Below are 288358 nucleotides of genomic sequence, written 5' to 3'. Positions count from 1 at the left end.
CCTCAGTGCAAGAAAGAGTCTTTCCAACACTGATAAGCACAGAGGCTAACTTTGACATTAAAAGGTGTAAAAACAAGTACAAGATATTTACAATAAGCAGACCTCAGTGCAAGAAAGAGTCTTTCCAACAAGGAAAAATCACAGAGGCCAACTTTGACATGAAAAGGTGTTCAAACAAGTACAAGATATTTATAATAAGCAGACCTCAGTGCAAGAAAAAGAGTCTTTCCAACACTGATAAGCACAGAGGCCAACTTTGACATTAAGAGGTGTTCAAACAAGTACAAGATATTTACAATAAGCAGACCTCAGTGCAAGAAAGAGTCTTTCCAACACTGAAAAAGCACAGAGGCGAACTTTGACATTAAAAGGTGCAAAAACAAGTACAAGATATTTACAATAAGCAGACCTCAGTGCAAGAAAGAGTCTTTCCAACACTGAAAAATGAAAGAGGCCAACTTTGACATTAAAAGGTGTAAAAACAAGTACAAGATATTTACAATAAGCAGACCTCAGTACAAGAAAGAGTCTTTCCAACACCGAAAAATGAAAGAGGCCAACTTTGACATGAAAAGGTGTAAAAACAAGTACAAGATATTCACAATAAGCAGACCTCAGTGCAAGAAAGAGTCTTTCCAACACTGATAAGCACAGAGGCCAACTTTGACATTAAAAGGTGTAAAAACAAGTACAAGATATTTACAATAAGCAGACCTCAGTGCAAGAAAGAGTCTTTCCAACACTGATAAGCACAGAGGCCAACTTTGACATTAAAAGGTGTTCAAACAAGTACAAGATATTAACAATAAGCAGACCTCAGTGCAAGAAAGAGTCTTTCGAACACTGAATAAGCACAGAGGCCAACTTTGACATTAAAAGGTGTTCAAACAAGTACAAGATATTAACAATAAGCAGACCTCAGTGCAAGAAAGAGTCTTTCCAACACTGATAAGCACAGAGGCCAACTTTGACATTAAAAGGTGTTCAAACAAGTACAAGATATTTACAATAAGCAAGCCTCAGTGCAAGAAAGAGTCTTTCCAACACTGATAAGCACAGAGGCCAACTTTGACATTAAAAGGTGTAAAAACAAGTACAAGATATTTACAATAAGCAGACCTCAGTACAAGAAAGAGTCTTTCCAACACCGAAAAATGAAAGAGGCCAACTTTGACATGAAAAGGTGTAAAAACAAGTACAAGATATTTACAATAAGCAGACCTCAGTGCAAGAAAGAGTCTTTCCAACACGGAAAAATCACAGAGGCCAACTTTGACATGAAAAGGTGTTCAAACAAGTACAAGATATTCACAATAAGCAGACCTCAGTGCAAGAAAGATTCTTTCCAACACTGATAAGCACAGAGGCCAACTTTGACATTAAAAGGTGTAAAAACAAGTACAAGATATTTACAATAAGCAGACCTCAGTACAAGAAAGAGTCTTTCCAACACCGAAAAATGAAAGAGGCCAACTTTGACATGAAAAGGTGTAAAAACAAGTACAAGATATTTACAATAAGCAGACCTCAGTGCAAGAAAGAGTCTTTCCAACACTGATAAACACAGAGGCCAACTTTGACATTAAAAGGTGTAAAAACAAGTACAAGATATTTACAATAAGCAGACCTCAGTACAAGAAAGAGTCTTTCCAACACCGAAAAATGAAAGAGGCCAACTTTGACATGAAAAGGTGTAAAAACAAGTACAAGATATTTACAATAAGCAGACCTCAGTGCAAGAAAGAGTCTTTCCAACACGGAAAAATCACAGAGGCCAACTTTGACATGAAAAGGTGTTCAAACAAGTACAAGATATTCACAATAAGCAGACCTCAGTGCAAGAAAGATTCTTTCCAACACTGATAAGCACAGAGGCCAACTTTGACATGAAAAGGTATTAGAACAAGTACAAGATATTTACAATAAGCAGACCTCAGTTCAAGAAAGAGTCTTTCCAACACTGAAAATTGAAAGAGGCCAACTTTGACATTAAAAGTTGTAAAAACAAGTACAAGATATTTACAATAAGCAGACCTCAGTGCAAGAAAGAGTCTTTCCAACACTGATAAACACAGAGGCCAACTTTGACATGAAAAGGTGTTCAAACAAGTACAAGATATTCACAATAAGCAGACCTCAGTGCAAGAAAGAGTCTTTCCAACACTGAAAATTGAAAGAGGCCAGCTTTGACATTAAAAGTTGTAAAAACAAGTACAAGATATTAACAATAAGCAGACCTCAGTGCAAGAAAGAGTCTTTCCAACACTGATAAGCACAGAGGCTAACTTTGACATTAAAAGGTGTTCAAACAAGTACAAGATGTTCACAATAAGCAGACCTCAGTGCAAGAAAGAGTCTTTCCAACACTGATAAGCACAGAGGCCAACTTTGACATTAAAAGGTGTAAAAACAAGTACAAGATATTTACAATAAGCAGACCTCAGTGCAAGAAAGAGTCTTTCCAACACTGAAAATTGAAAGAGGCCAACTTTGACATGAAAAGGTGTAAAAACAAGTACAAGATATTTACAATAAGCAGACCTCAGTGCAAGAAAGAGTCTTTCCAACACTGATAAGCACAGAGGCCAACTTTGACATGAAAAGGTGTTCAAACAAGTACAAGATGTTCACAATAAGCAGGCCTCAGTGCAAGAAAAAGAGTTTCCAACACGGAAAAATCACAGAGGCCAACTTTGACATGAAAAGGTGTTCAAACAAGTACAAGATGTTCACAATAAGCAGGCCTCAGTGCAAGAAAAAGAGTTTCCAACACGGAAAAATCACAGAGGCCAACTTTGACATGAAAAGGTGTTCAAACAAGTACAAGATATTTACAATAAGCAGACCTCAGTGCAAGAAAGAGTCTTTCCAACACTGATAAGCACAGAGGCCAACTTTGACATTAAAAGGTGTTCAAACAAATACAAGATATTAACAATAAGCAGACCTCAGTGCAAGAAAGAGTCTTTCCAACACTGATAAGCACAAAGGCCAACTTTGACATGAAAAGGTATTCAAACAAGTACAAGATATTCACAATAAGCAGACCTCAGTGCAAGAAAGAATCTTTCCAACACGGAAAAATCACAGAGGCCAACTTTGACATGAAAAGGTGTTCAAACAAGTACAAGATATTTACAATAAGCAGACCTCAGTGCAAGAAAGAATCTTTCCAACACGGAAAAATCACAGAGGCCAACTTTGACATGAAAAGGTGTAAAAACAAGTACAAGATATTTACAATAAGCAGACCTCAGTGCAAGAAAGAGTCTTACCAACACTGCTAAGCACAGAGGCCAACTTTGACATTAAAAGGTGTAAAAACAAGTACAAGATATTTACAATAAGCAGACCTCATTGCAAGAAAGAGTCTTTCCAACACTGCTAAGCACAGAGGCCAACTTTGACATTAAAAGGTGTAAAAACAAGTACAAGATATTTACAATAAGCAGACCTCAGTGCAAGAAAGAGTCTTTCCAACACTGAAAAAAGCACAGAGGCCAACTTTGACATTAAAAGGTGTAAAAACAAGTACAAGATATTTACAATAAGCAGACCTCAGTGCAAGAAAGAGTCTTTCCAACACTGATGAGCACAGAGGCCAACTTTGACATGAAAAGGTGTTCAAACAAGTACAAGATATTTACAATAAGCAGACCTCAGTGCAAGAAAGAGTCTTTCCAACACTGATAAGCACAGAGGCCAACTTTGACATTAAAAGGTGTAAAAACAAGTACAAGATATTTACAATAAGCAGACCTCAGTGCAAGAAAGAGTCTTTCCAACACTGAAAAAGCACAGAGGCCAACTTTGACATTAAAAGGTGCAAAAACAAGTACAAGATATTTACAATAAGCAAACCTCAGTGCAAGAAAGAGTCTTTCCAACACTGATAAGCACAAAGGCCAACTTTGACATTAAAAGGTGTTCAAACAAATACAAGATATTAACAATAAGCAGACCTCAGTGCAAGAAAGAGTCTTTCCAACACTGCTAAGCACAGAGGCCAACTTTGACATTAAAAGGTTTTCAAACAAATACAAGATATTAACAATAAGCAGACCTCAGTGCAAGAAAGAGTCTTTCCAACACTGAAAATTGAAAGAGGCCAACTTTGACATTAAAAGGTTTTCAAACAAATACAAGATATTAACAATAAGCAGACCTCAGTGCAAGAAAGAGTCTTTCCAACACTGATAAGCACAAAGGCCAACTTTGACATTAAAAGGTGTTCAAACAAGTACAAGATATTTACAATAAGCAGACCTCAGTGCAAGAAAGAGTCTTTCCAACACTGCTAAGCACAGAGGCCAACTTTGACATTAAAAGGTTTTCAAACAAATACAAGATATTAACAATAAGCAGACCTCAGTGCAAGAAAGAGTCTTTCCAACACTGAAAAAGCACAGAGGCCAACTTTGACATTAAAAGGTGCAAAAACAAGTACAAGATATTTACAATAAGCAGGCCTCAGTGCAAGAAAAAGAGTCTTTCCAACACTGAAAATTGAAAGAGGCCAACTTTGACATTAAAAGGTGTAAAAACAAGACAAGTACAAGAAATTTACAATAAGCAGACCTCAGTGCAAGAAAGAGTCTTTCCAACAGTGAAAAAGCACAGAGGCCAACTTTGACATTAAAAGGTGCAAAAACAAGTACAAGATATTTACAATAAGCAGACCTCAGTGCAAGAAAGAGTCTTTCCAACACTGAAAAAGCACAGAGGCCAACTTTGACATTAAAAGGTGTTCAAACAAATACAAGATATTAACAATAAGCAGGCCTCAGTGCAAGAAAGAGTCTGTCCAACACTGATAAGCACAGAGGCCAACTTTGACATTAAAAGGTGTTCAAACAAGTACAAGATATTAACAATAAGCAGACCTCAGTGCAAGAAAGAGTCTGTCCAACACTGATAAGCACAGAGGCCAACTTTGACATTAAAAGGTGTAAAAACAAGTACAAGATATTTACAATAAGCAGACCTCAGTGCAAGAAAGAGTCTTTCCAACACTGAAAAATGAAAGAGGCCAACTTTGACATGAAAAGGTGTAAGAACTAGTACAAGATATTTACAATAAGCAGACCTCAGTGCAAGAAAGAGTCTTTCCAACACTGATAAGCACAGAGGCCAACTTTGACATGAAAAGGTGTAAAAACAAGTACAAGATATTTACAATAAGCAGACCTCAGTGCAAGAAATAGTCTTTCCAACACTGATAAGCACAGAGGCCAACTTTGACATGAAAAGGTGTAAAAACAAGTACAAGATATTTACAATAAGCAGACCTCAGTGCAAGAAAGAGTCTTTCCAACACTGATAAGCACAGAGGCGAACTTTGACATGAAAAGGTGTTCAAACAAGTACAAGATATTCACAATAAGCAGACCTCAGTGCAAGAAAGAGTCTTTCCAACACTGAAAAATGAAAGAGGCCAACTTTGACATTAAAAGGTGTAAAAACAAGTACAAGATATTTACAATAAGCAGGCCTCAGTGCAAGAAAGAGTCTTTCCAACACTGAAAAAGCACAGAGGCCAACTTTGACATGAAAAGGTGTTCAAACAAGTACAAGATGTTCACAATAAGCAGGCCTCAGTGCAAGAAAAAGAGTTTCCAACACGGAAAAATCACAGAGGCCAACTTTGACATTAAAAGGTCTTCAAACAAGTACAAGATATTTACAATAAGCAGACCTCAGTGCAAGAAAGAGTCTGTCCAACACTGATAAGCACAGAGGCCAACTTTGACATTAAAAGGTGTTCAAACAAGTACAAGATATTAACAATAAGCAGACCTCAGTGCAAGAAAGAGTCTTTCCAACACTGATAAGCACAGAGGCCAACTTTGACATTAAAAGGTGTAAAAACAAGTACAAGATATTTACAATAAGCAGACCTCAGTGCAAGAAAGAGTCTTTCCAACACTGATAAGCACAGAGGCCAACTTTGACATTAAAAGGTGTAAAAACAAGTACAAAATATTTACAATAAGCAGACCTCAGTGCAAGAAAGAGTCTTTCCAACACTGATAAGCACAGAGGCCAACTTTGACATGAAAAGGTGTAAAAACAAGTACAAAATATTTACAATAAGCAAGCCTCAGTGCAAGAAAGAGGCTTTCCACCACTAAATAAGCACAGAGGCCAACTTTGACATTAAAAGGTGTTCAAACAAGTACAAGATATTTACAATAAGCAAACCTCAGTGCAAGAAAGAGTCTTTCCAACACTGATAAGCACAGAGGCCAACTTTGACATTAAAAGGTGTAAAAACAAGTACAAGATATTTACAATAAGCAGACCTCAGTGCAAGAAAGAGTCTTTCCAACACGGAAAAATCACAGAGGCCAACTTTGACATGAAAAGGTGTTCAAACAAGTACAAGATATTCACAATAAGCAGACCTCAGTGCAAGAAAAAGAGTTTCCAACACGGAAAAATCACAGAGGCCAACTTTGACATGAAAAGGTGCAAAAACAAGTACAAGATATTTACAATAAGCAGACCTCAGCGCAAGAAAGAGTCTTTCCAACACTGATAAACACAGAGGCCAACTTTGACATGAAAAGGTGTAAAAACAAGTACAAGATATTTACAATAAGCAGACCTCAGTGCAAGAAAGAGTCTTTCCAACACTGATAAGCACAGAGGCCAACTTTGACATGAAAAGGTGTTCAAACAAGTACAAGATGTTCACAATAAGCAGGCCTCAGTGCAAGAAAAAGAGTTTCCAACACGGAAAAATCACAGAGGCCAACTTTGACATGAAAAGGTGTTCAAACAAGTACAAGATGTTCACAATAAGCAGGCCTCAGTGCAAGAAAAAGAGTTTCCAACACGGAAAAATCACAGAGGCCAACTTTGACATGAAAAGGTGTTCAAACAAGTACAAGATATTTACAATAAGCAGACCTCAGTGCAAGAAAGAGTCTTTCCAACACTGATAAGCACAGAGGCCAACTTTGACATTAAAAGGTGTTCAAACAAATACAAGATATTAACAATAAGCAGACCTCAGTGCAAGAAAGAGTCTTTCCAACACTGATAAGCACAAAGGCCAACTTTGACATGAAAAGGTATTCAAACAAGTACAAGATATTCACAATAAGCAGACCTCAGTGCAAGAAAGAATCTTTCCAACACGGAAAAATCACAGAGGCCAACTTTGACATGAAAAGGTGTTCAAACAAGTACAAGATATTTACAATAAGCAGACCTCAGTGCAAGAAAGAATCTTTCCAACACGGAAAAATCACAGAGGCCAACTTTGACATGAAAAGGTGTAAAAACAAGTACAAGATATTTACAATAAGCAGACCTCAGTGCAAGAAAGAGTCTTACCAACACTGCTAAGCACAGAGGCCAACTTTGACATTAAAAGGTGTAAAAACAAGTACAAGATATTTACAATAAGCAGACCTCATTGCAAGAAAGAGTCTTTCCAACACTGCTAAGCACAGAGGCCAACTTTGACATTAAAAGGTGTAAAAACAAGTACAAGATATTTACAATAAGCAGACCTCAGTGCAAGAAAGAGTCTTTCCAACACTGAAAAAAGCACAGAGGCCAACTTTGACATTAAAAGGTGTAAAAACAAGTACAAGATATTTACAATAAGCAGACCTCAGTGCAAGAAAGAGTCTTTCCAACACTGATGAGCACAGAGGCCAACTTTGACATGAAAAGGTGTTCAAACAAGTACAAGATATTTACAATAAGCAGACCTCAGTGCAAGAAAGAGTCTTTCCAACACTGATAAGCACAGAGGCCAACTTTGACATTAAAAGGTGTAAAAACAAGTACAAGATATTTACAATAAGCAGACCTCAGTGCAAGAAAGAGTCTTTCCAACACTGAAAAAGCACAGAGGCCAACTTTGACATTAAAAGGTGCAAAAACAAGTACAAGATATTTACAATAAGCAAACCTCAGTGCAAGAAAGAGTCTTTCCAACACTGATAAGCACAAAGGCCAACTTTGACATTAAAAGGTGTTCAAACAAATACAAGATATTAACAATAAGCAGACCTCAGTGCAAGAAAGAGTCTTTCCAACACTGAAAATTGAAAGAGGCCAACTTTGACATTAAAAGGTTTTCAAACAAATACAAGATATTAACAATAAGCAGACCTCAGTGCAAGAAAGAGTCTTTCCAACACTGATAAGCACAAAGGCCAACTTTGACATTAAAAGGTGTTCAAACAAGTACAAGATATTTACAATAAGCAGACCTCAGTGCAAGAAAGAGTCTTTCCAACACTGCTAAGCACAGAGGCCAACTTTGACATTAAAAGGTTTTCAAACAAATACAAGATATTAACAATAAGCAGACCTCAGTGCAAGAAAGAGTCTTTCCAACACTGAAAAAGCACAGAGGCCAACTTTGACATTAAAAGGTGCAAAAACAAGTACAAGATATTTACAATAAGCAGGCCTCAGTGCAAGAAAAAGAGTCTTTCCAACACTGAAAATTGAAAGAGGCCAACTTTGACATTAAAAGGTGTAAAAACAAGACAAGTACAAGAAATTTACAATAAGCAGACCTCAGTGCAAGAAAGAGTCTTTCCAACAGTGAAAAAGCACAGAGGCCAACTTTGACATTAAAAGGTGTTCAAACAAATACAAGATATTAACAATAAGCAGGCCTCAGTGCAAGAAAGAGTCTGTCCAACACTGATAAGCACAGAGGCCAACTTTGACATTAAAAGGTGTTCAAACAAGTACAAGATATTAACAATAAGCAGACCTCAGTGCAAGAAAGAGTCTTTCCAACACTGATGAGGACAGAGGCTAACTTTGACATTAAAAGGTGTAAAAACAAGTACAAGATATTTACAATAAGCAGACCTCAGTGCAAGAAAGAGTCTTTCCAACACTGAAAAATGAAAGAGGCCAACTTTGACATGAAAAGGTGTTCAAACAAGTACAAGATGTTCACAATAAGCAGGCCTCAGTGCAAGAAAAAGAGTTTCCAACACGGAAAAATCACAGAGGCCAACTTTGACATTAAAAGGTCTTCAAACAAGTACAAGATATTTACAATAAGCAGACCTCAGTGCAAGAAAGAGTCTGTCCAACACTGATAAGCACAGAGGCCAACTTTGACATTAAAAGGTGTTCAAACAAGTACAAGATATTAACAATAAGCAGACCTCAGTGCAAGAAAGAGTCTTTCCAACACTGAAAAAGCACAGAGGCCAACTTTGACATTAAAAGGTGTAAAAACAAGTACAAGATATTTACAATAAGCAGACCTCAGTGCAAGAAAGAGTCTTTCCAACACTGATAAGCACAGAGGCCAACTTTGACATTAAAAGGTGTAAAAACAAGTACAAAATATTTACAATAAGCAAGCCTCAGTGCAAGAAAGAGGCTTTCCACCACTAAATAAGCACAGAGGCCAACTTTGACATTAAAAGGTGTTCAAACAAGTACAAGATATTTACAATAAGCAAACCTCAGTGCAAGAAAGAGTCTTTCCAACACTGATAAGCACAGAGGCCAACTTTGACATTAAAAGGTGTAAAAACAAGTACAAGATATTTACAATAAGCAGACCTCAGTGCAAGAAAGAGTCTTTCCAACACGGAAAAATCACAGAGGCCAACTTTGACATGAAAAGGTGTTCAAACAAGTACAAGATATTCACAATAAGCAGACCTCAGTGCAAGAAAAAGAGTTTCCAACACGGAAAAATCACAGAGGCCAACTTTGACATGAAAAGGTGCAAAAACAAGTACAAGATATTTACAATAAGCAGACCTCAGCGCAAGAAAGAGTCTTTCCAACACTGATAAACACAGAGGCCAACTTTGACATGAAAAGGTGTAAAAACAAGTACAAGATATTTACAATAAGCAGACCTCAGCCCAAGAAAGAGTCTTTCCAACACTGATAAGCACAGAGGCCAACTTTGACATGAAAAGGTGTTCAAACAAGTACAAGATATTTACAATAAGCAGACCTCAGTGCAAGAAAGAGTCTTTCCAACACTGATAAGCACAGAGGCCAACTTTGACATGAAAAGGTGTAAAAACAAGTACAAGATATTTACAATAAGCAGACCTCAGTGCAAGAAAGAGTCTTTCCAACACTGATGAGCACAGAGGCAGACTTTGACATTAAGAGGTGTTCAAACAAGTACAAGATATTTACAATAAGCAGACCTCAGTGCAAGAAAGAGTCTTTCCAACAAGGAAAAATCACAGAGGCCAACTTTGACATGAAAAGGTGTTCAAACAAGTACAAGATGTTCACAATAAGCAGGCCTCAGTGCAAGAAAAAGAGTTTCCAACACGGAAAAATCACAGAGGCCAACTTTGACATTAAAAGGTCTTCAAACAAGTACAAGATATTTACAATAAGCAGACCTCAGTGCAAGAAAGAGTCTGTCCAACACTGATAAGCACAGAGGCCAACTTTGACATTAAAAGGTGTTCAAACAAGTACAAGATATTAACAATAAGCAGACCTCAGTGCAAGAAAGAGTCTTTCCAACACTGAAAAAGCACAGAGGCCAACTTTGACATTAAAAGGTGTAAAAACAAGTACAAGATATTTACAATAAGCAGACCTCAGTGCAAGAAAGAGTCTTTCCAACACTGATAAGCACAGAGGCCAACTTTGACATTAAAAGGTGTAAAAACAAGTACAAAATATTTACAATAAGCAAGCCTCAGTGCAAGAAAGAGGCTTTCCACCACTAAATAAGCACAGAGGCCAACTTTGACATTAAAAGGTGTTCAAACAAGTACAAGATATTTACAATAAGCAAACCTCAGTGCAAGAAAGAGTCTTTCCAACACTGATAAGCACAGAGGCCAACTTTGACATTAAAAGGTGTAAAAACAAGTACAAGATATTTACAATAAGCAGACCTCAGTGCAAGAAAGAGTCTTTCCAACACGGAAAAATCACAGAGGCCAACTTTGACATGAAAAGGTGTTCAAACAAGTACAAGATATTCACAATAAGCAGACCTCAGTGCAAGAAAAAGAGTTTCCAACACGGAAAAATCACAGAGGCCAACTTTGACATGAAAAGGTGCAAAAACAAGTACAAGATATTTACAATAAGCAGACCTCAGCGCAAGAAAGAGTCTTTCCAACACTGATAAACACAGAGGCCAACTTTGACATGAAAAGGTGTAAAAACAAGTACAAGATATTTACAATAAGCAGACCTCAGCCCAAGAAAGAGTCTTTCCAACACTGATAAGCACAGAGGCCAACTTTGACATGAAAAGGTGTTCAAACAAGTACAAGATATTTACAATAAGCAGACCTCAGTGCAAGAAAGAGTCTTTCCAACACTGATAAGCACAGAGGCCAACTTTGACATGAAAAGGTGTAAAAACAAGTACAAGATATTTACAATAAGCAGACCTCAGTGCAAGAAAGAGTCTTTCCAACACTGATGAGCACAGAGGCAGACTTTGACATTAAGAGGTGTTCAAACAAGTACAAGATATTTACAATAAGCAGACCTCAGTGCAAGAAAGAGTCTTTCCAACAAGGAAAAATCACAGAGGCCAACTTTGACATGAAAAGGTGTTCAAACAAGTACAAGTAGAGCTGGGCGATATAACGATAACGATATGTATCGCGATATAACTTTTACTCGATAGAGAAATTAAACTATCGCGATAGACCTCGCCGCTCTTGTCCTCTTAAAAAAAAAAAAAAGAAAAAAAAAAGTCATCCAATCCAAATTAAGTAGCGCAGAGCCGAACCAATCACAGCCGCAGCGTCACGTCACGTGACTTGTTACGTACAGCACAAGTGCCAAGGCGCACGTGCGTATTTGTTTGTGAAGCAGCTAGCAGCTAACCGCCGTGTCGACTGGGTGATGGAGAAAATGAGTGCACCAAGTAGAGAAAAATCAACCGAGAGAACGGAAGAGAACACAGATGACAGCTCGAATGCCGAAGAGATTGTCGAAAGGAAGGGCCGGAAAAGTTCCGTAGTGTGGAGATATTTCGGCTATTTGAAGTCCGACAAAAAACAGAGTAGCACGCACTGTAAGTTGTGCCGACAGCATGTTCCCACCAAGACTGGAAATACAACTAACCTGTTTCATCACCTGAAGCAGTGCCACCCACAAGAGCACGCTCAATCTCTGACTGAAAGTGCTAATTTGTCATCGAAAACAACCGGGGGAATCCCTGCGAAGCAGCAACAGTCAATTGAGTCGGCTTTCTCCAGCGTCTTACCATATGACAAAAAAGCTAAGAGACATAGCGACATAACGAATGCCATAGCCTACTGTCTTGCTAAAGACATGCTACCAATAAACACGGTCGAAAATGAAGGATTCAAGCAGCTAATTAAGGTACTGGATCCTCGTTACCAACTCCCTGGACGTAAACATTTCTCTCAGATAGCGCTTCCAATGCTATATAGAGAGTGCCGTGAGGCTGTTGAGAAGGAGCTACAAACTGTATCGTTCTTCGCTACTACATCCGACATGTGGTCAAGTCGCACGTCAGAACCTTACCTTAGCCTTACTGCCCACTATATCGACCAAGACTGGAATCTGAAAAGCAAATGTCTTCAAGCTGCCTACCTTCCCGACGACCACACGGGTGAAGTAATTGCATTAGGACTGTCAGAAGCGCTTGCATCCTGGGGACTGAGTGAAGACAAACAAGTCTGCATCACAACCGATAGTGGGACAAATATAGTGAAGGCCACATCCCTGAATAACTGGACCCGGCTGCAGTGCTTCGGACATCGACTTCACTCAGCTATCGGTAAGTTGGGAAGCAGAATAAAATTAAAAATGCCTCTTTTAATTGTGTTTTTGAGCCCATGTAAACATATTAAAAGCTAGAGATCTAAATCACTTCAATGGTTATTGTTAAAAAATAAACATCAGAAAGAATATTCTTCATGTCAGCCTATTTATTTGAGGTAATAGTTGCTGTTGGCATGCATAATAGGCAAATATTCAGTCACTCTTCAGTGTAAATCAAGTTGACAAAATGTGCCAAATAAAATTTAGAATTTTGGGGTTCTATCAGGATCCCAATTGGCTAATACAGAACCTCAGCTCTTTAAGAACAAGTGATGAAAACGTCAAACAATGATGTTGATAACACCAGCCTCTGTCACCTTTTTAAATATAAGAAAAAAAAATTTGGTCATTCTGTCAGCAAAATTTAAAAAAGTAAAAGTACAATCATAGCAAGTAAATGTGTTTTCAGGGCAGTGAAATTTATTTGTGACTGGAAAAAAAAATCAAAAATCTTAAATTAAATTCTGAGGTTAATATGTGCTATTATTTACCTTTTTATCCACAGAAAAAGCCGGCAAAGACAAGAGGATGGAGCGAGCTGTGGCCGTGTGTAAGAGAGTGGTGGCCACCTTCAGTTTCTCTTGGAAGAAGAAAAGGGAATTAGCTGCTGCTCAGGAGGAGCTTCACCTACCCCAGCACAAGTTAGTGACAGAGTCGCCCACCAGGTGGGGCTCACGCCAAAAAATGGTTGGGAGGGTTCTGGAGCAACATAAAGCTATCTCTCAGGTCCTCAGTGCAGATAAGAAGACCAGGCACTTGGTTCCCTCCTGGCAAGATCTAGATGTTCTGGAGTCTGTGCATGTGGCCCTGAACCCACTACTGGAATTCACAGATTCACTTTCTGGAGAGTGTTACGTGAGTGTGTCCTACCTCAAGCCGATGCTTCACCTTTTCAGAACACAGATTCTGAAACCATCTGAGGTTGAAACACAACTTACAAAAGACCTTAAGATGACAGTCATGACATACCTTGATGAAAAGTACAATGACCAGATTACAAATGAACTGCTTGATGTTGCAACCCTGCTAGATCCGCGCTTCAAAGTACAATACATTAATGCAGAACACGTTGATGCCATCAAAATGAGAGCAGTGTATGAGATGTTGGGGCAAATTGAGCACCCATCCACTTCAGCTGGAACGGAGGAAACAGAAGATGGTGGAGCTGCTGCAGTACTACCAACCCAGAAGAAACAGAGAAAGTCACTGGGCAGTTTCTTTAAGAAATCCCACCCCACCAGCACAGGGCTCACTGAGAAAGAGACAGTTGAAAAGGAGCTTGAAAAGTACTTGCTGGCACCTGATGCAGACAGTGAAATGGACCCACTTGAGTGGTGGAAAATCAACAACAGAAGCTTCCCAAGAGTTAGCTGCCTGGCAAAGCGCTACCTGAGCATCCCCGCAACCAGCAGCCCCTCTGAGAGGGTATTTAGTACAGGGGGTAATATTGTGACTTGCCACAGGGCCGCTTTAAAGCCTGAAGCAGTGGATAGACTTGTCTTCCTGTCCCACAACCTGTAGGCTTTTTTCAGACTAAAGTTTATATATATATATATATATATATATGTGTGTGTGTGTGTTGCACCTTGGATGTGTACCTAGGATTTAAAGAATGTTCTGTTAGCATCTTTATTTTAAAACTGTTGGAAAAGCTCAGCTATACAACAAGGAGAGTGAGAATTTCCTTTTAGTTCTCAGTTCATTTGATATTGACATTGACAAAAGTTAGTCAATTTTGTCTGTTCTTCTGTAAAAAAAAAAACCTAAGATTTATTTTTAGAATTAATATTTTGTTTCTAAGTGGAAGTGACAATTTAGTAGTCTGTTTTGTTTGTTCTATTTTCAAACTTAAACGCTTTAGCGGCTGCTTTTTGTTTAGTTTGCAATATTTGCCTTTATTTATTTGAAACTGAAGTCTCATTTTCCTTAAGTACATCTGCCCTGTTTAACTTATTATGGTAAATAAATATTTAAATCAAAACAAGCGGCTGATTATTTCACATTTTACTTGTGAGCAACGGCACATTTAAATCTTACAAATTTAGTTATTTGGCTTATATCGTGATATATATCGTTATCGCCTGAAATGAAAAAAACATATCGTGATATGGAAAAATCTCATATCGCCCAGCTCTAAGTACAAGATATTTACAATAAGCAGACCTCAGTACAAGAAAGAGTCTTTCCAACACTGATAAACACAGAGGCCAACTTTGACATTAAAAGGTGTAAAAACAAGTACAAGATATTTACAATAAGCAGACCTCAGTACAAGAAAGAGTCTTTCCAACACCGAAAAATGAAAGAGGCCAACTTTGACATGAAAAGGTGTAAAAACAAGTACAAGATATTTACAATAAGCAGACCTCAGTGCAAGAAAGAGTCTTTCCAACACTGATAAACACAGAGGCCAACTTTGACATGAAAAGGTGTAAAAACAAGTACAAGATATTTACAATAAGCAGACCTCAGTGCAAGAAAGAGTCTTTCCAACACTGATAAACACAGAGGCCAACTTTGACATTAAAAGGTGTAAAAACAAGTACAAGATATTTACAATAAGCAGACCTCAGTACAAGAAAGAGTCTTTCCAACACCGAAAAATGAAAGAGGCCAACTTTGACATGAAAAGGTGTAAAAACAAGTACAAGATATTTACAATAAGCAGACCTCAGTGCAAGAAAGAGTCTTTCCAACACTGATAAACACAGAGGCCAACTTTGACATGAAAAGGTGTAAAAACAAGTACAAGATATTTACAATAAGCAGACCTCAGTGCAAGAAAGAGTCTTTCCAACACTGATAAGGACAGAGGCCAACTTTGACATGAAAAGGTGTAAAAACAAGTACAAGATATTTACAATAAGCAGACCTCAGCGCAAGAAAGAGTCTTTCCAACACTGATAAACACAGAGGCCAACTTTGACATGAAAAGGTGTAAAAACAAGTACAAGATATTTACAATAAGCAGACCTCAGTGCAAGAAAGAGTCTTTCCAACACTGAAAAATGAAAGAGGCCAACTTTGACATGAAAAGGTGTAAAAACAAGTACAAGATATTTACAATAAGCAGACCTCAGTACAAGAAAGAGTCTTTCCAACACCGAAAAATGAAAGAGGCCAACTTTGACATGAAAAGGTGTAAAAACAAGTACAAGATATTTACAATAAGCAGACCTCAGTGCAAGAAAGAGTCTTTCCAACACCGAAAAATGAAAGAGGCCAACTTTGACATGAAAAGGTGTAAAAACAAGTACAAGATGTTCACAATAAGCAGACCTCAGCGCAAGAAAGAGTCTTTCCAACACTGATAAACACAGAGGCCAACTTTGACATGAAAAGGTGTAAAAACAAGTACAAGATATTTACAATAAGCAGACCTCAGTGCAAGAAAGAGTCTTTCCAACACCGAAAAATGAAAGAGGCCAACTTTGACATGAAAAGGTGTAAAAACAAGTACAAGATATTTACAATAAGCAGACCTCAGCGCAAGAAAGAGTCTTTCCAACACTGATAAGCACAGAGGCCAACTTTGACATGAAAAGGTGTTCAAACAAGTACAAGATATTTACAATAAGCAGACCTCAGTGCAAGAAAGAGTCTTTCCAACACTGATAAGCACAGAGGCCAACTTTGACATGAAAAGGTGTAAAAACAAGTACAAGATATTTACAATAAGCAGACCTCAGTGCAAGAAAGAGTCTTTCCAACACTGATGAGCACAGAGGCCAACTTTGACATGAAAAGGTGTAAAAACAAGTACAAGATATTTACAATAAGCAGACCTCAGTGCAAGAAAGAGTCTTTCCAACACTGAAAAAGCACAGAGGCCAACTTTGACATTAAAAGGTGTAAAAACAAGTACAAGATATTTACAATAAGCAGACCTCAGTGCAAGAAAGAGTCTTTCCAACACTGATAAGCACAGAGGCTAACTTTGACATTAAAAGGTGTAAAAACAAGTACAAGATATTTACAATAAGCAGACCTCAGTGCAAGAAAGAGTCTTTCCAACAAGGAAAAATCACAGAGGCCAACTTTGACATGAAAAGGTGTTCAAACAAGTACAAGATATTTATAATAAGCAGACCTCAGTGCAAGAAAAAGAGTCTTTCCAACACTGATAAGCACAGAGGCCAACTTTGACATTAAGAGGTGTTCAAACAAGTACAAGATATTTACAATAAGCAGACCTCAGTGCAAGAAAGAGTCTTTCCAACACTGAAAAAGCACAGAGGCGAACTTTGACATTAAAAGGTGCAAAAACAAGTACAAGATATTTACAATAAGCAGACCTCAGTGCAAGAAAGAGTCTTTCCAACACTGAAAAATGAAAGAGGCCAACTTTGACATTAAAAGGTGTAAAAACAAGTACAAGATATTTACAATAAGCAGACCTCAGTACAAGAAAGAGTCTTTCCAACACCGAAAAATGAAAGAGGCCAACTTTGACATGAAAAGGTGTAAAAACAAGTACAAGATATTCACAATAAGCAGACCTCAGTGCAAGAAAGAGTCTTTCCAACACTGATAAGCACAGAGGCCAACTTTGACATTAAAAGGTGTAAAAACAAGTACAAGATATTTACAATAAGCAGACCTCAGTGCAAGAAAGAGTCTTTCCAACACTGATAAGCACAGAGGCCAACTTTGACATTAAAAGGTGTTCAAACAAGTACAAGATATTAACAATAAGCAGACCTCAGTGCAAGAAAGAGTCTTTCGAACACTGAATAAGCACAGAGGCCAACTTTGACATTAAAAGGTGTTCAAACAAGTACAAGATATTAACAATAAGCAGACCTCAGTGCAAGAAAGAGTCTTTCCAACACTGATAAGCACAGAGGCCAACTTTGACATTAAAAGGTGTTCAAACAAGTACAAGATATTTACAATAAGCAAGCCTCAGTGCAAGAAAGAGTCTTTCCAACACTGATAAGCACAGAGGCCAACTTTGACATTAAAAGGTGTAAAAACAAGTACAAGATATTTACAATAAGCAGACCTCAGTACAAGAAAGAGTCTTTCCAACACCGAAAAATGAAAGAGGCCAACTTTGACATGAAAAGGTGTAAAAACAAGTACAAGATATTTACAATAAGCAGACCTCAGTGCAAGAAAGAGTCTTTCCAACACGGAAAAATCACAGAGGCCAACTTTGACATGAAAAGGTGTTCAAACAAGTACAAGATATTCACAATAAGCAGACCTCAGTGCAAGAAAGATTCTTTCCAACACTGATAAGCACAGAGGCCAACTTTGACATTAAAAGGTGTAAAAACAAGTACAAGATATTTACAATAAGCAGACCTCAGTACAAGAAAGAGTCTTTCCAACACCGAAAAATGAAAGAGGCCAACTTTGACATGAAAAGGTGTAAAAACAAGTACAAGATATTTACAATAAGCAGACCTCAGTGCAAGAAAGAGTCTTTCCAACACTGATAAACACAGAGGCCAACTTTGACATTAAAAGGTGTAAAAACAAGTACAAGATATTTACAATAAGCAGACCTCAGTACAAGAAAGAGTCTTTCCAACACCGAAAAATGAAAGAGGCCAACTTTGACATGAAAAGGTGTAAAAACAAGTACAAGATATTTACAATAAGCAGACCTCAGTGCAAGAAAGAGTCTTTCCAACACGGAAAAATCACAGAGGCCAACTTTGACATGAAAAGGTGTTCAAACAAGTACAAGATATTCACAATAAGCAGACCTCAGTGCAAGAAAGATTCTTTCCAACACTGATAAGCACAGAGGCCAACTTTGACATGAAAAGGTATTAGAACAAGTACAAGATATTTACAATAAGCAGACCTCAGTTCAAGAAAGAGTCTTTCCAACACTGAAAATTGAAAGAGGCCAACTTTGACATTAAAAGTTGTAAAAACAAGTACAAGATATTTACAATAAGCAGACCTCAGTGCAAGAAAGAGTCTTTCCAACACTGATAAACACAGAGGCCAACTTTGACATGAAAAGGTGTTCAAACAAGTACAAGATATTCACAATAAGCAGACCTCAGTGCAAGAAAGAGTCTTTCCAACACTGAAAATTGAAAGAGGCCAGCTTTGACATTAAAAGTTGTAAAAACAAGTACAAGATATTAACAATAAGCAGACCTCAGTGCAAGAAAGAGTCTTTCCAACACTGATAAGCACAGAGGCTAACTTTGACATTAAAAGGTGTTCAAACAAGTACAAGATGTTCACAATAAGCAGACCTCAGTGCAAGAAAGAGTCTTTCCAACACTGATAAGCACAGAGGCCAACTTTGACATTAAAAGGTGTAAAAACAAGTACAAGATATTTACAATAAGCAGACCTCAGTGCAAGAAAGAGTCTTTCCAACACTGAAAATTGAAAGAGGCCAACTTTGACATGAAAAGGTGTAAAAACAAGTACAAGATATTTACAATAAGCAGACCTCAGTGCAAGAAAGAGTCTTTCCAACACTGATAAGCACAGAGGCCAACTTTGACATGAAAAGGTGTTCAAACAAGTACAAGATGTTCACAATAAGCAGGCCTCAGTGCAAGAAAAAGAGTTTCCAACACGGAAAAATCACAGAGGCCAACTTTGACATGAAAAGGTGTTCAAACAAGTACAAGATGTTCACAATAAGCAGGCCTCAGTGCAAGAAAAAGAGTTTCCAACACGGAAAAATCACAGAGGCCAACTTTGACATGAAAAGGTGTTCAAACAAGTACAAGATATTTACAATAAGCAGACCTCAGTGCAAGAAAGAGTCTTTCCAACACTGATAAGCACAGAGGCCAACTTTGACATTAAAAGGTGTTCAAACAAATACAAGATATTAACAATAAGCAGACCTCAGTGCAAGAAAGAGTCTTTCCAACACTGATAAGCACAAAGGCCAACTTTGACATGAAAAGGTATTCAAACAAGTACAAGATATTCACAATAAGCAGACCTCAGTGCAAGAAAGAATCTTTCCAACACGGAAAAATCACAGAGGCCAACTTTGACATGAAAAGGTGTTCAAACAAGTACAAGATATTTACAATAAGCAGACCTCAGTGCAAGAAAGAATCTTTCCAACACGGAAAAATCACAGAGGCCAACTTTGACATGAAAAGGTGTAAAAACAAGTACAAGATATTTACAATAAGCAGACCTCAGTGCAAGAAAGAGTCTTACCAACACTGCTAAGCACAGAGGCCAACTTTGACATTAAAAGGTGTAAAAACAAGTACAAGATATTTACAATAAGCAGACCTCATTGCAAGAAAGAGTCTTTCCAACACTGCTAAGCACAGAGGCCAACTTTGACATTAAAAGGTGTAAAAACAAGTACAAGATATTTACAATAAGCAGACCTCAGTGCAAGAAAGAGTCTTTCCAACACTGAAAAAAGCACAGAGGCCAACTTTGACATTAAAAGGTGTAAAAACAAGTACAAGATATTTACAATAAGCAGACCTCAGTGCAAGAAAGAGTCTTTCCAACACTGATGAGCACAGAGGCCAACTTTGACATGAAAAGGTGTTCAAACAAGTACAAGATATTTACAATAAGCAGACCTCAGTGCAAGAAAGAGTCTTTCCAACACTGATAAGCACAGAGGCCAACTTTGACATTAAAAGGTGTAAAAACAAGTACAAGATATTTACAATAAGCAGACCTCAGTGCAAGAAAGAGTCTTTCCAACACTGAAAAAGCACAGAGGCCAACTTTGACATTAAAAGGTGCAAAAACAAGTACAAGATATTTACAATAAGCAAACCTCAGTGCAAGAAAGAGTCTTTCCAACACTGATAAGCACAAAGGCCAACTTTGACATTAAAAGGTGTTCAAACAAATACAAGATATTAACAATAAGCAGACCTCAGTGCAAGAAAGAGTCTTTCCAACACTGCTAAGCACAGAGGCCAACTTTGACATTAAAAGGTTTTCAAACAAATACAAGATATTAACAATAAGCAGACCTCAGTGCAAGAAAGAGTCTTTCCAACACTGAAAATTGAAAGAGGCCAACTTTGACATTAAAAGGTTTTCAAACAAATACAAGATATTAACAATAAGCAGACCTCAGTGCAAGAAAGAGTCTTTCCAACACTGATAAGCACAAAGGCCAACTTTGACATTAAAAGGTGTTCAAACAAGTACAAGATATTTACAATAAGCAGACCTCAGTGCAAGAAAGAGTCTTTCCAACACTGCTAAGCACAGAGGCCAACTTTGACATTAAAAGGTTTTCAAACAAATACAAGATATTAACAATAAGCAGACCTCAGTGCAAGAAAGAGTCTTTCCAACACTGAAAAAGCACAGAGGCCAACTTTGACATTAAAAGGTGCAAAAACAAGTACAAGATATTTACAATAAGCAGGCCTCAGTGCAAGAAAAAGAGTCTTTCCAACACTGAAAATTGAAAGAGGCCAACTTTGACATTAAAAGGTGTAAAAACAAGACAAGTACAAGAAATTTACAATAAGCAGACCTCAGTGCAAGAAAGAGTCTTTCCAACACTGATAAGCACAGAGGCCAACTTTGACATTAAAAGGTGTAAAAACAAGTACAAGATATTTACAATAAGCAGACCTCAGTGCAAGAAAGAGTCTTTCCAACACTGAAAATTGAAAGAGGCCAACTTTGACATGAAAAGGTGTAAAAACAAGTACAAGATATTTACAATAAGCAGACCTCAGTGCAAGAAAGAGTCTTTCCAACACTGATAAGCACAGAGGCCAACTTTGACATGAAAAGGTGTTCAAACAAGTACAAGATGTTCACAATAAGCAGGCCTCAGTGCAAGAAAAAGAGTTTCCAACACGGAAAAATCACAGAGGCCAACTTTGACATGAAAAGGTGTTCAAACAAGTACAAGATGTTCACAATAAGCAGGCCTCAGTGCAAGAAAAAGAGTTTCCAACACGGAAAAATCACAGAGGCCAACTTTGACATGAAAAGGTGTTCAAACAAGTACAAGATATTTACAATAAGCAGACCTCAGTGCAAGAAAGAGTCTTTCCAACACTGATAAGCACAGAGGCCAACTTTGACATTAAAAGGTGTTCAAACAAATACAAGATATTAACAATAAGCAGACCTCAGTGCAAGAAAGAGTCTTTCCAACACTGATAAGCACAAAGGCCAACTTTGACATGAAAAGGTATTCAAACAAGTACAAGATATTCACAATAAGCAGACCTCAGTGCAAGAAAGAATCTTTCCAACACGGAAAAATCACAGAGGCCAACTTTGACATGAAAAGGTGTTCAAACAAGTACAAGATATTTACAATAAGCAGACCTCAGTGCAAGAAAGAATCTTTCCAACACGGAAAAATCACAGAGGCCAACTTTGACATGAAAAGGTGTAAAAACAAGTACAAGATATTTACAATAAGCAGACCTCAGTGCAAGAAAGAGTCTTACCAACACTGCTAAGCACAGAGGCCAACTTTGACATTAAAAGGTGTAAAAACAAGTACAAGATATTTACAATAAGCAGACCTCATTGCAAGAAAGAGTCTTTCCAACACTGCTAAGCACAGAGGCCAACTTTGACATTAAAAGGTGTAAAAACAAGTACAAGATATTTACAATAAGCAGACCTCAGTGCAAGAAAGAGTCTTTCCAACACTGAAAAAAGCACAGAGGCCAACTTTGACATTAAAAGGTGTAAAAACAAGTACAAGATATTTACAATAAGCAGACCTCAGTGCAAGAAAGAGTCTTTCCAACACTGATGAGCACAGAGGCCAACTTTGACATGAAAAGGTGTTCAAACAAGTACAAGATATTTACAATAAGCAGACCTCAGTGCAAGAAAGAGTCTTTCCAACACTGATAAGCACAGAGGCCAACTTTGACATTAAAAGGTGTAAAAACAAGTACAAGATATTTACAATAAGCAGACCTCAGTGCAAGAAAGAGTCTTTCCAACACTGAAAAAGCACAGAGGCCAACTTTGACATTAAAAGGTGCAAAAACAAGTACAAGATATTTACAATAAGCAAACCTCAGTGCAAGAAAGAGTCTTTCCAACACTGATAAGCACAAAGGCCAACTTTGACATTAAAAGGTGTTCAAACAAATACAAGATATTAACAATAAGCAGACCTCAGTGCAAGAAAGAGTCTTTCCAACACTGCTAAGCACAGAGGCCAACTTTGACATTAAAAGGTTTTCAAACAAATACAAGATATTAACAATAAGCAGACCTCAGTGCAAGAAAGAGTCTTTCCAACACTGAAAATTGAAAGAGGCCAACTTTGACATTAAAAGGTTTTCAAACAAATACAAGATATTAACAATAAGCAGACCTCAGTGCAAGAAAGAGTCTTTCCAACACTGATAAGCACAAAGGCCAACTTTGACATTAAAAGGTGTTCAAACAAGTACAAGATATTTACAATAAGCAGACCTCAGTGCAAGAAAGAGTCTTTCCAACACTGCTAAGCACAGAGGCCAACTTTGACATTAAAAGGTTTTCAAACAAATACAAGATATTAACAATAAGCAGACCTCAGTGCAAGAAAGAGTCTTTCCAACACTGAAAAAGCACAGAGGCCAACTTTGACATTAAAAGGTGCAAAAACAAGTACAAGATATTTACAATAAGCAGGCCTCAGTGCAAGAAAAAGAGTCTTTCCAACACTGAAAATTGAAAGAGGCCAACTTTGACATTAAAAGGTGTAAAAACAAGACAAGTACAAGAAATTTACAATAAGCAGACCTCAGTGCAAGAAAGAGTCTTTCCAACAGTGAAAAAGCACAGAGGCCAACTTTGACATTAAAAGGTGCAAAAACAAGTACAAGATATTTACAATAAGCAGACCTCAGTGCAAGAAAGAGTCTTTCCAACACTGAAAAAGCACAGAGGCCAACTTTGACATTAAAAGGTGTTCAAACAAATACAAGATATTAACAATAAGCAGGCCTCAGTGCAAGAAAGAGTCTGTCCAACACTGATAAGCACAGAGGCCAACTTTGACATTAAAAGGTGTTCAAACAAGTACAAGATATTAACAATAAGCAGACCTCAGTGCAAGAAAGAGTCTGTCCAACACTGATAAGCACAGAGGCCAACTTTGACATTAAAAGGTGTAAAAACAAGTACAAGATATTTACAATAAGCAGACCTCAGTGCAAGAAAGAGTCTTTCCAACACTGAAAAATGAAAGAGGCCAACTTTGACATGAAAAGGTGTAAGAACTAGTACAAGATATTTACAATAAGCAGACCTCAGTGCAAGAAAGAGTCTTTCCAACACTGATAAGCACAGAGGCCAACTTTGACATGAAAAGGTGTAAAAACAAGTACAAGATATTTACAATAAGCAGACCTCAGTGCAAGAAATAGTCTTTCCAACACTGATAAGCACAGAGGCCAACTTTGACATGAAAAGGTGTAAAAACAAGTACAAGATATTTACAATAAGCAGACCTCAGTGCAAGAAAGAGTCTTTCCAACACTGATAAGCACAGAGGCGAACTTTGACATGAAAAGGTGTTCAAACAAGTACAAGATATTCACAATAAGCAGACCTCAGTGCAAGAAAGAGTCTTTCCAACACTGAAAAATGAAAGAGGCCAACTTTGACATTAAAAGGTGTAAAAACAAGTACAAGATATTTACAATAAGCAGGCCTCAGTGCAAGAAAGAGTCTTTCCAACACTGAAAAAGCACAGAGGCCAACTTTGACATGAAAAGGTGTTCAAACAAGTACAAGATGTTCACAATAAGCAGGCCTCAGTGCAAGAAAAAGAGTTTCCAACACGGAAAAATCACAGAGGCCAACTTTGACATTAAAAGGTCTTCAAACAAGTACAAGATATTTACAATAAGCAGACCTCAGTGCAAGAAAGAGTCTGTCCAACACTGATAAGCACAGAGGCCAACTTTGACATTAAAAGGTGTTCAAACAAGTACAAGATATTAACAATAAGCAGACCTCAGTGCAAGAAAGAGTCTTTCCAACACTGATAAGCACAGAGGCCAACTTTGACATTAAAAGGTGTAAAAACAAGTACAAGATATTTACAATAAGCAGACCTCAGTGCAAGAAAGAGTCTTTCCAACACTGATAAGCACAGAGGCCAACTTTGACATTAAAAGGTGTAAAAACAAGTACAAAATATTTACAATAAGCAGACCTCAGTGCAAGAAAGAGTCTTTCCAACACTGATAAGCACAGAGGCCAACTTTGACATGAAAAGGTGTAAAAACAAGTACAAAATATTTACAATAAGCAAGCCTCAGTGCAAGAAAGAGGCTTTCCACCACTAAATAAGCACAGAGGCCAACTTTGACATTAAAAGGTGTTCAAACAAGTACAAGATATTTACAATAAGCAAACCTCAGTGCAAGAAAGAGTCTTTCCAACACTGATAAGCACAGAGGCCAACTTTGACATTAAAAGGTGTAAAAACAAGTACAAGATATTTACAATAAGCAGACCTCAGTGCAAGAAAGAGTCTTTCCAACACGGAAAAATCACAGAGGCCAACTTTGACATGAAAAGGTGTTCAAACAAGTACAAGATATTCACAATAAGCAGACCTCAGTGCAAGAAAAAGAGTTTCCAACACGGAAAAATCACAGAGGCCAACTTTGACATGAAAAGGTGCAAAAACAAGTACAAGATATTTACAATAAGCAGACCTCAGCGCAAGAAAGAGTCTTTCCAACACTGATAAACACAGAGGCCAACTTTGACATGAAAAGGTGTAAAAACAAGTACAAGATATTTACAATAAGCAGACCTCAGCCCAAGAAAGAGTCTTTCCAACACTGATAAGCACAGAGGCCAACTTTGACATGAAAAGGTGTTCAAACAAGTACAAGATATTTACAATAAGCAGACCTCAGTGCAAGAAAGAGTCTTTCCAACACTGATAAGCACAGAGGCCAACTTTGACATGAAAAGGTGTAAAAACAAGTACAAGATATTTACAATAAGCAGACCTCAGTGCAAGAAAGAGTCTTTCCAACACTGATGAGCACAGAGGCAGACTTTGACATTAAGAGGTGTTCAAACAAGTACAAGATATTTACAATAAGCAGACCTCAGTGCAAGAAAGAGTCTTTCCAACACTGAAAATTGAAAGAGGCCAACTTTGACATGAAAAGGTGTAAAAACAAGTACAAGATATTTACAATAAGCAGACCTCAGTGCAAGAAAGAGTCTTTCCAACACTGATAAGCACAGAGGCCAACTTTGACATGAAAAGGTGTTCAAACAAGTACAAGATGTTCACAATAAGCAGGCCTCAGTGCAAGAAAAAGAGTTTCCAACACGGAAAAATCACAGAGGCCAACTTTGACATGAAAAGGTGTTCAAACAAGTACAAGATGTTCACAATAAGCAGGCCTCAGTGCAAGAAAAAGAGTTTCCAACACGGAAAAATCACAGAGGCCAACTTTGACATGAAAAGGTGTTCAAACAAGTACAAGATATTTACAATAAGCAGACCTCAGTGCAAGAAAGAGTCTTTCCAACACTGATAAGCACAGAGGCCAACTTTGACATTAAAAGGTGTTCAAACAAATACAAGATATTAACAATAAGCAGACCTCAGTGCAAGAAAGAGTCTTTCCAACACTGATAAGCACAAAGGCCAACTTTGACATGAAAAGGTATTCAAACAAGTACAAGATATTCACAATAAGCAGACCTCAGTGCAAGAAAGAATCTTTCCAACACGGAAAAATCACAGAGGCCAACTTTGACATGAAAAGGTGTTCAAACAAGTACAAGATATTTACAATAAGCAGACCTCAGTGCAAGAAAGAATCTTTCCAACACGGAAAAATCACAGAGGCCAACTTTGACATGAAAAGGTGTAAAAACAAGTACAAGATATTTACAATAAGCAGACCTCAGTGCAAGAAAGAGTCTTACCAACACTGCTAAGCACAGAGGCCAACTTTGACATTAAAAGGTGTAAAAACAAGTACAAGATATTTACAATAAGCAGACCTCAGTGCAAGAAAGAGTCTTTCCAACACTGATAAGCACAGAGGCCAACTTTGACATTAAAAGGTGTTCAAACAAGTACAAGATATTTACAATAAGCAGACCTCAGTGCAAGAAAGAGTCTTTCCAACACTGATAAGCACAGAGGCCAACTTTGACATTAAAAGGTGTAAAAACAAGTACAAGATATTTACAATAAGCAGACCTCAGTGCAAGAAAGAGTCTTTCCAACACTGCTAAGCACAGAGGCCAACTTTGACATTAAAAGGTGTAAAAACAAGTACAAGATATTTACAATAAGCAGACCTCAGTGCAAGAAAGAGTCTTTCCAACACTGAAAAAAGCACAGAGGCCAACTTTGACATTAAAAGGTGTAAAAACAAGTACAAGATATTTACAATAAGCAGACCTCAGTGCAAGAAAGAGTCTTTCCAACACTGATGAGCACAGAGGCCAACTTTGACATGAAAAGGTGTTCAAACAAGTACAAGATATTTACAATAAGCAGACCTCAGTGCAAGAAAGAGTCTTTCCAACACTGATAAGCACAGAGGCCAACTTTGACATTAAAAGGTGTAAAAACAAGTACAAGATATTTACAATAAGCAGACCTCAGTGCAAGAAAGAGTCTTTCCAACACTGAAAAAGCACAGAGGCCAACTTTGACATTAAAAGGTGCAAAAACAAGTACAAGATATTTACAATAAGCAAACCTCAGTGCAAGAAAGAGTCTTTCCAACACTGATAAGCACAAAGGCCAACTTTGACATTAAAAGGTGTTCAAACAAATACAAGATATTAACAATAAGCAGACCTCAGTGCAAGAAAGAGTCTTTCCAACACTGCTAAGCACAGAGGCCAACTTTGACATTAAAAGGTTTTCAAACAAATACAAGATATTAACAATAAGCAGACCTCAGTGCAAGAAAGAGTCTTTCCAACACTGAAAATTGAAAGAGGCCAACTTTGACATTAAAAGGTTTTCAAACAAATACAAGATATTAACAATAAGCAGACCTCAGTGCAAGAAAGAGTCTTTCCAACACTGATAAGCACAAAGGCCAACTTTGACATTAAAAGGTGTTCAAACAAGTACAAGATATTTACAATAAGCAGACCTCAGTGCAAGAAAGAGTCTTTCCAACACTGCTAAGCACAGAGGCCAACTTTGACATTAAAAGGTTTTCAAACAAATACAAGATATTAACAATAAGCAGACCTCAGTGCAAGAAAGAGTCTTTCCAACACTGAAAAAGCACAGAGGCCAACTTTGACATTAAAAGGTGCAAAAACAAGTACAAGATATTTACAATAAGCAGGCCTCAGTGCAAGAAAAAGAGTCTTTCCAACACTGAAAATTGAAAGAGGCCAACTTTGACATTAAAAGGTGTAAAAACAAGACAAGTACAAGAAATTTACAATAAGCAGACCTCAGTGCAAGAAAGAGTCTTTCCAACAGTGAAAAAGCACAGAGGCCAACTTTGACATTAAAAGGTGTTCAAACAAATACAAGATATTAACAATAAGCAGGCCTCAGTGCAAGAAAGAGTCTGTCCAACACTGATAAGCACAGAGGCCAACTTTGACATTAAAAGGTGTTCAAACAAGTACAAGATATTAACAATAAGCAGACCTCAGTGCAAGAAAGAGTCTTTCCAACACTGATGAGGACAGAGGCTAACTTTGACATTAAAAGGTGTAAAAACAAGTACAAGATATTTACAATAAGCAGACCTCAGTGCAAGAAAGAGTCTTTCCAACACTGAAAAATGAAAGAGGCCAACTTTGACATGAAAAGGTGTTCAAACAAGTACAAGATGTTCACAATAAGCAGGCCTCAGTGCAAGAAAAAGAGTTTCCAACACGGAAAAATCACAGAGGCCAACTTTGACATTAAAAGGTCTTCAAACAAGTACAAGATATTTACAATAAGCAGACCTCAGTGCAAGAAAGAGTCTGTCCAACACTGATAAGCACAGAGGCCAACTTTGACATTAAAAGGTGTTCAAACAAGTACAAGATATTAACAATAAGCAGACCTCAGTGCAAGAAAGAGTCTTTCCAACACTGAAAAAGCACAGAGGCCAACTTTGACATTAAAAGGTGTAAAAACAAGTACAAGATATTTACAATAAGCAGACCTCAGTGCAAGAAAGAGTCTTTCCAACACTGATAAGCACAGAGGCCAACTTTGACATTAAAAGGTGTAAAAACAAGTACAAAATATTTACAATAAGCAGACCTCAGTGCAAGAAAGAGTCTTTCCAACACTGATAAGCACAGAGGCCAACTTTGACATGAAAAGGTGTAAAAACAAGTACAAAATATTTACAATAAGCAAGCCTCAGTGCAAGAAAGAGGCTTTCCACCACTAAATAAGCACAGAGGCCAACTTTGACATTAAAAGGTGTTCAAACAAGTACAAGATATTTACAATAAGCAAACCTCAGTGCAAGAAAGAGTCTTTCCAACACTGATAAGCACAGAGGCCAACTTTGACATTAAAAGGTGTAAAAACAAGTACAAGATATTTACAATAAGCAGACCTCAGTGCAAGAAAGAGTCTTTCCAACACGGAAAAATCACAGAGGCCAACTTTGACATGAAAAGGTGTTCAAACAAGTACAAGATATTCACAATAAGCAGACCTCAGTGCAAGAAAAAGAGTTTCCAACACGGAAAAATCACAGAGGCCAACTTTGACATGAAAAGGTGCAAAAACAAGTACAAGATATTTACAATAAGCAGACCTCAGCGCAAGAAAGAGTCTTTCCAACACTGATAAACACAGAGGCCAACTTTGACATGAAAAGGTGTAAAAACAAGTACAAGATATTTACAATAAGCAGACCTCAGCCCAAGAAAGAGTCTTTCCAACACTGATAAGCACAGAGGCCAACTTTGACATGAAAAGGTGTTCAAACAAGTACAAGATATTTACAATAAGCAGACCTCAGTGCAAGAAAGAGTCTTTCCAACACTGATAAGCACAGAGGCCAACTTTGACATGAAAAGGTGTAAAAACAAGTACAAGATATTTACAATAAGCAGACCTCAGTGCAAGAAAGAGTCTTTCCAACACTGATGAGCACAGAGGCAGACTTTGACATTAAGAGGTGTTCAAACAAGTACAAGATATTTACAATAAGCAGACCTCAGTGCAAGAAAGAGTCTTTCCAACAAGGAAAAATCACAGAGGCCAACTTTGACATGAAAAGGTGTTCAAACAAGTACAAGTAGAGCTGGGCGATATAACGATAACGATATGTATCGCGATATAACTTTTACTCGATAGAGAAATTAAACTATCGCGATAGACCTCGCCGCTCTTGTCCTCTTAAAAAAAAAAAAAAGAAAAAAAAAAGTCATCCAATCCAAATTAAGTAGCGCAGAGCCGAACCAATCACAGCCGCAGCGTCACGTCACGTGACTTGTTACGTACAGCACAAGTGCCAAGGCGCACGTGCGTATTTGTTTGTGAAGCAGCTAGCAGCTAACCGCCGTGTCGACTGGGTGATGGAGAAAATGAGTGCACCAAGTAGAGAAAAATCAACCGAGAGAACGGAAGAGAACACAGATGACAGCTCGAATGCCGAAGAGATTGTCGAAAGGAAGGGCCGGAAAAGTTCCGTAGTGTGGAGATATTTCGGCTATTTGAAGTCCGACAAAAAACAGAGTAGCACGCACTGTAAGTTGTGCCGACAGCATGTTCCCACCAAGACTGGAAATACAACTAACCTGTTTCATCACCTGAAGCAGTGCCACCCACAAGAGCACGCTCAATCTCTGACTGAAAGTGCTAATTTGTCATCGAAAACAACCGGGGGAATCCCTGCGAAGCAGCAACAGTCAATTGAGTCGGCTTTCTCCAGCGTCTTACCATATGACAAAAAAGCTAAGAGACATAGCGACATAACGAATGCCATAGCCTACTGTCTTGCTAAAGACATGCTACCAATAAACACGGTCGAAAATGAAGGATTCAAGCAGCTAATTAAGGTACTGGATCCTCGTTACCAACTCCCTGGACGTAAACATTTCTCTCAGATAGCGCTTCCAATGCTATATAGAGAGTGCCGTGAGGCTGTTGAGAAGGAGCTACAAACTGTATCGTTCTTCGCTACTACATCCGACATGTGGTCAAGTCGCACGTCAGAACCTTACCTTAGCCTTACTGCCCACTATATCGACCAAGACTGGAATCTGAAAAGCAAATGTCTTCAAGCTGCCTACCTTCCCGACGACCACACGGGTGAAGTAATTGCATTAGGACTGTCAGAAGCGCTTGCATCCTGGGGACTGAGTGAAGACAAACAAGTCTGCATCACAACCGATAGTGGGACAAATATAGTGAAGGCCACATCCCTGAATAACTGGACCCGGCTGCAGTGCTTCGGACATCGACTTCACTCAGCTATCGGTAAGTTGGGAAGCAGAATAAAATTAAAAATGCCTCTTTTAATTGTGTTTTTGAGCCCATGTAAACATATTAAAAGCTAGAGATCTAAATCACTTCAATGGTTATTGTTAAAAAATAAACATCAGAAAGAATATTCTTCATGTCAGCCTATTTATTTGAGGTAATAGTTGCTGTTGGCATGCATAATAGGCAAATATTCAGTCACTCTTCAGTGTAAATCAAGTTGACAAAATGTGCCAAATAAAATTTAGAATTTTGGGGTTCTATCAGGATCCCAATTGGCTAATACAGAACCTCAGCTCTTTAAGAACAAGTGATGAAAACGTCAAACAATGATGTTGATAACACCAGCCTCTGTCACCTTTTTAAATATAAGAAAAAAAAATTTGGTCATTCTGTCAGCAAAATTTAAAAAAGTAAAAGTACAATCATAGCAAGTAAATGTGTTTTCAGGGCAGTGAAATTTATTTGTGACTGGAAAAAAAAATCAAAAATCTTAAATTAAATTCTGAGGTTAATATGTGCTATTATTTACCTTTTTATCCACAGAAAAAGCCGGCAAAGACAAGAGGATGGAGCGAGCTGTGGCCGTGTGTAAGAGAGTGGTGGCCACCTTCAGTTTCTCTTGGAAGAAGAAAAGGGAATTAGCTGCTGCTCAGGAGGAGCTTCACCTACCCCAGCACAAGTTAGTGACAGAGTCGCCCACCAGGTGGGGCTCACGCCAAAAAATGGTTGGGAGGGTTCTGGAGCAACATAAAGCTATCTCTCAGGTCCTCAGTGCAGATAAGAAGACCAGGCACTTGGTTCCCTCCTGGCAAGATCTAGATGTTCTGGAGTCTGTGCATGTGGCCCTGAACCCACTACTGGAATTCACAGATTCACTTTCTGGAGAGTGTTACGTGAGTGTGTCCTACCTCAAGCCGATGCTTCACCTTTTCAGAACACAGATTCTGAAACCATCTGAGGTTGAAACACAACTTACAAAAGACCTTAAGATGACAGTCATGACATACCTTGATGAAAAGTACAATGACCAGATTACAAATGAACTGCTTGATGTTGCAACCCTGCTAGATCCGCGCTTCAAAGTACAATACATTAATGCAGAACACGTTGATGCCATCAAAATGAGAGCAGTGTATGAGATGTTGGGGCAAATTGAGCACCCATCCACTTCAGCTGGAACGGAGGAAACAGAAGATGGTGGAGCTGCTGCAGTACTACCAACCCAGAAGAAACAGAGAAAGTCACTGGGCAGTTTCTTTAAGAAATCCCACCCCACCAGCACAGGGCTCACTGAGAAAGAGACAGTTGAAAAGGAGCTTGAAAAGTACTTGCTGGCACCTGATGCAGACAGTGAAATGGACCCACTTGAGTGGTGGAAAATCAACAACAGAAGCTTCCCAAGAGTTAGCTGCCTGGCAAAGCGCTACCTGTGCATCCCCGCAACCAGCAGCCCCTCTGAGAGGGTATTTAGTACAGGGGGTAATATTGTGACTTGCCACAGGGCCGCTTTAAAGCCTGAAGCAGTGGATAGACTTGTCTTCCTGTCCCACAACCTGTAGGCTTTTTTCAGACTAAAGTTTATATATATATATATATATATATATGTGTGTGTGTGTGTTGCACCTTGGATGTGTACCTAGGATTTAAAGAATGTTCTGTTAGCATCTTTATTTTAAAACTGTTGGAAAAGCTCAGCTATACAACAAGGAGAGTGAGAATTTCCTTTTAGTTCTCAGTTCATTTGATATTGACATTGACAAAAGTTAGTCAATTTTGTCTGTTCTTCTGTAAAAAAAAAAACCTAAGATTTATTTTTAGAATTAATATTTTGTTTCTAAGTGGAAGTGACAATTTAGTAGTCTGTTTTGTTTGTTCTATTTTCAAACTTAAACGCTTTAGCGGCTGCTTTTTGTTTAGTTTGCAATATTTGCCTTTATTTATTTGAAACTGAAGTCTCATTTTCCTTAAGTACATCTGCCCTGTTTAACTTATTATGGTAAATAAATATTTAAATCAAAACAAGCGGCTGATTATTTCACATTTTACTTGTGAGCAACGGCACATTTAAATCTTACAAATTTAGTTATTTGGCTAGTATCGTGATATATATCGTTATCGCCTGAAATGAAAAAAACATATCGTGATATGGAAAAATCTCATATCGCCCAGCTCTAAGTACAAGATATTTACAATAAGCAGACCTCAGTACAAGAAAGAGTCTTTCCAACACTGATAAACACAGAGGCCAACTTTGACATTAAAAGGTGTAAAAACAAGTACAAGATATTTACAATAAGCAGACCTCAGTACAAGAAAGAGTCTTTCCAACACCGAAAAATGAAAGAGGCCAACTTTGACATGAAAAGGTGTAAAAACAAGTACAAGATATTTACAATAAGCAGACCTCAGTGCAAGAAAGAGTCTTTCCAACACTGATAAACACAGAGGCCAACTTTGACATGAAAAGGTGTAAAAACAAGTACAAGATATTTACAATAAGCAGACCTCAGTGCAAGAAAGAGTCTTTCCAACACTGATAAACACAGAGGCCAACTTTGACATTAAAAGGTGTAAAAACAAGTACAAGATATTTACAATAAGCAGACCTCAGTACAAGAAAGAGTCTTTCCAACACCGAAAAATGAAAGAGGCCAACTTTGACATGAAAAGGTGTAAAAACAAGTACAAGATATTTACAATAAGCAGACCTCAGTGCAAGAAAGAGTCTTTCCAACACTGATAAACACAGAGGCCAACTTTGACATGAAAAGGTGTAAAAACAAGTACAAGATATTTACAATAAGCAGACCTCAGTGCAAGAAAGAGTCTTTCCAACACTGATAAGGACAGAGGCCAACTTTGACATGAAAAGGTGTAAAAACAAGTACAAGATATTTACAATAAGCAGACCTCAGCGCAAGAAAGAGTCTTTCCAACACTGATAAACACAGAGGCCAACTTTGACATGAAAAGGTGTAAAAACAAGTACAAGATATTTACAATAAGCAGACCTCAGTGCAAGAAAGAGTCTTTCCAACACTGAAAAATGAAAGAGGCCAACTTTGACATGAAAAGGTGTAAAAACAAGTACAAGATATTTACAATAAGCAGACCTCAGTACAAGAAAGAGTCTTTCCAACACCGAAAAATGAAAGAGGCCAACTTTGACATGAAAAGGTGTAAAAACAAGTACAAGATATTTACAATAAGCAGACCTCAGTGCAAGAAAGAGTCTTTCCAACACCGAAAAATGAAAGAGGCCAACTTTGACATGAAAAGGTGTAAAAACAAGTACAAGATGTTCACAATAAGAAGACCTCAGCGCAAGAAAGAGTCTTTCCAACACTGATAAACACAGAGGCCAACTTTGACATGAAAAGGTGTAAAAACAAGTACAAGATATTTACAATAAGCAGACCTCAGTGCAAGAAAGAGTCTTTCCAACACCGAAAAATGAAAGAGGCCAACTTTGACATGAAAAGGTGTAAAAACAAGTACAAGATATTTACAATAAGCAGACCTCAGCGCAAGAAAGAGTCTTTCCAACACTGATAAGCACAGAGGCCAACTTTGACATTAAAAGGTGTTCAAACAAGTACAAGATATTAACAATAAGCAGACCTCAGTGCAAGAAAGAGTCTTTCGAACACTGAATAAGCACAGAGGCCAACTTTGACATTAAAAGGTGTTCAAACAAGTACAAGATATTAACAATAAGCAGACCTCAGTGCAAGAAAGAGTCTTTCCAACACTGATAAGCACAGAGGCCAACTTTGACATTAAAAGGTGTTCAAACAAGTACAAGATATTTACAATAAGCAAGCCTCAGTGCAAGAAAGAGTCTTTCCAACACTGATAAGCACAGAGGCCAACTTTGACATTAAAAGGTGTAAAAACAAGTACAAGATATTTACAATAAGCAGGCCTCAGTGCAAGAAAAAGAGTTTCCAACACTGAAAATTGAAAGAGGCCAACTTTGACATTAAAAGGTGTAAAAACAAGTACAAGATATTTACAATAAGCAGACCTCAGTGCAAGAAAGAGTCTTTCCAACACGGAAAAATCACAGAGGCCAACTTTGACATGAAAAGGTGTTCAAACAAGTACAAGATATTTACAATAAGCAGACCTCAGTGCAAGAAAGAGCCTTTCCAACACGGAAAAATCACAGAGGTCAACTTTGACATGAAAAGGTGTTCAAACAAGTACAAGATATTTACAATAAGCAGACCTCAGTGCAAGAAAGAGTCTTTCCAACACTGATAAGCACAAAGGCCAACTTTGACATGAAAAGGTGTAAAAACAAGTACAAGATGTTCACAATAAGCAGACCTCAGCGCAAGAAAGAGTCTTTCCAACACTGATAAACACAGAGGCCAACTTTGACATGAAAAGGTGTTCAAACAAGTACAAGATATTTACAATAAGCAGACCTCAGTGCAAGAAAAAGAGTTTCCAACACTGATAAGCAAAGAGGCCAACTTTGACATTAAAAGGTGTAAAAACAAGTACAAGATATTTACAATAAGCAGACCTCATTGCAAGAAAGAGTCTTTCCAACACTGATAAGCACAAAGGCCAACTTTGACATTAAAAGGTGTAAAAACAAGTACAAGATGTTCACAATAAGCAGGCCTCAGTGCAAGAAAAAGAGTTTCCAACACTGATAAGCAAAGAGGCCAACTTTGACATTAAAAGGTGTAAAAACAAGTACAAGATATTTACAATGAGCAGACCTCATTGCAAGAAAGAGTCTTTCCAACACTGATAAGCACAGAGGCCAACTTTGACATTAAAAGGTGTAAAAACAAGTACAAGATATTTACAATAAGCAGACCTCAGTGCAAGAAAGAGTCTTTCCAACACTGATAAGCACAGAGGCCAACTTTGACATTAAAAGGTGTAAAAACAAGTACAAGATATTTACAATAAGCAGACCTCAGTGCAAGAAAGAGTCTTTCCAACACTGATAAGCACAAAGGCCAACTTTGACATGAAAAGGTGTTCAAACAAGTACAAGATATTCACAATAAGCAGACCTCAGTGCAAGAAAGAGGCTTTCCAACACTGAAAAATCAAAGAGGCCAACTTTGACATTAAAAGTTGTAAAAACAAGTACAAGATATTTACAATAAGCAGACCTCAGTGCAAGAAAGAGTCTTTCCAACACTGATAAGGACAGAGGCCAACTTTGACATGAAAAGGTGTAAAAACAAGTACAAGATATTTACAATAAGCAGGCCTCAGTGCAAGAAAGAGTCTTTCCAACACTGATAAGCACAGAGGCCAACTTTGACATTAAAAGGTGTAAAAACAAGTACAAGATATTTACAATAAGCAGAACTCAGTGCAAGAAAGAGTCTTTCCAACACTGATAAGCACAAAGGCCAACTTTGACATTAAAAGGTGTAAAAACAAGTACAAGATATTTACAATAAGCAGACCTCAGTGCAAGAAAGAGTCTTTCCAACACGGAAAAATCACAGAGGCCAACTTTGACATGAAAAGGTGTTCAAACAAGTACAAGATGTTCACAATAAGCAGGCCTCAGTGCAAGAAAAAGAGTTTCCAACACTGATAAGCAAAGAGGCCAACTTTGACATTAAAAGGTGTAAAAACAAGTACAAGATATTTACAATAAGCAGACCTCATTGCAAGAAAGAGTCTTTCCAACACTGATAAGCACAAAGGCCAACTTTGACATTAAAAGGTGTAAAAACAAGTACAAGATGTTCACAATAAGCAGACCTCAGTGCAAGAAAGAGTCTTTCCAACACTGATAAGCACAGAGGCCAACTTTGACATTAAAAGGTGTTCAAACAAGTACAAGATATTTACAATAAGCAGAACTCAGTGCAAGAAAGAGTCTTTCCAACACTGATAAGCACAGAGGCCAACTTTGACATGAAAAGGTGTTCAAACAAGTACAAGATATTTACAATAAGCAGAACTCAGTGCAAGAAAGAGTCTTTCCAACACTGATAAGCACAAAGGCCAACTTTGACATTAAAAGGTGTAAAAACAAGTACAAGATGTTCTCAATAAGCAGGCCTTAGTGCAAGAAAAAGAGTTTCCAACACTGATAAGCAAAGAGGCCAACTTTGACATGAAAAGGTGTAAAAACAAGTACAAGATATTTACAATAAGCAGACCTCAGTGCAAGAAAGAGTCTTTCCAACACGGAAAAATCACAGAGGCCAACTTTGACATGAAAAGGTGTTCAAACAAGTACAAGATGTTCACAATAAGCAGGCCTCAGTGCAAGAAAAAGAGTTTCCAACACTGATAAGCAAAGAGGCCAACTTTGACATGAAAAGGTGTAAAAACAAGTACAAGATATTCACAATAAGCAGACCTCAGTGCAAGAAAGAGTCTTTCCAACACTGATAAGCACAGAGGCCAACTTTGACATGAAAAGGTGTAAGAACAAGTACAAGATATTTACAATAAGCAGACCTCAGTGCAAGAAAGAGTCTTTCCAACACTGATAAGCACAGAGGCCAACTTTGACATTAAAAGGTGTAAAAACAAGTACAAGATATTTACAATAAGCAGACCTCAGTGCAAGAAAGAGTCTTTCCAACACTGATAAGCACAAAGGCCAACTTTGACATGAAAAGGTGTTCAAACAAGTACAAGATATTCACAATAAGCAGACCTCAGTGCAAGAAAGAGGCTTTCCAACACTGAAAAATCAAAGAGGCCAACTTTGACATTAAAAGTTGTAAAAACAAGTACAAGATATTTACAATAAGCAGACCTCAGTGCAAGAAAGAGTCTTTCCAACACTGATAAGGACAGAGGCCAACTTTGACATGAAAAGGTGTAAAAACAAGTACAAGATATTTACAATAAGCAGACCTCAGTGCAAGAAAGAGTCTTTCCAACACGGAAAAATCACAGAGGCCAACTTTGACATGAAAAGGTGTTCAAACAAGTACAAGATATTCACAATAAGCAGGCCTCAGTGAAAGAAAAAGAGTTTCCAACACTGATAAGCACAGAGGCCAACTTTGACATGAAAAGGTGTAAAAACAAGTACAAGATATTTACAATAAGCAGACCTCAGTGCAAGAAAGAGTCTTTCCAACACTGATAAGCACAGAGGCCAACTTTGACATGAAAAGGTGTAAGAACAAGTACAAGATATTTACAATAAGCAGACCTCATTGCAAGAAAGAGTCTTTCCAACACTGATAAGCACAAAGGCCAACTTTGACATTAAAAGGTGTAAAAACAAGTACAAGATATTCACAATAAGCAGACCTCAGTGCAAGAAAGAGTCTTTCCAACACTGATAAGCACAGAGGCCAACTTTGACATGAAAAGGTGTAAGAACAAGTACAAGATATTTACAATAAGCAGACCTCAGTGCAAGAAAGAGGCTTTCCAACACTGATAAGCACAAAGGCCAACTTTGACATTAAAAGGTGTAAAAACAAGTACAAGATATTCACAATAAGCAGACCTCAGTGCAAGAAAGAGGCTTTCCAACACTGATAAGCACAAAGGCCAACTTTGACATGAAAAGGTGTTCAAACAAGTACAAGATATTCACAATAAGCAGACCTCAGTGCAAGAAAGAGGCTTTCCAACACTGAAAAATCAAAGAGGCCAACTTTGACATTAAAAGTTGTAAAAACAAGTACAAGATATTAACAATAAGCAGACCTCAGTGCAAGAAAGAGTCTTTCCAACACGGAAAAATCACAGAGGCCAACTTTGACATGAAAAGGTGTAAAAACAAGTACAAGATATTTACAATAAGCAGACCTCAGTGCAAGAAAGAGTCTTTCCAACACGGAAAAATCACAGAGGCCAACTTTGACATGAAAAGCTGTTCAAACAAGTACAAGATATTCACAATAAGCAGGCCTCAGTGAAAGAAAAAGAGTTTCCAACACTGATAAGCACAGAGGCCAACTTTGACATGAAAAGGTGTAAAAACAAGTACAAGATATTTACAATAAGCAGACCTCATTGCAAGAAAGAGTCTTTCCAACACTGATAAGCACAAAGGCCAACTTTGACATTAAAAGGTGTAAAAACAAGTGCAAGATATTTACAATAAGCAGACCTCAGTGCAAGAAAGAGTCTTTCCAACACTGATAAGCACAGAGGCCAACTTTGACATGAAAAGGTGTTCAAAAAAGTACAAGATATTTACAATAAGCAGACCTCAGGGCAAGAAAGAGTCTTTCCAACACTGATAAGCACAGAGGCCAACTTTGACATTAAAAGGTGTAAAAACAAGTACAAGATATTTACAATAAGCAGACCTCATTGCAAGAAAGAGTCTTTCCAACACTGAAAATTGAAAGAGGCCAACTTTGACATGAAAAGGTGTAAAAACAAGTACAAGATATTTACAATAAGCAGACCTCAGTGCAAGAAAGAGTCTTTCCAACACTGATAAGCACAGAGGCCAACTTTGACATGAAAAGGTGTTCAAACAAGTACAAGATATTCACAATAAGCAGACCTCAGTGCAAGAAAGAGGCTTTCCAACACTGAAAAATCAAAGAGGCCAACTTTGACATTAAAAGGTGTTCAAACAAGTACAAGATATTCACAATAAGCAGACCTCAGTGCAAGAAAGAGTCTTTCCAACACTGAAAATTGAAAGAGGCCAACTTTGACATTAAAAGGTGTAAAAACAAGTACAAGATATTTACAATAAGCAGACCTCAGTGCAAGAAAGAGTCTTTCCAACACTGAAAATTGAAAGAGGCCAACTTTGACATTAAAAGGTGTAAAAACAAGTACAAGATATTTACAATAAGCAGAACTCAGTGCAAGAAAGAGTCTTTCCAACACTGATAAGCACAGAGGCCAACTTTGACATTAAAAGGTGTAAAAACAAGTACAAGATATTTACAATAAGCAGACCTCAGTGCAAGAAAGAGTCTTTCCAACACGGAAAAACCACAGAGGCCAACTTTGACATGAAAAGGTGTTCAAACAAGTACAAGATGTTCACAATAAGCAGGCCTCAGTGCAAGAAAAAGAGTTTCCAACACTGATAAGCAAAGAGGCCAACTTTGACATTAAAAGGTGTAAAAACAAGTACAAGATATTCACAACAAGCAGACCTCAGTGCAAGAAAGAGTCTTTCCAACACGGAAAAATCACAGAGGCCAACTTTAACATGAAAAGGTGTTCAAACAAGTACAAGATGTTCACAATAAGCAGGCCTCAGTGCAAGAAAAAGAGTTTCCAACACTGATAAGCAAAGAGGCCAACTTTGACATGAAAAGGTGTAAAAACAAGTACAAGATATTTACAATAAGCAGACCTCATTGCAAGAAAGAGTCTTTCCAACACTGATAAGCACAGAGGCCAACTTTGACATGAAAAGGTGTAAAAACAAGTACAAGATATTTACAATAAGCAGACCTCAGTGCAAGAAAGAGTCTTTCCAACACTGATAAGCACAGAGGCCAACTTTGACATTAAAAGGTGTAAAAACAAGTACAAGATATTTACAATAAGCAGAACTCAGTGCAAGAAAGAGTCTTTCCAACACTGATAAGCACAGAGGCCAACTTTGACATGAAAAGGTGTAAAAACAAGTACAAGATATTTACAATAAGCAGACCTCAGTGCAAGAAAGAGTCTTTCCAACACTGATGAGCACAGAGGCCAAATTTGACATGAAAAGGTGTTCAAACAAGTACAAGATGTTCACAATAAGCAGGCCTCAGTGCAAGAAAAAGAGTTTCCAACACTGATAAGCAAAGAGGCCAACTTTGACATTAAAAGGTGTAAAAACAAGTACAAGATATTTACAATAAGCAGACCTCATTGCAAGAAAGAGTCTTTCCAACACTGATAAGCACAGAGGCCAACTTTGACATGAAAAGGTGTAAAAACAAGTACAAGATATTCACAATAAGCAGACCTCAGTGCAAGAAAGAGTCTTTCCAACACTGATAAGCACAGAGGCCAACTTTGACATGAAAAGGTGTAAAAACAAGTACAAGATATTCACAATAAGCAGACCTCAGTGCAAGAAAGAGTCTTTCCAACACTGATAAGCACAGAGGCCAACTTTGACATGAAAAGGTGTAAGAACAAGTACAAGATATTTACAATAAGCAGACCTCAGTGCAAGAAAGAGTCTTTCCAACACTGATAAGCACAGAGGCCAACTTTGACATTAAAAGGTGTAAAAACAAGTACAAGATATTTACAATAAGCAGACCTCAGTGCAAGAAAGAGTCTTTCCAACACTGATAAGCACAAAGGCCAACTTTGACATGAAAAGGTGTTCAAACAAGTACAAGATATTCACAATAAGCAGACCTCAGTGCAAGAAAGACGCTTTCCAACACTGAAAAATCAAAGAGGCCAACTTTGACATTAAAAGTTGTAAAAACAAGTACAAGATATTTACAATAAGCAGACCTCAGTGCAAGAAAGAGTCTTTCCAACACTGATAACGACAGAGGCCAACTTTGACATGAAAAGGTGTAAAAACAAGTACAAGATATTTACAATAAGCAGACCTCAGTGCAAGAAAGAGTCTTTCCAACACGGAAAAATCACAGAGGCCAACTTTGACATGAAAAGGTGTTCAAACAAGTACAAGATATTCACAATAAGCAGGCCTCAGTGAAAGAAAAAGAGTTTCCAACACTGATAAGCACAGAGGCCAACTTTGACATGAAAAGGTGTAAAAACAAGTACAAGATATTTACAATAAGCAGACCTCATTGCAAGAAAGAGTCTTTCCAACACTGATAAGCACAAAGGCCAACTTTGACATTAAAAGGTGTAAAAACAAGTACAAGATATTTACAATAAGCAGACCTCAGTGCAAGAAAGAGTCTTTCCAACACTGATAAGCACAGAGGCCAACTTTGACATGAAAAGGTGTAAGAACAAGTACAAGATATTTACAATAAGCAGACCTCAGTGCAAGAAAGAGTCTTTCCAACACTGATAAGCACAGAGGCCAACTTTGACATTAAAAGGTGTAAAAACAAGTACAAGATATTTACAATAAGCAGACCTCAGTGCAAGAAAGAGTCTTTCCAACACTGATAAGCACAAAGGCCAACTTTGACATGAAAAGGTGTTCAAACAAGTACAAGATATTCACAATAAGCAGACCTCAGTGCAAGAAAGAGTCTTTCCAACACTGATAAGCACAGAGGCCAACTTTGACATGAAAAGGTGTTCAAACAAGTACAAGATATTCACAATAAGCAGACCTCAGTGCAAGAAAGAGGCTTTCCAACACTGAAAAATCAAAGAGGCCAACTTTGACATTAAAAGTTGTAAAAACAAGTACAAGATATTAACAATAAGCAGACCTCAGTGCAAGAAAGAGTCTTTCCAACACTGATAAGCACAGAGGCCAACTTTGACATTAAAAGGTGTTCAAACAAGTACAAGATATTTACAATAAGCAGACCTCAGTGCAAGAAAGAGTCTTTCCAACACTGATAAGCACAGAGGCCAACTTTGACATTAAAAGGTGTAAAAACAAGTACAAGATATTTACAATAAGCAGACCTCATTGCAAGAAAGAGTCTTTCCAACACTGAAAATTGAAAGAGGCCAACTTTGACATTAAAAGGTGTTCAAACAAGTACAAGATATTCACAATAAGCAGACCTCAGTGCAAGAAAGAGGCTTTCCAACACTGAAAAATCAAAGAGGCCAACTTTGACATTAAAAGGTGTTCAAACAAGTACAAGATATTCACAATAAGCAGACCTCAGTGCAAGAAAGAGTCTTTCCAACACTGAAAATTGAAAGAGGCCAACTTTGACATTAAAAGGTGTAAAAACAAGTACAAGATATTTACAATAAGCAGACCTCAGTGCAAGAAAGAGTCTTTCCAACACTGAAAATTGAAAGAGGCCAACTTTGACATTAAAAGGTGTAAAAACAAGTACAAGATATTTACAATAAGCAGACCTCAGTGCAAGAAAGAGTCTTTCCAACACTGATAAGCACAGAGGCCAACTTTGACATTAAAAGGTGTAAAAACAAGTACAAGATATTTACAATAAGCAGACCTCAGTGCAAGAAAGAGTCTTTCCAACACTGATAAGGACAGAGGCCAACTTTGACATTAAAAGGTGTAAAAACAAGTACAAGATATTTACAATAAGCAGACCTCAGTGCAAGAAAGAGTCTTTCCAACACTGATAAGCACAAAGGCCAACTTTGACATGAAAAGGTGTTCAAACAAGTACAAGATGTTCACAATAAGCAGACCTCAGTGCAAGAAAGAGTCTTTCCAACACGGAAAAAGCACAGAGGCCAACTTTGACATGAAAAGGTGTTCAAACAAGTACAAGATATTTACAATAAGCAGACCTCAGTGCAAGAAAGAGTCTTTCCAACACTGATAAGCACAGAGGCCAACTTTGACATTAAAAGGTGTAAAAACAAGTACAAGATATTCACAACAAGCAGACCTCAGTGCAAGAAAGAGTCTTTCCAACACGGAAAAATCACAGAGGCCAACTTTAACATGAAAAGGTGTTCAAACAAGTACAAGATGTTCACAATAAGCAGGCCTGAGTGCAAGAAAAAGAGTTTCCAACACTGATAAGCAAAGAGGCCAACTTTGACATTAAAAGGTGTAAAAACAAGTACAAGATATTTACAATAAGCAGACCTCAGTGCAAGAAAGAGTCTTTCCAACACTGATAAGCACAAAGACCAACTTTGACATTAAAAGGTGTAAAAACAAGTACAAGATATTCACAATAAGCAGACCTCAGTGCAAGAAAGAGTCTTTCCAACACTGATAAGCACAGAGGCCAACTTTGACATGAAAAGGTGTAAAAACAAGTACAAGATATTTACAATAAGCAGACCTCAGTGCAAGAAAGAGTCTTTCCAACACTGATAAGCACAGAGGCCAACTTTGACATTAAAAGGTGTAAAAACAAGTACAAGATATTTACAATAAGCAGAACTCAGTGCAAGAAAGAGTCTTTCCAACACTGATAAGCACAAAGGCCAACTTTGACATTAAAAGGTGTAAAAACAAGTACAAGATGTTCTCAATAAGCAGGCCTTAGTGCAAGAAAAAGAGTTTCCAACACTGATAAGCAAAGAGGCCAACTTTGACATGAAAAGGTGTAAAAACAAGTACAAGATATTTACAATAAGCAGACCTCAGTGCAAGAAAGAGTCTTTCCAACACTGATAAGGACAGAGGCCAACTTTGGCATTAAAAGGTGTAAAAACAAGTACAAGATATTTACAATAAGCAGACCTCAGTGCAAGAAAGAGTCTTTCCAACACTGATAAGCACAGAGGCCAACTTTGACATGAAAAGGTGTTCAAACAAGTACAAGATATTTACAATAAGCAGACCTCAGTGCAAGAAAGAGTCTTTCCAACACTGATAAGCACAGAGGCCAACTTTGACATTAAAAGGTGTAAAAACAAGTACAAGATATTTACAATAAGCAGACCTCAGTGCAAGAAAGAGTCTTTCCAACACTGAAAATTGAAAGAGGCCAACTTTGACATTAAAAGGTGTAAAAACAAGTACAAGATATTTACAATAAGCAGAACTCAGTGCAAGAAAGAGTCTTTCCAACACTGATAAGCACAGAGGCCAACTTTGACATGAAAAGGTGTTCAAACAAGTACAAGATATTTACAATAAGCAGACCTCAGTGCAAGAAAGAGTCTTTCCAACACGGAAAAACCACAGAGGCCAACTTTGACATGAAAAGGTGTTCAAACAAGTACAAGATGTTCACAATAAGCAGGCCTCAGTGCAAGAAAAAGAGTTTCCAACACTGATAAGCAAAGAGGCCAACTTTGACATTAAAAGGTGTAAAAACAAGTACAAGATATTCACAACAAGCAGACCTCAGTGCAAGAAAGAGTCTTTCCAACACGGAAAAATCACAGAGGCCAACTTTAACATGAAAAGGTGTTCAAACAAGTACAAGATGTTCACAATAAGCAGGCCTTAGTGCAAGAAAAAGAGTTTCCAACACTGATAAGCAAAGAGGCCAACTTTGACATGAAAAGGTGTAAAAACAAGTACAAGATATTTACAATAAGCAGACCTCAGTGCAAGAAAGAGTCTTTCCAACACTGATAAGGACAGAGGCCAACTTTGGCATTAAAAGGTGTAAAAACAAGTACAAGATATTTACAATAAGCAGACCTCAGTGCAAGAAAGAGTCTTTCCAACACGGAAAAATCACAGAGGCCAACTTTGACATGAAAAGGTGTAAAAACAAGTACAAGATATTCACAATAAGCAGACCTCAGTGCAAGAAAGAGTCTTTCCAACACTGATAAGCACAGAGGCCAACTTTGACATGAAAAGGTGTAAAAACAAGTACAAGATATTCACAATAAGCAGACCTCAGTGCAAGAAAGAGTCTTTCCAACACTGATAAGCACAGAGGCCAACTTTGACATGAAAAGGTGTAAGAACAAGTACAAGATATTTACAATAAGCAGACCTCAGTGCAAGAAAGAGTCTTTCCAACACTGATAAGCACAGAGGCCAACTTTGACATTAAAAGGTGTAAAAACAAGTACAAGATATTTACAATAAGCAGACCTCAGTGCAAGAAAGAGTCTTTCCAACACTGATAAGCACAAAGGCTGACTTTGACATGAAAAGGTGTTCAAACAAGTACAAGATATTCACAATAAGCAGACCTCAGTGCAAGAAAGAGTCTTTCCAACACTGAAAAATCAAAGAGGCCAACTTTGACATTAAAAGTTGTAAAAACAAGTACAAGATATTTACAATAAGCAGACCTCAGTGCAAGAAAGAGTCTTTCCAACACTGATAACGACAGAGGCCAACTTTGACATGAAAAGGTGTAAAAACAAGTACAAGATATTTACAATAAGCAGACCTCAGTGCAAGAAAGAGTCTTTCCAACACGGAAAAATCACAGAGGCCAACTTTGACATGAAAAGGTGTTCAAACAAGTACAAGATATTCACAATAAGCAGGCCTCAGTGAAAGAAAAAGAGTTTCCAACACTGATAAGCACAGAGGCCAACTTTGACATGAAAAGGTGTAAAAACAAGTACAAGATATTTACAATAAGCAGACCTCATTGCAAGAAAGAGTCTTTCCAACACTGATAAGCACAAAGGCCAACTTTGACATTAAAAGGTGTAAAAACAAGTACAAGATATTTACAATAAGCAGACCTCAGTGCAAGAAAGAGTCTTTCCAACACTGATAAGCACAGAGGCCAACTTTGACATGAAAAGGTGTAAGAACAAGTACAAGATATTTACAATAAGCAGACCTCAGTGCAAGAAAGAGTCTTTCCAACACTGATAAGCACAGAGGCCAACTTTGACATTAAAAGGTGTAAAAACAAGTACAAGATATTTACAATAAGCAGACCTCAGTGCAAGAAAGAGTCTTTCCAACACTGATAAGCACAAAGGCCAACTTTGACATGAAAAGGTGTTCAAACAAGTACAAGATATTCACAATAAGCAGACCTCAGTGCAAGAAAGAGTCTTTCCAACACTGATAAGCACAAAGGCCAACTTTGACATGAAAAGGTGTTCAAACAAGTACAAGATATTCACAATAAGCAGACCTCAGTGCAAGAAAGAGGCTTTCCAACACTGAAAAATCAAAGAGGCCAACTTTGACATTAAAAGTTGTAAAAACAAGTACAAGATATTAACAATAAGCAGACCTCAGTGCAAGAAAGAGTCTTTCCAACACTGATAAGCACAAAGGCCAACTTTGACATTAAAAGGTGTTCAAACAAGTACAAGATATTTACAATAAGCAGACCTCAGTGCAAGAAAGAGTCTTTCCAACACTGATAAGCACAGAGGCCAACTTTGACATTAAAAGGTGTTCAAACAAGTACAAGATATTTACAATAAGCAGACCTCAGTGCAAGAAAGAGTCTTTCCAACACTGATAAGCACAGAGGCCAACTTTGACATTAAAAGGTGTAAAAACAAGTACAAGATATTTACAATAAGCAGACCTCATTGCAAGAAAGAGTCTTTCCAACACTGAAAATTGAAAGAGGCCAACTTTGACATGAAAAGGTGTAAAAACAAGTACAAGATATTTACAATAAGCAGACCTCAGTGCAAGAAAGAGTCTTTCCAACACTGATAAGCACAGAGGCCAACTTTGACATGAAAAGGTGTTCAAACAAGTACAAGATATTCACAATAAGCAGACCTCAGTGCAAGAAAGAGGCTTTCCAACACTGAAAAATCAAAGAGGCCAACTTTGACATTAAAAGGTGTTCAAACAAGTACAAGATATTCACAATAAGCAGACCTCAGTGCAAGAAAGAGTCTTTCCAACACTGAAAATTGAAAGAGGCCAACTTTGACATTAAAAGGTGTAAAAACAAGTACAAGATATTTACAATAAGCAGACCTCAGTGCAAGAAAGAGTCTTTCCAACACTGATAAGCACAGAGGCCAACTTTGACATTAAAAGGTGTAAAAACAAGTACAAGATATTTACAATAAGCAGACCTCAGTGCAAGAAAGAGTCTTTCCAACACTGATAAGGACAGAGGCCAACTTTGACATTAAAAGGTGTAAAAACAAGTACAAGATATTTACAATAAGCAGACCTCAGTGCAAGAAAGAGTCTTTCCAACACGGAAAAACCACAGAGGCCAACTTTGACATGAAAAGGTGTTCAAACAAGTACAAGATGTTCACAATAAGCAGGCCTCAGTGCAAGAAAAAGAGTTTCCAACACTGATAAGCAAAGAGGCCAACTTTGACATTAAAAGGTGTAAAAACAAGTACAAGATATTCACAACAAGCAGACCTCAGTGCAAGAAAGAGTCTTTCCAACACGGAAAAATCACAGAGGCCAACTTTAACATGAAAAGGTGTTCAAACAAGTACAAGATGTTCACAATAAGCAGGCCTCAGTGCAAGAAAAAGAGTTTCCAACACTGATAAGCAAAGAGGCCAACTTTGACATTAAAAGGTGTAAAAACAAGTACAAGATATTTACAATAAGCAGACCTCAGTGCAAGAAAGAGTCTTTCCAACACTGATAAGCACAAAGACCAACTTTGACATTAAAAAGGTGTAAAAACAAGTACAAGATATTCACAATAAGCAGACCTCAGTGCAAGAAAGAGTCTTTCCAACACTGATAAGCAAAGAGGCCAACTTTGACATGAAAAGGTGTAAAAACAAGTACAAGATATTTACAATAAGCAGACCTCAGTGCAAGAAAGAGTCTTTCCAACACTGATAAGCACAGAGGCCAACTTTGACATTAAAAGGTGTAAAAACAAGTACAAGATGTTCTCAATAAGCAGGCCTTAGTGCAAGAAAAAGAGTTTCCAACACTGATAAGCAAAGAGGCCAACTTTGACATGAAAAGGTGTAAAAACAAGTACAAGATATTTACAATAAGCAGACCTCAGTGCAAGAAAGAGTCTTTCCAACACTGATAAGGACAGAGGCCAACTTTGGCATTAAAAGGTGTAAAAACAAGTACAAGATATTTACAATAAGCAGACCTCAGTGCAAGAAAGAGTCTTTCCAACACTGATAAGCACAGAGGCCAACTTTGACATGAAAAGGTGTTCAAACAAGTACAAGATATTTACAATAAGCAGACCTCAGTGCAAGAAAGAGTCTTTCCAACACTGATAAGCACAGAGGCCAACTTTGACATTAAAAGGTGTAAAAACAAGTACAAGATATTTACAATAAGCAGACCTCAGTGCAAGAAAGAGTCTTTCCAACACTGAAAATTGAAAGAGGCCAACTTTGACATTAAAAGGTGTAAAAACAAGTACAAGATATTTACAATAAGCAGACCTCAGTGCAAGAAAGAGTCTTTCCAACACGGAAAAACCACAGAGGCCAACTTTGACATGAAAAGGTGTTCAAACAAGTACAAGATGTTCACAATAAGCAGGCCTCAGTGCAAGAAAAAGAGTTTCCAACACTGATAAGCAAAGAGGCCAACTTTGACATTAAAAGGTGTAAAAACAAGTACAAGATATTCACAACAAGCAGACCTCAGTGCAAGAAAGAGTCTTTCCAACACGGAAAAATCACAGAGGCCAACTTTAACATGAAAAGGTGTTCAAACAAGTACAAGATGTTCACAATAAGCAGGCCTTAGTGCAAGAAAAAGAGTTTCCAACACTGATAAGCAAAGAGGCCAACTTTGACATGAAAAGGTGTAAAAACAAGTACAAGATATTTACAATAAGCAGACCTCAGTGCAAGAAAGAGTCTTTCCAACACTGATAAGGACAGAGGCCAACTTTGGCATTAAAAGGTGTAAAAACAAGTACAAGATATTTACAATAAGCAGACCTCAGTGCAAGAAAGAGTCTTTCCAACACGGAAAAATCACAGAGGCCAACTTTGACATGAAAAGGTGTTCAAACAAGTACAAGATGTTCACAATAAGCAGGCCTCAGTGCAAGAAAAAGAGTTTCCAACACTGATAAGCAAAGAGGCCAACTTTGACATTAAAAGGTGTAAAAACAAGTACAAGATATTTACAATAAGCAGACCTCATTGCAAGAAAGAGTCTTTCCAACACTGATAAGCACAGAGGCCAACTTTGACATGAAAAGGTGTAAAAACAAGTACAAGATATTTACAATAAGCAGACCTCAGTGCAAGAAAGAGTCTTTCCAACACTGATGAGCACAGAGGCCAACTTTGACATTAAAAGGTGTAAAAACAAGTACAAGATATTTACAATAAGCAGACCTCAGTGCAAGAAAGAGTCTTTCCAACACTGATAAGCACAGAGGCCAACTTTGACATGAAAAGGTGTAAAAACAAGTACAAGATATTTACAATAAGCAGACCTCAGTGCAAGAAAGAGTCTTTCCAACACTGATGAGCACAGAGGCCAAATTTGACATGAAAAGGTGTTCAAACAAGTACAAGATATTCACAATAAGCAGACCTCAGTGCAAGAAAGAGGCTTTCCAACACTGAAAAATCAAAGAGGCCAACTTTGACATTAAAAGGTGTTCAAACAAGTACAAGATGTTCACAATAAGCAGACCTCAGTGCAAGAAAGAGTCTTTCCAACACTAATAAGCACAGAGGCCAACTTTGACATTAAAAGGTGTAAAAACAAGTACAAGATATTTACAATAAGCAGACCTCAGTGCAAGAAAGAGTCTTTCCAACACGGAAAAATCACAGAGGCCAACTTTGACATGAAAAGGTGTTCAAACAAGTACAAGATGTTCACAATAAGCAGGCCTCAGTGCAAGAAAAAGAGTTTCCAACACTGATAAGCAAAGAGGCCAACTTTGACATTAAAAGGTGTAAAAACAAGTACAAGATATTAACAATAAGCAGACCTCAGTGCAAGAAAGAGTCTTTCCAACACTGATAAGCACAAAGGCCAACTTTGACATTAAAAGGTGTTCAAACAAGTACAAGATATTTACAATAAGCAGACCTCAGTGCAAGAAAGAGTCTTTCCAACACTGATAAGCACAGAGGCCAACTTTGACATTAAAAGGTGTTCAAACAAGTACAAGATATTTACAATAAGCAGACCTCAGTGCAAGAAAGAGTCTTTCCAACACTGATAAGCACAGAGGCCAACTTTGACATTAAAAGGTGTAAAAACAAGTACAAGATATTTACAATAAGCAGACCTCATTGCAAGAAAGAGTCTTTCCAACACTGAAAATTGAAAGAGGCCAACTTTGACATGAAAAGGTGTAAAAACAAGTACAAGATATTTACAATAAGCAGACCTCAGTGCAAGAAAGAGTCTTTCCAACACTGATAAGCACAGAGGCCAACTTTGACATGAAAAGGTGTAAAAACAAGTACAAGATATTCACAATAAGCAGACCTCAGTGCAAGAAAGAGGCTTTCCAACACTGAAAAATCAAAGAGGCCAACTTTGACATTAAAAGGTGTTCAAACAAGTACAAGATATTCACAATAAGCAGACCTCAGTGCAAGAAAGAGTCTTTCCAACACTGAAAATTGAAAGAGGCCAACTTTGACATTAAAAGGTGTAAAAACAAGTACAAGATATTTACAATAAGCAGACCTCAGTGCAAGAAAGAGTCTTTCCAACACTGAAAATTGAAAGAGGCCAACTTTGACATTAAAAGGTGTAAAAACAAGTACAAGATATTTACAATAAGCAGACCTCAGTGCAAGAAAGAGTCTTTCCAACACTGATAAGCACAGAGGCCAACTTTGACATTAAAAGGTGTAAAAACAAGTACAAGATATTTACAATAAGCAGACCTCAGTGCAAGAAAGAGTCTTTCCAACACTGATAAGGACAGAGGCCAACTTTGACATTAAAAGGTGTAAAAACAAGTACAAGATATTTACAATAAGCAGACCTCAGTGCAAGAAAGAGTCTTTCCAACACGGAAAAACCACAGAGGCCAACTTTGACATGAAAAGGTGTTCAAACAAGTACAAGATGTTCACAATAAGCAGGCCTCAGTGCAAGAAAAAGAGTTTCCAACACTGATAAGCAAAGAGGCCAACTTTGACATTAAAAGGTGTAAAAACAAGTACAAGATATTCACAACAAGCAGACCTCAGTGCAAGAAAGAGTCTTTCCAACACGGAAAAATCACAGAGGCCAACTTTAACATGAAAAGGTGTTCAAACAAGTACAAGATGTTCACAATAAGCAGGCCTCAGTGCAAGAAAAAGAGTTTCCAACACTGATAAGCAAAGAGGCCAACTTTGACATTAAAAGGTGTAAAAACAAGTACAAGATATTTACAATAAGCAGACCTCAGTGCAAGAAAGAGTCTTTCCAACACTGATAAGCACAAAGACCAACTTTGACATTAAAAAGGTGTAAAAACAAGTACAAGATATTCACAATAAGCAGACCTCAGTGCAAGAAAGAGTCTTTCCAACACTGATAAGCACAGAGGCCAACTTTGACATGAAAAGGTGTAAAAACAAGTACAAGATATTTACAATAAGCAGACCTCAGTGCAAGAAAGAGTCTTTCCAACACTGATAAGCACAGAGGCCAACTTTGACATTAAAAGGTGTAAAAACAAGTACAAGATATTTACAATAAGCAGAACTCAGTGCAAGAAAGAGTCTTTCCAACACTGATAAGCACAAAGGCCAACTTTGACATTAAAAGGTGTAAAAACAAGTACAAGATGTTCTCAATAAGCAGGCCTTAGTGCAAGAAAAAGAGTTTCCAACACTGATAAGCAAAGAGGCCAACTTTGACATGAAAAGGTGTAAAAACAAGTACAAGATATTTACAATAAGCAGACCTCAGTGCAAGAAAGAGTCTTTCCAACACTGATAAGGACAGAGGCCAACTTTGGCATTAAAAGGTGTAAAAACAAGTACAAGATATTTACAATAAGCAGACCTCAGTGCAAGAAAGAGTCTTTCCAACACTGATAAGCACAGAGGCCAACTTTGACATGAAAAGGTGTTCAAACAAGTACAAGATATTTACAATAAGCAGACCTCAGTGCAAGAAAGAGTCTTTCCAACACTGATAAGCACAGAGGCCAACTTTGACATTAAAAGGTGTAAAAACAAGTACAAGATATTTACAATAAGCAGACCTCAGTGCAAGAAAGAGTCTTTCCAACACTGAAAATTGAAAGAGGCCAACTTTGACATTAAAAGGTGTAAAAACAAGTACAAGATATTTACAATAAGCAGAACTCAGTGCAAGAAAGAGTCTTTCCAACACTGATAAGCACAGAGGCCAACTTTGACATGAAAAGGTGTTCAAACAAGTACAAGATATTTACAATAAGCAGACCTCAGTGCAAGAAAGAGTCTTTCCAACACTGATAAGGACAGAGGCCAACTTTGACATTAAAATGTGTAAAAACAAGTACAAGATATTTACAATAAGCAGACCTCAGTGCAAGAAAGAGTCTTTCCAACACGGAAAAACCACAGAGGCCAACTTTGACATGAAAAGGTGTTCAAACAAGTACAAGATGTTCACAATAAGCAGGCCTCAGTGCAAGAAAAAGAGTTTCCAACACTGATAAGCAAAGAGGCCAACTTTGACATTAAAAGGTGTAAAAACAAGTACAAGATATTCACAACAAGCAGACCTCAGTGCAAGAAAGAGTCTTTCCAACACGGAAAAATCACAGAGGCCAACTTTAACATGAAAAGGTGTTCAAACAAGTACAAGATGTTCACAATAAGCAGGCCTTAGTGCAAGAAAAAGAGTTTCCAACACTGATAAGCAAAGAGGCCAACTTTGACATGAAAAGGTGTAAAAACAAGTACAAGATATTTACAATAAGCAGACCTCAGTGCAAGAAAGAGTCTTTCCAACACGGAAAAATCACAGAGGCCAACTTTGACATGAAAAGGTGTTCAAACAAGTACAAGATGTTCACAATAAGCAGGCCTCAGTGCAAGAAAAAGAGTTTCCAACACTGATAAGCAAAGAGGCCAACTTTGACATTAAAAGGTGTAAAAACAAGTACAAGATATTTACAATAAGCAGACCTCATTGCAAGAAAGAGTCTTTCCAACACTGATAAGCACAGAGGCCAACTTTGACATGAAAAGGTGTAAAAACAAGTACAAGATATTTACAATAAGCAGACCTCAGTGCAAGAAAGAGTCTTTCCAACACTGATGAGCACAGAGGCCAACTTTGACATTAAAAGGTGTAAAAACAAGTACAAGATATTTACAATAAGCAGACCTCAGTGCAAGAAAGAGTCTTTCCAACACTGATAAGCACAGAGGCCAACTTTGACATGAAAAGGTGTAAAAACAAGTACAAGATATTTACAATAAGCAGACCTCAGTGCAAGAAAGAGTCTTTCCAACACTGATGAGCACAGAGGCCAAATTTGACATGAAAAGGTGTTCAAACAAGTACAAGATATTCACAATAAGCAGACCTCAGTGCAAGAAAGAGGCTTTCCAACACTGAAAAATCAAAGAGGCCAACTTTGACATTAAAAGGTGTTCAAACAAGTACAAGATGTTCACAATAAGCAGACCTCAGTGCAAGAAAGAGTCTTTCCAACACTGATAAGCACAGAGGCCAACTTTGACATTAAAAGGTGTAAAAACAAGTACAAGATATTTACAATAAGCAGACCTCAGTGCAAGAAAGAGTCTTTCCAACACGGAAAAATCACAGAGGCCAACTTTGACATGAAAAGGTGTTCAAACAAGTACAAGATGTTCACAATAAGCAGGCCTCAGTGCAAGAAAAAGAGTTTCCAACACTGATAAGCAAAGAGGCCAACTTTGACATTAAAAGGTGTAAAAACAAGTACAAGATATTTACAATAAGCAGACCTCATTGCAAGAAAGAGTCTTTCCAACACTGATAAGCACAGAGGCCAACTTTGACATGAAAAGGTGTAAAAACAAGTACAAGATATTCACAATAAGCAGACCTCAGTGCAAGAAAGAGTCTTTCCAACACTGATAAGCACAGAGGCCAACTTTGACATGAAAAGGTGTAAAAACAAGTGCAAGATATTCACAATAAGCAGACCTCAGTGCAAGAAAGAGTCTTTCCAACACTGATAAGCACAGAGGCCAACTTTGACATGAAAAGGTGTAAGAACAAGTACAAGATATTTACAATAAGCAGACCTCAGTGCAAGAAAGAGTCTTTCCAACACTGATAAGCACAGAGGCCAACTTTGACATTAAAAGGTGTAAAAACAAGTACAAGATATTTACAATAAGCAGACCTCAGTGCAAGAAAGAGTCTTTCCAACACTGATAAGCACAAAGGCTGACTTTGACATGAAAAGGTGTTCAAACAAGTACAAGATATTCACAATAAGCAGACCTCAGTGCAAGAAAGACGCTTTCCAACACTGAAAAATCAAAGAGGCCAACTTTGACATTAAAAGTTGTAAAAACAAGTACAAGATATTTACAATAAGCAGACCTCAGTGCAAGAAAGAGTCTTTCCAACACTGATAACGACAGAGGCCAACTTTGACATGAAAAGGTGTAAAAACAAGTACAAGATATTTACAATAAGCAGACCTCAGTGCAAGAAAGAGTCTTTCCAACACGGAAAAATCACAGAGGCCAACTTTGACATGAAAAGGTGTTCAAACAAGTACAAGATATTCACAATAAGCAGGCCTCAGTGAAAAAAAAAGAGTTTCCAACACTGATAAGCACAGAGGCCAACTTTGACATGAAAAGGTGTAAAAACAAGTACAAGATATTTACAATAAGCAGACCTCATTGCAAGAAAGAGTCTTTCCAACACTGATAAGCACAAAGGCCAACTTTGACATTAAAAGGTGTAAAAACAAGTACAAGATATTTACAATAAGCAGACCTCAGTGCAAGAAAGAGTCTTTCCAACACTGATAAGCACAGAGGCCAACTTTGACATGAAAAGGTGTAAGAACAAGTACAAGATATTTACAATAAGCAGACCTCAGTGCAAGAAAGAGTCTTTCCAACACTGATAAGCACAGAGGCCAACTTTGACATTAAAAGGTGTAAAAACAAGTACAAGATATTTACAATAAGCAGACCTCAGTGCAAGAAAGAGTCTTTCCAACACTGATAAGCACAAAGGCCAACTTTGACATGAAAAGGTGTTCAAACAAGTACAAGATATTCACAATAAGCAGACCTCAGTGCAAGAAAGAGTCTTTCCAACACTGATAAGCACAAAGGCCAACTTTGACATGAAAAGGTGTTCAAACAAGTACAAGATATTCACAATAAGCAGACCTCAGTGCAAGAAAGAGGCTTTCCAACACTGAAAAATCAAAGAGGCCAACTTTGACATTAAAAGTTGTAAAAACAAGTACAAGATATTAACAATAAGCAGACCTCAGTGCAAGAAAGAGTCTTTCCAACACTGATAAGCACAGAGGCCAACTTTGACATGAAAAGGTGTTCAAACAAGTACAAGATATTTACAATAAGCAGACCTCAGTGCAAGAAAGAGTCTTTCCAACACGGAAAAATCACAGAGGCCAACTTTGACATTAAAAGGTGTAAAAACAAGTACAAGATGTTCACAATAAGCAGGCCTTAGTGCAAGAAAAAGAGTTTCCAACACTGATAAGCACAGAGGCCAACTTTGACATGAAAAGGTGTAAAAACAAGTACAAGATATTCACAATAAGCAGACCTCAGTGCAAGAAAGAGTCTTTCCAACACTGATAAGCACAAAGGCCAACTTTGACATGAAAAGGTGTTCAAACAAGTACAAGATATTCACAATAAGCAGACCTCAGTGCAAGAAAGAGGCTTTCCAACACTGAAAAATCAAAGAGGCCAACTTTGACATTAAAAGTTGTAAAAACAAGTACAAGATATTAACAATAAGCAGACCTCAGTGCAAGAAAGAGTCTTTCCAACACTGATAAGCACAGAGGCCAACTTTGACATGAAAAGGTGTTCAAACAAGTACAAGATATTTACAATAAGCAGACCTCAGTGCAAGAAAGAGTCTTTCCAACACGGAAAAATCACAGAGGCCAACTTTGACATGAAAAGGTGTTCAAACAAGTACAAGATGTTCACAATAAGCAGGCCTTAGTGCAAGAAAAAGAGTTTCCAACACTGATAAGCACAGAGGCCAACTTTGACATGAAAAGGTGTAAAAACAAGTACAAGATATTTACAATAAGCAGACCTCAGTGCAAGAAAGACTCTTTCCAACACTGATAAGGACAGAGGCCAACTTTGACATGAAAAGGTGTAAAAACAAGTACAAGATATTTACAATAAGCAGACCTCAGTGCAAGAAAGAGTCTTTCCAACACGGAAAAATCACAGAGGCCAACTTTGACATGAAAAGGTGTTCAAACAAGTACAAGATATTCACAATAAGCAGGCCTCAGTGAAAGAAAAAGAGTTTCCAACACTGATAAGCACAGAGGCCAACTTTGACATGAAAAGGTGTAAAAACAAGTACAAGATATTTACAATAAGCAGACCTCATTGCAAGAAAGAGTCTTTCCAACACTGATAAGCACAAAGGCCAACTTTGACATTAAAAGGTGTAAAAACAAGTACAAGATATTTACAATAAGCAGACCTCAGTGCAAGAAAGAGTCTTTCCAACACTGATAAGCACAGAGGCCAACTTTGACATGAAAAGGTGTAAGAACAAGTACAAGATATTTACAATAAGCAGACCTCAGTGCAAGAAAGAGTCTTTCCAACACTGATAAGCACAGAGGCCAACTTTGACATTAAAAGGTGTAAAAACAAGTACAAGATATTTACAATAAGCAGACCTCAGTGCAAGAAAGAGTCTTTCCAACACTGATAAGCACAAAGGCCAACTTTGACATGAAAAGGTGTTCAAACAAGTACAAGATATTCACAATAAGCAGACCTCAGTGCAAGAAAGACTCTTTCCAACACTGATAAGCACAAAGGCCAACTTTGACATGAAAAGGTGTTCAAACAAGTACAAGATATTCACAATAAGCAGACCTCAGTGCAAGAAAGAGGCTTTCCAACACTGAAAAATCAAAGAGGCCAACTTTGACATTAAAAGTTGTAAAAACAAGTACAAGATATTAACAATAAGCAGACCTCAGTGCAAGAAAGAGTCTTTCCAACACTGATAAGCACAGAGGCCAACTTTGACATTAAAAGGTGTTCAAACAAGTACAAGATATTTACAATAAGCAGACCTCAGTGCAAGAAAGAGTCTTTCCAACACGGAAAAATCACAGAGGCCAACTTTGACATTAAAAGGTGTAAAAACAAGTACAAGATGTTCACAATAAGCAGGCCTTAGTGCAAGAAAAAGAGTTTCCAACACTGATAAGCACAGAGGCCAACTTTGACATGAAAAGGTGTAAAAACAAGTACAAGATATTCACAATAAGCAGACCTCAGTGCAAGAAAGAGTCTTTCCAACACTGATAAGCACAAAGGCCAACTTTGACATGAAAAGGTGTTCAAACAAGTACAAGATATTCACAATAAGCAGACCTCAGTGCAAGAAAGAGGCTTTCCAACACTGAAAAATCAAAGAGGCCAACTTTGACATTAAAAGTTGTAAAAACAAGTACAAGATATTAACAATAAGCAGACCTCAGTGCAAGAAAGAGTCTTTCCAACACTGATAAGCACAGAGGCCAACTTTGACATGAAAAGGTGTTCAAACAAGTACAAGATATTTACAATAAGCAGACCTCAGTGCAAGAAAGAGTCTTTCCAACACGGAAAAATCACAGAGGCCAACTTTGACATGAAAAGGTGTTCAAACAAGTACAAGATGTTCACAATAAGCAGGCCTTAGTGCAAGAAAAAGAGTTTCCAACACTGATAAGCACAGAGGCCAACTTTGACATGAAAAGGTGTAAAAACAAGTACAAGATATTTACAATAAGCAGACCTCAGTGCAAGAAAGACTCTTTCCAACACTGATAAGGACAGAGGCCAACTTTGACATGAAAAGGTGTAAAAACAAGTACAAGATATTTACAATAAGCAGACCTCAGTGCAAGAAAGAGTCTTTCCAACACGGAAAAATCACAGAGGCCAACTTTGACATGAAAAGGTGTTCAAACAAGTACAAGATATTCACAATAAGCAGGCCTCAGTGAAAGAAAAAGAGTTTCCAACACTGATAAGCACAGAGGCCAACTTTGACATGAAAAGGTGTAAAAACAAGTACAAGATATTTACAATAAGCAGACCTCATTGCAAGAAAGAGTCTTTCCAACACTGATAAGCACAAAGGCCAACTTTGACATTAAAAGGTGTAAAAACAAGTACAAGATATTTACAATAAGCAGACCTCAGTGCAAGAAAGAGTCTTTCCAACACTGATAAGCACAGAGGCCAACTTTGACATGAAAAGGTGTTCAAACAAGTACAAGATATTTACAATAAGCAGACCTCAGTGCAAGAAAGAGTCTTTCCAACACTGATAAGCACAGAGGCCAACTTTGACATTAAAAGGTGTAAAAACAAGTACAAGATATTTACAATAAGCAGACCTCAGTGCAAGAAAGAGTCTTTCCAACACTGATAAGCACAAAGGCCAACTTTGACATGAAAAGGTGTTCAAACAAGTACAAGATATTCACAATAAGCAGACCTCAGTGCAAGAAAGAGTCTTTCCAACACTGATAAGCACAAAGGCCAACTTTGACATGAAAAGGTGTTCAAACAAGTACAAGATATTCACAATAAGCAGACCTCAGTGCAAGAAAGAGGCTTTCCAACACTGAAAAATCAAAGAGGCCAACTTTGACATTAAAAGTTGTAAAAACAAGTACAAGATATTAACAATAAGCAGACCTCAGTGCAAGAAAGAGTCTTTCCAACACTGATAAGCACAGAGGCCAACTTTGACATTAAAAGGTGTTCAAACAAGTACAAGATATTTACAATAAGCAGACCTCAGTGCAAGAAAGAGTCTTTCCAACACGGAAAAATCACAGAGGCCAACTTTGACATTAAAAGGTGTAAAAACAAGTACAAGATGTTCACAATAAGCAGGCCTTAGTGCAAGAAAAAGAGTTTCCAACACTGATAAGCACAGAGGCCAACTTTGACATGAAAAGGTGTAAAAACAAGTACAAGATATTCACAATAAGCAGACCTCAGTGCAAGAAAGAGTCTTTCCAACACTGATAAGCACAAAGGCCAACTTTGACATGAAAAGGTGTTCAAACAAGTACAAGATATTCACAATAAGCAGACCTCAGTGCAAGAAAGAGGCTTTCCAACACTGAAAAATCAAAGAGGCCAACTTTGACATTAAAAGTTGTAAAAACAAGTACAAGATATTAACAATAAGCAGACCTCAGTGCAAGAAAGAGTCTTTCCAACACTGATAAGCACAGAGGCCAACTTTGACATGAAAAGGTGTTCAAACAAGTACAAGATATTTACAATAAGCAGACCTCAGTGCAAGAAAGAGTCTTTCCAACACGGAAAAATCACAGAGGCCAACTTTGACATGAAAAGGTGTTCAAACAAGTACAAGATGTTCACAATAAGCAGGCCTTAGTGCAAGAAAAAGAGTTTCCAACACTGATAAGCACAGAGGCCAACTTTGACATGAAAAGGTGTAAAAACAAGTACAAGATATTTACAATAAGCAGACCTCAGTGCAAGAAAGACTCTTTCCAACACTGATAAGGACAGAGGCCAACTTTGACATGAAAAGGTGTAAAAACAAGTACAAGATATTTACAATAAGCAGACCTCAGTGCAAGAAAGAGTCTTTCCAACACGGAAAAATCACAGAGGCCAACTTTGACATGAAAAGGTGTTCAAACAAGTACAAGATATTCACAATAAGCAGGCCTCAGTGAAAGAAAAAGAGTTTCCAACACTGATAAGCACAGAGGCCAACTTTGACATGAAAAGGTGTAAAAACAAGTACAAGATATTTACAATAAGCAGACCTCATTGCAAGAAAGAGTCTTTCCAACACTGATAAGCACAGAGGCCAACTTTGACATTAAAAGGTGTAAAAACAAGTACAAGATATTCACAATAAGCAGACCTCAGTGCAAGAAAGAGTCTTTCCAACACTGATAAGCACAGAGGCCAACTTTGACATGAAAAGGTGTAAGAACAAGTACAAGATATTTACAATAAGCAGACCTCAGTGCAAGAAAGAGTCTTTCCAACACTGATAAGCACAGAGGCCAACTTTGACATTAAAAGGTGTAAAAACAAGTACAAGATATTTACAATAAGCAGACCTCAGTGCAAGAAAGAGTCTTTCCAACACTGATAAGCACAAAGGCCAACTTTGACATGAAAAGGTGTTCAAACAAGTACAAGATATTCACAATAAGCAGACCTCAGTGCAAGAAAGAGTCTTTCCAACACGGAAAAATCACAGAGGCCAACTTTGACATGAAAAGGTGTTCAAACAAGTACAAGATGTTCACAATAAGCAGGCCTTAGTGCAAGAAAAAGAGTTTCCAACACTGATAAGCAAAGAGGCCAACTTTGACATGAAAAGGTGTAAAAACAAGTACAAGATATTTACAATAAGCAGACCTCAGTGCAAGAAAGAGTCTTTCCAACACTGATAAGGACAGAGGCCAACTTTGACATTAAAAGGTGTAAAAACAAGTACAAGATATTTACAATAAGCAGACCTCAGTGCAAGAAAGAGTCTTTCCAACACGGAAAAATCACAGAGGCCAACTTTGACATGAAAAGCTGTTCAAACAAGTACAAGATATTCACAATAAGCAGGCCTCAGTGAAAGAAAAAGAGTTTCCAACACTGATAAGCACAGAGGCCAACTTTGACATGAAAAGGTGTAAAAACAAGTACAAGATATTTACAATAAGCAGACCTCAGTGCAAGAAAGAGTCTTTCCAACACTGATAAGCACAAAGGCCAACTTTGACATTAAAAGGTGTAAAAACAAGTACAAGATATTTACAATAAGCAGACCTCAGTGCAAGAAAGAGTCTTTCCAACACTGATAAGCACAGAGGCCAACTTTGACATGAAAAGGTGTTCAAACAAGTACAAGATATTTACAATAAGCAGACCTCAGTGCAAGAAAGAGTCTTTCCAACACTGATAAGCACAGAGGCCAACTTTGACATTAAAAGGTGTAAAAACAAGTACAAGATATTTACAATAAGCAGACCTCAGTGCAAGAAAGAGTCTTTCCAACACGGAAAAATCACAGAGGCCAACTTTGACATGAAAAGGTGTAAAAACAAGTACAAGATATTTACAATAAGCAGACCTCATTGCAAGAAAGAGTCTTTCCAACACTGATAAGCATAAAGGCCAACTTTGACATTAAAAGGTGTAAAAACAAGTACAAGATATTTACAATAAGCAGACCTCATTGCAAGAAAGAGTCTTTCCAACACTGAAAATTGAAAGAGGCCAACTTTGACATGAAAAGGTGTAAAAACAAGTACAAGATATTTACTATAAGCAGACCTCAGTGCAAGAAAGAGTCTTTCCAACACTGATAAGCACAGAGGCCAACTTTGACATGAAAAGGTGTTCAAACAAGTACAAGATATTCACAATAAGCAGACCTCAGTGCAAGAAAGAGGCTTTCCAACACTGAAAAATCAAAGAGGCCAACTTTGACATTAAAAGGTGTTCAAACAAGTACAAGATATTCACAATAAGCAGACCTCAGTGCAAGAAAGAGTCTTTCCAACACTGAAAATTGAAAGAGGCCAACTTTGACATTAAAAGGTGTAAAAACAAGTACAAGATATTTACAATAAGCAGAACTCAGTGCAAGAAAGAGTCTTTCCAACACTGATAAGCACAAAGGCCAACTTTGACATGAAAAGGTGTAAAAACAAGTACAAGATATTTACAATAAGCAGACCTCAGTGCAAGAAAGAGTCTTTCCAACACTGATAAGGACAGAGGCCAACTTTGACATTAAAAGGTGTAAAAACAAGTACAAGATATTTACAATAAGCAGACCTCAGTGCAAGAAAGAGTCTTTCCAACACGGAAAAACCACAGAGGCCAACTTTGACATGAAAAGGTGTTCAAACAAGTACAAGATGTTCACAATAAGCAGGCCTCAGTGCAAGAAAAAGAGTTTCCAACACTGATAAGCAAAGAGGCCAACTTTGATATTAAAAGGTGTAAAAACAAGTACAAGATATTTACAATAAGCAGACCTCAGTGCAAGAAAGAGTCTTTCCAACACTGATAAGCACAAAGGCCAACTTTGACATTAAAAGGTGTAAAAACAAGTACAAGATATTCACAATAAGCAGACCTCAGTGCAAGAAAGAGTCTTTCCAACACTGATAAGCACAGAGGCCAACTTTGACATGAAAAGGTGTAAAAACAAGTACAAGATATTTACAATAAGCAGACCTCAGTGCAAGAAAGAGTCTTTCCAACACTGATAAGCACAAAGGCCAACTTTGACATTAAAAGGTGTAAAAACAAGTACAAGATATTCACAATAAGCAGACCTCAGTGCAAGAAAGAGTCTTTCCAACACTGATAAGCACAAAGGCCAACTTTGACATGAAAAGGTGTAAAAACAAGTACAAGATATTCACAATAAGCAGACCTCAGTGCAAGAAAGAGGCTTTCCAACACTGAAAAATCAAAGAGGCCAACTTTGACATTAAAAGTTGTAAAAACAAGTACAAGATATTAACAATAAGCAGACCTCAGTGCAAGAAAGAGTCTTTCCAACACGTAAAAATCACAGAGGCCAACTTTGACATGAAAAGGTGTTCAAACAAGTACAAGATATTTACAATAAGCAGACCTCAGTGCAAGAAAGAGTCTTTCCAACACTGGTAAGCACAGAGGCCAACTTTGACATTAAAAGGTGTTCAAACAAATACAAGATATTAACAATAAGCATACCTCAGTGCAAGAAAAAGAGTTTCCAACACTGATAAGCAAAGAGGCCAACTTTGACATGAAAAGGTGTAAAAACAAGTACAAGATATTTACAATAAGCAGACCTCAGTGCAAGAAAGAGTCTTTCCAACACTGATAAGCACAGAGGCCAACTTTGACATTAAAAGGTGTAAAAACAAGTACAAGATATTTACAATAAGCAGACCTCGGTGCAAGAAAGAGTCTTTCCAACACTGATAAGCACAAAGGCCAACTTTGACATTAAAAGGTGTAAAAACAAGTACAAGATATTCACAATAAGCAGACCTCAGTGCAAGAAAGAGTCTTTCCAACACGGAAAAATCACAGAGGCCAACTTTGACATGAAAAGGTGTTCAAACAAGTACAAGATGTTCACAATAAGCAGGCCTCAGTGCAAGAAAAAGAGTTTCCAACACTGATAAGCAAAGAGGCCAACTTTGACATTAAAAGGTGTAAAAACAAGTACAAGATATTTACAATAAGCAGACCTCATTGCAAGAAAGAGTCTTTCCAACACTGATAAGCACAAAGGCCAACTTTGACATTAAAAGGTGTAAAAACAAGTACAAGATATTCACAATAAGCAGACCTCAGTGCAAGAAAGAGTCTTTCCAACACTGATAAGCACAGAGGCCAACTTTGACATGAAAAGGTGTTCAAACAAGTACAAGATGTTCACAATAAGCAGGCCTCAGTGCAAGAAAAAGAGTTTCCAACACTGATAAGCAAAGAGGCCAACTTTGACATTAAAAGGTGTAAAAACAAGTACAAGATATTTACAATAAGCAGACCTCATTGCAAGAAAGAGTCTTTCCAACACTGATAAGCACAAAGGCCAACTTTGACATGAAAAAGTGTTCAAACAAGTACAAGATATTTACAATAAGCAGAACTCAGTGCAAGAAAGAGTCTTTCCAACACTGATAAGCATAAAGGCCAACTTTGACATGAAAAGGTGTTCAAACAAGTACAAGATATTTACAATAAGCAGAACTCAGTGCAAGAAAGAGTCTTTCCAACACTGATAAGCACAGAGGCCAACTTTGACATGAAAAGGTGTAAAAACAAGTACAAGATATTCACAATAAGCAGAACTCAGTGCAAGAAAGAGTCTTTCCAACACTGATAAGCACAGAGGCCAACTTTGACATGAAAAGGTGTTCAAACAAGTACAAGATATTTACAATAAGCAGAACTCAGTGCAAGAAAGAGTCTTTCCAACACTGATAAGCACAGAGGCCAACTTTGACATGAAAAGGTGTTCAAACAAGTACAAGATATTTACAATAAGCAGACCTCAGTGCAAGAAAGAGTCTTTCCAACACTGATAAGCACAGAGGCCAACTTTGACATTAAAAGGTGTTCAAACAAATACAAGATATTAACAATAAGCTGGCCTCAGTGCAAGAAAAAGAGTTTCCAACACTGATAAGCAAAGAGGCCAACTTTGACATTAAAAGGTGTAAAAACAAGTACAAGATATTTACAATAAGCAGAACTCAGTGCAAGAAAGAGTCTTTCCAACACGAAAAAATCACAGAGGCCAACTTTGACATGAAAAGGTGTTCAAACAAGTACAAGATATTTACAATAAGCAGACCTCAGTGCAAGAAAGAGTCTTTCCAACACTGATAAGCACAGAGGCCAACTTTGACATTAAAAGGTGTTCAAACAAATACAAGATATTAACAATAAGCTGGCCTCAGTGCAAGAAAAAGAGTTTCCAACACTGATAAGCAAAGAGGCCAACTTTGACATTAAAAGGTGTAAAAACAAGTACAAGATATTAACAATAAGCAGACCTCAGTGCAAGAAAGAGTCTTTCCAACACTGATAAGCACAAAGGCCAACTTTGACATGAAAAGGTGTAAAAACAAGTACAAGATATTTACAATAAGCAGACCTCAGTGCAAGAAAGAGTCTTTCCAACACTGATAAGGACAGAGGCCAACTTTGACATTAAAAGGTGTAAAAACAAGTACAAGATATTTACAATAAGCTGGCCTCAGTGCAAGAAAGAGTCTTTCCAACACGGAAAAATCACAGAGGCCAACTTTGACATGAAAAGGTGTTCAAACAAGTACAAGATGTTCACAAGAAGCAGGCCTCAGTGCAAGAAAAAGAGTTTCCAACACTGATAAGCAAAGAGGCCAACTTTGATATTAAAAGGTGTAAAAACAAGTACAAGATATTCACAATAAGCAGACCTCAGTGCAAGAAAGAGTCTTTCCAACACTGATAAGCACAAAGGCCAACTTTGACATTAAAAGGTGTAAAAACAAGTACAAGATATTTACAATAAGCAGACCTCAGTGCAAGAAAGAGTCTTTCCAACACTGATAAGCACAGAGGCCAACTTTGACATGAAAAGGTGTAAAAACAAGTACAAGATATTTACAATAAGCAGACCTCAGTGCAAGAAAGAGTCTTTCCAACACTGATAAGCACAAAGGCCAACTTTGACATTAAAAGGTGTAAAAACAAGTACAAGATATTCACAATAAGCAGACCTCAGTGCAAGAAAGAGTCTTTCCAACACTGATAAGCACAAAGGCCAACTTTGACATGAAAAGGTGTAAAAACAAGTACAAGATATTCACAATAAGCAGACCTCAGTGCAAGAAAGAGGCTTTCCAACACTGAAAAATCAAAGAGGCCAACTTTGACATTAAAAGTTGTAAAAACAAGTACAAGATATTAACAATAAGCAGACCTCTGTGCAAGAAAGAGTCTTTCCAACACTGATAAGCACAGAGGCCAACTTTGACATGAAAAGGTGTTCAAACAAGTACAAGATATTTACAATAAGCAGACCTCAGTGCAAGAAAGAGTCTTTCCAACACGGAAAAATCACAGAGGCCAACTTTGACATGAAAAGGTGTTCAAACAAGTACAAGATATTTACAATAAGCAGACCTCAGTGCAAGAAAGAGTCTTTCCAACACTGATAAGCACAGAGGCCAACTTTGACATTAAAAGGTGTTCAAACAAATACAAGATATTAACAATAAGCATACCTCAGTGCAAGAAAAAGAGTTTCCAACACTGATAAGCAAAGAGGCCAACTTTGACATGAAAAGGTGTAAAAACAAGTACAAGATATTTACAATAAGCAGACCTCAGTGCAAGAAAGAGTCTTTCCAACACTGAAAAAGCACAGAGGCCAACTTTGACATTAAAAGGTGTAAAAACAAGTACAAGATATTTACAATAAGCAGACCTCAGTGCAAGAAAGAGTCTTTCCAACACGGAAAAATCACAGAGGCCAACTTTGACATGAAAAGGTGTTCAAACAAGTACAAGATGTTCACAATAAGCAGGCCTCAGTGCAAGAAAAAGAGTTTCCAACACTGATAAGCAAAGAGGCCAACTTTGACATTAAAAGGTGTAAAAACAAGTACAAGATATTTACAATAAGCAGACCTCATTGCAAGAAAGAGTCTTTCCAACACTGATAAGCACAAAGGCCAACTTTGACATTAAAAGGTGTAAAAACAAGTACAAGATATTCACAATAAGCAGACCTCAGTGCAAGAAAAAGAGTTTCCAACACTGATAAGCAAAGAGGCCAACTTTGACATTAAAAGGTGTAAAAACAAGTACAAGATATTTACAATAAGCAGACCTCATTGCAAGAAAGAGTCTTTCCAACACTGATAAGCACAAAGGCCAACTTTGACATTAAAAGGTGTAAAAACAAGTACAAGATATTCACAATAAGCAGACCTCAGTGCAAGAAAGAGTCTTTCCAACACTGATAAGCACAGAGGCCAACTTTGACATGAAAAGGTGTTCAAACAAGTACAAGATATTCACAATAAGCAGACCTCAGTGCAAGAAAGAGGCTTTCCAACACTGAAAAATCAAAGAGGCCAACTTTGACATTAAAAGTTGTAAAAACAAGTACAAGATATTAACAATAAGCAGACCTCAGTGCAAGAAAGAGTCTTTCCAACACTGATAAGCACAGAGGCCAACTTTGACATGAAAAGGTGTTCAAACAAGTACAAGATATTTACAATAAGCAGACCTCAGTGCAAGAAAGAGTCTTTCCAACACGGAAAAATCACAGAGGCCAACTTTGACATGAAAAGGTGTTCAAACAAGTACAAGATGTTCACAATAAGCAGGCCTTAGTGCAAGAAAAAGAGTTTCCAACACTGATAAGCAAAGAGGCCAACTTTGACATGAAAAGGTGTAAAAACAAGTACAAGATATTCACAATAAGCAGACCTCAGTGCAAGAAAGAGTCTTTCCAACACTGATAAGGACAGAGGCCAACTTTGACATTAAAAGGTGTAAAAACAAGTACAAGATATTTACAATAAGCAGACCTCAGTGCAAGAAAGAGTCTTTCCAACACGGAAAAATCACAGAGGCCAACTTTGACATGAAAAGCTGTTCAAACAAGTACAAGATATTCACAATAAGCAGGCCTCAGTGAAAGAAAAAGAGTTTCCAACACTGATAAGCACAGAGGCCAACTTTGACATGAAAAGGTGTAAAAACAAGTACAAGATATTTACAATAAGCAGACCTCATTGCAAGAAAGAGTCTTTCCAACACTGATAAGCACAAAGGCCAACTTTGACATGAAAAGGTGTAAAAACAAGTACAAGATATTTACAATAAGCAGACCTCAGTGCAAGAAAGAGTCTTTCCAACACCGATAAGCACAGAGGCCAACTTTGACATGAAAAGGTGTTCAAACAAGTACAAGATATTTACAATAAGCAGACCTCATTGCAAGAAAGAGTCTTTCCAACACTGATAAGCACAAAGGCCAACTTTGACATTAAAAGGTGTAAAAACAAGTACAAGATATTCACAATAAGCAGACCTCCGTGAAAGAAAGAGTCTTTCCAACACTGAAAATTGAAAGAGGCCAACTTTGACATTAAAAGGTGTAAAAACAAGTACAAGATATTTACAATAAGCAGACCTCAGTGCAAGAAAGAGTCTTTCCAACACGGAAAAATCACAGAGGCCAACTTTGACATGAAAAGGTGTAAAAACAAGTACAAGATATTTACAATAAGCAGACCTCATTGCAAGAAAGAGTCTTTCCAACACTGAAAATTGAAAGAGGCCAACTTTGACATGAAAAGGTGTAAAAACAAGTACAAGATATTTACAATAAGCAGACCTCAGTGCAAGAAAGAGTCTTTCCAACACTGATAAGCACAGAGGCCAACTTTGACATGAAAAGGTGTTCAAACAAGTACAAGATATTCACAATAAGCAGACCTCAGTGCAAGAAAGAGGCTTTCCAACACTGAAAAATCAAAGAGGCCAACTTTGACATGAAAAGGTGTTCAAACAAGTACAAGATATTCACAATAAGCAGACCTCAGTGCAAGAAAGAGTCTTTCCAACACTGAAAATTGAAAGAGGCCAACTTTGACATTAAAAGGTGTAAAAACAAGTACAAGATATTTACAATAAGCAGACCTCAGTACAAGAAAGAGTCTTTCCAACACTGAAAATTGAAAGAGGCCAACTTTGACATTAAAAGGTGTAAAAACAAGTACAAGATATTTACAATAAGCAGAACTCAGTGCAAGAAAGAGTCTTTCCAACACTGATAAGCACAAAGGCCAACTTTGACATGAAAAGGTGTAAAAACAAGTACAAGATATTTACAATAAGCAGGCCTCAGTGCAAGAAAAAGAGTTTCCAACACTGATAAGCAAAGAGGCCAACTTTGATATTAAAAGGTGTAAAAACAAGTACAAGATATTTACAATAAGCAGACCTCATTGCAAGAAAGAGTCTTTCCAACACTGATAAGCACAAAGGCCAACTTTGACATTAAAAGGTGTAAAAACAAGTACAAGATATTTACAATAAGCAGACCTCAGTGCAAGAAAGAGTCTTTCCAACACTGATAAGCACAGAGGCCAACTTTGACATGAAAAGGTGTAAAAACAAGTACAAGATATTTACAATAAGCAGACCTCAGTGCAAGAAAGAGTCTTTCCAACACTGATAAGCACAAAGGCCAACTTTGACATTAAAAGGTGTAAAAACAAGTACAAGATATTCACAATAAGCAGACCTCAGTGCAAGAAAGAGTCTTTCCAACACTGATAAGCACAAAGGCCAACTTTGACATGAAAAGGTGTTCAAACAAGTACAAGATATTCACAATAAGCAGACCTCAGTGCAAGAAAGAGGCTTTCCAACACTGAAAAATCAAAGAGGCCAACTTTGACATTAAAAGTTGTAAAAACAAGTACAAGATAATAACAATAAGCAGACCTCAGTGCAAGAAAGAGTCTTTCCAACACTGATAAGCACAGAGGCCAACTTTGACATGAAAAGGTGTTCAAACAAGTACAAGATATTTACAATAAGCAGACCTCAGTGCAAGAAAGAGTCTTTCCAACACGTAAAAATCACAGAGGCCAACTTTGACATGAAAAGGTGTTCAAACAAGTACAAGATATTTACAATAAGCAGACCTCAGTGCAAGAAAGAGTCTTTCCAACACTGGTGAGCACAGAGGCCAACTTTGACATTAAAAGGTGTTCAAACAAATACAAGATATTAACAATAAGCATACCTCAGTGCAAGAAAAAGAGTTTCCAACACTGATAAGCAAAGAGGCCAACTTTGACATGAAAAGGTGTAAAAACAAGTACAAGATATTTACAATAAGCAGACCTCAGTGCAAGAAAGAGTCTTTCCAACACTGATAAGCACAGAGGCCAACTTTGACATTAAAAGGTGTAAAAACAAGTACAAGATATTTACAATAAGCAGACCTCGGTGCAAGAAAGAGTCTTTCCAACACTGATAAGCACAAAGTCCAACTTTGACATTAAAAGGTGTAAAAACAAGTACAAGATATTTACAATAAGCAGACCTCATTGCAAGAAAGAGTCTTTCCAACACTGATAAGCACAAAGGCCAACTTTGACATTAAAAGGTGTAAAAACAAGTACAAGATATTCACAATAAGCAGACCTCAGTGCAAGAAAAAGAGTTTCCAACACTGATAAGCAAAGAGGCCAACTTTGACATTAAAAGGTGTAAAAACAAGTACAAGATATTTACAATAAGCAGACCTCATTGCAAGAAAGAGTCTTTCCAACACTGATAAGCACAAAGGCCAACTTTGACATTAAAAGGTGTTCAAACAAGTACAAGATATTTACAATAAGCAGAACTCAGTGCAAGAAAGAGTCTTTCCAACACTGATAAGCACAGAGGCCAACTTTGACATGAAAAGGTGTAAAAACAATTACAAGATATTTACAATAAGCAGACCTCAGTGCAAGAAAGAGTCTTTCCAACACTGATAAGGACAGAGGCCAACTTTGGCATTAAAAGGTGTAAAAACAAGTACAAGATATTTACAATAAGCAGACCTCAGTGCAAGAAAGAGTCTTTCCAACACGGAAAAATCACAGAGGCCAACTTTGACATGAAAAGGTGTTCAAACAAGTACAAGATGTTCACAATAAGCAGGCCTCAGTGCAAGAAAAAGAGTTTCCAACACTGATAAGCAAAGAGGCCAACTTTGACATTAAAAGGTGTAAAAACAAGTACAAGATATTTACAATAAGCAGACCTCAGTGCAAGAAAGAGTCTTTCCAACACTGATAAGCACAGAGGCCAACTTTGACATGAAAAGGTGTTCAAACAAGTACAAGATATTTACAATAAGCAGAACTCAGTGCAAGAAAGAGTCTTTCCAACACTGATAAGCATAAAGGCCAACTTTGACATGAAAAGGTGTTCAAACAAGTACAAGATATTTACAATAAGCAGAACTCAGTGCAAGAAAGAGTCTTTCCAACACTGATAAGCACAGAGGCCAACTTTGACATTAAAAGGTGTTCAAACAAATACAAGATATTAACAATAAGCTGGCCTCAGTGCAAGAAAAAGAGTTTCCAACACTGATAAGCAAAGAGGCCAACTTTGACATTAAAAGGTGTAAAAACAAGTACAAGATATTTACAATAAGCAGAACTCAGTGCAAGAAAGAGTCTTTCCAACACTGATAAGCACAAAGGCCAACTTTGACATGAAAAGGTGTAAAAACAAGTACAAGATATTTACAATAAGCAGACCTCAGTGCAAGAAAGAGTCTTTCCAACACTGATAAGGACAGAGGCCAACTTTGACATTAAAAGGTGTAAAAACAAGTACAAGATATTTACAATAAGCTGGCCTCAGTGCAAGAAAGAGTCTTTCCAACACGGAAAAATCACAGAGGCCAACTTTGACATGAAAAGGTGTTCAAACAAGTACAAGATGTTCACAATAAGCAGGCCTCAGTGCAAGAAAAAGAGTTTCCAACACTGATAAGCAAAGAGGCCAACTTTGATATTAAAAGGTGTAAAAACAAGTACAAGATATTCACAATAAGCAGACCTCAGTGCAAGAAAGAGTCTTTCCAACACTGATAAGCACAAAGGCCAACTTTGACATTAAAAGGTGTAAAAACAAGTACAAGATATTTACAATAAGCAGACCTCAGTGCAAGAAAGAGTCTTTCCAACACTGATAAGCACAGAGGCCAACTTTGACATGAAAAGGTGTAAAAACAAGTACAAGATATTTACAATAAGCAGACCTCAGTGCAAGAAAGAGTCTTTCCAACACTGATAAGCACAAAGGCCAACTTTGACATTAAAAGGTGTAAAAACAAGTACAAGATATTCACAATAAGCAGACCTCAGTGCAAGAAAGAGTCTTTCCAACACTGATAAGCACAAAGGCCAACTTTGACATGAAAAGGTGTAAAAACAAGTACAAGATATTTACAATAAGCAGACCTCAGTGCAAGAAAGAGGCTTTCCAACACTGAAAAATCAAAGAGGCCAACTTTGACATTAAAAGTTGTAAAAACAAGTACAAGATATTAACAATAAGCAGACCTCTGTGCAAGAAAGAGTCTTTCCAACACTGATAAGCACAGAGGCCAACTTTGACATGAAAAGGTGTTCAAACAAGTACAAGATATTTACAATAAGCAGACCTCAGTGCAAGAAAGAGTCTTTCCAACACTGATAAGCACAGAGGCCAACTTTGACATTAAAAGGTGTTCAAATAAATACAAGATATTAACAATAAGCATACCTCAGTGCAAGAAAAAGAGTTTCCAACACTGATAAGCAAAGAGGCCAACTTTGACATGAAAAGGTGTAAAAACAAGTACAAGATATTTACAATAAGCAGACCTCAGTGCAAGAAAGAGTCTTTCCAACACTGAAAAAGCACAGAGGCCAACTTTGACATGAAAAGGTGTTCAAACAAGTACAAGATGTTCACAATAAGCAGGCCTCAGTGCAAGAAAAAGAGTTTCCAACACTGATAAGCAAAGAGGCCAACTTTGACATTAAAAGGTGTAAAAACAAGTACAAGATATTTACAATAAGCAGACCTCATTGCAAGAAAGAGTCTTTCCAACACTGATAAGCACAAAGGCCAACTTTGACATTAAAAGGTGTAAAAACAAGTACAAGATATTCACAATAAGCAGACCTCAGTGCAAGAAAAAGAGTTTCCAACACTGATAAGCAAAGAGGCCAACTTTGACATGAAAAGGTGTAAAAACAAGTACAAGATATTTACAATAAGCAGACCTCATTGCAAGAAAGAGTCTTTCCAACACTGATAAGCACAAAGGCCAACTTTGACATTAAAAGGTGTAAAAACAAGTACAAGATATTCACAATAAGCAGACCTCAGTGCAAGAAAGAGTCTTTCCAACACTGATAAGCACAGAGGCCAACTTTGACATGAAAAGGTGTAAAAACAATTACAAGATATTTACAATAAGCAGACCTCAGTGCAAGAAAGAGTCTTTCCAACACGGAAAAATCACAGAGGCCAACTTTGACATGAAAAGGTGTTCAAACAAGTACAAGATGTTCACAATAAGCAGGCCTCAGTGCAAGAAAAAGAGTTTCCAACACTGATAAGCAAAGAGGCCAACTTTGACATTAAAAGGTGTAAAAACAAGTACAAGATATTTACAATAAGCAGACCTCAGTGCAAGAAAGAGTCTTTCCAACACTGATAAGCATAAAGGCCAACTTTGACATGAAAAGGTGTTCAAACAAGTACAAGATATTTACAATAAGCAGAACTCAGTGCAAGAAAGAGTCTTTCCAACACTGATAAGCAAAGAGGCCAACTTTGACATGAAAAGGTGTTCAAACAAGTACAAGATATTTACAATAAGCAGAACTCAGTGCAAGAAAGAGTCTTTCCAACACTGATAAGCACAGAGGGCAACTTTGACATGAAAAGGTGTTCAAACAAGTACAAGATATTTACAATAAGCAGGCCTCAGTGCAAGAAAGAGTCTTTCCAACACTGATAAGCACAGAGGCCAACTTTGACATTAAAAGGTGTAAAAACAAGTACAAGATATTTACAATAAGCAGACCTCAGTGCAAGAAAGAGTCTTTCCAACACTGAAAAAGCACAGAGGCCAACTTTGACATGAAAAGGTGTAAAAACAAGTACAAGATATTTACAATAAGCAGACCTCAGTGCAAAAAAGCGAGGTGGGGAGGGGGTACTCACCTTCCACTTCACTGACACGCATCAGCATCCAGTTCTTCATGAGAAGAGGGGGAGGATGAGAGGGCGATGTACTCACCTTTACTGACACGCTCGGTATCAGTGTCCCACGCTTCATCAGAAGAGATGGCGCTCAGGAGACTGTCATCAAGGATCCTGATGACTTCAGAAAAGTGTCGTTCTTGGGACGTTCAACAATGTAGTCAAGGCAGCCTGTAAGGAAACAAAGTTTAAAATAACAGTAGGAATGTAGTAAGCACCCAGTGCTAAAGCTACAGGCTACACTCATATCAGACTGAATGACACTTTACTTGTTCATGTGAGAAGAAAACAAGATTTCAACTATGTCCACAATCATTAAGTGAAGCATCCAAATCTCTGCCAAGGCAGCTCACTCTGTGCACACTACACTTTTAAGGTAACAGTATTGTATTTTGTATACATTCATTTTGTTTATTTGTTCTTTTTAAACCTTTATGCAAACACTACGTTGGACTAGGTCATGGATAATAGGTACTGATTTGTAAAGAACTGGACATGAATAGCATACTGCAGAAAATCCATAAATAATTTAGCAGCTCATTCTCATATTTTTTTTAATTCTTTCATTAACGATGTAAAATATAACGAAACATTTAATCTCCCCATGTACCAATTCCATGTCCTAAATATTGCTAATACAAAAAAGGCAGTAGAACTCCACACACAATTTTAAAAATAAAACACATTTTTGTAACAGTTTGACTTCATGAATATTTTTTACTATGATTGATGTTTTCAATATTCTTTTTTATATTATTTCATTTTATTTTATTTATCATCGCATATGTAGCTGGGGAAAAGTTATAGTTTATTCAAATGAAGCCTTTGAGAAGAAAATGATGTCAGGACCTACAGGGGACCTGGTGTGTTTACTCCTATATGTCCCTAACATTGTGAGGAGATGCTGTTACCATAGAAACCGATATACACATATACATATGTATATTTGGGGAGGGGGGCATTTTACGAATTTTAAGCTAATTTTAACCATTTCATTGGAAAAAAGTGTCAAATTTGAAGGCTTCAAATCAAAGTAAAACCTTTTTTCACATTCATACACCAGTCGGTAATAAATTCTACACCTCTCCTGGAAAATTTAAAGCATAAAAGCGATTTGCCAGGAAAAGTCTTAGAACACACTTATTTTGATCACATTAAAACGTGATATTCACACTGGAACCTGTAAAATTACTATAGTCATCTAGTGATTCTTGAAATAATTGAAGAAATTTTGAAATGTACCTGGTGGCTGTCGAGGAGTCGGGGTCCACGATCTTCAAGCTTTGCTGTTATGATGAAACACAAGTACAAAAGATCCAAAGATGCAGTAGTTGTTGTCGCTTTGTAGTAAAATCCGCTTTCTGTAGAAATATTCTCCAAAAGTTATCTTTCCACAAGCTGAGCTTGGAGCAGGTCAAGACAAATCCAAGAGCAAGTGTAAAGGAACAGCTGGAACCTTGCGCAGCATTCATATACCAACAGCCTGCATGGTTACGGTTGCTAACATGCGTGTGCACGTGATATAACTATATGAACTGAGCCCATCAGTGTAATTTACAGTAAAGTTATGGTCATTTATAGTTACTGCCTTTGTCACCCTTTATGTGGGATGTCTAATAACCATGTAGGTATATCCAGAAATAAACACAGATATTAGAAAGCAGCAAGTCAGTACCTGCGATGTTTGTTTCAGTGAATAACATTAGCATAGCTCATGCTAATATTACAGCTTCACATTTTTCTTTTCAAAGGTAACAAAAACTTTGCGTTCTCGCTACTTACCATGCTGTAATACAGGTATATGCTAGCAATGACAACATTTAACAGATGTTTTTAAAATGCTAGCCGTGCTAATTAATTAGCCTTAGGATCGCTTGAGGTCTTGTTTCCAGCTCTAGTTGTCATAAGGGAACTTAGGCCTGTGCGAGCCTTTGGCACGAAAATGAGTCTCGTAAAGCTCACTATTAAACTGACAAAAAGCCTTAGAACCTAGAAACTATTATTCTTACAACTGTGCTGTGTTTATGTTATAACATATAGCAAGAACCTATAACTATAATTGACATTTGACCTCACTGAATGATTATAGCAGCTGTGTGTTATGTCATGGCATGTTTTTAAAATGCCACCTGAAATTTAGGAGGGGGGTTCTTGAGAGTTTTGTACTTTCATCTGATAACACATACTGTTTATGTATATTTAACACAACAGGCAAGGGATTGTGGTATAATTAGAATTAACACAGATTGTGTAGTCTTTAAATAGACGAGCATTTTTAAAAGCACACATATTATTTGAACACTTCCGTAACTTATTTTTAGCTTTGCTGCACATAAGTTGAATGCAATTAAATCTCATTACCTTTTATTATCCTTGAACTTATTTCATTACACGTAATATAAACACTGCTTATTTAGAAAATAATAATTAAAACACTCCTTGTAATGCGTTAAAATCAGCCCAACTTTTATTTTCAAATTTAAAGCATTTCAGCCAACATACTGGACACTGTTCTGCTGAACAACACACATATTTCCAATATTGTAGCTGGTGTTACTTAATAATTTATTATTTTATTTGTCACATACTTTAAAACTTTAATAACTTTTCAATAAAACAAAGTCTCAGATTTAATTATTCTGAAACTAAGTTTAAGCTTCCCATAACTTTTTATTGCAAGTTACATTACTAATATAATAAATATAAAATGTTTTTATTGTTCATCCACAAGTGCAGTCTCTGGCTCAAACAACACAGAAGCTTGGTATGTTCATTTGTCAGTCGAGGCATTACTGCTTGAGTGCCTGTCATGAATTTAGCTCATCCAAATGCAATTGTCTGAAGAAAGTCTTTAACATTGTCCCAACTTCCCTTAAGTACAGTGGCAGTAGATGTGGGCTGGAGATGCAATGACCTTGAACCTGCAGGTGACCACACCATCTGTGATGGAGGGCTCATCTCTCCTGGTGTCCTGCAAGGAAACAACAATATTCTTTAGAACACCAAGTTATATTTGATCTACTTATTTCACTTATCTGTGGCCGGGTTGTGGGGGCAGCAGCCTAAGCAGAGAACTCCAGACCTCCTTTTCCACACCCACCTCCTCCAGCTTATCTAGGGGAACTCCATCATGTCTTGGGTCTGATTCAGGGCCTCCTCCTGGTGGGAGCTCGTCCAGTACACCTCACCTGGGAGACGCCCAGGAGGAATCCTTGTCAGATGCCAGAACCACTTTAACCTGCTCCTTTTGATGTGGATGAGAGAAAAATACAGAAAAAACCCAATAATCATATGATTTCTGATGAGCATGCGCTTTGGCAACAGTGGGAAGGAAAAACTCCATTTTAAAAGAAAGAATCCTCCAGTAGCACCAGGCTGAGGAAGGGACAGCCATCTGCCACAACCTGTTGGGATGAGCAGAGGAAGACAGGACAAAAGATAAAACTGAAGGCTCTGCCTCCCATTCTACTTTTAAATACTCTAGGAACAACAAGTAAGCCTGCAGTGTGAGAGCGAAGTGCTCTAATAGGGTGATATGGTACTACAAGGTCATTAAGATAAGATGGGGCCTGATTATTTAAGACCTTGTATGCGAGGTCTTAAATAATCAGGTCTTAAATAACACCCGGGGCTAAGCCCGGGTGTTTCAAATGTCTGGCTCCGCCTCTGAGCTGCAAGAGTGCACTGAGGATTGAGACAAAATATGGTCTACAAACCAGCATTATATTAGTTTGTATCAGATAGTCCTCCAGTGTGTTTATTTTTTGCTTTTATTATATTGTGCAGTTATTTGTTACCCTGAAATGCTTTATGCTTAACAACAGCTCACTATTTTAACTTATTTTTTAACTCTTGTGATCAGTATGACTAGATTGTGTGAGTTTCCATACTAAAAGAGCTGTAGTGATAAAATAATTGGCATGAGAGACACTGATTTTTGGCATGATATACTGCAGAAGTTTTTTGTTTGTTTGTTTTTTTGCATAATTTACCTTTTAATTAAACTGCATTCCCTGTATTGTAACAAAACTAACATTGTTTATATGTCAGAAAATTAGCAAACATGAATAAATGGCGAAAACAATATAATTATAACATATATTTTTATTTTACTTATTTTAGGTCTGTGAAGCCAAACTTGATGCTGGGGATTTATTTTTGTCAGTGGAGTCAAATGGTAAGTTACAATTTGTGCATTTTGTCATATTGGAAACACCACAGATTATATTGTAACTTAATAGCTCTGTAGAACAAATGATATAAAGATTGTAGTGTCAGGGTACTTCTTAAGAAGTAATATTGCACTATTGATGATCGCATGCAGGTGGCATAAAGTAAATATTCAGACGTGCTACCAACACATGATTCTCTAACAGATCAATGGAGCAGACTGTTTAGGTTCTTGTGGTTGTAATAACATCCATAACTGAAGGTTTGTCATTAATTTATTTTCACAGGTCTAGATGATCACATCTGACTTTGTCATTTAAATGAGGTGGACTTTTTTGGGTAAATTGCTGTCCACTACATATACACAGAATGTGCACAGTATTTCAGATATAAAAAGCGAGTATGTAATGGACTCGCTGGCTTTAATGTAAAAAGCCTGTTGTGTAACTTTAATGAGGCAGTTGGACTAAAGCAATGTGTTGCTCATCAAGGTAAACATCTGAGGAATAAGGAAATTGTTACTTGTCCTTTTACTCAGTGTTCTTTTAATCACACATTTACTAAAGTTTTACATCACATAAGTCATTTTCACAATCATTCTACTTTAAAAGATTTCAAGACAGAGCTTATTGTTCTCTGAACTTCCTTGTTCGCTGAACGGCAGGTAAAGTGCATCTTTTTGTTTGTTTGCTTTTGTGTGTTTGTGTTTTCTCTAATGGGCCTGAGATTAAGCCTCAGTTTGCTTAAATTTGGGTCTCAAAGAATCTTTTTTTTATTCTGCCTGTACTCCCCACCCCTCTTCTTCTGTTGCTCAGGTTGAAGCAGAATTTGCCCGTCTTACATCTGTTGACCTGAAAGGGTTCCTTTTTGCTGTGCTTGACCATTATGGAGAGGTTCGTGGAGCTGTACAAAATCAAGAGCGGCATGGGACTAGGCTCATAAAATGCTCATAAAATGCTTCGGTGATGATGTAAGTGTTCAACTGCGAAATCTAATCCTTTGTTTAAGTTTCAGGTTATCCAGTTCAACTGATGAACTCATTGAAAGAAAGCTGATAAGCAAAGTCTGTCATCATATTTTCACATTTAGGACATTTAGTGTGGTAACTTTTACAGAATCTATGTATATTGGTGGTAGGTTGGATATCATATTCTACTTGAATGTCCTGATAAGCCTGATTCAAAATCTCCAATGATAATCATATATTGATGGAATTATGTATCAAAAAGCTGTGAATTTGGAGCTGTCTGCATGCTTCATAAACACTGTTTAAAAAGTGTTTTTGTTTTCTTTTTGACTTCTTTGACCAGAGCCCTACACAAAGGAAGAGGACAGAGGGCCTCATCTTCTAAAGGAAGATCCCTCACACACTCTCAAGACTGTGAAGGTTAGCATTGTTTCTTTTAGTAAATTTAATAATGACAGCACCACAGTGGATTTTAAATTAAACACGTGGCATCTATTGTTTCATAGATGCCACGTGTTTAGAACATGTGTTCTTCCTCACCAAATGTATTATTACAAGATCTTTGACACTGGATTTGGTCTGGGTTTCAGAGAAACTAACTGGCAAGCTAGCATTGATATTATTAGTGTCTTGTGTTTATTCATGTCTTCACCAGGGTCTTTGACATTTCGCTGCTGTACTGTTCACTTCAGCTTTACGTTTGATTTCTCACATTGTATATAGTAATGGCTGAGATATTAGGACATTTAAGGGCCTGCAGTGGCTGCTACAGCTGTGGGGGGCAATACTTTGGTGAAATGTCCTGGACCCTGGAAAAGAGACTGTGTAGACTGGGTAAGCAATTAAAGGTTACTGGCCCAGAGTCATTGGGCAGCTGGGTAAAGGTGGATGTTGATATTCAGTGCCAGTTATGCAACGTGTCCAGCCATGTCTATATGCTCTTTTTTTCATGATGTTAATATAAGGGAAAAAATAAACTTTAATCAATAAACTGATTAAAGAAGCATTGTCTATGGAGCCACAATCTGATCCTGTAGTGTAGCTGCAGTTTGCACATTTCATGTATTCTCAGACAGATTTGGTTTAGAGCACAGCCAATATTTAGCGTAAGTAGATTTAAATTCACACACACTGGTGATGGCAGCTACATTGTAGCCACAGCCACCCTGGGGCGCACTGACAGAGGCGAGGCTGCCGGACACTGGCACCACCGGGCCCTCTGACCACCACCAGTAGGCAATAGGTGAAGTGTCTACCCAAGGACACAACGACTGAGACCGTCGGAGCCGGGGCTCGAACCGGCAACCTTCCGATTATAAGACGAACTGTCAACTCTTGAGCCACGATTCAGTCATCCACCCATGTGTGTGAATGACTGGATGTGTAAAGCGCTTTGGAGTCCTTAGGGTACTAATAAAGCGCTTTACAAATACAGGCCATTTACCATTTTAATTGAAAATTTTGTTTGAATTCTGCAATTGAAGACATGCTCAGTTATTTATGAACATGGTCTTTGTTTAAAGCAAGAAATGGATTTGTAACATGGGGGTGCATATCTCATTCTGAAAAAACTTTAACAACTAATAAGTGTTACCCAAAGCCAATCAGCATCAGCCAAAGTATCGGTATGGCTCTTCTTTGGAAAGACATGAATTCTTAAGCACGAGGGATATTGTGTAATTGTAATTGTGTAATTTTTTGTCTTTGAACCCTTTTATAGCCGACAGGTATTGAAGACACGCTTTCTAAGAGGATGAAAGTTGCCATTGTGATGGTGAAAGAAGAAGACATCATCGATGTGTTGGTTGTCGTTGAGACAGTAATCCTGTCTAATCTGAGGGATGTCTCAAGTGCCATTTCCATGCTGATGGGCCTTCTCTTTGCCCTCAACATAGACTATCCAAAGGAACTTAAGGGCATCTTTGAAGTCATTCAGAACATCCTAATGAACATTGGTGGAAGGCAGTGCTTCTCACTAGTGCATGGTCCAAGAAACAGACTCTTGCAGAACGCCATACAGAACTGTAATTGTATGCTCACAGCATACAATTGCCTTAGTGTTAAGGACAGTTTTTATTTTACTGTTTTGTTTTTTCTTGCAAGTTCTCATTCTCACTTTTGCATGTCACTAAATGACTACACTTTACATTCCAGATTAGACAATTACTCATTTGTTCATGGTTTAAGAAACTTATGTGAACAACAATATAATGGTGGACTCTGCAGATGCTTATCTCATCAAGTCAGTAGTTTTCCCTTTGTTTTGCAATTGAGCAGACTCAAACTAATGTTGCTGAAATATTCATATTATCAAATGTTTCAGAAACATGCACTCATTTTCAGAGATATTGGTTCTGTGGAATTTGTTGCAATTGTAAACGAAGACAAATACAAGAGTTTGATGTCTTAGTTGTTATAAACTGATCTTTACTGTCACTTATCAAAGGTTTTGTACTATTTTAATATTTCAAGTTTTATGCTAACAGGTGTGACTGAGCACAATGAAGTTTAAAAATTTTGCAAATGTAAAGAATAACTTTTCTAAAATAGCAAGTGTCCCGTTGATACATTACAATAATGCAGACTTTATGTTGTTACTTCACAAGAATCACTGCTGCTCCTAGAGTATTGGTCAGAATTTAATCTTCACCCAAACTGGGCTCAAGCCCAAGTTCAAATTTATTGTTTCACAGCGAGCAACTTTTGAGTTTTGATGGATTGTGAGCCTGATGAGTTACGTCACTGATTTCTCTGTTTCTCAGATGACTAAGATGGCACAATAAAGGTTGAATGTTGCGTGCTCATGAGTAATTGTCTTGTCATGTTCTTAAAACAAACTTTCTGCCTGAATTGATCAGATACACTTTAATGGAATCTGTGGGTTTTTCTTTCTTTCTGTAAACAACAGAAAATTTAAAGGAATGTAGATATTTAAACCTGAGATCTAAGATAAACCTAACAGGTAGTTTTGCTGAAATGGATGTTGGAAAGCTAAAAAAAAACTTAAGATGTTCAATACACATTTTTCTTTACATCCAGTCAATCAACTCTGATAATTAAAATGAAACTGATTTACAAGTTCACTCAGATACCTTAAGGAGCTCAGTTAATTAATAAACTTAAATCAGAATCAGAATCAGAATACTTTATTGATCCCTGGGGGAAATAATTTTTTGTTACAGTGCTCCATTATAAACCAACATTAAGACAAGACAGACAATACACTAACTAAGAATAGTACAATATATACATATATATACATACATACATACATAAGTCACTCATAAATAAATAGCTTAAAAAGAAACATGTGTAGTTATAGCAGCAAACAGTGTGTTAAGTGGATGCGTTGTACAGGGAGCCACAGGCAGGAAAGATTTCCTGTGTCGTTCAGTGGTGCTTTTTGGTAATCTCAGTCTCTCACTGAACGAGCTCCTGTGACTGATCAACATGTCATGGAGTGGGTGGGAGGTGTTATCCAACATTGTCTTTATCTTGGACAGCATCCGCCTCTCCGACACCACCTTGAGGGAGTCCAGCTCCATCCCCACAACATTGCTGGCCTTATGGATTAGTTTATTGAGTCTGTTGGCATCTGCGACCCTCAGCCTGCTCCTCCAGCATGCAACAGCATAGAGGATCGCACTGGCCACAACAGACTCATAGAAAATCCTCAGCATTTTCTGGCAGATGTTGAAGGACCTCAGTCGCCTCAAAAAATAGAGACGACTCTGGCCCTTCCTGTAAAGTGCTGTGGTGTTTTTAGCCCAGTCCAGTTTATTGTCAATGTGTACTCCAAGGTATTTATAGTCCTCCACAATGTCAACACTTACCCCATGGATTGAAACAGGGGTCAAGTGTTTCCTGGTCTTCCTGAAGTCCACGATCAGTTCCTTGGTCTTTGCCACGTTGAGCTGCAGATGATTCTGCTCACACCACGTGACAAAGGAGTCGACCACAGCCCGGTACTCTGTCTCATCATCCCTGCTGATGCATCCAACCACCGCAGAGTCATCAGAAAACTTCTGAAGATGGCAGGTCTCTGTGCAGTGGCTGAAGTCTGTGGTGTAGAGGGTGAAGAGGAAGGGGGAGAGGACAGTCCCCTGTGGTGCCCCTGTGTTGCTGATCACCTTGTCAGACACACACTGTGGGAGACGTACATATTGTGGTCTTCCTGTCAGGTAATCAACAATCCAGGACACCAGAGAAGCATCCACCTGCATCGCTGCTAACTTATCACCCAGGAGGGTCGGCCTGATGGTGTTGAAAGCACTGGAAAAGTCAAAAAACATGACCCTCACAGTGCTCGCCGGCTGGTCCAGATGGGTGTACACGATTGAGCAGGTAGATGATGGCGTCCTCTGTTCCGAGACGATAAGCGAACTGAAGGGGATCCAGATGTGGTCTTACTATGGGTCGCAGCTGGTCCAGGATGAGCCTTTCCAGGGTCTTCATGATGTGGGAGGTCAGTGCCACGGGCCTGTAATCCTGGGGGCCACTGGGACGTGGCGTCTTTGGTACAGGGACGAGGCATGATGTCTTCCACATCACCGGGACCCTCTGCAGACTCAGACTCAGCATAAACAGTTTATGAAAGACTCCACACAGCTGGGGGGCACAGGTCTTGAGGACGAGGGGACTCACTCCGTCTGGTCCAGCAGACTTGCCTGAGTGAAGTCTCCTCATTTGCATCTCAACCTGGTATTGAGTGAAGGTGATGGGTGGGGGAGGGGTGTCAGGACTCTCACAGGAGGCAACATGTGAAGAGAGAGGCTGGCACAGTGGTGTGGCTCTGGATTCCAGGCTGACTGCAGGTGAGGTTGTGGGGGTGGGAGCAGACACTGTGGTGTCGAATCTATTGAAAAACAGATTCAACTCGTTGGCTCTATTCTCACCTCCCTCAGCTCCCCTGCTGTTGGTTGGCCTGAATCCAGTGATGGTCTTCATGCCCCTCCACACCTCTCTCATGCTGTTCTGCTGGAGTTTCCACTCCAGCTTCCTCCTGTAATTGTCCTTAGCCTCTCTGATCTTGTCCTTTAGTAACACCTGGATCTTCCTCACCTCCTCTTTGTTGCCCCCTCTGAAAGCCCTCTTCTTGTTGTTGAGGAGGGCTTTGATGTCCTTAGTCACCCACGGCTTGTTATTTGGGTAACAATGAACAGTCTGAGCTGGAACAATGGAGTCGGTGCAGAAAGTTATGTAGTCTGTGATACACTCAGTAAGCCCATTGATGTCCTCGGCGTGAGGCTCACAGAGTGTTTCCCAGTCGGTCACCTCGAAACAGCCCTGTAGTTCTGCTATTGCCTCCTCTGACCACCTTCTAAAAGTCCTGGTGGTCACAGGTTCCCTCCTCACAATTGGCACATAGCGGGGGGTGAGGTGAATCAGGTTATGATCTGACCTACCAAGTGGGGGGAGGGAGGAGGAGCTGTATGCATCCTTGACGTTAGCATACAGTAAGTCTAAAGTTTTCTCTCCCCTGGTGGGACAGTCCACATATTGTTTGAATGTTGGTAGTGTATTGTCCAGTGATACATGGTTGAAGTCACCCGAGATCACAATAAAGGCACTCGGGTGCTGAGTCTGTAGCCGAGCTATGGCAGAGTGGATAGTGTCACATGCAGCTGTGGGGTTAGCAGAGGGGGGAACATAAACAGCCACCAAGATGACGTGAGAGAATTCCCTGGGTAAATAATACGGCCTGAGTCCAACAGCACGCAGTTCAGTGTCCGGGCAACAAATCCTTTCTTTGACTGTTATGTTGGCAGGGTTACACCACCGGTTGTTAACTAAAACAGCAAGCCCACCTCCTTTACGCTTACCGCTAGCGATGCTGTCCGTGTCCGCCCGAACAGTGTGGAAGCCTTCCACGGAAGCATTCTCATCGGGAATGTCCTGGTGCAGCCATGATTCGGTGAAACACATCAGGCTACACTCTCGGTATTCCCTCTGACTCCGTACCAGTGCTGAGAGCTCGTCGATTTTAATTGCCAACGATCGCACATCAATCAACTTAGCTAACAGATTATGTTAGTTAAGCTAAAATAGATTCCTAAGTTAAAAGAACTACTAAAGTATTTGAATTAACTAAAAAACCCAAGTCAACTGAACTAGGACAAGAGTTTAAACAATAGATTATTTTAATTTATCTGAAAGGGTTTTCCCAAGTAAAAATGACAATTAAAGGAGTTGAACTGACTAACAAATCTCAGTCAACTAAACTAAGACGAAAGTTTAGACAACATGTGATTTTTCATCAACATAACATTTGGTTGTGTTACAAGAACAAACTCTATTTCTTGACTTAACTTAAATTTTTAAGGCAGCCCTTTGCCTGATATTTTTAAGTTGAAACAACAAGTTATATTTTACAGTGCAGGATTCAAATCATGAATACATAATGGGCTTGGATTTACAACATTATAAATGAAATGCGCTCTATTTGGGCCGATGGCGCGATATGGCAGCCTCGCTTCTGTCAGTCTGCCCCAGGGCAGCTGTGGCTACAACTGCTGCCTCCACCAGTGTGTGAATGCGAGAGTGACTGAATAGTGGTATTGTAAAGCGCTTTGGGTGCCTTGAAAAGCGCTATATAAATCTAATCCATTAAATCAAATTATAAATTTTAAATTGGCATTGATCCCTTTACCCCGAGTGTATATATATCTATATATATCTATATCTATATCTATATATATATATATATATATATATATATATATATATATATATAGATAGATAGATAGATAGATAGATAGATAGATAGATAGATAGATAGATAGATAGATAGATAGATAGATAGATAGATAGATAGATAGATAGATAGTATACTCATTGTTTGTTCAATAAAGTTCCTAAAAACAAACAAACAAAAAACAAAAGCAAAATGTAACGTTCGAAGCATTAGAGTCGGTCACGGCTTCAAAATAATGGAAAACCACATGTCCACAGTGACATCTGCTGGCCAATTTGATTAACGCCACATATTGATAATGCTGTTCTGTGAAACACTGACGCAGACAAGCCCTGCACAATTCCAAGCAGAACTACTTATAATACCAGACAGTCAATAATGGCAATGAGTACATGTTTTGGAGAAACTCCCACACAAACAAAGAAAGAGCAATACTGAGACTGTTAAAGACAGCAGGTTATGATCGTAATAAACTGCGCTTCAACAAAATTCTCCCTCTGTTAACATTTGTGTTGTTCACAGTAACTCAGTGTATAAATTAAATCATACAGAGAGTAGACTGCTGGGGTTACTGTAATAACCACACAGGCTTCCAGCTGTTTAGGGCCTCGGCCGGCTTCGTTTTTGCTCACAGCCCTCAAAGACCGGATGTGTTTGGTTGATTTTTAAGTTTTCTGGGAGTTATCAGGTTTGTTCTCCACACTGTCAAGTAAAGTTAGAAGCTGGTATAACATTTGCTTTTATTTTAAATTAATTTTAAAAAATATTCTTTTTTTTTTTTTTTTGGCCTGTCCCATTTGGTTCTTTAGCCATCAGAATTGTTGTCTGAAGACCAACAAGGATACCCAATGGATTTACTTTGCCAAATGGATCATCGTGGTAGGTTTGAGTACACAGACCGTCCACTGGACGCCGTTAACTTGCCCACCCTCAAGGCCCTATATATATGTGTGTGTTATGAGAGTGTAAGTAATGTGGATGTCTAAGTTGTGAGATAAAATTGAGGCACAGGTGGCCAGAAGGAGACAGAGAGGGGGGGAATGTCTCCCCTGCACCCTTGTGCAACATATTCATTTAAATGAAATGTGTTTTCCTTCTTTGTAAAAAATTAACATTTATCATGTTTTCATTGGCCAATTCTGACCAATCTTAAGAGTCCATTTCACACATTATCTTTAAACTCTGCTGTGCAACCTCTGAACCATGAAGGAACTTTCCTTAAATTTCTATTGCTGTATCTTGTAACACTGGCATGATGTTTGCAGCCTCCTGTTGTGTATGAGATGTTTGAAGTGAATAAAAAAGGGAAAAGAAAAATCTGTCATTTCGAGTGTGGGTTTTTTTCTAGATTTTATTTTTACAGTATAAATATTTTACTTATGGCAGCACAGTATGTGGGTAACAGGTTATCATGAGGATGAAGTCACTTACTGCTGCAAATAAGATTTTCTGTTGAAAGCAACAGACTCCTCCTGTTCTATTTTGTCCTTGAAAGCAGAGGCAGTTTTATTAAGACATTTTAATTAATTTACAGCACAGAGTGCCTCTCTCTCTCTGCTGATATGAGTTAATGGAGCTCACCCACCAGTCTGTTTTTCTCGCTTCCTCTCATCTATATGACAGTAATCTTTAAATAAGATATTTATATATCAATCTAATATTTATTTAATTACACTTTTGATTCCAGTGTTTAAGTGATTGGATTGTCTATATTGGTCTTCACAATCCACAGCAAAAATAATAATGAAAGGTGGGGTATTGTTTCTTTTACACATGCACCTATAAAAATCAAAGCAGTAGTATCAAAAACATTAACTCAGCACAGATGACTCTGTTTCATGGAAAAATGGCACTGCCTAAAGCAGCAGGTACACCACCTGGAATAATAAGTGTAATAAGAAAAAGTGTGTAGTCAGCACTTTGTGTAGATGTCTCAAAGTTGGGAGCACAGTGCCAAAACTCTGTCCTAAAAGTTTTCTCTCAGTCTTCATAATGAGGGTTTTGAGGCAAGCTCCACTGATTATGATAGTAATATTGCGATCTTCATGAAATGAACTGAGCTGTCTTTGACTTTGACCATGACTTACTCACCTGTAGTGTGTAAAGACACCACTAAAGCTGAACTGAACTGCTGCATTTGACTTGCTATCTTTTCAGTTTTCCTTCCATTGCTTTCACAGTAACTTCCAATGTGTGTTACAAAGTAGCTGCTTACACATAACCATCCAGGAAACTGACTTCTTTAGACTGTGCCACTCTGAGCAGTAACAGATGAGCTTATTGACTTCTTATTTGTTGTTACTTCTGTAACATATTTACTTCTGAAAAAAAAACGTCAACATTGTTCCTCCTGTGTGGCAGCAGAGAAGCAGACGTGAGCTTTACCAGAAGAAATTTTGCTGTAAAGTGCAGCCTGGAGCTGCAGAAGCAGCACATGTGTGAAGCACGAGCAGAATAAAAGAAAGGCTATGTGAACAGCTGAACAGTTTCCAGGGTCTCCCCATAACAGCCAGTGATACAAATATAAATTTGTTGTTTTTTATCAAAAAATTGATAAATAACTCTAACAATGTCTTATATTTTAGACTCCTGAGAGTAGCCACCCTTTGCTTTGTTTTTGCTGCAAACCCTCGGCCTTCTCTTAATGAGCCTCATTATACTGTCACCTGAGAGTCATGGTTCTGGGTCATGTTGACCCAGCATTCTGAGTTTCTTGTGTTTCGGTGTTAATTTGTAGTATGTTTATGTTTTAGGTTCATCAGTAGTCTTAAGTCTCGTCTGTTTTGAATTTCTTATATTCTTATATTGCCTGCTTTCTAGCCTGAATATGTCTTACAAGTATTTTGTCATCCAGAAAGAGTAATATTTCAGACACCGCCACTCTGCGTTCCTCCGTCTCGTTTGAGCTTTGGACGAAATGCATACTGGGATGTTTGCCTGGGTTTAGCTACAGTAGCCAGTGAGCTGATGGTGACCAAAACAGCCAATGAGAATTTTTTCATCCAAGTCTGTGATTTTTTGGTTTTGTGGCACAAATATAACACTGTACAGATAGAGTTGAGCGTGCAGGGGCAGAGATGTTGAGAGCGTGAGCAACACATTGCGAGCAGGTCCGCAGAGATCTGAGCAAGAGCAAATGCAAAAACTGAGCGAGAGGGGCTGCTATTGTGTGTGTATATGGATAATAGCAAACACTGAAATACATTTTTTGTATGCAGCAATGAATTTTGTTCACTCAAATTTAGATTTTCCTTGCTCAGGAATAAATTTCTCCTCAAAATGCAACACTTGTACTCGCAATTTCTTTTTACGTGTGCTCAATTTTTTTTTAATGTGCGCTCAGAATAGTGACACAAAAATAATGCCATAGTCTTTGACCTCTGTGTCCCCCCCTGTGCGTTTGTGTTTATGTGTGCATGTGTGTCCTTGTGTCTTGTTTCCCTTTTCTGTTTTCATGTTTCTCTTCTTTCATTCCATGTTCCCCCGTCTATGGATTCTTTAGGTAACATATTGGTAACATATTTAAAATAAAATACATGTACAAAAAATGAGTAAAATCGTTTTGGGTTTTTTGTAAAAACATTGCTTTTATTTGTTTGTATAATTAATTGGGTTAAGACTTTTATACAAATTTTTAGCCACAAAATTGCGTGTTATCTGGCGAACATGTTTTGTCCTTTATCTAAAGAATCAGTAGCTTCTCACACACACGAGCCGTTTTTATTAATTTATTTGTTTAACTGTGAACTTGTGTCGCAGTTGGTCTTCCATACAGGAAGCTCGTCACACCAGGCTGTAACTTTCACTTTTGATTTGGAGCTGTTTGCCGCACAACAGGGGCACTTTGTTTTTTCTGACTTCGACAGAAAAGAGGCAGTGCAGCCACAGCTGGCTGATTTTTGGATCGTAGCTACTAAGTGAAGTTTTCATATCTGTTTCTTTTCTGTCAATCAGATCATGGCTGAGGTCTTCGGCAGTCGATCGCTAAATGATAAGGTGAGTAATAATCTGTTCGTCTGTTTGCTTGTTTTAGCCCGTCTAAGAAGAAACAAGTGCTCCACAGTTAACGATGTCTTTCTTTCTTGGCAGAAGGAAGGAGGCCTGGATAAAGACGGTGAACTAAAGGAGGCCAGGCGAGAGTTGGAGGAATGGAAGGTAGGCCGGTGTGAAGTCGCGCAGCGTTTTAGTTCAATAGTAAAATAAGTTCACGACCGTCAGAATAAATTTATGAGAAAACGCAGAAAGCTGACAACTGCTCAGCCGGAAATGTCTTCATCCTCCGTTTATAGAAGAAGGTGGTTTGTTTACTGAGTACTGTGAGTGATCTGAGTGATTTAAATAGTAATTACAGTTCTCAGATCTCTTATTTAAGTCGAGATGCAATCCTGCATCGTGAATGCAAGTCCGGAACTAAGTATGTTCTACAAATAAACGTACTAGACTGAAAAGCCTGAGAGAATCTATCTAAATGCCCATATTATAATAGATGTCATTATTTCCATTGATATACATTTATTAGCATTGAGACATCATTGGATACATTTTATTTACGCATTTGAGCTTAAAGTTAAATGGTTACTTATATTTGGTTGCACAGAAGATGCAGTTTGCAGTAAACAGGGAGAAACCATAAAGCAGCTCATTTCAGCAAGTGAAAGTCAGACGGAATGGGCTCAGGCAACATTCCATAGGGTGTAGCTGTAGGTCTATATTTGCTCAACTAAAAACTATTTTGATGGCTCACACTTTAGCAAACGAGGCGCAGGTGAAGTGAGCACAACCAAAAATGAATAAACAGTCTTTTTGTCTTTTGTTTGGGGGAAAGATTGGTCATAGTTTGTGAAGGGCAGAACCATTATCTTGTGAAACCTACACAATTGCAATGATCAGTACAGATCTTGATTAGTGATTGCTCAGGAACCTGTTTATATAGAAATAAATAAAGATACATAAGGTTAATGTCAACTAAAATACAGGCATACAACACCAGGGGGATGCAGCACGAATACTGAGTTTCATCAGTGAGTCAAGTGCACAACATTGTTTAGGATTTCTCTTTTAAATTTATATCAAATTGATATAAATGCTTCAGTTCTTCCATTTTTTCCTCGCCTTGTAATCGGAAGGTTGCCGGTTCGAGCCCTGGCTTGGACAGTCTTGGTCGTTGTGTCCTTGGCCAAGACACTTCACCCATTGCCTACTGGTGGTGGTCAGAGGGCCCGGTGGCGCCAGTGTCCGGCAGCCTCGCCTCTGTCAGTGCGCCCCAGGGTGGCTGTAGTTACAATGTAGCTGCCATCACCAGTGTGTGAATGTGTGCGTGAATGGGTGGATGACTGGATATGTAAAGCGCTTTGGGGTCCTTAGGGACTAGTAAAGCGCTATACAAATACAGGCCATTTACCATTTACCATAAAGACAAAAACTAAGTAAAGCTTTGTTTCTCTTCCAGTTCTGTACTTTTCTTACTTATCAGCAGTGGTATTATATCATTCAGAATGACTTGAGTATATTTGGCCATGTTTAAATATCTGTCAGTGAGAGAATAATTTTATTTGAGCAGCTTGTAGTCTCTTTGTAGACTGCCCACAGCTCCAGTTGTATTCTCTCTGAACACCACCTATTGCTCTTAAAGGCTAGATTCGAAAAAGCGGATGATGTGAAAGCCAGGCTGATACTGGAAAAGCTGACGGAAGATGATGCCAAGACAAATGCACAGCAGGAGATGAACGCTTGTGTCAAAAACCAACAGAAGACCCAGGATGAATTTAATGAAAGCATGAGAACAGTTCAGGTACACTTATTGTCATCTGTGTAACATCTACACTACACTCAGAGAAACTGAGAGTACATAACTCTCACCAAATATTCCACTTTATTCTTTTCCATAGGATGAAATCCAGAAGCTGACTAGATACAATCAAGATTTGCTGGAGAAACTGAAGAGATGTCAGGATGAACTGGAGGCTAAGAAGACAGAGTCCCGCAAGTTAAAGCAGAAATTCAAGGTAAAAACCAGGAACACTTTCAGATCTGTCCATCTGCTCACATTTTTACGTACACTAATCACGGGCATTAATGTGATGGTAATTATGGGATTTCCACACATTATAAATACATCACCAAACATATCCAGATGTCTCTTAGCAAGTTGCATGTTGATGAGTTATTTTGAGATGGCAGCAAATTTACACTGTTATACAGGCTGTAGACTGTTACATTGTATCAAAGTGTCATATCTTCAGTGTTGTCCCATGAAACTATATTACAAAATATTTACATAAATGTGAGGGGTGTACTCACTTTTGTGAGATACTGCATAGACGTACAGGCTCGTATATATTCTTTTGAGTGTGTGTGGATTCAATTCAAACTTGTGCATCCAATCCCTGTTTTTAAAATTCCTTCAAGAGCTATGCTCTACAGTCATTCCACCCTGTGAAAGGCAGTTCACGGCCCCAAATAAAACTGTGACATTCATGTTCCTGATCAGCGGACACAAACGCCTGACCACAGCTGTATACACATTGAAACAGATAACGGCCTGTAACTCTGTATTGTCCCATCTGTCCAGATCTACGCCCAGATCCCAGACACAGAGGTGAAATTTATTTCTCCGAATAAAGAGACAAGGGAAGAGGGTGACGAGGACAGTCAGCCAATCAGAGGAGTGTTTACCATCAGCCAGAGAGCTGCTGTGCTTCTGCAGGGAGGACAGGCTCTCATCACCTTTGAGGAGGAGAAAGGTAGACGTCATTTGACTTCAGTACTCTATATGGTTCATTCTTACTTATGTTAATGTTAATAAAACCAAAAATAAGGAGTCCTCATGGTTTTCCATGCTTTGCTGTGTAAGATATTTATACAATGACAGTTTGCACTGTCACTTGGAAAAAGACACATACAAGACAGTTAAATGCTCAAGTGAAAAAACAGCATTTCAATTTCAGATATTAAATATGAAATTATGATTTCTTATTTTTAATATCACCTGAAAAAAGCAATTTAAATGAAGACAGACAGACGCGTTTTTTGGAGGTGTGGTCGTAAACTTTGGATCAGCTGTAAAACAGCCTGTTTCACTTTAAGCGTTATTTTCAGTACATTTCATGCTCAAGAAAATGTTTTGTCTCACTCCCATGGCTTCTTGTGGCATGCTGTAGCTCTAATTGGAACCTTGTGAAGATCCAACCATGCAAATTATGATTTTTACGCCATTTTCCAAGTGGTCTTAAACGTTTGATTGGGACCGTATCTGAAACTGCCACACGAATGTTCATCTCTTTAGTTTAACGTACATCATGTCAGCATAAAAAGATCAGATCAAAAATCTCTGCAACAACAGCTATAATAAAATCAAACACTTGAGAGACAAGAATAAAGAGACAATGTCAGCCTATCATAGTGTGTCTATAGACAGATTATTCTGTGATCAACCTGCTTAGCATGTCAAAATGAACCCGATCATGACTCAGACCTTACAACATGGAGTTCTCAGTACAACTGCAAATGATACACATCTTTTTGTCATATTCTTGGTGTGCAGTGGCTCGCCAGATCCTGAAAATTGCCAAGTGCTCTGTGTCCTGTGAGAACAGCAGTTTGGACGTGAAGCCGAGAAGAATCACCATGGATCCTGCTGTGAAGTTTGAGGTAGATGCTGCAACAGTATCATCGGGTTTTTTATGCTTCAGTTAGAAAATGAAGCCTCATGTTTCAAAATGAAAAAGCAACTAGAGCCTTATTTTTTATGTTGACTGTGTCTCTAGTTTCCTGTCTATAGTTTGTACAGTTGTAACACTGTCAGGTCATTCAAATCTGTCCACAGAGTAGGAGTGAGACAGTACACCTCTCCAGGGTTACTTATTGCTGTGATGACACACAGAGAATACTTTCCTAAAAATACTTCTTAACTAAAGCCAAAAAACTTTGGCTTTAGTTAAGACCCTAACAATACAGAACTAGATCCATCCTGAGTCATTCCCATGGAAAATATGGCCTTCTGTGTGTGTGTGTGTGTGTGTGTGTGTGTGTGTGTGTGTGTGTGTGTGTGTGCGGCAGGGTCAGAATTAACAAATTAAAACAGGAAGTAACTAAACAAGGAACACAGGAACGTAAACTTGACACCGAGAACACAAAAGAGCAGGAAAAATGACCTCCTGGGACAAACAACAACTAGAACTACAACCTAATATCCAGAAAATGGAAAATGAAGCTGGAATGTGAAAACCTAAGTGACAACATAAAGAACATACTATACAGTAAATATAATAATTAATAAAACAAAAATAATAAACTCAAAGCATGAGGTCAGCAAACAGATATATAGGACTGCTTTCTTCCACTTATAATTTTTTTATATTTATATATATATATATAATTTTAAAATCCTCACAAACCCTTGAATAATCAGGCCCCAACTTATCTTAAAGACCTCATAGTACCATATACCAAAGTACATCACTTTGCTCTCAGTCTGCTGGTGTATTTGTAGTTCCTAGGACATTTAAAAGAAGAATGGGAGGCAGAGCCTTCAGCTCCCACTTTGGATTTGTGAGACAGACACTATCTCTACTTTTAAGATTAGGCTTAAAACTTTCCTTTTGGATGAAGCATATCGTTAGGGCTGGACCAGGTGACCCTGACTCCTACTTTAGTTATGCTGCAATAGGTGTAGACTGCTGGGGGACTATGTTACACTGAGTGTTGTTTTGTAATGATCAACACCCTGTAAACAGTGTGTGTTCACACCGATGTAGGTCCACCTTGACGTTTCCAGAAAGGAGCTGAAAGTTTCCAACGTCCCTGATGTCATGCCAGAAGAGAGAATGAAAGACCGACTGGAAATTAGTTTCTCCAGGCCCAGTAGAGGAGGAGGAGAGGTGGAGAAAGTGGAGTATGACAAGAACACTGGGACTGGGTGTGTCACATTTCTCCAACCTGGAGGTAAAACTCTATAAGATAATTGTGCGACATTACACATTATTCTTAGTTAGTTGTTCTAAGTTATTCTGTATCATTACAATAGTTGTAGCCAAGCTAAGTATGTTAATGCTCAAATGTATGTGCATTTGTGTGCAGTTACTGAGAGCCTTGTCCTGAGGGGAAGGTACGACGTCGAGCTGGACACTGAGGTAAAGGTGCAGGTTGGACCTATTTACGAATACCAGCTGCGCAGATTTCAGGTAAGTTACAGCACTGAGACTAAAAGCACTTTGTTAACTTAGTTAAAAGCACAATTTATCACTTGTACAAAATTTAACTGGACAGGCTGCCAGTCTGTTGCAGGACTGACACAGAGACACAGGCAACATTCATGCTCACATTTTAGACCGGGAGTCTCTTTGGAGTCACCAGTGCATGCCTTTGGACTGTTGGAGCACACAGGGGCCCACGCAGAGAGGCCCCACACTGGCAGTTTACCTTTAATTCCCAAGCTGACGCTTTCAAACCTCTTTATTTTTCAAAATACAAAATATTAAAAAAAAATGTATTTATGACTCAGAAAACTATACTTACCAAACCCCACATACCTTTAAAGGTCATGCTACTAATGGGAATCACTAACTCAATTAACAAAATAGCCATTGCTGCTGGATAATTCCTTTCTTTTACTTAGCCTAGTCGTCAGAATCCACAACATGTCATGAAACTAATTTCTTAAAATTTCACCAACAGAGACATATGGAGAAATTTTTCCTGTTTATTTTAATATTAACATTAACCAATAAAACCTCTACATTTAGGGAGGCTGTGTCTTTTTGCAATTATGTAAATGCATCCATGCAAGTTTAATGAAAGATAGTTATTTCACTTTAGCACTAAAAATGCTTAACTGGTATAAAACTTTGCATTCAGTTGCCTTCAGATTAAACAAGAATACTTCTAGAAAAAATAGTTATATTTTACTTCAAGCTATCTTAGTATTTGTTTTTTGAGGATTTTTAAGTTGTATTGAGAGCTGATGGGGTGTTACGCACACCACAGGTGCGGCTACCAAGTTTAAATCTTAGTGACCGAGACATCAAGTCAAGGTCAGAGATCAAGTTTTCTGAAATGCCATAACTTGAGAACAGGGTGGCGTAGGATTTTGAAATTGATACTATGGGTGTGTCAACTATGACAGTGAGGACTAACACTGGCAGTTGCAAGTCTTCTTTAAATTTAAAAGCCTTTTTTTGTTACATAGTCATTGTGTATTATGACTTAAAACATTCATAATACATAATTATTATGGCTATAGTAAAATAATTATTCTCTGACAAAAATATGTAATTATTTCACAACTTGTAACAAACATATAATTATAGAAATATTATATTATAACATGTAAGTGTCAGTATTTGCATTTTTAAATTTTTTTGCAATTACTAAGTCTGTAGAAAAACAGTGTTAGCGGGCTTTCTTATGTGTTCAAATACACACGCGCCTACATGACTAAGTCTTAACGACACCCCCCACCCCCACACACAAGTTGTTCTAAAACTTGTGTGTGTTGTTGTAAAAGTTGTTAAAAGTTTGCAGAGCAACAATAAAGCAAATTTTTATGATTTATTTCAGACCTTTTGCGGCTGTCCGAAGCGAACCATCCTCCTGGATGACATTCAGGACATGGTTGATGAGGAAGACCTCCAGGACCATCTGGAAATCCATTTTCAGAAGCCCAGCAACAGTGGTGGTGAAATAGAGAGCATCAAGTACATCGCTAAACCGAAAGTCCTGCAGGCCTTTCTCTGTGAGAGCACAGAGGAGAAGGACGACAGTCTGTGAACCACCATGAACTGTCCTCTAATACATATATGACATGTAAGACGAGCTCCACCTGTATTAAAGTATATTTCTAATCATTTCCAAATGTCTTGCTCAACCTGAAGTGATACATTGTAGAGATTTCATTTATTTGCTCTCCTGCTGGGTTAATCGGGACGATACTTTATCTCTGTGCATTTAATACATTTGATTACAATCTTCCATGTGGTAAAGTTGGGGGTGTTTGAGTTATGTTAAAAGATAAATCCAAGAAATTCTGAATATCACTTGAAAAAGAACCTGTGTGATATTTTATGCAGTCAGTCAGTAAAATTAATGACAACCTACACAAAGACAGTACTGTCTTTGTTCTTATAAGAACATGTAAACACTGGGATGGGTAGTAGGCTGATAGTAGGCTGAAAGCCTCACATCTCATTATCTAATCACTTATTTTAGTCAGAGAATTGTATTTCCTTTAGTTAATGTAACTAACTGTAAATCTGGGATGTCAGAAGACAAACGTGTAATGTGCTGGATGACATGATATTTTCTGTTGGTAAATTACCACTTGAGAGGTGAGAACTGCAGTTTTATTACAGCTATCTCTGAGCTAGTTGGCTTGCCCTTTTTAGCTCTATAAACCTGCAAAGGAAGCTTTCAGACACACCGTCATCCTGTGTAAAAAGAAAATCCTCGCAATTTGAACTAGTACCTCAACTGTCTTCTATGCTGTGCTTAATAAAGTTAATGAATCCTGAAAGAGTAACATGAGTTATATTTGTTATGTTGTGGCAGCTGCATTGGTAACCACAGTGTTAGCACTGCTGCCAGAGTCACATGTTGTTTTATTGTGGCTCCTGGCTGGGCAGCATGATCATTAGCACATTATTAGTTGTTGCCTCACACCACTGTTCCCTCTGTAAATGGTAAATGGACCGCTTCTCATATAGAGCTTTAACTGACCACTCAAAGTCATTCACCCATTCATACAAGAACGTCTTTCTAAGCTCTTTCCAACATTCATGCACATTTATATTCCAGTGGCTGCTTTGGAAGCAACTTGGGGTTAGTATCTTGTCCATGGATATCTGACATGCAGACCAACCTTCTTATTAGTAGGCTTCTGTCTTCCTCCCACATTCCAAGATCGTGCATGGACTAGGTTCATTGTGAGTAAATGTTAATTTTATTCATATATCACATTTCATTACACATAAACTCATAAAACCTCGTGTAGGTCTACGATGACTCAAACAAAAGAAAACAGTAAACTGTGCAGAAAAACAGAATCAACTTTCTGGGAACCTTTCATAACATTTTTATGAGAAACTACTGTCCCCAAAGTTATATGGTCATATACTTTGAACCCAGAAACAGGGTAACTATGTGAGAATGCTGTTTGTTGATTACAGTTCAGCGTTTAACACGATAGTGCCCTGCAGACTGTTCACAAAGCTCAGGGATCTGGGAGTCAACAGCCGTCTGTGTGCATGGGTGTTGGACTTCCTCACTGGCAGAACTCAGGTGGTGAGGGTGGGTAGATGCGTCTCTAACAGCATCACCATCAACACAGGAGCACCACAGGGGTGTGTCCTCTCGCCACTGCTCTCCCCCCACTTCAGGACATTTACGCCAGGAGGTGCTGGACTAGAGCAGCGCAGATACTGAAGGACCCGTCCCATCCTGGCAACTAACTGCTCCAACTTCTGCAATCAGGCAGAAGGTTCCACACCATCCGGGCAAGGACAGAGAGGCTCAAGAGGAGCTTTTATCCTCAGGCCATCCGTGTGTTGAATCATGCCCCTCTCTTTTTTGCACAGTCGAGGAGTGTATCAGGTCCCATTACACTGCGTGTTATATCTGTATAACCATGCATGTGACAAATAAAGAACCTTGAATCTTGAAATATTTGGAAATTGACATACTTAGCCCTTGTCACCCAGTAACAGCTGGGACTGGCTCAAATAAGCTCAGGCTCTAGGAATATTTAGGGGTGGATTTTGAGCAACAGCTATACAGCTATGAAAGCCATTAGGAATCACGAGAATTTAACTTCTGATTGTTTACCAGAGGAGAGCAGTGGATGAGGTAGTGATCCACTAGAGAAGGAGTTGGTTAACGAAAAGGAAAATGGTTGGAATACAGTGAACAGTAGTAAGAAATGTTGGAGACATACAGCGGCTTGCAAAAGTATTCGCCCCCCTTGAACTTTTCCACATTTTGTCACATTACAGCCACAAACATAAATCAATTTTATTGGAATTCCACGTGAAAGACCAACACAAAGTGGTGCACACGTGAGAAGTGGAACGAAAATCAGACATGATTCAAAACATTTTTTACAAATACTTTTACTTTGTAGAACCAGCTTTTGCTGCAATTACAGCTGCCAGTCTTTTAGGGTCTGTCTCTACCAGCTTTGTACATCTACAGACTGAAATCTTTGCTCATTCTTCTTTGCAAAACAGCTCCAGCTCAGTCAGATTAGATGGACAGCATTTGTGAACAGCAGTTTTCAGATCTTGCCACAGATTCTCGATTGGATTTAGACACCAGACAAGTCAAGGATAAAGATATTGATGTGCTGTGTTAGTTTTCTGCCACACATAGCGTTTTGCATTTTGGCCAAAAAGTTCCATGTTGGTCTCATCTGACCAGAGCAGCTTCTTCCACATGTTTGCTGTGTCCCCACATGGCTTGTGGCAAACTGCAAACGGGACTTCTTATGGTTTTTTGTTAACAACGGCTTTCTTCTTGCCACTCTTCCATAAAGACCAACTTTGTGCAGTGCACGACTAATAGTTGTCCTGTGGACAGATTCCCCCACCTGAGCTGTAGATCTCTGCAGCTCGTCCAGAGTCACCATGGGCCTCTTGGCTGCATTTCTGATCAGCGCTCTCCTTGTTCGGCCTGTGAGTTTAGGTGGACGGCCTTGTCTTGGTAGGTTTACAGTTGTGCCATACTCCTTCCATTTCTGAATGATTGCTTGAACAGTGCTCCGTGGGATGTTCAAGGCTTGGGAAATCTTTTTTTAGCCTAAGCCTGCTTTAAATGTCTCAATATCTTTATCCTTGACTTGTCTGGTGTCTAAATCCAATCGAGAATCTGTGGCAAGATCTGAAAACTGCTGTTCACAAACGCTGTCCATCTAATCTGACTGAGCTGGAGCTGTTTTGCAAAGAAGAATGAGCAAAGATTTCAGTCTGTAGATGTGCAAAGCTGGTAGAGACAGACCCTAAAAGACTGGCAGCTGTAATTGCAGCAAAAGGTGGTTCAACAAAGTATTGACTCAGGGGGCTGAACAATTACCACACCCCACTTTTCAGTTATTTATTTGTAAAAACTGTTTGGAATCATGTATGATTTTGGTTCCACTTCTCACGTGTGCACCACTTTGTGTTGGTCTTTCACGTGGAATTCCAATAAAACTGATTCATGTTTGTGGCTGTAATGTGACAAAATGTGGAAAAGTTCAAGGGAGACGAATACTTTTGCAAGCCACTGTAAGTTGCAAAAGGTATCCTTAAATACAGATGGCACTGATAGTGATCAGAGTAGCGCTGCATCGAGGAAGCAGAATGAGGAATCCAAGGTAATAATTAAACTCTCTCAGGAAGGTGCTTGATTGAGGACAGAAATATGTTTTTGGAGTCATTTCTGGTGTACCAACAGCTGTTTCAGCTGAACAAGTCAAAGGAAATATAATAGGATCCAAGGTTATCGAGGCACAGTGCTTAAAAACTCTGAGAGAAATGTGACAGTGTAGCTGTAATTTAAAAATTTATGGAGGAAAGGCTACCATCCAAACTTTTTTCATTAGTTATATGAATTAGGATGTTCAGCCTTATATTCCCCCTCCCTTGGTTTGCTTTAAATGCCAAAGATATGGGCATGTCACTGGAGGTGGACACGAGTATGGTAAATGTGAAAAAGAGCAAAGTTAAAGTGGTGCAATTGCGGAGGTGAGCATATCTCAGCTTTTCGTGGTTATGAGGCAAGTAAAAGGGCAGCAGAGATCCAGAGAGTAAAATCCATTGATGGCATGCATAAGCAGAAAAGAAGCTTTGGTTATGAACAAAAATGATTTTGTGCTATTTATGGAGGCTGTAATAAACTGCACCACTCAAACAGACAAGAAAACTGAAAAAATCCAAATAATTGTGAAGACTACAGACCTGGGAATCACGGGTCTGTGTGGGAGACAGCTCAGGAAATGCTGAGTGGTAGAAATCCTAGCTCACAGCCAGGAGGAGGCAGTTCATTGTGGTCCTAAATATTCTGCAGTGGGATGCTTGAAGTCTTATTGCTAATGGGCAGGAACTAAAACAGTATCTCATCTGCAAAGAAAACCTTGTGTAATATGGAAACATGGATAAAAGCAGAGTGGTACTTTGTTTATAAATGAATATACAGCTATGAAGAATGATACAAAAGAAGGTGGTGGCCACATTTGTGTGAACTGGAATATGATATAGATTAGTCAGTGTAAATATAGAGCACAAGACAATCACAGTTAAGGTTTGGATGGAGGAAGATGAGGCAGTAATGATCAACTACTATAAATTATGTAAAAAGATCACTGGGGACATATTAAACACTATAGGTGTTTAATATGTAGGTGTAGGGTGTAGGTGTTCCCTACACATGGGTCTAGGGAAAATAATATGTTGTGGGGATTTTAATGCACTTTCTGGGGAAGCAGATGCACAGATGAAAATGATTCATGCACTGAGGATTCAAATCCTTTGAATTTGGCAGAAGCACTGGGATATCAGCGATACAGGAATTGATTTCTGCAACATTCAGATACATTTCGGTCACGGTCACAAAATAGTGAAATAACAATTACCCATCTCAGGATAGGTCATACAGGGCTTAATAAAACACTACAGCTAATAGGCAAGCACCCAATGGGATTGTGTGCCCACTGCAAAAAAATGGAATCTGCTCAGCATGTACTGTTAGTATGCCGGGCTTGTGTCCTGGACAGGAAGACGTTAATAGGAGGAGCTGAAGATTCATTCCACTGTAGAAACCCTGCTTGGAAAGGCACTGTCTCACATCTATGGCCAACTGTTGAAAGTTGTGATAAGAAAGGGTTCAATACTGCAGATTTTTTTTTTTATTCCCAATATTCCAAGTTCCTGATTCACACTCCTGTCCAGGAGGGGGCGGTAATGCACCTCTAAGCTCATTTGAAACTAAAACGAAGAACCCCCCCCCCCTTCCCCCGAGGTCAAAGCCAGAAATGTTGTTAGAGTGAGTTGCCCGCGTTCATTTGGACAGTGTCTTCATGTTTTCAAAGGTCGACTGTTTTTCTACGATTTTGTGGAAGTATAAATAGGAACAAACTAACGCAGTCATCTGGTTTGGACTTGTTAAAATCCTGTAAGTTATGTTCTGCTCTTGTTAGCTTATCAGCAGATAGCGTTTCTTACTAAAATGTATCGGTTGTCATACCGCTGTGAGGATAAACCGTGTGAAACGTGCTATTACACTCACTAGAAGTTCCCAGATGTATCTAAAGCCGAAAGATTACAGTAGTTAACTGGTTTTACTTTAACTGGTTAGATTTGTTTACACATTCAATCCGCAGATTCGTCATATTTACCGATTGGTCGACTCTGTGTGCAAATCTGTCTCGGAGTTTGACAAGATTAAAGGACTCTCTCCATCTCCAGCTGGTGCAAATGCAGATTTCAATATTATCAATATTATCTGCTGACAACAATGAGATTATTTTAATTTATCAAACAGCTTCCGCTTGATGTCGTACCTCCGTGTTTCAAATCATGAGCTGACATTTTGCCCTCGACACACTCCTGAATAGCTCGACGATGTGTCGAGTTCACCTGCACACACCTGTTCGCTCCGTCAGCTGCTGGTTTAGGAAACACGCCCACGTTTGACATCGGGAGCTTTCTGCTCAGTATAACGAAACATCGCAAAGAATAAAAGCATCTTTGTGAAGTAGCTGTAGTGGGATCAACCTTTTATCTATAAATAGCTAAAATAGCTTTTATTCTCCTAATCAAAATCCCGGTGCCTTGAACTCTTGCAGATTTCTTTTTAATTTGTAAAATAATGCTAATGTTTGTTTCCCCATACATCACCTGGCATAAGTTGTTTTTCACATTACCATCGGCTATCCTAGGCTACCAACAGTGTGTTTCTCAAACCACGATTGCTTCTTAAGATGCTTACATCCAGCTATTTAAGCAGATCAGTGGCAGAGCTATGCTATTGACGTACATTGATACCAATCCAGTCAGTGGATTTCCATCCATCCGGGGCCAAGTCGTGGGGGCAGCAGTCCACTTAGCTATGCAAACATGCCTCATCTTTGATTAGGATTGCTGGACTTCAGAGTGGCTTATATGATTCATACATAACTTCCTTAATTCTGATTCAAAAAGAATAGATGAGATTTAAAAGGAGTGAAGCAGACTGAGCAGCGGATCAGTCAGGATGGTGTGGTAGTCGTACAGCGTTTCTTCTGTGATGAATTTGTTTGGAAATGTTTCCTGATGACACAGTCTTGGACTCTTACAGAGACTTCACTGGATACTGCAGATAATCAGAAGCACGCTAGGATGACCAGTGTAAGTTTGTCAAACAACAGTTTGTAATATTCTCATCTTATTCTGATGTTAATGCTCTGCAGTGATCACCATCACAGAGCACCACTGTAAACACTGAATAACGTGAAATATTTCTTTCTATTTTAAATTTATTGCATAGTTCTCACATTTATGTTTTAGATACAAACATTTGTAATATTATACGAAGATAACCCGAGTAAATACAAAATGTAATTGGGGTATTTTTTTCAACCTGCTGGATAGACGAGTATGTGAATGTGATAACCAGAGAACGAGGTGATGTAGGGAGCTTCAGTTTGATGCCAGACCACCTCTGTTTGTTTTTGAATAAACTTAATAACTGGTTGGACTGTTTGCAATAAACGGCCATTAATGTTTGACATTCCTGTAGAGACACTTTGGAGAATTATTTTAACTTGGCAACTTTAGAGGGTATTTCAGTATGAATGGCCTGTTTAACACCACGCCACAGCATCTTCAGATTAAAGTCTGAACTTTGTCTAAGCACTTCAGTTTTTTTTAGTTTTTTTTATTCATTTATTAAAATGGGAATTTTTCACATCACTGTCCTGCTGCATAACCCAAGTGTGCTTGAGCTACAGGGTACAAACTTATGGCTGGACTTCAGGATTGTAGGATTTTCTGGTTGAGAGCAAAATTCATGTATCCATCAATTAACACTACCACCACGTTTGACTGTTGATATGTTTTTTTTTCTGTTCTCTATATGTAATGAGACCTTCCAAAAGGTTACATTTCTGCCTTGGGACCCTCATGTCATTGTTGAAACTCTGACCTGAGGCAGATGAAGCTTGCAGTTCCTGGATGAGTCATTGATCACTCCTGGAAAAACTTTGTTAGAATCCCAAAACCTTTGTATCACTTTCCAAACTGACAGATGACAAGATGAAGCTGTAAACCAGGGGTCTCAAACTCCAGTCCTCGACGGCCGGTGTCCTGCAACCTTTCCATGTGTCCCTGTTGCAACACACCTGAATGCAATTAGTAGGTCATTAGCAAGAGTATAGAACTGAAGTTGCTGAAGTGGCAACCTCTAACCCTACTCAAGTAAATGTAAGTGTTAAGGAAAATACACTTTTAACAGTACATTTATTGCACCATGTTCATTCACTCATGAACTGCTGTAACATGAATGAAATGGCTGAATTGCCACCTCAGCATGCAGTCAGGTTGCTTGCGAATGATCTACTAATTGTATTCAGGTGTGTTGCGTCAGGGACACATGGAAAAGTTGCAGGACACCGGAGCTCGAGGCCCCTGCTGTAAACCTTTGACCATGTAGACCAGGGGTGTCGAACTCCAGGCCTCGAGGGCCGGTGTCCTGCAGGTTTTAGATCTCACACTGGGTCAACACACCTGAATCAAATGATCAGTTCATTACCAGGCCTCTGGAGAACTTCAAGAGATATTGAGGAGGTCATTTAGCCATTTGAATCAGCTGTGTTGGATCAAGGACACATTTAAAACCTGCAGGACACCGGCCCTTGAGGCCTGGAGTTTGACACCTGTGATGTAGACCTTTGGTGGTGTTTCAGGTGTCTGAGTTCAGCAGCATTATTATTATTGTTATTATTAGTACCTGAGAGACTGCCATTTACAGTTGTACTGTTTGTTTGCATGTGCAGGTGCTTTGCAGCAGAAGCAGGTTGGTAAGTTACCTTCCAGGGCTCCATGTGTTGGTGTATCGTGTGGCTGGAGGCAGAGCCTTCCCTGCTGCTGATTCTTCAGGCTTAAATGAGCCCGCTTTGGCCACTTCTCACTCTGCTAAAGGTATGGCCTTATTTTAAGTTTATACATTTGAACATTAATTAACTACAACATGTTTTTCTAGTCAGTAATTTAATCTAATGCATCTTATGTATAGATTAGGTATTAGGTATAGACCTAATAACACAAAATAAGTTGAGATATACGGAGGTTGACACAGAGTCGTTACCTCGGACTCTGATGAAGTGATATTGGCGTTGACCAAAATTTGTAATTTCTTATTTCTTTGTGTAAACTCAGTTTGTGTGCATGCTACTTTTCTTTGTTATGTTGTGCTTAAGGACTGCAGACACTACGGCCTGATGACATAATGGCGCCGTTCGGGCCCCAGGACCAGCGCTTCCTGCTGCCCGGTAATGTGGGCTTTGACTGCCAGCTGGAAGGATTGACAGAGCAACAGAAGAGCCTGACAGACAAAATGCTACCAGATGTGTTGTCTGCTCCATCCTGCTATCAGAAGCATGAGTGGCTTCTAGCCCAGTCTGTTAGAGAGCTCTCTGTAAGTCCAATGAGAACCTTATGAATGTTTTTAATAATCAAAACAAATATGGACCAAACTATGCTGTGTTATTACTACTAATGTTAATCTTGCTACAAATTTCACAAACACTGGTGCAATTAAATAAATGTCAGAGGAATTTTATGTTGAAGTATGTATAGATTATCAATGAATAATCATATGCAGGGATAGCTCAGTAGGTAGAGTGGTTGCCCCATGATTGGAAGGTCGGGGGTTTGATTCCCCTGAACGGCTACCCTGAGGTACCCCTACGTCCCTACACACTGCTCCTCGGTGGCTGCCCACTGCTTCACTGGCTGAATGGGTTAAATGCAGAGGAGTCATTTCCCTACGCGGACTAACACAAGCACGTACACATGTTTAAGATAAAATGATGTGTGACATTTTTTTTATGCATTTTTAATCAGTCAAAAATGAACTTTTCATTGGAGTGTGGTGTGGACTTAGTGGTGCTAACAAGTGTAAAAAATGTAACGCTAGCCAATCGTGGGTGTGACATGATTCATGCAGCCAGACCTCCAGCATCCGTCTGAATATTTTAGAATGAAGAGACATTAAAACAGTGTATGCTGAAACTATATCCAGGTTTTGTATCGTTGGCGTTGTTGCTCATACGCTGAGAGTGGTGACATTCGCTTTTCTGACAGCTGTGTTTTTCTTTCTTAGAACAAGGGCAATCCTGCGTCCTCTGGCAAAGTCAGCACAGCTGAACAGTACTTTGACAACTCGAGAGTAGAGTGTGCCACACAGGCGTGTCCTGAACTCTTAAAGAAAGGTACATCGCTGTAACTGCATCCTTCATACATTTATTTTTCAGCCTTGCATAACTTTGAAATTGCTTGTATTTCTCATGAGAAGCTGTGTTCCTGTCTAATGCGAGTGTTTCCTAATTATAAACAGATTTCCAGTCAATGTTTCCTGAAGCTCCATCCTGTGGTATGATGGTTGTCACGGTTACCCAGAAGACGCAGAACGATATGGCGTCATGGTCTGCTGAGGTGGAAGATGAGAGAGAGCAGATGCTTGACAAGGTTAAATGCTAAGCTGAGCTGTTTTACATGTCTTACACTATAATAAGACATCACAGGGTTTCTCCCTACATTATCACAGCAAGTACTCAGAATAAATAAATGTAAGTGTTATTTTAGAAACCTTTTACAACAGCTAAGCACTGCAAATATTAGAGGTCTGTAAAAGAAACACTGATGAGCTGAAGAGTTTATTAGAAAAGCTGTCCACCTCTGGAGAACTACAGAAACTGCATTATATGAGATGTTACTAATGTTAAAAACAGTAGTAGCACATCCATGTAGTACATCCCATCTGTAGTGTGAAAAGAAGTGAAAATGAAACGGATAATAAATGCGTGAGTTTCATTGAGAAAGGGGAGGAGACACTTTATTATTTATTTTACAGTAATTAATGAAGTAATTAATGATTGTGGTGTCTGCTGTGTAGTTTGTTGCAGGTGCACGGGAGATCTGCTGTGCGCTGCAGCGAGAAGGATTCTGGGCAGACTTCATCGACCCATCGTCAGGCCTCGCTGTAAGTTATCTCTGACTCTGCCTGTCAACAACTGTTCAGTGTTTTTATGATATTTTATCACAATAACAACAAATGAAATGGCTGATTGGGTGTAGACATCACATGGCATCAAATGACAAAGTATAAATCTGAGAAATCTGTTAGAAGCTCATGTTTACATGGAATTAACTCTGAATTAGCCACGATCAGCACAGTCAAGATGCAGGTAGCTGTCTGTGACAGATGCATTTAGATATGCAGTTACAGTGTGGCGCTTTTAGTGATTCCTTTAAATTCTTCTTTTTATCTTCAGGTATTTTGTCTTTGGTGCATACATTTAGATTTATTTGGAGTTTTCTGAAATAAGCACATGATCAAATGTAAACACGTCCATTGGAGGCTGCACCATGATTCTGGTTAGATATTTGGTCACCAGACAGAAGCTGATGTATTTGCTTTTCTGGCACAGGCGTGACTTTGTGCTTAACTTCACATGTTTCAGTAGGTTTGAAGACAGGACATCATAAAAGCTGTTTCTAAGTCCACAGCTAGCTTGGCAGGCCGCTGCCTTTCTGGATTGTTCCACAGTCATTCAGCTGCAGAATAACAAACCTTCAAAGTAACTGTCCCTGGGCTGGTATTTAAGGGTGATTCATTGTGGCAGTGCGCTGTGTGTATAACAAATGTACATTTCTGCAGAAGAAAACTGGTGAAAATTTCTTGGAAGCTGTAATGTTGGCAGGACAAACTTGTGCAGACAGCGGTGTGCAATTGCAACTCCCCATCCCCCACCCAACACACACACACACACACACACACACACACACACACACACACACACACACACACACTATAGATAGAGACTATTGTTGCTTTTCAGGCGATGGTCTTGATCAGATAACTGTCTCATATTTGTGTGTCCCTTCTTATTTCTCAGTACTTTGGCCCGTACACCAACAACACACTGTATGAGACAGATGACCGATACCGTCACCTGGGCTTTCAGATTGAGGACCTGGGCTGCTGCAAAGTGATCCGACACTCGTTGTGGGGGACACATGCTTTTGTAGGGACAATATTCACCAGCGCACCACCTGATACTCCTACTATGAAGACGTTGCAGGGTAGATGAACACAGGCTCTGGGATACCGAGTGTAATATGCCTCAACACTAACAGAGTGGTTAGTGGTTTTGACCATATCTGTAATCATATTAAAGCTTAAATAATGCTGACACCACAAAGCTTGTGAATGTTTTGTCTTTGAAATTAGTCATTTATAGAATGACCCATTCAATAAATGAATAACCGTTGTATTAATTACCTTGGCTGCCCTTTTAACCGCAGTTGTGTTAAACCATTTTTCTGCTGTACTTAGTAGAGTTTGAAGATATTGCGCTGCTGCACAAAGAGACAAGTTCTCAGAAGATAGTTTTCCGGTTTATCAGCCTCAATTTTTCTTAAGAAAAACACGAGCATCCTCAGTGAGAAGTGAACTCATTTTACAGTTAATGTTGAACTCCTTTCTAATCCTTGAAAATATTTTAGAATCATCACTGGACTGACTTGTTGATCCCACCATAAGATGAGCCGTCTTGTTTTTGTGGCAGGGACACGCTTTCACCTGAAGTGCTCACAATCTTGAAAAATGAAATTTAAGGATTAAAATGTGCTGAAATGTTGACATAAGTAAAGGTAGAAATAGTTTAACTGTAAACTCTAAGATGTTATGCAAATATTATGCAAAATGATTAGTATTTTTAGATAAACATTGTTTTGTTTTCAAGATTGCAACAATGATGAGTAAAATAAACCAATTAACAAAATTAAATCGTTAAGATAGTATTTCATTATCTTTACCCTCTGAAATGTAGGTACTGAAATATCTACTTATTGCAACCAAGTACTGATGGCTAAATCAAGCTTGTATTGAAAAAAGCTTTATTACTCGAAGCTTTTCAACACAGCACTTTTTGGTGACATCTAGTGGCCGGTAATGAAGAGCAGCTTGAGTCTACAAAATGAATAGCTTTATCAGGATTGCCCACTCTACCGAGCTGACAGCTTCAGTTTAATATCACGTGACATGTCTGTGTGATACCGGACTTGGTGCCTTGTGAATGTTTTTGGGTGAAAATCTATGTTCTGTCTATTTGATTCATAAATAGTTTTAATGAATAAACTTCCCTTGTTTAAACATGTGCCATGCTGTGTTCCCCCTTTGCTTGTGACTTGATGTTTTGTATCAGTAGATATTTAAAAAAAAAAAAAAAAAAAAAATACATTGTATATAATATTTTACAACACGATCTTATACTAGGTTGGGAGCTGGGACTAATACCCCCGTGCTGTAGAGCCTCCCTGAACTGCCCCTCCACTGGCGGATCTAGAAAATTGTATTTAACCAGTGGACAGGCGCAATTATACAGGGTGGGCCATTTATACGGATACACCGTAATAACATGGGAATGGTTGGTGATATTAAAGTCCTGTTTGTGGCACATTAGTATATGTGAGGGGGCAAACTCCTCAAGATGGGTGGTGACCATGGTGGCCATTTAGAAGTCGGCCATCTTGGATACAACTTTTGTTTTTTCAATAGGAAGAGGGCCATGTGACACATCTAACTTATTGGTAATGTCACAAGAAAACAATGGTGTGCCCTTCTCCCCCGTCCCTCTTCTCAGCTGTTTCTCTTTCCCTCTTTCTTTCTCCCCTTCTTTCCCCCAGTCAAGTCTGTCCCATGTTCAGTAAGTGAAAATAAAATAAACAATAAAAGGTGAATCAAATGGAAAAAAAAAAGAGAATAGTACCTGCCAAAAAGGATTGCTAGTCCCTTTCTAGATGTTTTCTTTACGTCTTTATGGTAAATATGAAATATGCTACAATAACGCAATTGATAGCATCAGAGCATAACTTTGGCAGATTTTTGGAAAGCATCACATTTTCAAGAACAATCTGGATCCGTTTTTATCTCTCTTGACAGTACTCATGCTGCAGATTAGCTACATATAAATATACATGATACAAATGACACAAGGGGCAAATGATTTTCAACTAACTTGAAAGGAGATTAAAAAAATGGATAACATGTGTTGCTCAGGTGCTGGGCAAACTGTTTCCCTGCTTAAAAGAAAAGAGAGAAAAAAAAAAGAAGAAAACAATGGTGTGCTTGGTTTCAACGTAACTTTATTCTTTCATGAGTTATTTACAAGTTTCTCTTTGTTCACAGCCATTGACATGTCGAGGAGCGGATCGAAATTGTAACTGGGTCATTGCAGCAGATTTCAATGCAAGACACCCTACAAGACCACCCATCTCCCATGCTACAGTTAGCAAACTGCTTGCTAAGTTTCGTGAAACTGGTTCAGTGTTGGATTTGCCAAAATGTGGACGCAAGAAAACTGTCACTGATGAAGAAACATCAGTGGCTGTCCTAGCTTCATTCAGCAAGAGCCCACAGCGTAGCACTCGCCGCATGTCACTGGAGAGTGGCATTAGTCAAACATCCCTTCAGTAGATATTAGCTACTCACAAATGGCACCCTTACAAACTCCAGCTACTGCAGCATCTCAACGAGGATGACCCAGATCGGCGCACAGAATTTGCAGAATGAACAAAACAAAAATTGGAACAGGACCCTCAGTTCACGCAGAAGATTTTGTTCAGTGATGAGGCAAACTTTTATGTGAATGGTGAAGTTAACAAACAAAACCACCGCTATTGGTCTGACACTAACCCACACTGGATGGATGCCTCCAAGACTGTTGGAACAACAAAAGTGATGGTTTGGTGTGGTATATGGGGTACAACGATAGTGGGTCCATTCTTCATCAATGGAAACCTCAAGGCCACTGCATATTTGAAATTGCTACATGATGATGTGTTTCCCTCTTTATGCACTGAAGCTGGCACGTTCCCTGAGTTTTTCCAGCAAGATGGTTCACCACCACATTATGGGTGCAGGTCCGAGCATTCCTAGACGAACAGTTTCTGGAAAGTGGATTGGTCGTCGTGGGCCAGTTGAATGGCCCCCAAGGTCTCCCGATCTGACCCCCTTAGACTTTTATCTTTGGGGTCATCTGAAGGCAATTGCCTATGATGTGAAGATACGAGATGTGCAGCACCTGAAACTACGGATACTGGATGCCTGTGCTGGCATTTCTCCTGCGGTGTTATTATCAGTGTGTGAAGAGTGGGAGAAGAGGGTTGCATTGACAATCCAACACAATGGGCAGCACATTGAACACATTTTATAAATGGTCAGAAACTTGTAAATAACTCATGAAAGAATAAAGTTACATTGAAACCAAGCACACCATTGTTTTTCTTGTGACATTACCAATAAGTTAGATGTGTCACATGGCCCTCTTCTTATTGAAAAAACAAAGGTTGTATCCAAGATGGCCGACTTCTAAATGGCCACCATGGTCACCACCCATCTTGAGGAGTTTGCCCCCTCACATATACTAATGTGCCACAAACAGGACTTTAATATCACCAACCATTCCCATGTTATTGCGGTGTATCCATATAAATGCTTCTCCCTGTATATAATATACTATACCTTATATAATTATAACTATGTGGGTTTTAGACCTGGGCTTAGAATGGCATATGAACTTGTTTTTATTTATGAAGAAGCAGAACGTCCTCCCTCCCTCGCTGTATGTCATTATGTTGCACACTGGATCGCCTTCTCCACCCAAACACAACATAAATCCGGCCAACGATTCACTTCCTTATAAACCATTGAATCAGGTACTGGAGCTGTGACGTGCTAAATAAATCTTCGGACGTCATTGTTCACTTGGGCGCTGTCTATTTTTTGGCACATGAGCTGGAGCTTCAGCTTCACATCGCTACTTTGAGGTTTAATCATTGTGTGCGTGTGTTTTAGATATTGTGTTAGGGATTTTTAACTCTGGTCCTGCTGTCATCTGTAGAGTTTACTCAAGCTCAAAATGAAATATCCCATGTGAGTTTGAATTATTATTTTTCACAAGATTATTATTATTATTATTATTATTATTATTATTATTATTATTATTATTATTATTATTATTATTATCGTGAGCTGGTTTTAGCCCTGAAGCAAGCTAGACAGGGTCATCTGAACACGAGCGCGAGAGAGCGATGATGACGTCAACGACAGCCCGGGCAAGCCCAGCTGTGAGCGCGCGCGCGCGAGTGTGTGACAGTTCGTCGCCTGCTTTCGTACAACAAGGAAGTGGAGGGTATGTCACTGAAGGGAAACCTGCAACGAACGTGAAGCGCTAGTTTCCCCCTCCGAGGTAAGCCCCTGAGCAGCTATGGCGTGTTTGTTTGCAGTTGGATGTCTGCTGCTGTCACAGTTGTAGCGGTTTAGCTAGCAGTCTTTACAATGAATCGGAAGCTCGGCTATATTCACCTTGCTGTCTCCCACAGGATCAAAGGGCTACTCCGAGACGTTGGAGGCTCTCGTTTTTGCCTTTGTTAATGGTTTACAGATAACAGGGCGGTTTTGATATAGCTACAAATAGGAAGGGAAAATATCGCCAAATCTCACAGTCGGTGCATTAGCCCGTTTCTCATCAGTGTCCGAGTAAGCTTTGCCGGGGGCCGACGTGTTGAAACGCAAGACTGCCACACATCTGTTCGACCAACGCCAGTTGATCTAAACGCCAGTAGATCTGGAACACCGGAAGCACGTTCTCCTTTCTGGCTATATTAATTTCTTTCAAGGAAGCAGAAACGGTGACCGCGCTGTTAGGAGAGTTGTGCCTGTATAGTTGGATGTTAAAATGTCAGAAGATTGTTAAACCTATATCATGTGATATTGATGTCACTTGAGATTTGTGAGTGTTTTTGGTGATTGTGATTATGAAAGGCTAGTAACTAATCGAGATCTCGGAAGTGAAATACATTGATTGCTTTGTTGTAAGTGAAGATGCACTCCCATTTAAATATCGGTTTTCTGGGTTTTCCGATCACTCAAAAAAGTAGTCTGACATGTCATGACATGACTACTTTTTGCTTTCTGTTTCGGGAAATCGTCTCTCTGACGATTCTTTACAGACCTTTGCATCTTCATCAGCTTCATCTCATACATTCTGCATGCAGAGGTGGATGATGACAGTTCTCTGCATTGTTTTTCTTGCCCAGTTGAGGCACTGTATCCACTGTATCCTGAATCATCCCAGTGTGATGCGAGTGAATATTCTAATAACCACTTCTCGTGTTCTTGTCTTCCATATCTGGTAAAGCTAAGAGTCTTAAGTGCCATCTCCTTTTGGACCTGGCATTCTCGAGGCACCTTTCCTTTAAGAATTTTACCTGTGTGTTGGCAACGCCTGGCAGAGCCCCAAGTCTGTAAAATCTTCAACTCCCACCTCTGGCAGAACCTCGACAGCATTCTGGGGGGAGGCTGGGCACATGAAGACCTTGTTGTAGACCATGTTCTGCAACTCCTTTGCTGAGGCGGCTGCAAGGTGGTTGACCATCATGGTGGTAACCAACCCTTAACTAGAGGTCAAACCTGTAGTTCGAGGATTTCTAACATCTCTTTGAAGGGAGCAGTCAAGTTGGAGTCCTATTGGCTTTTCTCAGCCTGTAGGACTTAGGAAGCAGCTGACAGATACTGGCAGGCCAATTCCACTTCCACACCTGAAGCAAAAAACTCAGGCGTGGAAGGAGTTTGGGGAGGCCATGGAAAAAGAATTTCGGCCTGCCACAAAACTATTCTAGCAAACTGTCAAGTGACTATGGAAGGTAAAGCACGGTGTATGATGGGGGCGAGGTGTTGCTGACCTCAGGATACTGGGTGTCTGGCTTGTTACTACGAGTCATTTGATCCCTGTATAACCATTGCAGGAGCTTGGTCTGCATTGCCAGCAATAAGTCATACTCATTCTTGCACACGTGTTTTACTCTACCAGGGCTGTCCTGGTGTCCTGTTACAGAGTCTGTTCATAGTTTTTAGAGAAGCTTTTATGTGAGTATGTGAAGTGGATGATGATAATAATAATATAATAATGATCTATTAATATTGCCCAGCCCTAGTACAGAGTATTATTATATCGTTGAATGTTCAGCCACAGAAAAGGCTTGAAAATCGCCCTGTGACCTATCGCAAAAGTATTTTTTTATGATCAAACTAATAATTTTATAGGTCTACAATTTGCCAGTTTTCCTATTAAAAAGTGTATCATCACCCTTGAATTTTGTTCTGGAAAATCAGAGGTGGTCAAACTGGGAATTTTTGTGAAATTTGGTAAATTAATATGGAATGACCCACGTGTCCTCCTGAAGTCAAGTTGACCAACTCAGTGGACTGAATGGGCTCACACATACTCGTTAGCAGCTCAGAGTTTGTTTGTGAGGTAGTATGAAGCTGCGGACCACATCTGAATTAAGCTGTGCAGTAAAAACATGTCATATTGTAAACTAGGCTTTTTCTTGCCCTCTTAATATCTTTATTATTATTATTATTATTATTATTATTATTTATTATTAGCATTATCTCTTCTTCACTGTTCTATTCATCCTTTCAGACTGCTGACATCTTCCAACCAGCTCCATGGCTTTGTGGATCAGCTGACTGTAGTTTCTTTTGAAGATGGATATGAACAGAGACAGCAGGGCCATGTCTGCATGTACTTCATGATTTCCTTCAGCGCGAAGAGATTTGAATGCTGAGCCCTCATTAGCTGCCTGTTAGTGGGATTGTCCATACCTGTGTTCAAACATGGCTCCTGTTCCTCCAGGGGTCCGCCTGCTGGTGTCCTTTGACAGGGACCAATGGTGAGTTTAAATTGGACTGGCTGTCTAAAGGTGCTATTGACATTAAATTCTGACCAGATGTTGGTAACAACCCACCCAGTCCACAGATGTAAAGAAATCAAACCATAGATGGCCATAAATTATATGTAATAATGAGAAGTGGAACAGGGAAATAGTACAGAAACACATAAAGAAAGAAAGGTGCAAAAAGGCCTGGAAAGATTTTACCAGCTGAAATCTATCAGTAATTACAAAACTAACCTCTCACTTAGTGCAAATTAATATCAACTGGTTCAGTCCCAACTGGCGAGCTCTCATTACCAAGGTGTCACACAAGAAACATCTCATACTGGACAAAACCAATGGAGAGCTCCAGAAATATCTAGAACCAGCAGGCATGATTGTTTCAAAGAAAACAATAAGTAATGTCACATTTGCGGTGGGCTGTATGCAAGCTCACATACGTGACTGCACTGCTGAGGAAAAAGCATGTTGTGAACTACTGAGAGAACATAGTGTGGTCAGATGAGACTAAAATGAAACTAATAGCAACGCATGAGACAGTTTCCTCACACAGGAAGTGTGTTGAAGCTGTCATCACCAACAAAGGCTTTTGTATGAAGTATTAAATGCATTTCACTAAGCGTGAGTATTACATTATTACACATAATTTATGGACTGCTATGGTTGGATTTCTTTGCATGTGTGGATTGGATGGGTTGCTACCAACATTTAGTGATAATTTAATGTCAATAACATCTTTAGAGATATATTTACTTAGAAATTTGGTGACATATTCAATATTTATTTTACTCGCTGCATACGTTGAAACCGATCTTTCTGATCACCCTGTAAAGTTTACTGTACAAGGTCGAGCAGTCAGTTTCTGCCTCTTTGACGTAGTAGTTGGCCGTTGAGGCTGCAGCCGGCCAAGTGGCATTGTTGGAGCTGCGTCAGCAAAAATTCCCGGCAGGTAGTTTTACCTGTGCTTACACCTAGTTTCACATACCTGATGCTTTGTGTAGACTCGACTTTCAGGTTTCTGAAAATATGTTGGAATGTTTGTTATTTTTGGTTGTGATTGATTTATTTATAATATTTTTGTTGAAAAGATTTTTAAAAATCTTTCCATAATGCTGAATAAGCAGAACAGCAGTAACTTTGATCTCTTTCTTTCCTTTTCCTTTTTTTTCTTCTTTTCTTTTTTTAAGAGATCAGGATTTTTTTAAAGTAGGCTTTAAGTTGTTTGGGCTCATCTTTGGCCTGCATCCAGAAATATCATCTAAGTAGTTACGTTGGAATGAACAGGAACAAACCCATTTTTTGTTATCCTGACTTTGATTTAACAATTGATTTATTAACAAACGTGTTCAATAATTTTTCAGCAAAAGCAGGAGGGCACAGACTTCATAGGAAACATATCTTATTTAATGTTTCTGAAACATCCGAAGTTTTCTTTCTACTGCATGACAAATGCAGTAATAAGGTACACGTTTAAGACATTTGACCCTGTGTTTGGGTTTGTAAAGGTTACATTAGTTACACTGTCTTCACTAAGCCTTTGAAAAGTTATAGTGGGATTTTGTTTTTTTACTTACTTGTGTGTTTATATAACTTAGATTAATTGTGCACTCCTCTGTGAACAGCTAGTGCGTTGGTCCCGGCCACCTATTATAAATGACCAATTTAGGGTAACACTGGTGATACAGAAAGGGGCATTGATGTGACACTCCATGCGTTAAATGTAGGGGTCATTAATCATCAGAGCAGCTGGTAGGAAGCACAGCTGCTCTGCTCATCTACAAGGTTGAAACTGTTGGTGGAAGTGGTTGTTATTCACTTGAGCTACTTGTAATTCAGACTGCTGTGCACTGGATATATCTAGCTTTTATTATTTGAAGGAAAAAAAAGACAAATTGTTGCCCACTATGTTAGTTCAAGAATGAATCAGGTTTAAACATAGAAGTCATCTCATTTATCAGGCCATCAGACTGCTGAACACGTCATAGACACCTCAGCTTCACTACTGGAACTTCAACATTATGCACTCCACACTGTATATAAATGCCACTTGTTTTGCACATATTCAACTCTGTATATTTGATATATTTTATTATTATTATTATTATTATTATTTTATTTTATATTTTTACTATTTAATTTGTAAAAATGTGTATACACACACACACACACACACACACACACACACACACACACACACACACACACACACACGTAGGAAAATATTTAGTATACACATCCAGAAATGCATACACTATTATATATTGTACATATATTTATTAGTTTCAGGTTGGCCATTCTTGTATTTTGCTCGTTTGTGTTGTTGTGTTTGCACATCTCTGTTGCTTGTGGGGCTCGCACACAAGAATTTCACTCGCATGTGCTGTGCCAGTGTGCCTGCACATGTGATGTGACAATAAAAAGTGATTTGATTTGATTTGATTTGATTTAAATGTAGCACACATTTTGGAGGAGTTGTTAGGTCTGTTGGTCCTAAACTTTGGGAGAAGCAACCTGTCACTGAGCAGACTCCTCGGGTTGTTTGCACTGAGAGAATTGCACATATTGCACATTGTTCAGTGTTTTGTTGCTACAATGATAATAATGATTCTGATTCTGTGGATACTTTCCAGACGCACTGTGATTCACATCAGGAACATTAATGTCTTATGTTACCCTTGAACATTTCTCTTCATACAGTTATCATCTTATATGTCTTAGTGAGACGTTTGCAGCCTAACACACCTGGTGGTTTGTGAGCACTTTGTATCTGTCAGGTTTCAAGCTGCTTTGTCAGATGATGGATTTGGTCACCCTGCTGTACCCAGGATGCACTGCTGCAACATACTAACCACATGCTGTCCAACTGCTGGATAAGAGTGTATCTAACTTTTTCTCGGCCCATTTTGAGTTTCTGCTGCACAGCCTGGTAAAGCCAACCATAGTCTGTACTGCGGGTCAAATGAAATGTGGATTTTGGGCACAGCCACACCTTCTCTCACGTCTTATTTGACTGCATTTGACTTTCTGTCTTGAGCCAGCCTCTGCTTAGAAATGACCTTACACTCAAGTCAGACGTGTGTGAGCAAAGACGAGCGTAAATATGACTGACGTAACGCAAACAGTAAAGTACACAATCCAGGTACAGGATATCAGGATTCTATTACAGGATGTAATAGAATTTGTTGGCTCCTCCTGCTTATTGTAACACATGATACATTTAATCAGTTGATGCCAGGTCTCTCTTGGAAATGAGATTTTTAATCTGCCTAAATATTTCACAGTACTTTTGCCTTTTTATTTACATATGTTGTAGCGTTGGTCAGCTAGGTTTGGGGCATCAAATCAGTTTGCAACATTTCCTTGTAGGGCCACAAAATGTCTGCAGTGAACCTTTGTGCATTTTACAGTTTGAGATGTGGACTTTCTTAGTAAAATAACATCTAAAAATACAACAACTGCAACAATGTTTAAACTTGGGCTGGGCGGTCGACTCCATAGGCTAATGCTAGATGACTGATACTGTTACTGCCGCCAATGACAGTCACCAGTCACCAGACTGGGCGAATAGATTCATGTATAACCATTAGAGTAGCACTTTCACTCTCCTCCACCACAAATGTAAGCACACTGCACACAGTGATGCCTGATTTACCGTTTCCATGATAACTTAACATAAGCTGACAAATATCATCCAACAGCTAATATAATAATAATAATATGTTATAACAATTACGTGTTCTTTATTGTATTGTAAATGTGCTCACTTATTAAGTCCATTTTTTTAAATTCACTCCAACCAGCCAGCTACTGTATACATGGTGTTTTTCAGCCTGTCCATCTCTAAGCGCACTGTACCCTTGTTCTTCAAACAGTCTATTATTAAACAAAGAAGAGAAATGGCCAAGTTACCTGCACCTCTCCACCCTCATCCCCAACAGTCTGAAGAAAGGTTTGATACTCTGCTCCTCCAGACCACATAGGCCAGATACTGAACTCCACATTGCCCCATCAAGGTGTGAGTTTGTTGGTAACAGCTAGAAAGCATTTAAGCACAAAATAAAGCACTGTGACACTGTTACTCTCACAGCAGGGGGCTGTGCTACATGAACACAGCCCCAACATCCTTTTGTTAAGTATAATTTCCCTGGGGGAATTCAAAGTTGTGAGTTTGGTGTCAGTTACATCTTTTTTGTAGCCCACTGTATCTGGGGTAGTGCAGATGACTCATAATTATGGACATCTCAAACCTGTGATCTCCATGTTATGAGCTCCCTCATTTCTCAGAGCTGCCTTCCTGTGTGCTCTCCCTTCAGGTACAGAGCTCTCACCTTCATCCTAACCTTCTTGCTCTACACCAGTTTCCACCTGTCCAGGAAACCAATTAGTATTGTCAAGGTAAGATATGGTATTCCAGAAACAGTACATGGCATTAATGATTGTACTAATAGGTGCTGCACTGTTGTGCGATGTTTGTACACTGCTCCAAAAGATTAAAAGAATACTTTGAAAAAATAGCAAATCTCAGATGTTTGTAGCAATTATTTATATGTCAAGACCTCCGTATAAAATAAACTCATCATTCCAGTCTGTGCTCCATCACAGCTTGTTTACAGCCTTCGCTGGTTACGACCAGCTGGTGTACATTGTCCTAATAAACACCCGCAGCCTTGGGCTCTGTCCAAATCTCCCCCAAAGAAAAGAACAGGAGAAAGCTAAAAGAGGTAGCAAAGGAGCTTGATTTGTAATCCCAGTAAGAAAGAACACTGAACTGGAATGGATGCAGTCTGGACCCGGGACAAATTTATGAAAGAACTCAATGCAGAAAATCAACGGAGGTGGGACAAAGACTGAGTAGACGCTGAGTGGTGTGCTCTACAGCAGCGGTCCCCAACCTTCTTGGCATCACCGACCGGTTTAATGTCAGACAATATAGTCACGGACCGGCCTTTAAGGTGTTGCAGATAAATACAACAAAATAAAATTATACTACCGAGACAAAAACGGTGGTATTCTGTAAATATAATAATAAACGTGAATTCACTGTGTAATAACTTTATTAGCAGCGTCCTCCTGAAATGCACCAACAACATTGAGAGTAACATCCTCCTCTCTGCCCCTTAATGCTCTCTGGTCGCTATGGTAACGCATAAATATTTCTTTCTCTACTGCGACCATCATGGAGTCAGGGAGAAAAGTTAGCCAATCATAGTAAAGACCCCTGTTTCTTCTTCCTGTGTTTTCTGTGTGGCTTAATGGTTTTGTGCTTACAGAGTGAGCTTCATAAGAACTGCTCAGCTGTCAGTGAAGCAGCCATCATTGCATCCAGCAGCAGCCAGCAGCCCTCCCTGCTATCTCTCCACACAGATGTCGACTGCGGCTGGAAACCTTTTGGTCTGTCTTATCTTGAGATGTTTTCATCTTTTTAGAATGTTTATAATGTTACAAGTTTACACTAAAGCATCATCAGCAGCAGGTTTCTTAATACTCATGCATGCAAAACAGAGATGAATGTGTCGAGCAATTAGTAAAAACTCGCAGATAAACAAAACCTGCTGTGCTGTCCTGAATTAAACACCTGTTCCCCATATTTACAGATAAAAGCAATTACAAACAGCTGCTGGGAGCCATGGACTACTCCTTTCTGTGTGCTTACGCAATTGGAATGTACTTGAGGTAAGATGGCAAGGTGTGGAGGAGGAAATGATTTTACACAGTAAACGTGAACTGGTGATGAAGAGAGAAGGCCGCAGCTGGCCAGTGGATTTGAATAAGGCACCTTCTTGCTATGAGGCAGCAATACTAACCATCTGCCACCCGCCGTTATTAGTTGGATTATTAAACTTTTTTTCTCTCAGTAACTCTCAAATATTTAAACTACTTTATGTGCTGAAATGTGTGATGGTTAATATGATGTCATCACTGTGCATCCATCTAGCGGCATTATCGGGGAGCGCCTGCCCATTCGTCTGTACCTCACAGTGGGCATGCTGGCCAGCGGTGTGTTCACTTGCCTATTCGGGCTTGGCTACATCTACAACATCCACAACCTGAGCTTCTATATATTTGTCCAGGTGAGGTGCAGGATGATCATTTTATAGGATGATATGTTCATTTACACCGCTCAAAAAATTAAAGTAACACGTTAACACACATCAGAGCTCAATAGTAAAGAAAAAGAACATCAGATATGTCTGTACTGATATAGACTGGGTATGAATAGGAATTAAAAGACTTCGTTTGATGAAAATGACAATTATAAACCTACAGAGGGATAAATTTAAAGAAACAATGAAAGTGAAAAAAGTGTAAAAATAATGTGGCAGGCTAGTCCACATCAAGGCCTGCTCCTAATGAAGCAGTGGGTGATATCCTGGGCATCTCATGCCAGATGTGGACCTCACTGTCAGCAGCACTGAGCTGCTGGACGGTGAGGTACAACCTCACATGACACTGACTTGGCTCAGAGACATTACTACGACTCCTGCTTTTACAAGGACTCTCCAGCACACATAGGAGTGTAAGTGGATATGCACACGAAAATGCACAATGACAGGTTTATGTAGCAATAAACTTGCCATTGTGTATGTTTATACAGAGGAAGTGCACATGTGACCCTGTAAGGAATGCATAACAACAAACTGTTCTGCACAGTGATTCACCTTCTTGTCATTTTGCAGGTGGCCAATGGCTTGGTTCAGACCGCTGGTTGGCCTAGTGTAGTGACCTGTATCGGCAACTGGTTTGGAAAGGGAAGGTAATGTCTAAGAATTCCTGGCTGTATAATGCACACTGGCTGTTAGCAGAACAAAAGAAATAAAAAGTTGGACTTTATGACCGAACAAGATCCATCCATCTATTTTCTTCCACTTAGCCAGGGGAACTCACATTAGCATGTCAGTGAAGAGATATAATCTCTCCAGCATGTCCTGGGTATACCCTGAGGCCTCTTCCCAGTATGACATGCCTGGAACCCCTAACTCAGAAGGCATCCCAGTCAGATGCCCAAACCACCTTAACTTTCCATGTGGAGGAGAGCAGCTCTACTCTGAGCCCCTCGAACTGCTGCGCTCTTCACCCTGTCTCTAAGGGAGAAGCCAGCCACCCTTCAGAGAAAGCTCATTTCAGCTCGTCTGCACAGCTGAAAAGAGCAGAAATATCTGTCCATAGGAGTTAAATAGCAATTGATCTTTGAATACATGTCCTTACTTTAGTCATGTCTTAACTGCTTCAACTGTGGGGGCATTCGGAGGGTAAAACTCTTTTCAAATATCCTGGGATTTCCTTACCTGGAAAGTTCAGCATGCATAAAAAAAAAACCCAAACAACTGCCCAAATACTTGTGGAGCAGACTGTGTCTCTGTCAGCGTCAGCACTGTATGAACCGAAGGTCTCTGTTTCTGAGTCAGGCGTGGACTCATCATGGGGCTGTGGAACTCTCACACTTCAGTGGGAAACATCTTGGGCTCTCTGATTGCCGGCTACTGGGTCTCCTCCAACTGGGGCATGTCCTTCATCGTACCAGGGCTCATCATCATCATCATGGGCGTGGTTTGCTTTCTCTTTCTCATTGAGCGTAAGTACAGCTTCATCATGTTTTTCTGATGAGTGTTATAAGGAGTTTCTTGTTTTTCTAAGCGCACACATTCATTGCTCAAAGAATGCTTGCTATCAAATGAAATGAATGCATTTAGATTCAGTTAGCTGAGGCAGGCTGCTTCCTGTGATTGTCTTTTCAGTACGTTGGCTCTTTGAAGAATGGACTTTATAGCTGTAAATGGATTATGTTGTATTAACCTGATGGCACTGTTTTCATTCTTCAGATCCTAATGACCTAAAAAACATCTATACACAAAATTCATCTCTAGGCAAGACTGTAAGTACACAATTTTTGTTTGTTTTAATTTCTTATAATGAAGACTAGTTTGGTTCATTAAGCATGAATAATATTTCAGTGTAATATTAACTCTGTCATTTATAATTAAATGTGGAAATGAAGGAAAAAGTATTTTATTTTTATTTGCATTATCAATCAGCAGCCCTGTTTAGCTGTGAATGTCTCTCTTTGATTAGGTCCCAAGCAAGAGTTGGAATGGAGTGAACGGACACACAGAGGTGTATCTACAGTACAAGGACAACAAAAATCAGGTGTGTCTCACAGTTTAACTTAAAACTGAGATTATTTACTGTACTTACTGTAAGGCCACGCCTTATTCCATCACACATCACATGGTCATGATGGATAACCAATCCTACGCACGCACCACTGAACTAATCACCAAGTATGTTGTGTGTGTGGACTGCATGTACTGTATTTCCAAACATCTATCATCGATCAGACTAGAAGATTACAAGATTATAAGCTTGTAATCTTTTTTGCTTTACTCTAGAACAAAATCAGCCTTCTGTCCATGTTCAAATAAAACTTTAATACTTTGTCAGTGAAAAGTTTCTAAGTGGCACATTTCAGACTGTTGAACAATAAACTGTACAGGCCACATTTTGGAAGCAAGAAATGAATTTCATGTGTGCATCTAATAGGACCGATTGTCATGCAGCACCACAGAAACATGTTCTATTATGTCATTGTAATCCATTCAGGTCTGCTATTATTACAAGGATAGTATTCAAAACAGGAAGGTCAGTTCTTCCGAGATCTCTGCTGGTGGTCAGAGCTTTGGATGCTGGGTGAAATCACTGCTAGGCTGAATCCAAATGTCTGGACATGAGGAATGACTGGAGCGCTGAAGAATGCTCAGGGTGAACTCGTGTTTTAACCACTCTACTAAGGAGGCAGAAAGGGTCAGCATTAAAGGTGATGGGGGGTTGCAGTCAAGCACACTCTGACTGCAACAAGGAGCTCTGACTGATGACCATGATTTTTTTTAGTATTAATGTAAGGAGATGTTTGAATTTAAATATAGTACTTATCCACATCTGTACAGTGTCATCAAAGCGAGTCCTACCCTGCAGAGCACAGTGTGTCTGCACAGACTTAGTTTTAGAAAGCAAGTCTGCAAATATGAGAAAAATCAGGACATTCGGATTCAGCCGCAGGGTTTCTATTTTTCTCCTTTTTTTTTCTCCTTGTTTGGAAGGTAGTTGGGCGAGGTTTTCCAGCTCCTGTTCTCTCAAAACTTATCAGTGGGAGTTTTATCCTTAGGTCCTTTACATGAATGCACTGCTGGCAAACATCTACAGTATAACACCAAACTGCTGACATAATCGTACAGTTATACTTCACATACATGGTGACACGACGTGTGTTGGTCTGTACCATCTGAAGGGGAGAAATATTCCTTGGTTATTTAATTAGAAAGGAGAATCTTTCAATAATTGGTCTTAAATTGCAGGTTGACTAAGTTCACTCTTTTCCATTTATTTATTTATTTTTGTAATTTTATTTATGAAACAAAAGTCCAGTCTAAGTACTGTCAGTGCTGACCCCTCGGGGTCCCCTTTGTTCTTCAGCTGTCCGGTGGTCTGGGTATGGGTACAGATCTTTGCTCTGCTCTCTCCCTCAGAGCTACGACACAGAGCTCCTGTTGCCTAGAGAGAGCGAGCGCATCCCCATGCAGCCGGTTGTGGTGGTGAAGAGTGAGTCGGAGCCGTCTGCCATCAGCTTCATGGGAGCGCTACGGATACCTGTAAGTCACACGTGCGAACCTGTGTCCATCACCTGCGTCACTCTGATGCTTTCACTGCAACAAAGTCTGACCAAGTCTCCTATCAGGCAAAAGTCTTGTGATGTTGTTTTAAGAGTGATGCTCTAAGTAAGAGCAGGATGTGTAAGATTGTTGTGTAAGTGCTTTAAGATAGAAAATCAATTCAGAAGAATCATCTTGTTTAGTTGCTCTGGTTTTTAGATCTTTTCTCTCAAAGTGAGAAAGAAACAACACTGAAAGGCTTATATTTGGACAGCTTTTGGAGCGATTAGCTTGCAGTTATCTGAGTTGCAAGCTGAGGCAGATCTAACGTAACTTATGAAGTAAGTCTGATTACTGTGTGCGTTTGTTTGTCTGCAGGGAGTGGTGGAGTTCTCTCTGTGTCTGCTGTTTGCTAAGCTGGTCAGCTATACTTTCCTCTTCTGGCTGCCGCTCTACATCACCAAAGCAGGTGAGGAGCAAATAGAAACCCGTCAGGCACGACTTCATGCATAGATTTTGACTGTGGATTAAAAAAACAGATTACATTGACAGACGTCCAATATGTCAAAATTTATACGTTGGCTATCTGAAGCAGGACACTGAATTATGGTTAAATTGGCAAAAAAAAAATCTGCAAAAATATTGGCCAACTGAGAGACTGGAGTAGTGTTTACAGCCGTATTGATCCTGTCAAAAAACATGACATCAGTCAACAGAAACATTTGAACTTCATTTATTGTCATTGTACAGTGAAATTAGCCAACAAGACCACAAAGGTGCAAGAAAGTGACAAGTTTAAAAACAACAATATAAAAAAAACACTATTTACACAATGTATAAGATACAAGAACATTGTGAGGGCGTAGATAAGGCATCATTTAACAAGTAAGGGTGAAGGAGCTCTAGTCATTAAGATGGTGAAACTGTTGGGTAGGATGATAATTGCACATCTGCCAGCATATTGCACAGGACACACACAGCTGCAACAGAATGACTGTAAGGGAGGAGTCTGCTCAGCCACACACACACACACACACACACACACACACACACACACACACACACACACACACACACACACACACACACACACACACACACACATTACCATAAGTTCAAAGTTTGGCTACTGTGCTGCAATTTAATACATACTAGATGTGTTGTTAAAAACAATAGGTCATACTGATAATGTCCTGTAGGTGTGAGAGCAGACAGTCAGCCAGGTCCTTACATAAACTGAACAGTTTTTATGAGCCTGGTTTGGTCAACAAAGGCCAGTTCACACTGGAAAAAGAGAAATCTATAGGACTGTGTGAAGATGGATTCATTTTGGTTTCTTTGGGTGCTGCTTGAAACTTGTTTTTGTTACTCAACGACCAATGAGCTTATGAATGGGCAAGGCATTAAAACCCTCCACAGCTGTTAAGACTCGTCCCAGAGTGTTGGTCAGTGAAACAAGATTAAGTTGTTCTGAAGATGAATGCAAGCCTCCTCGACTTCTCATTGTTTGTGCAGTACAGCCAGCAGTGGCAACAAAACGTTCTTTCAGTCCTTAAACATGTGAACTGTGGTGGACCTTGAGCTTCATGAGTTACTGTGACCTTCTGGTTTCATTTGTAATTAATCCACAGAAACATTGTCAGCATGTAATATAACATAGTTAAAGACTTTTCTATTGTCTGTTTGTAATGTAGTAACTGGGTTATGTAGATATAAAACCAGTATGTTAAACTGAAAGAGGCTGATACAGAGTGTGGCAGAGTTGCACAGGCTTCTCACAGATCACGGAGCAGATGTTTTGTCCTCAGGATATTCTACAGTGAGCAGTCCACTCATGTGTCAGACTGTCAGCAGACTGCTGAAGAAGGAGAACTGACATAATAGACTCTGTGTTTGTGTGTTTCAGCTCACCTGGATGCCAAAAAGGCTGGAGATCTGTCCACACTGTTTGATGTGGGAGGAATTGTGGGTATGTGCTGTTTGTGTGTGCTCGTCTGTCCCAGTGGACCTTCAGCCTCACTGTTTAGCAATGCTTGGGGACAAAATTGATGTCCCAAAGTTAGAGACTGTGTTTGTTTTTAATATTATATTCAGATTTGTGATCTAGAAAATGAAGCCATGCAGTTTACAGAGCAAAAGAACAGAGGGACATTTTCCCGTAGACATGCACACTGTGCATACACAGAAAGAGTCTCTCCCTGCTGGCCTTCAGACAGAATGCAGGTTTAAAATCTATTCAGCTTCACTTTTCAGACCTGGAAGCTTCGTGCATGCTTTGCATGTCTGTGGTTTTTGGTCTGTGATAATTAACCCTGATAGAGACCAGCTGTCAGGGTTTATGAAGCAATGTACAACATGATCACCATGAAGTATTATGATGATTAACGACTGAATGTGTCTTTCTGTCGTATAGGGGGCGTCTTAGCAGGTGTGATCTCTGATAAATTGGGGAAGCGAGCCACCACCTGTGCAGTCATGTTACTGGTAGCTGCTCCTACAGTAAGTCTTCACTGTACTGCAACAGTCAGGAAACATCGTCCACTGTGTGCTGCAAGACTGTGAAAACACTCTTTGATTATGAAGCCTGCACAGGGGAGATTAGACCAGGTTTTTGGCTCCCCCTGCTGTGCAGCACTTGACACAGTCACTTCATTAGGTGGTGCAGGTTGGCTCCGTTTTGCCTTCAGAACTACCGCGATTCTTCATTTCATAGGTGCTCAAAACATTCTTCAGTTGTTGGCTGATTGTCTAGAAAGTATATTTTCTGTCCCAGTACATCCTGAAGGCACACTGTCAGGTGGAGATCTGGTGACTGCAGAGACCCTTTGAGCACAGTGAACTCACTTCACATGTGAAAAAACTAGCAGACAGAAACTGTCTCAAAATACCAAGTCTGTGCAGTTTTTTGTTGTCCAAACTTTGGACAGTAAATGTAGCCTCAGTTTACTGCTGAGAGGAGTGACCCCCATCTGACATCAGCCATCATCAGCGCCGAGCAGCCAACAACCATGCTACGTTCACAGACACTTATATCACCTCTTTTCCCTTTCTGATGCTCAGTTTAAACATCAGCATCTTGACCTTGTCTACATCCCTAAATTGAGTTACTGCCATGTGATTGGCTGTGTATTTGCGTTAACTTGTTGAACAAGTGTCCCCTATAAAGTGTCCAGTGAGTATAATTGCTGAGGAGCAAAGATTACAACACATTTCATGCTATTTTTTATAGTAAAAGGCTTACATGTAAGAGTACGAGGTGATATTAGACACGTAAGTGTTAACTGTCCTGTTTTATTCTTTTCCTGCAGCTTTACGGCTTCTCCATGATCAGTGAGTTTGGTTTGGGGCCAATGATTGGTAAGAACCAGCTAGCACTGAATGATAGTTAATCAGTAGGTCTGGAACAATTTTCTGTTCCTTAATTGTAATATATGTAAATGAAAGGATAAAGGCATGTTAGCATATGCTTCAGTAGTATGGCTCTGCAGTAAAAGGTTCAAAAGCGGCCTGCAGTCCAGACCTGTCATGTGTTGTTTGTTCAAACAGAAGCCAATCAAATTCCTCTCATACTGCAGGCTTACTCCTGGTTCCCAGGTTACTTAATGGGAGGCAGAGCCTGGAGCTTTCTGGCCTCCTTCTGTGGAACCAGCACCCACTTTGATTCACGAGTTGGACAATAAATAAATTCATATCAGCACTAGAGTTAGCTCCCCCTTTGTTTCCAGGTGCTGAGGTCCGTACAAATTTAGTCACATGAGCTGGTTGCATTTATTACAGTAGGTTATCAGTCAGCGATTGAATGTCCAATCAAATCTAAATAAACACAAGTGACTTGTTTACTGTGGCATAAATGATGACTCTTGGTTATTCCCTCTGAGCTGCTGATGGTCAAGGGAAGTTGGCATCATGGGATACAATGTAGTGCCTTCAGAGCAATATCAGCTCACATTTACTGTAATTACATGAACACACATTCTAATGAAGAGAAGTGCACATGCTAGTAAGACACTACCGGCAGGTTTGTGGAGGACACAAACACCTCAGCCTGCATGCATTTGTTTCCAGCAGTAAGATTTCAGTGGCTGCAGAATTTCCATTCCTTACAACCAGGATAAAACGTCCTTAATCTGTGTGCTTCAGGGATGCTGTTAGTGTGCGGAGGTCTAGTGAATGGACCGTATGCGCTCATCACAACTGCAGTGTCTGCTGATTTGGTAAGGATGTTTAACACTACTGTAATTCCAGTGTGATTGTGTTTGTAAATCATCATTTATTTCATTTTAAAATCACCTTTCTCCCCTTGTCGTCTTTTCCTCTGCCCCCCTTTTTTCTATTTGGCTGTAGGGCACCCACAAGAGCCTGAAAGGCAACGCCAGAGCACTGTCTACAGTCACAGCCATCATTGATGGCACAGGATCTGTAGGTCAGTACTGCTGCTCAGCTTATGTTTACGGCTTGTTTGGATGAGAATGAGGGGTCTTATTAGGGTCCTATTAGTGATATGTATGATAGTAATAATTGTTAATAATTACATTTAACAAGTGCATGAATCCTCAGCCAAGAATTGATTTTAAATTTGTGTACAATGTAGTAGTAGTTCAGAGTAATGAGGGCATCTCATTGGCTCAGGCTAAACAACGAAGCTCTGGCTTTGTTGGATTTGATGATTATAAACGATACAAATATCAGTTTAGTTACCATTTAATGATGATTACATTAGCATGCCTTGTGTTATTTTTACTCATTTATAATCATCCCATGTAGAAATGTGAAGAGAGGATTCATGTACACGAATAATCTTGTTCATGTTTGTGATGTCAGGCGCAGCACTCGGCCCGCTGTTAGCTGGACTGCTGTCTGCAGGCGGCTGGGATCAGGTCTTCTACATGCTGATGACTGCTGACTTTCTTGCTCTGTTGGTAAGGCCTTTAACTTGCATCATATAAGAAGATTACAAAATGACAAAACGAAAGCAGAAAATTTGCACCTATGTGCACATTAGCACAGAATACTGGCCTCTTTGAACACACTGATAGTTTTCCAGCTCTTTGGTTCAGTCACTGCTGCTGTAAAGGTTTTTTGTAACAACAAGCAGCTGTTTTCAGAAAATCAGTCACTACCTGCTCAGCAGCAAAGAGCAGACAGATGCAGAGACCAGCTGGTGAAGCAGTGAAAAGTCAGATATTTAGCTCAGGAGCTGGAGTCGAGAAAACTAAGACAATGTTGTGTTTTTACCCTTGTTTCTGATGAATAAAATGAACTGAATGACGAGTGGTCTTGCTTGCTATAGAAAAACAGATGCTCATACTAATGTGTAACCTTGCAGCTTTTGCTACGGCTCGTGACAAAGGAGCTGGCCTCATCTAAATCCCATCCTATCTCCACTGTAGAGTAAGTCCTCCTGTTATCTCGATCATGATTATACTCAGCCTGACTGCTGCTTTTGGTGCTGTACTGTAATTCTTGTGTATCTGCATTAATTTGATGTTCAAATGTTGGGCTGCTGTTTTTTTTTGTTTTGTTTTTATAACAAAACAGTTATAATACACTTAGAAGTACTTCAATGTTTATATTATATCTTTCAAACATGCAGATAATAAAGTTGAATTCTACTCATATGGATTAAATACAACATGATGAGTGTGAACACTGGCTTTGCCCCCAAAAATAAATAGGCTTAATCTACGATCACTATGATCTTTTTTTAGTTTACAATCAGAATCGCTCACATGGAGAAAACAATGCTTCTGATTGTGTTGGTAGTCACATGACTCAAAGCCATCATGGAGCTTCATCCCACTCATTGTAGCTAATGTAGTATCAGTGGGCAAAGATGACAGATGGTAATGAATGTAAAATGTCTACAACAATCAGATGTAAAACTCTGTTTTAACAACGAAAGAGAGCCGCAGATTAAGAATAACTAAGGATTAAATGCAGCGTGGGACACCAGTGCATCATGGGAAGCCCTACCAGACTAGGTCCATTCCAGTGTTGCTACAGGAGTGATCGGGTCACCTGATCCAGCCCAAACTATATGCTTTATCAAAAAGGGAATTTTTAAGCTTAATCTTAAAAGTAGTGAGGAGAGGGGTTTGAAAGCCGAAGACTCTGCATCCAGTTCTACTTTTAAATTTCCTGGGAACCCCAAGTAAGCCTGCAGTCTGAGAGTGAAGTGCTCTACTGGGGTGATATGGTCGTATGAGGTCTTTAAGATAAGTCTGGGCCTGAATATTCAAGAGCTTATATGTCCAGGTTTCTTAGGCAGTCACTGTATTACTGCATGTTTAAACTACAGCAGAGGACAGACTGATGTTTATAATGGCAAGAACAGACTGCCTTATACTAGGCTGAATTTCTTTTTAAAAAATCAGGGATGAGGGGAATATGAGGGCTTAAAATGGGAAACCACATCCTCTAAGAGGGACAAAGTCACAAACTCAACCTGAGTAAAGGCAGCAGCACAGAGGGGTCAGGAGAGCTGTGATAAGAGCCCTGGTGGTGACAGCCTTTTAATAAAAACGCTCAGGAAATTATTGCATATATCAGGAGAAGCTTAAACAGACATGCTGTGGAGCATTAAGGACAGAGTCAGTAGTGTTAAATGACACATGTGAGTTATGGCCTTTGGAGGAAATGACATTTGCAAAATATTTCTTTTTTGGCTTTTTGATAGCGTTGCAGTAATGACACCGGCAGTCTTTTAAAATGTAAAACGACACCTGCAGTTTAATCTTTCCTATCTGCGCTGTGCTCTGCGACATTTCCTCCTGACAGCATGAGTCATTAAACCAAGGCTCAGGTTTAGCTTTAGCTGTCTGGTTTTTAAATGGAGCCGCAGAGTCCACGATGGTTTGACAGCAAGAATAAAACCAGGAACTAAACTCCTTTCAGTCAGAATGGCCACAGAGCTGATTGAAAACAGCAGAAAACAAAAAAGGGAGATAATAACCTGAAGGCCAAACAGGAGCACAACATGTAACTGCAGCATGTGTAAAACCAACAGGCCTGCCTGTGACCAACATATCCATGCTCATAGAGCCGGTACAGAGTGTTCCAGATTTAAAAAGTCAGTGAAGCACAGAAAGTTCTTTATGAAGTTCTTATTGGGGGGGGGGGCATGTTTCAGTCACACACAAAACATCGAGATCATGGGAACTGAAAAAGTCCAGAAGAATAAAAGTTTTCCTTACTAGTGATCTGGTGTTCACCAGGCAGGAGCTGGAGCTTTGGCTTCGGAAAGCTGAGAGACCCGGTGCAGCAATCTCAGGTTTCAGAGATATTCTCGTGCAGGTTTAGCCAGAGCATAGCCGGCAGGGCCGGAGAGTTCATTACAGCTGATCATGGGTACCAGGCAGGTATCAACAGAATCCGGGAAATGGAGAGGCACAAAACAATCTTTGGAGCCATCCATGTGCTGGTCAGACAACAGCAGAATCATACCTCAGGGAAAACCTCACCTTTACCTGTTGAGTGCTCAATATATAAACACAAGCAATCTGTGTGAGTGGCAGAAGAGCAGCCACACACACCGACATCATCTTAATATCACTAGTGGAGAATGAAAATGGCAGACATGTCTTCAGTTAGACATGCCGAATATCCAGTTGTGGCCAAAAGTTTTGAGAATGACGCAGATGTTGGGTTTCACAAAGTTTGCTGGGATGAGTTTGAGTTCAGTCTAATAACAGATAAAATGATGCGTTTCAGCGGTCGTTTTCATTATCTACATGCATGTTAGAGTCACCCACAATAATCATTTTAAAATGATTTGAAACTCTGAGTAAGAACCAGGTGGACGATGGATTACAGCAAATAAAACTGTTTTTCCAATTTTCTGGCTAAGATGCACAAACTAAGTGTCAGGCTTTCAAAAGATTTAAAACTCTGTGTGTTTGGTTGGTTCAGGAGGTTTACACAAGAACTGCACATCTGAAATAACTCAGACATAATTTAAAATTATGTTGCTGCTGTCTCTGTGCCAAATTCTTCTATGGTCTTGTAAGATTATGGAAGACCAGCACCAGACATGTTACACATTAAAGATCTTATTCTCTTTATTTTTCTTATTTTTTTTGTGTGTGTGTTTGGTTGAGCTTATACTTGAGTTTCTTAAAAACCAGTCCAAACTTGGTTCATGACTGGAATATTCTTGTCCTTGTACGACTACAGTCAGTGATCGACTATGTGTTCTATCTCGGGGCTGAATGTGAACATAACATGTGCAGATTGATTTATTTCCTAAAAACAAACCAGCTGTAATGTTCCCTCGTGGGCAGGAAGTTCACTGGTGTTGACTGTAAAGCTTAATGACTCAACTTATCAACACAGCGTTAATGTTTGTCTCTTATTCACAGGTTGAAGGAACACTGAGCACTTTGATTGCACTGCGTACACACCTACACGCAGAGTGCAATGAAACCACTTAAGGTTGATATGGATTGTGACTGGACTGCCCTGACAGATGAAACTGATTGTTAATAAACCAGCGTGTATGCTTGTGTGCGCCTACAATCATGCTGCAGTGCTTTACTGATGAAGAGCTATGACTGAAGCTGTAGCTGCTGCGCTGAGCAAGCAGCGCGGCACACAGTTTAAAAGTCTCATGTGCACTTACTGTACTTGCTTAACTTCCCAATGTCCCTCTTAGCCCTTGAATTCAGTTTGAACTTGATGACTGGTATGTCTTGCTGCTCACTTGTATGTTGGAACTTTTTCAACCTTACCTGTCCAGTTAATTTAAGGGGCTATTTGTAATTGTGTGCCTTTTACAGTGGTACCTAGCTTTGATAGTTGTTTTTTAAAGTTATCAATGACAGAATTAAGAAGAGCTTCATCAAAGCTGGGGTCGTTGCCGGGACTAAAAAAACGTCAGCTACAAAAACAGCAAGCATGCAGTTTTTACACTTTACTTCCTGTGTAGTTCTGTAGCAAATATACAGAAAACATACATGATAGAGTCTCAGGTAACACTGTACTCGCCCAGGACTTCATGATAAATAGCACTTTAACGATTGTAGTTCTGCCAATTAGAACCACTAAAACTGGAAACACCACAGGTTGCTAGGTCTCTGTGTCCTTACTGTCTTTTTTGTATGAATAGTGTTTTATATTGTTGGTGTTTGTATTGGCAAAATTTTCATACAGTTCATTTATTTGGTGCCATGTGAGCTGTCTGTCAAAGTTTGAGGCTTATGAGGAGGACTGATATTTTTATTTTTATTGTTGTACTGGGATAAATTCATATACCTCTACCCAAAACCTGGACAGAACCACTTCTTAATATCGTGCCTAGAGCTGTTAACTTTTTTTGAAATAAAATTTAATCAGATAGCAGTCATCTAGAAACGGTGATGCAGAACTAATTCCATCATATCTGTTGAAGAGAAGAAGGAAAACAAAGACCACCTCGTTGAACCAAAGAGATGATGGGATTGGTTTAGTTTACATGTGTATTTATTTTGAAAATCATTTTTGTTTCCTTTTCCATTGTCCTGTGGTAGTCTGTGATTTAGTAATAAAATGAATGTAGCTGATCTCTCTCTCTCTCTCTTTCTCTCTCTATACACACACACATCTGTGTGGTGATTTGGGGGGGGGGGTTATTTATGTTAGATGAATAAGACTGTTTCTGTTTTACGGTGGAGAGAATATTTAAAGAATATTTATTGAGAAGGACTGAACACTACATTTAATTCTTGTTCTCATGATCTTATACGCATTAAAAATTCACAAACTGTATATCATGAATTAAAACATTGATTTATTTTTCTGCAGATTTGTGTTTTAATCATTAAGAGTGATATCTTGTATGTATTTAACCTATGAAATAGGTTTATGTAACTGTATTTTAAAGGGGATCTTGGTGGTACTCTTAAGACAATATCCTTGGAACAAGACCACATGTAAATATTATGTGTCAGTGGTAAGATTAATACTTGAGACCTTGTGTGCCTTTCTTGGTTTTTGCAGGGCAATTTTTTTAAGTTTCCATGGAAATGAACTTGGTTTGAAGTTGATTTATGTAGAGAAAACAAATAAATCATGTGCTTTTTTCACTGGTTGAACCTTGTGTTGCCTGTTTTGTAGTATGCTACTGCAAGCCAGCTTTTACATTAATTTGTACATGATGTGGACTCACCTGGAAGTGGCAAGTGTTGTGGAAATGGTAAGCTGACAAGGAGAATCCCACTCAGTGATACATACAGACTCTAAGTTACACAGAAGCACATGAACAATAGAGAAAAGCCAAAGCTACATGATGATCCTTGAAATTAGCTAATAACACATTTATTCCATTAGATCCACCTTTCAGGCTTTGATTTCACTTTTCTTTGATGGTTGATGGTTACTACAAAGATGAGTACACACAAACAAAATTCAGTCCATTGGTAATATATGAAGGAAACTACAGTGAGGAAGACTAAGATACAGTATGGTGGAAGCAAGAGGCGTTTATCTGCCCACATATCTCTAAGGCCATTTCAAGCCTCATAGCACAAACAATCAGGCCTAAATACTCTCAGCTGTTAAGGACTAAACCATTATTTTACTGTCAGGCAAGTTTTCCCAATTCTAACCTTCCCCCAACATTGTACAATACACCATTTGAATAAATAAATAGACATTTTATTATTTTTATGGGATTGAATGTTTTTTATTTCACCCTTACACGTTAACAATGTTACAAAAATAAAACCCACTAAAAACCCCATGCACAGAGAGTTCCCACCCTTGGCCTCTCCCAGAACCTTTAAATGGTGTCCAGATCCCTGGGGAAACATTTGGGAGAGGACACGGAAAAGGCAGGTGAGTGATCACACCTCAACAGCAACATTTTGCACCAACCTTTACCTCTAAGCCTTTGGGAGGGAGCTGCTCAGTCCTAGATCCTGCAGTTTTCAATACCATCGTTCCCTCGAAGCTGGACAGGAAACTGCAGGATCTAGGACTGAGCAGCTCCCTCTGCAGCTGGATCCTTAGCTTCCTGTCTGACAGACGCCAGGTGGTCAGACTGGGCAGCATCACCTCATCCCCCATCACACTGAACACTGGTGCTCCACAGGGGTGTGTACTGAGCCCTCTCCTGTACTCACTCTACACCTACGACTGCACGGCCACTAACAGCTCCAACATCATTGTGAAGTTTGCGGACGACACTACAGTGGTGGGTCTTATCACCAACGGTGATGAGACGGCTTACAGGGAGGAGGTCAGCGCCCTGACCCACTGGTGTCAAGACAACCATCTCACCCTCAACGTCGCAAAGACAAAGGAGTTGATAGTGGACTTCCGGAGGTGCAGAGAAGTACACACCCCCATCACCATCAACGGCGCTGCTGTGGAGAGAGTGAGCAGCTTCCGGTTCCTTGGTGTACACCTGGCTGAGGATCTTACGTGGTCAGTACACACAAACAAAACAGTGAAGAAGGCCCAGCAGCGCCTCTTCTTTCTCAGGAGACTGAAAAGATTCGGCATGAGCCCCCGCATCCTCAGGACCTTCTATCACTGTGCCATTGAGAGCATCCTCACTGGATGCATCACCACCTGGTATGGCAACAGCACCGCCTACAACTGCAAAGCTCTCCAGCGAGTAGTGCGGTGCTCTGAACGGATAATTGGAGGTGAGCTTCCCTCCCTCCAAGACATCTACAGGAAGCGCTGCCTGAGGAAAGCGGGGAGGATCATCAAGGACTCCAGTCACCCCAGCCATAAACTGTTCAGACTGCTTCCATCAGGAAGGAGGTTCTGCAGCATCCGGTCCCGTACCAGCAGACTGAGAGACAGCTTTTTCCATCAGGCCATCAGACTGCTGAACACGTCATAGACACCTCACCTCCACTACTGGAACTTCAACATTATGCACTCCACACTGTATATAAATGCCACTTGTTTTGCACACATTCAACTCTGTATATTTTATATATTTTATTATTATTATTATTATTATTATTATTTTTTTTTTTTTTTTTTTTTTACTATTTAATTTGTAAAAATGTGTATACACACACACACACACACACACACACACACACACACACGTAGGAAAATATTTAGTATACACATCCAGAAATGCATACACTATTATATATTGTACATATATTTATTAGTTTCAGGTTGGCCATTCTTGTATTTTGCTCGTTTGTGTTGTTGTGTTTGCACATCTCTGTTGCTTGTGGGGCTCGCACACAAGAATTTCACTCGCATGTGCTGTGCCAGTGTGCCTGCACATGTGATGTGACAATAAAAAGTGATTTGATTTGATTTGATAAGCTTTGTACACACATTTGCCTAAGTTTTCCTTGTGTGTGTGTGTATATATCTATATATCTATAGAAAAAATAAAAAACACCCAGCACGCCCCTGCGGGCGGTTTATCCTTCAAGCTCGGGTCCTCTACCAGAGGCCTGGGAGCTTGAGGGTCCTGCGCAGTATCTTAGCTGTTCCCAGGACTGCGCTCTTCTGGACAGAGATCTCCGATGTTGTTCCCGGGATCTGCTGGAGTCACTCGCCTAGCTTGGGAGTCACCGCACCTAGTGCTCCGATTACCACGGGGACCACCGTTACCTTCACCCTCCACATCCTCTCGAGCTCTTCTCTGAGCCCTTGGTATTTCTCCAGCTTCTCGTGTTCCTTCTTCCTGATATTGCTGTCATTCGGAACCGCTACATCGATCACTACGGCCGTCTTCTTCTGTTTGTCTACCACCACTATGTCCGCCACCATTTTGTCCGTCTGTATCTGGAAGTCCCACAGGATCTTAGCTCGGTCATTCTCCACCACCCTTGGGGGCATCTCCCATTTTGACCTCGGGACTTCCAGGTTATACTCGGCACAGATGTTCCTGTACACTATGCCGGCCACTTGGTTATGGCGTTCCATGTATGCCTTGCCTGCTAGCATCTTGCACCCTGCTGTTATGTGCTGGATTGTCTCTGGGGCATCTTTACACAGCCTGCACCTGGGGTCTTGCCTGGTGTGATAGACCCCAGCCTCTATGGATCTTGTACTCAGAGCTTGTTCTTGTGCTGCCATGATTAGTGCCTCTGTGCTGTCTTTCAGTCCAGCTTTGTCCAGCCACTGGTAGGATTTCTGGATATCAGCCACCTCCTCTATCTGCCGGTGGTACATACCGTGCAGGGGCCTGTCCTTCCATGATGGTTCCTCGTCTCCCTCCTCTTTCTTGGGTTTCTGCTGCCTGAGGTATTCACTGAGCACTCGGTCAGTTGGGGCCATCTTCCCAATGTATTCGTGGATGTTCCTTGTCTCATCCTGGATTGTGGTGCTGACACTCACCAGTCCCTGGCCCCCTTCCTTCCGCTTAGCGTACAGCCTCAGGGTGCTGGACTTGGGGTGAAACCCTCCATGCATGGTCAGGAGCTTTCTTGTCTTCATGTCAGTGGCTTCTATCTCCTCCTTTGGCCAGCCTATTACCCCAGCAGGGTACCTGATCACGGGCAGGGCGTACGTGTTGATGGCCCGGATCTTGTTCTTACCATTCAGCTGACTCCTCAGGACTTGCCTGACCCTCTGCAGGTACTTGGTGGCTGCAGCTTTTCTAGCGGCCTCTTCATGGTTCCCATTAGCCTGCGGGATCCCCAAGTACTTGTAACTGTCCTCTATGTCTGCAATGTTGCCTTCTGGTAGTTCATGAATACACATGTGACGTGACACACAACACATGGCACAGTCCAAAAGAACTTCATCTGCATCCGGCAACAATATCAACATAACTCATTGGAATTCTCTTTATGATAATCTGGAACTGAGAACATTTCGATACACAGACCATAATGTTCTAGACTTAGAAAAGGATATAGACCCGGAAAATAATTTCTTCTACAACATCAGCTGTAACTGCTGCTACTTCACTGATGAACAGTTTAAGCACACCATCAACACGGAAAATAAATGATCAATAATCCATTTTAATAGCAGAAGTCTGTATGCCAACTTCAACAATATAAAGGAATATCTAAATGAGTTGACAAATCCATTTGGAATTATTGCCATTTCTGAAACATGGATCAATGCGGAGAAAGGAACGGATTTTGGACTGGAGGGATATGAAGTGAATTTTGTAAATAGAAGGAACAAGAGTGGAGGGGGAGTAGCTGTGTATGTGGATAAAAACCTAAACTACAAGGTGGTAGAAAGTATGACAACTGTAATTGATAATTTACTAGAATGTATAACAATTGAAATTTATAAGGAAAAAGAAAAAAATGTAATAATTAGCTGTATATATAGAACACCTGGCTCTAGTATTCAAGTATTTAATGACTTCATAGAGGAAATATTCTCTAAAACAAATCAAAAAGTTATGTTTATCTGTGGTGAGTTTAATATTGACCTGTTGAATCCAAAAAAGCATAAAATGACCGACGAATTCCTAAACACTATGTACAGTTTGAGTTTACATCCTAAAATAACCACGCCCAGCAGAATTACACCACATTGTGCCACCTTACTTGACAATATTTTCACTAACAATATGGAAAACAACATTGTGAGCGGAATATTAATTAATGACATCAGTGATCACCTACCAGTTTTTGCAGTTTATGACACTAATTATAAGAAAAATCAGCATGAAGAACAACTGAGATACAGACGTGTAAGGACAGAAGAAACTATGACTGCATTTAAGAACGATCTATTAAATCAGGACTGGGACAATGTGTACAAAGAAGCTGATATTGATATTGCATATGGCATATTTTTAAGAATATTCATGGAGTTGTACGATAAAAACTGTCCAACAATAAAATACAACAGAAAGCACAAATATTCAGATAGACCATGGCTCACTAAGGGTTTACAAAATGCATGTAAAAAGAAAAATACACTCTATAGGGAATACCTAAAACAAAGAACAAAAGATGCTGAAAATAAACATAAAAAATACAAAAATAAGTTGACCAATATTATACGTGTATGTAGAAAGGAGTATTATAGTAAAATATTGAACAACAATAAACATAATATGAAAGGAATATGGGATGTTTTAAACGGTATCATTAAAAATAATTCTGGACAACAAAGTTATCCACAATACTTTATCGATAATGGCAATATTATGGAAAACACTGCTGATAAGGTCAACAGCTTTAATCATTATTTTGTAAATATTGGACCAAAACTGGCAGAACAAATTCCTGAGTCACTGCCATCAGTAGACTGTAGTGAAAACCTGATTGATAGGAACCCTAACTCAATGTTCCTCACATCAGTGGAGGAAAAAGAAATAATTGACATTGTACACATGTGTAAATATAAAACATCTACTGATTGTAATGATATTGACATGAAAATCGTCAAGAAGGTCATTGAAGGAATTGTAGGACCTCTAACATATATTTGCAACTTATCATTTCAGACGGGAAAAGTGCCAAACAAAATGAAAATAGCTAAAGTTGTGCCGCTGTATAAAACCGGGGATAGACGCCACTTCACAAATTACAGGCCTGTTTCTTTACTACCACAATTCTCCAAAATCCTAGAAAACCTGTTTAATAAACGATTAGACAAATTCTTAAATAAATATAAATTACTCTCTGGCAGTCAATATGGATTCAGATCAAAAAGATCAACATCTCTGGCATTAATCGAATCAATTGAGGAGATTACGAATGCTATAGATCAGAAACAGTATGCAGCTGGAGTATTTCTGGATCTCAAGAAAGCATTCGACACAATCAATCATCACATATTAATTAATAAACTGGAACGGTATGGGATTAGGGGGGTTGTACTGCAATGGGTGAAAAATTATTTAAGTGACCGGAAACAATTTGTGAAGCTGGGTGTCCATTCCTCATCATGCTTGGACATTGCTTGTGGTGTTCCACAAGGCTCTGTACTGGGTCCAAAATTATTTATTATTTATATAAATGATATTTGTAAGGCATCTGATATATTAAAATTAGTATTATTTGCAGATGACACAAATATTTTTTGTTCTGGGGGGAATCTAAAGGAGCTGCTGGATACAATTACTTCAGAAATGTGCAAAATTAAAAAATGGTTTAACAGGAACAAACTATCGCTAAATCTAAGTAAAACTAAAATTATCTTATTTGGGAATTCCCTTAGAAATGCACAAGTGCAGCTTCATGTAGATGGTGTGGAAATTGAAAGAGTACTTGAACATAAGTTTCTTGGTGTGATTATAGATGATAAATTAAACTGGAAGTCTCATATAAATCATATACATAACAAAATTTCAAGAAGTGTCTCAATCTTGAGTAAAGTAAAACACATTCAGGACCACAAATCACTCCACATTCTCTATTGTTCCCTGATTGCACCGTATTTGAATTACTGTGCAGAGGTTTGGGGCAATACTTACAAATGTTCGCTATCATCAATCTTTATATTACAAAAAAGGGCCATAAGGATAATCCATAAAACTGGTTACAGAGATCATACAAATCCACTATTCTTAAAATCAAAAATTCTAAAATTCACAGATCTGGTTCATTTTCTCACAGCACAAATTATATACAAAGCAATAAATAACCTGCTTCCTGACAATATTCTAAAAATGTTTTCTAAAAGGGAACGGGGATACAATTTGAGGGGGGTATTAAATTTAAAACATCCTCGTATCCGTACAACATTAAAAAGTTTTTGCATCTCTGTGTGTGGAGTGAAGCTGTGGAACAGACTAAGTAAAGATATGAAGCAATGTCCAAGCATGGCGCAGTTTAAAAAGCGGTTTAAGGATATGGTTTTTACAGGGTACAGGGAAAAGGTAGAGATTTGATAGGGTGTTCTTGTCTAATATTTTCATGTGTGTGCGCATGCACGGGTTTGTTGGTATGGGTATATATATACATATATATACATGTATGTATGTATGTATGTATGTATGTATGTATATATATATATATATATATATATATATATATGTATATATATATGTATATATATATGTATATATATATATATATATATATATATATATATATATATATATATATATATATATATATATATATATGTATATATATATGTGTATATATATGTATATATATATGTGTATATATATGTATATATATATATATATATATGTATATATATATATATATATATGTATATATATATATGTGTATATATATATATATATATATGTGTATGTGTATGTGTATATATATATGTGTATATATATGTGTGTGTATATATAAAATTGTAGGTTGTGTATCCTTCAGGTGTTAATGGGGTTATTGAAAATGTGTATATGTGCGTATGTGTGTATATACGTAGGTATGGATAGATAGAAACATATATGTGTATATATTTAAAAAAAAAATTACACATAACATATAATGTAATTGCAAGGAGGTATTTCTGTAGTCTATTGATACTAGATAGTGGAAAAGGGGTGGGATTAAATAAGCTTATGCTTCTTCTTAAGTGCGCATGCGCCAACCAGCGTGCAGCCTGTTACAGTCGCTCCTGCTTTTCTCTTAGTTTAGCTCTTTTTTCTTACGTATTCTTTTTTTTTTCTGACTTGTATTTTCCTCCGTTTTCTATCTCTTACTCAATCATGTGGATTGAGAGAGTTTTTGTTCTTCTGGTGGCCGTGGAACTGTTACTTTTATCATGGAACGGGACCGCGGCACATCTCCTACACGCACGGACTGTTTACTCCAGAGATCAGCTGATCGCCCTGATGCCGGCCGGCTCGCTGGCCAGGCCCGCAGAAGTGCCCGCAGAAGTACCAGCTGAAATTTGGAGGAAAACACATCGGGGATGCAGAGGTCAAGGACAGAAGAGAAGAAAAAAGGTGACGGTGAGACAGCGGAGGCTCGAAGCGAGGAGGAGGTTTAAACCGTGTCTGCCGTCTATCGTGATGGGAAATGTGCGATCGTTGGCAAGTAAAATCGACGAGCTCTCAGCACTGGTACGGAGTCAGAGGGAATACCGAGAGTGTAGCCTGATGTGTTTCACCGAATCATGGCTGCACCAGGTCATTCCCGATGAGAATGCTTCCGTGGAAGGCTTCCACACTGTTCGGGCGGACAGGGACAGCATCGCTAGCGGTAAGCGTAAAGGAGGGGGGCTTGCTGTTTTAGTTAACAACCGGTGGTGTAACCCTGCCAACATAACAATCAAAGAAAGGATTTGTTGCCCGGACACTGAACTGTGTGCTGTTGGACTCAGGCCGTATTATTTACCCAGGGAATTCTCTCACGTCATCTTGGTGGCTGTTTATGTTCCCCCCTCTGCTAACCCCACAGCTGCATGTGACACTATCCACTCTGCCATAGCTCGGCTACAGACTCAGCACCCGAGTGCCTTTATTGTGATCTCGGGTGACTTCAACCATGTATCACTGGACAATACACTACCAACATTCAAACAATATGTGGACTGTCCCACCAGGGGAGAGAAAACTTTAGACTTACTGTATGCTAACGTCAAGGATGCATACAGCTCCTCCTCCCTCCCCCCACTTGGTAGGTCAGATCATAACCTGATTCACCTCACCCCCCGCTATGTGCCAATTGTGAGGAGGGAACCTGTGACCACCAGGACTGTTAGGAGGTGGTCAGAGGAGGCAATAGCGGAACTACAGGGCTGTTTCGAGGTGACCGACTGGGAAACACTCTGTGAGCCTCACGCCGAGGACATCAATGGGCTTACTGAGTGTATCACAGGCTACATAACTTTCTGCACCGACTCCATTGTTCCAGCTCAGACTGTTCATTGTTACCCAAATAACAAGCCGTGGGTGACTAAGGACATCAAAGCCCTCCTCAACAACAAGAAGAGGGCTTTCAGAGGGGGCAACAAAGAGGAGGTGAGGAAGGTCCAGGTGTTACTAAAGGACAAGATCAGAGAGGCTAAGGACAATTACAGGAGGAAGCTGGAGTGGAAACTCCAGCAGAACAGCATGAGAGAGGTGTGGAGGGGCATGAAGACCATCACTGGATTCAGGCCAACCAACAGCAGGGGAGCTGAGGGAGGTGAGAATAGAGCCGACGAGTTGAATCTGTTTTTCAATAGATTCGACACCACAGTGTCTGCTCCCACCCCCACAACCTCACCTGCAGTCAGCCTGGAATCCAGAGCCACACCACTGTGCCAGCCTCTCTCTTCACATGTTGCCTCCTGTGAGATTCCTGACACCCCTCCCCCACCCATCACCTTCACTCAATACCAGGTTGAGATGCAAATGAGGAGACTTCACTCAGGCAAGTCTGCTGGACCAGACGGAGTGAGTCCCCTTGTCCTCAAGGCCTGTGCCCCCCAGCTGTGTGGAGTCTTTCATAAACTGTTTATGCTGAGTCTGAGTCTGCAGAGGGTCCCGGTGATGTGGAAGACATCATGCCTCGTCCCTGTACCAAAGACGCCTCGTCCCAGTGGCCCCCAGGATTACAGGCCCGTGGCACTGACCTCCCACATCATGAAGACCCTGGAAAGGCTCATCCTGGACCAGCTGCGACCCATAGTAAGACCACATCTGGATCCCCTTCAGTTCGCTTATCAGCCTCGTCTCGGAACAGAGGACGCCATCATCTACCTGCTCAATCGTGTCTACACCCATCTGGACCAGCCGGCGAGCACTGTGAGGGTCATGTTTTTTGACTTTTCCAGTGCTTTCAACACCATCAGGCCGACCCTCCTGGGTGATAAGTTAGCAGCGATGCAGGTGGATGCTTCTCTGGTGTCCTGGATTGTTGATTACCTGACAGGAAGACCACAATATGTACGTCTCCCACAGTGTGTGTCTGACAAGGTGATTAGCAACACAGGGGCACCACAGGGGACTGTCCTCTCCCCCTTCCTCTTCACCCTCTACACCACAGACTTCAGCCACTGCACAGAGACCTGCCATCTTCAGAAGTTTTCTGATGACTCTGCGGTGGTTGGATGCATCAGCAGGGATGATGAGACAGAGTACCGGGCTGTGGTCGACTCCTTTGTCACGTGGTGTGAGCAGAATCATCTGCAGCTCAACGTGGCAAAGACCAAGGAACTGATCGTGGACTTCAGGAAGACCAGGAAACACTTGACCCCTGTTTCAATCCAGGGGGTCAGTGTTGACATTGTGGAGGACTATAAATACCTTGGAGTACACATTGACAATAAACTGGACTGGGCTAAAAACACCACAGCACTTTACAGGAAGGGCCAGAGTCGTCTCTATTTTTTGAGGCGACTGAGGTCCTTCAACATCTGCCAGAAAATGCTGAGAATTTTCTATGAGTCTGTTGTGGCCAGTGCGATCCTCTATGCTGTTGCATGCTGGGGGAGCAGGCTGAGGGTCGCAGATGCCAACAGACTTAATAAACTAATCCATAAGGCCAGCAATGTTGTGGGGATGGAGCTGGACTCCCTCAAGGTGGTGTCGGAGAGGCGGATGCTGTCCAAGATAAAGACAATGTTGGATAACACCTCCCACCCACTCCATGACATGCTGGTCAGTCACAGGAGCTCGTTCAGTGAGAGACTGAGATTACCGAAAAGCACCACTGAACGACACAGGAAATCATTCCTGCCTGTGGCCATCTCCCTGTACAACGCATCCACTTAACACACTGTTTGCTGCTACAACTACACATGTTTCTTTTCCAAATATTTATTTATAAGTGACTTATGTATGTATGTATGTATATATATGTATATATTGTACTATTCTTAGTTAGCGTATTGTCTGTCTTGTCTTAATGTTGGTTTAAAATGGAGCACTGTAACAAAAAATAATTTCCCCCAGGGATCAATAAAGTATTCTGATTCTGATTCTGATTCTGATTCCTGCTCCTTTTTGAACATGGACGTTATTTGGAGTTGTGGTTGCTCGCTTTCCTTTTGTTTGCTTTGTTCATTTGTCTCTTTTAATTCTATTTTTTTTATACTTTTTCAACATGTTCAAAATAAAGATTCAATCAATCAATCAATCAATCAATCAATCCCCTCAGTTCTGACTACCTTCCCTCTCTTTGTTACCATCCGACTACACTTCTTCAGTCCGAATGACATTCTGATGTCTTTGCTGTATATCCTGGTGGTGTGGATCAGTGAATCGATGTCTCGTTCACTCTTGGCATACAGCTTGATGTCATCCATGTACAGGAGGTGGCTGACAACTGCTCCGTTCCGTAGTCGGTATCCGTAGCCAGTCTTGTTAATGATGTCACTGAAGGGGTTCAGGCCTATGCAGAACAGCAGTGGGGACAGAGCATCTCCTTGGTAGATCCCGCATTTGATGGTTACTTGTGCTATGGGCTTGAAGTTGGCCTCTAGTGTTGTCCGCCACATCCCCATTGAGTTCCTGATGAAGGCTCTCAGGGTCCTATTGATCTTATAGTTCTAGGCATTCCAGGAACCAGGTGTGGGGCATTGAGTCATTGGCCTTCTTGTAATCAATCCAGGCAGTGCACAGGTTGGTCAGTCTGGTCTTGCAGTCTCGGCTGACTGCTCGGTCTACCAGTAGCTGGTGTTTTGCACCTCTGGTATTCTTGCCCATCCCTTTCTGCGCCCCACTCATGTATTGACCCATGTGTATTCATCTTAGCCGATATGATGCCTGACAGGAGCTTCCACGTGATACTGAATCAGGTTATTGGTCAGTAGTTGGAGGGTAACCAGTCCCTTCTGGGGGTCTTTGAGGATCAGGACCGTCCGGCCTTCAGTTAGCCATTCCGGGTGTCTCTCGTCAACTAGCAGCTGGTTCATTTGTACTGCCAGATGCTCGTGGAGTGCAGTCAGCTTCTTCAGCCAATAGGCGTAAACCATGTAAGAGCCGTGTACTGTCCAACTCCTCATACTGGAGACCCTTTCTTGGATGTCTGCCACTGTGATTGTTACTGGAACCTGTTCAGGAAGGTTGCTGTGGTCTGCCCTCAGATCAACTAACCACTTCTCGTTATGGGTTGCATCCTTCTCCCATATGCTCTTAGAGTATTGCTCCGTCTCCAGCCTTAGAGGTTCTGTTCTCATATTGTTCCCCTGCCACTCAGAGTATACCATGGCTGGTTCTGTGGAGAACAGCTGGTTTATTCTCCTGCCTTTGATCTCTCTGGTGTGCCTCTTCAAGCGGCTGGCCAAGGCTGTGAGTCGTTGTTTAGCAGTTTCAAAGGCCTCAGGTATGGATAGCTTGCTGTACTACTTAGGCACCTTTTTCATCGCACCTTTCTGCACCTCTGATAGTTGGCTAACCTCCCTCCTTGCTACCTTGATCTTAGCTTCTAGCCTCCTTTGCCATGGAGGGAACTGCTCCTTGTGGCTGTTCAACTTGTAGCCAAGCATCTCACTGATCACTGCTGCCGTAGTGTAGATCAGCTTGTTAGTCTCGGTAGTGGTGGCTGTAGGTATCGTCCGTAGTGCTGCATTAGCATCATCTAGCAGACCTTCTGAGGGTAATTCACATAGTCTTGGTAACCGGCTACGGGGGATCCAGGTTTCATGCTTGGCCATGATTTTATCTTTCAGGTCAGTTCCTTTCACACTCAACGATCCTTCTCCTATCGCACTTGGGGCTTGGTACCCAATCTGGCGTCCTGGCTCCCCCTTGCCATAGCATGTGTTTTCTACCTCGTCAGTCTCTACCTGTGAGAGCAGTCTCAGTGACCTCAGTGAGATTGGAGATAGACAAGCTCTCCCCCTCGTCCCCAGACTCTGCTTCCTACATGGAAGACGAAGGAGGTCCTTGAAGCAGTCCTTCCACTGCCTGGCAATGTTTTCTGGCAAAGTCAGCAGCAGTCCACCCGCACTATACACTGTGCAGGCAAAGCATCGCTTTCCCCTCCTGAGTTGCCTGATGGTTTGCCATGATCTCTTCAAGGGTGTCCCGAAAGTCTTTTTCAAGTTCTCTTCCCACACTCTGGTTTTTGCTTTAGCCACTGCCTGAGCTGCGTTCCACTTGGCCTGTCAGTACCTATTGGCTGCCTCCAAAGTCACACAGGCTAACCAAGCCTGATGGGACTCCTCCTTCAGCCTGATGGCTTATTTTATCTCTGGCGTCCACTATTTCATTCGGGTTTACCACCATAACAGACACCAACCACCTTGTGGCCGCAGTTCAGAGAAGCTTCTTGAGCAGCAGAGATGCTGAACATGGTCCCTTTGGACTCAGTGTCCCCAGTCTCCCTCAGAATGCTATCGAACCTCTGACAGAGGTGGACCGCGGACCGGGGCCTCTGCCAGGTGTCCCCAGGGCACCCTCACTATACATTTAGGTGCGCCAGGTCTGTGTCAACCATCCTCTCCTGCCACCTGATACAACTCACCACCAGAGCACCCCGCTCAGGGACTCCAAGAAGGCCAGTACTCGAACGCAAATAAGCTCAGATGACAGTCAGGACATGTTCCCTGATCTGAAGCCGCAGGGAACAAACCCTCTCATCCCCAAGTAGCTGCGTTAACAGGGTTGGGCCCTGATAACCCTATCCCGATCAGCATGAACTGTTCAGTTGATCGTCTTCTCGTAAGGGTTTTTTGAATCAGTCTTTGTCTGATCCCTCACCCAGGACCATGTGCCATGGGAGACCCTACCAGGGGGCAAAAGCCCCCAGACAACATAGCCCCTTGGATCTCTGAGACATACAAACACCTCCACCATTATAAGGTAGCGATTCACGCAGGGGGTATGACCAGCATTTGTTAAGTTAACCAGTTGGCTGATTGAAAGGCACATTCCCTAACTGACTATATTTCTCAGTCTGTCTCTTGCTCCTTCCTCTGGCTACAAATCACCATAAAATGCCATCAGCAGGTTTAGTAGCTGTGTTTATCAAGAGCGTTTTAATGAACATTTTCAGTTAATAATTTTAAGTACCGTATTTTCACGACCATAAGGCGCACTGTGCTAAAAGGCGCAGTCTCAGTTATGTGTGCCCTTACTGTATTTAACACACACATAAGGAGCACTGGACCATAGGGCGCTTACAAGTAGCGTATGCATATTTAAAAATAAAGCGGGAGCAAACCTGAATTCGGTACCTTACTCACATTTCTATTGCCGGTAATCGTCATCATCAACAACACACAAGCATACAAGTGTGCATATTTAAAAATAAAGCAGGAGCAAAACTGAGTTTGGTACTCACATTTTTATCATCAATCAAACCCATCGAAGTCCTCATCCTCTGTGTCTGAATTGAACAGCTGCGCTAAATCTCCATCAAACATGCCAGGTTCACTGTCTTCACCGTCAGAGTCACTTTCCGTGTCGTGCGGCTCCTCGGAAACGATGCCGGCTTTTGCGAAAGCTTGAACAACAGTGCCAGCAGACATGTTAGCCCAAGCATCTACAATCCATTGGCAAATTGTGGCGTAACTCGCCCGGCGCTGCCTTCCACTCTTAGTGAAACTGTGGTCTCCATCGGTCATCCATCGCTCCCAGGCCGCTCGCAGCCTTACTTTGAACGGGCGGTTCACACCGATGTCCAGCGGTTGGAGTTCCTTTGTCAGGCCTCCCGGAATGACAGCAAGCTCACAGTTCATTTGCTTCACAAGTTTTTTCACATCGGCTGTGAGATGGGCACGCATAGAGTCACAGATCAACAGCGATGGTGATGCGTGGAAAAAACCACCTGGTCTCCTTACATACACCTCCCTCAGCCACTCTTTCATCATTTCCTCATCCATCCAGCCCTTCTCATTTGCCTTAATGATGATTTCTGCTGGAAACTTCTCTTTAGGCAAAGTCTTTCGCTTAAAAATCACCATAGGCGGCAGTTTCTGTCCATTAGCATGGCAGCCAAGCACAACAGTAAAATAAGACTTTTCATACCCCGTTGTGCGTATCGCTACCGTGCTGGTCCCCTTCTCCACAGTGTGACTCACCGGGATGTCAAAAGTGAGCGGGACCTCGTCCATGTTTGTGATGTGGCTGGGCTGGATGTTTTTGTCACCGATGTGTTTGCTGCAGTAGGAGCGGAAGATGGCCAGCTTTTCCTTATACCGGTAATCCGCTGGAAGTTGCTGCGCTACCGTAGTCCTGGTCCGGATGGAAAAATGGCACCGTTTCATAAAACGAAAGCACCAAGACGGACCTCCTTGGAAATGTTCAATGTTCATCTCTTCAGCTAGTGAAACTGCTTTTAGCCGAATGGTGACCGTCGAAACGCTTCTCCCGCTCGCTCTTTGCTCGATGATCCACCGCTCGAGTCTTTCCTCCAACTCGGGCCACCTCGCCTTATGTCCGCGGAAACTCAGCTGCGTTTTCTTGACCTGCCGGAGCTTGTTTTCCAGCTTCCTCCATTTGCGAACCATCGATTCGTTAATCTTAAATTCTCTCGCCGCTGCTCGATTTCCATGTTCCTCCGCGTAGCTGATGGCCTTCAGTTTAAACTGTGCTTCGTAAGCGTGTCTCTTTGCCATTTTCAGGGTTGTTAAAACAACGATGTCCTGCATAATGCACATACCTGTTCTTTTATACAGGTATGTGCGATTGTCCCGGTATATACGATCAACGCCCACACTTCATCCTTTAACGTTCTCATGGTGTTCTCTACTACGTCCTCCTTACAACACATAGGGCGCACCGCGCTATAGGGCGCGCCGCACTTTTTGAAGAAAATCTAAGACTTTTAAGTGCGCCTTATGGTCGTGAAAATACGGTAATTAAACTATTCAATTCACTGGATTTTTATTTATACAGCACTGAATCCAGGGTCACTTTTGCAGGAAAATTATGTAAAACACTTTATCCAACAACCACGTTATAGAGGTCCATCTCTTTCACTAGCTTTCCAGTAGTGAAAGTCTAGTCAGTTTCTTCATTACTCATGCAAATGATTTACTAGGAAGTGGAAAATCACAAGCTTCATCATAAAAACGCTCATGAAACTTCTCTTTGCAGTGTTCTTTGTCAAAGTAAAGGAGAGCACCAATGATGGGTATGTGCATCCACACACTCTGATTTCAGTTGTGACTTGTTACCAAAGTAACTCAATCACTTACATTATGGTGGCAAATTCATACATTAGTCAGTTATAACCACAGGATCCAAGATTAGACTGCATGAGTAGTTCACCAAGTATACTTTACCTTCAGCTTCATGTTGAAATGGCTACTTGCAATCACTGGAGACTTTTAGGTTGGAATATTTTCTAATTTCTTAATCAGTGCGTTAGTTTGTAATGGTTCACTTAGCAAATCTTAAATATAAAATGACAGCTTTTTCTTTTCAGTTTGTTTTTGCATGTTATGCTCTAAAGATGAGTGGAGTATCTAAAGCACAAAGTAATGAAATAACTAGATTATGCAAACTGAAAATATTGTAACTCTTCATTCGGAGGAGAAAATTGTTCTTTCTGGCATTTTATTATCTGGTTAAGAAACTCTTAAACTTCTTGGAAGTTCACTTCCTCAGTTCAAACACTTTTTGACCTTAGGAGCTCTCTTAAGGGCTGAGATGCTTTGAATAACTTCTACCCCAGGATTTATTGCTAAAGCTTGAGGGGAAATTCTTTTTCTAATTCTAAGAATTTTGTACTAGATTAACATCACTAAGCGCAGTTCTTCATACTAGGAAACTGCGTGATTATAGCCCTTGCTCGTGGAATTCACAGAGGTGATTCCTGGTAATGTGTTCATTTCTCATTTATTTTTATTGTGATGACATTTTATGCATGATATTATTTAACAATTCTAGGTGTCACCTGTGTCAGATGCTGCCGATAGCCCTGTCAAAAACAAAATAGGGTAGAAAAACCTTCACCTTTATTCTGCTGCATTTTTCATATGGTATACATATTATATAAATCCTTGTCTGGCACAGCTTTTTATAGTAAAACTACTGATTCACCTGCAAAGGTAATTTACTCCCATACTGTAAGATTGCTTGGACTGCACTCTGAGACCTAAATAAGATTCATTTATGGCTATGGCTTTAATTCATCTTAAGTCATCATGAAGTAAATAACTAGAGCAATAAATGTTTTTTCCTCCTTCCTGCTTAAATTCCTGCTTTAATTAAATAAAAAAGTTATGCAATAAAAATGTACTTTATATAATTATATTCTGTTATAACAGTAGAAAATGTCATGCATAATGTATAATTAGAAAGCTGACACAAGAGCAGTTTGCTTTAATTATCTAAACACCTTATTTCTGTAAACAAAGGCCTCAGTTCAAGAAATAGAATTGAATTGAAATTGGAGTACAGGGTACAGAAACAGAAATCTATCACCAAATAACATGACATGAAGTGAATTGTCACTTCAAAGAAATGAAGAAATTCAATTTCTGAGAAAATCATACATCTCAAAGCAAGACACGTTAACACACATCAGGCTGGAAACGATTACAGAACCAAAACATTTGGACCCAACCAGTTCACAGTCAGAGGTTGAATAAACAAATGCAATTCAAGACCATTGTTACACTCGAAAGAAGAGGTAGACAAACAAAATCGCTCCAAGAAAGAAGACATGATCGTCTTGGAGGCTATATAACTTTTAAGAAGCTAAAAGCATTTGTCACATACTTTAAAAATCGCTAAACTTCAAGGGTCCATCATAATGAGAACAGGGAACAACCATCCTGTGCAAACTTGACCAGATGACACCTAAACTAGAACTGTCTGATTTGAGAAGCATTTCGTTTGGAGACAGTAATAACACTAACCCATGATTGGCCTCAGTGCCATAGATTTGATCTTTATCTTTCTAAGACTGCTCGCTATCACGGATGGAAATTGGTTCAGTAAGACAGCAATGCTCAGTATACAAGATATTCCATCAGGAATCCAAGAGGAATAAAGTCAGTGTTTTAGAACAGCCAAGTGCTGACCTTAATCCAAGAGAAATGTAGAAAAATGAAGCGAGCAGGTCATTTGAGGAGACCCTCCTCAATCCCAGAGTAAAAGCTTTTAAATTCCTCCAAGCCCAGGTTTAGGACTGCCCAGCGGTTACTATGAATGCTAGTTTCAGTTGTGCCTGCACCAGGATGTCTCACCAGATGCTAAAAGCAGATGTTCACATACCTTTGGCCCTCGGTGATATGGATAATTTTGATATGGTGATGTGGAAATGTCAGACAATTTTCAGCAATGAATAAAAACCACGTCTAAAATATAAGGTGGCGGTGATGCTTTGAATCACAATTTTGCAGAAATATTTGAGAAATGTAAAGAAACTTTAAACTTTTTAACAGTATATGTTAGAACAGAAGAGAGCAGGGAATACTATGGCATTAAAGCAAAGGAGAAGATAACCTGAAAATTATAAAGTCACCAGAGTGCACTTGAACTTTTTACTTAAGTGAGGAAATAAAATATTCACAGTTTGCTTTGCTTAATTGATGATGGGATTCCCTAAAACTTAAATGCTTATTAGATATGTACTCCTGGCTACATTATATCTTTCTGCCATTTTCTTAACTCCTAAGAAAAACTAAAAGTCCACTTCCTCACGCCTAACAGTTTTTAACCTTTCAGAGCTCTATTACAGACTGAGATACTTTGTGAATCACTTTTAGGCTTACCAGGATTTACTGCTAAATTTAGAAGGAAAATTATTCTAATTCTAGGAATTTTCTTAGAATCCATCACTGGGAGCAGTTCTTAGTACTACCTTACAGCCCTGGCTCATGGAATTTGCAACTATAGTTTCTCACAAGATAGTTCCTGGTAATGAGCTAATTTCCAATTTCCTTGTAGTGCGGTGACATTTTATGGAGTAAGTAAGCAAAGTTTATTTAATTACCACTTTTTGTAGACAGCCAGTCATAAAGCGCTGTACATGAAGGTTAAAATAAACAGAATGTTAAGTAACAAAATAGACAATATAAACAATACAAAAGGTTAAATGTAAATAAAAATTCAATGATTTTAAAAAAAGTATATTTAGCCATTTTCAGTGTCACCTGTGTCAGAAGCCACTAACAGAAGAAGAAAATCCCAAACTTTTATTCTTCTGCATGTTTCACATACGCACGATATAAATTCTGGTCTGGTGCAGCTTGTCACAGTTAAACTACTTATTCCCCCTCAGAGCTGCAAAGATTCCAGTGTACTGTAGTTTGTACTGTAATCTACTTGCATTTATTTAGTGTTTTTCTAGTCTTACTGACCATTGCTAAAGACTGAAAATCACATTTTAATCAGCACATTTTTTTATTTTAATTGTTTTACTTAATTCTACACACTTTAAGCATGTGACATCACATTTATAGCCAATTTAGAAAGACAAATCTACATATTGTGCATATTTTTGGACTGTGGATGGAAGCTCGAGTACTCGGAAGAAAGCCACATAGTCACAGGCAGAACATGCAAACTCCACACAGACAGGCCCCAGTCAGGCTTTAGGACTCTTCCTGCAGTGGGGCACTCCACCAATAATGGAGAAAATATGATGGGGTTTAGCAAATACATGTACAGCCAGTATGATAGGTGCCAAGACAGGAATGATGGTACTGCATAAGTCAGGAGTGGCAGAGAAATATGTGAGGGTGGTGCAAGACATGTATAAGGACAGCGAGACAATGTGAGGGTGTGGTAGGAATGAGAGGTGGGTTAAAGGTGGGGTTGGAATTATATCAGGAATCTCCTCTGAGTCACTCCTTAGGAAGGCTGGCTCTGTGGTCGACAGTGGCAGAGAAGAGGACACGAAAGAAACTGATGGAAATTATGGGCAATGCTGGGCATCCTCTGCATATGGTCATAATAAACAACCAGAGGAGTCTGTTCAGTGACAGGTTGCTTCTCCCAAAGTCTACTACCAGCATACTTAAAAACTCCTTTGTCCCACACGCCATCAAACTGTTTACCTCCTCACTGGAGGGGAGGGGGACAGGAGGACAAAGGAGGGCGGGGACAACTAAGCTGTAGAGTTTGCACAACCAAACACTAAATAAGAACTAATCACTGTGCAGTGGACTGAAAAAAATGTGCAGAAAATCTGAAAAAATACTAAATCAACACTTTAAGTCAACTTTGAATATTATGCCTGAGTCATTTTATGAATGTGTTTCAGCATTGCATTTCAGCCGGTGTTGTTGGGGATCTTCTCAAATTTGTATGAATTATGAGTGCAGAAGAGTGAAGTCAGATTTTGATCCATCATGCATTACTGCCTGGTAAACATTGTTTTTCCAACTGCTCTTTTGTCAGCATGACAGTGATCCCAAACACACCACAAATACAGAGAAAGCATAACTGAAGAGAAACATGCACGATGGAGCTCTACAAGCGATCTCCCCAAAGACCAACCTCAACACCATCGAACCAGTGTGGAATCGTTTTGACGAAGAACAGAACAAAACGACGTCATGTGTCAAAGAAGAGCTTTGAATGTCTCTCAGGAAGCCCGGAGAACGATTTCTGAAGACTACTCACATAAATTACAGTAAATTACACAAAGCTTGGTTGAGGTAGTTCAAGCTATGTTGAAGAATACAGCCGGTCGTACTAAACATTGACTTTTAAACTTTGTTGCCACAAACTCTGTTTTTGTATTCTATACAATATATCCCTGAATATTTGTGCATCCATCCATCTTCTTCCGCTTATCTGGGGCCAGGTCGTGGGGGCAGCAGCCCACGCATAGAAGCACAGACCTCCCTCCTCCAGCTTGTCCAGGGGAACACCAAGGACTTCCCAGGCCAGCCAAGAGATATAATATATGTCCATATATGTATATGTGCATGTTTCAATAAGTTGCTGAAAGTATTTCCCATTTTCCTGGCTAAATATAAAGACTTGAGACTTTTGCACAATGTCATAGATCAGTGATCAACAAACAAAAACAAATTCCACTGGAAATGGTCAGGTACAAGGACGGTCAGGTACTGGACTGAAAACAAGTGAAAAAGCAATATCGTTGTTTTTTCAAAGTTGACCTTTACTCTAAAAGCTGCAAGGTCTGGTTGCTTGGAAACAAAAACTAAACAGAAAAGAGCAGTTTCAGAATTTTCCACAGGACTGTACATGCATAAATATCCGTCACACAGCGATACCGTCCGGTTTCTCTCCTAGCTGTTCCATACTTACCTATTAATTTCTTAATAATAAGAGGGTAAAAATGCACTCTTTGGAATTTCAATGTAGTGGTAATATCATAATAATGATCATTGCATTTACTGTGTTCATGGAAAAACAAGTGAAAAATCACCTTGACTGGTGAACTAATGCATCCACTCTATAACTGATCTTCATCACCATCGTTGAGCTCAGAAAGCCGTTCTTCCAATCCGATACCTTAGAGCGGGGCTGGCCCACCGAAGTATCCAAACTGGTCCACTGGATATCTTTGGAAAAACTGGGAATTTCAGACAAGAAGGGCATAAATATTAGACCTGTAAGTCTTCTTTCGGACAGAGTAAGTAACAGACAGATAATTCATTGACTTATGAATTATGACTGTTTTCCTCTCCTGAGTTAGTTTGCCAGAATCTCATCCAGGACGACTGCTGTGGTACCGGCCTGCTTCAAATCCACCTCCATCGTCCCGATACCCAAAAACTCCAACCCATCAAGCCTCAATGACTACCGCCCAGTAGCACTCACCCCCATCGTCACAAAGTGCTGAGAGCAGCTGGTCAACAACACCTACGCCAGAATGCTGTTTATAGACTTCAGCTCAGCGTTCAATACAATCCTCCCCTCACAACTCATCAGGAAACTGACAGGCCTGGGCATCAGTTCTCTCATCTGCAAATGGTTACTGGACTTCCTGACCAACCGGCCCCAACATGTCCGGCTGGATAACCGCTGCTCATCTACCATCACAATGAACAGTGTACCATAAGGCTGTGTGACGAGCCCTTTCCTCTACTCCCTCTTCACCCACGACTGCAGACCTGCTGATGGTTCCAACACCATCATTAAGTTTGCAGATGACACCACGGTGATTGGCCTCATCAATGACGAAGATGAGGCTTAGAAATGTGCTTAGAAATTTCCTCCTGCACCTCACCTCCATCATCAATAAAATCATCCATTTCTGAGTCATACTCATCTTCCTCATCCTCATATTTCCTCTTGTATGCAACACCGAGAAGACCAAGGAGCTCATCGTGGACTACAGGAGGAATGCTGACCCACATCCACCCATCCACATTAAGGGGACGGCTGTGGAGCGTGTGAGCAGCTTCAAGTTCCTGGGAGTCCACATCACATTTCTGTATAGTTTTCATATTTATATCCTTTTCATAGTCTGTACATAGCTTCTACACCACTACAGCCTGTACATACTTACAGTTATAGCATATTCATAACTTCCTACTGTGTACACTATTACATACCATAATAGACCCATTTCTGTAATGTATTTATATATCTATACTATTGCTAATATATATTTGTAATATATCTATATCATGGCTAAAGCACTTTTGGATAGATGCGAACTGCATTTCTTTGCCTTGTACTTGTGACACGTGCAATGACAATAAAAAATTCAAAAGCATCATAAAATTCCTCTCACACCACAATTTTGCTTTAGCAACTGATACCTAAGAGGTATCTAGTACAAATACGTCCAGTTTCCTGTGCACATCAAAGTGATGTGTAACTTTCTAATAAAAACACTTAAAACTAAGGTTTCACTGCTAAAAAGCAGCTTCAGCTCAAAGTGTGCAATATGCTGTTGAAACTTGTGCATTCTGCCTGCAGATTAGATTTTTTTAAAAGCTGCTTTCAGCTATTTGTTGTGGTTTGGCAGAGTTTTATATGAGACGCCCTTCCTACCACAACACCTGGGGCTGGAATCAAACCACTGACTCTTTGCCTGTTAGGCAAATGTGCAAACCACTACAATATGGAGTCACACGTGTGTTATTCCTGTGTTAATAACTAACCACTTTAGTAGCACTTAAAAAAATAATAATAAGGCCACTAAGTCACATCTCTGCTGCTGTAGCTGACGAGTGTTTCGTGCTGTGGAGAGGTTGAGTCCCACAGCAGACGAGTGAAAAAAGTGTCAGTTTTGCTTTTCTTGTGCGACTTGAGCCCACGTGTGAAACTGTTGGAATAAACTACTGTTGTGCTCACACATGAGATGTTGATGAAACGTTACAGAAGATCTTTTCATTTAACATCTTTTGTCACCCCTGACATGGCGCGAGCTGTGACTGTCTCCACACGATGATGAAGCAGTGTGTTTGAGTTTTCGCTCACACACACTAAACACTGGGTTCATCTAGACACGCATGCTCCACCATGTTTCAGCTGAGGCGTCTTTCCAATCACTTCAGCTGAAACAGTTTAACTAAGCACACAGAGCAATGCTGTTAACAAGTCTCCTGTCTGCAATGACCTGAGTGGATTTTTTTACAATTTCTTGTAGCGCTTAGTTTATTGGCCTGTGGCTTTGAACTTTGCCCACAATGCTGGAGCTTTAAGGCAGTAACAGGACTCTGTTTGTACATCCTGCTTGTTCCCACTGTGCGGTAAGAGGAATCAGAAGTGGCTTGTTAACACATTAAGCTGTCAGTAAGTCTCTGTTGTCTTCAAACACTATGTTAGTCACCAACAGCTAAGCCAAAGGGAAGAGGACACACTTTATTTATCTGTTCTGCCCCTGCCTTTTGTTGCTTGGCCTGTGTGACTGGTTTACACAATCTCTGTGTGTTCGTGCCTGTATGACGCAAAGAGAGAGTGTGTATTTATCCTAAATATTCATGCACAGCTCTTCTCGCTGCATTTTGTATTCACAATGAAATATTCTCCCTGAGTGGACTGAAGTTGTTTACACTAAGCCCTCAGTCTGTGTGTGTGTGTGGGGGGGGGGGGGGGGGGGGGGGGGCTGGGGTGGGAGGGGGTAGTACGTAACACCGCTCCATGCCTACTCTCTCTTCAGATAAAGAGGAACTCTTTCAGAATGTACTGACGCGAGCAGCAGAGCAGTTTTCAAAGTAAGCAGATAGGTGAGTGCGCATGTTTCAGTCTAAATTTACTGTAAATGGTTTCTTTACACTCTGTTCTAACACCGTCTTTTATATTCCTTCTTTCAATTAGCTTGGCTTGGGGGTTTTGTAGAGCATTGTCCAGAAAACAGAAAACCTTGTATCTCCAAAACCTGAAACAGAATGATGAAAATGTCGGTTTTATAACTGCTGTGGCTTTTCTTTCATGTTCTTCACTTTGTATTAATTCAACGAGGCTATAACCCCACCTCGAGTTAACAGCAGCTGCAACTTGTTAATGTTACTGCTAGTTATCTGTTGTTGTCGTCGTATCTCTTCATCCGTATCTGCCTCTTTGAACTTTCACTTGTTGTTCCACAGATGATTCTGCTGCTTTTGCTCTCATGTCATTTTCAAGCCAATGAAACATTTACGCAGTGTTGTTAGTGCTGTAATTCTGCAGTAGAGCAGGGCTTTGGTGGTTTGTCAAAGTCTGAAGCTGAAATAAAGGATCTTCATGTCTGAAAATAAATTTGCTGTGAGCAGTGAATTTGCACCTGCTGTGTTTTAAGACGAGCAGAAGAATATTTAACATTATTTGACTTACTGTCACATTTTTAATACAATAACATGTTTATGTATCTATGTAGCATTCTGCATGTGCTTCCTTATGACAGATGAGGTATGAAGACGGGCACCTGAAAGAGTTAAAATACAGCGACAGGCCAAAAATGAATAAACAATGGATATGGATTAATGTGAACACGTTCACAAGAATATAAATACTCTTGCTCTTACTAAGACAAAAACTATGTGTAAACATAACTGTTCATTGATCATTAAGCTTCTCCATGAGCTCCCTCGCTCCTTTATGAACTGTCAAGCTGGAGCAGTCATGCCAAATCTTGAAGCACCTTAATCTTTGAAGATATACTTACTGTAGACATTAGAAGTAAATATATGGAGTAGAGCAGTGCAGGAATGTGCAGTTCGGTATCAGTATTTGGACCATGACACAATTATTTGTCCTCATGACACCACAGTGTAATTTCAGGTTGAAAGGGAGACTTTGTCTCAGTGAGGAGACTGTGTGGAGTGGAGAATAGGGGACACAAAAGCAAACAATACAAAGCATGGAAATAAGCTTAATATTAACTGAAAGCGAGCCGTTTTATTACAGGCTGGTTTTAACTGTACAAAACAAGAGCTGAAAGCAAAACTAAACACTACATTAAACTGGGTGAACTAAGGATAAACATAAGAAACCCTGAAAGTGAATATGAAAACATGAACTGTGAAGACTTGGCATAAGTACATGAAATCCTGGAAAACATGGCGTGAGCATAGCAGGATAGCAGACAATCAGTCAAGGAATAAATGCAGACTCAAGGACACACAGGATGTGATCAGGGCAAACACATGTGGAAACAGCTGGGTGGAATGAACATAATGATGCCACAGGGGAAGTAGAACTAAACACAATGAACATGGGACACTAGACCTCTTCAAAATAAAAGAGGAAAGATGAACACATGACACATGACAGTCTAAGACACACAGACTTAACATAACAAACTGACGAGGAATACGCACATTATAAATACACACAGAGGAAAAAGGGAACTGGAGATGAGACATAGACATAAGCACGCACAAACTGAACATGATGGGTGCGGAAACACACACATGATGGATGGAAAGGGACTTGAGGGAAAACATGTAAACAAGAGGAGAAGACGGGAGACAAGGACATAAACACAAGGGCCGAAGACACAAGAGGAATCTAACAGAAAATAAACTATAACTGGGCAAACTAGGCAAAATAGATGAGATAAAGATAACTGCATGAACTTAAACATAAATATCAAAATAGATTAAAAAGCAAAGCGCTGGGTCAAATGAGCCAGGATGGTGGCAGATTTTCACCTTTAATTAGTGACTTTTTTAGAAGCTGTTAATTGTTGATTTGATTTTGATTGTTTGGTTTAGAGTCCCAGATGGTGGCCTTTCCATTTTCATTAACAACTTCTCCATTTCCTATTTCCCACCTACTTCCATGTGTCTGCAGGGCATTCAAAATCAACAAGCTGAAGACTGAGGTCACCAACCGTCTCACAATGTTGGAAAAGAGAGTAGAGCGTAAGTTCGTTCCCACCACTCTACAGTCACATTTACTGTCTTCCGTCATCAGCTGTTAATCTTGGATATAAAAGACACATTTGAAAAAGGAATGCAGTGTTTGATTAGTCATCACTATCCTCGTGACTTATAGCCAACTCACCGAAAAGTCAATGATCATATATGTCACATAGAAAGTGACACATTATGTGTTTATAGCCCCATTTTGGATTTGGGAGACAAACCTCCAACAGGTTCTGCTGAAGGGTTCTTCCTGTTAAAAGGAAGTTGTTCCTTTTCACTGTGCTTGCTTAAAGGGGGTCATATGATTGTTTGGGCTTTCTCTCTATTATTGTTGGTTCTCTGTCTTATAATATAAAGTGTTTTGCAGCACTCTTGTCATTTGGTGCTATATAAATTCAATTGAATGGCCGAGGCACCCAGGATCTCTCTTCTGGACTATACCCCTCCCAGTCCACGAGACAGGCCAAACATCCAGTAACCTCATCACAGAGTAGGCAGGTAGTGGCCAGAGGTCACAGACGGCTGGAACAGACTGGTTTAACCCTCGATACATTGCAAGACTTACAAATGTTCATATTTCTGGGTAATTTGAGATGCATGTGACGGGATTTATGACTGACTGAAACCAGTGAAACTGGGAGACAGTTCCCTTGACTGAGTGCGGAGAGGAATGTGTTTAGCAAATAACGAGACTTTCTGACCTGGAAAATATGTTGGAACAGGAAGACAGTGATGATCGATTTGTTGTCTGTTCTGGGAGGAAGTCCTGACCAGTGTGGTTCCAGTTAATTTTCCACAGACGTCTTCAGCGACAGAGATGAAGTTAAACAAATGGGACACTGAGATCAGCTTCTTGGGATGGGAACAGAGGTAGGCTGGAGCCTATTGCAGCTACTATAGTACAAGAGGCAAGGTACACCCTGAACAGGTCACCAACCTCACACAGGGCTAACACATAGAGAGAGACACACTTTAGAATCACCAGTTAACCTAATCTCACTACCTGCATGTGGACTGTACCCAGAGAAAACAAAACGGGGAGAACATGCCAACGCCACAGAGAAAGGCCCCGGCCAGATGGTGGAGTTGAACTGAGGACCTTCTCGCCCTCTCGGCAGGTGTGGCAGGGCATCTAGCATATCACCTACTTCAGAGGGCAGACCCATGCAGAAGAACTGTCTCATGCCTTGACATCCTGGTCAGGAAACTGTCTGAACTGGGATTCCCCCCTCCCACTTGCTCTTGGTTCTTTAGCAACCTTCCAAACTCAGTCCACACCTTTCCTCTGCTGAGCACTGGCTCCCCACAAAGGTGTATGTTGAGCCTATGGCTCTACAGCCTCTACACCTCTGTCTGCAGACCTGCTTACACCAGCAAGACCATAGGGAAGTTTGCAGGTGATGATGATGACTCTGCCACAGAGACGATGTAATGAATCTGTCTGCATTATGTTGAGTAGACAGTGAACACCACAATGACACAGGAGATGATCCTGGACTTCAGAAGACACAGAGCAGACCACCTTTACCTCTACATAAATGATGACCCTGTGGAGAGACTCCAGGATTTCACATTCCTGGGCACCGTGATCTCTTCCAACCTCTCCTGGACTGTAAACACCTCCTCCATAATCAGGAAGGCACAGCAGTGTCTGCAATACTTCACAGTGCACAGAAGAAATAGCATTTGTAAGAAGACCGTCTAACGCTCCACTCATCCTGCATCTCACCTGTTCAAACTGCAGCCCTCTAGGAGATGCTGCACATTCATCCAAACCAGGACCAGCTTCTTTTGACAAGCCGTCGCGGTACTGAACACACACACACACATCACCCCAGCACAAGACGAGTGCAATACTTCAGAGCAAACCTTGGACATCTGTATAGTCTGGTAGCCCAACTCCTCCAGGATCACAGAGCAAAACAGTCACCATCTACCGGAACCAAATTCCTTGTATGTGTCTGCACATATACTTGGCCAATAAACACAACTCTGATTCTGACTCTGATTCTTTCTGATTACCAGAAGGTTTGCTGTGTCTTTCAAAGTATTTTTGTTTATGTCTGCCAGCACAGCCTCAAGCAGATATCAAAACATGCCATTATCAGAAAATTTGCTGCATCTTTCCCAGCACAGTCTCAACAGCATGGAGGGAATTCCAGGAGACAGGCAGTTACTCTAGCACAGGAATGTCAAAGTCACTTTACATCACGGGCCAAGAACATGCTTTAGGTCATGGAAGATGAAGGCCCTAACACCGCTGGCTGGCATGTAGACACTTACTATTTTGTAAGTGTACATATTTTATATTCACTTCTTAATCCCTGTTTAAGGCTCCGTCGTTTTTTTTCTCGATGTTTCCACTCCTAAAGAATGACGTCTTCTCAGTCACTCATCCACTGAGACAGGTTCTGATAAATCTATTCATGGATCCACAGGGGCGTAATTTCCAGGGGAGTTAGGGGGGTTGTGACCCCCGCAATAATCAGACCCAACCAATATAGCCCCCCCAATAAAATTATGAATTATCTTGTATAAATAGGCTGTTGGTTTTCTTTACTCATTTCAGTTATTATCAGCAAAATAGTTGCATGTTTAATCATCTGGAAATTTACCCAGATTTATTTATTTATTTATTTAGACAGAGACCTTGACTCCCCCAGTGTTCAGCACACCGTCATGGTTCTGGGTCTTCGTCCCAGAATTTTCAATTTATGTTGTGGTCTCATGATTTGGTTTCTTTTAGGATTTGAGATGATTTATGATCTATTTCTATATCTTGTACTTTGGAGTTTTAGATTGTTCCCTAGTTTTGTTTTCTGTGCTCTTCTGAAGATGATCTTAGTTTCTGTTTTTGTGTAGTCCATCTTAGTCTTGTCTCTGTGATTGTATCCCTTTCTGTCCCCATTGTTGTGTCCCTATGTCCCTATGCTTTGGTTAGCTAGCACCCTGTCTCTGTGCTCACTGTTTAGTTCTGTCAGGTTAGTATGTTTTAGTCCTGGTGCCAGGGATTATTACTTCCTGTTTTATTTTGATAGGTCCTCTTGTGAGCTATTGTCTCCTTGTCTCATTAGTTAGACTGAGTTCAGCTGTAGTTCCCAGTTGTCTTCACTCTGCCCTCCTCTTGTGTATTGATGACCTCCATTTGCCTCTGTTCTGTCACATCCTTCTTCTTGCTGTGTGCCTTGTGTGTTCCTCCAAGTTCCATGGTTTCCATTAAAGTGTGAAAGTTTTTGGTGTCTATGTTTTGACCTTCATTATTTTGTACTCTATTTTTAACCAGATATGGACTTCTATTTATTTAGAAGCCCACATCTGGTTTGTGGAGAGCAGATTGTTGTGTTTAATGATTATGATTTGAATCACCATTATGAGACTAAACACACAGAGAAATATCAGAACCTAATTGATATGGAGCTGGAAAAGTTGCTCATGAGGCTACACTTTTTACTGAGATTTACACCTCCATTGATGGAGTTGTCATGTCATTCTCTGTTACGAGATTATTAAAGTGTTTACTGTCCCTCTAATATGCTCAGAGAAAAAAAAGAAGAATCTGAAAATGTGCCCCTCCCCAGGCAAGTCATAACACACAGAAGGCATCTGTAACTGAAAGAAAAAAAATAATTGGGCAAGAGAAACAAATCACAGTCCTACCCCTACATTTTGTAGGGGCAGAAAATGGTGACAGAGGCTAGCAGACAGCTGTGAGGAGGAAAAAATGTTAAAAACAACATGGAAGAATGAAAGATGTGGAAGCTTACTCATTGTTCATGTGACACGCTTTGCATTTCCACCTCAGATACTGAACATGGCTTTAATACACTATTGTCCAAGCTCAAAAACAGGCTAGATTTCTCTTACTAACCAAGAAAAAACCCTGAAAACACATGAAGTAAATAAACTACAAGTAACATGACTATAGCATTTTCTATAAAGTAGTCTTTGAAATGTTGCAAAAATATGCTCGTTTCTCACAACTCTTTTGGCGAATGTTGATTAAATACTAATAAAATGTTGATGTTATTACTACACCTACAGTATGTCTATTTACTAAATAAATATTAAGCAGAAACGAGTTTAGCTTATTAATGCGACTCCACAGGACTTGCAGTTTCTCATCTCTCGTCTGTTTCTCAAGGGAATTTCTCCCAAGACAATTGAGCAAAGAAACAATTTGAAATTATTTATTTAGGCACTTTGTTACTGACAGCCTTTTGCAAAAACACATTATTAGCATTAGTTTAAGAGTGCATATTTATGCAACCAGGTTTTTATACGTTTTTCATTTTTATTTTCCCCCTAAAACAGGGGTGTCAAACTCAAATACACAGTGGGCCAAAATTCAAAACTGGAACAAAGTCGCGGGCTAACGTTAATATTTATTGAAATATATTTATTGAAATATATTTATTCCTCCAGATATAAGAATGAATCTTTTCTTATTGACTCAAACACGTTTTGCTGAAAAACTGAATATGGAACAAGCAAAGCTTAATACTAAACAATATATACATTAGCTGTATAATACCAGTAGGCCAGCTCTAATAATAATTTGGTATGGCTTCGCGGGCCAAATGTAATTAGGCTGCGGGCCAAATTTGGCCCGCGGGCCAGAGTTTGACACCTATGCCCTAAAAGATTGTTTTGCAAAATGAACTGTTTTCTCAAATGTCATAGCAATTCTCTGGAATTCTGTGGCTAAAAACAGGTTTGACATGAACCTCTTTCTGTATGGAGATTTATCAGATCATGGTGTTGTGTCAAATTATGTAGTTAGATTTTCTGAAATTCAACTTTCTGCAATAGAGGTATAAAACTATAGAAAAGACTTCACCATTAGATTACTGTAATGCTCAGCCTCATTCATGCACATTAGCGTACAGGTAACCGAGCACCTTCAATGCATTTTGTCTGAAGTTGTGTTCCTCTACAGTTAATGATACTGTGATTAGATAAGTTGATGCCCCACTGTGTGTGTGGTCTGCTAACCCACCTTGGGAGGCAGTTAACTTTGTGAGATCATTAGAGTCTATTGAACATTGACCTGTTCAGAGTATAAAAGTGTGTGCTGTCATTTTATACTTACACAACATCCAATGTAAGGTCATGCACCAATGCCATTTCCTCTAGCAAGCTTCTACCATTTTATTAAGTGCAAGCGGGAACTTTGCACTTCTGAGGCTGCCGAATTGTTCACCGTGCTGCTAGACTTAGTTTGACCAGCTTGTCTGATGGCGTCTTGGCAGGCAATACAAAGTTAATGCAATATGATCAATGAATGTTGTGATCGTCTTACTTTTCTTATTCTTTTATCTTTTATAATATAGGAGTTTATTGTTAAAGTAATTACCAGCAGGAACATTTATTCTGTCGTTGTTTAGCAATGATTGCAGTGATTCAAGCAAGGCTATAATTATAGGCTATAATCTCCCGATAACAAACGTGCATTTTGTGTTTATTTGTGCTATCTTTGATATTTACATTTGTTTGATAATCTAAACATTTAAGTGCAACAAACATACAAAATAGTAGTAAATCAGGAAATGTAGTTATCACACCTGTTTTATTAACTGTGTGTTAACACTTTATATTAAGGTACCACCATAAAGTTCCACATGACTTATTAGCATAGCATGCAAAAAACACCAAAGAAAAAAACCATAAAAGCATAACTAGAACAGGGTTCAAGATTGCGTGATCCAGTAAGCTTGTAAGCTTTTCAAAAAAAGTACATTTGAAACTTAAAAAGTAAAGTTTAAAAGTAAAGACTGTGTCTGTTTTCTGAATCCAAGATGATCAAAGTGGTAGAAACACATTTTTTCTGTTGTATTGCAAATAAAGCTAAAGTAGTTATTCAGAGCAGCTAATGAAGCTCACTAACTCTGTGATGCATGATTTCTGCACTGTGAGGGCATCTTAGTGATGTAATCATGTGTTCAGAACAAAGTGAAGGTTTTTGCCAGTTTTTGATGCAACAGCAGCAGAACAACTCAGCAGGGCATCAAGAGCACACCATGAATTATGGCTTTAAACACAGCTGTTCAAACCTCATTAAATCCTGACTGTGATGACCTCTCAACATCACACTTTGGCAAAACACAACTCAAGATTTCTCCATGAAAGATATGAGAGTGCATCCTCTGCAAGTGCTCTGTCTCTATTCAATTCAATTCAATTTTATTTATATAGCGCTAAATCACAACATAAGTCGCCTCAAGGCGCTTCATAGAAAAACCCAACAATCACATGACCCCCTATGAGCAAGCACTTTGGCAACAGTGGGAAGGAAAAACTCCCTTTTAACAGGAAGAAACCTCCGGCAGAACCAGGCTCAGGGAGGGGCGGGGCCATCTGCTGTGATTGGTTGGGGTGAGAGAAGGAAGACAGGATAAAGACATGCTGTGGAAGAGAGACAGAGGTTAATAACAGATATGATTCAATGCAGAGAGGTCTGTTAATACATAGTGAGTGAGAAAGGTGACTGGAAAGGAAAAACTCAATGCATCATGGGAATCTCCCGGCAGCCTACGTCTATTGCAGCATAACTAAGGGAGGATTCAGGGTCACCTGGTCCAGCCCTAACTATATGCTTTAGCAAAAAGGAAAGTTTGAAGCCTAATCTTAAAGGTAGAGATAGTGTCTGTCTCCTGAATCCAAACTGGAAGCTGGTTCCACAGAAGAGGGGCCTGAAAACTGAAGGCTCTGCCTCCCATTCTACTTTTAAATACTCTAGGAACAACAAGTAGGCCTGCAGAGCGAGAGCGAAGTGCTCTAATAGGGTGATATGGTACTACAAGGTCATTGAGATAAGATGGGGCCTGATTATTTAAGACCTTGTATGTGAGGAGCAGGATTTTGAATTCAATTCTGGATTTAACAGGAAGCCAATGAAGGGAAGCCAAAACAGGAGAAATCTGCTCTCTCTTTCTAGTCCCTGTCAGGACTCTTGCTGCAGCATTTTGGATTAGCTGAAGGCTTTTCAGGGAGTTTTTAGGACTTCCTGATAATAATGAATTACAGTCGTCCAGCCTGGAAGTAATAAATGCATGAACTAGTTTTTCAGCGTCACTCTGAGACAGGATATTTCTAACTTTAGAGATGTTGCACAAATGGAAGAACGCAGTCTTACATATTTGTTTAATATGTGCGTTGAAGGACATGTCCTGGTCAAAAATGACTCCAAGGTTCCTCACAGTGTTACTGGAGGCCAAGGTAATGCCATCCAGAGTAAGAATCTGGTTAGATACCATATTTCTAAGCTTTTCAGGGCCGAGTACAATAACCTCAGTTTGTTATAAAGAGAGCGATACAGTTATTTCAGAAATGCTCTTCCTTTGCTCGTGCTCCCTCATATGAATAAAGGTCAGTGTAAACTATAGCATAGACTGAGCATGTTGCTGCAATCCTTCATAGCAAGAATGGTCACTGAAGTTAAGTGTTGTACACAATACCTTGCAAATGCTAACTTTACAGGTCTGGCATGGTTTTAACGAATAACTCTGTCTGCAGTGGAGGGGATGAAGGTGATGGAGATTGAGAAGTGTCGCAATGACATCAAGAAGCTCCGTGAGGAGATCGCATCCAGAAACAACAGGTAACAGCAACACAATGAATTCTCTGCTCCTTTGAGATGACACATTAGTATTAGTGTGCTAAGCCCAGTGATGGTGATAGTTAATGCACTATTGGAACAATTAAAAAAAATTAATCAGTCATTATAAAATCAGTCAACTACTATTTGTAATTTGTTTGGCTAATTTAACCTTAATAGTAGTACATGTAGCAGCAACAGTTCTTCTTTTAGCTGCTTTCTTCAGAGGTCAACACAGTGGATCATTTTCCTTCTCCCTACCCGATCCCTGGCATCCTCCATGGTCACACCAATCATCTGCATGTCCTCCTTCAGGACAAACCATCCAAACTTGCCTCTTTTGCTTAATATCCAATTTGCTCAACCTGAGCTTGTCATGGTCGGCTGTGTGGCAGGCAGGAGTGGTGGACCCAAAATGCAGGATTCTTAGGAAACGAGGTTTCAACTGAAAATGCAGCTTTATTGCTGGAACAAAACATCAAGATAAAAAAACTCACAAAAGCAAACAAAACTCTAAACTGAGATGCAGGAGGACTGGAAATCATGAACACAGAGCAAGTGAAGGTGAACAGACATTAACGACGCAACGCTGACACAAAGACACACTGGGCTTAAATACACTGAGGGAGTCATCAAGGAATTAGAGACAGAAGGGGGACAGAGCTGGGAGAAATAAGACCTAACGAGACAGGGAGAGCAAAGCTGGAACACTGACATCAGACAGGAACAAGAACCTTCAAAGTAAAACAGGAAACAAAACACACTTTACTAAGACACGGACTAGACAGAGAGAGACAGACTTGACACTGACCAAAGCCTACTAAATAATCATCATAATCAAAACAGTATCACTGATAAATCAAATCATAAATCATAATCTAGAAAAACACCAAAGCATGAAAAACAGAAAGCTGGGTCAACATGACCCAGAACCGTGACAGAGCTGTCCCTCTGACTTAATGTCATGGAGCAGCAACACTAACAGAAATAATTAGGAGTTCATGTAAATGATGAAGGTTATGCTAATAAAATGGTCTTTTGTATTATGATTAATATTACAGACATAAACTGTTGTGATGTTTTTTTCCTTTTCAGTAATTTTTTGGATGACAACAAGAAGCGGAGTCCTTGCATTCCCTCTGACCCCAAAGTAAGGCTTTTACTCCATTTTATGTCCGTCACACCTCCACAGTGCTCAAATCACAAATCCACAAATGGAGATGAAATTTGTCAAGACAAAATTTAATGTGTCTAATTTTCAGAGATTGGCCACCTTTATTAACACTGATCAGGATAGAGTCGCTGTCTCTTAGTTTGAATGTGTAAAGAGTATAATGAGTGTGGATCGTATTTATGATCCATGCTTACTTACTATGCACCCCAAGCCAGATAGATGTAAACAGGGTTAACTGCAAATCAGCTGCCTGCAGTGCATGCTGTCACAGCAGACCTGTGGAGGCAGTGAACCCACATCACCCACAATATGTGTCTCTCCTCTCTTCTTCTCTTTGTGACTCCTGTGTGTCCTGTTGTCCTTTGTGTGTGTGTCAAGTGCCATCTGTCTAAGGAGACAATGGAAGCTCTTACATTGCCTACGTTTGATGCTTGGCAGTGGGAGCCCAATGAGGTGAGATTAATACATTGATTATTTTATTTATCAATGACGGGTGATTAGCCAGTGAATGTGATTTTAACAGTTTTCTGACTGTTAACTAGTTAGCACTTGTTTTTGAGTCATGGCTTAAAGTAAGAAAGTAGACGGACATTATCACTTAAAGAGAAGTCCACAGAGTTATCACCACCTGACTAGAACTGTGCCTTACTTGGGATGAGCAGTTTAATAAATCTTTCTTGTTCCCATTTTGATTGTGATGTTCCCTATGTTTCCAACAATGTAACCTGCTTTACAGAAGTTTAGTCAGTTATGCTAGGACAGTAAACATCCCTGGATCAGGTCCAAAGCAGAAGATTTTATGGTAAAACTTGAGATCAAAATTCTTTCCTATGCCTGAAAACATAATAATAATAATAATAATAATAATAATAATAATAATAATAATAATAATAATAATAATAATAATAATAATAATAATAATAATATATCCAAAACATAAACAAATGCACTTCATTTAAAAAATAATAATAATAATAATATAAATGACTATATAATTATACATAATTATATATTTATACTTAGTTTTATGTTAAAATTGTTAAAGGACAGTAACATCTGTTGAATTTTAAGAATAAGCCAAAAATAACATCCTATACTCTGCACTAACAAACTCCTTTGCTGTCCAGATGCTGAGCTGTCTGGAACATATGTACCATGACCTGGGCTTGGTCAGAGACTTTAATATAAATCCCATCACACTGAAAAGATGGCTGGTGAGACCTTGACCCCGTACAGTTGGCTCTACCTTTTTTCTATAAAATAAACCTTACCTGAACAGAAAATAAAGAAATAATTTCCAAAAGCTAATATTTATGTTTAGGGAATTTCTGTGATGAAACTGCTGCTTTCTCTCTCACTGTAGCTGTGTATCCATGACAACTACAGGAATAACCCCTACCACAACTTCCGCCACTGTTTCTGTGTCACCCAGATGATGTACAGCATGATCTGCCTCTGCAGCCTTCAGGTAATGTGATTCTCAGAGACTTTACCACGAGTTTTCTTCCGCTGTACCCGTCATGGCCCTTGGGTCGTTGACCCAGGATTTAGAGTTTGGGGATATTTAGGGGTTCTCTGATTTTGTTTATATTTGTTTTATAGCTTTGTATTCTGAAATCTCGACATGTTGTCTTTTTGTTATGGTATTATGGTTATATTGCAGTTATCTAATTCAGTTAAGTTCAGTTGCATTTTATTTTTATAGCGCCAAATCGCAGCAACAGTTGCCCCAACAATCATATGAGCCCCTATGAGTAAGTGCTTTGGTGACGGGGGAAGGAAAAACTTCCTTTTAACAGGAAGAAACCTCTGGCAGAACCAGGCTCAGGGAGGCTGTGGAAGCCAGAGATTAATAATTATTAATTAAACACAGAGTGGTCTATAAATAGACCCAGCAGCTTAGACCTACTGCAGTGTAACTAACTATATGTATATATATATATATATATATATATATATATAACAGCAGCTGGATAGCGTAGTGGTTAGACTACACGCCTTTGGAACAGAGGATCGCAAGTTCGATTCCTGCCTGGGGCGTCTGTATCCAGTAAGGGTCCTAAGGCTAGACCCCCTATGCTAAGCAAGCCTACCGCAGACATGAGCGAGACAGATAAATATGAAGGCATGCCGGCTCGGACGTCGCCCGGATCAACAAGGTCCGCGTCAGGTGTTGAGGAACCAGGGCACCCTGACGAAAAGTGGGCTACTGGAACAAGAAGGCATCGGTGGGCAAGGGACGAAAACAGGGCGTTGTTGGAATGCTACTATGCAAGTAACCCCGGCGGAAGGGGCTACATGAATAGGATGAGGGACCTATGGATTCTTCGATACCCAACATCCACAATGACGGCGAAACAACTAGTAGCTCAGTGTTCCAACATTCGAAAGAAGGGACTGCTCTCACAGCTAGAGATTGACGAGGTACAACACAAATGCTACGGCAAGGAGGAGTCAGGACGCCAGGTCAGGGGGGAGATATCATCACCCCCACCCGAGATTGGGTACATAGCCCCAAGTGTGATAGGAGAAGGATCGTTGAGTGCGAGAGGAACTGACCTGAAAAATAGGATCATGGCCAAGCTTGAAACCTGGATCCCCCGTAGCCGGTTACCAAGATTACGTGAAGTACCCTCAGAAGGTCTGCTAGATGATGTTAATGCAGCACTACGGGCAATACCTACAACCACGATTACCGACACTAACAAGCTGATCTACAATACGGCAGCAGTGATCAGTGAGATGCTTGGCTACAAGTTGAACAGCCACAAGGGGCAGTACCCTCCATGGAGAAGGAGGCTAGAGGGCAAGATCAAAGTAGCACGGAGAGAGGTTAGCCAACTAACGGAGTTGCAGAAAGGTGCGACGAATAAGGTGCCTAAGAAATACAGCAAGCTGTCCATACCTGAGGCCTTGGAAACTGCCAAGCAAAGACTCACAGCCTTGGCCAGCCGCTTGAGGAGGTACACCAGAGAGATAGAAGGCAGGAGAATAAACCAGCTGTTCTCCACAGAACCAGCAAAGGTGTACTCTCAGTGGCAAGGGAACAATAAGAGAACAGCACCACCAAGGCTGGAGACGGAGCAATACTGGAAGAGCATATGGGAGAAGGATGCAACCCATAACGGCAATGCTCAGTGGCTAGAGGATCTGAGGGCAGACCACAGCGACCTCCCTGAACAGGGTCCAGTAACCATCACAGTGGCAGATATCCAAGAAAGGGTCTCCAGTATGAAGAGTTGGACAGCACCAGGGCCCGACATGGTTCACGCCTACTGGCTGAAGAAGCTAACTGCACTCCACGAGCGTCTGGCAGCACAAATGAACCAGCTGCTAGTTAACGAGATACACCCGGAATGGCTAACTGAAGGCCGGACGGTCCTGATCCCCAAGGACCCCAAGAAGGGACCGGTCCCCTCCAACTACCGACCAATAACCTGCCTCAGTACTACATGGAAGCTCCTGTCAGGCATCATATCGGCTAAGATGAACAGTCACATGGGTCAATACATGAGCGGGACACAGAAAGGAATTGGCAAGAATACCAGAGGCGCAAAACACCAGCTACTGGTAGACAGAACAATCAGCCGAGACTGCAAGACCAGACTGACCAACCTGTGCACTGCCTGGATTGATTACAAGAAGGCCTATGACTCAATGCCCCACAGCTGGATACTGGAATGCCTAGAATTGTACAAGATCAATGGGACCCTAAGAGCCTTCATCAGGAACTCAATGGGGATGTGGCGTACAACACTAGAGGCCAACTCCAAGCCCATAGCACAAGTCACCATCAAGTGCGGGATCTACCAAGGAGATGCTCTGTCCCCACTGCTGTTCTGCATAGGCCTGAACCCCCTCAGTGAGATCATTAACAAGACTGGCTACGGATACCGACTACGGAACGGAGCAGTTGTCAGCCACCTCCTGTACATGGATGACATCAAGCTGTATGCCAAGAGTGAACGAGACATCGATTCACTGATCCACACTACCAGGCTATACAGCAATGACATTGGAATGTCGTTCGGACTGGAGAAGTGTAGTCGGATGGTAACAAAGAGAGGGAAGGTAGTCAGAACTGAGGGGATTGAACTACCAGAAGGCAACATTGCAGACATAGAGGACAGTTACAAGTACTTGGGGATCCCGCAGGCGAATGGGAACCATGAAGAGGCCGCTAGAAAAGCTGCAACCACCAAGTACCTGCAGAGGGTCAGGCAAGTCCTGAGGAGTCAGCTGAATGGTAAGAACAAGATCCGGGCCATCAACACGTACGCCCTGCCCGTGATCAGGTACCCTGCTGGGGTAATAGGCTGGCCAAAGGAGGAGATAGAAGCCACTGACATAAAGACAAGAAAGCTCCTTACCATGCATGGAGGGTTTCACCCCAAGTCCAGCACCCTGAGGCTGTACGCTAAGCGGAAGGAAGGGGGCCGGGGACTGGTGAGTGTCAGCACCACAGTCCAGGATGAGACAACGAACATCCAAGAATACATTGGGAAGATGGCCCCAACTGACCGAGTGCTCAGTGAATACCTCAGGCAGCAGAAACCCAAGAAAGAGGAGGGAGACGAGGAACCAGCATGGAAGGACAGGCCCCTGCACGGTATGTACCACCGGCAGATAGAGGAGGTGGCTGATATCCAGAAATCCTACCAGTGGCTGGACAAAGCTGGACTGAAAGACAGCACAGAGGCACTAATCATGGCAGCACAAGAACAAGCTCTGAGCACAAGATCCATAGAGGCTGGGGTCTATCACACCAGGCAAGACCCCAGGTGCAGGCTGTGTAAAGATGCCCCAGAGACAATCCAGCACATAACAGCAGGGTGCAAGATGCTAGCAGGCAAGGCATACATGGAACGCCATAACCAAGTGGCCGGCATAGTGTACAGGAACATCTGTGCCGAGTATAACCTGGAAGTCCCGAGGTCAAAATGGGAGATGCCCCCAAGGGTGGTGGAGAATGACCGAGCTAAGATCCTGTGGGACTTCCAGATACAGACGGACAAAATGGTGGTGGCTAACCAACCGGACATAGTGGTGGTAGACAAACAGAAGAAGACGGCCGTAGTGATCGATGTAGCGGTTCCGAATGACAGCAATATCAGGAAGAAGGAACACGAGAAGCTGGAGAAATACCAAGGGCTCAGAGAAGAGCTCGAGAGGATGTGGAGGGTGAAGGTAACGGTGGTCCCCGTGGTAATCGGAGCACTAGGTGCGGTGACTCCCAAGATAGGCGAGTGGCTCCAGCAGATCCCGGGAACAACATCGGAGATCTCTGTCCAGAAGAGCGCAGTCCTGGGAACAGCTAAGATACTGCGCAGGACCCTCAAGCTCCCAGGCCTCTGGTAGAGGACCCGAGCTTGAAGGATAAACCGCCCGCAGGGGCGTGCTGGGTGTTTTTTTTTTTTTTATATATATATATATATATATATATATATATATGTGTGTGTGTGTGTGTGTGTGTCAGCCCTCCCTTGCCCTTAAGAATTTTATTTTTGGATTATGTACACCTTTTTCCCCAGTAATAAAGCTTTTTGGTGTTTTACTTTTTTTTAAAAAATAAAACCAATGTTTATATTATGTTTTAGGAGAAGTTTACTCAGATGGAGATTCTGGCTCTCATGACAGCTGCTGTGTGTCATGACCTCGATCATCCTGGATTCAACAACATGTAAGAAAAGACACAGAAATGCAGCAATAGATGGTGCTTCTCTGTGTCATCTGTCTTCTTTTTTGCCCGTTCTATTCTTGATCACATGGAGCAAATACATGCAGACACTGGAGTCATGCCGGTTACACAAACAACAGATCAATTCAATAGGACAAACAGAGGTGCAGTATTAAACTGAGAGGATAAGTCAAAGGGATAGAAATATTTTAAAAAAAAAAAAACTACATCAAAATAGCACAAATAATTGTAGTAACAGGATAGAGGATGAAAAAAAGAATAACAGGTATGTGTACAAACAATTTGTAAAAGACAAGTCTACACACTGATAGAGAGCTGAGAAGGGAATGAGACATCCCATATGGAAAAGAAATAGTAAAAACATATATGATTAACTCATGAAAGTGGACACTTTCTCATTACTTTCATATATTTTTTTGTAAGTATCCAAAACATACAAGTTTCATTATATAATTTTTCAAGGGATCTTATATGTGTTTTCACTCTTGTATGCTTTTCATACAAGTTTCATACAAGACAGATAAAAACTTTATAAGATTTATATATATCTTTTTCATATGGGATAGGCTGTGTCCCAATTCAGGGTCTGCACGCTTGAAGTACGCGCACTACGTGTACTACGTACGGTGCGTACTATAAGTACGCACCGTACGTAGGCTAGACCCCCTATGCTAAGCAAGCCTACCGCAGACATGAGCAAGACAGATAAATATGAAGGCATGCCGGCTCGACGTCGCCCGGATCAACAAGGTCCGCATCAGGTGTTGAGGAACCAGGGCACCCTGGCGAAAAGTGGGCTACTGGAACAAGAAGGCATCGGTGGGCAAGAGACGAAAACAGGGCGTTGTTGGAATGCAACTACGCAAGTAACCCCGGCGGAAGGGGCTACATGAATAGGATGCGGGACCTATGGATTCTTTGATACCCAACATCCACAATGACGGCGAAACAACCAAGGGCTCAGAGAAGAGCTCGAGAGGATGTGGAGGGTGAAGGTGACGGTGGTCCCCGTGGTAATCGGAGCACTAGGTGCGGTGACTCCCAAGATAGGCGAGTGGCTCCAGCAGATCCCGGGAACAACATCGGAGATCTCTGTCCAGAAGAGCGCAGTCCTGGGAACAGCTAAGATACTGCAGGACCCTCAAGCTCCCAGGCCTCTGGTAGAGGGCCCGAGTTTGAAAGATAAAACCGCCCGCAGGGGCGAGCTGGGTGTTTTCTTTTTCTTTTTTTTATATAAATATGTGTGTGTGTGTGTGTGTGTACAGTTAATGCTGAAAGTACAGACATCACTAATGTCACATAACTTTGCCGACATGTGGCCAACAGCAATGTTTTAATGTTCTTCGTTATTAAACATTCGCACATAAATAAGTGACATCATATTCAGTACTTACTTTTGACAGTTCACTCTTCAGCCGCTCCCGTCTGCCGTATTTTGCGGCAAAATTATCCACACCCACCGCCGCGCTATGAATTGTGGGATATATGGGACCACAAAGCGTGCACCGGACCACGCTTGATATTTGGGGAAATCGACGGCGCATTTGGAGTATGCATTTGAAGTACACTTCGAATTGGGACAGCCGTCGTCGCGTGGCGGTGACGTAATCACACTTAAAATGCGTACTTCAAGCGTGCAGACCCTGAATTGGGACACAGCCATAGAACATGAGACAATTACCTTTCAAACTAAAACAGGAAGTTCTTTGTGTTTTCAATTTTCTATTAACTCAGTCTTCAGTCTCTCTCCTCCTGTCACGTTTGTCCCTGTGCCTCTCACTCCTCTTATTGATCCTCTTTGTCATAATTCCCTCCGCAGGTATCAGATCAACGCTAGAACGGAGATGGCCCTTCGCTACAATGATATTTCTCCTCTGGAGAACCACCACTGTGCTGTGGCCTTCCAGATTTTCTCCCAGCCTGATTGCAACATATTCTTCAACTTTGACCCTGAGGCCTTTAAACAGATACGACAGGTACTTATGTGCAGCTGCAGAAACAGAAGTATTGTTTGGGTTAATACATGCACTACAATGGCAAAAATAATTATATTATTATTTGATGAGACCCTGCACAAAATATTTAACAGGTGCTTCAGGACTCTTTCTGCTTGGGACAGTGATGTACAAGGCCTTCATCTTTGTTCGATCTGGGTTTTATCCCTGCTTCTCTGACCTCATGTCTCTTGAGTCTCTGAAAGTCAAGATAACCTGATATTCTTTCCACTCAACCTTTCAGTGAGAGGGGTAGTTGTAGTTCTCTAGATCTAGATTCCCAGCCACCTGCTAAGGTACTTGTTGATCTTTTACTTCATTCCTTTCAGTACAGTAAATGGGACAGCATGCACTGTCATGGGCTACATTAACCTGGGGAACAGGCCATGTTGGCCTTAAACTCCCATGTAATCCACATCTATCAGTGTTCTTCAGCCATCCTTCTACTTGCTTCTCAGTGCTATGGACATTGTGGCTGTCCCTAGTGGCTGGGGTGACTGTAGCTCAGGGGGTAGTGCAGGTTACTGTATGTGCTAATAAGAAGGGCGGTGGTTTAAATCCTGGCTGCTCCAGTCTGCATGCTAAATATTCTTGAGCAAAATAGTAACCCCAAGTTGTCCTCTGATGCATCTATGAATATGTGTGAATGTTAGATTGTGGTAATATGACATTTACAATTTGCATTTTGTTTTAATTCACATTTTACATCCAACTGTTTCAAAATTTGATTTAAATGACTAATTAAGACTATTTCACACCATGCTCTTTATCTTAAACTACATCTACAGAAAATAGCATAAGACACTGAGTTCTCCGTGTCTATACTGATGATTTATTTCCTTTGTCTTGTTTATCAGGAAACTATCACATTGATCCTGGCCACAGACATGGCACGCCACAGTGAGATCCTAAAAACCTTCAAGCAGAAAGTTGACAACTTTGACTACACAAATAAGGAGCATGTTGCCTGCGTAAGGACACATTTATAAATAAATCTTGGTGCTGTCACCTACAGTTAGGATCAGCTAATCTCAACCAACAAACACATGAATTATAACACATGAATTAAAGATTAATGTGGAAAACTCAGTAACTGGACAGTTAGTAAATAAAGTATCAGTCTTGCAAGGACAGACAGTAAAATGAAAATAATGTGATTGGTAACTCCTGCTTCACTTTGCTGAGCAAACTGGAAGAGAGAGAGAAGATTAGTTCGTTCCCCAGCCTGTCCAATGGAAAAGATTACTGAAAAATATGCAAATGTGCTTAGCTACATCAGCATTCATGGTAGCCTTGACCCTCTGACCCTGTGTTGTTTGCAGCTGAAGATGGTACTTATCAAATGTTGTGACATCTCCAATGAAGTGCGGCCCATGGAGGTGGCTGAGCCTTGGGTCGATTGCCTGCTGGAGGAGTACTTCATGCAGGTAGGTATAGCAGTCAAGGAGCATTTGAATACAAGCAGGCAGCATTCCAAAGTCTGTTTCATTTGTACACAGAAAGTTCTGGTTAGCTGTGATGCTACACAAGGTTAATAAATAACAATGAGACACCTGCAGTCACTTGAAGTCTAGCCTCATTTACTTTAGTAGGAGGACAAAAAAAGTGAGCTGCTTATGGAAAATATGTGTTTGTGCTGCTCAGAGTGACAGGGAGAAGGCTGAGGGACTTCCTGTGGCTCCGTTCATGGACAGAGAAAAGGTCACCAAGTCAACAGCCCAGACTGGCTTCATCAAATTCATCCTCCTCCCCATGTTTGAGACTGTGATGAAGGTGAGTGGACGGTGACAGTCAAGGACAGACAAAATAAGAGAGGTGTAAGATAGGAGTGGGTCCTTGCTCTCCTTTATAATTCTTCAAATTGGGTAAAGGGTTCAAACTGAAAGGAAACTAGCTGCTGCTTTAGGCTAACTGCTTTCCTATTACACCTGAAGCGAGACGGCTATCTACTTTGAATTCCTGAATTTTCAGTATTACCCTGCTAATTTTAAGAATGTAGCAAACAGAGATACAACAAATATATGTGAAGGTCTACCGTGTTTATTCCTCTGCATATTATTAGAGCTTTTTTATAATTTCATGTTTTGCATTACAATACCACAGAGACACAACAACTGACATATTTAAACTGTACAGTCTGAGGCAGAAATATTTCAGTAGCTAACACATTTATTCAAACTGCATGTCACTGCTGTTGTACATTAAAATCATTTGTGGAAATAGTGTCCTGGACTTTTACAAACAATTCTACAAGTTTAGCAGGTTCATTTGAGAGTGATGATGATAGACCTGAAAAGACTCAGCTTAATGATTCCTCTGCAGAAATGAAGCTCTTGTTCCTGCTGGAAAATGTTAACTGCTAAAAGGAAGATGTTTCAGATGAATCGAAGCAATATGTCCCAGGGGTGTTCTGTTGGATTTTGGTCAGGGGTCCAGTCAATGGTATCAAATCTTTGATCTTTACTGGCCTACCACCAAACCAGTCATGCAGACCGTGTCACCACTGTCACATATGCCCGGGTGAACCTGCCAGTGGCTGACCTGCCAATTCTGGTATTCTATGGCAAAGTGCTGCGCAGTGAGCGCGGAGTCCAGTAGAGGATATCGGACCTTACCTTATGAATTCTGTTTGTGATCGTTTGGTCAGAGACATTCACAGCACTGGCAACGCTAAGCCTGTTCTTCCTTCCACAAGCAAATCCTGTTTAGGCACTAGGGACCTTGTGTTGCCCTGCCCAGCTTTCAGAGAGTAACTACCTGTGCCCTCAATTATTATTATTATTACAGTGGGGCAAAAAAGTATTTAGTCAGCCACCGATTGTGCAAGTTCCCCCACTTAAAATGATGACAGAGGTCAGTAATTTGCACCAGAGGTACACTTCAACTGTGAGAGACAGAATGTGAAAAAAAAATCCATGAATCCACATGGTAGGATTTGTAAAGAATTTATTCGTAAATTAGGGTGGAAAATAAGTATTTGGTCACCTCAAACAAGGAAAATCTCTGGCTCTCACAGACCTGTAACGTCTTCTGTAAGAAGCTTTTCTGTCCCCCACTCGTTACCTGTATGAATGGCACCTGTTTGAACTCATCATCTGTATAAAAGACACCTGTCCACAGCCTCAAACAGTCAGACTCCAAACTCCGCCATGGCCAAGACCAAAGAGCTTTTGAAGGACACCAGGAAAAGTATTGTAGACCTGCACCAGACTGGGAAGAGTGAATCTACAATAGGCAAGCAGCTTGGTGTGAAAAAATCAACTGTGGGAGCAATCATCAGAAAATGGAAGACATACAAGACCACTGATAATCTCCCTCGATCTGGGGCTCCACGCAAGATCTCATCCCGTGGGGTCAAAATGATCATGAGAACGGTGAGCAAAGATCCCAGAACCACACGGGGGGACCTGGTGAATGACCTGCAGAGAGCTGGGACCAAAGTAACAAAGGTCACCATCAGTAACACACTACAACGGCAGGGAATCAAATCCCGCAGTGCCAGACGTGTTCCGCTGCTGAAGCCAGTGCATGTCCAGGCCCGTCTGAAGTTTGCCAGAGAGCACATGGATGATACAGCAGAGGATTGGGAGAATGTCATGTGGTCAGATGAAACCAAAGTAGAACTTTTTGGTATAAACTCAACTCGTCGTGTTTGGAGGAAGAAGAATACTGAGTTGCATCCCAAGAACACCATACCTACTGTGAAGCATGGGGGTGGAAACATCATGCTATGGGGCTGTTTTTCTGCCAAGGGGACAGGACGACTGATCCGTGTTAAGGACAGAATGAATGGGGCCATGTATCGTGAGATTTTGAGCCAAAACCTCCTTCCATCAGTGAGAACTTTGAAGATGAAACGAGGCTGGGTCTTCCAACATGACAAGGATCCAAAACACACCGCCCGGGCAACAAAGGAGTGGCTCCGTAAGAAGCATTTGAAAGTCCTGGAGTGGCCTAGCCAGTCTCCAGACCTCAACCCCATAGAAAATCTGTGGCGGGAGTTGAAAGTCCGTGTTGCTCGCCGACAGCCCCAAAACATCACTGCTCTTGAGAAGATCTGCATGGAGGAATGGGCCAAAATACCAGCTACTGTGTGTGCAAACCTGGTAAAGACCTATAGTAAACGTTTGACCTCTGTTATTGCCAACAAAGGTTATGTTACAAAGTATTGAGTTGTATTTTTGTTATTGACCAAATACTTATTTTCCACCCTGATTTACCAATAAATTCTTTACAAATCCTACCATGTGGATTCATGGATTTTTTTTTCACATTCTGTCTCTCACAGTTGAAGTGTACCTCTGGTGCAAATTACTGACCTCTGTCATCATTTTAGGTGGGGGAACTTGCACAATCGGTGGCTGACTAAATACTTTTTTGCCCCACTGTATGTGAAATCCAACAGGAGTTGGACTACCTCCTGTCCAGCTTTGTGGAGTCTTTTATAAACTGTTTACGATCAGTCTGGAGAGGGTCCCAGTGCTGTGGAAGCTGTTATTGCTTGTTCCTGTACCAAAGATGCCACGCAGCAGGTTTACAGATCTGTGGCGTTAATTTAAGACATCATGCAGACCCTGGATAGGCTGATCCTCGATCAGCTCTGACCTATGGTCAGGCCACATCTGCTTACCAACCCCACCTCGGAGTTCAGAACTCCATTACTTGCTCAATCATGTCTATGCCACTTGGAACAGCAGGTGAGCACTGTGAAGGTCATTTTTTCTTTTGTACTTTTCCAGTGCATTCAACATCATCAGACCAGTCCTCCTGAGTGATAAACTAACAGCCATGCCTGTCTCATGCGCTGGATTATAGATTACCTGGCAGAAAGACCACACTATGTGTCTGACAAGTTGATCAACAACACCGGGGCACCACAAGGGGCCGTCCTCCCCCGTTACCCTATTCCCTGTTCACCCTCTACACCAGGGGTGTCGAACTCCAGGCCTCGAGGGCCGGTGTCCTGCAGGTTTTAGATCTCACCCTGGGTCAGCACACCTGAATCAAATGATTAGTTCATTATCAGGCCTCTGGAGAACTTCAAGACACTTGAGGAGGTAGTTTAGCCATTTAAATCAGCCGTGTTGGATCAAGGACACATCTAAAACCTGCAGGACACCGGCCCTCGAGGACTGGCGTTCAAGACCCCTGCTCTACACCTTGGACTTCAGCCACTGTACAGAGACCTGCCATCTACAAAGATTTTCTGATGTGGTGGATGGATGCATTAGTGGGTTTGGTGAGATGATGCACCAACCTGTGGTGGACTCCTTTGTCATGTGGAGTGAGTGGAATCACTTGCAGTAACAAAGAACAAGGAAATGACTGTGGACTTTAGGAGGATCAGGAAACCAGTGACCCATATTTCAGTTCAGCGGGTCAACACGGTGTGACAGACGTTCCTGCGGTGGAGTGGGTGCTGGGGGCTGCTGCTTTTGGGGGAGGCACAGATGGGGGCTCTGAGCCTAGCGCTAGTCAGGGGAGCTTTGCAGATACCTCCAGGGATGTCTTGGACTGGGCAGGCCTCTCACCAGAAGAACATTGCCAGTGGTTCAGGAGAATCCAGATGGCAGTGGAAGATTGGCCTTTGGGATGGGGCTACACGACAGCGGAGGCCACACGACTCAGGGGCAAGGTGGCTACGACCTGAGCGACCAAGAGAGAAGCGCAGGTGTTAGGGCAGGTGGTCCTTGAGCAGTTCGTGGAAGGGCTCCCCTGGGAGACAGCACGGTGGCTTTGCTGCCACCAGCCGGAAGAGGAGGACCACCTGGCCATGCAGCCAGAGGAGGCAGAGGGTCACTGGAACTGGTCTCGTCCCACTGGCCGGCTGGCTCCCCAGCCCTGCCCTGGCAGAACCGCCACTGCAGCTACAGCCCACTAACCCCTTTCTCCCCGATCTGCCTCCCCAGGACCTGGCAGCGACAAACACCACGCAGGGCGGCACCGATGCCAAGGCAGGGGTGTTGGGGTTATGGGCGGCAGGGACACCTGTGGTGGGAGTGTGCCCACTGATAGACATGGAGCAGGTGTTCAGCGTCGCAGGGGCTCCAACACCCTCCTCCGGTCCAGGAGGGCCACACAGTGTTCCGGTAAGGTGCCCAGGGGATATATGCCAAGCTTTGGTGGAAATGGGCTTCACAGGCATTGTTGGACGCAGAGTGGGTGGAGGTCAGGTGTGTGCATGGAGACATTCACAAATATCCCCTGGTGGCGCTGGCTGCAGATAAAGTTTCAGGGCAAAACACATAGAGTAAAGGCTTCAGTTCTGGGGACAGATTGGCCGGGGTTTAAGAATCTATTGGGTCAGTGTGTGGGGATGCATCTACAACCTGTCTCGCACACTAAAAGAACTGTACAAATTAACTGGCATTAAATCTGTTCGGACCAGTGTCTACCACCCTAGATCGACGGTTTAGTGGAGCGACTGAATAGGACTTTAAGGTCCATGATTCGTAAGTTCATTCACAAGAATGAACACAACTGGGATCACTGGATAGAGCCTCTGTTGTTTGCAGTGCGAGAGGTTCCATGGCATCCATGGGATTTTCTCCCTTTGAGTTACTGTTCGGCAGGAAGCCAGCAGATCCAAGCCCAGCTAAGAATGAAATTCAATTTTGGACCTGAGAGCAAAGCTGCACACTTTGGGGAGGTTATCATGAGAAAAGGTGTGGATATGAACCGAGTCTCACAGGCGGTTTGATACATCAGCATTTATGGTAGCCTCGACCCTCTGACCCTGTGTTGTGTGCAGCTGAAGATGGTACTTATCAAATGTTGTGACATCTCCAATGAAGTGAGGGCCATGGAGGTGGCTGAGCCTTGGGTCGATTGCCTGCTGGCAATAATACAAAGAAAACTGAGAAAACCCTAACAATGATATGATCTCCTGTGAGCAAGTGAATTGGCAACATCATGGCAAGATTCGTCCAGATGCTTGGCTACAAGATGAACAGCCACAAGAAGCAGTATCCTCCATGGAGAAGGAGACTAGAGGCCACACAGAGGGAATGCTGGAGATGGAGATAGAGCAATATTGGAAGAGCACAAGGAAGGAGGCCAGACTTAAAGCCAATTGCACAAGTTGCCATCAAGTGTGGGAATTACCAAAAGAGATGCTTTTTCCCCACTTCTGTTCTGCATAAGTCTGAATCCACTCATTCAAATAGAATGGCTACAGATACCAACTACAGAATGGGATCTGTAGTTGGTATCTGGGATCCTCTTTATATATATAAAAGAGATGGCCGCAACCACCAAATACCTGCAGAGGGTCAGCCAAGTCCTGAAGAGCAGCTGAATGGGAAAAACAAGATCTGGGCAATCAACACCTATGCCCTGCCGGTGATTAGATACCCTGCTGGGATATATACCCTGCTGGGATATATACCCAGTTGGCCAAAGAAGGAGATAGACGGCAATGTATGCTAAGCGAAAGGAAGGAGGCCAACCACCGATGAAACAACGAACATCCATAAGTACATCGGGAAGATGGAAACAACTGACATGTGCTTAGTGAATACCTCAAGCAGCAGAAACCCAAGAAAGAGGAGGAACAAGGAGAGGAACCATCATGGAAGGACAGTATGACCACTGACAGAAGCGACTGACATTGAGAGATCTTACCAAAGATTGACTGAAAGACAGCACAGATAGCACGGGCACTAACCGCGGCAGCACAGGAACAAACTCTGAGCACAAGATTGTGTCTAAAATTTTGAAGTGACCTAACATGAAAAATGTGGACTAAATGAAGCGCTGTGAATACTTCCCAGGTGTTCTGTATGTGCTGTATGTTCTTCCTCAGATGTTACACTAAATTTCTTAGATAAAGTGAGTGTTTTCTGACCAAGCGTCTTGTTCAAACAACAAACAACATTTCCCTCAGATACGATAATGTCTTTTATTTAAACTGATGTTTGGTCTCTGAATTGTAAGTGGAGACCCAACTCCAATAACACTAATCAGAGAAGTGTTTTGATGCATGCTAAATCATCCCAAAACATTGATTCTGTTCATCTAGAATCAACGTTTTCAGTGGGAGAAACATTTCATCACTCATCCAAGTGACTTCTTAAGTCAAAGTTAGTTAAAGTTGGAAACTAGAACCACTGGTGAGGTCAGTTTCTTGATCATAAATATGCAAATTGTCATGACCACTGATCAGTGACCATTGATCAATAACAAACACATTTTCCCTAAACACGGTGTCTCTGTGGCTTTCAAACGCCAAATCACACTGCGCCAGAATCGAGGAATTGTTCACCAGTGGTGCTAGTTTCAGTCATCATGTAAATGTATCCTTTATACCCTTTATAGTCAGAGAAGTTAACACTTGCTCTCTGTGTAAGTGTGCAAGAATGGGAGAACAGGAAGTGGTGCAGAGGTCCAGTAGCAGATGGCCTTAAAGGGAGATTAGCCAAAATAGATTTTTTTTTGGTGATGGTGCAGAACTTTTTGATCACCTATAAGAATGAGTATATAAAGCAGTTTAAACTAGTTCCACCTCAAGCACCTGTTACCGTAAATGTGTGCTTTAGCAGTGACACATCAGCAATAATGATAAAATGGAGGATAATGCATAAACTGTCAAAGCAATAATTATAAATTCCAACCAGGAAGTTCCTGCTAAAATTCCAAAGTGTTACATTTTACAAGTGTAAACCTGTCTGTGCTAAGGATCTAAATGGACTGCTTATTGTTATACACTGTTACACTGTCTCTTGACTTCACACATTTTGACTCTTAGAGTTACATAAACACAAAATAATGAGGCGTTTGCAGCTTTAATACTGACTGCATGTGTGTGTGTGCATCTGTTAGCTGTTCCCACAGATTGAGGAGGTGATGGTAAAGCCACTCAGAGAGTCAAGAGACCGGTACGAAGAGCTCAAACAGACTGATGATGCCGTGAACGAGGTTGGATGATTTTTACAAGTGTGTGTGTTTTTAAATGCGGCTGCATTTAATTTATCCGATTGGTCCTGAGTGTACTTTGTAACTGAGAAAGTGTGTTTCCTTCAGGTGCAGAAAAAGAAAAGTGAGAATTTAACAATGGATGGTGAGAAGTGAAAAGTTCTGAAAAGGTAGGAACCAAACACAAGTGTTTTCTGCAATGTTTCAGTCAGACTATGCATGAACCGCTTTCTTTGTGATCCGTGTTTCAGGACCAGTGAGCACAGAGCACAAGTACAGTGGAATAATGAGATGTGTTATTCCACTGGGAGCTGTAAGACCTTCCATCACCCTGTCCACTCCTCACATGGAGCAGCATGAAGGGTGTTGTCGTTTCCAGTGTGCCACAGGAAGATGATGGCCGATGTTTAAGAGCAGCTTCTTAAGCTGCTACAGGACTTGAGGACCAGAGGGACTCTGAATTGAGTGGTTTTAGCTGAATGCTAGCATTCGAATACCACAGACTACTTCAGTGAACAATATTTAGATATAATTTGTGTATTGTGTTTGTTTTTACATATTTTTATTGGCTTTTGTTATTTTATACAAAAATTAAAAGTATAATCTTAATAGCAAAGTTCTGTCTAGACTGTTTCTTTTATTTTCACACAAAATAGCCAATTATTCGTCATGGAAAGGCAGCAAAAGAGAAGAGGAAAAAAGGAGGGCAAAGATAGACAAGGACAAAATACAAGAGAGGGAGAAGCCAAAAGTTAACGAAATGCAGTGAAATGAAATGCTTCCTAATTCTTCTTGTGATTGCTCCCTCTCACTGGATCATCTGCATCCATCTTACCCTATCCTCCTCTGTCACACCCTCTGCATATCCTCCTTAACTTCATGGGTCATTGTGGCGCCAGTGTGTATGGCATGCCATCTGCTGCATCTTTTGCTCTCCACTTTGTTTTTGTTGTTGTGTGTCAAGCAAAATGTCAAGTGTCTACCGATGTATGATCACCAGACAGTTCTAAAGCTTTTTTCTACCAACCTCCGTGCTCACCTCACTGGAAGCGGCACAGACGTCAGGGTGGGCGGTTAGCTAAAACGCCTGTTTGGCCTGCTGTCCCAAACTTTTCCTGGCCCAAAAGGAATCGGCTCCTCACCTCTTTGCTTTGTTGCGCTCGTTGGATCAGGTCTATCACATCGATCATATCTTGTGTTGTACAATGTGTGGTACAACACAAGTCTGTGGGGGGTGTGGTGACAGTGTGGGTACCTTTGATGGTGTGATGAAGCCCTGGGAATGTGACGAATCTTTCTGACCAACTGTGAAGTACTGACATCAGCTCATTTGATTTACAGCAGCCCTGCTGTGATAATACATGTGGGCTACGTACCAGTGGATATGTAAACGTAATGATGTATCAATAGCAGAATACCCATATGAGGTCCCGTATAATCTAAATATATACACACACACACATAACTAACCATCCACTCTGAGTTGATTTAAGTCTTATGTACATGTACATGAAGTACACGGACACACTGCACAGGTGGTTTCATGTCTGCGCAGCTGCTTTATACGTGTGCTGTGGGGAGTGGGCAGGCTAGGCAGAGTGTCTTAAAGAAGTATCTACACATCCAACCAATGGGGATCATTCCCTGTACATATGGAATATGTAACGGAGTGGAGAGAGAGTCTCGATGTGATAGAGAATAAATTATTTGACCAAAAAAAACCCAAAACACACACAGCACAAGAGCAAAAAGCATCTCAGCAGCTGTCTGCACTGTGGTGCACAGGTAATGATGTGAGCTTCTTTTCTCGCCGCCTGACCTGGGAAAGGAGGTGTTGCAGTAACTCAAACTCCAGGCCTCAACCCTACAGTGTCAGGACAGCTATGCATAAACCATGTAAAACAGAAGAGGCCCAATTTCCTTCACAATTATATGAAACAGTCATTGAGAAAATGATTACTTCAATTTATTGCTGAGAGGCTGTGAAGCCCAGAGTGTTTAATTAAATCCTAGTCTCATATTCTTTTTAAGCTGTGGAACACATTTTCCTGTTTCATTCATTCTCATAACTCACTCAGCTTTTCCTACACGTCAGAATCCTGCTCTGGAAAAACTCTGAGGAAGTTTAGTAGTCACTTCCTCAGCTGCTGCTAACACACACTGCAATCGCATGCAATCAGAAATGTGAACAGAGAGCAACTCTAACCCGAAGACAGTGTGAGTGCATATGGTTCCGTGAACAGCATGTTTCCTTCACTGGTGATGGTGGAAACATAGGGAAGACTTTAATGATAATGTTTCTACAACATTCTTCTTTAAAAATAAGAGAAATTTGAGTCAAACATAAGAACCCCTCATCGGGCCTGTGTGGTGAAGCTCACACATTTTATCAATGCATCAAAACAAGGAAATAAATGTTCTTCAAGTGTCTTCAGGCAAATGGCTGAGTCACCGACTCAGTTTCCTTCTTGACCTTCTTGTTGCCCTTTGCTCTTTGACCCCCGCTCCTCTTCAGGTGCTGCTCCTCCAGCCTTTGTTGTTTCCTCTGGAGGTACACCGCCACATTGTCAAAGGTCACCTTGTGCAGCTGCTCAAACCGGTTATTAGTCCTTAAGGAGGCTGGTATTTAAGAGAAGGTACAGTAAGTATATGTCTGCGTCAGTATATGAAAAATATAATCATACAGACAGATGTCCTGATGCAGGCTCAATCATCCAGGTAAGGAAATCCCAAAAGGTTGATTCTGTTCAACCCAACGTAGCGTTTTCAGCAGGAGAAACATATTGTCACTCATCCAGGTGACGTCTTCAGTCTCAGCTGACTGAAGGTTTCCAACTTTATAAACAGTACATTTGCACAATGACTGGAACCGGCCCACTGAATGAACAATGGGCTGGGAGGTCAGTTTCTTCATCAATAATTTGCAAATTTTAGGCAATTTGCAAATTGCCTAAAAATCTTAGAAATATGGTACCAGCCAGATGTTTACTCTGGGTTGTTTTGCCTTTGAGGAACCTTAGAGTCCTTTTTGACCAGGACATGTCCTTCAACGCACATATTAAACAAATATGTAAGACTGTTTTCTTCCATTTGTGCAACATCTCTAAAGTTAGAAATATCCTGTCTCAGAGTGACGCTGAAAAACTAGTTCATGCATTTATTACTTCCAGGCTGGACGACTGTAATTCATTATTATCAGGATGTCCTAAAAACTCCCTGAAAAGCCTTCAGTTAATCCAAAATGCTGCAGCAAGAGTCCTGACAGGGACTAGAAAGAGAGAGCAGATTTCTCTAAATCCAGAATTCAAAATCCTGCTCCTCACATACAAGGTCTTAAATAATCAGGCCCCATCTTATCTTAATGACCTTGTAGTACCATATCAGCCTATTAGAGCACTTGGCTCTCGCTCTGCAGGCCTACTTGTTGTTCCTAGAGTATTTAAAAGTAGAATGGGAGGCAGAGCCTTCAGTTTTCAGGCCCCTCTTCTGTGGAACCAGCTTCCAGTTTGGATTCAGGAGACAGACACTATCTCTACTTTCAAGATTAGGCTTCAAACTTTCATTTTTGCTAAAGCATATAGTTAGGGCTGGACCAGGTGACCCTGAATCCTCTCTTAGTTATGCTGCAACAGGTGTAGGCTGCCGGGGGATGATGCACTGAATGTTTCTTCACTCACCACGTGTGTTCATACACCTCTCTGCATGTAATCATTAGCTATTATTAAACTGTGGCTCTCCTGCACTGCGTGTCTTTTTGTCTTCCGCCCTTCACCCTAAAATGGTCGCAGCAGATGGCCCCGCCCCTCCCTGACCCAGGGTCTGCCGGAGGTTTCTTCCTGCTAAAAGGGAGTTTTTCCTTCCTACCGTCGCCAAATCGTTTGCTCAGTCTGACTGTTGGGGTTTCTTTCTATTACTGTAGGGTCTTTAACAATATAAAGCACCTTCAGGCGATTTGTGTTGTGATTTGGCGCTAAATAAATAAAACTGAATTAAACTCACCTTCAAGTGTCTCCCAGTGTGGCCTGAAGGCTTTAGTCACTCTGTTAAGTTCAGGTACATGAACAACACACTAGAGAGACCCAGAGAGCAGACACGTCAGCCAGAGTCAACACACCCATACACATTTATGGGAGAGAATTAAACAGGGAATTAAACGATAGCAGCAGACTATATTTATGACTATATACACTGAAACACAGGCCAACATCCCTGGAAGAGAGAACAATACCATGGCAACCATAAAGGTACAGCTGTACTGCCCCATGTCATAGGATCTGATTCGCTGAGCCTGTGTTTCATCAGAGTTAGCGTATCACAAAGAACAAACTCGTTTTCAATACTTAAAACTATTGTCATATATCCAATATGGACCCTGGATGTGTCCAGTCTCCAATCTTGTGTATCCAGTGTATGAATGTAACCAATACAGAGACTCCAATCATCTGAAAATATCTGAGTGCAGTTTCTTCTCTACATATATTCATTATGAATTATGGCATTGTACCTCCCAGGAGCTGTGTGTCAGTGAGTAGATTTGAAGTGGTGCATCACTAGAGTCCATCAGCACCCACAGTCGTCCTTCGGGGTCAAAGTTCACGTCCAGGGGACAGCAGGGCAGGGAGATCCTGCTGTGTGGCACAAGCTTCTCCTTGCCCTTCTGAGTCAGTGTGAAAAGCTGGAGTATGGGCACGCTGAGAACACACGGGGCGCAAGCAAATCATCAGTGGGACCCCTCCGTAAGACTCTAGCTTTAATTCTGAAACTGGATTAACTACTACAGAGACTTGGCTTAGTCTCTGTAGACCACATTTTTTCCTGACAAAAGCCAGATGCTAACTAAATAAAAAGTAAAGCACAAGGATAGAAACTGTGATGAAATATACTGACACTTTTTGTCAATGTTTAGAAACGAGATCGAATCAGAACTAATGTGTAGCTGTGTAGAAAGGCGGCCATTCTTATATTTTGCTTGTTTTTATGTTATTGTATTTTTGCACACGTCTGTTGCTTGTGAAGCTCGCACAAGAATTTCACTCACATGTACTGTACCAGTGTACCTGCACATGTGATGTGACAATCAAAGTGATTTGATTTGAAGTGCTTGGTGTTGGCTCTGCAGTAACATTTCCTGTTACAAAGCACAGCAGTGTTTTATGTAGCTTACGTGTGTAGCCCATTTAATTAAACACTTTTACATAACGTCTTATTTGATAGTGCAATTCACATTGGTGCCCTGCGCGAATGCACAGGATGGGTTTAAAGTTGCTGTAGGTGGGAGCTGGCAGCTAAACATAGACAGTGGGTCCCAGGACTGTCAGCAGGATGGAGAGTGAAACTGATTCTGATAACAAAACTAAAGGTGAAGAATGTTTGATCTAATGTTTGGAGAAATCGTTATAAACAAAGAAAGTAAAGGTAAAGAGCTGGACTTTGCTGCACTTCTCACAACACACAAAGTGCTTGTGTTTAGTTTTCAGTCTTGTGACTGACCCTGGTGGGCAAAACATTACTCCATTGTGACCACAGTACCACAGTCGGTGGTACTGCAGGACAAAATGTTTTGTTATTTCCTCATCTGTCTTGAGCCCAGACTACTTGGATTATCTATCAATGGAGGAAAAAACGAACACATGCATAGAAACTACGACTTTTGGGGAAGTGTGATCCATATTCTTCCCCAGCAGCTTTATTTAAATCCCTGAAAATGGCATCTCTCACAGAGTGACATATACAGCCATGATAGCAGCCTTCAAAGTAAGGACAGCAACATGTAATTTTGATCTGGATGGTTAAATAGTGCCATCATGTAGGAGGTGAAGAAGAAATGTTTCATCGTTAAAGCAAAGGTAAGCCTTACATAACTAGCTTAAACCAACTACCACACATAAGCTAGCTACTCCTCAGCCTCTTCCTCGGAAGCCTAAACAGAATCGCTCAGTGCACCACTCCACACGTCCATCTGGCCTTTACTTGGAGTTTCTATCAGATTTCTCAGGTTTTTTTTAAATCCGATTTAGTGCTTAGATTAAATTAAAGAATTATTGTGGGTGATTTTAAAATCCATCTCAACACAGCATTTAATCTATTAAAATATAAGAAATAGCTGTAATATATACAAATAGCTTAATTATAAATATCAAGGAGGTGAAAGAGATTTTACTCCAACCTGTAAAACTTCATTTGTTATTTTACTGTAGAGCAAAAGGGTAAAACTGCTGCACTGTGTATTATATAGAAGAGTTGTACAGAGAGACACAGGCAGGAATCATTTCCTGTGTCGCTCAGTGGTGCATTATGGGTAATCTGTCTCACTGAATGTGCTCCTGTGACTGGCCAGCACGTCACAGAGTGGGTGGGAGGTATAGTCCAGCATTGTCCTTATCTTAGATGACCTCCGCCTGCCACTGAGCATGATGATAAATGTATTTGTTGTTCCATTACTCATTTTTCCTTTAATTTGGCGCTCATCTGGTTAAATTTGTAAAGTTGTATATAGTGCACAGTCCAACAACAACAGAGTCACACACGGGGACTCACCTGTCACACTGCACAGCTACATACTGACCGTCACTCGAGCTGGTAATTCGGCACACTGTTGTATCCTGAGCATTGAAATGAAAAAAACAAACAAACATACGTTGGATTGGTTCACTCTGACTACTTGGCCTTTTAACAAAGCGACTTGTTTCGACAGTCCCAGGATTTCTAATATGAAAATGTTTGGTTGGTGAGATAAATCCACAGGTCTTTTTCAGCAGTTTCCCCAACGCCTTGTGACAACTGTCATGATGATCCATGGATTTAACTGTAAAAACGTTCAGATGCCTCCTAAAGCTGTACAGCAGCAAACAGACAACTGTCAAGAAGTAAGAAATGTTTCAGACTTGGATGTCTCTGAACAGGTTTCAGTGATGTGCTACACTGACACCTGTGTCTGAAACGGAGAGAAAAGTGCTACAAATGTCTACCGTATGATCCATCAGCAAAAACTAGGAAGTGTGCAATGATTTGTGTGTAATGTCTAAGGACTCACAAGCGTGTGCTTTAATCTGCATGCAAATACTAACCAATTTGAGCACACACAAACCAATTTTACAAATGCGTGTACCCAAAGTGATCACAGTTCAAGTTCAGCTTCATAAATCGGATCATTTTTCTCTGAAAAAGCCGTCTGTGCGTGCACATGTGTAAAACTACACACACTTCCCTTTCGCTCACAACATCTTAAATGCAAGTGGACGAATCGCCTCACACGCACAGATCACTTTGCACGCCCATGTAGGGTTGTGAGACACACTGCCAGCTTCGCACAGATCCACACAAATGTGTTCAAGTCCCAGTGTGAAGCTCGGCCTTCTGCTTTCTTTTTCCAAAAAAGTGGACATTTCTTTCTCTAAATAAACAAAAAAGCTCTACTAGAAAACAGATTTGCCAATTACAGACACTACACCAGGGGTAGGCAACTCCAGGCCTCGAGTGCCGGTGTCCTGCAGGTTTTAGATGTGTCCATGACCCATCACAGCTGATTTAAAGGGCTAAATCACTCCTCAGCATTTCTGAAGTTCTCCAGAGGCCTGGTAATGAACTAATCATTTGATTCAGGTGTGTTAACCCAGGGTGCAATCTAAAACCTGCAGGACACCAGCACCCGAGGCCTGGAGTTGCCTACCCCTGCACTACACAGTTCAAAGATTAACAAATGGCTCAGCTGCTTCTACATGCTGGGCGTTTTTCTGCAGGGAAAAGTGCACAGCTGCAGAGGGAACATCATATCTATACAGAACATCACTGTGGCTCAACTGGAAGAGTACGTGTATATTTTCAATATAGATATAATCCAGGTAATGTGTGATAGCACTTTGAAATTAGGTTACCATTTTCTGATAAAAGCAGGCTAACATTGATATTAGCTTAATATAAATCCCAAACACTTCAGGATGTAGCAGCAGGTTATTCAAACCATATATTAATCTTTAAAGTTTACTGTCTACAGTCTGTAATATGTAAACCTATGCTTTCTAGTGGAAGGATCATTATAGGCCACTTTATGGCCATATACAAAATACAGGTATGAGTGGAAGCCCAGATGTCCCAGTTTTACACCGGGACTTGAACGCAGGTTACATTTATGTGCACAGGAAGCTTTTTGAAAGAAAATGATGATTCATGAAGCTGAACTTAATAAATCCTGTGTAAATCATCACCAACAGAACTGAAACACATGCAGTCCTCAGATGTCACACACATCACTGCACACTTTAGTTTATATGCTATGCATTTTTAACACTTCTGAGGCAATTTCTCTCCATCCAGCTACATCGTGCAGCTTTAGAGAAGCCACACAGGTTAGGTTAGGCTGAACCTGTGTTGTAGCCTCAGTGTTACAGGATGAAACACACTGGATACCTTGTCTTTGTCAGCCTCAGAGCTTGTGGTCTCGTCAAGCTGTCTGAGGTCCAAACTCTGCAGCTCAGAACCAGATTCATAGTCCCACAGCTTCAACGTCCCATCCTGGTGAAGAAGCACACTGACACTCAAACTGCACAGTCAAAGTACTTCAATAAAATCCAACCCCAGCAAATGTGCATTTTTGCTGTTTTGACTTGTTATTTTTTCCAATCTCATTCACATGATTTGTTCATCAGTAGAGTACAGTGTGTCAAAAGACACAAAACAAGACATTGTTTCAATAAAACACATTTATGACCCTTCTATTCTATGACCACTCTTTTTTTTAATGTTGATGTAGAGTGAAGCTCATGGAGAACTGCCCATGACAGGTAACAATGGCTTGACATGCTTTACAACAGTGGGACAAACTGTGAGAAAACTCATACATAGGGGTGGGCGATAGAAACGATATACGATAGAAACGATATAAATTTGGCCAACGATAGAGATTTTAACTATACCGCTCTATCACCATAGCGCATGTTGATGATGTCATCAAGCTGCGCCTGTTTTGGTCGAAAGCATCGCAGCGGCTACAACCATCATCATCTGCAAATTATGCCGACAGTCACAGCAAAGAGATGAAGCACTTTTGAAATATGGGGAAAGCCAAAAACTGCGCTTCCTCCACTTCCGTAACATTGATTCATTAATGTTGAATTCTCTTGCAGCTGCTCTATTCCCATGTTGCTGCAGTATATTAATAACTAACCTCGTATTGTGGATGAATAATCTTAGTTGTCCAGACTGAAGTTTGGCCCGTGTATAGCATCCTGCTATGCGACTGCATTTGTCCCTGACCACCAGAATCCCTCACGTTAACTTTTATCAGTGGAAAAAAAGTTGGCGTTCAGCCTCCAGCTTCACTGTGCTAATGTTATGCTAACATAGCTGTGTCGCTAGCAATCAGGTAGCACAACATTATATACCAGGTAGTCCAACTTCAGTAACCCTGCAAACGCCACTGCTGTTTAGTTTTCTGTCTTCATTTATGTTGGAAGTGGTAGCAGAGCTGTACGTTTGAATTAGTTTCAAAAATCTCTCAGTCAGAACATGCTATGTCATGTTTAGGTGTAAACTAGCGAGCTAACTTCCTGTTAACTTCTACAGTTAACAGGAAGTGAAAACAGAAATTTAATAAATTCTGTTTTCATGGATGCCTGGATGTTAAACTTAATTGTTACACCCGATAAAGCAGCAACGCTGATGATTTTATTAAAGATGAAAGAATTTAGACCATTTTTAACTCTCAGTGTTTGTTTGACTTTGGGACCTGAATCGGACGGAGTTTTGGACCCAGCTTACTCCACGAAGCTCCTCACTACGGCAGCCGTAATGCTCTGACAATCCATCAAGCAGTGCGGCTTACCAAAGTTGTACTAAAACATTTTTTAACAGATTTCTGCAGCCAAAATCTGTTCAAGGTCAGTAAGCACAACCGGAATTCATACATAAGGAACACTCTTGATTTTTGAGAAAATTAAAGGATTTTAAGTCCTTACAGTGTGGAAAATACGTTATACAGAAGAAGAGAATATATCGCGTTACATATCGTTACTGCACATGCTTCAAATTATATCACGATATGAATTTTAGGCCATATCGCCCAGCCCTACTCATACATATACTGGGAGAACACGCAGACTTCATGTTAGATGTCACGTACCCCTGATCCAGACAGAAGCCAGTGTGGATGTGCTGACAGGATCTGCAGGGCGCTGACAAACCTGAGAGAACACATAAAAAACACTGAAGCAAACCTCACCTACACGCTGCTACAGTGAAACCGTGCACAGACAGTGTTCTCCCTTTCTGTTAACACACTCACTGACGATGTCCCAGGCAGAAGGACTGGATGTTGTATGGAGACCTGAGATGGCTCACTCTGATCTTCTCATCACGGTCAGCTGTGATGATGTACTTGTCATCCAGCGCCACTGTCTGAAAGACGGCACAAGAGCATCTTTAGCAGACATTCTGATAAAAAATACACTGATGACTACCCAACGGCAGATTTCAGTGCAGTATGTTGTCAGACAGCTGCCACTAAAGGCAAGAGCAACATGCTATAAATGACTGATGGAAACGCATACATAAAACACACATACTGCTAACATGTTTGTTTATCCACCGTGAGGAATCAGCAGCCAAAACACTTCTTTTGATAGACTTATTTATAAGGCACTGAATGATAGTGGTGTTTCTTACTAGAGCTAGCAGCATAGATAGGTGGCCCATCTTCAGCTCGCCTTCTTTCTGTGGCTCAACCACCGAGAACACGTACACATCTCCTGATTTGTCCGCCACCAGCAGCTCCTCCTCAGCCTGGGTGAACACCAGGGACGTGCACCTCCTCACCACCCACCTGTTAGACACACAGCGCCGTTCTGAACACTTCCGTGCAGTAGATGAAGCTACTGAAACTGAGTGACAGAGGTGAAGTCATACCTGATGCTGATGTAGTGCCATGAAGGCTCACAGCGAAACAAAACTAGTCTCTTGTTGTCATCAGTCAGTGCCAGGAGCTTTCCAGATGGAGATACAGCAAAGGCGAGGACTTTATCACTTCCTGTTTCTTCTGAGGAACCACCATCACTGATGAACAGAGCAGATACGTTATAGCTATATCCTAAAGCCTGACGGAAACTTCTGTGAGATTTCCCACAGCAGTCTAAATGCTGCATAAATCTGCTTCTACTCTGCGTCTATTTTTCTCTTGTTCATATTCTTATTTTCATTTGCACAATACAAACACATTACCAGCCCATTTATACCTGTTCTTCTCATCCTTTGTATTCTTAGGCTTCTTCTCAGCAGTGCTGCAGTCAAACACAAATGGATCTCTGTGATCAAGGAGAGTAAATCAGTTACAATTCCATCTGAAATTTTACTGCCCGTTATCCACTCAACAATCATATATTTCAGCAGCAATAAAGTAACAGGACAGCTGGCAGATGACTTGTTTCTGTGTTCCTATTATTTAAAAGTGTCACATTTGGATTTAGTTCATGTTAATTTGTCCCAACACAAGTTGCTGATGCAAATGAAATAATACTTTCATTAGGCTGGTAAAGAAAAAAAGCTTATAGGAGAGCAAACACCTAAACATCCATCCATCCATCCATCCATCTTCATCCGCTTTGTCCGGGGCCGGGTCGTGGGGGCAGCAGCCTAAGCAAAGAGGCCCAGACCTCCCTCTCCCCAGCCACCTCCTCCAGCTTGTCCGGGGGAATACCAAGGTGTTCCCAGGCCAGCCGAGAGATATAATCTCTGTAGCGTGTCCTGGGTCTGCCCCGGGGCCTCCTCCCGGTGGGACATGCCTGGAACACCTCACCCAGGAGGCGCCCAGGGGGCATCCTCGCCAGATGCCCGAACCACCTCAGCTGGCTCCTTTCGATGTGGAGCAGCAGCGGCTCTACTCTGAGCCCCTCCCGGATGGCCGAACTTCTCACCCTATCTCTAAGGGAGAGGCCAGCCACCCTTTGGAGGAAGCTCATTTCTGCCGCTTGTATCCGCGATCTCGTTCTTTCGGTCACTACCCACAGCTCGTGGCCATAGGTGAGGGTAGGGACGTAGATCGACCGGTAAATTGAGAGCTTCGCTTTTACACTCAGCTCCCTCTTCACCACGACGGACCGGTGCAGCGTCCGCATTACTGCAGCTGCAGCCCCAATCCGTCTGTCGATCTCCGGCTCCCTTCTCCCATCACTCGCGAACAAGACCCCGAGATACTTGAACTCCTCCACTTGTGGCAGGAACTCATCCCCGACCCGGAGTGGGCACTCCACCCTTTTCCGGCTGAGAACCATGGCCTCAGATTTGGAGGTGCTGATCCTCATTCCCGCTGCTTCACACTCGGCTGCAAACCGTTCCAGTGCGGGCAGTGGCTGAAGCAAAAACTCGGGTGTGGGAGGAGTTCGGAGAGGCCATGGAAAAAGACTTTCGGACTGCCTCGAAGAGATTCTGGCAAACCGTCAGACGTCTCAGGAGGGGAAAGCGGTGCTCTACCTGCACTGTGTATAGTGCTGGCGGAGCGCTGCTGACGTCGACTGAGAATATTGTCAGGCGGTGGAAGGAATACTTCGAGGACCTCCTTAATCCCACTGACACGTCTTCCGAGGAGGAAGCAGAGTCTGGGGATGAGGGGAATGACCCGCCAATTTCCGGGGGCGAGGTCACTGAGGCAGTTAAACAACTCCTTGGTGGCAGAGCTCCTGGTGTTGATGAGGTCCGCCCCGAGTTCCTGAAGGCTCTGGACGTTGTAGGGCTGTCCTGGTTGACACGCCTCTGCAATGTTGCGTGGAGATCAGGGGCAGTACCTGTGGACTGGAAGACCGGGGTGGTGGTCCCCATCTTTAAGAAAGGGGACCGGAGGGTGTGTTCCAACTACAGGGGGATCACACTCCTCAGCCTCCCTGGGAAAGTCTATGCCAGGGTGCTGGAAAGGAGAGTTCGTCCGTTAGTCGAACCTCGGATACAGGAGGAACACCTAAACATGTACCAACAATTTGTTACTTTTTAGCATTTTATCTGTAGATAGCAACACTTAAAGAGGAGCAGAAAGAAATCACAGGCTGCCAGATACCAAGCAAACCTAGGCCTCTGTAACAAGAGCTCAGTGTTTCATATACAGACAGCTCAACCAGGAGAGCTACAGCAGTATTTTCCAGATGTCCAAAGTCAAAAGATGCCATCATGAATGTACTCAGAGGTTTGAAGCAGCTGAAGGTGGTAGCAGGCGGCAGAGCATCTCAGAGGAGGAAACTATTCGCTAATGTTCATCGGTTCCAGACTTCAAGCAGTCTTTGACGCAGAGGATGTTAATCTAATGTTCAAATAACCCTCATAACTTTGCCGGCTCAGTTTCTGTTGAGCCTGTGGAAATGGAGGAACCCCTTTAATTAAAGCTGAGAGCTTTCAGCTTGTTTTACATCACTTCCCCTGTTGGTGTTTGCAGGAGCAACACTGCAAAAATGTGATCCCCGTACACGTTTTTGTGGAACCAAGTGTAATTCGTAAGTGGCGGTTTTTATCATTTGAAACCATCGTTGTGTCATGATTTATATATCTCTACACAATAAACAAGAGTTACCCCCTATTCACAGATTTTCTTGTATGATTATCCACAAGTATAGCTTGAGCAAGGAGAGCGCTTGGTTGGGTGGGGTGTAAGGGTAACAGCACTTTCTTTAAACAGTATAATTAAGTATGACCTATTTTAGAAAGCCCTAAAAGCAAGCTAACCATACGTCCATGTCCCAGTGTATTCGCTCTAACGTGAAGAGCTGCGAGCATTTCTAACACGGAGCCAATGAAAGAGATTTAAAGTCAAACCTGGCTTCCTTTGTATGCACTGCAAACAGTTTTTTGTCGCAGGTGATAATAATCCAGTTTCCACAAAAACCTACAGCACTCATGATGCTTAACGCGACTGGGCACCCATGTGTGCGACGGGAAACTGCCGTATTTTGTCGCGTACGAAATACGTCACGGAACGCCCCTTGAGAACGGGACGCACATAAGAAGCGCGGCCGTGTCCACAGGAGAAGAAGTACGAGTAAAAATAACTTTAAAATCGGAGCAAAACCTTGAAAATTAAGATTTAAAGACTGCTCATACTTCCAGCACAGGTAGCGCTTAGCTTGAAAGGCGGGGAAGTTTATTATTGAGGTATTTTAACATTGCTGTGATGCTGCTGTTCAGGTTTAGGGTCTGTTGTTTTAGTGAATGGCTCATTGTGCCCAGCGCACGCAGGCTGTACAGAAATATGTACAACAGCTCGAGCACTGGGGCCTGGCAGCATGGCAGCCCCACCCTGTCAACATGGCATCTGTTGTTACAGTTTTGCTCATATCCATCATACCCACGGGGATACCCACAGTGAATACTTTTTTAAACGGCTTTTGTGGGAAACTTGCACCATGTCACTGAGATGGCATCCAGCCACAGGGAGGGATACACGGGGCAACGCAAGCAAGCTCTAAATGAAACAGTTTCCCTTGTGAAATAGAGCAAGGTGCTAGTGAAAATTCTCCATAAGACCCAGTGACAGAGAAGCCTCATAAGAAACTGGGTCTGTTGTCAGCTGTGGCTGTGGCTCAAATAGTAAAGCAAGCTGGAAGGTTGGTGGATGAATCCCTTGCCCCTCCTGTCCTGTGTCAAAGTATCTTTGAGCAAGATGCTGAACCCAGAGTTGCCCCCAGTATGTCCAAAAGAGTATATGTATAGTAAGTAAGTAAGTAAGTAAAATTTATTTATATAGCACATTTCCCAGATAAAAATCACAAAGTGCTTTACAGTAAGATCAGACATACAAGTTAAAATTAATTAAATTAGTTAAAAGCCCGTTTGTATAAAAATGTCTTCAGCTGCTTTTTAAAGGAGTCAGTAGAGTCTAGACAGCGTAAAGACAACGGCAGAGAGTTCCACAGCCTAGGTGCCAGTGCCTGAAAAGCCCGATCCCCACGTGTTTTAAATCTAGTACGTGGGACCACCATGTATGTGAATGTTAGGGTATGAGTGACTGTGTTACTCCCTCTCCATGGCAACCAAGGGACCCGGGGGATTGCATCCAAAGCTGGTACAGCTCCACCCTCGCTGGGAGACAGACTGACCTGTACTTTGATTTTTCCCCCTTTTTTGAACATACTGCACCCTTTTATTTATGTCTGTGACAGCGTTGTTCTGCACCTCTTTGTGCAGGATGGCTTGACACATCGGCGCAGTTGGCAACAACTGAGGCAAAACACTTTTTATCGTAATGTCTCTGTGGACCCTGTTGGTGGGACACCTGGTCCTCAGATGCCTGGAAAGGAGGACCCTTAAAGCCTACATTAGCTTTTTCTCAATTCAGGAGCTGCATCCTTCGGGGGACCCGGCCTTCACAGTCTACGTGGGCCAAGTCCTCCGAAGACTGAGAATGCTGGAAGTGAGTGGCTGTGAAAGGGGACGGTCTAGCCTTCAGATTTGTGTCACCAGCTGTCTCAGTGGAGTTTAATAGACTCAGCCGTCTGCTCCTTGTTACTTAAAATATAACAGGACACTGGAGTAAATTCTCTACCAACTCCAAAAGTAGAAAAGTTGTAACACTGTGTAAAATATAAATAAAAACAGAATACAGTAATTCATGATTATAATTTCTCATTTTGAATTTGATGGCAGCGTCAGCTCTTCGAAGTTGGGGTGGGGAGAACAAAAAGCTGGAAAAGTAAGTGACATCAAAAGAAATATCTTTTGCCATTGATTATGTTAACTGGCCAGGTCAGTGACATGATTGGGTATAAAAAGAGCAGCTAATGCATAATTTATGGTCCCAGAAACACGTCTGTCTACATACATGTTCTAACAGCAAGAGCAAGCTGTTCACCCACTTCAGATGTGCTCCCATGAAAGCCTTTACGATCCTAATTGTACATCGCTGGGAGCAGATGTAAAACTAAATACAGCAAGAAAAGCATAGACAGCATCTGTCGTGGACATTTTTTCATTACAATTAACAGTCAGTTTCACTTCAGCTCTCCAGGTACTTTCGTATATCTTCCCTCTTCACCGCCCTGGCTGCTTACTTTGTACAGCACAAGCAACAGTGGCCCACAGACTATTCATACAAATTGTCATATACAGATAACATTGTAGCAACATTTAGTCCTATTGAAATTCTTAGACGCGTGTCCCCCAACTTTACATGAACATATATAAAGTAAACAGGTATATTAAAGAAAAAATAATAATACTAAAATTAAAAATGTAATAAAAATACTAAAAGTGTTAAAAATTATGGAGAATTTAAAACAAATAGTTTAGCATTTACAGTTTGTGCAAAACTGTGCAGTGAGCATTCAAAGTGGCATTGTTTAAAGTGACAGTGTGTAGAGTCCAGTAACTGTAGTGAGTGTGTACAACACAGTAAAGCACTGTGTTGTACGGATACACAGTGGCTGTGGTGCTCATGCTCAGATTTAGGTTTTATCAAGTCTGGCAGAGATGAATTTGTATTTAAGCTGATGATGCTTAGATTAATTCACTGAACTCCAGCTGTACACTGTCAAGTGTAAAGACAGTATAAACTGTATAGTGTCAGTGTGGGGGATGAAACTGCTGACATCTTGTTAAATTCAGTTGTTTAAGGACACAGAGAGCAGCAGGTCAGCAGATTACAGCATGTGCATAAAGAAAATCTACAGAAGCCCACAATAGAAATTGCTGGGAGTCGATCCTTCTCCCTATGTGGAGCCATTACAGCCAGTGTTAGGGTTTTCTGACCTGCTGAATCCTACTTGGAAATGCAGCTGGAAACCTGTGTGCTTATTGCAGCAAACACAGCAGTCTCCTCTCTGTGTGTTTTACTTTATAAACTGATTTATTGTAAAGAGCAGCACGATTGTTAACAGAGGGAGAATCCATTACAGTCACAGCTTGTTGTCTTTAACAGTCTCAATATTTTTGTTTGTTGTTTGTGTGGATTTCTCCGAAATTTGTGTTGAGTTATTCACAGTCACAGTATAATAAGCAGTTGTGACCACAGCCAAATTGGCCAGCAGATGTCACTGTGGAGATGGGTTTCATCTCCACGGGGATAGATGGAGGCAGGTGATCCGCTGTGGCGCCGCCACAAGAGTGAGTCTCGCTTATTTACACGAGGAGAAGCCTCCAAATGTCTGTACTGACACAACCTAAATCACTATATAGTAAAAGTAAAAAGAAGGCCTATCGAATCACGTCGCTTTTAAATCCTTTAAAATCAAAACATTGTTTTTCAAAGTTCCATTGGTATCACGGAACTCTTGTATTTAAGCCCAGTTTCCGACCGGAGAATAATATTGGGAACACGAAATGGCGACTTTCTTGTTTCGCATAGGACGATTGGGTCCTCTCAAGGTAACAAGAACTGTACTAGCTCTCAGTGTTTTACTGTATCGGTGTCGTGTTTAGTTGTACTAGTACAGATACAACACTTGGACTCAGTCACATCAACGCTGGCGTCTGTAGTACAGACCAGTCGGCAACTGTCGGAACAGGACAGGCCAACCGCAGCACCGACACATGACCCTGAAACTGTCACAGTTACAGGTCACATCGTTTGTTCCTGTTGTTATTGGAAAGAGGCGAACCACTTTGAAAAAGGGGAAATAAATGATCTCTGTGCTCTGATAGTTTAAGCCGGTTTTTATCACGGTTAGGACTGATTTTTTTCTTAGGGGGGATGGATTGCACAGCATACAGGCACAAAACTGAATTGTTGGTGGCTGATGGCTCCTGTCAGATGATGATGATGATGGTCCTCACGTACTTTTTGTCCCTTGGTCCAAAATGTGAACATCGGCATCCTTTATGTGCATGTGTACAACTGAGTCTTACGCTGTGGTGGCTCTTCCATGTTGTGGGATGGCTGTTTGGTTTCTCCTTTGTAGAGGTCCCAGCATTCCCTGCTGCACTTGACTGTATACATGTTTTATACATGTTTTTAGCTTGTGTTTGGGAGTGTTGGCCTTGGGACCGACTTTTAGAACCCTTCCCAGGCGTGTCAGCCCCAACTCACACCTTTCCTCGGTGACTTGATAAAATAGGTGATAAACGAACATAATAAAGCTAAAATGTCTTCACAGTCTGATTTTATGAATAGATGAATTTACTCATCAGGCATAACATTATGATCATTGACATGTGAAGTAAAATTTTGATTTGCTGACCTGATTTGGAATATATTTGGGAGTAAGTGGACATTTTCTCCCCAAGGATCATGTGTTAGAAGCAGGAAGAAACGGGGAAGCATGAGGATTTGACTGTTTGATAAGGGCCAAAGTGGGATGGCTAGACGACGGGGTCAGAGCATCTCCTAGTGTGACGGCAATGTGATGCTTTGGGTAAAGTTCTGCTGGGAAAACGTGAATCTTTGTGGGTATTCTCTGATGGCCGAGGTAATGCATGCTGCCACGGAGCAAAAAGGTTCAGAAATGGTTCATGGTTCACAACAATGATTTTGAGGCGCTCACTTGGCCTCCAAATCCCAAGATCTCAGTTCAGTCGAGCATCTGTGAGACGTGTAGGACAAAAAAGTCAGATCTATGGAGGTCCCAGCTCGCAGCTTACAGGACCTGAAGGATCTGACATGTTGGTGCCAGATTCCACTGCGCACCATCAGGAGTCTGGTGTAGTCCATGCCTCGGCCTGAAGTCAGGGTTGTTTTGGCAGCTGAAGGAGGACCAACACTATGTTAGGAAGATGATTATAATGTTACAGTTGATCAGTCTAAGTAAGAGCGCTCAAAACGAGCAGTGTGTACAGTTTAGGTCAGAAGTTTATATACGCTCATCACTGGGCATGAATGTCACGCTAATTTGACTTGTTCTTTTTTCCAGGGTGGAATGATTGTACAGCATATATCTTTAATGGCTTTAAAGTTTGAATTTATTTTGGATTTTCCATACACAGTCAAAAATATACATACTGGCTTGAATATATGCAAACACTGACACCTCAACCAGATGCTTTTGGTAGTCACCAGTAAACCTCTGGCATAATTCTGGCTGGTTATATGACCAATCTTTCTGGTACAATTGGTAGAGTTTATTTAAATTGGTTGGATTCCTGGGATGGATCCAACTTTTAAGTGTAGTCCACAAATTTTCAATAAGGTTGAAGTTGGGATCTTTGGGAAGGACATTCAGTAAGGCTGCGTTCACACTGCAGGCGAAAGCGCATCAAATCCGATTTTTTTTTTTTTTTTTGTGACCCTATTCGACCCATCTATCCGATCATGGTGTGACAGTGTGAACGGCACAAATCCAATCTGGGTCACTTTCGTATGTGGTCCTGAATCCGATACATATCTGATGTTTTAGAAAGCGACTGCTGTTTGATGGTCATGTCGCATTAAATCCGTCTTTTACGTCACTGACACAAGACAGACGCCAATTATCAGCTCCGGAGAAGACATCACGAACACTTCCTGGCCATCCAGCGTAGATGTCAGTGAAACTGTTGGGAAGACAGCGTTGGAGAAACGTGAACATTTTATTTGTACTGTATAATCTGCAGATTCTGACAGAAATCTGCAGCTATCCTTTGAAGCACCGCTCCTCTAAAACAGCAATAAGGATCATTATTAGGTTAATTACATTATTATGTAAATAACAAAATAACTTAAAGCAAAAATTGGAAAACGTAAAGTCTGAAGTCTTTACATTAAGGCCATCAGTCAAACATGCTGTTGTTCTGGGTCTAAACAGAGCGCGTTGTGTGTGACGTCTTCTTTTGCGCATGCGGCCGCTTTGAGCGTTCACACTAGAGCGCGTTTGCTGTCGCATTTTATTTGTAGTGTGAACGAGCAGACAAAAAAATCGGATTTGGTCAAAAAATCTGAATTGAGCATTAAGACCTGCAGTGTGAACGTAGCCTCAGTGTGATGTTAGCCTGCTCTATCCATTCTAAAAACACTTTTGATGTGTGTTAAGGATCATAGTTTATTCAGATGTGTTGCAGCAGGGACACATTTAAACGTTTCAGGACTCCGGCCCTCGAGGGCTGCAGTTTGACACCCGTGCCCTAGTGTGTCCAAGTTTCAGGTGGTTTGAGGTGAAGTCGGAGAATTTGGAGGTAGACCAGAGGTTTCTTAATAGGTCAGCACCCTCTCAGACCATGACAATGTAAAACTCACTTCACGGTGGACAGTGTTGATGGTGTTCAGGCAGTTTCCTCTTCGTGGCAGACTTTAAAATTGGTCAGATAAATAAATGCTTAGTGGTGGTGGATGCAAAAATGGTGCAGATAGACTTAAAGTGACTATAAAGAAGTTAATGTGTGTCAGGTCTTTTCAGACAGGATTAAGAAAATAGGACACTGCGAGAACCAGTGAAATGATCACAAAAACGAGCCTGAATGTGTGGTTCTGTACTCTCACTGGACAATGTTTTGTTCTCTTCTGCAGCGTCTCCAGTTGGAGAACTTGGGAATCCTGAGGACTTCTTCAGCTGCTTCGTTCTGCACCAAGACTGAAAAACCAGCAAAACCTGGGAAGAAGACCAAGAGTGCAGGCAAGAAAAAGACCTTTGGGTTCTGTTAACTGCTTTACGCTTTGGCTTTTTAAGTTGTGCTGGGTGGTTGCTTTTGTTCATTCATACAATAATGCATATGTGCATGATGAGTATATGTGTACTTTCAGTTATGATGCCTTTAAAGCGTAACATGCACCTCTTTCCACAGTGAAGCTAATGTGCCATATGGTCAAAGGAGCTTGCAAAGAAAAGCGTCTGGACTTCTTTAAGTTGCTTGAAGACGTTTCACCTCTCATCCGAGAAGCTTCTTCAGTTCTAAGGTCAAATGGTGGAGAGTCCCAGATATAAACCTAGTGGGAGTTTCCCCCCACAGAGGGACAAAAGGACCCCTGATGATCCTCTAATCGCCTGAGCCAAGGTGTGAAACTGGGTGTGGGTCCCAATCAGCCAGAGTTTCGGGTGAAGAAGCTTCTCGGATGAGAGGTGAAACGTCTTCAAGTAACTCAAAGAGGTCCAGACTCTTTTCTTTGCAAGCTCCTTTGACTACGATGACCTGGATGACTGAGAACCTTCACAGACGTGCCATATGATTTTTACATTTTAGAGCATGTGGTACATTTGAATCATTTTAATTGAATTCACTAGAAGTCTGTAAGGGAGAAAGCTGCTGCTGTTTTACTCTGTGACATGTTGTTAGTTTTGTGGTCCTTCTGTCTAATAGCCAATTTTCTAAATTTGTACGACGCTATTCTGAATGATCTTAAACATGTTATTTCTTGATAATCAAAATTCCCCATCTCCTATTTTAGTGTAGAGATGCAGACTTTGGGTCGTCCCTCTTCTCTTCAGTGTTCATGCCCGTTTTAATGTTGTGGAGCTTGAAGCCCTAAAAATCCAGTATTTGTTTGCAGCACGTACCTGCTTAGAGATTCTCTTAATTCTGATTCTTTTGATGATACCATGAACTGACGCGATTTCAAAGTCTCCATAATTTTACGTTATACTGAAATCGTTCCACAGTTTGCAGAGGCAGTTTTTAGAAGTTGGTGATCATCTGTTCATCTTTGCTTCTTTAGAAATTCGACCTCATTAAGATGCTCTCTTCAATCATGTCACTGACCTGTTGCCTGTTAAACTAATCGGTTACAAAATATTTTCCCTGCCATTTCTTTTTTTAGTAACACTTTTCAAAAAAGCTTATATTGTTCATAAAATTGTAAGATGTGTCAGAAAACATCAAATGTTTAAACGATGTTCTGTTACGTATACAATAGGTTTGTGAGGTAACAGTTCCAGATTCTGGGATTGGGGAAGTACATTTGATTCGAAGTGGGATTTAAAAGTATCTAAGAGGAGTTGTGAATGCACACCCACAAATCAAATTGAATATATTATTTTATTATTTAACTGTTCATGTTATATTTACCATTTTCTTCAGCAACAGAGGCTCCAGATGAGAGAGCAAACCTGTTAGCCTACAAGACAGCAGTTGCCTTCCCAGTTAGACTTTCAGGGCCTGGATGTTTCCCAGCACAGTCTGTGGATGGAACGGGACCAGCGGTTGTCTCCACTGCAGAAAGCATTGTAGCTGCACAAGCCATCACTCCTGTTACTGCTGCCAGTGAGCAAGTAGCTGCTGAACCAGCAGCCGACTCCGATTCAGACTCTACCGACTCCGATTCAGACTCTACCGACTCCGATTCGGACTCTGACTCTGAGGATGAGAAGAAGAAAGAAATCAAGGGCTTTGCACCAGAGGCAGAACCCCAGAGGATCACAGTCACAGGAGTAAAGGCAGGCACTATCGAAGCTCAGAATGAATATGGGGCTCCTATCACACCTGGTGTAGAAACACCAGCACCCTTAGGAGCAGCTCAAGCTACAGTGACTGTACCCAGTGTTGGTTTTGAGAAGCTGGTGAAGTCAGGCCCAGAAATCATCACTCGAGAGGTGACTGGGTCTGACGTTTCAGCCAAAACTGCTGCAGGAGTGACAAAAGATGCTGCATTTCCTGTTGATGCTCAAATAGAAGCCATTGGTGAGGCTCTAAAAGACCCAAGGTCTTCCTCTGCTGAAGCTGCTCCTGTGGCTGGAGGCGAAGCTGCTGAAGCTGGAGCAGAAGACGCCCGTCCTGCTGAAGCTGTTGACGCTGCTGCTGAAGCTGGAGCAGAAGACGCCCGTCCTGCTGAAGTTGCTGCTGCGGCTGAAGCTTCAGTCTGTGCAGGGAGCACCGAGGAGCAGATGGACCTTGCTCCTATTGTAACTGAAACTGCAGGAGAGGAACTGCAGACAGAGGCCACAGCTGAACACTCTAAGGGTACACACTACACTACCCTGACCCTTAAATCTTTACCTCCCTCTCTTTTTATTTATGGCTCTTCTAGAAATGACCATTGTTTTTCTGCCTGTGCCTCCAAACACAGTCTGAGTGCTGTTGCTCTGTTAACCAGGCGGCAGCTTCCCTCACATGTAACAGTTCATGTTGTATTTTAAAAGTATCGTCCGTGTTTTCTATTTAATGGCCTCCTTTAAGCGTCTCTAGGTGTTGGTTTTATTATCAGAATGCTACTATGTTTAGCACCGTTTGTCCAAGACAAATTTCCCATGTGGGACAAGAGGATAAGAATAAACATTATTAACTTAGAAGTTACAGCAACTAAAGCAATATCTCTGATCCCAACATAAATAAGGGAGATGCAGTAGTTTAAACTTGTCTGTAATATTAGAGAGTACTTTGGGATATGCAACTTGTTTTTCTCTGACAAACCCCAAAACACTGGCAACAATGATGTTCAGGTTAAAGACAAACGTCGGAGGTTTGTTGTTCCTGACATTAGAATATGCCAACTTTACACTGATGTTGATTGTTTTAAGTTCCCTGAAAGTTCTGCTCATCCACATAAGAGAACTGAAAAAGTAAACGGGATGAAAACCTCTATGGAGGTCATCTTTGCAGATTGAACTGCTTGCCAATTTAGTGCTGGCAAACAATAACGGGACTAGAAAGTAGACTGAAATCATCTCAGGAACATACTGTAGGCACATGAAAACTGGCACAATATCATGTTTGTGACAGAAACAAGCTTCATTGAGTTTTCTTCGTTCTTTCTGGGATCGATTATATTGGAGTGCATGATGCCAGATAGTGTTTTCTGCAGCTCCTGACCCCTCCCACACCCTCTAGTCACAGAATGGCTAAAATGCTTATTTCCTGCTAATAACATTGAAGCGATCATATAGTGGACATATAGGGAACACAGGTTGAGCTGATTTCAGTTGTGCTACAGTGGTTACTGTACTCTAATGTGGAACACTTCTTTTTTTCTTTTTTTAATATACACTGCCGGTCAAACGTTTTAGAGCACCACAGTTCTTCCAGTTGTTTGTTGCAGTTCAAGTCATTCAGGTCCAATGAACAGCTTGAAAATGTACAAAGGTAAGTGGTGAACTGCCAGAGGTTTACAAAAAAAAAGTTACCCAAAACTGTAAAATAATGTACAGAATTATACACAAAGGCCTTTTTCAGGGAACACAACATAGGTTAACAATTTAAGGCTGTTGTGCAGCAAAGGAGGTTGATCAAGCCTTGAAAGCTGCTGCTACTAATTCCTACAGGTGTTCCAACCTTTCTGGATTACTTCCCCCTCTGCCTGCATAAAAGCAGTGTTGGAACACACTGTGGTAACATACCCTCGTGAGCATCAGTTGAACTGTATTGTACTGCTGAAAGTAGAGTGTTGCTACAAAAATAGCGAGAAACAGGCAGTTAAAAATGGAAGAGAGATGGACCATCATAACACTTAAAAATTTCTTCTACAGAGAAACTGCAAAGAAAGTCCAGGTGTCAGTGAGTAGTTTCTTTCACCATCCAAAGGCTCAGAAACAAACTGTGACAGGAAGAGGTCTGCAGACCCAAAGACACAACTGAATCAGAGGACAAGTTTCTGAGAGTTAACAGCTTGTGTGATGGCGGCTCACGGGACAACAGCTCAATAGTAGTCGTAGTAAGCCCCAAACCCCATCGAGCTGGTTTGGGATGAACTGGAGAGAAGAGTGGAAGCAAAGCAACCTACAGGTGCGACATTTATGGGAACTTCTGCAACAGATATTGGAAGAACTTTGTGAAGCATATTTGATTTCTATTGTAGAGAGAATGCCACGGGTGTGTGCTGCTGTTATATCTGCCAAAGTGGCTACTTTGAGTCAAAAGTTTAGAATACATTTTACTCTGTAAATTGATTCTATGATTTGTTTTTTAACTCAAATTGCTCATTTGTACCGTTGTTTCATTTCAGAGTGCAATGAGACATTGAACTGCATAATTTCCACTGAAAATTGGGATGTTCTAAAACTGTTGACCGGTAGTGTATATCACGAGGTGGAATCTTTTAACTTCCTGTTAATCATGATAGAATCATTTTAAATTGGAATAAGTAGTTCTTCTCCAGTTGTGCTTTCTACTGTACACACTGTGGGTCGATGCTTGTAGAGCTTTTGGGCTCTTTTCATCCATACTCTGTTATGCTACTGTTGGAGGATTTACTTGACTTGTATACTCAAACTGAAGTTAATTGTTGTGGAGGATCAAGGGCAAAGGTGTATGTGATTAAAGGTTTGTCATCAGATGAACTTACTTCTTGCATACTGCTACACTAAACCTGCTTGTGCAGTCTTCCTTTTGACTTTGTGACCAACTGAACTCTTTCACAGTTTGAGTGTTCTTGTCCTAGGACTGCTAACAGTGTCTGTTTTCCCTCACAGAGTAGTTGACTGCTATTTTCTCATGTTAACGTCTGTTCACATGGGCTCATTTGCACCCTTATCTTTGTGTGTATGGAATGTGAGTTACAGGTGCCTGAGGTAATGTTGAGGTCACAGATCATTAACCCTGGTGCATCAGTGGCTCATGATTGTAGTGTAGATGAATATACTGCTCTTCCCTAACAGCAGCTGGACGAGGAGAAGCTGGGAGTGGCTGCAGTTGGTGGGAGTACTCCAGGAATCAGGATTGCAGGCCCTTTTTTAAAAACTGAGTCCCAAAAAAGAAGAGTGCAAATCCTTTCAGATGATCCAACTACACAGCTGTTAGATGTGTTTGAAGTTGGAAGTGTCCCACACATCCCAAGACTGTATTTCTGCTTCCTGAAGTAACCTTCCTTCCCCACTCCTCACCTTGCACCACTTGTTTATTTCACATTTTGAAATCTTAGCTTTTGGTTTATCTGGAATCATATTCGTTAAGTGTAGGTGGAAAAAAGTTTTTAATGTGTTTTCATTTAAAAAAGAAAAACAAAACTTTACTGTCACAGCATGCTGGCAGATTTACAGGAAATCCCTCTCTCTTGTATCTCTGTTTAAGAGTAACATAGCGCTGTGCGGGTGTCGGACATCCCCCCCCCCCCTTTTTTTTTTTGACTTGTTCCATTTCTTTTCTTACCTCTGCAGTATCACTCTTTCTCTATGATGGGCTGTTTTACTCTCTGGAAACATGTTTTTCTTGACATCCTTTTTCCAGTCACAAACATGATCCTTGATGCTCCTTATGCTAGTGTCTCCATACTCCATTGGGGGTTGCTGCCACTGTAAAATGTGGCCACAAACCTCCTTGGGTTGGCATGAGTAATGTGGAAATGTGCAGTCCCCTCAAAAAACTCTTACAAAACTGCATCTTTGTTCTCATTTTTAGAAATTATCAAATGTGGTGTGATGAATCCCTTCAAGCAGCAGTTACTACTTTAAAATCAGTAACAGGGACACAGGACTAAACCTAGTACTGCATTAACTGACCTGGTTTTATTTCTGTTCCCAGACAAGACATTTTGTAAAGCTCACCCTTCTACCAGTTTTCTTACATCTTTCTTTCCCTCCCCCTCCTTACTGCAGAAGCTGCAGCTGTGCCTTCGGAGCCAGAAGAACTGTTTGATAACAGCACTTACAAAAACTACCAGCACCACAGCTACAACCCCTACACATTTGCAGACCTGGATATGCAGATGGCCAAGTTTCGTCTCCCTCAGCCCTCCTCTGGCAAGCCTTCACCCAGGCACTAAAAAGAGCTGATATGACCATAAGTTATGGCTTAAAGATGACAGTGATGGCAGTGTCTCTTTTTTCATTGTCCCCCTACTTCTGTTGTTTTTAAAGTAAATCATTAAAGTCCACACATAAGAATTGAGGTCTGTTTTTTGCCTGACTTGGTTGTTTTGTCTTGTATAAAGCAATTGGTGTATAAAGAAATGGGAAAGATCAAACAGTTCTTTTATCGTGCTTTTCTGCCTTAGGGGCATCATTTGAATAGAGCTGAGTGTGCAAGTGGTTTATCTGTGGTTCTATTTTAATGATTACAATTTTGACTCGTTTAGCATGCCTGCATGCACATAATGTTCAAATTATCCATACGCATTCGTTTAGGAATAAGCACTCAGCAGTCTGTTGTCTTTCACGCATTAGTATGTTGATGATTAAAACGCGTGTATATAAAGGAACGAAGCATAAAGCGAGGGAAGTGAATCGCTTTTGCTAAGACAAAAAAAAAACAGCAGGGCGCAGGACTCGCAGGCAGCAGAACGTCATGTCTCCGCCCACCTAATACATAATCATGAGTCCTGCGCCTCTGCGTGCCCTTGCGCGATGACGTAACGCAACAACTGCGGGTCCCGATTGCTGCAGCCGCTTGTCAGTGTGACGAAGATTGGCACTCAGGTAAGCTGTCACTCAAAGTCCCTCTTTTTCCGTTCCCTATCAATCAAACAATCTGGGCCGCACGCAAAAATGTCCCGGGGCGAGGAGCGCGGACTTAGTCAGGGCAGCAGAGGGTGTTTTTTAGAGGAAACAGAAGCGGCAGAGCTCTGTGAAGGATAAAAAAAACTGTATACATGGGAGGGGGGGTTAAAAAATATGTCGGCGTTTTGGGGGCTGAGGAGGATTGTGGAAAAGCAAAGGGCGAGCGCTAGAAACGAGGCCCAACACTTTACCACGTAGGGGAGGGGAAGTAGAGGGCAGCTGTCCCCGCTTGATTGATTGACTGAAAAGGGGAGGAATTTAGGATCAACCGGGCTAGCAATCCAATACTTAATAATTTCTTTGCTGCCCAATTATTTCATATAGCTGACAAGAAATATAATTTAATTTTAAATGCATACTGTTAAGCGACCGACGCTGTCTTATTATTTGGTAAAATGGCTTACTTCGTATCAATCCGCAGGAGGGTCTTTTTCTGTACCTGGCTAGATTGGTCAGCTAGCTTGTTTTTTGGCCGCGATTACCTTCGCTAAATATGGCGCTTTGCGTTTTGGTTGCACTACCAACACGAATACACTTTGAAGTTAATACTTAGCTACGTCGAAGACGTTAGCTCGGCCATATGGTTGCTTATTTGACTGAAGCCTAGGTTGGCTTCGTGAACTAGCGCAAATGTGTCGTTTACGTTACTGGATAATTGTTAGCTGTACGAAAACGACCGTTTTCCCAGTCGGGCTGCTTTGTTTACGAGTAACGTTAGTCGGGTTATAGGAGAGTAGGCTAATATTAGCCCAAAGGATTTATTTCACTTTAATGTCCCCTTGCCGCCACGGTTGCCACAGCTAACACGAGCTAAAGGCTAAATCGTGGTGGGTGTGTTAACATCAATTGCAAGACACGCTAAGATATAACATCAGCATTATTATTTGTACAACACCCCTTAGGTTCATGATACCAGCCTCTTCTTGGCTTTTAGAGGTGAGCTGGATAAGCTATATGCAAAGAAGAGTAACGTTGGACCCCGTAGTGTGCTTTCGCTACTAGCACGTATGAAGACAACATTCATATTCAACATATCATTAGCCCCTCTCCATTTCTGTTCTAATATTGACATTTTGTATATATTTTGCATCTTGGTGTTACAAAGGGGAACGGTATTATGTCCATACTTCTGTATTTTACCGTAACAATGCCAACCTAATTAACAAAGCCAGTAACACTGATAATAGTTTAATAATGAAATCAGAACAGTTCTGTCATTTGAAGCTTATGTGCAAACACCTGAGGCAGTCTAACTGAAACTGTGTGTACTGTGTAGGTTGGCCACCAGTCCCTGCACTCTATAATGCCCCAGTGTTTGCAGCATCTGCAGTGAACGTGATGGCAGCCCACTCAGTCTCCATAGATAAGTACCCAAAGGGAGAGCAGCAGGTGGGTGAGAGGGACAAACTTTGCTTGGACCTGCAGGGAGCTATAGTCTGCTCTTTTGAGATACTAGTTAACTAAAGAGAATAAGCACAACAGCAGGACGGGATACTGTTTATAATTGGGACAGCTAAACATTCTAGGCTAAAACTTTGAGTGTTCTGGACTCTGCCTAATAGATAATTTATTTTTAGTGGTGAGAAGTCAGCTTTGGTAGCAGAATAACGTGAACACGCAATCGGTGTCAATGCTGTTACACCAGTTTGAGTAATATATAGACTGTGAGCTTGTCTCTGAAACGCAGTATGGGAGACATCAGTAATGCATTGTAAGCCTCATTTCCTCCTAGTATTTATCTGTATGCATATTTGTAAATTGCTTAAAAAACATCTTTATTTAGGTGCTAAAATTTGTGGGTGTTGAGAGCTAAGAATGAACTATGACTAAGAAGAAATGTTCCTCCCTACGCAGGCAATCATTTTTGGTCTATTTGTGTTCAATCTAAGTCATTGTTGGCTGCAGTCACATGGTTGGGGATGAGATTTATGCTCCTTGAAGGGACTGTGTTGCCGGTAGGCAGGCACAGTGTAAAAAGGGAGAAAGACTTTGCTCAATAAAGTATTTTGCAGAGCCTCTGCTCACATTTCAATTCAATTCAGTTTTATTTATAAAGCACCAAATCACAACTACAGTCGCCTCAAGGTGCTTCATATTGTAAGGTAGACCCTACAGTAATACAGAGAAAAACCCAACAATCATATGACCCCCTGTGAGCAAGCACTTTGGTGACAGTGGGAAGGAAAAACTCCCTTTTAACAGGAAGAAACCTCTGGCAGAACCAGGCTCAGGGAGGGGCGGGGCCATCTGCTGTGACCGGTTGGGGTGAGAGAAGGAAGACAGGATAAAGGCATGCTGTGGAAGAGAGACAGAGATTAATAACAAGTATGATTCGGTGCAGAGAGGTCTGTTAACACAGGTGTATAGAAGTTGGGGGAGTGTATTCTCAGTTGTTATTCTTTGGACACCAGAGATGGTAGTGTTTCACTTTCTGGATCATGAGGGTTCTGCCAGACCTATGCACTGGGGACTTAAAAAAATATTTCAGAAAAGGGTTACAACCTAATGAATCTTAATAGCTTTCCATTTCTTTTAACAGTTTGTTTGAAAAAAGTATGGAGATGTTAACAAAGGGAATGGAAGTAGTGACTCTTAGTGGAGGAGTTGTTGATCTCCTGTCTACAGCCCCACAGGATGTAAACGTGAGCATATCCCATGTGCTTTTTATGTAGCCGGGGTTGTTCAGTTTTAACATCTCTGCTGGTGGTTTTACTGCTCCTCAAGACTCAGGAAATTAAGGCAAATAAAGCCATGTTGGTTTAATTAAAAAGGCACACATCTTACCATACTATAGTTGTATACAACATCTAACATCCTCCTCCTTCATCCTTGCTAATTTGTTAGTTGGATTAGCAGTTAGCACACACACTGTTAGAAGCTTGTTGTTATACACCAGTGTTGCTCATAGTCGAGATGTTTGACTTATTAGTCAGTGTAACTTTGTTATCCTGACTTTAGACAAGAGAAATGACAGCTACATACACACCTCAGAAACACAGTGTTACTGTAATTATCTAAAGATTCAATGTTGCCTTTTGAGATTTTAACATAAAGAGAACTGGAGACTTGCACTCTCTGAGCAGTATAATTTTTTTCTTTTCATTTAACAACATGACCCAGAGTAGTAGTAGTTTGTTTTTTAAATCAACAGCTGCATTTACTCAGCTAAAAACAAGTGAGGGAGACTATCAGAGCCAACTGGGTCTGGATTCTTGGGTCCAGTGATTTGTAGAAACCTACTATTCTTACAACACAGCTGTCCTGTGCCAGATGTTCGTTTGACCCACTGAGGCAGACATCGTGTCAGAAACATCAGGAGGACTGAGGTTCATTAGAGGGATCAAGAAGAGCTCAGGCTTCAGCATCAGCTCCCTCAAAGGGAAATCTTCAGATCTCCACCGTAGGCCTAAAAGGAGGACAAACCCAGCACTTAAACAGTGTTTCTCAACTTTTACACAATGGTGTTACATTTAGTTCAGTAGAAAATTATTTAAAATCTAAACATATAGTAATCACAGAAGTGTTGCCCTAATATGTACAGAAGCTGAGCACAGCGGACATCATCAGTTTTCTTGAATCCCAAACTGAGTAACTGTTTATGCGCCTAAAGGTAAAGAGGATAACGGTACATATGATACCAATTACATGGATATATAATCCCTTTGACTTTCTTTCATGAACTTCCTCAGTAAGACAGCTGCAGCCTTCACTGACGGTAAATAATCTGGCAGTTTAGCCTTTGTTCTTTTTTAATCAGGTCATTTTTGAGTTACTATAATTTTGCTCCAAAGTTAAATAAGTGAATTTAGCATAAAGAGTGGGCTTATTGGATGATTCGTCTGTCACTGGGTGGTGCTGAGAGCAACTCCTGTAATCAAAGAATCATTGCAGTCAAATGTGAAGTTTATCCTTTAAAGCTCATCCTTTCATTATCCTGACACTTTGGTTCTGAACGTCTTATATATTTTACAGTCTGCAATTCTGATGACAGCTGACATGCAAAGTGTTTGTTAAAAAACAAAGCTTTATATAGAGCAATACAATAAGCATTAGTTCTTTCCATGGATTTTTAAATTGGATTCAGGTCGTGTGATTGGCTGGCCCTGATGGCAGTTGATTTTTATCAGGAATGTCGGTATATTTTTCCATTCATCCTTCCTTCAGATATATGAAGTGTGCGAGTGCCGTATGCTGGAAAAATGGCCCCACACCATGATGTTCTCACCTCCAAACTTCACTCTCGGTTTGGGGTGTTTGACTTCCAAACATGGTGTGTATTACAGCCAGTGTTGGTCAAGTTACTTGAAAAAAGTAATCAGTAACTAATTACTGATTACAATTCTACTTTTTCTGCATAATCCATCATGCAAAATGTAATCAAATGGAAAAGTCTCTTTTTTTTTTAACTTGTTTTATCAGTTTTAATCTTTTAACTTTATGCATCAAGCAAAAATTAAATTATATGCAACATTCTCTGACTGGAAGAAATTAGTTTAACATTTAAACCTATTTTCTGCACATTCCAGCGCATAAAATAAAATATTTTTTGTGTCTACACTCAGTCTTTCAAAGTAAGTAAGTAAAACACAGCAGAAAATAAATAAAGTCAAAGACTAGTGGTCCTGTTGCTCTATTTTCACCTGTAAAGTAGGAGTGGGGCAGGCGGAGGTTTACCCTGGTGCAGGTGTGCCGCAGCGGTCAGTGGAAGAATCCGCGAGTTTTTGTGAATTTCCCATTACGTCGTTGTGCACTCGGTGCTTGTTTAGGGGTTTTTTTCGCTGTAAAAAGAAGTTTTCTTCCCACGCACAACTGACACTAATGTTTTTGTCACTTTTTATGGAATCAAACTCAAAGTAAGGTCAGTACTTCCACGCTTTAAACGCTGCACGCTCATACTCTCTCCCGCACTCGATATATTATCCACTGTTGATCTGCACACAGCTGTTGTCACGAACGTCGCACTCGCTTACGTCACTGTCTTGAGACATTCTAACGCATTACTGCCCATCTCTGATTACAGCATCCAAAGGTTTCAGTTTTGGTCTCGCCTGACCAGAATATGTTCTCCCAGTATTTCACAGGCTTGTCTAAATGTTGTTTAGTCAGGCTTAAAACACACTTCAACATGCTTTTTCTTCAGCGGTGGAGTCTTGTGTGGTCATTGTGCATACAGGCCAGTCGTACCTGCTGATTCCAGATCTCTTCTCATAATTCTTTTGACTCCTCTATGGGCTCAAATTGTGGTCATAAATATTTTGTACTTGTAAATCAGTTTTGTATGTGTAAAAAAAGATTTGTGTGTGGACTTAGCCAAAGAATACATGTGAAACTCTGCACTCAAGTTTCAAGTTACAAGTACGAATTTTGATCCTATTTTTCTTCCTTTCATCTGATTGGTCAATGTCATGTCAATCACAAATGTAACTATTCAATCAGAAAACAGATGGGTTTGGCTGTCGGAGGGGCGCTTTTTTGAACTGCAGGTCCTTGAAGGGTGATACAGTTTGAAGCTGGAGGATCTCTATATAAATTAGAGATGGCACGATACCACTTTTTTATGTCCGATACCGATATCATAAATTTGGATATCTGCCGATACCGATATGAATCCGATATAGTGTGTTTTTTAATCAATAAAACTGTTTTTTTAATATCTTGCTGCTTTTTGTATAAGTTCATACTCAAGTAAAAAAAAAAAAAAAAGAACTAAAGCTATTCTGTTATACCTGTATGCCAAAAATACACTGCACCCAAAATATTTCATAGTTCAGCAACACTGATCAATCTAACAAACTTAAACCTGCTCCATCCTCCCTATTCTGGTATTTTAAAGAGTAAGCAAGCTAACTAATAGGGTCCTAAAACTCCCAGCAAAAAAAATAAAAAAAAATAAAAAAGGGAACCACCCCCCACCTCATGATGCTTAATCGACGTAATCAACTTTAATTTGATGCAGTGTGAAAAAAAAAATGCACATAAATCAATTATTCTTTTCAAGAATAATTAAATAGATTCAATAGATAAAGTACTATAGCTTACTGGGGTATATTAGACTTAACAGTTACTATATACAGTAATGGACTTCTATACATTTTACATCAGATTAAAACTTTGGGTGTAAGATTCAGATAATTATTTATTAAAAGCTCGACATTTTAAATGAGAATAAGAAAGAAAAGTATGTCTTTGTGCCCCCTTTTCCCTGTTCATGCCCTATCGGCCCCCCTGACTAAACTTTTCTAGATCCGCCCCTGCACAGTTACCAGCCGTCAGCTGTAGAAAAAGATCCTGGTGTAGAAAGTAATATTAAATACATTCTAACAGCAGCTTATCAAGCTTAAACGTGCTGCGGTTGTTCAGCCGCTGGTTTCCTCTTTCTGGCGCGAAGTGGGCGATAAACAAAGAAGAGAGACGGACTCGCGACAGAAAAGCCGATCAGCTGATCATTGATCAGTGTCACGATTGAAGTAGCAGCAGGAGAGGGAGGGAGAGAGAGGCAGTCGCTCCATATCGGTTGTTAAGCTTAACACAGGAATGCTTTACAAACATTCAGAGATGAACTTACACACTTGCTTTACTTCTCTCTGGGAAAACTTCCTCGGAGATAAAATGCTGGTTTGGTAGCGAGGCTACAAATACACACAGTCTCTCTATCACGTGAGCATACTGCTCCAACGTTCTAAGGTTATGAGCCGAGTTACGCCATGTCGCAAGTTTTGTGAGGTGCTTTTTTGATATTTAATGGATCGGATTACATTTTTTATTTCTCTCAAATATCCGATCCAGGAATTTACGTCAGTATCAGACCGATACGTAATATCGGATCGGTCCATCTCTAATATAAATATCTAGCAGCTAGGTCCCCTAACTTTCAGCAGCTGTTGAAAGGATAAAGTTGTGGTATATCTAGTGGTTAGAAATACCATCATTAATTTTGGATTAGTTTAACACAAAGTCAGGGCTGACCCGGGACCATTGCTGTGAATCACAGTGCGCAGCATAAAAGTCCTTTCACATCAGAGGCAGCATGTGCTGCTAATGCTAACTAAAAGCAAAGGATCCAGAATTTGTTACGCTGGCTGGTGAGCTCTGTGGGGTTTTGCAGCAGCTCTACCTGTATTAGATGCACCTGCTCCTTGTCGCTTCTATCTCTGACTTCATGTCCTCTACAAGAGTTTGGTTTTTTTGCTGGTTCTTCAAATGTTCAATAAAACCATGTATGCTAATTCATAACGAAGAAAGCTTTGTAACTATCCCCACCAGTGAAGACTGTCATTTCAAAGCACTTGAATTAATATGTGTAACTGGGTGTAGAAACATGTTCTTTCTGTTAGTCCAGTTTCCTTATTGTCAGTTTGAAACAGCAGGTTGTGGTTATGGAAGGTAAACAGACCTTCTCTCAGTATCTAGACTCTGCCTCCAGTTCCCAAGCAGATACACCCAAATTTCTCTAACTGTTGCTGCTAATCAGACTTCTAAAGGTGACTCCTTGAACCCAAATCAACATGAGTAGTAGTAATGGCAGTACTAGTACTAGTAATCTGAGGTGAACTTCTTTTGTTTTTGTTTGAGCCCTGCCCCATTTGCTAACAGAGAGGGTGGGCTTTATGACCTGTACTGCAGCCTCACACCAGGGGGCAGTAGATACTTTTTGAGGAGCTGTCAGGTCGTCCAGGTTTTCTGTAGTCATTTGTTAGTAACTTGTGGATCTCAGAAAGTAGTCTTTTTGCTTGAAAATTCCTATGACTTTGAAAAGGAGTGCTATTAAAATGAAGCCACACGCTGTCACATGTCATCTTTGTCTTGAACGCTTCGTGCTGTAATTGTCTGTTTCTTGTCTGTTCTCACCTTCCTTGCAGATGCAAGGCATCATAAAGGTAGACAGTGATTCGGAGCAGAAGTTTATGGAGGGTACGTTGGGAGAGGTGCCCAGCCCGGCACCAACAGAGCCACAGACACCCATGGACGCTGACAAGGCATCCATATATCGGTAGGAGTGTATGTTTGTTTAAATAGAAATAGAAAATCAGACATTCTCAACAGTAACAGTATATGCAAGCTGTTTAATTAAAATTAAATCAAACTATATATGAACAAAAGTTTGCACATGCATATTTCCTCTGGAGAAGGAAGCTTCTCCACCACTGCTCTCTCTCACACCTCTTTTTCCTCTTCATCCTCACCTCCAAACTGACTTCCTGAACTGAAGTCAAATCTTTAATACATGAAAACGTGCATAGACATGATTATTTATTCCAAATGTTGTCCTAATTACATATCGTCAGCAGATTAGACTTGTAACCCTGCTGCCCCCTGATCGCTTACAATGAGCATCATGTTAGCTTATAACCATTGTTGTTTAGGCAGCAACAGTTGGTTATAAGCTAACATTAGCTGATGCTAGGCTAGTGTCCTAAAAGGGTCCAGACAAAGAGTTTGGTTACATCCTCACATCAAATGAGAGTTTATTTTCCAAGTGTTAGAGTCCAACAACGTGAGCTCCACTTCGAAGAAAGTTTCACCAAGTTCAGGATATCCTCCACACCTCACCTGAGAAGGGAAGCAGGTTGAACGGTTGAAAGAGTTTAGGACTGTGTGTGTATGTATTTGTGTGTGTAAATATACATATATTAAATGTCTGATGTCAACACAGAGTTCTGATTCATTTAGGTCTCATGTCCTGCTGCTAATACTTTTTTTGTTTTTCCCCGTCCTTGTGGATTTTCCAAGTTCTTACTGATGAAGCTTGAAGTGATCCTTTTTCTGTGTGTGTGTGTGTGTGTGTGTGTGTGTCTTTCGTAGGCATCCTCTGTTCCCTCTGTTGGCCCTGCTGTTTGAGAAGTGTGAGCAGTCCACGCTGAGCTCTGATTGCATCACCTCAGCGAGCTTTGATGTGGACATTGAGAATTTTGTCCGTAATCAAGAGAAGGAGGGGAAGCCTTTCTTCAGTGAAGACCCTGAACTTGACAACTTGGTGAGACATTGTTGCTTCAGAAAGCTAAACCTTATTTCACAGCATTTATGTTTGTACATGCAGAGGGCTGTGTAACCTATCCGAACACGCTTGCATATTGTCTTCCAAACAACCAACAACTTGGAGCTCAGCAGGGATGTCGATACACCGATTGGTTGAAAAGAAAGGGAGTGACAGAAGGTCAACACAAACCACAAAAACTAAACTATAATAAAAGATAATCAAGAACAGCATGAAAGGCTTTAGTGGACACTTTTCATTGTTTTCACTTCAGCTCTTTGTTTGTTGATTTCACTTCTCTCTGAAGGGCCAGCAACAGTAGAAGCCCACAGACTTTTGTGACAGTAAACGGCTACAGGGGCCAGAATCGGCCTGTTAAAGACAGCCCACGGGATGGCTTTGGAAATGTGAAGGAGGGCATAAATTTGAGACTTTTTTTAGGTGTATTTTCCTTCTGAGAAAGACCTTGTGATAAGTAGTAATTAAATCTTCACAGGGTGGCATCGTGCTGTATTGTAATTCTGTGCTGTGATCGGAAGCGACTGTCATAACTGGACCTGACCTTTGACCTCCCTGTAATACCCTCAGGTAAACATTTGTTAAACAGAAAGATGTTGAGCCTAAGAACTCTTTCCATTCCTTCTATCTGAAGATGGTGAAAGCCATCCAGGTGCTGCGGATCCACCTGCTGGAGCTGGAGAAGGTGAGCGACCTGTGCAAGGACTTTTGCAGTCGCTACATCGCCTGCCTCAAGACTAAGATGAACAGTGAGACTCTGCTGAGTGGTGACCCGGGAAGCCCATACTCGCCTGTACAAGGCCAGGCCCAGAGCTTCTCACCCACCAAGTCTCAGGTATGCAGTGTAGGTGAACTGCAGGCGTCACCACCAAATGCCTCAGGTGAAGAGTTAGCTACCACTGATCAGTGCCCCTGCTGGGGTATATTAGCCAGCTAAATGGGAATACTTTAAAAATGGCGTTATAAGAGTTAGCAGCATGGAAGACATACATGCGCCTACTTTATGTATGCATGCTCTATTACACAGACCCCCAGCTCCATATCAGGGACCATTAGTCCCCAGGGTCAAATTGTAGTTCCAGCATCGGCCCTGCAGCAAGGAAACGTTACTGTGACAACTGTCAACCCCACCCAGGTGGTCGCAGGTATGTCATCTTGGCGTACGACCCCTTCCTCAGGTACTGCACTAATGACTGTAGCCCAGATATTCACATGTACCAACAGGACTCTGATTGAGTCTTCTGCACTCAGCTGAGCAGGTTAGAAAATTGTGTGTTTGTATTTCAGGCGGGACTGTGTACCAGCCAGTCACAGTTGTAACTCCTCAGGGCCAGGTGGTAACACAGGCTCTTTCTCCCGGGACAATACGCGTCCAGAACAATCAGGTAATACATCTGTCTATGTTGCTGCCGTGCTATTAAGTGGAATCCCTGTCATTGAATTTTACTGCTCCCACTTGTGGTTCCTAGAGTATTTAAAAGTAGAATGAGAGGCAGAGTAAAAGTTAATTGAACTAAATGAAGACAAGCTTAGAGGTGTTGGAGGGCTTCATGTTGTAACTTTGTTCTATAACAATGTAACAACAACCTTTGCTGCGTATTGACTATGGCAGATAATGTGTTGTCTGCTCCTAATATCAAATGGTGTAGCTTTTTAAGATCGGTGCTCTGTCATTAAGGGCAAATAATTCAAAATTAGAGCTGAGGTCCTTGGTTAAATGATGTGGAACAGTATTGTAATTTAACATAACCTTTCATTCTGTTGAGATAATTAAAAGATGGCTAAACAAACATCTGTGTACTCAGCTTCAGCTGCAGTTTCACCAGGATTTGAACCTCTTTAGTCATGAGGACAACTCAACCAAGAACAAGCGCGGCGTTCTTCCAAAGCATGCCACAAATGTCATGCGCTCATGGCTCTTCCAGCACATCGGGGTGAGTCTCTGTGCATAAATCATCTGCCTGTATAGAACTCAAGTCCTTACAAAATAGTGATGCATTTCAACCCTGTTCTGTTGTGCAGCATCCGTATCCCACAGAGGATGAAAAGAAGCAGATTGCTACTCAAACAAACCTGACACTTCTGCAGGTCAACAACTGGTGAGTTGCTCTTTACCCAAGAAAATACTAACTACATCACTATTTACAGTCATGTTTGTGATGGCAGGCAATTTTCCACTAATTGTTGTAGTATAATTGGTCAGCCAGGTAATTGTGCAGGGCTTCCTGCGATCAGCTGAGGGTTTCTTCTTTGCTCATCTCGTTTCACTTTTCACTGATGAAACTCTGACTTGTTCCCATAGTTTGCCATTTGACCTCTCTGCTTTTTTGCCTAATGAAAACAAAACAAAAAAGATGACATTTAACTTTGCCCTAAGTTAATAACTGCAACTTCTTTAAGTAAAGGTGGGAAGTGTCACCTTTTTAGCTAAGTTTAAGGAGGTTACGGTGTATTTAATATGTACAGGACATCAGACAGTTCCTATTCTTTGTGTCCTTTGAGTCAGGGTGTGTAAAATCCAGCTAACCATACAGCTGTCCATACCTGACAGTGAGCCTAATCAGCACCTGTTAGCATTTGAAGTGCAAAGGTCTGTACAGCCAGCATCACCCTGTGTCTGCAGGTTTATAAATGCACGGAGACGGATCCTGCAGCCCATGTTGGATGCCAGCTCTTCAGAGACACCCAAAGCCAAGAAAAAGACACCTCAAAACCGGCCACTGCAGCGCTTCTGGCCTGATTCCATCGCAGCAGGAGGAGGGGCCATGCCTGATGGTAGGCAGCACAACACCGTATCGAGATGCTTTCGTTGTTGTACTTGGCCCATATATTAGAGTTAATGCAGAGAAACAAACACTAGTCAATGTAGTGATACCAGCAGACTTCCTGTCCGCTGCTGCTGCTGCTGCTTAACAAACTGTTGTTCTAGTTTGGCAACAAATGTCATCACTGTATCACAAATGTTGCTGCTTTTAACAAATTGCTGACAATGTCACTAGGACTGCAACATTTCACAACTTGATTGTTTAAAAATCCTCGACACAAATGGTTTGATTCAATGCTTTAATGTACAGCTCTGTAGCACTCAGGTGTCACTATTAAGTAGCTTAATGTGGAAAGCACAGAGGAGTTGGTACTGTTACAGAGACGGTGCACTCAGGTAGAGAAAAAAAGATTTTTCCAGCATCCAAAACAACAGTGCTGTCGCTATGACAGGAAGTTTTACTAGGAAAAAGCTGGCAGGAGTTCTTGAACAAACCACCTGATCAACAAGCTCCAGCATGAAGAACAGCGAACTTTGTAAGCTGCTCTGGCCACCCCCGTTTGTTTTACACAGCAAAAAAATCTGGACTACAGACATTAAACAGATGAACTAAAGACTCACTGCTGCTCTAATTTGGTGGTCCAACTTAAAACCAAGGTCAGTAACAACAGGTTTAAAATAGATTTCCAGAGGTCCCAAATCTACAGAGGACGACTTGCAGGGACCACTAGGTCCAAACACCAACAACTCTGTTTTATTTTCATTAAAATTTAAAAAGTTTAGAGCCAACCAAGCTTTAATGTCATCTAGACATGTCAAGAGAGGTTTTATGGAGATGCCACCTTTCTGCTTCAGTGGCAAATAAATTTGGCAGTCATCGGCATAACAATGAACTGCGATCCCATGCCTTCTAAGGGTGGAACCCAGAGGCAATAGATACAATAAAAAGAGCAGAGGCCCTAAGATTGAACCCTGTGTCCCACAGGCCGCATGACAGAGGAGCAGAAGATGATTCGGAACCGAGAAGGCTGACAGAGAAAGTTTCTCTAAAACCTTGGAGACTAAAGGCAGCTTGGAAATAGGCCTATAGTTCACTTAAACTGTGTGATCAAGGCCAGGTTTCTTAAGCAGTGGCTGCACTACTGCATGCTTGAAATTTGCAGGAACCACACCAGAAGGCAGACTGCTATTAATAATTTCAAGGACATACTGTCATATACTAGGAAAAATTTCTTTAAAAAATTGTGGAGGAAAAGGATCCCGAGGGGAACCTGTGGGCTTAATATGGCGAACCACAGCCTCTAAAGTGGAGAGCGTCACAAGCTCAAACTGAGTGAAAACAGCAGTGCGAGGGACACAGACAGAGGGTCAGAGTCAGGAGCTGTGATAAGAACCCTGGTGGTGACAACCTTTACAATAAAAAAGTTAAAAAATCATTGCAAATATCAGGAGAAACTTCCAAACAGACATTCAATGGAGTATTTAGAACAGTGTCAATGGTCCTAAATAACACACGTGGGTTATGACCGTTGTAGCAGGAACAAACTTGGCAATGACAGACGAGCAGCCACACACACCGGCGCCATCTTGTCAATCCCAACTTAGTCTGATACAGTTTGAGTTTAAACAAAGATGCTGAAGGCTCACAGCAGCTCTTCTACTTCATATAGTGAGATGAAAGAGGACATGAGGTGTAACAGACCATATTTATTTCAAGGCTGCAAGGCAGATTGAAACAAATACAGTTTTAATTCAACAAAAACAAAACTGTAAGATCATATGTGTGTTTTACATGATACAGCAGAATAAAAGCACACAAAGCAAACGTTTGTCATTTCCTGGAAAACAACGAGACATGTTCGTGACTCGTGTCGGGAGTTTCCAGCCACAGCTTTTCCCTTCTGACTTTTTTGGTAATAAGCTTTTAAAAAAACTGTCTCAATATTTTAGGTACAATGGTGACGATGAACATGGAGGGTCTGCAGAGCCTGACATCAGACGGTGCCACGCTGGCAGTACAGCAGGTGATGCTGGGAGGCCACAGTGAAGACGAGTCGGGGGACAGCGGAGATGAGGACAATGACGCGGACATGGCGGGGCTGGGCCTGGACAATAGCAACTCATTGCAGTAGAGGACAAGCACCGCCCACACGCAGAGGACACACAAAATGAGTTCGACAGAACAGAGGTGCGTCCGTTTGATTTCCACAGAGCACAGGACACACTGGGATGGACCCTGCACTCTTCCAAGCCTCCACCCTGCTGAACGGCGGTTGTTGCTGCACGTGTATGTCAGGAGTGTCATTTCACAAACAGTTTTTTATTGTATAAATGATGTAGGTGAGTGCACTTTTTGTATATTTAAGCTCAAAAAGATGAAATCAAACTGAAAAAAACAAGTGTTAAAAACACCTGAGACAAGTTTGTATACTCCGTTAATAAACGTTGACTTTTTTTGTCCCCGCCCCCGTCCCCCCCTGCTCCCAGCTAGATTGTCATTTTGGATGAGACCACTTCTGTCTTGTTCTTGTGTCTCTGGTTTGTCTTGACTTTTGCATGCTTGTGTTTTAAGTAGACGTGTGTGCTCTTATGACTGACTCCATGGCTCACACTGCCCCCTGCAGGCAGAGTAGAGCACAGGTGGAGAGATTAAAAGTAAATTAGAGGAGAGATGCTTATTTTTCTATACAAACATATGAAATGAGTGTTTTTTTTTGTTTGTTTGTTTTTTGGTTTCATTTTTGTGTTCTCCTGTTTTGTAAGAAATATTTATGTACAGATTCATAATAAATGCTGTGACCCTGTTTTCCAGGGTTCTTTTGAAGTTTTCTAAAAAACAGAAAAAGGAATTGAATGCTGATGAAAATTACTATTTAAATTGGTTTTAAGCTTAAAATATTAACAAGGCCTTATCTGTGTTCTTTTCTAAAATAAATCTTACCAAGAAGCACAAAAAGGAAGTATGACCCTTGGAGAAATTGGCCAAAAAGACACTAAACAGTGGAACACTTGTGGCTCCTTAAAGCATATTTTTACTTTGTGTACTGCAGTATCACAGGAACCCTCTCCAGCAGCAAAGCGACTGCAGCGTTCCCGTCTTTGTTTGGCCCACAATGTGTATACCATACATTGTCTTTTAACCATTTTACAGTAGTAGCATAGGTGTCACTTTCTAAAATGCACAATCCAGAACACTATGCTAACCACACAATCAGGAGGGGTTACGGACTCCATCAATAAGAAGCAGTGGACTTTTTGCACGCATTTAGCTTTTATTTTATGTACACGCTACATACATGCTGTTGCATTGAAAACAGAGCAGCTGGAAACTTGGAGTCATTGCCCTCCTGAAGGAATGATCCCCAAGGGCTGCAGCTGCGACCATGACCCCCCGCCCCACTACACACACACACACACACACACACACACACACACACACACACACACACACACACACACACAGTGAAGGATCTGAAAGCTCCATCAGTTTGACATTACTGCACATAATGGGGTGCCTCTTGTTTAAATAACTGTAATGCTGTACTGTAAAACAGTTGTTTGTAAGTAGTTGCAGTAACTTGGTTTTTATCCTTCTTGTAAAGTTAACTTTGTTCATTTGATTCAGCCTGAGGGTTTAATGGCTACGCGTTGCCCTCGCTGAACTCTGTCACCTCTGTCTAGCTTTTTATGAAGCATTCACTTTTCTCTTGTACTTCTCGCTCGTCTGTTTTGCCTTAGAGCTTTCTATTTTGGAATAAATGATGCCTAACTCTGCTGTCCACTGTCTCTTTACTCTTTTTCCGTCATGTTCTCCACCAGACAGGACTGCTTCAAAGTCTCTGTGATAATGTGTACAGTTTGTCTCTACAGGTACTTGTTGCCAAATGTGGAGACATGTGGATAGTCCGGTGAGAAGTCACTGTGGGGGGATTCAGTTTCCTGTTTTCAGAGCCTCTTCTTTCTGAAATGTACAGAGACGCTTATTAATACATAAAATGCACTCGATATGTTTTAAAACATGCAGTTTTATCTTTACTCCAGGCTGCAGTGCTCAATTTGAAATCCTTGTGGCTTTGCACAAATGTTAACCATGTTCCTAAACACCAAGGATCACAGACCTTAATGGCTGTTGTTCTGAGGTCTGTACTCGTGAAGACATTTGAGCGTCTGGTACTATATCATCTCAGATCCATCACTGACCCTCATGTGGACCTCCTTTTCACTTACAGAGCCAGCAGGTCAGTAGGTGATGCTGTTAATATGGGACTGCACTGGAACCTATGCAAGTGACATTTCTTAGTACTGCTTTGAATACAATCATCCCGCCTCTGCTGCAGGACAAGCTCCCCAGCTGATTCTTCCTGCTCTCACCTGCACTTCCTGTCTGACAGCAGGCAGCATACGAGACTGGGCAGGCACGTCTCAGACTTCCAGTGCATCAGGGCTGTGTACTTTCTCCTCTGCTATTCTGCCTGTACACAGGGTTCGTACGGGTGCTTGAAATCCTTGAAAATGCTTGAATTTTAATGTTGTCTTTTCAAGGTGGAAGTATAGCTGTATTTCATTCACCACAAATAACTATCTGATTGAATAGTTTTCTTATCAGATAGAGAAATAAAATGAGTCGCAAAATGTAAAAGCAAATTTTCCCCGCCTGGCTGCCTTGCGTCTGTTTCAACGTGTGACCCCGCCCCTCCCTCGGACAGTCGGGGATGAGTGCGCTAACATACCTGTAGGCCGCTGTTTTAATGAGTGTTTGATGGAAAACAACAATGGTGGAGTTTGCGCTCTCCAGTCGCATGATAGGTGAGTCCTAGTAAATAATTTTCCAGTACGTGTACGTTACACATGCTATTTTTTAAAATTATGATTATTATTACTATTAATACAACAGTGGCGTTTACTCCGGGAAGAAACGGTAAAAACGGCGTTTTCTAAGGAGAGCGCTAGCAGACACGCTTTGCTTGTGAGTGAAAAAAGAAAAGGAAAATACACACTACTTCCCTATTGGTAGAAAAATATACCACGTCGACCAATCAAAAAATGATATGGCAACATGTGGCATCTGGTTGTTTGGGAAGAGGGGGAAGTTTTAGGAGTGACCGGTGTTGTGCCAAAAAGTGATTGTCTGCCAAAAACTGATTTCCGGTATTTGCCAAAAAGCGATTGCTCATATTTAAAGTGCTATAAGTAACTTGTTGGGCTATAATATGTTAAACATATGTCAAATGCATCCCTTATGGATGACATAAAGTCATCTTGAGCCACAAACAACATTCGTGTAGCAAGATACAAGCCGCAATCAGTTTTTGGCAGCGACTTTTATATAACCTTTATTTATGCAGTAAAAAAAAATCTCATTAACATTAAAAATGTATTTTGTAAGAGTAAGTTGCCCAACAGGACAGCAGAAATGGCAGCAAATATTACAATAGTTCTGTAAAAATATTTTAAGTGGGGATAAAGGACCGGATTGGTTATAATGTAAGTACAAGTTGTAAAGATACTTAAAAAACAGATAATTTTTTAATTCTTTATGTAACCCCTTTGTATCCCCTGTTCACCGAAGTCTATTTACGAACATACGTAAAGATATTACACATAAAAAATACACAGAAACACTGGAAATCAGTTTTTGGCAGACAATCACTTTTTGGCACAACACCGGCAAGAGAGAGTTTTGATACATGAGACATTTGTGACGTTTACCGTGTTTGGAGTCTCAAGTTAGTGTGTTGTCTTGTGTAGTTAGTGTGTAGTGTAGTCGTTGTTTTGTTTTGTGTGTCAGTTCTACAAGTGATTGTCACAGTTGCTGCAAAAAAGGCAGATTGCAGTGTAAACGCTGAGTGACACACCTGCTGTCAGACCTGCAGGTTTATCCCTGTGCTGTTCTCATCTGTGTTATAGTGACACAAACTATTTTTTGGAGTTGCATAAATAATTTGTGTGCCTTCTTCTTTGATGCAGAACAGCTGATTGTTCTGTAAATAGTTTTAAAAGGTTATATAAAAAACGTCTGAGCCTTGGCTGCATTTTTAGGTAAATACTTTGTTTGCAAAACTTGTGCATATTTTTTTAAAAATGTACAATTTCTATTTGCATTTCAAGTTATGAAAATGATTCATTAAACATGCTTCTGGTTTTTACAGTCAAAAATATCACTTTCTACTCTTATTTTAAATTTTGTCTGAATTTAGATAAATTGTGCTGATACAGTTTGTCAAAATGAGTAAACAACAGATTGGCAAGATAAACAGTTTTTAAAGGTGAAATAGAGGCCAAATCAAAAGTAGTCATAAACGGCCAATTGTACCCTGGACCCCAGAGGGTTAGAGGCTAAAAGCAAAGTTGTCACCAAGTACTGTTTATATTTGTGTGTATAGCTGCAGCTTTTTTGAGTATTAACTTGGTGCCTTTGGGTGAAATAATGGTAATATGAGTGATCCATATGGTCACAAAGAATAGCCTCTTGTTTCTGTGCCACCAAAGTTCCCCGGCTTTCATTCAAAATGTGTTTATCGTCAGCACCGACACATTAAACTACTTAAACATTATAAATGTCTTCAAGCTCACACTGAGGCCTGTGGGGCACAATCAGCCACTGAGACAGTTCACACATTTATATGTGTATTTGTATATGAATATTTCATACTTTAAGGCTGCCTGTTTAAGGCAGATGAACAAAATACACTGGATTTGTACAAAATAATATCACAGATGATAAATTAAATAGATTTTAAGTGGATGCTTGTGCATCCTTAAAGTCTTATATGTTGAATTGAACTATGTGATCTGTTCAAAGCCTCCCAGTCAGTGCTGTTCTCCATGCCTGTCTGACTGTACATGATGTTTGTAGCACAAACACTTTAAAGGTGACGTTTAGGACTTCAGCAATAATACAGACAGCAATGTAGTTAGCAGTAAAACAGTTAGTTTTATTGGGAATTACCTTAAAAAACAAACAAACATCTGTCTCCTATTTTTTTGTCGCACAGGAAAGAAGCATCAATATCTGATGAGAAGACTTATTTATTCTTTTTTTGGGGGGGGGGGGGGTCAACAGGAGATGAATATCTCTAACAAGTTGATTTGTTCACATTTTCACATCTTAATTTTTAAGTGAAATGTGCATTTTGAGTTTATACACGATGTATATAAGGCGACCGTTTCCATTTGCAGTATTTTTGTATGGTGCGTTTTTCTATGTCTTAACAAAAGGGGAACAAAGGTGTTTAAGTTCACCTAGGATGATTTGTCTTAATTTTCACATGGTCTTTATGAGGTGATGTGAATTGAAACATGCATTCTTTTTTTTTGGCGGGGAGGGGGGGGAATGTGCTGCAAAAGTTTGAAAAGGGACCTTGAAAGTGCTTGAATTTGACCCTGAAAAAGGCGTATGAACCCTGTGTAAGACAGTGAAGTCCTTACACTTACACTTTAATTGGCTGCAATCTGCCTTCCCTACAAGACCTATTTAGGGATTTATCTACCTTTAAAAGCAGGGTCAGACCATCCGCAGCTCTTATTACGCTGCCTTGACGATGTCAAAAAGTGGTTGTCATTAAATTTTTTAAAGCTAAATGAAAATAAAACTGAGGTTGTCATTTTTGGAAACTTAATCATATCGACAGCACTCTGGGCCTCCTTTCCTTCTATTGTAAAACACATGTAAAAAACCTCGGTGTCTACATTGATGGTTCTTTTAAATTGAATAAGCAGGTGAGTGCAGTAGTTCAGTCCTGCTTCTTTCAGTTAATGCAGCTAGCCAAGGTAAAGCCATCCCTCCCGGCTAACATCTTTGAGCGTGTTATTCACCTTTTCCTTACTTGCAGATTAGACTACTGCAATTCATTTTATTATGGTCTAGATCAGGCCACCATCCATCGTCTTCAGATGGTTCAAAATGCAGCTGCTCGCCTGCTAACTGGTACCAAACGGAGTGAGCATATAACCCCAGTTTTAGCTTCTTTACACTGGCTTCCTGTCTCCTACAGGATCCAATTTAAACTTTTACTTTTTGTTTTTAAGTCACTTAATGCCCGAGCCCCTCCTTACCTGTCTGAGCTCCTCTGTGCTTATGCTCCAGGAAAAACCATGAGGTCTAGCTCAGAATTAATGTTGTCCATCCCACAGACTAATCTCAAATCTCGTGGTGATAGATCCTTCTCTGTGGCAGGTCCCAGACTTTGGAATAGTCTCCCCTTAAATATTAGATCTGCACAAACACTTGAGCAATTTAAATCTTTACTAAAGACACATTTTTATGCCCTGGCTTTTAACACACTATGACCCAAGCATTTTGATCTTATTTGAAATAGTTTTAGTTATTGTTTTAATTCTTTTATAGTCCTATTATTCTTTTATATTGTTATTGTATTACATTGCTGCTTTTTAATGCTACTTTTATATTGTTAAGCACTCTGTGCAGCATCGGCTTTTTGAAATGTGCTCTATAAATAAATTTGACCTTGACCTTGACCTGCACACCTCCAGGACACTGAAACGGGCGAAGAAGATTGCTGCCACTTTGCATATCATGCCGTACCTTATATATACCTTGCATACATATTTCTTCATTTCTAATTTGTGATCTATATCTGTAGGTAGTTAGTATATATTCTCTTTGTGTGTATTTCTTTTTCATATTTGTAATATTTACATAGAAATGTACCATATATTCTATCTCTGTACCACAACAAACAGTGGTACAGAGATAGAATATAACAACGACAAATTCCTTGCTTGTGTTCAAACTTCGCAATGATAGTGATTCAGTTTCTAAATATAGCGTTGTGGTGGAATTAAGGCACGACGGGACCACAGATCCATGTTTTCTTTATTTAACATTTGCATCACACCACCACAACCACCACCAACCCCTGAGTCCCCGTGTTTTAACACGGCGGGCGTGATTGCGGATGCCGTGCAGGTGCGTCCGCACGGCACCGCAGACCACGCCCCACCACAAGCGTCTTAAACATTAACATGAGAAGTAATTGCATCTTTGTATATGCATGTTGCAAACTTTGAATAAGTTATGTGGATGATGACATCTGATGCATACATTTTTGCATTTTCATTGCATAATAAAACGCTTTGTGTATCTGTTCACAAGCTAATCAAAACGCACGGACTAAACCCGCTATGTGTGTAAAGACATTTAAACCAGTTGCGTGTAGATGAGCCTCAAGAATGCTGCATGTGCATTAATAGTAATATTACATTCATAATCAGTCTGAATCCATTTTTAGACATTGTCTGCTGGATGTGACAGACAGGATTAGTACTTGACTCAAGTCAAGATTTGCAACATCGGGACCTTAAATATGGACACTGACCTCCATCTGTTTGTGGATCCAGCTGAGAGCGAGTGTGATGCGGGTGTAAACGCCCGGCTTGTTTATGTGAGCACAGCCAATGCCCCAACTGGTTGCTCCCACTAGCTTCCACACAGACGAGTCCTCACAGGCAAGCGGACCGCCGCTGTCCCCCTGGAAACACCAGATAGGTGAAAACATACATACGCCCCTTTTCCATTATTACCTAATCATGTCGACTTGCCACGGATTGTGTCATGTATTTAATATATAATCTTAGTGCTTATTGTCTGATTATATTGTTTTATGTATGCCAGACCCAGATGAGAACTATGTTAAGGGTGACAGGTTGCCCTGGCAACAGACTTTAGAAAGAGGAAGTGCAAAGCTGCACTGGAAATTTGACACAAAGAAAAGAGGAACTATATAATGTTTGTATCGAAACTGGGTGTGACGTGCTGCAAAATATAGCAAGACGGGGTGCTGATGCCTCAGACTTGGGCTGGCGTGTTTGTGTGTCTGCTCAGTCTCCATTTTCCGGAAAATGTAAAATTAAAGATCATTTTTTGAGTTAGAACACTTTGAGCCGTGTCTTTCTTTGCCGTTAGAGAATACAAAGAACGGAATTTAATAATAGACTCGACTCGACTCGGATCGACTGGTTTGCCATTACAACCCTTGTACCTTGTTTGCGTGCTTGTGGTCATAGCAACGCGTACAGTAGTTTAAATCTGTGCTCTGTCATTCTCCCTTTCAGACTCTCATCTGTGCAATCCACCTCCTCCCCATAAAACTAATATATCTCATTTTAGTGCAAAAGGAAACTAGCTCTACCTGACAGGAGTCAATTCCACCTTCCAGGTATCCTGCACAGATCATCCAGGAGGAGATTAAGCCCTTGTAAACCTCTGGTTTGTTGCAGTTCTGGTTGGAGATAAGTGGTACCACAGCTGAGCGCAGAACAACACTAGTGTCTCCTGTTAAAAAGAAGAATTTCAACCATATAAATGTGGCCCCATCCCCACAAAAACACCCTAAACAATACCTAACTAAACAGAATACAAAATAAGCTTTAGATGTCTACACTCACCATCTTCCTCTGTTGCACCCCAACCAGAGATCCAGCACAAGGTGCCCTCCTTAAACTCCTCTCCATGGCTGGGCAGGCAGATGGGCTGCACAGAGCCTGCAGGGAAAAGTGTTACTGATACATGTCAGACTTATTCATACAATCTGATCTATGGGACTCCAAGGTCAGGAAGAAAATATCCTAGGAGAGAAAGTAAAGCAGAAGGGAGGGAAGAGAGTGAAAGATCCCTAAACAGGACTGAAAGGAAGATTATCTGATAGCTGTCACGTATTTTAAGTTTGCCAGACACGGAACGATCTTTGATGCAGTGCACTATGCAGTTTATAGGTCTAAAAGTACAATACGGGAAAAAAATAAGGCCGTCAATAATTTAGATTTACCAGTGAACAGAGAACGTACACCAACTCATGGGGCAACTGGTGTTCAGTGTGCAATCACTGTTGGGAACCCATTTGAAGTGGGATGTGTTCTGATATGTGCTTTTCTATGTAGTAAAATCTATACTAATAAGGATGCATTTACTGTTGTATGTAGTGAAATGTATTTGCATAGCCATGCTCATTGTTCGCTTGCAGTATGTGCTGAAGACATTCTAACAAAGATGCACTTACAGGAATATGAAGTAAACTACAAAGAATGTGAATAACAAAAGTAGTAAATCTGCCTGGTCTGGGGATTGAACTGCATCCTGTGAGTCTGCCAATGAAGACACCTGGATCACTCTAGCTTTGGCTATAAATAATGAGTGTTAGGGAGTGTTGTCAAGGAAAAAAGTTGTAGCGAATGAGAGGTTGAAGGATACTAATACCATTAACTTCAAGTTGCTTGGCCAGTTTCATCAGTGCGATGTCATAGTCGAGTCCTTTTTGTCGGTAACGATTATGGTATACGATTTTCTCAACAGCCAAAGCCTGGGCCCCGTGAAGCGGCTGCTCTGTCAGTCCCACATAGACCGCCCACATGGAGGAGTTTACAAACCTGAGCACAAACAGCAAGAAAAGATCCGGGGGGTGGGGGGGACAAAACGGAAAAAAGACATGAGCACACAACAAATAGGGTAGGCTCAGTCTGTCCCAGTCGTTCCATCAGCCTCAGTGTGATCTTATAAGTGCGGCGAAGTGTGAACAATAACAGATGATAACTGAGAAAAGCTTACGTCAATCTAAAATGTTCCTGATGTTTGCATTTAATAAATAAACATACTGAACGTGACCTCAGCCGTTGTTGGCCAGCAGCGTGGTACATTGACTTGTTCTTATAGAGCCTTTCTGCTCTACCTGTACACTCAAAGCATTTTAGACAACATCAGTCATACTCTGATGGCTTCATCAGAGAGCAACTTTGGAAATGATCAGTAGCTTGCCCACAAGTTTTTGGCAAGCAGGCTGGAACAGTCACCAAAATAGCAACCCTCTGATTAGCAGATGAGCTGCTCTACCTCCTGAGCTACAGCCACTCAGCGTGGAAATTATGTTACTGAAAACAGAGTAGAAGGAGAGGAGGAAAACCTGTTTGAGATAGAGAAAGAAAAGGAAACATTGGAGAAAGGAGGAAAGAATCAGGGCTATGACTGGTAAATAGAGCGAGCTGGCTGATATGGGAGGCAGAGCCTTCAGTTTTCAGGCGCCTCTTCCGTGGGACCAGCTTCCAGTTTGGATTCAGGAGACAGACACTATCTCTACTTTTAAGATCAGGCTTCAAACTTTCCTTTTTGCTAAAGCATATAGTTAGGGCTGGACCAGGTGACCCTGAATCCTCTGGAAAAGGAAAAAGTTTTTCCTTTCCAGTCACCTTTCTCACTCACTATGTATTAACAGACCTCTCTGCATTCAATCATATCTGTTATTAACCTCTGTCTCTCTTCCACAGCATGTCTTTATCCTGTCTTCCTTCTCTCACACCAACCAATCACAGCAGATGGCCCCGCCCCTCCCTGAGCCTGGTTCTGCCGGAGGTTTCTTCCTGTTAAAAGGGAGTTTTTCCTTCCCACTGTCGCCAAAGTGCTTCCTCATATGATTGTTGGGTTTTTCTCTGTATGCATTATTGTACGATCTACTGTACAATGTATGGCGCTTTGAGGTGACTGTTGTGATTTGGTGCTGTATAAATAAAATTGAATTGAAATTGAATATTGTTGTTTTGGAATGCCAGGAGACATCTTTTTCCAATGTCTACTGAACATCTAGTGTTGTTGTCTGTACGACCTCCATGTATGGGCCAAAATGTGGTTGTTGTGGACGTCTTTTCACTGTCAAACTTCAACTCATTACAGACATGTTTTTATACTGCTTTGATAGGCTCTGTAGTCTCATGTTTCGAGAGGGTGGAGGGCATGTTTTATGTACCGAAACAGTTATGTGTGAAGGAATGCAGAGTGATTAGCGGACAACTCCAAGATGCTAAAACAAAAGTGAGCAGCTGCACTGTGGATTTCGAGCTTCTCACAGGCGGTTTGCAAAATGTGTGCATGGACACGGACTATCAAGCAGTCTGGTTCATACAAATACAAATCTTCTTGTAATTTCCGTTGCAACTTCTCTCAATCCTGCTACCGATCACAACCACATTCACTTCTTCTTACAAAGCTCTTCACAATAAAACAGGATGCTTGTAAAATTGAACCATGATACAAATGCTCTTTTAAACGTATTAAACACAGTGTACTCCATGTTTTGTGCTCTATATTTCCCCCCTGGTCCAAATCATTAGGCATTACAACAATATTTCCTATCATCTCTATGCTGATGACATTCAGTTACACTGTTCTTTCAAAGTCTGAGTTTTAAATGGTCTTGTTTAAGTAATTGCCCGGCAGATATCAAGCAATGGTTAAACAACAACTTCCTTGCCAGGAAACTTTAGGTTTCACTTTAAAATGTTGGTTTTAACCTTAAGGGCCCTGCATGGTCAAGCTCCCCATTTTATATCTGATCTGCTGAAACCTCATCCCTCTTCCCGAGCGCTGAGGTCATCAGGTCAGAGGCTGCTGTGGATAGTAGTGATGTGCAGATTGATATTGAAATATCGATTCTTCCAATACCAGTAATTTATGTTCTAGAATCGATTCTCATTGATATTTTAGTACTTTGGGGTAAATTTGTAGTTTATCATTAACAGGAACACAGTGGAAAGAAACTATATCATTCGGATCGTCTAAATCGGAACGAACTACTTCCTCTTCCGCCTTTCATAGTCATGTGCGAAACACGGCTGTATAAATGTGTTGCAGCCACTGGCGTGCGCACTCACAACAATGGCTGAGTGAAACGGAGTCATGTGTGGACGTATTTTATCTCCACAAACAGCCACGACACGGTTTGCGATACATGTGGCAAGAAAGTGAGATGCTGTGGCAACACCACTAACCTCGTCAAACACCTCAGAGTAAATCATATCACAGAATAGGATGAAATATGTTGAGGCAAAGTGAAGAGGAGGACAGGGACAGGTGCTGCTAGGGCGAGACAGACGTCTCTCACAGAGTCCTTCAGTGCTGCAGGCAGGCAACGTGTTCAAATAGGCACAACTTCAGTTTTTTATTTCTATATGATGAACTCTGCATTATTAAGCTATTATTATTATTATTACGCGATTACCAGTTTGTGGTTTTCTTTTTTACAGACACAAAGAGTGAGAGAGATCATGTTCTACATTACTTTAAAAGAAGAAGAAGGGATTTTCAGAGCTGTACATATTTGAAGCAGACATCATAGAAACATGGGTCAACCCTGTTTTTGGCATTGAGTGTTAAATTGTGAGAGTTTGAAAAATACTTGCAAGTTCCTACATTTACACTGTAGAGCAAAGAAAAGTTAGACGATGCGTGTACTATTGAGAATAACTATATACATAAAAACCACGTAAACAGACATGAAAAAGGATGTGTCTGTAAAACTGTCTGTAACCTCTGAGAGCTGTAAGATAGACCATTTCTGCTATCAAAACAGTTTGTGTTGTTTAATCCTGAACCATTCTTGGTCAGGACACTTACATCATCAGAGAAAGCTCATGTTACTCCACACACAGTTAGGAAATCACAATGTTTGACCATAAAATCCCAGAATCATTCTGGGACAATCATTTCTGCAGCAGCAGAAAAATCTTTTTCCATGCCACTGTGCTTTGAAAACAGAAAATGTTGAAACTTTTTTAAAATGTAAAACATAAAAACAACAAAGACTTAAAATGTTGAAGATGTACTGATGAAATCTGTGAATGTTTAGATTCATTGGTGTTTCTACAGAGCAAACACAGAAGTTGGGTTTTAGAAATACAAGATGGGAACACGAGGCCGGAGAAGTAAATGCATCACAGAAGCTCCCTGCATGTGTTCAAATAAAGTACAAGTGATTTGCAATAAATAAAAAAGAAGCTCCATGAGACTGTTCACATCATCTAAGAAAGACTGGAACAGAACCTCGAATGTTAAAGTTCACTTCCTGTCTGTGTGGTCATTGTATTTTTATCACCTGAGCTAATGTGAATGCTGTAAAAGCACCCTGGCTTAAAAAGAAGCACACATTTGGAGAAATTGTGCTGTAACTTCAAGTTTTCCATCTTTTCTTTGATAAAAGAAAAACAAGTCATAAACTCCTTGGTATGTTGATATCATGTCAGTAATTCACACAGACATGGTGTCATAAAGGCGAGCTTAACAGATAAGGTACGGTCCTCCATACAGCCTGTACTTCAACATAACCCTGACTGCCGTTTGGAAATTTAAATGACATTACAATTATTGTACATTACTCTAAAATCAGTGCTGTGAGAGTGACTTTAAGATCACATCCAGCTTTAAAACTGAATCTAACATCAGCATTCTTGGAAATAGCTCGAAGATATTAAGAGAATATGGCAAATGCAATCACAGGATGGCAAAAAAAAAGGACTTTAAAATGAGATCTTCTTGTTTCATTGGAACAGAAAAGTACCACAACAAAGAATATGTGCAGCTATGTAAGAACAAGCATCTGCTTTGGAGTTTTTCATGTTTTGCATGCAGACTCAGGGCTGCTGGTCTCCTCTTGGCATTTTCTTATTTAAACGTTAGAACCTCAACACTGCATTGCCTTTTGCCATCAAACATTTCTTTCAGCCATCTGAAACACTGGGTTGTGGGGCAGCTGGTAAGGACTTGTGTGTTTCTGGAGAGTCTGCAAAGCTGTTTTGGTTGAAAAAAACTCTGCACGCTTCACTCGTCAGAAGGCCGTAAATTCGGCTCATTGGTCAGATCAAAACCATCTCCAACTCTCTTAGTGGCCGAAGCGAGAGCCCGCCTCTCTGAAAGGACTTTTCAGGTAGGCCTGGTGGGCGTGTCCTGTCTAGAGGATGGCCACACCTGAAGTAGATGATCACATACACCTGCAGCTAATGAAGCGTTGTTGGGGAGCTTCTTAAGACTGTGGCTGAGTGCTCCTCGGTGTGGGATTGTTGTGTGAGACTCCATGTTAGTGGTGATAAATGTTAAGTCCGGTGAGTGCATGCCTGCGGTAGTCGAGTGTCCTGACAAGTTGCCTCTTTGTTATTTTCTCCAGCAAGGAGCAGGGAAGACAAGAGCAGCGAGCACAGGGTGCGAGGGCACACAGGAGAGGAAGAGCACGGACTTGTGGGTGAAGAGACGACACGGAAGTCAAGGGGAAAACACGGGGATTTATTCTGTGAACTATTACACCACTGTAAATAAACACACTGCCTTCATCATTAAGTCCTGCATCTTGGGTCCTCATTCCTCTCATCCCCACAGTCTGCCACACAGACCGTGACAACCTGAAGTGGTTTGGACATGTGCAGAAGAGGGATAGTGGATACATTAGGCAAAGTTGGAGCTGCCAGGCATTAGGAGAAGAACCCTTGGATACAACAAGGACTTAACAGACATAAGCATAATAGTGTTTTTATGCCCGCTCAACAAACAGGCCTTTGTTGTCAGTATTAAGAAGAACCAGATGTTTGTAGAGAATGTAAAATATCTACATCTGATTGACTCACCCATACACACAATGTGCTGCAGTGATGACCCAGTATGGTGATATGATGGAGCCTCCACACAGGTGTTCATTCCTAAAATGGAGGCTAACTTGCCAGGGGAACTGGCCTTGTTTCGAGATGTTACCTCCAACAATACGTGTCCTGTACTGAGGCCTGAGACCGCAATCTGAGGGCACAGAGAAACAAAGTGTCAAGCAGTTATAGTGTCACCACCAGAAGGTTAGTACTGTCCTATAGTGACAGTGTGTCGGCTGGGAACGAAATTTCTTTTAGAGCTTTAGTTTTTTCTTTTTTTCCTTTCTGTTTTTTTTCTGTTCAAGTTGTGTGTGATTGGCCGACTACAGGACATCAAATAGTCATTGCTATGCACTGAGCAGGAAGGGGAAGGGCGGGGGGAGGGGTTACAGACTCAGCACACACAAAATAAAAAGGGGGGGGGGGGGCTGAGACAGAGAAAGAGTATAGCACTACAAAGATAACAAGCTGGAAAGGTGAGGAAATAAGTGATACACTTCAGTTGTTAAAATTGTTACATGGATGCTTTTTTTGAGTTTTACATATTTTAATTTATGTTATGTTGTTTGATCTTCTGTGTTGTTTCACTGTAAATAGTTCAAAGTTTATGCATATTGTACATACAATCAGTGAATGGATCTTTTCGTCCACCTGATTATAAACTGGTTTGGTATTTATTTTTGTACTTGAAAATTATTTTTTTGCAGCATTGTCGTATGTTGAGGTTAATAAGCCAAATAAATAATAAACATTTGATATAATGTCTCCTGGGCTTATCCATTTCAGGGTCACGGGGATCCTGGAGCCCATCTCAGCTGCCATATGGCAGGAGGAGGGGCTTACCCTGCCCAGGCAGTTGCAGGGCTGACACAGAGAGACAGACAGCCAATCACACATAACCCAGGACTTTCTTCTGTGCTGACCACTGCATCTTGAAATAATGCGTGTTTTGTAAATTAGTAATTTTACAGAGTAACGACAAACTAATGCAACAAGTAGTGTAAAGAATTTGTTTTTCCAGTGAAGAATTAAGGAATGTAATGGATTACTTTTAAGAAAATGTTACTTTTAGTAAATGTAATTAGTAGCAATGAAAGTGATGAGTAATGTGTAATACCTTACATTTGTGGGGTAACGACTTCAATACTGCTGACCAAAAAAAAGCCACTACTACTGCTACTTTGATGAAACCTTGCTCTGTACTAAACAATCTTGAAGGAGAAGGTCTCGCCTTCAGTTTAGGCCCTGAATCTTAAGCCCTTAGGCCTTGATTATGCAGCAGGTATGATCTGAAACATGCAGCAACTCCACTGCTTAAAGCCTAAAAGAAGGGGAAAAGAAGCAGATTTTGGAATGCCTGGCCTGCTGAAAAAACAAATTTCTACCATTTATACCGATTTAAGCATCACATTTAAGCATTTAAACAATGCTTAAATCGCAGCAAAACAGTTAAATTTGGTTTATTAAACATTAGGTCTCTCTCTTCTAGGTCCCTATCAATAAATGATTGGGCAGATATAGAGAGATAAAAGTCAGAAGGATAAACCAGATGTTCTCCATTAAACCATCCAAGATGTTCTTTCAGTGCCAGAGGAACAGTCTGAGAACATCATCACCAGGGCAGGAGGTGCAGCACTACTGGAAGAGCATATGGGAGAAGGATTGCATAACAATAATGCTCAGTGGTTGGTGGATCTAAGAGCAGACCATGGTAATCTCCACCCTGAACATGCTTCAGTCACAGTCACAATGGGAGACATCCAAGAAACAGCATGAAGAGTTGGACAGGACCAGGGCCTGCTCTCCAACTTGCTCAATAAGTTAACTGCACTCAATGAGTGTCTGGCAGCACAAACTAACCAGCTGCTAATGCATTTGATGCACCCAGAATGACCAGCTGCAGGCCAGATAGTCCTGATCCTCAAGAATCTCCAAAAGGGACTGGTCCCATCCAACTACTGGCCAAAAATCTGCCTCAGCACAACACGGATGCTCCTGGCATCATAGCGGCTAACATGAATAGGCACATGGTTCATATTCTAATATCTAGAACTGTACAAGATTAACAGGACCCTAAGAGCCGTCATCAAGAATAAAATGAAGATGGGCGGAAAAACACAAGAGGTTAACTGTTCGGTGTAGGCCTAAACCCCCCCAGCCAGATCATCAGCAAGTCTGGCTACAGATACCGAATTCCGAATGGAGCAAACACCCTCTACATGGATGACATCAATCTTTTCGCCAGGAGTGAACGAGACATCAGTTCACTGATCCACACCACTAAGATCTAACAGAAGTGACATTGAAACTTCATCCGGTCCGGAGAAGTGTAGTCAGATGGTAACAAAGAGTGGGAGAAGATAACATTACAGACATCAAGGACCTCAGAATCCCAAAGGCAAATATGAACCATGAAGAGGCTGCTAGAAAAGCTGTAACCACCAAATACCTGCAGAGTAAGGTAAGTCCTGAGGACTCAGATGAGTGGGAAGAAAAAGATCCGGCCAACACCTGTGCCCTGCTGTTTGTCAGATACCCTGCTGATACAATAATTGGTCAAAGGAGAAGACAGAAGACACTTACATCAGGTCAAGAAAGCTCCTTACCATGCCGCGAGGGTTTCACCCCAAGTCCAGCAGAAGCAGAAGAAAGGAGGCCAAGGACTAGTGTGTGTCTAAACCACTCTCCATCAGCAGAAACCCAAGAAAGAAGAGGGGCGAGAAGAGAAACCATTATAGAAGGACGTGCCCTTGTACAACATGTACTGGCAGATAGAAGAAGTAACTAATATTGAGAAATCCTAACAATGGCCGGACAAAGCTGGACTGAAAGACAGGACAGAGGCAATAATCATGGCAGCACAGGAACAAGCTCTAAGCACAAGATTGAAAGGAGCTGGAGTTTACCACACCTGGCAGGGCATACATGGAGCGCCATAACCTAGTGGCTAGAATAGTACACAGTGACATCTGTGTCAAGTATGGCTAGGAAGCCCCTTGGAAGTGAAAATGGGATATGCCCCCCAGGGTGGTTGAGAATGACCAAGCTGAGATCCCGGGGGACTTCCAGATACAGACAGCCAATCTGGCATTGACACTGCATGAAGAGTAGGCTAAGTATCAGGTTATGCTTTATAAGCAGGCAGTATATGAGAAGGGATTTGAACTCTTCTGGATTTGTTTGTACCCTGGAAGCAGCAATGTTTGGGTTTTAGCATGACATGTAGAGGAGGTCAATTGATCCTCTGACTCGTGTGTTGTAAAAATATGGCTAAATAGATTCCTTTATTAAGGCTTTTATCTCATTAATAGTGATGATCAATAGTAGATCATTATGAGACTGAGATTTGACAAGAGGTTTATGGACACGTTTAAAGTATTCAAGCAAATTTAAGTGAAATGGCTGTTTTGATTCATGTACAAGGGAACTTGGTTCAGCTGTTCCTAGTTCTTCTCTGCCAGGTGTCAGAACGAGTTGCAGTAAAATGAGTTGCTTAAATTACTGCTAGAACATGATGCAAGGAAACAAAATGCAGAAAATGAGAAGCAGTTAGCAATGGAGAGAATGTGTTTTGAAAGCTGCGGAGAGATATAGGCTATATTTGATTAAAAGTGGAAAACTGAAATCTTGTTGAGCTGCGGTATTCTTTATTTTACCATTGGACTGAAAAGTATTATATTTTGTGCAACCTGACACTGTTGTCAAAATTTAATGAAAATGATTCAGAAAACTTTTTTCTCCTTGCTCGAACATGTTTCACATCAATGACAGTAGTTCGATATTGCTGACACTAATGCTACAGTTTGCACTGGAAGTTTACTAGAAAGACAAAGTTCAAGGTTCTTTATTCTAAGTTATTATATTGTAAAAGCAGCTTTCTCTACGCTTACAGGGAACGATTTGGGACTTGGAAAAAAAGGAGGACAAACAATCTTGAGTTTATCTGATCACATCAAACCCTGTAGGCTGGGTTAGGTTTACGGGGTTATAGTCTTGGATCAGTTTAAAATTTGGATTCTTGAGGCTATAGTTGCACATCAACAATTAAAAAGCAAACACTGCTACTGAAGCTGCTGCTCTAGCAGAAGATTATATGGTGGCTCATGAGTGTGTTTTGGGGGATTCTCATAACCCTGGTACTACACTTGAAGCTAGTGCTGATTCTGTTAGTGTTTCTGACCAGTCAGGTGGATCAGAGGTCAACTTGTACAACCTGGACAAAGTCTGTAACTTTTGTCATAAAAAGGGCCACTGGAAGGCTGCTTGCTATGCTCTTAAAGCTAAATCTAGACAAAATAGTTTTTGTCTAGAGTAGTTTGTTTAGACTAGTTTTCAAAGGAGAGTGACACAGGTTCCTCTCTCCTAATTGTAGGGGATATATATATTTGCTCTATATATATATATTTTATAGCTTTATTTCAAAAAAAGCAATGAAGGATTAAAATCGATTAAATTTAAGTTTTCACCTCACGCCTTTCTACATACAATAAACTCAAAATTCTTGCAAATTTATTGAAAATAAAAAACATAAAATGCACAGGATTGTATTGAGGGATAGATCAGGGAGAGGGTAAAGAAAATGTTCCACAACAAAGAGCACAGCAGCCACCATCATTCATAAATGAAAGAAAGACCATGACTCTTCCTACAGCTGGCCAACCAGCCAATCTGATCAATAAGGGTAGAAGACCATTAGTCATAGAGGTGACCAAGAGCGTTGCTCTGTAGAGAAGGACTGCAGCTCTTCACCACTACTCAACTACTCTTTCAAGGATGTTTGATATAAAGGAAGGTTGGAGATTGGTAAATGGCCTGCATTTGTATAGCGCTTTTCTAGTCCATAGGACCCCAAAGCGCTTTACACTACATTCAGTCATTCACCCATTCACACACACATTCACACACTGGCGATGGCAAGCTACGTTGTAGCCACAGCTGCCCTGGGGCGCACTGACAGAGGCGAGGCTGCCGGACACAGGCGCCACCGGGCCCTCTGACCAATTAGCTATAATTAGCTAAGACTGCTGGGTCTAGAGATGCTTTTTGAGTAAAGGTTTAACTACAGCCAGCTTGAAGGCCTGTGGTACATAGCCGATCATTAGAGATCGAAGAATTAATTAATGGCAGGACTTCTTTGAGCAGTTTTGTAGGAATGGGGTCTAAAAGACAAGTTGATGGTTTGGAGGAAGTAATTATTGAAGTTAACTCAGAAAGATCAATTGGAGAAAAAGAGTCTAACTTAACATCAATGGTACTAAGAGTAGCTGTAGATAATATTACATCTGTGGGATGATTACTGGTCAATTTTTCTCTAATGATAAAAATTTTATTTGTGAAGAAGTTCATGAAGTCATTACTAGTTAACGTTAAAGGGATTGTTGGCTCAACAGAGCTCTGACTGTTTGTCAGCCTGGCTACAGAGCTGAAGAGAAACCTAGGGTTGTTCTTATTTTCTTCAATCAGTGATGAGTAGTAAGATGTTCTGGCTTTGCAGAGGGCTTTCTTATAAAGCAGCAAACTATTTCTCCAGGCTAAATAATGATCCTCTAAATTTGTGACATGCCATTTCCTCTCCAGATTACGAGTCATCTGCTTTAGGCTACGTGTTTGAGAATTATACCACGGAGTCAGGTACTTCTGATTAGAGACCTTTGAGCTACAGTATCCAGAGTCGTACGTTGTTAAAACAAGATCTAGAGTGTGATTAAAGTGGAGGGTGGGTTCTTTTACATTTTGAGAGAAGCCAATTGAGTCTAATAACAGATTAAATGCCACGTTGAGGCTGTCATTTTTAGCATCTACATGGATGTTAAAATCACCCACAATAATTATTTTATCTGAGCTCAGAACTAAATTAGATATAAAGTCTGAGAAATCAGACAGAAACTCTGTGTAAGGCCCAGGTGGACGATAGATGATAACAAGTAAGACTGCTTTCTGAGTTTCACAGCTGGGTTGGACAATGTTAAGCATCAGGCTTTCAAATGAATTAAAGTCTGTCTTGGTCTGTGGTTGATTAATAGAGGAAAATAGGTGTGGTAAGCTTGTAGCATCATACTTGAAAAGATGTAAAACTGTAAATCCTGTCCAAGGTGCTTCAACAAAGCATTGAGCAAACACTGTGAATACTTAAATACGCATGTTATATTTTTTCCCTTTTTTTGTCATGATGGGGTATTGTTTGCAGAATTTGGAAGTGAAAAGCTAATTTAATCCATTTTGAAATAAGGCTGTAATATGACAAAACACAGAACAAGCAAAGTGTGTGGAAAACTTTCTTATATAATAAAAACATCAATAAAACAAATGCTGCATGCTTTCTCACCTAGACATTTTAGAGTTGTCACCAGCCCTGAGCTGCACTGTGTCTTACTGTGGTGAAATAGAAACCATAGGTCAAATGACACGGAAGCTCAGCCAAACTGAACACGTACAACAAGTTAAAACACTCTTATACCTTAAAACGAAAGCTTCAAAATACTTTGATGGTGTACTGGACTAAAAGATCTTTTATTAATCTCGTTCCCTCTAAGCTTTAATATGACCTCTTCTACTTCTTCTCTTTAAATGCTCAGCCACTGGACAGCTGTAGATCACGAGGTAATTGGTGGGTTGTAATTTGATGTCTGGCTCCTCTGGTCTGTATAGTAAAGTGTTCTTGATACTAAAGCCAGTGAAGTGTATGTTTGCACACTGTTTTACCCAAAGTATTTGCTTTGGTTGGGTGAGTGAATACTTTGGCAGAATTGATTTCAATAGTGTTCTGTAGCAGTCTGTGGTCATCAGAAGTCTTTGATGTTTTCATCAGATGTGGCTGATATAGTAACAGTTTGTCTCTTTTGAATTTGTAATGTTTTCATAGTTTCGTGAAAATATGTATAGCGCTCATTGCTGTGTAACAGACCGTTTTTGGAGAGTATTTTGTTTGACTGGTTAATATTGAGGCGCAATTTCTTCTTTTTTTTTTTAAAATTCTGATTGGCTAATTGGATGACAACAGCAGTGTTATCACTTTGGGGCAAATACACACTTTCCATTTACTCAAACAGGACAAAAGGTGTGTACACCTGATAGATGGGGCGTTCTGAAGCTTGATTATCTGTGACTTGTTCCAGTGAAAAGACATCAGGTCAGTCTGAAGGTCCTTCTCAATGTAGGTCAGAGAGATGAAGAAAGACTCTAAATAACTGAAAAACAAAAGGGTCAGGGTTATGTTCATATATCTTCATATATCTATCCTTCATAGTCTGACATCCTGTGAGACTTTCATGTCTTGGATCTGTTACGGCTCACACAGATACATTTCAGGGTTTGACAGTCCTGTTTGTCTTTTCCTCTGAAGGTGATGCACGTTGCAAAATTGTCTCTGTTAAACCAACGGTTACTGTTGTTTCAAAACCATAATTACTCTGTGACCTAAACCATCTATTTCTTACTGTAGTTGGAATGATAAAAGCCCTGTAAACACAGTTGTTTTCAGCTCCAACTAAACTCTAACTGTACTCTCTTATGTGCAGTAAGAGTTTAGTTTCATGACACTTAATGTCTTTTAAACGTGCTATACAATTAAAGCTGACTTGACTCTTACTTTCATTTTTAAATACATTTTTGGTTCAGCAGTCTTTATAATTTATCTTCTGCTGCCAGCATAAACCAAACTAGCCAAATTCATTTTGCAGCATAATAACAAGCCCGAACATCGAACCACAGTCACAGAGAATCACTGATGTGAACAGAGCAGGGACACAAGGAGGGAGGGTTCAAGGTAACAGCCATTTAACCAAGTAAGCAATCCTTTCCTTCAAGCATTATTTTGAAGTGATGTCAGTTGCAGATGACGTTGGACACAAACTGAATAAGTTTTCTTCATATTTTTGGACATATAGTATCTCTAGTACTATATTATCAGTATCTCAGATGTTACAGTATTCATGGATGTTCCATCTTCCACAAGTTAATAAATAAAATACATCCCAGACAGTTTCCCAGTCTATTGCAGTAACTGTACTGTAATTTAATTGGAGATAGTTTACTCTGGTCAAATGGACCACTGGTCCACCACCTTTGGAGCAGTGGTCCACTTTTTAAAAGTCCATCCAAAACAAGAAAATGTGCTAAACAAAAAAAGGACACGAATAAGAAATGTATCATCTCAGCCTGACAACTAGACACTGCAGAAATGAATGAAACATTGGTGTAACCTGGAGTATCCAAGCTGCTTGCAGGCAGCTCTGCCCAGCCTGTTGTTCCAATCTTCTGAGCAGACTGTCCTCCATTTTCCCTGGATCTGAACCTGCAGGACTGAACTTCTGCCACTCAGACGCACTGAGAGACAGACACATGCGACACAGACAGGAAATTACAAGAAGGGAGACGGTACACTATCCTGTTTTCTAAAACATAGAACTGCTGTTCTGGCATCTTCAGTTAATGCCAACTGAGCACATCTGAGCTCAGGAGCTAAGCAGAGCCAGGCCTGGTTGTATGGGAGTCCACCTGAGATCCCCCAGATCCTGTGTGTTTGTCCTGCAGGCTGGCATTGCTGTGAGCTGACCACACGGAGAAACTCACACAGTAATATGAAAACAGTGTCATCCCACAGCCTGTTTACACCCTCAACACATCCTTTTTTCTTCTCATGCTTGTGGTGCTGTAGATGTCACTAAAGTTGTGGCCACTTCATTTCAAACTGTTAAAAAATCCCAGCAGAAGCACAAATATTTCTGCACAGTTTGCACAAAATGTGTCTGCTAGCTAAACGTACAGTTGCTGTATTTCCACATGTGGAAATATTAAAAAACTAGTATGGCTGTGTGTGTGTGTGTGTGTGTGTGTGTGTGTGTGTGTGTGTGTGTGTGTGTGTGTGTGTGTGTGTGTGTGTGTGTGTGTGTTTTACCACAGCCAAGCTCGTCTTCCCCATTTTTGCAGTGAAGTTTTCCGTCACACAGGTAAATGCTGTTGATGCACTGAGACGAGGAGCCACACTGAAACCTCCCCGAACAGCTCAGGCCCACTGTAGGCACAGATGAAACTGTCGATAAGGAAGGTTCTAGAAGTACTGAATGATCTTGTTCAGTGTTCGGTAATACTGCAGACATAAAGAGAAAAGATGGGCAACCTGCATTGTTTCCTGTGGGCACCAGGCAGGTCTGTAATAAGTTGCTTGTGTGGAGTAAATGTTATTTTTGTTTCAGTATTTTTTGTATTTATTGATTATTTTCTGAACATTTTATTAATTTGTGTGATTCTGTCTGAGTTGCCATGTTAAGTTTTGTGAATTAGAGCTTTGATAAATAAAAATAATGCTCCACTAAATTCTGCCTCTGTCATTCTTGGTCATTCTTCACACAGTCCTATTAAGGTTGTGACCACCAACCACGTGACATATCGAACGTGCAACAATCCTGACACTTCAGTGGCTCCATTTTTGCAAAATGTAGAGAGTTACCACAGCACTGAGCTCCTTACATCCAAGGCCAACGCTGAGCAGGACAGCCACCCCGAGGATGCAGCAAACAGCGAATATCAGAACGGCAAAGCGATGGGCTAAGATTCTGCTCTTCCAGCTTTTATCCATGTCATCTTCTGTGGACAGACGGGGTTAGTGAAAATTCGCTGTGCCAACAATATACAATATGAGCACCTGAGTTTCAAAAGTTTTTCATCTCCAACACTAAATGGCTCTTAAGTTTAGGCTTTATTACACTGACTGTGTGCTTTATTTAGTCATCGCATTTTACATCCGAGGAAACACACTGTGTCCCTTTGCAAACACTGATCTAGCAGCAAGATTATTTTGACATTTTTCAAGACGATTGTCAAAATAATTTTCTTCAATATTACTCAGACCTTTTTGGTAGAAAGCAAATTGTAAAAGTCATTTTAAAAAGGGAGACGTAAAGACGTGTAAGAAAGAGCTGAATCTGTAAAATATCTTTTGCATTGTATTTAGTTGGATTTTGTGCTGATCTCCTTTTAGTTTTAGCCTTGAACAGTAATATTTCCATTATGTCATGCAAGTACATATTCACCCCTGGAGTATCACAGCATCTCACCATGCATAAATGGCTGCACTTTGGTAATGGGCATGGCTGGACTGGGTGGAGGTTGGGGATCTGCGGGTTTAGTGCAATAGTTCCCTGACTGTGGCTCAATGACAAAGCTGCCCAGGGGGCTGATGTTCAGACTGGTGGGGGTCTCGACAGTAGGGAGGTCTTCTTCTGTCACCGAGACCACATCTATCGTGGAGGAGCCTGGTTGCTCCGGTGCGTCTTTCTTTGGTTCCTACGTGTAAGATTGAAAAACAAAAAGGGCAAATCAGATACAATACAACTATAACAATGTTCAGTTTATTTGATAAACTATGTGACATTTACAGCCAACACAAGACTTGCTAGAAAAATGTTTGTGTTATGTGTGACTGTCAAACTAAAACGTCTAAATACCCAAATTTGCTGTAAACCAGAACTAGCTTGGGCTAGCAGCAACATCTGGGCCTGATGATTAAATAGTTGAATTGTTTTCCTAATTGAACTATAAGTCATGGACATGACTGCTCGGGCCCACAGGTCAGCTGACACTGGCCACTATAACTGTTTTAAACACTGGATTAACAAGTATGCAAGTGTGTGTGTTAAAACTATATAAGTAATGAATGCTGCTTGTTAATCAAACTGGCTAAACAAGGCAGATAACAAAACGCTCCACCCTCTCATCAAAATATGATAAATTGTAGCACAAACAAACAAACAAACAAAATGGTCCCTGCCAAATTGCTAATGTTGAGAACTTAAAATGCAAATTCCAGTGGTTATGTCCACCTGTCAACAATTTACATGAACTTGAAACGAGTCGTCACTCATCCAGGTGACTTCTTCAGTCTCAGCTGACTGACCCCAATCTTATAAACAGTACATTTGCACAATGACTGCACCACTGCACCATTAGCACCACTAACGAACAATGAGCTGGGAGGTCAGTTCCTTGATCATTAAGATGCAAATTTTATGACTATTGATGAACAACAACAAACATCCGTTTCAAAAGGTGTTTGAATGAACTGAGAAAGCTCATCTAGCTCAGCAAGAAAAGTCTAAGACCAGGCAACGAAGGACATTTGACTTATTTGCTGCGTGCTGTTCGTTTGGCTTACTTATTGTAATATGGCGCTCACATCACTTAGTAATGACAACAACGTCCAGCAGACATGGGTAGGTGCACGATTCTGCCAAACTAGAAAGACTATCATGAGAAAACTTTGTGAGACGTGAGAGATGGAGGCAGATGAAACCATGGTCTTGTACGATGTTACATCTCTCTTCACTTGCATCCCAGTCACTGAAGCGTTGAGGGTAGGTTGTAAGAGATTACAGGATGACCCCAACCTCAGCAACAGCACCACTCTCAGCATCAACCAAGTGCGTTTGCTTTTGGAACGGTGTCTTCTCTGTGAATGGTTCTCATGGACATTGATCATTGGTTGCTGATCAATGTCCATGAGAATTTGCATACTAATTATCAAGGAAGTGACCTCCCAGCCCATTGTTCCTTCAGTGGGCTGGTTCAGTCATTATGCAAATGTACTGTTTATAAGATTGGAAACCTGCAGTCAGCTGAGACTGAAGACGTCACCTGAACGCTACGTCCAGATGAACTGAATCAACCTTTTGTGATTTCCTTACCTGGATGATTGAGTGTGCATCAAGACAATTTACTTGAACAGACCTCTGATTAACAGATGAAATTCTATTGGCTGGGATTAGATGAGCCATCATGCCGGGGGACAAGTGTGATGTAGGGAGCAGGTTGTGGTGAATGTATTAATCTGTCAAACGCTCTTTATCCCGAGTTGATTGGGGTTTGATTATAACCAAAACAATTCTTTTTTCGGATTAAATTTATTTACATTTTTGCCCTTATTATCCTCACTTTTCACTTTCAGATTGGCACAAAAATCCCTTAAGAGAAGGAAAAGATTGACAGTCTGGTCGTAAAATTTGGAGCTTTACAAGATTAACAACAAGTTTTACGAGAATCTCTGGCAAATAGCCCTGAAATGAAATATCTCTCTTGTTACTTTCAGATAAAAGCCTGACTAACAAAGCGGTGTCTGGTCACCTTCCTGATAAAGACACGTGTTACTCAGCTTTTGGCAGCAATCAAAGCTTGGTTTATAGCATATAGCATATACTTAGGGCTGGATCCTAAAACCTTCCTTTGTTACGCTGCAATATGCAGGGGACACGCAACCTCCGGGTGGCTTCCCCTGATGTACTCAGTCACCTTTTTTACTGTCTATGAGCTCACACAACGCTTTTCATTTAATCATTAGTAATTACTAACTTCTGTCTCTCTTATTAATTTCTGTCCCGTGTCTCTCCACTCACCTCCAACTAGAGGTGGCAGACGGCTGCCCCTCCCTGAGCCTGGCTCTGCGGGAGGTTTTTCCTTCCCACTGTCACCAGGTGCTTGCTCATAGGGGTTGTTTAATTGTTGGGGTTTTCTCTGTACTATTCTAGGCTCTTTACCTTACAATATAAAACGCCTCGATGTGACTGCTATTGTGATTTGGAGCTATATCAATAAAATGGAATTGTTTTTAACAGAATTGTCTGAAAATGACAGATGTCTTTATTTTTCTTGCTTTGCAAAAACACGTCTCGTTGTTGTTGCCTTGTGAATGCAGATTAATGAGATTTTGAATATATGAATTTAAATTTTTATTTATATCACTAAACATGTTTATAATTCAGCGTTCAGATTGATAACAAACTGTCAGGAAATTATTTTAGTGAAAATATGTTCAAATGGCTTAAAATAATGTAAAGTTTATTTATATAGCCCTGCTTATGAACACAATTCACAAAGTGCTTTTAAATACAGAATAAGAAACAGCGATTAAAATGGTGTAAATAGTTAAAACTAAATAAAGGAAAGCCTGAACAGCCGTGTCTTCCAAGTGAACTGTATATGATTATAGTTTGTTATTTACATTTACAACCTTTAGATTAAAACACAGTAGCTTTGTTAGTCACTCTGAAGCAGTAACTCATGTCTAAGGCATGGATGTTACATAACCCCTGGTGGCCTTCAACGAAGAAGAAAATACAACGTTTCTCATGCACTCGATTTTGTCCACTTACTGTTGAGGTGGATGATGTGTTATCAGCACTAGCAGCAGGACCTGTGGGAATAAAGAGACAGCGCTACAGAGAGGTAACTGGAGATGTTACTGACAGAGTAGATATAAATTCCTAAATAGATTCCTAAATTCGAAATTATGTCCAACGTACTGATCTTCTCACAGTCTTCAGTCATCATGCCATCGTCCACACTCAGCTACACTTTGACTAAGACCATAAGACCTCAAACTCCCTAATATCTTTTCATTATGATCACTGTCTTTTTCCTTTTTCGTCTTTGTCCTAATGGCTGCCCTCCCGCTGTGCCTCCGCTCTGATACAAACTGACACCTGAGCAGGTAAATGTTCCCACACAGCATGAAGATCAGGTGACGCTGTATCTCCTGCTCTGTGGGTTGGGTTACAGAGTGTATTCGAAGCATAGAGACAAGTTTGGGAGGAAGAAGGCTGTTGATCACCTGAACATTGATTCCTGCAAACAGACCTCTCTGAATAAGCAGGAAACAGCTGGAGAGTAAGTAAAGCACATACACCTCTTTGTGAACTGTGAATTCAATGAAACAGTATTTACATATTGCCAAATCACAACAACAGCTGCCTTAAAGTGTGTTATATTGTAAACACTCAAAGGGTTTACACGACATGCACTCCCCAAACATACTCTATACTCCCAGGTCCAGGTATCACCGCCCCCAGGGGGGCAATCAGGCCCCAGACCCAGGAGATGTTACCCTTTTCCCTGGGTAAATTCAATTCAATTCAATTTTATTTATACAGCGCTAAATCACAACAACAGTCACCTCAAGGCTCTTTGTATTGTAAGGTAGACCCTACAATAATACATACAGAGAAAAACCCAACAATCATATGACCCCCTATGAGCAGCACTTTGGCAACAGTGGGAAGGAAAAACTCCCTTTTAACAGGAAGAAACCTCCAGCAGAACCAGGCTCAGGGAGGGGCGGGGCCATCTGCTGTGATTGGTTGGGGTGAGAGAAGGAAGACAGGATAAAGACATGCTGTGGAAGAGAGACAGAGGTTAATAACAGATATGATTCAATGCAGAGAGGTCTGTTAACACATAGTGAGTGAGAAAGGTGACTGGAAAGGAAAAACTCAGTGCATCATGGGAATCCCCGGCAGCCTATGTCTATTGCAGCATAACTAAGGGAGGATCCAGGGTCACCTGGTCCAGCCCTAACTATATGCTTTAGCAAAAAGGAAAGTTTGAAGCCTAATCTTGAAAGTAGAGATAGTGTCTGTCTCCTGAATCCAAACTGGAAGCTGGTTCCACAGAAGAGGGGCCTGAAAACTGAAGGCTCTGCCTCCCATTCTACTTTTAAATACTCTAGGAACAACAAGTAGGCCTGCAGAGCGAGAGCGAAGTGCTCTAATAGGGTGATATGGTACTACAAGGTCATTAAGATAAGATGGGGCCTGATTATTTAAGACCTTGTATGTGAGGAGCAGGATTTTGAATTCTGGATTTGGAGAAATCTGCTCTCTCTTTCTAGTCCCTGTCAGGACTCTTGCTGCAGCATTTTGGATTAGCTGAAGGCTTTTCAGGGAGTTTTTAGGACTTCCTGATAATAATGAATTACAGTCGTCCAGCCTGGAAGTAATAAATGCATGAACTAGTTTTTCAGCGTCACTCTGAGACAGGATATTTCTAACTTTAGAGATGTTGCACAAATGGAAGAAAGCAGTCTTACATATTTGTTTAATATGTGCGTTGAAGGACATGTCCTGGTCAAAAATGACTCCAAGGTTCCTCACAGTGTTACTGGAGGCCAAGGTAATGCCATCCAGAGTAAGAATCTGCTTAGATACCATATTTCTAAGATTTTCAGGGCCAAGTACAATAACCTCAGTTTGATCTGAATTAAGAAGCAGAAAGTTAGCGGCCATCCAGGTCTTTATGTCTTTAAGACATTCCTGCAGTTTAACTCATTGGTGTGTGTTATCTGGCTTCATGGACAGATAGAGCTGGGTGTCATCTGCATAGCAGTGTAAATGTATGCTATGTCTTCTAATGATGCTGCCTAAGGGAAGCACGTATAATGTAAACAGAATTGGTCCTAGCACTGAACCCTGTGGAACTCCATAATTAACCTCAGTGTGTGAAGAGGACTCTCCATTTACATGCACAAACTGGAGTCTATTAGATAGATATGATACAAACCACTGCAGTGCAGTACCTGTAATACCTGCAGCATGTTCTAACGCTCTAATAGGATATTATGGTCGACAGTATCGAACGCTGCACTGAGGTCTAGCAGGACAAGCACAGAGATGAGTCCACTGTCAGAGGCCATAAGAAGATCATTTGTAACCTTCACTAAAGCTGTTTCTGTGCTGTGATGAGCTCTGAAACCTGACTGTCCATCCATCCATTCGCTTCCGCGTATCCTTTTCAGGGTTGCGGGGGGCGCTGGAGCCTATCCCAGCTGTCATAGGGCGAGAGGCAGGGTACACCCTGGACAGGTCGCCAGTCTGTCGCAGGGCCAACACACAAGGACAGACAACCATTCACACTCACATTCACTCGCACATTCACACCTAGTGGCAATTTGTTTTATCCAATTAACCTATCCCCACAAGCTGCATGTCTTTGGACGGTGGGAGGAAGCCGGAGTACCCGGAGAGAACCCACGCAAACACAGGGAGAACATGCAAACTCCACACAGAAAGATCCCGGCCTGATGGTGGAATTGAACTCAGGACCTTCTTGCTGTGAGGCAACAGTGCTAACCACCGTGCCACCGTGCTGCCCTGAAACCTGACTGAAACTCTTCAAATAAACCATTCCTCTGCAGATGATCTGTTAGCTGTTTGACAACTGCTCTTTCAAGGATGTTTGATATGAAAGGAAGGTTGGAGATTGGCCTAGAATTAGCTAAGACTGCTGGGTCTAGAGATGCTTTTTGAGTAAAGGTTTAACTACAGCCAGCTTGAAGGCCTGTGGTACATAGCCGATCATTAGAGATTGAAGCATTAATTAATGGCAGGACTTCTTTGAGCAGTTTTGTAGGAATGGGGTCTAAAAGACACGTTGATGGTTTGGAGGAAGTAATTATTGAAGTTAACTCAGAAAGATCAGTTGGAGAAAAAGAGTCTAACTTAACATCAATGGTACTAAGAGTAGCTGTAGATAATATTACATCTGTGGGATGATTACTGGTCAATTTTTCTCTAATGATAAAAATTTTATTTGTGAAGAAGTTCATGAAGTCATTACTAGTTAACGTTAAAGGGATTGTTGGCTCAACAGAGCTCTGACTGTTTGTCAGCCTGGCTACAGAGCTGAAGAGAAACCTAGGGTTGTTCTTATTTTCTTCAATCAGTGATGAGTAGTAAGATGTTCTGGCTTTGCAGAGGGCTTTCTTATAAAGCAGCAAACTATTTCTCCAGGCTAAATAATGATCCTCTAAATTTGTGACATGCCATTTCCTCTCCAGCTTACGTAAAAACCTCTGTAACTTTGCTCTGCTTCAGCAGCATCAGGTAATGTTCAGATGTTGATTCATGGTTTTCTTCAGTTTTTGTTCTACTGCAGAATATTTTTAACCTCCTAGGACCTGGCGTCCACATACAGTGGGGCAAAAAAGTATTTAGTCAGCCACCGATTGTGCAAGTTCCCCCACCTAAAATGATGACAGAGGTCAGTAATTTGCACCAGAGGTACACTTCAACTGTGAGAGACAGAATGTGAAAAAAAAATCCATGAATCCACATGGTAGGATTTGTAAAGAATTTATTGGTAAATCAGGGTGGAAAATAAGTATTTGGTCAATAACAAAAATACAACTCAATACTTTGTAACATAACCTTTGTTGGCAATAACAGAGGTCAAACGTTTACTATAGGTCTTTACCAGGTTTGCACACACAGTAGCTGGTATTTTGGCCCATTCCTCCATGCAGATCTTCTCGAGAGCAGTGATGTTTTGGGGCTGTCGCCGAGCAACACGGACTTTCAACTCCCGCCACAGATTTTCTATGGGGTTGAGGTCTGGAGACTGGCTAGGCCACTCCAGGACTTTCAAATGCTTCTTACGGAGCCACTCCTTTGTTGCCCGGGCGGTGTGTTTTGGATCATTGTCATGTTGGAAGACCCAGCCTCGTTTCATCTTCAAAGTTCTCACTGATGGAAGGAGGTTTTGGCTCAAAATCTCACGATACATGGCCCCATTCATTCTGTCCTTAACACGGATCAGTCGTCCTGTCCCCTTGGCAGAAAAACAGCCCCATAGCATGATGTTTCCACCCCCATGCTTCACAGTAGGTATGGTGTTCTTGGGATGCAACTCAGTATTCTTCTTCCTCCAAACACGACGAGTTGAGTTTATACCAAAAAGTTCTACTTTGGTTTCATCTGACCACATGACATTCTCCCAATCCTCTGCTGTATCATCCATGTGCTCTCTGGCAAACTTCAGACGGGCCTGGACATGCACTGGCTTCAGCAGCGGAACACGTCTGGCACTGCGGGATTTGATTCCCTGCCGTTGTAGTGTGTTACTGATGGTGACCTTTGTTACTTTGGTCCCAGCTCTCTGCAGGTCATTCACCAGGTCCCCCCGTGTGGTTCTGGGATCTTTGCTCACCGTTCTCATGATCATTTTGACCCCACGGGATGAGATCTTGCGTGGAGCCCCAGATCGAGGGAGATTATCAGTGGTCTTGTATGTCTTCCATTTTCTGATGATTGCTCCCACAGTTGATTTTTTCACACCAAGCTGCTTGCCTATTGTAGATTCACTCTTCCCAGTCTGGTGCAGGTCTACAATACTTTTCCTGGTGTCCTTCGAAAGCTCTTTGGTCTTTGCCATGGGGGAGTTTGGAGTCTGACTGTTTGAGGCTGTGGACAGGTGTCTTTTATACAGATGATGAGTTCAAACAGGTGCCATTCATACAGGTAACGAGTGGGGGACAGAAAAGCTTCTTACAGAAGACGTTACAGGTCTGTGAGAGCCAGAGATTTTCCTTGTTTGAGGTGACCAAATACTTATTTTCCACCCTGATTTACCAATAAATTCTTTACAAATCCTACCATGTGGATTCATGGATTTTTTTTTTCACATTCTGTCTCTCACAGTTGAAGTGTACCTCTGGTGCAAATTACTGACCTCTGTCATCATTTTAGGTGGGGGAACTTGCACAATCGGTGGCTGACTAAATACTTTTTTGCCCCACTGTATGTGGACATCACATTTTGGGTTATTTAGACCAAAATACTCAATTTTGCTCTACAAGGGCCTGATATCCACTTACGAAGACATTATAATGCTACAGTTCTAATGAAATTTTAAACGAATATCCTCATATGTGGCTCTCATTTTTCTTAGAAACAAAAAATAGGTAAAAAAAAATAATCTGCTAATTCTTTGTTTTTACACTCATCAGGTCCCAATCAGCCCAGATATCAAAGAGAAATTAAAAATGCATGCCGTGGAAGAGTTCGGGTCTCAGGAGATTAAGGTTATCTGCTATAAAAAGCCAGACCAGGAAAATCTCCTTAATGTTTTTCTGTTTTATCATCAGTTACTTTGACACAAAGGCTGCGACGCTTACACCTCTAATGAAGTCTCACAAGTGTCAGTACTGATAAATGATCAGAATTACATTTCTGACTGTCTGAGGCAAAACTGAATCGAATTGAATCGAATCAGGACCTTGTGAATTGGAATTGAATCAGTTATAGAAATCAGTAACGATACCCAGCACTAGTTATCCTATCTGAGATGAGACAGACCACAGAGTTTGCTGTTTGTATAAGCAATTCTTTATTCATTAAATACTGCATCCATGGTGATTGGATGGTACATGGAAGACAATCTTCAGAGGCATGTAAATACACCAGGAAACTCTCCAACACAAAACCATCATTATTACAGGTTATGGGATTCTCTTCACTGTTGCAGCCTGAACTCATGATCATCATAAAGACGTACGTATAGTTCACAGTCAGTGCAGTGCGGGGAGTTAGTAAAAGTTGCCCAGTATTATTAAACACAATGTCATGACTTGCAAGACTGTTGTGGAGCTCTGGTTAAGTTTTTTATTGTTATGTTCACCATGAAATGTAAAACATTAGGTAGAACTGGCTGATCGTGGTCTTAATTAGTGACACTATGATGTTACAGAAGGTGTGATTAAAACAATGATTTGCATTTACGTCGTCCAGTCTGCTGCATCTGGCACATGTGAAGAACACAGTTCATGTCCAGGATTTTATATGAAAGTCATCCAAGTAATTCGATTAGTAACTGGTTTGCATCATATTTATTACTTAGAATGAGACACACCAACAGAAGGGTCGGAGCTAAGAGGCTCCTTTAGCTCTCAGTTTAGACAGCAGCATCTCATTCTTCCGACACTCCTAGTGGGGAAAAAAGTTATTATTGTTACATGATCATTACACTCAGAGGGTCATTGTTGAAAATTATTATAGCACATTTCCTGAAATACAGATTATGGACCTCAACAGCAGAAAGTAACAAGCCTTTATTTAAGGCAGACCTATAGTAGAAACTAGGATGCAATGATCATTTTTCAGTATAAAGCCTAATCTCAATCCACTCAATCGTGACCTGTGATTTACTGCAAAGCATTTTTAATTCTGAGGCGACTCTTTAATCAAAAAGACAGCTCAAATCAAATCTGCAAATCTTGTTGATTAAAGCATTTTTTTTATTAGAGTGGGTTGATATTGGCTGATGTTAGCTATGATCTATAGGTATCGACAGTTATTATGGGAAATACACAGGAAAAAACAAAGATATATATACACATAAAAAAACCACCACCACCAACAACACACACAAAAACGAGACCTGGGAGAAACACCTTTTAACAATGTTATTTGATGGCACTGCACAGTTTGTCCACTAGATGGCACTCTTCAACTCTGTGTTTGGAAAGCTACAACCGCAGACACCCAATTCAAACACTGGGAGGCATAAACAAGTAATCTGATGACATTATCTATATTTAACATTCATATTAAAACTTCATTCTACTCCTTTTTCAGCATGCACATTGTAGCTATAGAGACACATGAAAACTTGAAGTTTTTTCTTCTTTTCTCTTGTTATTTCAGTTATATTTGCATGTTTGAATAGAACATGGGTAAGATTTACACTCCCACTTTTTCATATTTAACTGTGTTTGCTGAAACAAAAGTGTTGCTTTATTGACTGCAAACTATACAGCACACAAGTCATGTAATTTATTTGGTTAATTTGTTTTAATATATTATGACACACTGTTTTCTAAATGGTGGTGTGCACATTTGTTTCACATTGTCTTGTGATCGATTTGCATAATTTGCAGTGAATATTTTTTCTGTTTTCTTGAATTATCAGACTGCTTTTTTCATTCTTTCCTGGTTTAAGCTAAAGAGAAGGCTGAGGATGGCGCTGGTTTAAGTGCAGAAGCCCACCAAACAGCTGACTAATCAGCTGATCTACTCCATGGCAGGACTGCCAAGGACAGACTCACAGCCTGAGTTGAAGAGGTATAGCTTGTTACCAGAGAGACAGAAGGCAGGAGAATAAACCAGCTGTGCTCTACTAAACCATCTGAGGTATACCCTGTCATGATTCATGCCTACTGTCTCGCACCACAAATGAACCAGCTGCTAATGGATGCGACACACAAAGAACAGCTAACTGAAGGCCGGGCATTCCCGAGTCCCATGGATCCCCAGAGGAGATTGGTCCCATCAAACTACCAAATATGTTTTCTCACTACCACATTGAGGCTCCCGTCAGGCATCATAGTGGCTAAGGTGAACAGGCTTATGGCTCGATACATGAGTGGAGCCACAGAAAGGAATTAGCAGGAGCACCACCGGAGGGGCGAAGCACCACCAACTGGATGACAGAAGAGTCACTCAACACTGCAAGACCAGACCTACCTGTGGGCTAAGCCTATGACTCAGTGCCGCACACATGGATCCATGAATGCCTAGAACTACAAAAGATCAACAGGACCCTAAGAGCCTCCGTTAGGAACTCCATGGGGATGTGGCGAACATCACTACAGGCCAGCTTCAAGCCAATAGGATGAGTCACTATCAAGAGCAGGATTTACCAAGGAAATGCTCTGTTCCCACTGCTGTTCTGCATAGTCCTGAACCCCTGGACTGGAATGGACCAATGCCAACCACCTCCTCTACATGGATGACATCAAGCTGTATGCCAGGACAAGACATCGATTTACTGATCTACACCAACGGCACTGGAATGTCTTTCAGGCTGGAGAAGTGTAGTTGGATGGTAACTACTACTTAGTAGTCAGAACTGAGGGGATTGCAGACAAGTACTTGGTAATCCCACGGGCAAATGGGAGCCACAAAGAGGCTCCAACCACCAAATACCTGCACACAGTAAAAAGCAAGTCCACAGGACTCAGCTGAATGGAAAGAACAAGATGGACCTCAGGTCCTCACTCTGAAAAGGGTGGAGTGCCCATTCTGGGTCAGGGACGGGAATGGGAAGTATCTAGGGGTCTTATTCACAAGTGAGGGGAGGGGGGAGTGGGAGATCAACAGACAGGTCAATAAGCGGTAACCTGTCAGTCACGGTGAAGAGAAAACTGAGCGAAAAAGCCAAACTTTCGATTTACCGGTCAATCTACGTCCCCACCCTCACCCTGAAAGAACAAGATCATGGATGAAGTGGTGTAAATGAGCTTTCTCTGAAAGTTGGCTGGCCTCTCCCTTAGAGACAGGGTAAGGATTTTAGACGCTGGATTATCTCTCTCGGCTGGCCGAGCTGGAGGAGGAGGCTGAGGAGGGGGAGGTCTGCTGCGCCCACGGCCAGGCAGCAGAAGAAGATGGATGAATGGAAATTCACAAAGTCATTAGCACTTAGAGCGATAACTCTGAACCTGTTTTCTTCAATTAGTAACAGTAATGTTGTCTTTACCTTACAATATAAAGCGCTTTGAGGCGACTTGTTCAGATGTGACAATATATTCTATAAAAATTAAATTGAATTATTGACCTGTTTTATAGTAAAGTTTCGGTAGCTTCTCTGGATTGTGTTAGCACATGGCAGAAGAAAATGATAGTAATTCTAATTTCTTTCTTATATTTAAATGTTGTATCGTTACAGCACATTCAGATAGAAATCTGCTAAGAATTTTTGTTTTGTATTTCAACCCTGTAAGCTGAAAGATCTAGAGGTGGTCAGGAGAGAGGATGTTCAGGGACTTATTTTAAATGCTTCTATGTCTTAAATCAGGACAATCGATAAAATAATGAGTGGGTTAATTTGAGAGAAGATGACTGAGTGAATAACTTTCTGTTGAATGTAGCTTTCCAAACTGAGATTGGGAGAAACTCGGGCATGACTGCGAATGACCTCACATCATTCTGAGGTCATTTTTCAATAAAACACCAAACTATGAAACATTTGTCAACAAACACTAACTGTTCACTTTTGTAGGCACATCCATTTATCACTAACGCTGTCTAACACGGCAGTCGTTGGTTGTGACACTTTTGATTTTTTTGCTTCACAGCCATTCTGAAGGCTACAGTTTGTATCTTCCAACACGATTAGGTGTTATGTTTTGTGAAACCCATCTTTATCCCTAAGAATAATAGCTCACTATACCTTACTGAATAGCATTCATCTTTCATTGTAATGGTATGCTCTAACTGTAAATGCCCTCTCAGAAACAGCCAGCAGCACTTAAGCACATGCTTTTCTTACCTCTTTAAAGTCCTTGACAGTTTTGAAATACAGCCTCTGCTTGTCAAGGAGCTCCAGGTACTCATCATTCAGCTGATCTCGCCTCATCTTGTTCTCCTGCTTCTTTTTCTCCATCTGAAAAAGCAGAGAAACACATGCCGTACCAGTACTGCGGGAGTCTGTCTCGAAACAGGACAAACTTTGCATCATTAGGCTGTGACATGCGGGTCCATATACCCTGAGCTCATTATCTTATCTGTAGTCAGCATTATCAAAAACATTTTTGTGTGTTCCTGATACTGACCACTAAATCTGTAATTTGGTTCCATCCCTATAACGCACGTTTATAAAGAGAAGAGCAGCAGAATTCCCCTTTTACAGAAAGACTTGTACCTTGATGCGATTCTGTTTGATTCCCTCGACTATCTGCTCCATCTGTTTGAGGAACTGCTCTTTGGCAGCTGAAGACGACATGGCTCTGAACAAGAGTAGAGGACGTTAGCACTGTTTCACTGCAATGAAACGTACTGATAGAAAACTATTCACTGGAACAACATCAGTGTTAGACGTGACAAATGAGCAGAATTATACTTACTGTTGGAAGTTGTCATGAATAGAATTCAAGAGGTTCACCTACAGAAATTAAAATTTTGTTATGAATAGCATTAAGTACGAGTCTATTTGTGACACTTACCAAGGTGTTTAATCAGTCACATGTCTCAAGTGAAACAAAAGCCAAATGCTATCAGAAATTTTACTGGCAATCATTGCGCACCTTGCTGACAGGGGTCTGCTGTGGTTACTTACCTCCTTCTCAAGATAGACTTTCTTATCATCCAGTGTATTATACAGAGTGAAGAATTGCTTAGTCTCTTTGTGAGTAGCAGAAACTGAAAGGCACAAAAAGAACAAGCATTTCTTTATAACTCCTGATTTTTACGGGGTTCATTTGTGACCTGCACACAGCAACAACACTGGTCAAAGCAGATGAACAGGAGGAAATTACCTTGACTGTAGAGTTCAATGAACCTCTTCTGATACTGTGTCAGCTCAGCTCGGCTTGGCACCTCATCAATCTTCCTCTGCAAGATGGCAATCTCTCGGTTCCTGCGAGCCTGTGAAGAGTGAAGCGATATATACATATATGAATGAGTGAATACGTTCCTGATGTAGTTATCACTTGGGCTTGCTACATCGATCACTAAACAAGACTTTTTGTCCACCACTAAATGCGGTTGGTTAGTGATCGCCAGTTTGTCCATCTGTAACTTGAAGTCTCCCCTGCTTCTAAAAACATTTGTGAATTCCAGCGTAGTACTATGATAGGATGCCACCTGTGCAACAAGTCCAGTCGTGATGTTTCCTTACTAATAAATATTCCACGGTCAACTATTGTTGGTTTATAACAAATATGAAGCCACTGGGAAGGACAGCAACGCAGCCAGGAAGTGGTAGGCCATGTAAAAGTCAAGAGCTTCGTGGAATGGGTTTCCACAGTCGAGCAGCTGCATCCAAGCCTTACATCAAGTGCAATACAAAGCCTCGGATGCAGCTGCTTGGTCATGGAAACCCATTCCATGGAGCTCTTGTCTAGGTTTGGGGGTTGCCAAGTGTAAAGTTTGGTGGAATGGGGGATTATGACGTGGGGTTATTTTTCAGGAGTTGAGCACATACCCTTAGCTCCAGTGAAAGGAGACTTTTTGGATAATTTCATTCTCCTAACTTTGTGGGAAAAGTTTGGGAGAATGCCCCACATGCCATCCCAGCCTACCTTCAAGTTTGCGCGAAAAATATATGAGTGAAGCCTTACAGACTCAGCTGTTGCCCGGATTAACAAGGTATGTGTCCGTTATTGAGGAACCAGTATTGAGAAGTGGGCTAATGGAGCAAGAAGGCACAAGGGATGAGAATAGGGAGCTGGTGGTATATTAATATGCAAGTAATTCTTGTGGAAGGGGTTACATGAAGAGCATGTAGCACCTATGGATTTTCTGACACCCAAAATCTAGACTAAAAGTAAACAACTACTAGGTCAGGGTTCTAAGGAGCTTGGAACGAAAAGCGTCTGGACTTCTTTAAGTTGCTTGAAGACGTTTCACCTCTCATCCGAGAAGATTCTTCTGTTCCAGGGTCAAATGGTGGAGAGTCCCAGATTTAAGCTCTGTGGAAGTGTCCCCCCCGAGAGGGACAAAATGACCTCCTAATGATCCTCTACCTAATCACATGAGCCAAGGTGTGAAAGCGGGTGTGGTTCACAATCAGCCAGGGTTTCAGGTGAGCTCATTGGGAAACCTGTCCCCACCCTATCATGTGATTCATGTGATTTCCTGAGGTCAGATGGCCCAGGATGTGAGTGGGCGTTAAGGTGTCTGTGAAGGGATCTCAAAACTGGATTATAGATGGCAGACAGTTGGTGTCATAAGCCCCGCCCTCTGTTCAAAGATGGTCGCCCACAGTGGACATAGATGCTTCTTTCACTCCTCTTTCAAACCATCTGTCCTCTCTGTCCAAAATGTGAACATTGGCATCCTCGAAGAGTGACCTTTGACCTTTAGATGCAGATGGACTGCTGAGTCTTGTCCTGTGGAGGTGGCTCTTCTGTGTTGTGCCATGCGCTTGTGAAGTGGCTGTTTGGTCTCTCCAATGTAGAGGTCTGAGCATTCCTCGCTGCACTGTACAGCAAACACCACATTGTTAAGTCTGTGTTTTGGTGTTTTGTTTTTCGGGTGAACCAGTTTGTGTCTGAGTGTGTTGCTGGGTCTGAACACCGGCTACATAGGGGATGACAATGTTGTTGCGTTTGTCTTTCTTTTCCTCCCTCGCTGGTGTCTGATCGTCTTTTCTGTGCCTCTTTGCTGACTTGATAAAAGGCCAATTAAGATAATCACATGTTTTAAGCGCTTCCCTGTGTTCCTTCTTTGTCCCTTCAGGCAGTCAAAGAGGTGGTACTGGTCCATGTGTGTGGGCTTCTGGTAAACTTCAGTGTTGACGTTTCCATTCTCCTCAATGTGCACAGCACAGTCCAGGAATAGCATAACTAAGCTGGAAACCTGGACCATCCATAGCCAAATACCAAGACTACGTGACATACACTCTGGAGGTCTACCAGAAGATGTGAATGAAGGATTATGGACAATCCTTGATGTGACGATCACTGAAACAAACCTGACACCATGGCAGCAGTGATAACTGAGGCGATCGGCTCTAAGATGAACAGCCACAAGGAGCAGTACCCTCCACGGAGAAAGAGATTAGAGGCCAAGATCAAGGCAGCACAGATGGAAATCAGTCAACTATTGGAGCTGCACAAAGGTGTGAAAACAAGTACAGCAAGCTGTCCATTCCCGAGGCCTTGGAAACAGCCAAGCAAAGACTCACAGCCTTGGCTTGCCGTCGAAGAGACCACAGAGATAGAAGCCAGGGAGATAAACCAGATGTTCTCCAGTGAACCATCCAAGGTGTATTCTCAAGGAACAGCCCCAACAAAGCTGCTAATAGATGAGACACACTGAGAATGGCTAACTGAAGGCAGGACAGTCCTGATCCCCAAGGATCCCCCCCAGAAACGACTGGTTTCAGCACAACATGGAAGCTCCTGTCAGGTGTTATAGCAGCTAAGATGAATGGGCAATAGATAAGTGGGGCCCAGAAACACCAGAGGGGCAAAATAGCAGCTACTTAGAAAGCCTTACCAAGTTTTATCAGAATTCATTCAAACCTTTTTGAGCTAGCGTGTTTACAAACAGACTGATTACACAGACGCATGCAGACACTACCAAAAACATGACGTCCTTGGTGGAGGTACAGGAGATAAAGAAACAGCTTCTCGGAGTTCCCCGTCCCGGTCCTGGGGCCAATTTACTTTTCATCATAAAAAACATCCTTTTTACTCAACTGCAGAGTATCACGAAGAAATAGGTTTGTCTCAGGGACTTGTGTAGGTAACTACCCAAGTGCTTGCTCAAGGGGGTCATTTGATTGTTGGGATATACTCATTATTATTGTAGGGTTACAATATATAGTGTCACAGACATGGGGGACAACACCCCTTTCCTACTGGTAGAAAAATGCACCACTGTCAACCAATCAAAATATGATGTGGCAACACATGGAATTTGGCTGCTTAGGAAGAGGGGAAAGATTTGGGAGTGACAGCGGTGAAAGAGAGCGAGAGCAATAGCGAGTTTTGTAATGTGAGAGATTTTAATCAGCTTTTCTGCCTCGGTTATCCCCTCAAAACTGAGTCTTCTCCCAAACCAACAAAACACAAACCAAAAATCAGCAAACATAACTCACAAAGAAAGAACAATATAGAAGTGTACCAAAGACTAAAAAGAGTCCATGGTTTAATAACTGGTTAGCAAACTGATTTACTCTTTACCAGGAGGTTTGTGTTAGTTTAGATCACTGGTTCTCAAAGTGTGGGGGCGCAGAGTTCTGACAGGTGGGGCGCAGGTTATCTGGCAGGAAAGTCACGTGGAACTAATGTTTAACATCGGAATCACTTTTACGGGAGAACAAAGAAATTCGCGGCATGCAGGATAATAACATGCGCAACCGCTGCAGCTGTGTGTGTTAGTCGACAGCCGCAATAAAGAGGTGTACAAAAATTGCAAACACGTGGTCGGGTCTGTCGCGCATCGTTTACAGCGGTGCTGAAACCCAGGATTGGGGCGCGGGAGACCCGACCACCTGTTCGACTTACAGTTGTTAGGGTGGTTTAAGAAGTAGTTACCATGAGCAGGCGGATCTTCTGTAGCTTCTCTCTCCCTGTGTTGTACTGTTTGTCAATCAGCTGGTCCCTCTCCTAAGGAAAGAGAAAGTGCTGTAAATCAAATCTGAGTGGAAAGCTCAAGTTAACTTTCACCTACTCACAATCTAGGAACAGCAACAATGACTTTATACTGTAAGAGACGACAGCCAGCGTATGATATGTACCTTCTCTTCCTCTGTATCCTGTCCTGATGCAGACTTTAGCTCCTGAATGTTCCTCTGCAGACGAGCCATCTCTTCCTGCATACAGAGCTCAGGCATTAAGAGGAAGAAATGGTGCTAGTGACCATCAGCAGGATACACAGTGACAGTGATTGCATCGATGCTCACTCTGCAGTGTGTGCGGAACTCCTGCTCCTGCTGCTTCAGGTTCTCGTTCATCGTCACCAGAGCCCTCAGCTTATCGAGCAGCCTGTTCAACAAAGAAACATTTGATCAGAAAGTCACCGACTGATGAAAGGAGACACATTTTGTCACTGCCAGTAACCTCATGTGTTTTAGTACAATTGTCACTAAAACTTCCACAGTCGATTCAAACTCTAGCATTAAATATAAGCTGGTTGAGGCAGAAACAATATGGACTTAATTCTGATCAGAGTCTGGAGAAGGAATAGTTTATTCTTCATACAAATGGAGCAGCAGGGAGTACATACTGGACATGGGGTGTCTGTGTTTGTGGTGTGCTAACAGAGAAGACAGCAGCATGTGTTAGTTAGTAATGTAAACTAGGGCTGCTCGATTATGGCAAAAATGATAATCACGATTATTTTCACTGAAATTGAGATCAAGATTATTTGACGATATTTATTTAACCCTTTAAGACCTACTATAGAACCAAGTCCACCAGAGCTTATATTATTTTATTTATTTTTTGTACATGCTGTAGTGCCATTTGTGGGAGCATTTCAAGTTGCTATACATCAATACAACTGTTATAGCCCATATTTTAATAATATGTATGCATTAAGTGCATAGTAATTACATAAATTGCAAAAAAGTGCAATAAACTACAAAAAAAATTGAAAATCGCTTTTGTTTTGTTTACATATATTTCTACTTGGAGAAGTTTAAGAGGTTTATCCCTCAAAACTTTAAATACAATAAAGTTGCAAAAAATAGTTTCCCACCACAGGAAATTTATTTTGAGTGTCTTCATAGTTTTATTTTGGAGATACACCAATTTTTATATACTGCAGGAAAAACAAAAACAATCCTATGATGCAAATTTGCAAAGAAAACAGCATGTGCATCATTTCACTGTGGGAAGTGTTACGAACAGCTGATAGGAACGGCAAAGCCTGTTTCTGGAATATTATGTTTTTGTTCCTGCAAGCGCTTTTTATGCAGTTTTTGCAAAGCTATATGTGGAAGGAAACCGTGACCGAGGACAAGCTGATGGCATCAGATGTAAGTACAACTCCTCCGGTTTCATATGCAAAACAAATTATTGCGCTAGCTTACACGGTTCAGGTTCTACAGGGATTTAAAAATAGTTACGCAAAACGGAGTGTGCTGCTCTGACCGGCTTTAAAGGGTTAACAATGACTTTAAAAAAATAATATAAAATAGTGTGCAACACCACTGAAGTTTTTTTTTTTTTTTTAAACTCTTTTCAACCAACGGCAGTCACTCTCCTCTCCAAATAACTTCTGCTTAGCTTTCCGAGCTTCCCTCGGGTCCTCTTAATCAGCGGTCTCCGACCTTTTTTGCGCCACGGACCGGTTTATGCCCGACAATATTTTCACGGACCGGCCTTTAAGGTGTCGCGGATAAATGAAGGAGGGGCTAATAATCGGCTCAGTCATTTTTAATGATCGTTGAAAGCCCAGATCGTAATCGTGATTAAAATTCGATTAATTGAGCAGCCCTAATGTAAACCAGTTAATAACACATTCAAACAGACTCATCAGGCAACACAAGAACAACCATGAGACTGCTTACTGAGCAGCACACGGATGCTTCCCACCACATGGACTGCAAAAGTACAAATGAGCAGGTCTATTAACAGGAAATAAACCTATTATTACTCAAAGCTGCTTCATAGATGCACAGAGGGCAAAGTCCAGTGTCGGGTAGGCCCAGAATCACGGGTTACATTTGCTGCTGCACTGCTGCAGCTGAACAGGCAGCCAGTCATTTGATTTTAAAGAACTTCTTCACCACAAGATGTGACTGCTGTTGTTTACACTGGACTTTCAACACTGAGGAGACGTCTTCATATATCATAGCATGTGCTGCTATAATGATATTAGACATCATTTTGGTGGTGGTCAGAGGGCCCGGTGGCGCCAGTGTCCGGCAGCCTCGCCTCTGTCAGTGCGCCCCAGGGTAGCTGTGGCTACAATGTAGCTGCCATCGCCAGTGTGTGAATGTGTGTGTAAATGGGTGGATGACTGAATGTAGTGTAAAGCGCTTTGGGGTCCTATGGACTAGAAAAGCGCAATACAAATGCAGGCCATTTACCATTTACCATTTTGTGATAGAGGTGATTCATCTTTTACTTGTTTGTTCTAAAAATAAATAAATAAATAAAAAAACCCAAACAAACGACATTGGGCTGAGCTGACGGCGTGTTCGTTGAAGGTTCTTCGATCGTTAGTTGATTTTAGAACCTTGATGATAGTTTCAATGCAAACGAAGTGTAGCAATAAAAACAGAATAGCAAAAACGGAATAGGAAAAAATGATTGTTTTTTTATATTATTTTTCAGTAAATACTTTCTGTCAGTTTTTCCTGGATTTATCAGAGTGCAGAGCGTGAAAGGAGAGTCCAAAAAATAAAATACAGGAGGTTCACAGCAGGCAATTTACTGCATTTTAAAACGGTGCAATCCATGCATTATTAGTAAAACTGCTGGTAAGCCATCTACGCAATAGATTTTTTTACAAATAGTGTTATTAAAGTGTTTATTTATTCATCGTCAGGATTCAATCGGGTGCTGCACTTTCGGTTCATGCTCCAAAACCCTCGCATGTGGCAGAATTACAACAATTCAAAGACGAGCGGGCCCAACCCCCCCCCCCAAACTACAGGAAGGGGGCAAAGACTTTGTCAACACCACTGTAGAGATCTACAAGAAGCTGCTCAAACCAGCTCTGCAGATTAAAGGGTCGAGCCCATTTTAGTACAGCAATCACACACTATGTTTGTCAATACAAAATGTGGCAAATCCACTTAGCCAAGAAAATGGATCGAACATCAGTTACAGAAACAATCGCCTTCAAAAAAGGGCCGTACAACAAAAACTGACCAACATCAGAGCAACATACATGCTGGCTTCCTGCAGAACTTTTCCTTCCCTAGCCAAACAGGAGTACCTCCCATCTCTACTGAAAGGGATTCTGGGAAATGCAGTCTTCTAAAGATAATATGTATTGAACGCTCTTTCTGGGCAGAAAATGAAATCCATAATTAGCAGCTCTCAGATAATCTGTTGCTGGCAATAAATCACTTACAAAATAACCCACAAAATGCTGTCATCAAACCACACAGAGTGCAGTAAAGTTACAACATAAAATGGCATATTATGGCAACAAGCCCATCAGTAGGTGCCCATCTATGTTTGACAGCACATTTTACCTTTATTTTTTATTCTAATGTGGAGCAGACAGTGTCCACATTACAAAGGTGCTGTGTAACTACCAGTACATTCAATTTTACTCCAACAAGAATATATACTAGGTGGGGAACTGGTTGATGTATTGTTAAAAAAAAGTGTATAAAAAATGTATATTCAAGATTTAGATTAGAAAACATTTCAACGCACATGTGTGTGAATATTTTGAGTTCGCAGTTCTTGAGAATAAAACGTTAGCAGATAACAGAAGGACCGTTTTTGTTGACTCACCTCCTGTCAGCCTGCTCCTCCACTTCTTCCAAACACACCAACTCTTTCCCCCAAGTCTCTGACACCTTTGTAGCCTGCAAATTAAAGCTACTGATCAAAGCATCTGAATGGCTGATAGCTCCCTGAAATGTAAAACATATTACACTGGACATTTCACTGAACGTTTTAGCTCAGTTCTTTGCCAAACAGTTTTGACTAATTCTATTTCAATGTGAACAACTCTACATGTACATGCATGTGGAAGAGAAGGCGCATCCTGATGATGAGAGGATGAGATGATGGATGGCATCCCAGGGAGTCTCCTCCCAGATCTGGACCAGAGCTTCAGATGGACCAAAGAGGTCAGGCAAACGTGTGGCCCAGGCATTGGTACCAATATCCAGGTGCTGTTAATCGAATGTAGACCAACGGTCTTAAAAAAGCAAAAATGCTGCCCCTCAGTGGAAAGTGTTATGGTGTTATTATTACAAAAAAATAAAAAAAGATTCCCAGAAGTGGACCCAGCTCAGACAAACTCCATAAATACTGGCAGCAGCAGCTGGTACCAGTACACCCATACACCAGTGCCATCAAAATCCTACGTCGCCTTGTTCTCAAGTCATCGCATTTGCAAGACTTTCAGAAAACTTGACCTCTGACATTTCTGATTCCCTGTCCTGTGGTGACAACAAAATAGGTCACTTCTTAAATGCAAAGGTGATTTTGTGTCCCAGCTCATTTTCTGAAACACTGTGTGTGTGTGTGTGTGTGTGTGTGTGTGTGTGTGTGTGTGTGTGTGTGTGTGTTAAACAATCACAGTGTAATATATCAGGTGTTGTTGTTCATTTGAAGGACCAGGTGTTTTTCTATCATTAAGAGGCTGCACTTGCATTTGTACCATGGTTGGAGGCAAACCAGTGGATCAGATCCATACTGGGCAGTGAAGTAAGCCTTGACCTGAGCTCACCTCCGTTAGTTTCCTCTTGTCCTCATCACAGCCCATCTTCACCTCTGCATGCTTGGCTTGCAGCTGTGGCCACAAAACAGATACAGTCAAAGCTCTGACACTATTACGACTGCCACAACCAAATCACTTCATGCTTTTGCTACATTAGGATCAAAAGTTTGCTTCACAGTTACCGAGACACAGTTGAGGACGGCACATTCATTAAACCACAGTGACCTACACACCTCCCCCAGCTCTTTAGTCTTCTGCTGGATCTGTTTGTTGAGCGAGGCGACCACCCTGTGGTGCTGCTGCAGTGGGCCATAATGCTCATGCTCCTCTGAGGACAGCTCTAACTGCTGCAGGGACACAAGGAGGACACAACAGTCAGCAAAGCAATGCTCTTAGAAAGATGAAGATGTCTACCATTAGGTGACATTCTGGTTTGGATTCATGCTAACTGGTGATTTTTTCACTGCGTTTGATTAAGAAGAAAGTCCGAATGAACACTTTAAAAAGCTGCCAACACACAGCAGCATCTTATATACAGCTGGTGTTTAGGACAGAACTGTACTATAAGATCACCCTCTCTTTGACTAACACAGTAACTGCAGTCTAAACTTGGACCAGACAGTGTAGAGCTGCTTACCTTCTCGGCGTACTCAGAAGCAAACTGTTTGATCTCTTCAGACTGCAGCCCGACGAGCTGACCCACTGCACTTGCTGTCAGCTTCCCCTGAAAACACAGGCTCAGTCACTACCACAGTGCAGCGGTGAGGAAAGGCAACAGGAATCAAAGAAAACTCCATGCAATCAACAAGATTATTCAGTGACAGCTGAATATCAGTACAGCCACTATTTGGCTCCTTTACATACATTTATATGTTTGGGTTGTCCGGATGCAGAAGTGTTCTGCTTCTCTGTGCCGTGTGTTTTATTTACATACCTCCTCTGTTGCCATGGCAGCCATGTTGGTCATCAACGTTTTAATTCGCATCTAGGAAGAAAATAAATGTCATTTATTTGTTGAACACAATATGGTCTTATTTTATTATTCCAGGCTTTTTAACAGACCGATGACACAGATCACAACAACCTGAGAGCTTCCACACGCTGGCTTTGAGTTTTTCCTATTCATTAGTGAGCTATAGATTTTTGTTGTACTTCTAAAATGGCAAAGCCCACACCAAACAGCATTATTTTAAGGCCCAGGAACAACAGGAAAATCAAGAACAAGAGCACGAGACAGGAGACAAAAGTTCAACCCAAATAACAGTAGACGAGCTCAGTTACTGTCTTATCAAGCTGCTTTTCATTCCAGCTAAAACTAAACTTGGCTCACTGTTAACAGTCCTGACAGTACACAAAAGTTATGATTCATTGTGAATCTCTGTGAGTTTCTGTGGGAGCTGATTGTGGTTCAAATGTGTACAGCTGAACTTTAAGTCTGTATTTACTCTGAGTTGTGGTACTGTTGCCTAGTACTTCCTTGGGTCTTTTTCTTACAGTATAAAGCACCTTCAGGTGACTTACTGTTGTGATTTTGTGCCACATAAATAAAACTGAAGTGAATTAAATGTTTAAACTGAAAGACTTAGCGGATCATTTTTTGCCCTCTACTGTAAACGTGTGCCTAATTTGTCTTTCTGTATAAAATGCTCAGTAAATAAAGTTCTCACTTCCTCTACTGCCTGCAGGTCCTCTTCCTCTGACACGTCAACCACCCCATGAGATGCTGCCTGAGAGCCACCGGCCAGTGAAACCTTCCCCTCATCGACCTGAAAAGGGGCAAAAAGAAGAGAAGATGAAGAACGGAGCAAAATCCTTGCTGACCAGAGAGCAGCCGAACCTCCCTGCAGCTCTACCCACAGTGGAAGCAGCTACAGTCCAGGCCTTCAGGCGCCTACCTTGTCTTGTTTGCTCTGCTTGCTGAATCCATATCGCCTGGAAAAAACAAAACAAACAACGAGTATGAGATATGACTTCAGATTGGAATAAAGTTTACTCTTCTTTTTACCCCAAACCCCCAAAATTCATTTACATCATGCGATAAAAAAGTATCAGCACAAGAAAGCGCATGAATCCATCAGGTGGACAAACTACATGGTTCCTCGATCTGCAGTGTCTGTTTAACTAAAAAACATAAAATAAAATGCAGGAGTGCAGTGAAGCAGCACCACAGTCCATCATGCCAAAATAAGTGTGCACTGTTTGCATTCTCTGACAAACATGTTGAACCACAACACAGGGTGCTGTAAGCAGATGCTGCCCCCCCCCCCCCCCAGCTTCACACAGTTATACAGTACTTACAGCAAGAGCTCTGACATTCTAGTACAGAGGCTAGTACAGGGATGGATGAATGAAAAAAACAAAACAATATATCAGATGACACACTGAACATTGTCTAAGTTTAAATCTCAGGTTTTTAATTCTTGATTCGTTTCCTATAAACTAAGATCTACGCTGACACACTGAGAGGAATTAGACACAGAAGGTCAATTTGTGGCGCCCAGAGAAGGAACAGCCCAACGACTGATCCAGCCATAAAACCTCTGTATTCCTATGCATTTACTGACCACCTTATTAGGTGCACCTTGGTGGAGCGCTACCTGAAATCTACGTGGTACAGACTGAACGGTGTAAGAATGTTTACATTATGTAACTTCTGCAGATTTGTGACTTTTAACCTCATCACAATCAATCCTTCTAAAATAAGACATTGTAGTTCTCTTGCCTTTCTTCTGCTGCTTTCTAACACAACATTTAAGCAGGTAGATGGCTGAGCTCATCTGAAACTTTCACCATGTTATATGAAATGTAAAAACATCGGTGGCTGCCAGTCCTGCCCCTCAGCCTCGTAGGAGATGATGTACCATCAGTTTTCCATCGCTGCTCTTAGATAAACAGAAGGCGAGATGCAAAAGTCCTTTGCTGAGATTGGGTCAGTTTTAGATGCATTCAAGTTGTAATTGGGTGGTGTTTACTTAAAAAGAACAGTTTAACAGATATGTCCAATAAAGCGAGCAGCCAGTGCACATTTTAGTCCTATTATTACTATCCTGCTTGGTCTATAAACATCGGAAAATATGAACAAAGCCCAGCAGAGAGAAAAGCAACAACAAAACGAGGGCACCAACAGCCTTATAAGAATAAATGTTGATCTACAAATGGCTCCAAAGAGAAATGACAGAGAGATCTGACATAACTCAGCGCTTTCTATTTACACGGAAATACAAATAAATGAGACAGACGTCTTACAGCCGCTTTGGCAAAAGATGGATTAACAGGGAAAGTGATGCACATCCCGGATGTGAAAGCTCACCTTCCATATTCCAACAGAGTGGAGTGGACCCTGGACTCCTCATCCAGCAGCTCCTCTGCATTCCTGTGCCTCCTGTACTTCCTTTGTGGTTTGTACACTTCCTAGAAAAGAACGAGGCTCATTCAAAAAAGCCCGGCAGTTATCTAAACAACAGACCTACGATTTGACTTTGCTGATTAAGCAGGTGCATTTCATTTTAGTGTATCGTTTGTATCGGTGTCGTCACTCACCAACACGTCCAGCACTGCCCTCACTGCTTTGTCTTTCCTCTGGACGAACTCTTTATCCTGTCACAGTACAGTGAACAGCACCTCTTACACACAGGACGTTTAATGACATGTGGCCGACCAACACTAAACACGTTTCTATGACTGCGAGGTGATACAGCGCTCATTAAAACTTGAATAACGTGTTAGACTTCTGACACTGAACCCCATTCCTACAATGAGACACGAAGTCCCAACGTTACTTTCTTGCCTTCTTGTGATGTTTACCATGTTAATGCCTTTGTGTCTCATTACTTTCAGTTAGAGTGTGTACAATCATCACTACAAGCCCATAGATCTTCCTTCTTATCTTGATTACTCAATATTTTATTGCCTTATTTTTCTGTCTGACTTTGTATTTCATATATATCATGACTACTTTCTGTTTTCATAAACTCAGTCCAGTTAAAACAATCACACTTGAACGTAGGTCAAGATGTAATTAACCAGAGGAACTCCAGGTGGGCTTCTCTGGAAAATCTTTTGTAGTGTTACGCCTACCTGCCATTTATTATTTTTTGTTTGTTGAATACGAGAATAAGCCCAAGAAAGAGGAAGCAGGTGAGAGAAAGAGTAGAAAGGGGGAGGTTTGCTTTGGAGAGCAGAAACAAGAGAGAATGTGTGTGTGAAGGAGACAGGCATGAAGCAGATGTCTAAATACTCATTAGAATTAAAAACCTGGACTTGACCACCCAAAGAAATGGAAGCTGCACAGGAGAGACGAAGAGACTGCAAGCAGGGTGGAGAAGAGAGCGAGAAGGATGGCGGCAAGAGCCAATGGCACGGTTGACGGGACGGTAGTAAGACCTGTTGCCTGTGTGTACGGTATGGGGATAATGGCACTGAGCAGAGGTCATTAACAACTAAATTCTTTAAGTGATTTTATGAACTTTGTATACAAAGATGTGTCCAGTAAAGCTACGTCCTGGTCTTCATGCTGAATGTCTGTTACCTCTGGAAGGCTGTGGGACTTCTGGAACTGAGAAATGGAGTAGGCTCTCACATAATCTCCCATCTCTTCCCGCGTCTCTATGGCTCGCTTCACCAGCCACTGGCATAAAACAACACACAGCTCATCAAACACAAGGACGAACCAGCAGATACAGACTGACCATGTCCATGCTCCAGCTGGACCTGCTAGCTGTACTGGATCTGATGCCAGCAGCAGTCAAAGCTCATTAGCTAATACTAATGTTACTCACACGCTTCCAGGCGGCTATGAATACGTTCTTTAAAGACAAATCACAAACATCATGTCAGCGTTTTGAATTCTGTAAAGTATGAAACCCTGAAACTGTGATGACAGGAAAACGTCAGCACTGCATGTGGGTGTGTGAGGGTCCGCCTAGGGGAAACACTGCACACTTTAAGTAGACCACTTAACCTTTTCATTAGCACTTTCCTCAGATGCATTAAGCACATTAATGCATCTGAGATTAGTTTGGCTGAATTCTCCGTGTACCTGTATGACCGGGAAAATGTGGATAAAATCCAACCCTTGGATCTGATGGGGTTCCAGGCGATGAGGACACTTCATCTTTGGTAAAACAGAAACAATTTTCTCTGTCAAGGATCTGCAACGAAACAGCCCTTGCCACTGTTAGAAAGAAACCAGTGTGAAACTGCAAAACCCAGACAAAGAAAAACACTTAAAAGGAAGGAAAAATGTAACCAAATATCTGATGACATTATCCATCTGAGCTGCTCCTAAGTTAGCAAAATCATTCATTTTTAACTGGATTCAAATGTGGCTCGTATGATGTGTCACTTTAAATTGATTTATCTGGACCAGTCTAGAGAAACTTGGAAAGAAATCAGCCAACACTCACATTTTTTGCCCAATAGTTGAGTTTTCTTGGAAAAGAAGATCCACGTCTATGTCAAAATTACAGGTGGTGATGCACCAGGTCATACCCCCAACCACCTGTAGAGGAGAACTGTGAGCTGAGGTTTTCTCAGTTAAATGCACAATAACAATAAATACTTCAGTTCACGGTAGAGGTGGTCTAGCTAATCCAACAGAGAGAAAAACCCTAAAACAAACCAAAGAAACCTGTAGTTTCTCTGCTTCCAACTCGACTTCTCTTCCTGTATCAGTGCTGATGTGCTGGTATTGTCTGAATGGCGACACCCATCATTCAGGAGAATACTGCAGTGCCTACCTACACCTAAATGCTGAACATAAATAGAAGTGGCTTTCCCGCTGCCGGTGATATCATCAAACATGATGGCTTTACTGAGACCTTCATTCACAAGGCGTCACCACAGTAGGTCGCTCAGCAGATGCCCTTGCTGCAAACCCAAAGGGATTTGTTTCTCCTCTCGGAAATCAACCAGGGATCCTAAACTTGTTAAGCAAATATCTAAACAAGTACAGGATGGGATTAATGCTAAACACAGTTTTCAAATATCTGGAGTATGTTTTTATTCAGATTTTACTCCAACAGTTCTGACATAAAGGAATGATTCATATCTCTGCTGACTTGATGTTTCTGTGTTCATATAAGTGCCAGTCATCAGTTGCCAGGTTGCAGGGGCAGTAGCCTAAGCAGGCAACCCCAGACCTCCCTCTGCCCAGTCAGAAACACTGCTGCATTTCAGGCCAGCCAAGAAATATCATCTCTCCAGCATGTCTTTGGTGCACACCGAGGCCTGCTGCTGATAGGACAAGCCCAGAACATCTCACCCAGGAGGCATCCTTGTCAGATACGCGAACCACCTCAACTGGCTCCTCTCAGTGTCGAGGGGCAGCATAGCAGCTCAACTATGAGCCCCTCTCCTCACCGTAGCTCTAAGGGAGATACCCTTAGAAAGATAACTAGTTCCCCACAGCGTGATGCTGCATTACACATTTCACTGTAAAAGAACGGCTTCTTCTACAGCACTTTTCTACTCTGAGCACTCCAAGTGCTTTATGCAACTTCACTCACAGCAGAACTTTTTTCTATGCTTCTCCTACATACGTGCTTCTAACTAACATTCACACACATTCATACTCTGACATCACAGAGCAATTTGAGGTTAGTTTATTGCCTAAAGATATTTGGCATGCAGACTGGAGCAGACAGGGATCGAACTACCAACCTTCAGATTTGTGGGTGACCTGTGACTGTACAGGCCAAGTGATAAGGTTTTCCATCTGGCATGACGATTGGCATTCAGGCCAAAGAGTTCAATCTTTGATTCATCAGACCAGATCATTTTGTTTCTCATGGTCTGCGAGGTGTGTTTTGGCAAACACCAGGTGGGCTGTCGTGTGCCTGGCCACTCTACAGGTGTGATTGGTGGAATGCTGCTCAAATTGGTTTGTGCTCTGACATCTACTGTCAACTATGGGACCTTATATAGACAGGTGTGTGAATTTCCAAATCATGGACTGTCATCTAAATTCTCCAAAGGTAAAGTTGTAAATAATAATCTACATGTCATTTATTCATTTATCTTTAATACATTTGCAAGAATTTCAAGAAAACTTTATTTACTTTGTCGTTATGGGATATGGCGTGTAGAATTCTGAGGTGAAAATTAATTTAATACATTTTACAAAAATATTTTCTACATGGGAGGTTGTATCTTGGGTCAAGGTTTTCAACAGGCTGCTTAGAGTCATTCTTTACCACCAGGTCAATGCACCAGTGATTATTACCCACAGATTACTCTTCCTTTCATATATCACATGGAGCCAGCTGTGGTGGTAGAGCTGATCAAGCCTGCAGCCCACATGCTAAAGTGTCTTTAACCAAGATGGGGGGGTGTGTAGAGAGAGTGTGTGTCAATGTCAGAGAGTGCTCAGATAAACCGACTGGGTGAATGACAGCTGTCAGGAGGCACTTTGAATGCTCAGCTGAGTAGAATGATGCTACATCAGTACCAGTCCGTGTAGCCAGCAAGTGCTTGGTGGAGAAGTTTGTTTACTTTTTGGTCACACATCACCTCCTCACTGCCTTTATAGTCAGCTTGTACTCGGATGTGTGTTTAGCTCAATTAGTGAAACATTTTTTTGTTTCCACCTTCAGCAGGAACAAGTTGTATTAATCTGCTAAAACCAGTTGGGATGGAAGACGAGCAGAGAGGAAGAAAAGAGCAATCAGAAGTCCAGCGTATACCTTATCAAACGGTGACAATCCTTTAATCCGGGCTCGGAAGTATCCAGCTGCCAGCAGGAGCTCCAGGATCTCTGTCAGCTTCACGCTCTGCTCTTCATCCTCCCGGGTTTCCACCTGCAGGCCAGAAACACTTCATAGCTCACACATGGCTGAGGTCCTAATCCGTCTGCTCTCAGACCTTCACATTTACTCTTCCGTTTTTTGTTACTAAAATTACTACTAGCACGATTTTAAACGTTATTAACTCAATCCCAGAAGGTTGATTCTGTTCGTCTGGACGTAGCGTTTTCACTGGGACAAACGTTTCGTCACCCGTCCAGGTGACTTCTTCGGTCTCAGCTGACTGCAGGTTTCCTCGGTCTTATAAACAGTACTTTCGCACAGTGACTGAAACCAGCCCACTGAAGGAACAGCTGTGAGGTCAGTTTCTTGCTCATTAATCAACAGAAAAAACTTTTTGGGATTTACTTGCGTGGATGGTTTAGCATGCATCAAAACGTTATTAATTCAACATTAACAAACTAGCTTCACCGTTAGCTTCAGTGTTAGCTTGTATCGATATGCGTCCGCAGTGTGACAGCTCAAGCCCATCATCACAGCAGTGTTGAAATCTGATGCAGCTACTTTGTACCTGGATGAGGTTGCCGTCTTGGTCATACTGAGCGCCTATTTTCGACCCGGTTCTTACTCTGTGGAAAACAGACGTAGCCACCGCCATGTTTAACTGCACTGTTGATGACAGTCACGTGACCGTAGCATATGACAGGAAATATTAAACGCAGCGTTTCCAAGTGTGTCCAACGGAATGTATGTTGTATAACAACGACCGAGTGGTTCTGAGTGTGAGCAGCAGATGGGGACACAGCACTGACCTGAAACAGCAAACGGACATAAAGGTGCCTCTGGATGAACAGATAATCAGCTTTGCAACAACAACAAAAAGATTCTTCAGGAGCTTATTGTTTGATAATGTGACAGTATGTCCAAACTATTATATTTTCACAACCACAAGGTACAAAGAGAAATGATAACTGTATTAGAAGATGCTTTCGACCAAGAAGGAGCCATGGCTAATAAAAGAATAAAAACACAAGAGTATTATCAAATGTGGGTCAAACATTTAGTATACACTCTGAAGCTGGTTAGTGTTTATTACGTAACGTTCATAGAATAATTATGAATTCTTAAACATGTCTCCGCATCATCGACAGGAACATTTTCATCTCGTTATTTAAGATGATATTATTGATAAAATGATAATGTACAGTGTGAAGTGGGACCCCCCCCCCCCCCCCAAAAAAAACAAACCCCAGCATATTTTGCGACAGTGAACAACACTGTCGCAAGTTTCACGACAACGGGTTGTTTTACGGCACACGTGGGGCACGCAGTCGTCCCAGTTTAGTGCATTGAGCTCCGGCAGTTGTTGCTTCAGCATGGCTAAAGTTTCGAAAAAGAAAGCGAGTAAAAAGAAAACACGCTCCGGAGGTGCGGAGCAGAGCAACGAGGGGCATCCAGACGTGATTTACGACGACGAAAAGGAGGAGGATGCGACTGATGATGATGTTACTGTTGAGGACGAAGACGGGTACGATGAACGAAAACGCCAAAAGTTGCTGGAGGCTATCGGCACTCTCAGTGGTAAGAGGAAGAAAACTCTGGGGGAGAGGTCCGAGGCGGCCGTGCATATGTCCGAATTTACGGTCAACGCAGAGGGCGAGGGCGACAAAGTCGATTTGTCGGACTTGATAGGGTCCATGAAGACAACTCCTGGACTCTCAGGCAAGAGCAAGAAGCGGCTGAAGAATTTGGAGCAAAGCAGAAAGACCATAGAGTGCCCGCTAAGCAAGCAGGAGAGCGAGAGGATAAGGAGAGATTTGGCTTTTCAGAAGGTTTCCAAAGAGGTGAGCCACTGGAAGAGTGTCATCAGACAGAATGAGAGGGCTGAGCAGCTGGTCTTCCCTCTCAATCAGGAGCATTCAGGCCCCAAGCCCATTGAGAGGGTGGTGATGGACTGGAAAGCTCAGACTCCGCTTGAGCAAGAAGTCTTCACTCTCCTGTCTGCCAACAAGCAGCCTATTAACGACCCCATTCTTACTCCCACTGAGGAGGCCTCCATGAAAGCGATGAGCCTGGAGGAAGCTAAGGTACGTCGTGCAGAGCTGCAGAAGGCCCGGGCTCTTCAGTCCTACTACGAGGCCAAGGCGAGGAGGCAAAGGAAGATCAAGAGCAAGAAATACCACAAAGTGCTGAACAAGGCCAAATCCAAGGATTTCCAGAAGCAGTTTGATGAGATGGTGAAGAGAGACCCGGCTGCTGCGCTGGAGGAGCTCAATAAGATGGAGATGGCGAGGATGCAGGAGAGGATGTCACTGAAGCACCAGAACAGCAGTAAGTGGGCCAGGTCCAAGGCCATCATGGCAAAATATGATGAAGGTGCCCGCAAAGCTATTCAGCAGCAGCTGGAAGTGAACAAAGACCTGACCCAGAAGTTGGTGACCTCACTGAACAAGGAAGAGGAGGAGACGATGGAGGAAGAAGGTAACGCAGACGTGGTGCCTGACTTTGTGAATGATGCAGAGCAAGGACTGGATTTTTCAAATCCTTGGATGACTGGAAAGCTCTCTCAAGACTGCGTGGAGAAGGAGACAAGTAATGCTGTGACTATTAGAGCTGAGGAAAATGTAGCTGAGGAAGAGGAGGTGGAGGAGACAGAAGAAGAGGTGCTACTCAGAGAATTTGATAACAGGAGGAAACGGCGTCAAGCTCAGGAAGCTGACGCACCTGTAATGCTTATGGAGGAGGAAGAGGAGGAGGAGGAAAACAAAGATGCTTCTGACAAAGAGGAAGAAGAGCTTTCAGAGTTCACAAGCCTTTTCAAAGGATTAGCAGAGGGCTGTGGAGAGGCTGACACAGCAGCTGAGCTGGAAAAGGAGCTCAAAATCAGGTGTCAAGAGGATGAAGAGCTTCTCACACAGGGCAAGGAGGCAGAGGAGGAGGAAGCCACAGATAAAGGACCTGTTGTTCCGCAGCATCCTCCAGCCACAGAAAACACACAAAAGACGGGCAAAAGCAGGAAGAGGAGGAAAGGGATTGAGCTGAAACAAGTTCTCACCAAGGGCACACAGGTCCTGCAGGTTCCCTTTGCTCCCACCATCGAGGATGCAGAGGACTCGGAGGAAAAGCTGGACCAGAGGGGGCTCATTAAAGAGGCCTTCGCTGGAGATGACATCATCTCTGACTTTCTGAAGGAAAAGAGGAAGCAAGAGGATGCAGGGAAGCCTAAAGCAGTAGACCTGACACTACCTGGGTGGGGTGAGTGGGGAGGGGGAGGACTGCAGCCATCATGCAGAAAACGCAGGAAGTTCAGGAGAAAGATGACCCCACCCACACTCAGGAAAGACCAGCATCTACCAGGTGTCATTATCTCTGAGAAGAGGAGCAGCTCCATCAGGCTCCACCAGGTCAACGCGCTGCCCTTTCCCTTTGAGAGCCCCTCAGTCTTTGAGAACACCATCCGCTCTGCGCTTGGCCGCACCTGGAACACAGAGCGCACTGTCAAAAAGGTCACCAAGCCCAAGGTCGTCACCAAGCTGGGCGCCATCATCGAGCCCATGACTCGGGAGGAGCTAGTGAAGGACAAGAACGGAGCGTCTGCAGGAACCAGCAGTAGTGTGAAAAGAAAACCTTAAGAGCTTAAAAGAAGCTGTTTTGTGGACATTATTAAAACATCGCTTCACAACATTTCTTTCCCTGCTGCAGTGGAATTGATCTGTAATGTCAGAATATTTGAAGTGACTAAATATCATTAATAATTTTGTTTTATGTTTCAGGGGCTGATCTGATCAAATGGTGATGAGATCTTTTAAATGTTATATTTGTTGAGAACCCCTGAAATAATTCTTACTGGAGTTGAACTTGTGCTGTTTCACCCTGTAGTTGGAGCCCAAACTGTGAGACACACTGTAGAAAACAAATATCTCAGAATGTCGAGATGTCTGCTTTGTAACTTCTTGGAGAAAATGTGCTTTTTAATTACACTCTTATACTGACTGTTGGTGTTTTTTGTTATTTTTCCTGCCAGTTTGTATTGAATCAATCTTTTATCACCACTATGTCATGTGTGCTATAATGTCTAATCTTTACTGGAAAAGGCGATACCTGTGGTACAACACACAGGCTGGGCTCTAAAGGTTTTTCACATGAGATGAAGTGTTTGCAGATTCAGAGTCTGCACATTGTTGCTGCCAACATGTGTTTCCTGCTTCTCTTACACGAGGCTGTGAAACGTTTCGAATGTGTTGAAATGTGGTTTGTGATTTTTCTCTAATGGAGACAAATCTTTGTATATTGCAGCATATTCCCAGGTTATTGTGTGTTATACTCACCAGTTAATGTAACTGCATACAGTAAGTATGACTTTATTGATCCCAAAGGGAAATGAATATAATTATAATCATTATCATACGCATTTAAGTACTCAAGAAAAAGGTAAATAAATACTGAAACATATACAATTTGTTACTTTATATTTCCACTGACTTCACTCGAAGCGGATGGTCTGTACTGACTCCACTACGTTTGTGTGTGAACTTTAGCTTTTGTTCTGATTATATTAAGTCCCATGAAAAGATGTTCGATTTGTTGATTTTTAAGATAATTAGAAGTTGGGCTGAAAATAGGGCTGTACATTACATTAAGAGTTAATGTGTCGTGTCACTATAAACATCATGAGCACATCGCATTGCTCTTTAAGCTATTAAGATAAGCTCAGTCTTAAACATCTAGAGTAGTAACATACAAAAGATGTTCATACATTAAGAATTCATTTAAACATACACAGGAGTGTTGCAGCTTTGTGCATTGAAACACAGCAAGTATTCAAGTAAAAGTATCAAAGCAACTGTAAAAATACTCAAGTGAAAGAGCTGCGTAGTAAATCCTACATAAATAGTAAGTATTAGCAGGTAAACCTAGTTAAGGGGTCTGTGTACACATCGTTAGATTACTAGTATTGAGGCAACAATGTAATCCATGTTGTAGCTGCTGGACTTTTATATAAAACCTTATGAGTTTACAGGGTCGTTTGTAGTTCAAAGATCCATTTTTCCTCTTAAATGTAGTCAGTGGAAGAAGGAAGTAGCATACGACAAAAGAATTAGAAATGTTGAAAGTCTATTTATGGTGCTTCTTTAAAGTATTTACTAACAGAATATTATCCTGACATCTCGTATGGTTACAGTATTCAGTCTAAATGTAGTGTAGCTTTTATTCCTTTGGGAAATTCAAGTGTTGTTAAAGCAGAGTGCACACAGCCCACAGGTGCTTTAGTATTTCATATGACAGGTACAAATGGGAGACGAATTAAAAGAGCTGATCCTGAGCCCTGCAGTAGGAGATCGGGCTGCTCTGTGGGGGCAGTTGGCTGTCCTGGTCTGTGTGGGAATGCTGCCATCTATTGTACACAAGGGTTCACTGCTCCTACAAAATGTTTGTAATCACACATTGTGTGCTTTATCGTAATGTTTCACCCGAGGTTAACAGCAGGAAGTTTCAGTATGTTAGGTCATCATCAACAAAGGAGGGAGTGTCTTTGAACTGCTGTCTTCATCTCATGTTTGTTAATGTAACACAAAGTGGGAATTTTCACACACACTCTTTCAGTGCCAGTCAAAACTTCACACACTCAGGATATTTCTTTTTTTTTTTTTTAATTATAATTCTAGTAAATGGTCACAACAATAAAAATCCAACTGAATTTATAAGTGACCTGATGTAAATGAAGTTTTCTTCACTGAACCAGGGAAGGACACCTGTGTATATTTGAGCTCACTTGTAAATAATTCTTTGGGTTAAATGTTGAGCCCACTGAGAGGAAAACGAAACCACAAACATGCCCGAAGACTGATCAGCTTCATCGGCAGTTTCACACTTTAAATTTATTATACTTAGATAATATAATCATGCAGACTCTCAGATATGTCCTCAAATTTGACTGATGGGGACATTTTACATGAAGGAAAAATCAGCTCGTCCCTGGTTCTTTCAGCTGCTCCCTTATTTCCTGTTTTTTTTAAAATAAGTATATTAATTCTTAAACAGCCCTGCGACCTGTCCAGGGTGTAGCTCGCCTCTCGCCCTAACACAGCTGGGATAGCCCCCCGCGACCCTGAAAAGGATGGATGGACTGTGATGTTCTTCATGAAATGTAAGAATAAGTAAAGGCGTGGACTACAAGTAATGAAGCCGCGTGCAGCATAAGATTTAAAATACAAGACAACTTAAGTCACGGTGTGAATCACACAGTTTGGTCTCAGTAACAGGTTTGGAGTTTCTTCACTGCCTCAACTGAAGAAATTTAAAGTCCAAATTTTAACCTAGTTAATTTTAAATCAGTGGTTTTGCAATTACACAAAATGATGTCGACCTCTGCGCCTGTAATTTTAAGGATAATCTCAAACACCGAAAGCTTAGCTGTAGCATCCTATCGTATGATGGATTTGTACTGCAACCATCTGAATGATTTACTTCCACAGGCATCTGACTGCACTTGCCTGGTCCCATTTCATTCAGTCAGTGAGTTTGCTTATTTCTCCTGTCTGAAAGAAGAGCGTCCAATAGCAGCATTTTTACAAGTTAGAAGCTCATTTCTTCGCACTCTCTTTCCCTGCTAATATTCATTTGTAAGGCCATGCAGTGGTATATCTAAAAGAAAAGCCATTACAGTTTGGTTACACCTTCACACATGGGTGAGAGTGCATGCGCTGGCACCCGACATCTCTGTATTTTTATGATAGACATTCGATTAAAGCGGAGCACTCTGTAATGGACTGTGCATCAGTTCAGGTAATGTTGTCAGCTTGTGTGTCGGCGAGGCGATGAAGAACTCGATTAGAAACCTTATAGTTACTAAATCAGTCATTCTCCAGCTCCCTCTTTATTGAGCCACTTCTTTGGGGCAATTACTACAGCTTCATACAGCTTCCAGCGATGAAAAGAGACCCAGGCCTTGGACTTACTGAAAGCTCCTGTGGCTGTAAATCAGAGATGTGGGC

At 40.7% G+C, this 288358-nt stretch overlaps 12 protein-coding genes and 1 long non-coding RNA gene across 27 annotated transcripts; 9 read left to right on the top strand and 4 right to left on the bottom strand.

Moving 5' to 3' along the window:
- The first annotated feature begins 11856 nt into the window (after window positions 1-11856).
- Window positions 11857-14316, top strand: LOC145421168 (E3 SUMO-protein ligase ZBED1-like). The gene is made up of 2 exons (XM_080291023.1): window positions 11857-12751; window positions 13301-14316. The coding sequence occupies exons 1-2, from the start codon at window positions 11857-11859 to the stop codon at window positions 14314-14316; spliced, it is 1911 nt and encodes a 636-aa protein (XP_080147149.1).
- A 16560-nt stretch (window positions 14317-30876) lies between these two features.
- Window positions 30877-32727, top strand: LOC145421167 (E3 SUMO-protein ligase ZBED1-like). Its single transcript, XM_080291022.1, has 2 exons — window positions 30877-31162; window positions 31712-32727. The coding sequence occupies exons 1-2, from the start codon at window positions 30877-30879 to the stop codon at window positions 32725-32727; spliced, it is 1302 nt and encodes a 433-aa protein (XP_080147148.1).
- A 56963-nt stretch (window positions 32728-89690) lies between these two features.
- Window positions 89691-97402, top strand: nmi (N-myc (and STAT) interactor). Of its 2 annotated transcripts, none has more exons than XM_026145731.2 (9): window positions 89691-89889; window positions 89986-90048; window positions 91526-91684; window positions 91782-91898; window positions 92465-92636; window positions 93437-93543; window positions 94650-94836; window positions 94972-95075; window positions 96451-97402. In XM_026145731.2, exons 1-9 carry the CDS (start codon window positions 89851-89853, stop codon window positions 96658-96660), a joined length of 1158 nt encoding a protein of 385 aa, XP_026001516.1. In that variant the 5' UTR covers window positions 89691-89850; the 3' UTR covers window positions 96661-97402. The 2 variants fall into 2 exon arrangements, with proteins under 2 accessions (XP_026001516.1, XP_026001515.1); XM_026145730.2 differs by having other exon boundaries at window positions 89701-89889; window positions 89983-90048.
- A 4437-nt stretch (window positions 97403-101839) lies between these two features.
- Window positions 101840-108319, top strand: mmadhcb (metabolism of cobalamin associated Db). Its single transcript, XM_026145577.2, has 8 exons — window positions 101840-102030; window positions 103195-103244; window positions 104891-105035; window positions 105314-105531; window positions 106219-106327; window positions 106453-106583; window positions 107011-107097; window positions 108014-108319. The coding sequence occupies exons 2-8, from the start codon at window positions 103236-103238 to the stop codon at window positions 108206-108208; spliced, it is 894 nt and encodes a 297-aa protein (XP_026001362.1). The 5' UTR covers window positions 101840-102030; window positions 103195-103235; the 3' UTR covers window positions 108209-108319.
- Window positions 108320-112210: 3891 nt separating this feature from the next.
- Window positions 112211-134571, top strand: slc37a1 (solute carrier family 37 member 1). Of its 6 annotated transcripts, XM_080291189.1 has the most exons (22): window positions 112211-112369; window positions 114608-114857; window positions 118733-118873; window positions 119174-119255; window positions 120131-120251; window positions 120455-120533; window positions 120796-120931; window positions 121538-121614; window positions 122267-122433; window positions 122681-122733; window positions 122931-123005; window positions 123459-123497; window positions 124382-124504; window positions 124883-124973; window positions 126411-126473; window positions 126918-127003; window positions 127813-127861; window positions 128645-128718; window positions 128849-128927; window positions 129326-129423; window positions 129831-129895; window positions 132862-134571. In XM_080291189.1, exons 2-22 carry the CDS (start codon window positions 114802-114804, stop codon window positions 132875-132877), a joined length of 1770 nt encoding a protein of 589 aa, XP_080147315.1. In that variant the 5' UTR covers window positions 112211-112369; window positions 114608-114801; the 3' UTR covers window positions 132878-134571. The 6 variants fall into 6 exon arrangements, 5 of the variants coding, with proteins under 5 accessions (XP_080147315.1, XP_026000650.1, XP_080147316.1 ...); XM_026144865.2 differs by lacking the exon at window positions 118733-118873; XM_080291190.1 differs by lacking the exon at window positions 123459-123497.
- A 23673-nt stretch (window positions 134572-158244) lies between these two features.
- Window positions 158245-186442, top strand: pde9aa (phosphodiesterase 9aa). 3 transcript variants are annotated; one of them, XM_080290829.1, is made up of 15 exons: window positions 158245-158332; window positions 160380-160450; window positions 167966-168050; window positions 169143-169197; window positions 169600-169674; window positions 170349-170435; window positions 170585-170689; window positions 174819-174901; window positions 176739-176895; window positions 177771-177884; window positions 178236-178340; window positions 178558-178686; window positions 185734-185829; window positions 185935-185996; window positions 186078-186442. In XM_080290829.1, the coding sequence occupies exons 2-14, from the start codon at window positions 160429-160431 to the stop codon at window positions 185980-185982; spliced, it is 1161 nt and encodes a 386-aa protein (XP_080146955.1). In that variant the 5' UTR covers window positions 158245-158332; window positions 160380-160428; the 3' UTR covers window positions 185983-185996; window positions 186078-186442. The 3 variants fall into 3 exon arrangements, 2 of the variants coding, with proteins under 2 accessions (XP_080146955.1, XP_026000468.1); XR_013902341.1 differs by having other exon boundaries at window positions 158246-158320; window positions 185734-185847; window positions 186078-186155; XM_026144683.2 differs by having other exon boundaries at window positions 158246-158320.
- A 1328-nt stretch (window positions 186443-187770) lies between these two features.
- On the bottom strand, window positions 187771-199762 carry wdr4 (WD repeat domain 4). The gene is made up of 11 exons (XM_026144686.2): window positions 199612-199762; window positions 197052-197120; window positions 196726-196872; window positions 196486-196642; window positions 196106-196218; window positions 195944-196004; window positions 194233-194337; window positions 192364-192428; window positions 190331-190517; window positions 189826-189895; window positions 187771-188445 (listed from the first exon to the last, which is right to left on the bottom strand). Exons 1-11 carry the CDS (start codon window positions 199692-199694, stop codon window positions 188258-188260), a joined length of 1245 nt encoding a protein of 414 aa, XP_026000471.1. The 5' UTR covers window positions 199695-199762; the 3' UTR covers window positions 187771-188257.
- A 3092-nt stretch (window positions 199763-202854) lies between these two features.
- On the top strand, window positions 202855-212441 carry ndufv3 (NADH:ubiquinone oxidoreductase subunit V3). Its single transcript, XM_026144163.2, has 4 exons — window positions 202855-203154; window positions 206204-206309; window positions 207709-208587; window positions 212154-212441. The coding sequence occupies exons 1-4, from the start codon at window positions 203110-203112 to the stop codon at window positions 212318-212320; spliced, it is 1197 nt and encodes a 398-aa protein (XP_025999948.2). The 5' UTR covers window positions 202855-203109; the 3' UTR covers window positions 212321-212441.
- Window positions 212442-212820: 379 nt separating this feature from the next.
- pknox1.1 (pbx/knotted 1 homeobox 1.1) lies at window positions 212821-228588 on the top strand. Of its 6 annotated transcripts, none has more exons than XM_026144160.2 (11): window positions 212898-212972; window positions 214330-214442; window positions 220913-221043; window positions 221856-222027; window positions 222680-222880; window positions 223073-223190; window positions 223333-223430; window positions 223851-223979; window positions 224068-224144; window positions 224669-224820; window positions 226760-228588. In XM_026144160.2, the coding sequence occupies exons 2-11, from the start codon at window positions 214392-214394 to the stop codon at window positions 226939-226941; spliced, it is 1311 nt and encodes a 436-aa protein (XP_025999945.1). In that variant the 5' UTR covers window positions 212898-212972; window positions 214330-214391; the 3' UTR covers window positions 226942-228588. The 6 variants fall into 6 exon arrangements, with proteins under 6 accessions (XP_080146954.1, XP_080146952.1, XP_025999945.1 ...); XM_026144159.2 differs by having other exon boundaries at window positions 223073-223223; XM_080290828.1 differs by lacking the exon at window positions 214330-214442 and having other exon boundaries at window positions 212821-212972.
- Window positions 215080-217833, bottom strand: LOC145421069 (uncharacterized). Its single transcript, XR_013902340.1, has 2 exons — window positions 217694-217833; window positions 215080-216459 (listed from the first exon to the last, which is right to left on the bottom strand). It is a non-coding gene; the product is annotated as an uncharacterized LOC145421069 (long non-coding RNA).
- tmprss3a (transmembrane serine protease 3a) lies at window positions 228189-254536 on the bottom strand. Its single transcript, XM_026144166.2, has 14 exons — window positions 254512-254536; window positions 254362-254402; window positions 251275-251503; window positions 250688-250804; window positions 250116-250232; window positions 249421-249544; window positions 248287-248406; window positions 247545-247591; window positions 241205-241370; window positions 236025-236194; window positions 235217-235312; window positions 234961-235103; window positions 234148-234300; window positions 228189-228770 (listed from the first exon to the last, which is right to left on the bottom strand). The coding sequence occupies exons 1-14, from the start codon at window positions 254534-254536 to the stop codon at window positions 228741-228743; spliced, it is 1578 nt and encodes a 525-aa protein (XP_025999951.2). The 3' UTR covers window positions 228189-228740.
- Window positions 254537-260122: 5586 nt separating this feature from the next.
- Window positions 260123-282091, bottom strand: ccdc93 (CCC complex scaffolding subunit CCDC93). Of its 2 annotated transcripts, XM_026144228.2 has the most exons (24): window positions 281935-282091; window positions 281304-281417; window positions 279027-279121; window positions 278660-278771; window positions 278150-278248; window positions 277162-277218; window positions 276932-277032; window positions 275920-275949; window positions 275517-275553; window positions 275289-275387; window positions 274556-274606; window positions 274259-274345; window positions 273855-273968; window positions 273631-273693; window positions 272685-272758; window positions 269168-269249; window positions 269003-269077; window positions 268800-268871; window positions 265071-265179; window positions 264872-264954; window positions 264660-264697; window positions 264458-264542; window positions 264086-264199; window positions 260123-260742 (listed from the first exon to the last, which is right to left on the bottom strand). In XM_026144228.2, exons 1-24 carry the CDS (start codon window positions 282019-282021, stop codon window positions 260686-260688), a joined length of 1935 nt encoding a protein of 644 aa, XP_026000013.2. In that variant the 5' UTR covers window positions 282022-282091; the 3' UTR covers window positions 260123-260685. The 2 variants fall into 2 exon arrangements, with proteins under 2 accessions (XP_026000013.2, XP_080147319.1); XM_080291193.1 differs by lacking the exon at window positions 275920-275949.
- Window positions 282092-282649: 558 nt separating this feature from the next.
- Window positions 282650-285815, top strand: LOC113007552 (U3 small nucleolar RNA-associated protein 14 homolog A). The gene has a single exon (XM_026144227.2). The coding sequence runs from the start codon at window positions 282740-282742 to the stop codon at window positions 284993-284995; it is 2256 nt and encodes a 751-aa protein (XP_026000012.2). The 5' UTR covers window positions 282650-282739; the 3' UTR covers window positions 284996-285815.
- The last annotated feature ends 2543 nt before the right edge of the window (window positions 285816-288358 follow it).

Source organism: Astatotilapia calliptera, chromosome 16 (genome assembly GCF_964374335.1).
Source record: "Astatotilapia calliptera chromosome 16, fAstCal68.1, whole genome shotgun sequence".
Lineage (NCBI taxonomy): Eukaryota > Metazoa > Chordata > Actinopteri > Cichliformes > Cichlidae > Astatotilapia > Astatotilapia calliptera.
This window is presented reverse-complemented; position numbering and strand designations above follow the sequence as displayed.

Coding starts and splice junctions, on each gene's coding strand:
- LOC145421168 (XM_080291023.1), top strand. CDS start 11,857: ATGAGTGCACCAAGTAGAGAAAAATCAACCGAGAGAACGGAAGAGAAC. Junction 12,752..13,300: donor TCGACTTCACTCAGCTATCG/GTAAGTTGGGAA, acceptor TTTTATCCACAG/AAAAAGCCGGCAAAGACAAG.
- LOC145421167 (XM_080291022.1), top strand. CDS start 30,877: ATGTGGTCAAGTCGCACGTCAGAACCTTACCTTAGCCTTACTGCCCAC. Junction 31,163..31,711: donor TCGACTTCACTCAGCTATCG/GTAAGTTGGGAA, acceptor TTTTATCCACAG/AAAAAGCCGGCAAAGACAAG.
- nmi (XM_026145730.2), top strand. CDS start 89,851: ATGGCTGAGGTCTTCGGCAGTCGATCGCTAAATGATAAG. Junction 90,049..91,525: donor GAGAGTTGGAGGAATGGAAG/GTAGGCCGGTGT, acceptor TTGCTCTTAAAG/GCTAGATTCGAAAAAGCGGA. Junction 91,899..92,464: donor AGTTAAAGCAGAAATTCAAG/GTAAAAACCAGG, acceptor CCATCTGTCCAG/ATCTACGCCCAGATCCCAGA.
- mmadhcb (XM_026145577.2), top strand. Junction 105,532..106,218: donor AGTCTGTTAGAGAGCTCTCT/GTAAGTCCAATG, acceptor TTTCTTTCTTAG/AACAAGGGCAATCCTGCGTC. Junction 106,584..107,010: donor GAGAGCAGATGCTTGACAAG/GTTAAATGCTAA, acceptor TCTGCTGTGTAG/TTTGTTGCAGGTGCACGGGA.
- slc37a1 (XM_080291189.1), top strand. CDS start 114,802: ATGGCTCCTGTTCCTCCAGGGGTCCGCCTGCTGGTGTCCTTTGACAGG. Junction 119,256..120,130: donor AACCAATTAGTATTGTCAAG/GTAAGATATGGT, acceptor TTGTGCTTACAG/AGTGAGCTTCATAAGAACTG. Junction 122,734..122,930: donor ATTCATCTCTAGGCAAGACT/GTAAGTACACAA, acceptor CTCTTTGATTAG/GTCCCAAGCAAGAGTTGGAA.
- pde9aa (XM_026144683.2), top strand. CDS start 158,247: ATGCCTACTCTCTCTTCAGATAAAGAGGAACTCTTTCAGAATGTACTG. Junction 168,051..169,142: donor ATCGCATCCAGAAACAACAG/GTAACAGCAACA, acceptor TTTCCTTTTCAG/TAATTTTTTGGATGACAACA. Junction 178,341..178,557: donor TGGAGGAGTACTTCATGCAG/GTAGGTATAGCA, acceptor TGTGCTGCTCAG/AGTGACAGGGAGAAGGCTGA.
- wdr4 (XM_026144686.2), bottom strand. CDS start 199,694: ATGAGTGCTGTAGGTTTTTGTGGAAACTGGATTATTATCACCTGCGAC. Junction 197,121..199,611: donor GTGCATACAAAGGAAGCCAG/GTTTGACTTTAA, acceptor CCTTGATCACAG/AGATCCATTTGTGTTTGACT. Junction 194,338..195,943: donor GGCTTCTGTCTGGATCAGGG/GTACGTGACATC, acceptor CTTCTTCACCAG/GATGGGACGTTGAAGCTGTG.
- ndufv3 (XM_026144163.2), top strand. CDS start 203,110: ATGGCGACTTTCTTGTTTCGCATAGGACGATTGGGTCCTCTCAAG. Junction 203,155..206,203: donor GACGATTGGGTCCTCTCAAG/GTAACAAGAACT, acceptor TCTCTTCTGCAG/CGTCTCCAGTTGGAGAACTT. Junction 206,310..207,708: donor GAAGAAGACCAAGAGTGCAG/GCAAGAAAAAGA, acceptor CATTTTCTTCAG/CAACAGAGGCTCCAGATGAG.
- pknox1.1 (XM_026144159.2), top strand. CDS start 214,392: ATGGCAGCCCACTCAGTCTCCATAGATAAGTACCCAAAGGGAGAGCAG. Junction 223,224..223,332: donor GCGTACGACCCCTTCCTCAG/GTACTGCACTAA, acceptor TTTGTATTTCAG/GCGGGACTGTGTACCAGCCA. Junction 224,821..226,759: donor AGGAGGGGCCATGCCTGATG/GTAGGCAGCACA, acceptor TCAATATTTTAG/GTACAATGGTGACGATGAAC.
- tmprss3a (XM_026144166.2), bottom strand. CDS start 254,536: ATGACTGAAGACTGTGAGAAGATCA. Junction 247,592..248,286: donor CAGAACGCCCCATCTATCAG/GTGTACACACCT, acceptor ATTTCACCACAG/TAAGACACAGTGCAGCTCAG. Junction 236,195..241,204: donor GCAGCACATTGTGTGTATGG/GTGAGTCAATCA, acceptor GTTTGTGCTCAG/GTTTGTAAACTCCTCCATGT.
- ccdc93 (XM_026144228.2), bottom strand. CDS start 282,021: ATGGCGGTGGCTACGTCTGTTTTCCACAGAGTAAGAACCGGGTCGAAA. Junction 269,250..272,684: donor GAGGAGCAGGCTGACAGGAG/GTGAGTCAACAA, acceptor TTTGTTGAACAG/GCTGCTCGATAAGCTGAGGG. Junction 268,872..269,002: donor AGGATACAGAGGAAGAGAAG/GTACATATCATA, acceptor CTCTTTCCTTAG/GAGAGGGACCAGCTGATTGA.
- LOC113007552 (XM_026144227.2), top strand. CDS start 282,740: ATGGCTAAAGTTTCGAAAAAGAAAGCGAGTAAAAAGAAAACACGCTCC.